This window comes from Penicillium samsonianum (assembly GCF_028829775.1).
Source record: "Penicillium samsonianum strain IBT 33392 chromosome Unknown utg000007l_segment0_segment0, whole genome shotgun sequence".
In the NCBI taxonomy this organism is placed as follows: domain Eukaryota; kingdom Fungi; phylum Ascomycota; class Eurotiomycetes; order Eurotiales; family Aspergillaceae; genus Penicillium; species Penicillium samsonianum.
In genome coordinates, this window is record NW_026643265.1 from 2,104,613 (window position 1) to 2,313,410 (window position 208,798).

Consider the following 208,798-nt stretch of genomic DNA (forward strand, 5'->3'; position numbering starts at 1 on the left):
ATTTAAAATTGAACATTGGAACTTTAGGGTTCAACAGTCGGATCCTTACGCCGAGGCTCAAAGGACCAATAGAGTAGCAGGCTTGGCATCGGAGATCGTCTTGTTTAGGGAAAGCGCGGTCGAATTTCGGCCACATGGTAACATGAATATCCACCTGGGCACATTCTCCTTTTTTTTTCTAATCGAGTCATGTACTCCATACTCCGTACAAAGATTAAGAACAGATGCGTTTGATTCAAGTCCAACAATAGTTCCACAAGCGTGTTTTAAATATAGCATGTTTGCTGAAACTTCACCTCTCCCCTTCCAAGCATATGAAATGTGCACCGCTTTTATTCAATCCCAGTCCTATTTGCTTTCTCTTAGTATGGAAGGTAATTATCACTGAGTTGATATCAGAATTGATTAATACGTGGGATTTGGGGAAATTAAGCACATCACAATCATCAAATCTCGACACTCCAGAGGTTTCTTCTACAATAACAATCATCCTTTGCAGCGCATGCTTCCCGTGGAAAACGAAGTACCACATATGAAAAATCGATCTATTGATCCCCGATCTGGACTAATGGAGCCTTTCTGGATCTTGATCTCCCTTTGATTTAGCGCCTTCCTTTGACAATGGCCGCCTCCCCCTGGCCACACGTCTGGCACTACTATCACTTGCCAAACATCCAATATCACTTGACCACGAGTACCTGGTGTATATTTACTTACCATAATTTAGCGACGAACATTGCAGAGTGAAGTATGCTGAAGTTGGTATATTGCTATTATTCTATTATTATTGTTTTTGCCATAAATCAACATTCATACGTAATTAAAGCGAAATTCTTTTTAAAAAACCGGTAGTTTCACTTTAAAAAGGTTGATCTTCATCGTATTTGTCCTTCGCCGAATGAGGGCGCACACAGCGGCCGATCTAGCGAGGTCTGGAGTCCGTTGGGTTTCTTGGCGATGAGAAAAATTGTCCTCTACTAGCGGGGGCGATATTTTCCTGGGCATCCTACAATACAGAAACCACCTGAGCACTTCATAACAATGCCGATTAAGCTGAATCCATGGTTCCAAGTGGGGACGATCACTGCGTTCCTTGTAATTATGTGGGTGTCGTCGCGTGGTCTCCGATCCCAGGACCCATTGTAGAAATCTTCTGGAAGAGGTACCCGCTTTCGGTCTCACCGGAGCACCAATATCAAAGCTCGTTTCACTTGAACCAGCTTTGGGAGCGGAGCATTTCCTTAGCGCATGGTCCAATCATGACTGTCTGCTTAGGTTTACTATTGAGATCTATACCTAGACGCACGCCATTATACGAGATAGATAAGCTTAACGTGCAAGGAGTGTCCACGCCACTAACTCGGGACCATTCAAATCGAAGTTAACAAAAAAACCCGCTACTGCCCCAGGGGGAAAAATTCTCCCCTCTTGATCACCTTCAACGTTGTTTTGAACACGTTCGTCACCATCATGAGGGGTCATTTGTTCTTTTTCACCCTTTTGGCTCTGCTTATAGTGGGGATCCATGCAGCAGATTCAAATACAACGGTCTTCCCATCTTGCGCGGTTCGTACATCTCCCAACGGAGTTGTATTTATTGCTAATGAGCGTGCTAGATCACATGTGACAACCAGCTATTCTCTGATTGCTCGTTGAGTAACAATACATCATGCTTCTGCGCCAGTGACTCTCGTACCACAGCCCTGTTAAATTGTGTTGAAAGCAACTGCACGACAAAGCAATTCTTCAGTTCGTTTCAATCGCGATTGATCTACCAAGTCTACTCTAACTCTTCTAGCTACGAAACGACTGTACGAACAAGAATGTGATATAACACCGCTCAAAGGCCCTGCGGTGGTCAACGCCTCGACTCTAATCCCGTTTATTCTTGCAACTTTTTTCTTCGTCATGAGAATAATCGCCAAGAGCAGCGGCCTCGCTGGTGGATGGGGATGGGATGATTATACAATCATTGTCTCATATGTCAGTGTCACTTCTCGGTGTTCTCCCGCGTGGTATTAACAGCATCGCAGATCATAGGAGTCGCCATATATGTTCTGGATATATACAGTAAGCCGGCACCCCGGGTGTTCGATTTCACAAGAAGGAAGAACTAACAAATCAGTGATCCGCAATGGCTTCGGTCGAAATATCTGGGACCTCCCTTTTCCCACAATCACCAGGTTCTACCAGGTTCGGTCCCCTCTCCAAGGCTCAGTTCCAATCTAACAAGAGCAGTTATTTCAAGCTATGGCCGTTATGTATAAGGTTCAAATTTCCCTCGCAAAGATCTCCGTGTGCCTCTTCCTACTCCGCATCTTCCAATCACGCACATTCCGCTATTTAGCATACGCGCTCATCGGTATCAACGCATCGATCGGTATCACCTGGGCCTCGGTTGATGCCTTCCGCTGCTCGCCGACACGCCTAACATGGATCGGCTGGACGAACGAGGAACCCGGATACTGCATCAATTTTATCGTCGCGGTTCTTGTTAACTGTCTGGTGAATATTTTTGTCGACTTTATATTGATTATGATGCCGGTGTATGAAGTGATCAAGTTGCAGTTGCCTTTGCGAAAGAAGCTAGCTGTGGCATCGATGTTTATCGTGGGCTCTGTGTATGCATTCCCTAGTCTGGCCCTTTTTAATTTACGTGTAACTAACCAATCTCATAGTCTAACGATCATCGCGATAATCCGAGTCGTCGTCTTCTGGACCAACCGCTGGGGCGCCAATGAGACTCTAGGACTATATCCCCTCATGCACTGGTCCGTCATCGAATCTCAGATTTCGGTCATGTGCGCTTGCTTGCCTGCATTCAGAGCTATCGTCCTTCGATGGTTCCCTCGTTTCCTTGGGGGATCGTCGAACCGAACGAATGCATCTCACACAGCCGAGTACTATAACAAAAAGTCCACGGCGAGCGGCAATATCAACAAGTCTATGACCTACTCGGTGAATTATGAGTCCCGGTCACCAACGAGTAGCGATGTGGAGTTGGTGGATATGGATTCGAAACATGGGCAGTGATGGATAGACTTGCACTTTTACTTCTTGTTATATAACTTACATACATATTCATAGCAGATGGGATCTGATTAATACATGGATACAATATTCTTTGAATCATGAACTGATATTATAGTAAACTTGGCTCCACATAGTGTCATTATCTGAAGATACTAGTAGCTTGAGACTTCGTATTTCTTCATATGAGGATAGACCATCTTCCGGGGAAGGAAATGTCTCTGCACCCATTTTCTGTTATTCAACTTAGCTCTATTCACTGGACTTCCCCGGAGTACCCAAGAAACAAATCTCTGTCATTCAAAGTTTATAGCTCAGCTGCACCAACAAAGTCTTATCAGTGAGAAGTCATTTTCCGTATATTCAGAAACAGTTGGATCTCAGGATCGGACAACCAGATTAGACTATTTGACTTCCATCACACAGCCCCGAGGCTGTATGTAACTGGGGGCCTGCCTTGGGGTCCATGTTTGGCCTGATGGCTGGGCCAATGGAGAATTCTACGGCCGAATCTTGATACAGCAAATTTGCATGAAAGCTTGGGCTCCAGAGCTGGAGATATTGGCCTGTTGACAGTAACAGATTAATCTAAGCTTACCATCAAGGATGATAGTCATATGCCGAATATTTATTAGGTCATTATGACCTTGGAACTCACAAGATGTTCAATTGCTATCTGTTGGAGTATGGGCATTTTCTAGGAGCAACACGACAATGCGGATTCAAATTATATAATTGAGAGTTCTTCATGCTTTATTTCAATGTTCTTTGCCTTAGTTCGAATAGGATAAAGTAATCAAGAAGCAGATCAAACAAGGCAACCGGAAGGGCACCAAGCAACCTAAAATGGAAAAAAGGATTGTCTCGAGAAAGCGACTGGTACGTTCAAACAACGCGTACATAATTTAAACCTTGGAAGGGCGTTTGCCATGCGACAAACAACACCTGTCTGCCCACATCCCACATCCCCTTTCCATCTTACACCTCTCTTCTCTCTGCGAGACATCTCCAGTCCTTTCCATAATTGTGCTTCTTCTCAAGTGATCCATCACAAAGTCTTTATTATCCATTTCTCGTCACTCGGTTCTATGTCTTGTAGTCAAGATGTACGAATGTGGCACCTGTGACTGGGAGTTCCGCTACCAAGAGGACTGCGACTCCCATATGGACGAGTACGACCATTGGGTGGAATGTGACACCTGCCCTCGACAATTTCGCACTGAGCGTAGCTGCGAGCAGCATATGGATGCGCTTGGTCACTGGGCCCCGGTCTTTGAATGCGAGACTTGCCCTCGCACCTTCTTCTCCCAGGCTGCCGCCAATCAGCATATGAATGCCAAGAATCATTGGGAGCCGACTGTGCCCTGCGAGACGTGCTCGGAACTGTTCCACACTGAGGATGCTGCCAACCAGCACATGCAGGCCAATGGACATTACGAGAACTACTGTGTGGAGTGCAAGCGACACTTCATGAATGAGAACTGTCTTCTCCAGGTACGAGAACCAAGCCAGAGATTCCCAGCCCTTTAGCTAGGATGAATCATGGGACTTTGACTAATCTGTGTCTGTCTTATCTACCAATAGCACTTGAACTCGAGAATTCATCGAGGCACGGATATCATGTGCCCATTTTGCAACGCTAGCTTTGTCACTGCGAGTGGCGTCACCCATCACATTGAATCTGGTACCTGCTCAATGGCTGACAACTGGAATCGGGACACAATCCACCGCATGATCCACCGCCTCGACCCCAAGGGGCTTGTCACCAACAAGCAGATTGAATGGCACAATGAACAGAACATACGCTACTACGCTACGGAGCGTGCCTTCGATGGAACAAGCTGGGTGTGCTACCTGTGCCGAAAGGGATTCAACTCAATGAATGGTTTGAATTCGCATCTCAACTCACCAGTCCACAAGGAGAAAATCTACCATTGCCTCAACAAGCGTGGTGGTTGTGATAAAGAGTTCATCTCCCTCGGTGCTTTATTCAATCACTTGGAGAGTGAGTCGTGCGGCTACATCAGGTTCGGGGATGTTCAGAAGGTTCACCGACGACTGAACGATGCTATTATGAACCGCAAGATGATCACTGCGCTCTAAAATCTCAACGATGAAGTTCGCTTGGGAGAAAGCACGCGACGAGTGTTTTCCTTGAGGTCAGCAATGAACGATTGATGAAGGGGGAACCCAATATGAGGTGTTGAGCTGGGATGATGAGGCATCTTTCGGAATGAAGTTGTCACGATGTGGAACAAGGTCTCAAATATCAACAAGGATCTAGTAACCTAGCAAGAGCATACCATACTCTTAGTATCTATTCGTTATCTTGCAGTTTATATTGGCATAATTGAAAAATCTACTTTCTTGCCGTTTGGTATTGATATTTTTATATCTCTGATCTATCAAGGTATATTTCAAAGAGGATAAGATGGAGTACAGAGTACTCGAAGAAATAATTTCCGCCCCAGAATGTGATTGGTCCTACTCACGTCTAAGCATTGCCCAATCTTCCTTGATCAGTATGGCTGTGTCATGTCTGAAAACCTGTAACCATATTCGCACTTCGACAATAGTCTTATCTTTCACCTTGTTAGACGGACTGCCCAACTACAGGTTTGATAGTTGCAATTGTCATCCATGGGCGGACCCGAAGTCCGTTCACTACACCTAGGCATAGGGCCCCCGGCATGCAAGTGTTAGTGCCTAGACTTGAAATAGATATAACTCACAAAAGCTCGAAGCTCCCGCAATATCCTGTTGATTCTCATTTATTCCCCTCATCGAGCAATACAACGCTAGCCCCAATTTAAGTTTCTTGCCCCAACGTCACCCACTATATATCTTGCGGTTATGTTAGCATTTCCATCATCAGTTTGACAAGAAACCGGGGTTGTGGGGTTGAAAACTTTTCATATTGGTCATATAAAATCGGCCATCTTGAGGGCGTACTCCCTAGAATACTTATACCTTTGTTCTAAAGACAGCTTTTCCTCTATTGGGTGTCGGCCATTGAATTGTTCCCTCCTAAGATACTATCTACTGGTCCTGGGGCATCATTCCGCACTAGCGCTTGGACGTTTCTAATTTAGACGAACTGGGCAAGAAGTTTGGAGCCTTCCAAGGTTGTAGTCCAATTTTTCAGGCCCCGGAACCGTGGGCGTCCCACAACTGGATCCGGGGGTGGGGCGTATTGGGGGATTTCCGGTCTATTCACATCCGAACTATAAGGTAGATCTTACCACTGCGGAGATTGTCAAGGTAGACGAAATCGGGATAATCACGGCAGATGGTCAGCACCGGCCTGTCGATATGCTTGTATGTGCGACTGGTTTTCATACATCATATACTCCACGGTTTGTGATCAAAGGCCGAGGAGGCTCGGCACAATGGAAGGAAACGCCGGAAATTTATCTCTCGATCGGGACCTATGGCTTCCCGAACTAGTTCATTTCCCTTGGGCCTAACGCCGGGTTAGGTGAGGGTAATCTTCTCCTCCTTATAGTATCGAGAGAGCGTTAGAATACGTCACAGAATGCGTGCGCAAGATGCAGCGGGACAATGTCCGCGCTGTGAGTGTGCCGGATGCAGTCAAGCGCTTCACACAATACTGCGATCAATATTTCGAAGGAACTGTATTCAGCAGTAAGTGTCGCAGCTGGTATAAGGGTGGCACTGAGAGTGGTCGGGTCCCCGCTCTATGGCCAGGTATGTGTTATCTTCTCAATTCCCACTGCACTAGCATTGACGGCTCCATCCCAGGTTACTCCCTGCACTCCATGAAGGCGCTCGCAAACCCCCGGTGGGAGGACTTCAAGTACTGTTATGTGCATTATAACGCGTCTGGTTGGCTTGGGGATGGTTGGACAGAGAATGAGAAGCAGAACAAGATCGATGTGGATTACTTGTTGATTTTCCTCGTTCAATGGATGCCACCGAATACATAGGATAGGTCGCGGCATTACATGCATGTACTGTGCAGCCTGAACCATGAACAAGGACTATTCATTCAAATACCAATAGCCTGGGGAGTCAATTGGATTAAAACATTTAGTGGAGAGAAAAGAGACACCACCAGGTAGAACAAGAGTATGTTTACTGTTGAGCGGGCCCCTTTAAGCACATTTGGTGATCTCATGAAACTGACCATACCATACTCAACTAGTAATATTGTCAAGTATCTATTGGCGCTAGCATAGCCCAAAATGTACCTCTTCCCTGCAAACCATACTGTAATACCAGTACCTCACCCTTTCCCCCACAGCCTCGATCCTTTCTCTCCTTACCCCGGATATTCCCCTCCTCCCCGGTGGCCCACCATGAAGCCGACAGACAAGCACTTCCGATGTGACATCTGTAATCGTGCATTCACGCGTATTGATCACCTCAAACGCCACCATTTGCGCCGTATGTGTGTCCGTTCTGCAGCTACGCATGCCACATACTGAACCTCAACAGATTCTGGCCAGAAACCCTATTCCTGCGTATTCTGCAACGACTCGTTCGCCCGCTGGTTAGACATGCCAAGACAATCTATAATATTAACTCTGGGATCTGATACTTGGAATTTAGTGACAATCTCCGCGTCCATTACAATGATTGCGCCAGGCGCGGGGATCGCGAAATTCCCGAGACAGGTCAGAGGGGTAGGCGGCGTCATGCTTGTCAAACGGTTAGTCCACGACAAGATTGCATCAAACCTTACCATAGGTACTGACCTTTCTTTTGGTCGAATAGTGTACCTCGATGAAACTGCGGTGCGATGGACGAAGCCCTTGTGGATCGTGCCAGAAGAGAAAATTGATGTGCAACAACGAGCGGACGGCAGGTCAGAGTCACCTAGGGACGGAAGAAGGTACAACAAGCAAGCCTTGGGTCAATTCGGTTGCAATGGAAGACTCATACAAACCATACAGAAATATTGGGGAAACCCGAAATCTCCGAAGAGCCATCCGACCGAGGATCAATCAAATTCCTACTTAATGGTGGCACCGATAGCTTCACAGAAAACTTTCGACTTCCCCCACGCAGTGATCGTACGCGCAGTCTCAACTATCATAATACAAATGGCTTCGAGGAATTGCAGGGCACAGGGTTTCCATACAACATTGATACCGCTCGGCCGGAATACGGCTCTGGGTTCATCGATTCCGAACCTGTCGCGCCGCAGTTCTTCCAAGATACTTTCCTGGACTTTTTCCACGGCCCTTTTGGTCATGGACATAAGCCCACGGAAAATCCTTATCATACCGGTGAACTGGGCTACCAGTCCGCCATCCCTCCAGGGCAGCATCCCACTACATTTCCCAGGGATCCGCCTATCTTTGAACCGGAGCGACCGTTCGCGACGACATTAATTCATTTAATATTAACACAAGCGTGGCAGGTCCCGCTTGATTCCAAAGCGCAGGAGGAGGTATCCGAACACCTCAACTTTCTACTAACCACCGCGCGCATACGGAAATACGTTACGCTCTATTTCAAATATTGGCAACGTAGCTGCGCAATGCTTCCTATATCCTTTGATCCAGAGACAGTTCCCCTGCCGCTCCTAGCCGCGGTAATCTTTATGGGCGCAATGTACAGTAGCGACCAGAGGGAAGTATACGTCGCTAAGAGAGTGCTGGATTTTGCAGAGCTATTCATCTTTGCGAATGATGTGTTCTCGGCAGAGAGCGAAATCAGCGCCACGTTCTCAGGCGGCCGGTGCTTCGACGAGGAGAACAGTGATTGGGATTGTTTCCAGAACTTTCAGGCTGGGGTTATCATCACTATTGTTCAATACTGGGCGGGAAACCGTTTGTCTCGAAATCGCGCGATGGAGAACCGATTTGGTGAGGTTGTGAAGGTTGCTCGACGAATTGAACTTGTCAAAGCCCGTCACCTTCCTGATGACCAGGTCCTGGAGCGCTTGTGGATCCAAAAGGAGTGTCGTATTAGGTGCTTATCTTCCTCCCATCTTAGGTCTGCCCTACTGATATTGACAGGACTATTTGTACGATTTCGCTGCTCGACTGCGCATTCTTTTTCTTTCAAAACTACCCGTGTCGCCTGACACATACTGAAATGGAATGCGATCTGCCCTGCGGTGAATTGCTTTTCTTCTCCGAGCACCCATTTGCGGAGCCAAATTTCCGCTTTTCACGCGGCATTAGGCTTTCGGAGGCTTTTAAAAATTTGTTTGACGAAGCACCCGAGTCTAATCCGATGGACCTCACTGCTTTAGACATGTTTATCTTGATTCATAGTAAGCTGTGTCGAACGCTGTATTTGATGCTTTGCACCGGCTGACTCTTATGTTTAGTTCTGTTCTCATTTATTAATACCCACATGACACTTCTTGGTTCTTCTGTACGCATGGGACATTTCAAGAATCCCAGGAAAAATGCCGGGGTAGGCACAAAAGACACCACCGCGATTCCTGAAGATTATATCCTCGTTGCGATCCGGACTGCTCTATCCCGCTGGCGTGATCACTGGATGGCACTGCGCAATAGAGTTTCAAGTGACGAATGGGCGTCGATGGGTTTCTATAAGAATGGGTATAATTTTTGGCTGGTATCCCAACTCCTTATCACCAGAAAGGATGCTGTTGATGTGGTGATGCAGATGGAAGTGCACTGCGAAGACAAATTGGACCAGCTGAAGGTGTTGCTACTTGACGATCAGGAAGATGTATAATTACCACGACAGAACTAGACATGTGTGAAGTTAGTAGACTCTGTTAGATGGACTGGGATAACTTGGCCTCGGCGCCTATAGACCGGCAGAGTTCCGCTTTTGCGACCTCTTGTGCCATTTTGCACATTGTACTGTTCATCCTACCTGGCGGCTTCTTGCTGTTAATGATACCCATGGATGGGGCCATCACGTTCATATATCTTGATATCTTGTGAACTTAGGAGCATCCTAGAATTCAGAACCACTACTAAAAGTGGAGCTGGGAGATTTCCGGTCCCTGATTCTCGTGCAATCTTCAATCTCCATATTGAGGATCTCTCTTCTCATAGTTGTTTGGATTGTTTTCATTAATATGGCTTGGGTACATGTGAAGGAAGCGGCCTCGGGAGCTCGAAGCAGGTTCTCGGTCATCTATTCGCGGCCTGATTGTGACACAAATTATGGGAGGTGGACAATCGGGCACCAATGTGCTATATTGACTCGACCTGCTATTTGCGAAACCTCCCACCCACGACACTTTTAGGATGCATTGTACTCTTACATCCTGCTGCTGCGTCTGTAATCACGACGATGAATGCAAAGGCCGATCAAGAGCCCGGCACAGGAATTGTGGATGGCTGAGGTCCCACAAAGATGTGGAGCTGAAATGGCTTCGAAGGATTACATCAATTTATACGGAGTAGTTCAAGACCGATCAATTCTCGATATCGCTTCTGTTCGAGATTGATTTATATATTTTAGACACTCATCAAGGCCAGGCGATTAGTTAGTCGATTGTACTTGGAATCCACGGGGGAAAAGATTATATGTGAAAATATTATGTAGTTTATTACCCCCATACCAAGCTACACCCAATCAGAATTATTTGTAATGGAAAACAATCTGAATGTCTTAACCTTGGAAGTGTCCGATGTCCACGAACACATCATCCTGCACGGAAACACTAGCGCCCCCACTAAGCCAATTATATCCCCGATCGAGATACTAGCGTCCGCAGTGATGGCACTAGTGCTCATCATGTGGGATTGGCAAAGTTATATTCCACGGAAAGGGTCCAGGTCAACGTTCTTCATTACTATGGAGTATACCTCCCCCACACGAATTTCCCGGTAAGATCTCCTTGACATACAGGCAGCTTTAAATTAGCGGGTACGCGAGGGAACCCGATCTCAGTCAATCTCTGACGATCCTGTCGATCCCGACGATCTTTTCAGCTTCAGCCATCTCAGCTCGAGATGCACCATTTCGACTAGTGTCCCCACACGCATGCGCCTGTTTGAGTTATTTTGTAGACACTGTGGGTAACAATTGCGGATGCCTATAAAAGGCCTTGTCTGTCGCTGCCGTGCGACCTTGTGATAGCAGTAGTCGCGTATATCCTTCACCATGGTCTTCATCAAGGCAACATTCGCGTCCGTTCTTGTCTCCCTGCTGGCATATGCCACCGCTGTGGAAGTCCCTAAGACCGATTACGATGTCATCGTAGTCGGCGGTGGTCCAGCGGGTCTCAGTGCACTCAGTGGTGTCTCTCGTGTCCGCCGAACGGCTCTCTTGATTGATAGCCAGGAGTACCGCAATGCTCCTACCCGGGAAATGCACGACGTTATTGGCAACGACGGTGAGATTGGATCATAACTCTATCCCAACACAAAGTTTCTTCCCTAACACATTTAATCCTCATCAGGCACCCCACCCGCTACTTTCAGAGGTTTAGCTCGCTCGCAGATCGAGAAGTATCCTACTGCCCACTTTACCAACGAGACGGTGGAATCGATCGTTCCTTTCGGAAAGGGAGACTTCTCTGCCTTTACGGTGACCGACACCAAGGGCAAGAACTACACTGCCCGTAAAATTGTGCTCGGCACTGGTGTCCGTGACGTTCTACCCCCCACTCCTGGTCTTCGGGAGGGATGGGGCCACGGTATTTTCTGGTGTCCGTGGTGCGATGGCTACGAACACAGGGACCAGCCATTTGGCATGATCGGTGATATCACCGATATGTTGAGCAACGTTTTGGAAACCCACACTCTGTACAGCGATATCATTGCCTTTGTGAACGGCTCGCAAACCGCAGATGGCGAGGCCCGGGCAACGGCAAAGGTCGCAGACTGGAAGGAACAACTTGCCGCTTGGAACACCACCATCGACAACCGCACAATCTCTTCTATTGAGCGCCTCCAAGATGGCGGCGACGACAGGGGCGAAAACGGTGATGAGCAGTTCGACAAGTTCCGCCTTCACTTCACTACTGGCAAGCCTGTCGAGCGCAATGCTTTGATTGTCAACTTCCCCACTGTCCAGACCTCGACACTCCCAGCCAAGATGCACCTGGAAATGGTCGGTGATAAGGTCAATGTTACCAGCGGGATGCGTACCAGTGAGTCCGGTGTCTTTGCCATTGGCGATGCCAACAGCGATGGCAGCACCAATGTGCCACATGCGATGTTCACTGGCAAGAAAGCCGCTGTTTTTGTTCACGGTATGCTTCCTTACACTTGTTGATGCTAGATAGATGACTGACAATATTTGATCACAGTGGAATTGTCTCGCGAGGAGTCCAAATCCAAGGTCTCGAAGCGCACCGGACTCTCTCACCGTGAGCTCGAGAGGGAGGCCATTCGTGCAATTGGCGACAACCTTGACAGAGAATGGAAGCGTGCTCAGGAGTAATGGACTCCCTTAATTAAGGTTGCGCTGGTTTGTGAAGACCGGCATCAGTTCAGGCCCTCCAACATTTACATATTCGGCTAGCTGTTAGGCTCTTCCACATGATAATAATGAATGGTCTACGTACCGCATTCGATTTTGCTGTCTTCATTCGAGCTCGTTATCCCCAATCTAAGATGCTGCGTAAACTCATCGGCTGCCCTGGCCCATGAGTTCAGTGGTTTAACCTAATTCTACATGCGTAACTAGGTAAAAGGAGCTGGATAGATGATTGGTATGCTAAATGGCTGACGACTATGGTATTTTTATAGGATGTAGACAGACACAAGAGCAATCAGCGTGCGTCGTATTTCTGTCACTGACTGCCAGATGTTTCTAACTTGACATATATTACTTTTATCAATATGTCCCTTTGTTATGTACGAACAATTTTCCGTCGCTATCAAACAGGTGTGGTCTGGTTTGTACATGTATCCTTCTTCCAGGGCCAGCACATCCCCCACGAGCACTTGAAACACTCTATAGAGTAATCCGGAAGCTTTGAGCAAAATTTCTCTAGTCTCATACTTCTTCTCCTCCAACTCCTCCATATCGCAATTTCTATGAATCATCCGAGCATTCAACCACTCCCATCTTTCCTTCACGAGCCACACAATAGTATCCACCGTCTACCTCTTCAATAAAAGAAGCCTGGAAGATATCAGTTAATTTTTCTGTCAATTCAGCCCTGACGGCCCTGGAATAACAAGCCAGCACATTAGGCCTTCACCTTAGTGTTCGATGGCAAGGCTTTCTGTAAAGCGGCAGATAGCAAACCGCAAGTTCTGATATGCAGACCCGCCATTCGTGATGAAGTGCGCTTAAATCGATGACACGTTGATGATTGTTTTTGTCTTTAACCTCAATATCATAGGAGTAGGTAGCGGGAACATAGGTATGGGCCCTTGATGTTAACGTCCCAATCTTTCATCCAGTTCCTGTTGGTGTGATGTAGGGATAGGTGTCATGGCGACTTGAACGAATGCGGCGTATTTCATCCCGTTGAGTGGACCGATTTAATCCAACTATTCAGGCTTCATATTTGACGGATGGTTGTTTGTGATGCGATTCAAGATCTGTGGTTGGTAAGTTGATGTCGTGGTACGTCAGGCTTTGCCGTCGCCTCTTTGGGACAACACACATTTTCAGTCACGAAGATTGGGCTTCGAGCAAACTGCTAGTTAACTTGTGCCCAGTAATTTATATTAAAAGTACAAGAGTGGTTTAGAATGGCTAGTATAGCTGATGCTTGCAGATCGCATCCATGTAGTACTCGTAGGAGGGGAAATAGCCGCCTATATCGAAATCTCAAGATTAACGTTCTATTTGCAAACAAGACTATATATATTGTTGTTGGGTTGACTGCTCTAGCTAGAGGAAACACAATTCACATCCAGTAAACTGTCATCAACCTAAAGGTGGAGGAAACAAGTCAGTAAATGTGTTGTCAGCGTTGCATCAATCTTCAAGATAAACCCACATTTGTGCAAGTGAACTTGTCATCCCCGTCGGGGCTAACAACGTCAATGTTACTGGCATTGATATTCGAGCAAACCTATACAAGTCAGAAGGTGAGTTTTGACCTGTGGTGTTCGAGTAGTACTTACATCGGGGCTTGAGCAGACAATCATTCCCACATAAGGGTCACGTTTGCCAGAGGTGACACCCTTGATATTCTTAAAGATAACATCTTCGATAGCAAGGTTGCTCTGTGTGGTAAATATGTTAGCCTTCGGCAACCAGAAACAAGTGATAGTGACGCTATCAAGGCGGAATGAAAGCAAATAAGGACAACAAGAGATTGATGGACACATACGGGGAACTCGTTGCAGAGAGTCAAATTCTTCTGACCGTAGCACTGGGTCACTTCGATAGCATAGTCGACATTGTCAATGGTCATGCCGTCGTAGGTAACGTTCTTCACCAGGCCGGATCCGCCGCCGCCCTGGAGATCGGGAGAGAGCGCAGAGGAAGCTCCAGGCCAGACTTTGATGCGCGCACCATCCTTCATAATATTGTTAGAAATGTAATTATCTCACCCGCAGTACTAAACCTACCGATGCGTTGAACATGGAAATATTGTACACCAGCACATTCTGCACAATATCAACCTCGCCCGGATATTGGCCCAGAGAGCCAACGGAGATACCGTGGGAGCCGTTACAATGAAGGTTCTGGACCAGAATGTCGGTAACATTTGGCTTGAACGACACGCAATCTTTGACAAAGTTAGTAACAGAAGATGGGGTCCAAATTTTCAGGGGAACCGTACCATCTCCGTTGTTGATCACAGAGTTCTGGATAACAACATTCGTCGAGCGATAAAGGTCCCTGTTAAAGGTATTAGTTAACTGAAGCTAGTTCCTCTTTTAATGCAGATAGACTTACCATCCATCGGTGTTCTTAGCCACATTCGCACTGCTGCTGAACCCACTGATATCAATTCCATCGAAAAGGATGTTAGATGAGTTTGCCACGAAGTGATACCACTGAGGCGAATAACGAAGATTAAGAGGTCCAATGGTACCTCCATTTAGCCCAATTATACCAACCAGAATTGGCCGCAGGATGAGGGGATCCTTTGCATATAAGTCATACCAGACCTGGCCGTTACCATCCAGGGTGCCTTCGCCGTAGACATTGACATCCTCACCACCGATCTGGAAGAACGTTGTGGCGTTTTGGTAGACATGACTGAATGCATTTGCTTGCCAATAATCCGTATCATTGCTAAATTGGACATGGCCTTGGATTTCTATTACAACTTGTGTAAGTACTCACTCATCTCATATTCAACTCCAACGTGCATTACATACCGAGATCCACATGCTTCAAGAAAGTCATGTCAAGTGCCTTTGCAATCGTATATGTCTTGCCAGCATCAAAGATAACCTTTCCTCCGTTATTGCATTTCTTCAATGCGGTAAGAACATTGGCTGAATCGTCGCGTCCATGGCCACGGTTAGCGACATGACAGGTGCGAGTTCTGGCTTGGCTGCCCGGAAGGGGTTTGAATGGATGGTGTGGATGGCACGCCTCGCTTCGAGAGTACTCCTTAGCCTGAACTGCGGCGCTGATTGACAACCACAATCCCAAGGCCTGGGTGAAGGTATTTGAAATCTTCATCGTCAATGTCAAGAGAATCTAGTGTTCTTGGGTTGGATTGGCAATCTTCTCGGTTAAAGACACCGTTCTGGCACTTCCAGGACAGCTTATATATAGTTGCGCCATTGACAATGTATATCCTCTCTTACCCCGGTCTAGCTCGACCGGGGTCAACGCTAATTCCCGCCCTTTGCAGTCATGTAATGGGGTAATCTCATGTCGTTCAATTTGCTCCGGGGAAACAAGCTAGCGACTCCGCAATGTGTGGAGAAACCGGGGCATGGTCATGGCTTGTATGGGGAGTTTCCGTCTCGTTAAATAACGGACACGAGATAAATTGGCTCGCGTTACGTGAACGTGGTCCCCAGGCAAGTCTGATAGGAGGAATATTTGGCGCGATTTCCCCGATTGGGAGGAAAATCCCGGATAAATTGGGTAGAACTAGCAGAGTTCGTAAATCCAATATATTTCCAAACAATTGAAGCTAGATATCGTCAGCGCCATAGTTTTCCGAATAGCAACTACCAAACAGAGGATAGTTCGGATTACAAGACAAATGCTACTGGAAATTTTTCAGATTTCTCGACCACGTCTCGCAGAAGGAACAGTAACCAATCACTTTGAAACATGCTTTATATGTACAACGGCTGTCCAATAAAAGGACCAGATTCTCAGGCCAGAGAGTAGATGAAACAGCGATCATCTCAAACAAGCGAGCTCACTCAACCCTGAGATTCTCCTAAATATTCACCCCAGTGCAGGTAAGAGGTCCCCATAGATACCGGTCTAGACGTATTCAGAAACTCTCTATCAAGTTCCATTGCCATAAACAAGGAAACCATTCCATATCTAAGTCGACTTCTCAACAGTGTTCTTCACGGTGCCCTCAGCCGCCTGGGCGGTAGTCTTGACGGAGTCAACAGCTTCATGCTCAATCTCCTTGGCGGCTTCGACAATTGAGCCAGACTGGCTGCGCTGCCACAAGAAGATACGAGTCACCTGAACGGCACCCACGCATCCGAGGAAGAAGTTCACAGCGGCGAGCCTATAGAGTTATGTCGTGTTAGCATTGGGGCCCGGCGGGTCTGCTATCGGGTTCCACATACAGGACATTACGGGGCTTGATGATCAAGCACCAGCGAGTCCAGATAGCACCAGTGCCCATCAGAGCAGCGTTCTGGGTGAGGGAGAGCTTCTCGGCGGGACGGGCGAAGTCGGAGATACCGGCGATGACCAGACACCACTGTTACAGGGAAATGTATTAGCCATAGTGCTCAGTAAGTATATGGAGAAGCTTCGCAAGATACGGCGGCGTTTGTATCCGGAAGGGTGGCTCGGGGTATAGATGGTGTATCCGATGAGGAAATTGAGTTATCGTACCTTCATGACCGGGGCCCTGCAAAGCAGAAGTTAGCATCAATTCATGGTAGCAAAAGAGACAAGATATGCAGCATAGTTGGAATCCTTACCAGAAGTGGACGGTCTTCATACCAACAGGGCTGTTCCATAGGCGCTGGAAGGCGCTCTGCTTCTCCGCAGCACCGGCTTCGGAGCTCTGCCAGCGGAAGCTCTGGGCACCCGGCCGGCGGAATGGTGCGGAGGCATTGCGGAATGCAAAGCGAGCATTGTTCACAAAGCGGAAACCCACGCGAGACGACATGGTGGTAGCTGGGATGGTGGTTTTGGTGAGAGAGAAGATTGATGAACGTCCGTGATCGGTGGAAGGGGGAGTTTTCCGTTGGGGAGGGTATATAGGGCAATTAACCACCACAACCGCAGGTAGATGAAAATATAGTCTATAAAAAAACAAAAGAGCTACTCCCAAGTAATTAATATAATCTACTCCAATTAATTATCCCTCATTTACTATCTCTCTTACGCTGTCGCTACCTACCTATGACGCTTCGGCAGATGTTGAAGCTGATGTAAGCATATTGCGCTAGTTGATATCGGGACTAGCGGGATTATGGCTCTGCGCAGCGAATCAACGCCGTCGTGAATAATGCACTGCATCGCAGACTGTCCAGCAAGTCAATCCCACTGCTCCCGCGCTCATCCTCCCGTGGCTCATTCGAGACCTCAATTTCCCTAATCCTTACATCTGCTTGACCATTCTGCCACCATGTCTGGCAAGTACGTTTTCACTCAAGGCCTGAAGGAGCTCCGCTTCCTCTTCTGCCAAACCTCCGAAGCGAGCGCGGCCACAAGGTGTGTACACCCCGACCCATGGCGATTGGGTTTCAGCCCACTGATTGACCGTCTTCTCTGCCTATAGGTCTTTCCTGAACCGCGCCTACCCGACTATGAAGAAGCACAACCCCCAGACTCCCATCATGATGCGTGAGGCTGCGGGCACCCAGCCGCGAGTCTATGCCCGATATGGTATGACAAGCCACTTATAAACCCATTGTGTGGGCTCCTTAGACAAGCGAGTCAAGCTAACGTGATGGTTTCCTCTCAATAGCTTTCGGCAAGGAGAAGCAAGAAGCGTTGTCCGGTAAATATCCCCCGCCAACCATAATTTTGCATCAAATTGCAATGCTAATTGATGCCTCTAGGCCTGTCGGCCACCCAGATTGAAGAGCGCATTACACAGTTGGTTAAGCAGCAGCTATAACTGCTTTTGGTTTCTCTGCAGATCTATTTTATGCCCCCGCGTTCCCACCGTCCTACACCCATCTTCTGTACCCATAGATGAAATCGAAGCTCATATCCAAAACAAATCCAATTTAATAACTTCCAGTGATGAATTGATGCTATCTCTCATAACGCGCTACTAGCATTGGCAACCTCACCAAACCGATACTGTGCCCAGCTCATACTCCCCTCGGGGAGCGTCCAGATCCTCTTCCCCAGATCCTCGCCTGCAGCACCAGCCCCAATATGAATAGGCAGCAAATGCTCAAAGGAAGGATGAGCCTGTCGTGCATCTGGTCTCTTCATCAGCTCAGCCATGGCCTTCTGCCGTTCAGCCGGCGCAGTCGTCGCGGCATCCTTGAGCGCGTTGTCGAAGCTAACCGCATACGACATAGGAGTCGAACTGCCAAAAGCAAGCCGCAGATCACGCAGGTTATGCACAGCCATCCCGGACACGATGATCAGAATGTTCTGCTCGCGAAGACTGGCGACTGCCTGTCCGAGCCGGTAGTGCTGGTCTGGGTCTTCAGTGTTGAAGAGCGAGACTTGCACGATGGGAACGTTCAGTGGGTTTGTTTCTGGCTCGAAGGCTGCATTGTCCTCGTCAGCATTGAAATGTCGTTTTGCTGCAAACTGTCACATACCGCACTTGAAGCTAGCCCAGACGCCGTGGTCGAGTCCGCGCTCCACGCCCTCGGCCGTGATATCGGCTTCTTTCAACAACCTCAATACTTCATTCGCTACCTCCTTGCTGCCCACATTTGGGTACTTCTCTTTATAATAATGACCCGGGAAGCCATAGAAGCTAAATCCAGTTAGTTCGGGATTTGCAAGTTTGAGGTTAGGATTTTGATATGAAACATACTCATAGATCAAATCAGTCTTTTCGGCGGTATTCACCTGGATCGAATTTCGACCGGCCTGCCAATGCGCCGAGAATACCACGACAGCCTTCGGCTTGACCTTTGTGGTTATCTCGCGCCCAATCTCACCGAGCTTGCGGTAGGCCGGGTGGTCGACCTCGTACATGACGTTTGGCTAGTGGATATCAAATCAACCTTCAATTCATGGTAAGAACCAGGATATGGATAACTCACCCCGCCATGGCTGAGGAAGTAAATGGGTGTCTTCATGCTGGGTTGTACGTGACCACTAGTGACTGCGTCTGATTGTCCCTTCACTGTCGCAGCTGCTGCAACAGATGCTGAACCTGATAGAGGTACTGCCGCTGAACGCGCGGAAGATCCAAAGAGGCGTCGGAGGCCGAACAGATTGGCCGTGTCTCCCCAGAATAGGGTAATAAGTACAGCCGCGAGAACGGTCAAAAGAGAGATGAGAGCGAGTTTGTGTCCGCTGAATGAATTAGGTGTTCGTGTTTCCGAGTTGTTATGTCGGCTTGATTCGGAAGACATATATGGCTTGTTTCGGAAGGAGCTGACAATGTACGACCTCCTAGAACTCAACAAATAGCCATCCTATTTTATGTTTAAATATGAAGGAATAAAAAAGGGCCCATTATGTACCGTAGAAACAGAGCTGATTAATCAGATGCTTTTGGAAGCACAGAGAGCCCGATCATAAGGTCGAGCATTGGAAATTAATCCATAAGCTGAGAGACAGTGCGGAATTTCACCCGCTGACAATCCATATATCCGCCCTCCGGCAATGGCTCGGATTTACGGATACCTTGGGGCCATCGGCATCGACTTCGGATATTCACACAGTGTACACGTATTAAAGTTGTTCAACAATCTATTATACAAATGCTACAACCAATTCCGGGATATTGGCTTCATCATGTCCGTTCCAGTCATGCACATCCCATTCGTTAAAAAAGAAGAATAAAAGGGGGAGGAAAGAAGAAAAAGAGAAAATAAGAAAATAAAGTAATCGTGCAGTCCAGGAGGTAGAAGAGAAGCGTTCTTGACCGGGGTGGAATAAACAAAGCGCCGGTGATCATGAAAGGAAATGCATACTGCAAGCCATATCCAAAGCGTGGCAAACCACACAAGGACGAAACTATCCAATTACATGAGAACGCAGTCCCCATCACTCTGCTTGTTAACAGCCGAGCGTGAGAGACGAGTCTTTTGCATTCGACTTCCACCCTTCTTAAGATCTTCAAGACGCTCACGAGCCTTGGGGAATCCTTGGGCTGAAAAGAAAGAAAAAAAGTTAGCTTGAGGTTAAAGCGAAAAAAACAGTCAGAGGGAAGTCAACTCACCAGCTGCGCGCCAGTACCATCTCTTTGCGTCATCTAAGTTAGCAGCAGAGCCGATTCCGACCTCGGTGAAATATCCCATGGCATATTCTGCCTTGGCAAGACCTGCGGTGGCGGCCTTACGAGCCCACAGATAGGCCTCGGTGTCGTTCTGCGATAGAATGCCCTCCGAGCCGGTGAGATACCAGCCACTAAGGGCGAGTTCACTTTGGTGTTCACCCTGAGCCGCGGCACGAGTGTACCAGATGATACTCGTGCGGTTGTCAATGGGGCATCCCATCAGGCCGTACTCGTAGGCAGTACCAAGTCTGAATTGAGAGAACTTGTAGCCCAGCTCGGCAGCTTGGTGGAATAGCTGGGAGGCATACTGCTCGTCGCGGACGATGATGTCATTGCCGCCAGCGTTCTGATACATAAGGGCAAGCTCGTGGAGAGCGTGCGGGTTTTCCTCGTCCGCACGATCAGCCGCCCGCTTGAGCCAGGATACACCCTCCCGGGGGTTCCGCGCTTGACCCAGCAGTCCCTTTAGATTAATCATTCCCATTTTGTACATGGCGGGTGTATCACCGAGCGCAGCGGCACGCTTGTACCATTGAACGGCCTTAAATGGATCACGTTTGGTACCGCCACCTTCTTCCTGACCGATCTCGCAGCATACGGCCACACGGTATGCAGACTGGGCGTGCCCTTGCTTCGCAGCAGAGTGATATAATGAAAAGGCTTCTTTGGGGTCAACTTCCAGTCCCAGTAGGCCCTCACCGTGGCAGTCAGCCAGGTAAAACTGGGCTTCAGAGTACCCGGTTGTAACAAGCTTTTTGAGAATCTTATGCGCATCCATCACATACTTCTCCTTGGCCTTGGCTTTGGTTTTCGGATCGAGTCTGCTGTTGTCCTCTACTAGAACTGTGGATGCCTCAACCAGCTTTTTGGCGAGCAGAAGTTGAGTCTTCTGGTCAGAAGGATTGGCTCGCGCCTGCTGTTGGAGCCGCTGTATCTCTTCGATCGTGACAGGCGTCTGAGCCGTTCCGCCAGGCACCGTCATTGGCGGTGGAGCAGCGGGGGCTGGGATGGATTCAGGAGCGCTGTACTGCCGAACTGGCGCAGGTTTTGACGCTTGGTCATGACCGGGTCGGAACGGGGCTGGGTGGTGAGGAAGAGTATCAGGATTCTGGTGAGGATCTGGGATGTCGGCCTGGTCGTGGGAATAGCCTGGCTGGTTGGCCCGGACCGGGGAAGGACCATGTGAGTAAGCAGCGTAATCTTCGTAACCATTCGACGCATACCCAGCAGAGCCTGAGTGGTCGAAAGCGGGAGCAAGGGAAGGTTCTCCAGGAATGTCAAACTGGAATCCCGCATTCTCAAACTGATTGGCACCGGCACCCTCTGCTTGTCGGAAATTTGGTTGAGATTGGGAGTGCATGGCATCCACCCCGTTGGGAGGATACGCATAGTCTCCAGGTGAAGAAGTAGGGACATGGACTGGTCCCTTGACCGGTGTTGTTTCCAGGCCCATTTCATCAATCAGGGTGCGCTTCTGAGAGTCTGGCATGGCATCGAAATTAGGCATATCGGGTTCATCAGCAGCAGGAGCACCAGAATCATAATAGCTGTCCAGAAATTCCTTGGGCGCATATGAAACACGATTGGCGGGCTCGGGCGGGATCATCAATCCAGTGGGGGGGGATCATTAGGCCTGGGTCTATATCGTTGGGGGCACGAGATTGTGGGGATCGCATGCTTCCCGCAGTATCAGGACGCATAGGAGGTTCACCCATGGAACTTGGGTAATCTGTTTCTTGGTAGGTCGATTGGCCTGGGTAGAGTGGAGCGCCTGGGGCGAGCGGCATCGTTGCGCTTCTTGGTAGTGGAGGCATAGACGGGCCCATAGAATCTGGATAGTCTCTATCAGGTCGATCTGGTCTGCCTGAGCTGGCAGCTCGCACTGGACCCATTGGATAGCCACCTCGGCCCCGCCCTTGGGGAGGTCCGCGAGGGGGTGGCTGTCGCATATCCGGCCGTCTTCCGTTGGAATTTGAAGTGTGCGGTCTAGGCGGGCCCCTGCCATTAATGTCCATTGCAGCCATATCTTTCTCTAGCCCTCGTGGTGGCGGACCGCGCCGATCCCTCGGGTCTCTAGGGTCTCTAGGGCCCCTAGGGTCTCTAGGATCCCTAGGGCCTCTAGGGTCTCGCGGGTCTCGCGGGTCTCTGGGCGCCCTCGGATCTCTTGGGTCTCGATTTGGAAAGGAGGGAAAGGGATTATCGAAGGTACCGCCTGGGGGTGGGCGTCCACCAGCTTGAAGTCGGTTAGCAGACGCTTTGAGGTCTCTGTCTGAATTTACATACGTGTTCTTGACCGCGATTGCGGCGGTGGTCTTCCGCCAGGAGGGTAGCCACGCCGATCATCGTATCCAGGGCCTGGAGGTCGTCCATTTCCCTGGCCTGGTGGGCCCGGTGGGCGCATCGAGCGTGGCTGAGATTGCGTAGCAGCATATGGTTGCGAACTGGAGGAGTTGGAATGGTAACTGTATGCCGCATCGTCGTAGCCCGGGTCGGTCTGCTGGTAGCTATGGCCACTCATGCTACCGTCGCTGTATCCTCCGTGGGAGCCATCTTGCGAATATCCTCCTGGCGATGTCATAGAACGCGGAGGGGGATTATTGTATTGTCGCAAAGGTGGCGGCCGCTGCGCTTGATGTTGCTGGGGGTATGACATGGCGCAAGCCGACAACCGTACTATACAATGGGGGTGATTCGAGTAGTCGAGGGTCGTTCACGGTCATGTAAATCTTGTGGGTAGTCGCATGCAAGGAGGGGGGCGGTTCGGTAAACTCCAGGGCTCCAGGGCTGCAATTTGGAGTTAGCTCATCCATTTGATCCATGGATATCCTGAAAAGGCAACCGACCCTGACTCCACACTGATCCTTACCTCGCGCAATGCCAAACCACAGTGTCAAATGATCAAGGCGCCTGTCGCAAGCTGATCAAGCACCTGAGGGGGTCAGGAGCCACACCGGTCCGAAGTGAGTTCAGTACAAAAGTTCAAGTAGAGAGTAAATGAAGCGGGGGCAGAATGATTTAGGGGCGGTCGGAGCAGGTGACCTTTAAATTAGACAAGTCCCTTGACCCACACTGTCAGACACTTTTTTCATATTTTTCCATACTTTCCATACTTTCCATACTTTTTTATATGGGTATCCAATCTCCTTTTGTGCCTTTTGCACTAACTACATTGGTACATTTTCTGGGCTTAAATGAAAAAGTTAGTGCCGTCATAGACCATGTTTCTATTATTATATACCCCCTTAAGAGTACTCTCTCTTTGATCCTATGCTACAATGTATATTGTAGAACTATTATGGTAAAGCCCGCGGTTAGGGATTAATTCATTCCCACTCGGTGCCTGACGATCAGGGGGGGCGTTCGAAGCTGGGGCCGGGATCCTGCAGACTTTCTCGTCCTGCAAACCCATCACACTTACAATTTCAACGCTGACGGGACTTTGTTGGCATCCAATTGTGCTTTCCTAGTAACCTTACTCCGTAATATCTACTGGCCATTCTGCCATACAAATCCAGGGCTTACAGCTGCCCAGGTTGCCACAACCTTCCTGGAAGTTTGTGAAGGTCAAACCATGATGACTAAACTGGACCATGTGGCCACCCGTGGTGGGCCAGTGCATTCGGGCAGCACCCCTGGAGGGCTGCCCAAGGTTGTATAACACGCCGATACCTCGGAGGTATAGAATTTGTAAGTAAGTGGGTAGGACATTAGAACATGACAGACTCCATATCTGTCTCGGAACACTTCCTTAAGACGTCACGGTCAACAAAAACGTGACAAAGGTGACAAAAGTGTGGGGAGAAACCTTGGAACAAGGAAGATGTGAGACACGCTGGATCGGGCAAAGCGTAGTACTGCGCCACATCAGCTGCGCCACGCCGCCTCCAACAGCAAATGAGAGCCGCGATGATGTTGATGATCTCCATCGGTCTTAGCATCTCGAGTTATATCTTCCCGAGTCATCCGAGAACCATATCGTCATACCGAAGCCTTGAATCGGTAATCAGCATCCGCGCTTCGAACTTACTACAATGTCTCGCGCCGGATTATGGGCGAAAACCATAGCCGGGTAAGTGATACTCGCCTGCACCGTGACAAAAGACTCGCGCTCAAATTCGGTTCTCACCATAGTGGCCTTCTCATCGTCATCGGTGGCCCCGCTCTTGTTGAATACATCCGACCCTCCGACGAGGAGCTTAGGAAGCGATATAACCCGGATCTGCAGAAGCGCAGCGCCGAACAGGGGGACCGCCGGGCGCAGGAATTCGATGACTACGTCCACAAGCTGAAGGAGTGGTCCAAGTCCGATAAGTCCAGTATGTCATATACTCGCAATTTACCCTGGAGATGATTATCTCTGCGGAATCGGGTCCGCTCAGGCCTAAATCTGCATCCGTGGCTAATAGTTATGACTCCGATTTTTTTAGTCTGGTACGCCGCTCAGGAAGAAATAGACAAGAAGCAAGCAGTATTGGAGGCACAACGCGCACAGGAGAAGGAACAAACGCGGACACAACGGGAGGAGATGCGCAAGGAGATGCTGGGTGAAAAATGATCCCCCGACTAAACCGTCGCGCCTCTACCATTGATCTGTGATCCCGGTGCCTGCACAGAGAATGTGATCTACCTACATCTCCGAACCTCCTCGGCCTCTCCTGCCATTGACTCAATTGCTCCTCCCACAGCTGTTCTTTTTCATCCCGGGGCTTCGGGAGCCCGAAGTTTCTGCACTAACTGCAATCTTGGGTATCCCTGGGTGTATGTCATGATTTTTATTGGCTGTACGATACGTTTGCGCCTCTTCCCTCATATTTGCATCTACAGCCTCAATGTCTGAGGCTTATATCAATGTACAACTACCGACTTCTGAACTGTGTTTCTTCAATACCATAATCTAAAAGCAAATCTCGTTCTACTGCAATCACGCCGCATATATCTACACCTTATCACCTCGGGGTTTACTCTAGGGCTGTGTTCGATCGGCCATGTGCTAGGATAAAGGCGCACATCTGCAGCGGGTGGACCACGCCGCCTGCTTGGCTACCAAGTCTGTCTGCGTGTTGCAAGGTCCACATGTGGTACTGGGTTAGTACCAACTCTGCCGTCACAGATTACATCGTCATTAGCAATCGCAGGCCGGATCCAATAACAAGTGGTTTTATGATTGTGAGCATGGAGGTGATGCCATTGCCTACTGTAGCGTTGGGGTCGTCGGATGCCGTTGCAGGTCTTTATCTGGGGTAGTGGACGGCGAATTCCCTTACTTGGAGGTCATCAACATAGCACAGGTAGCTGGTGGGTTTGAGCCATACGCCATAGAGGGCTTGTCGTTGTTAGCAACACAGGTCATGTTTTGAATCTGGGGCTGGCAGATCTGTGTACATTTATATCAGTATTGAAACCTCTTCCCTACAAACCTTGTTTATCCCTACAATACGGAATACCAATCATTCATGCATCTACCCCCTGGAACACAGGCTTTCTAGGCAGCTAATGAGCTGGAACATTGAATAATATGTTCAGGGCTCCGCCTTCATTTTTGGGTGTTTGGTGCAAATATCCCCTGACCCTAGGGGCCAAAAGTGCCCACAAAATACGTCGTGTGAATAAACAGTCTTCTGTCTTGCTCTTGTCGCGAAAAATGCTCCAGAATCTTTGCAGAGCGACAACCTCTGGGATTAGGGCTGTTGATTACCTTGATATGGTGTGTAGAAGGATATATATATTCCGGTCACAACAAAACACAATGCTTAATGTCGCAGGCTGTGTGAAAAATGCGTGGAATATATAATACTTCTACCGAAAAAAGCACTTCAAATACATGGTTTCCATGAAATATGCGTAGAAAATGCTATATAGACATGAACATGAACGCAGCGGCACCAATAGGTGTCAAAACCGCCAACATAGTAAGGATACCGGCACCAGCTTTATCACCACATTTGAATTGCATTGTTATGTATCCCAAAGGTGGACCTGGGTTGAGGTTGTTAATGATGCGTCTGTGTGGATTGTTTCTGCTTTGACAACTGATATCTAGACCAGATGACAGCAGCAAGCAGCACCATGAAACCCATTATCAAGGTATATCCCCAAAGGCCACTTTCAATGTTCTCATTTTGATCATGACCAAGTCATAAACCAGCGGAAGCAGTACCCTGTCCTTCAGTGGCAAGGGCCTTCTCAATGAACTTCTCTAGATCATCAATTTCCTCGGGGGTCGCCGAGTGACCAAGGTTTCTACAACGTAGGAATATCAGATTAGCAAACCATCACAACCCGGAACAACAGCGACCAAACATACTCGTATTGGTTGAAGGAAACATTCTCTACGCCAAGCTCCTTAAGCTTGGCCGCCGAGGTCTTCCCGGAGGCGAATGGAACAACCTCATCCTCGAGACCGTGGGCAAGGAAGAACGGCGTCTTCTTGTTGGCCCACTCTTCGGGCAGGTAGTTCTTAATCCGGTCGCTCAATAGCATGTAGCATGACAGACCAAAAACACCGCCGAGCTTTTCCTTGCTAGTCACACCAGCAAACACGGACATCGCACCGCCCTGGGAGAACCCGCCTAGGATGATACGCGAAGCCTTGATGTTCTTTTCCATCTCTTGCTCGATGAGGGTATTGAAGTAGTCGCGGGAGCGGATAATTCCTGGCTCGTCCTGGGTTCTAAGGAATTCTTCGAACTCCAACTAGATAGAAAGACATGATAGTTAGCGCTGTGGGTTTATTCGGGGATTTTGGGAATGGAAGGCCTCACGTCACCGCCAAGTTTCGAGATGTCGTACCATCCAGGCATGGGCCTGCCCATGTTCTAGTTGATATTTCGTCAATGGATATTCAATTGATGATAGATATGAGGCTCTCATACAATTGTGATCGGGATGTCGGGCGCATTGGGGAAGATGAAGGCCACCTCGTCGAACTTGCCGCGGCGGCGCCAGGTCTGGGCAAGAGACATCCTATTGGAAATGGATGGTCAGAAGCAAGGCCCATGAGCTTAGGCTGGGTAATTGATGGTAATTTCCATACCATCCGGCACCACTATATTCAAACACTGTCAGACTCGATACTATTGTTTATCATCTTCTGGCGATGCACTTACCTATCTCCTAGCCCGTGGGCCATGATGACAGTGGCGGTGTGCTTCTTGAGCGCCGGAACAATGTAGGGACCACGAGTCATATTGAAAGTCGATTGTTATGAGATGTAAAAAGAAGATTGGGTGAAAGGAAACTGTAGATTCCCCCACGATTCTGCCGCCGAGGTTATCGCCATCTCACCGCCTCCTTGATAACAACATCTGAAGATGAACCCCAGGGCTCATTCTATGGGTGTAGTATTAAACATTATAAAGGCTATACCTAAGTAATAATGACCCCCATTGATCACACCATGTCAAGAGAGTATAAGTCCTGCTTAGTCGACTCCACGACCTCATTGATGAGATCAGCCTCCACAACCCCTTGCTGCCAAGAGACAGCCAGCACCAAACACCCATCTCCCCCAGTGACAGCTGACACCTCAATGGCATTGCCCATCACACTGGCACTCTGCGAAAACACCATCCCCTTGATAGAAGGCAGGTCGGGATTTGTTTGCGGGCCCAGAACGCCAACATTTGACACCTCAAAGCTCTTATCGCGGTCCTTGCCAACCTTGGACAAGCACAGTTCTTCCTGAAAATCATCGACAAACTGCAGCAGACTCGTGCTAGCATTTTTCCCTTTCATTTTCAGGACAGACTCAATCGTCTTACGAGACCGTCTAGCCTCTGCCCATGGGAAGGAGCCGTCAGACGGCGCGACTGCCGCCCTGGAATAGGTTTCTTCGTAGTCCTGGACCCAGACGCCCATTGACTCATCAGTGATAATATCTGGCAGCCAGCGCCGGCTTGAGAGTGCGCCGGTGCAGGCGAGCTGCGTGAACTCAGGCGGGATGTGTGCGAAGATGGAGCGGGCAACGATCGTCTGCAGGAGTGCGGTGATCGTCGTACCCTCTTGTCGACATCTGTCTCTTACTGTGGAGACAAGTAGTTTGGAGAACGGCACGAGTCGCAGGCGGGTTTGAGTGGGGAGTAGGACCTTGGAGCCGGTCCATAGACCCGAGGGCCGTCGGGAGTAGACTTTTGCCTGGAATATTTTCTTGGCAAGATAGAACAAGGAAAGAGACATTGGGTGCACTTGCTCGATATTTGGTAAGAGAGCGAGCCGCGGTGACTTGATGATGGGGTTAGTTTGGTCCGTGGACTCTATTGCCCCTAGGGCTCGCAGGAAGGTTTGATGAAAGGCTTTTCCGGAGGTTCCATCGCCAATGGCATGATGATATACAAATGCCACAGTAAATTGCCGCTCATCCTCTATATCTAGCAGGACACAGACTCTCCAAAGGGCATTTGGAGCCCTGAAAGGCGTGTTATGCTGGGTCGCAAGCAAAGTTTGTAGGTCAAGATCTGGAGTAGGCTCGCCATCGACTTCGGTACTTAACAAGCCTGGTTTCCTATCCTGAAAAGATACAACTTGGTCAAGATCAATCTCTGGCAGCCGCACGAAATAGGGGTCTTGTGTGTGATCGTCTGCAACGATGGCGGATAGAGACGGATGTTCCGCGATTGCGGCCTCGCATGCCTGATAGACATAGTCTTTGACTGGAAGCACGAACGAGTCTGGTAGGAAATAAGTTGCTGATACAGCAACGTTTAAATAAAACCTAACCTGGTGGCGCGACGTTGAATATTGTTCCAATCGACCTGACTGGGGTTAGGCATTGTTGACTTTCGGAAAAGGTTCCCGACTGTTTTTGAGGGATATACTTACCAACGGGACGCAGTACTTCGAAGTTCTCCATGATAGAATATCACTAGCACCTTGCAAACAATCCCCTCTTGCTTGTTGGATTCCCCGAATGTCTGGGGATAGACTGGTCCCTGATCGATTTTCCTAGTTGCCTAATATAGGCCAATCTACCCGCACACGTGACACTCTATACTATACCGAAGGCATTCCTCTACTGCTGTAGAAGGGCGACAGTGGGATAGTGGATTATACAGATACTCGTCAGTTTGCAAGATCGTTGAAGAATCAGCAAAGTATTGTTGATTCCTCTACATAATTGAAGACAAATAGATCAAAAAAGCATCCGTGAGAGCAAGTACCCTTTAGAGACAGTCAAGTTATTGGCTGTGTCTCTTATATCATTCTAGTTATGCAAAAAAAATTGCATTTGAGTCAATTTGAGTGGAGAAAAATCATTGAATATTTAGCTTTTTCAAATGGGTGCAGTCTGAGGGTTGACCAAAATTCCTTGGTGTTTGAGTTGCTTCGCAAATGTCTCATGGATACCTAGGAGACTATGACAGGTACCATATTTCGTGGGTAAGGTGGTTATAATATTATAAAATAGGTAGAAATACGGTGTTTATTGTGTTACGAGCGGGAAACGATGGGCACAAGATATCATTGTTCATTATGCATCGCTAAACTCTTGAGATCAAAGAAAAATGGAGCAAGAAATCGAAGAATCAGCTTTTACAGCACAGCAATGCCACCGACGAGAGCAGCACCAAGAACTCCCCAAGCGGCGGTTTGCATCGGCACAGCAGCACCCTTGGAGGTGGAAGTAGAGGAGGGAGACGAGGATCCGCTTTGTGCTTGACCCTCAGAAGTAGACTCGTTGGCATTACGCGCAGCAGAAGCCTCGGGGAAGGTGGTTGCAGCGAGATTGGTGTTATTGCTACAAGCAGATGGTGTCTGGTATGTGACGTCGGAGGAGAATTGGATATCGGCGCACTGTATTTCATTAGTATACCACAACAAAGAGCCAAAATGGACGAAGTATGAGAAGAGAACATACAGCATAGAGACCACCGCTTGGGTCACCATTGGTCTGTACCTGAAGGGTAGCGTTCATTCCATTGGTGAGATTACGGCCGATCAGCTTCTGATTGATCTCGACGTGAGGAAGACAGAACTCGCCAAGGCCGGTGACCCTGAAAGTTGGCGTGAGGACAATGTTGAAGTTGTCTTCCGGATTGCTGCCCAGCGCAAGAAGGACCTCGACGGCAGTCTGGGCATGGTGCATCTCAAGAGCGACGGGGAATGAGCCACCAGACAGTGGTAGCTTGGTGCGATTAGAGGACTGGCCCATTCCACCGCAGGGGAAATTGGGCATGGTATCCTCGTTGAAGCCACGAGAGGTTGGGTATATCAGCTTGAAGTGTGCGGCGGCCAATGGCACGATGGCCGTGAAGGCGAGGAGGGAGAACTTCATTGTGAGTATGTTGTTGGAGGGTTGAAAAGGAGGAAAGAAATAAAGTCGAGAAATTAAATTATACAGGAAATAATGTGCTAGAAAAAGTGGGAGAACTCAGCTCCTTGAACCCTTCTATACGAGCTCTGCATACACAAGGTGAGGGAGTTAGCGGGACTTGAAAAAAAAGAGGGTCCACCCGCGAAGCCCCGTGGGATCCGAGATATCTGCAATCATGACCCTTTCCCCTTTGAGATGTGCATGCTTACCGAGGTCGGCACATTCCGACAACCTCCTGTTCTATGAAGTGATCCGTTAGGCTCCCAGGCTATGCACTTCACTTCCTGATGCTTCTTTGCCACGCTATACCTGATAATTATACATCGGCTCTTAACCACACTGTAGCACACCTTCCGATTTCTCGACAATGGTCATATCTCAGACTATTCTCATCTATGATGGCATGGACCTGCTGTTTTGGTAACTCGGACCATACCTGCTCAAAGGTAAATTAAAGCCTTACACTAGCGCTAAAAGTGGATATTACCCGTAGGGCTAGCCCAAATATGGTTAGTAAATTAGCTCAATTGCGCGCGCAGGGCTTAGTCATATGGTTGCATGCAGCTCTGGACCGCTTAGGGCCGGAGAGAGCGATGAAGGATTCGAGTGGAATGGAGGAGGGAAAATCAGAGATTTATGAGAACAATTCAGAGTCAAGTCAATTCATATTATATTATCCCCAAAATGATATTCCCAAACGCCAGACAGATGTTGCTCAAGGTCATAAATAATATCGACATGCATAAAATGATCAGTGTCCATGCTCATTGGTTTGAATGAAACGTCCGACCGCCAATTCCCCGAGAAAAGCGCCTCCAAGCACCGAGCAGAAATAGCCGATGTTCATAGTCATGACAGCTAGCATCCTAGACATGATATTAGCATTCATCCAATCAATACCAGTAGATATTAGAACATACAGTAAATAGGATACTCCCGCAATGCATAGGAACAGACATGCCCGCGGTAAATCAACGCTGAACCGCCAGGGAATTGGCCCATGAGGGATGTTGTGCACAACTTTGACTGACTCCTCAACGCCCTGCGCGGTGATAAGAGATGCGACTTTCGCGTCCGGGTCGGCGTCAATTTTGCCAGCCTCGGTGCTTTTCCCAACCACAGTGACATATCGTCGGTTGAGATGTGTGGCGAGCCAGTGGCGCTCCATGGTTGCTTTAAAAGCGATGAGGCATCGGTCGATGATAGCGAGAATAATCAAGAAAATACATGTGCCCGCAAAGCTACCGGAGGATGAAGGAGTCCAAGCATTGGAGAAAAGCGGCGTGTCATGGCTATTTTTGAATACCATAGCCATGCTCATAGAGCCCGTTGAGGAACTCATACTGTGTGAGCTCGAGCTGGTGCTGCCCATATCCATGCCTTCCATGATTGATGAGGGAGAGAATGGGAGAATCAAAATGTAAAAAAGAACATAAGAAACATAAGAAATTAAGAAACATGAAGTTACACACCTGCGGGCATTGACGCATTGGGCCACTAAAACGGTGCCCACATGGCTTGACCCACCTTCACCAGATGAGCACGGATGAGCATAATATTGGTAATCTGCCCTGCCATTGGTGACGTGAGTATCCATATACCTGTGGACACTTGGGTTTGGTGCGTTGTCGGCTTCAATCTCATGCTTTCTATTACAACTCCAGCACAAGATGTCCATGTCGATGGGCGACATGCCTGCGGGCTCTATGTCCATGGGCGATGGCGTTCCCAGTCTGTTCACCCTACAGAAGATGTACTGGGCTGTCGTGGGAAGTGCAATCGGTGCAGCAACTCTTGTTAACGTGCTGGATCGCGTTATTGCTAGCCATCGGTATGTTCAACCTTGACATCCGGTGATCTTGACTAACAACAATCAGCTTGCGAGATTCTTCACTCACGCCCGCCAAACCAAAATCACTCTTCTTCAATATCTACGCCACCATCACAGCAACAGCCCGCGAAGTCAGCTATGCGACTCCACGACCGCTTCGACTCGGAGGATTGACCCTCCATTTCCCGCCACTTGGCCGCGTTCTCATCATGCTAGCCAACTTGGTGGTAGTCATGGTCCTTTGTTTCTACAAGCTGGACACCCTGGATCCATGGGCATGGGAGAACGTCGGCTACCGCACTGGTTTCATTGCCATTTGCCAGTTGCCACTGATCTTTCTGCTGGCAGGCAGACAGAACATTATTGGGTTCTTGGCAGGAATGAGCTATGTCAGTTTGAATTGGTACCATCGCTGGGTCGCGCGGACACTGTGGTTGACTACCACCATCCATATGGGATTCTGGTTCCGCAATTGGGCTCGCTGGAATTATATCACCTACCAGCTTTATAACGATCCGTTGACGAAGCGTGGATTTGCCGCTTGGGTTATCCTGACCTTTATTGTGATCACTTCCTTCGCTCCAATTCGTCGGCTCAGTTATGAGTTCTTTGTCATCCAGCATCTAGTCACCTTTGTTGGCTTTATTGTTGCGGTGTGGATGCATGCACCTGATGAAGTCAAGATCTGGGTATGGATCCCAATTGGTCTTGTGGTCTTCGATAGGCTCGCTCGCTACACCTGGGGTGCATATGCAAACTTGGCCATTTTCCACCGAAAGAATAAGACAAATGCGCTCTGGGCACACTCGGCTACGTTTACTCCGCTACCTGGCAATGTCACCTGCGTTACCATCGAAAACCCCGGTATCGGGTGGCAACCTGGCCAGCATGTCTTCCTCACTTGCCACTCTGTCGTTCCATTGCAATGTCATCCATTTACTATCGCATCCATCCCAGAAGATAATAAGATGAAGTTCTTCATCCGCGCCGAGAATGGGGGAACAAGACGGTTTTTCCGGTACGCCTCAAAGAGCAATGGTCTACTTGGGGATGAACAAGTGGCACGGATGTCCGATACGACAGTTTTTATCGAAGGGCCTTATGGAAGCATCCGGCCCTTGCGTCAATTTGACAGTGTTATATTGCTGGCAGGTGGCATGGGTGCGACATTCACGATACCTCTTCTGCGGGACGTTGTCTCAGCGTGGAAGATGGAGAGCAACGGCAGCAAGGAGCACATACCCGCCCGTATCGCTCGTCTAACAGCCACCCAGCGGTTGCGTTTTGTCTGGGTAATTAAATCACGTTCTCAGCTGACTTACTTTGATTCCGAACTGCAGTCGTTGCTGGCAGACGTGGATGAGTGTCGACGCACGCATTCAAATTTCGAGAAGGAGATTGAAGTTAGCATTTATATCACATGCGATGAAAAGCTAGATCCGCCTATCTCTGTCTCACTACCATTACAGACAATGTCTCCTCCTACGCTGGAGACTTTTATCCAAGATGAAGCCAAGGATATCTCTGAGAAAGACGATATCTCAATTCATTCTCTCTCTGCTGAGTCGACATCGACCACAGGCCCCGTGGCCACAGGTAGCGGGTGTCTTCCCGGTGGAGGCTGCTGTTGCACTACCCAAATCGAAGACGAGGATATCAATACCACCTGTGCCTGTACCTGCTCCGGCCCAGCACCTGTTCAGCCTGAGAAGGCTGCTCTGGATATGAAGTCCCTTCGGTCTGAAGACCCCACAAGCAAAACAATCATTCATCCCAATATTGTCTCTGGTCGTCCCACGCCACGAACTATCATCCGCAAGGTCCTGGAGAAAGCCGAAGGAGAGAGCGCCGTGGTTGTGTGTGGACCTCGTGGCTTAGCAGACGATGTCCGCCGTAGCGTGGTTTCTCTGAGCGATGAACGAGCCGTGCACAAGGGAACTGGCGCGCAGGGAATCTACTTGCATGTTGAGAACTTTGGTTTATGAGGGGAGAACTTACAACCTAAAGTTTGTTCTTTAATTGCTAGGGTATGTTTATCTTCTGGTGTAATTGACACCTTAGACAGGCACTAACAAGTATATGCAGACATGGCTAAAGGCATCTACCAGAGGTGAGAGTCTGATACTCGCCTCCAGCGAGCGAGGTACAATACCACGCACCCCCCACATTCGGCGCCCTCCCCAACAGCCTGTGTTTTTAACCGCATTGGGTGCATCGCTCAGCCCTACCACGCAATCGGGCCAATCGACTACATGGGGACAGAATTAAGCAGCGAGAAGATATGCCGCAAAGGTACTCCGTAGAGTCCGAGGCATTGAGACATGTTCAAAATCCTTCTCAAAACGGGAAGGTGAGAGTTGGATGGACATAGGGATGCCATCGCTCTACGTTATGCGCCAGACGCCTGGCCATAGAAATATATTCCATATCCCCAACGGCGTTTCTGAACCTAGTAATCCGTAGCGTATTTTCAGTCAAGAGTAGTTGACTCATTCGGACCAACGTAGCTTAGCCCGAGACGACCCGAGCCAGCACAGCACATGACATCATCCAGGGACTGCCGCCAAAGCTAACTCCAATTCTTCCACCTCCCTCCATTCCACCTGCGTCTATCACCACAACCCCTCCAATTGCAAATATCCAAATCGTCAAGATGTTCCGCTTCGTAAGTTCACCTACACCAACTCCCAACCCCACCAATCCATCCTCCCCTAGCTCCCAAACCACCATCTAACACGCAAACAGCGCAAAACCCTCGACCCCATCACCCTCTTCCACTCCCCCTCCATCCAAGCATCAACTCGAACCCTCAACATCCTGAAACAAGCTTCCGCGACCGCCGGAGAAACCGCCACAGAAGACCAGGCTAGCGACCACTCCAACCACACAAAGAAACAGCGCGGCGAGTTCGAGCTCGAGGTTTCCACCGAGCCCCCGACAACAGACCAGCTTCGCAGTATCCTCGACTACATCTCGCCCGTCAGCGGTGTTGGTGGTCAGGGTGAGAAGGTGACGTATGGTGTTGCGGAGCTAGTGAAGGGCGCCCGCGATGCGGAGGATGCGTTGAAGAAGTTCAAGGAGGATAATGAGACTTTCGTGAGACCTATTGTATGTTCGACCTCTTCCTTTCTTCTACCGCTATGTCGGAGATCTGTCTGGATGTGTTGTGCTAATACTCTACTCTACAGACCGTTGACTGGGTCAATGGCCGCGCTGTCATTGGAGACAACGAGTCCGAGATCCTGCGCATGGTGCGCCAGCTTCCTGCAAACTAAAAGAGTCGATACTTTACTGCTAGAAGATATATGTGCTACATATAGTCTACTCGGTATTTGATCACGGTCGAACTCAAACTCATATTCCATATTCCATACAATGAAACCATTACTAGTAGAAGACAGGGGAACCACGCCATTTTTGGTCTATGGCTGTATCATACACAAGAATCGAATTCCACAACTCCACGCGCATCATAAAACTAGAACGAGTCGAGAAGAAGTATCGTGTTGCAAGTTGCAAGGTGAAAATGAAGTTGAAGTTAAAACAGAAAGAAGAAAAAGGACGAAAAGCTGAGCCATTAAACTCAATACTGGGACTTCTGGCACAAGGAAACCAAGATCCAGCTCGGAGTCCCGCACGCGCCAACGGGAACGTAAGAAGAGAAAAAGGTTGACCGAATATGAATGTGAAAATCTGGATTTTGGTCAGGAACCTAGAACATTGTCCCGAACGTGCCATCCGTCGCGATGGGCTTCCGTGGGGAGCTGCTGCGGCCGTTACTGTCGACGGCGGGTTTGCGGTGACTAGAATGGTCAGTAAGAGAACGATCATACAAAGGAAAGCCATTTGGGATGGATTCGGGACGAACATACCGGAAAGTAAACCCAACAAACAAGCCCTTGCCCATCTTATCATCGCGATCAGCCATATCCTCCAGCGCGCGCTGCTTATCATGGACCTCCTTGTACTTGGCCATATCTGCCTCATTGCTGAAATCATCAAAGTACCCGGCATCAGTCTCGGAATCAAGTTCAGGCACGAACGGAGCCCGTTGATCACGCAGACTCTCGAAGTCGACCTCGGCAAAATAGTCATGCGCATGGATTTCTTTGATATTCTTGAATCGCTGCTCCTTCCCAGCAACCAGTTTCGTGATGAGATCCCACGTCCGCCGTGACAGGAAGTAGTTCGGGTCCTCGTAGACGGGCTTCCGCAACACCTTCTGCCAGCGCTTCAGGTTCTGCCATGTCTCCTCGACTGTCGCACCTGCGAAGGGCGGGTAGCCTGCCAATGCCTCGAACAGCATACATCCCAAGCTCCAGTAGTCCACTGTGAAATCGTATTGGTCGCCCTTGAGAACTTCCGGCGCCATGTAATCTGGCGAGCCGACGATCGACTTGGCGTAGTTAACTTCCCGCTGGCGCAAAGACTGGTATCCTTGTCGTCGTTCGGCCATTGTACGTTGTTCCATGGGCCGACCGAAGGGAACAGGCGTGTTCCCGACTTCCTCAAGCTTAACGCGCATCGACTCGATCTTGCCCGGGCTCAGCATACCAGCCGCCAGACCGAAATCAGTCAGCTTGACGTGGCCCGTGGAATCGATCAGGAAATTCTCGGGCTTCAAGTCACGGTGAATGTATCCCAGCACATGGAGCGCGTCAATGCAGCTGAACATTTCAGCAATGTAGAAGCGCGCGTGACGATTATGGAGAACACCAGTGTTATTCAGCAGCGTGCGGAAGTCTCCACCAGGAACATACTCCATGGCCAAGTAGATCTGCGTATCATCCTGGAAGGCATAGAGTAGTTTGACAAGCCACTCGCTCTTGGCCGCAGTGAGAATATCGCGCTCGGTCAGGATATGACGAATCTCATCCAATTTGAAAAGCAGCTTTTTGCTCATGACCTTCAATGCGCACACTTCCCGCGTATCCTTCTTCTGTGCCAGATACACCTGTCCATACCCACCCTGGCCAACCTGAGTCAGAATCTGGAAGTCGCCCTGGCGGAGGCGTGTGCGACGCTTCCGCAAATGTGCGCGCTCGCGACCGAGGTATTTTAGGAGGGCGGGTTCGTGCTCTTCGTCAGGGGTAGCAGGGGGGTCGGGGTATGCGGCTTTGAATTGTGTGTGGCGGGTTTGGCGATTGTGAACGTAGCTGAGGAGATCGAAGTAATGGTCAAGGAAGTCTGTCATGCATAAGTCAGTCAAGCTATCTTAAAATTGTTGGGCTGGGCCGCGCTTACAGAGTTGGGTCACATTGACAAGGCGCTTCACTTTGGGCTGTGCGAGCTTCTCCATTTCCTCGGGGGTAAGGCCGCGCATCTGGACCTGGCGCCTGGTCGTCTCATCGCGTGGTTGGTATGGTTCTTGACGTGAAAGGGCAGCAGCAGTTGGGGTTGATCCCAGGTCCTTTGTTAGACGCGTCGGGTTGGGGGGTGTGTTCTCCTTGTTGGCTCTACGCGTTGGGCTCGAAGGGGTTTGGTGGATAACGCTCTCGTTGAAGTCCTCGCCACTCTTGCCGGCAGAGAACATTGGATGATTGTAGTGGTTGTATGTCGATTTGGAAGGAGAAGTGGGAGTCAACTTCAATGCCTTGTCGAAGACATTGGGTAGATCGAGTGCGCCCGGAGGCAATCTTGACTTGCTGGGGCTACCCTGGGGGGTCTGTGGGGGACTGGTAAAGCCATCGGCAGGAGTAGAGGGTCGATCGAATTGACCACGAGTATGCAACAGGGGTGGTGGATTAGGGAGTCGTAGACCAAGATGATCCTCTGAAATAATAGCCATGGTGTTGATGGAGGAGCGATAGAGGGGTTGGTTGTGACCCCCTGTGATAAGGCCGGAACTAATGGGCACTAACACAAGAACAAAGGCAAAGTGACGAAGACGTTTTGTACAGGGAAAAAGAAAAGAAGAAAATCCCCTTGTCTCGGGAATTATTGAAGGTTTATGTTTATTATTTCAAAGCCGATCACTCTCCACCAAGATCGAACGGATCTTGATTCTCAATTCTACAATCCACTCCATCCCGATACCCCCTCCCTTCCTCACAGAGTTGCTGTAGCAACTCTCCCCACGTCATACACACTCAAACTAAGCCGCCTAAATCCCAGCAAATCCCAGCTAAGTGGATGAGTTTATCGAGGCGAGCTGAACATCATCTCCACTTCCAATCGCTAATTATCCTTTGACGATTCCTTTCAAGTGGGATCGACTCTAGTATGGAGTCGAAACATGAAACCGCCACCTGGTGGATGTGGTCAGACACTCTTTGACTTTTGCATAATCCAATGAGACTAGCGAATGTCGCACATCCCGGTCCGTGTCCAGGGAATAAGCAATAATTGTCCGGTCAATACCTACATATGTACATATGTATGTACTCAGTATGTCGATAATCCATAGAGTAGGGGTTGTGCAATCACATGTTGGAATCTTGAAGCTATCGCAAGGGATATAAGCAAACTACCCGATTAGGAAGGCCTAGCCTAATACAGCTGAGTGTTCCATGGATTGAAGGCACGGGGACCCCGATAATTGGCAATCACAACCAGGGAACCCCCAAAAGTGTTTTTTTTTAAAAAAGAAATAAAATTAATTTCTCGTATAGTATTCTATTATTCACGCAGCACCCTGCTTCCGTTGGCCAGTCTGGTTTCGTTAGTCTCCTTGAATAAGATTCAGAATTCAGCCCTGGGTACCCACATAGAACGCCAGCCCATAGTCATCCGTCGTAAAGGTGATTTTGGCCCCCTTGGGGAAATAAAACACATCGCCCGGAGTCGCCGTAACCTTCTGGCCCGTCTCGTCCGCAATCTCGAACTTGCCCTCGACAATAATCTTCATTTCGTCGTAGGTGTAGGTGTAGACGAGGGGTGTGCCCTTTTCCAGTCGGTAAAAGCCGCATGACATGGGCTTGTCTGGGTTCTCGTTCTCGCTGTAGTGTGTCAGCAAAATTGCCTACTAACACACACACTATGTATCAGCCATACCTTGATTGCACATCACCCAAGAAGGCGTTCTCATTTGCGATAAGCGGCGGCTTGAAGGTGGATTGCGCCTTGGCGTGGTAAGTGAAGGGAAGTGCCATGGTTGGAGGACTCTGTGTGACTATAAGGACTTATGTAATATAGAAATAAATCGATATTCCATTCAGTTCTCGAGGACTGCCTCTACTCTTTATACTAATATTGCCGCAGTCTGCCATTGCATGAAATGAGGGGATGCCATTCAGAAAGAAAACTCCCTCAAACTTAGGGCAACTCAATCCAGACAAAAGACTATAGTCGGATCCGATGTCCTGACTAGGCAGTCCAACAGAGAATGGGTTGGGAGGAAGTCCGGAGAGATTGAGGGGCTTGCGAGTGATGAGGGGAAGCTTGAAGCTTGAGATAAGGACCTGAAATGGTAGGGTGGAGAGGCTGTTATTAATGGAGAAAAAACTACCGACAAGTTTTGACAGTATTGCTTAGCTAGATAATTTTTGATGTCAAAGACTATGAGTCTACTTCGTTTGATAATATTGCGTAGTTGAGTACAATCTGAGTCGGGAGGATTCCTTTACTTGATGCGGTTAGCCCTTCCCCATCACCTCAACCCCAGAACCACAGTCTGGCTTGCCAGCTTCTCCTCTTTTAATGCTTGGCATAATATGTTCATAATGAGAAGAACTACTGGCATACATAAGATGCTCGAACTTTGAGAAACAGGAAAATAATAACCAGTCGACTCTATAGGGGAGCCCAGAGATCATCTTGCATATTGGTATACTATAGTAACGACATAGGGTAAGAGCGATGCAATTGACAATCTACCAGAGGCGTACTAAACAGACATACCGTTGATCAAAGAAAGAGACACCAAATTTGACTTGGGAAAGACAGACAGCTACGGATGCAGCAGCAGAAGCCGGTGTCCGTCATTTCATTTTCAGTTCTGAGTCCAACAGCCGTGAGCTCACGGGCAGAAAGATCAAAATCAACACCGCGAATAATAAGCCATACAATCCTTTGGTTTGATCTCGCATCTTCATGCTGATCTTGCTTTATCAGTGAAGTATAACATCGAGCAGCACGCCCGAGGTGTCAGCCGTGTTGGTACATCCAGTTTCATCTGTGTTGCGTGGTTCCTGAAGAAAGTCCACGAATCCGAGGAATAATTGGGTATGCTCATACCCAAATGGGGTGGCAACGAAGACGTTCTATTTCGCAATATCGGACCATCTGAGAGATATTATGCAGGGCATGTTTCTTGACAGCCATCGACGACCTTGCCATTTCACTGCAAATGATAGCAATGTCGATAGCATGAATAAGGTTGTCGCAGGGGTTGAACGGATCTAGGCAAGAGTCCTGCTTTCAGTCACTCGAACACTGGCAATCATTCAATACTCACAGAGCTTGAGAACGCTGGTGAGACAGATAGGTAGATGACATATGTATGTAGCTATAATATATTTGATCCAGGGTAACAATAAAAGCATGCCTGTTTTACATATATTATCGTAATTTAGGAGAGGCTCTTGATAAGTGTGCCCAAGAAAAGTGCCACAAAAAACGAACAGCGGGGGGAACAACCTTCAACCTTCCTTAGTGGTCCCCGTAGGCCAAGATGGGATGAAGGAAGTGCTCGGTTACATATACCTAGATATCTCTCTACTTTGACATTCCTGTTCTTTCCCCCTTAAACCTTCTAACCCTATCTTTGATAAGTACTCCCCACCCCCTTTGTCCATCATTCTTTTATTGATTGGCCTGGCTACTGCTCTCGCTTTGGTGCGACTGGCCATGAGTTCCAAGGTTGTGGTTCGCACATTATGTGCCTACTGACTGGCTAGATAGAAACCGTTTGTTGGGGTCGGGTTATATGTTGCTTAACAAATAATGGTGTTTGCTATGTGATAATGGCCTCGTTTTGAACTGTATCGGCTGACTGCATCGAGTGCTAGTTGTGAAGATGCCTCGTCTCGTGTAGTAGTCTTTTGTGGAGGCCACTTTTCAACCAACAGCAGTCTTGGCAGTCTATCTTTATTGCATGTTGCCCGGCTCCCCTTGGGCCGCTCTTTCTGGGTCGGCGTTCCTAGTCCCACTCGTGATACAGCCACCGTTCTGGTGCTTCCGGAGGGAGGAGCCATTTCTCGCTCTGTTCGGGGCAACTTTGGGTCACGGTCCTAACCTTGTCAGCTTCTAAAAGGATGTCTCGCTAATGAAGCTACGTCTCAATGTGATCTCCACCCAATGTACTAATTCCTTTCTTTTCTTTCTTGCGGTCTCACAAGAATATAAGGACCTGCCGAATTGACGATTCCAAGGGGGAAACAATTCTTCAGCCGAAGCCTACGACATTTGATATTATTTAATGCGACAGAACACTTTTTTCCACCCGCCGCTTTCCAATATTGACTATTTGACACTATGTTCAACCTTGTTCAACAAGCGGCTCTGTGGTGCTCTCTCCCAGCGAAAACAATACTGCCTCTGCTTCATTGCCGTCCTTCTATACCGATGGCCCGTTACCCATCTTGGCTTTCCATCTATTGTGCCCGACTCAAGGGGTACACTATACTCGGGCATTGTCGAGAATTCCGGCAACGTAAGTCGGTATGGTGCATTCAGATATCGTTCATGTCACCGTCCACGTCGGATCTTCTTGTTGCTACCCATTCGTTCAGAAAGTTGCGGAATTTCAATACCTCCGAGCCCAGCTCGAGATGGCTAGTCCACTTTGACATACTTTGCACCACATCCATATTTCGTTCCCAGTGGGGGATACCCGAGAAGGACGTATCATTCGTGATAAGCTCATAGAGTGTGAACACAACGCTACTAACATCATCCCGACCGTCGCATAGGTTTTTCTCTCCGGATGCAGCCCGATCGAAGTCGAAGAGAAGAATCTTATGTGTGGAAGGATCGATAAGTAGATTCCGGGGTGCAATATCTTGATGCATGATCCCATATTCCAGGTTGAGAAAATCCACGAGTTGAGTAAGCTGCTGCAGCCACTCGAATCGAAAAAGGACCTTTGAATTGGCGAGAGTTCCACCTGGGATGTACTTTGTTGTAAATCCAATCACCCGAGACTCCTCAAGGACAACACGATCAAATGGTACTATGTTAGGATGTGACGGTAGACTTTTCAGAATGTTAAGCTCATCCCAGGCCGTTTGTAGTCTTAAAGGCTTGTATAAGGCGTTAAACTAAAAGCAACCTTTCGAGGAATCCCGGACTGCTCTTAGTACGACACAAGATCAACAAATGGTCCAAGTCGATCGAGCTATTGGAGTGTAGAGTACTGAACTGTACGACAATCGCTAAGCGACCCACAGAGCGAGACGGGAGGATACGCAATAAACATAGTCTCGTCCTCTTCCGGGTCCGTCGAAATATCAGTGAGGAGCCCATCGTCATCGAATATGATTGCGCGAACTTCCGGTGATAGAAAATCAGCCAATGGCGCCAAAATTGAAAGCTCTATATCCCCGTCGGGTGGAAACAGCTTGGCGGTGCCTTTGACCTAGATCATCCGCAGTTGATCCCAATCCCAGATATTATAATAACAATCGGAGGCAGGGTTTTCGCTCGAGCCGTAGCAGGCCCCGCCATCGGACCAGAATCTGTCTTGAGGGTTGATCATGGCAAATTGAAGGAAACAGGTGATTTGTGTAATGTTGATTTGGAAATGTGGGCGAGCGACTAATTTCGACGGTAGCTATGTACCTAGGTGATTGGAAAGATCATTTCAGACACCGTCAAGCGCTGGGGGATATGTAAATGTATTAGCAAAATACCCATGCTTTATGTATCCCCCACTTTGATGCGTCTTCAAAGGATCACCTATCCAATAACAATTCTTCACCGCTAGTTTTCCTAGTCGCTTTTAAGCCTCATACATAACTAGACAAACTAAGCCCTTAAATCGTAGCACGTATTGGTCGACAAGTGGTAAGTGGAGTCTAGATATTCTTAGTTGGCCCCCAGGGGGAATCACATTTGACTACATATTATGTAGAATAAATTCCTGCGCGCAAAAGGATGCATGAAGTGTGATTGGATTGAACTGGACATAATCAGTGTACTCGGAAGCTAACTATAAGTAGTACAGCCACGTCCAAGATTTCTGTGCAAAGAAGACTTTGTACAGAAATCAAACAAATTCCTTTCTTTGGACATTCCTATTTGAGTCTAATTCGTCAAACTGTCGTTCGACCATTCTACCACCTATTTCTATCCTTCCTATATATCCGTCCAAAGCTCTCTGATCAACATGACATCGCAAATTTCACCGGATAAAATGGGAACTGATGTCGGCGATCGTCTAGTCAACAGCCTTCAAAACCCAAGCGGCTGCCCTTGCGGCTGGTATGTCTACTACTCGACTGTCTGTGGACATGTGTACCAGGAGGTGAAGTACCAATGCGGTGCGTACCAAAACGTGGAATACGAAAGCGGCAATAAAACTAGACCATCTGGTCGCGGTAGATTCTGCAAGACTCCGGCACCGAAAAACATCGTCCAGGGGGTGCAGATCAACGCCAAGTGCCAGTATTGCTGATTCTCAGTGTTCAAGTAAGTTATACACGCGCTAATCATGAGGGAAAAGACGCACTAAAAAGTAATCTTAGCCATGATTCCTCCTGGGGACTCTTTGACAGAAGCGGAATGGTTTTTCGTTATGATTGTTATGGGGCAGTAGGGTTTGGGGGCCCCATAAGGGGAAGATCGTTTGCTCATCGATGTACCTAGTGTATACTGGTAGCTACATATGTACCTACTGTAGCCAAAAATGCGGATCGCCCCATGACTCGTGCAATTGAGCTATCCGAGTGGAGGTGGTCCAGAGCTACGAATTTGACTAACCTCGGTGGAGGTAAAGCGGAGACGGCCCATATCTCCGACGATTCCTCCGACGATCCCGACCATCCTATGCATGCAGGAAGTATAAATACTTTGGGTTCATCTTCAGCAAATAAAGCTCGGCTTCATATCTCTCAACACAATTTCCATTCCAATTTTTGCAATTCCGAACCCACTTCGCCAATAGCACCAGCACTCCTTGCTTCTCATTCCCAAACCAAGATGCCGCTGACAATCCACCACCTTGGCCGCTCACAGTCAGAGCGCATCGTCTGGCTCGCCGAAGAACTTGGCATCAAATATGACTTTGTCTTCCACAAGCGCGACCCCATATTCTCCCCGCAATCAATCAAAGACCTGCATCCCTCCGGCACCGCACCGGTGATCGAAGACGACAACTCCCCCTTTACGAAAAACAAGGTCGTGCTCGCTGAATCAGGCGCTATCATAGACTACATTATTGCCGCCTACGGAGAGGGCCGTCTCGCGCGCACACCGAAAGATGGCGAGGAATACGTCCAATTCCTGGAGTGGTACCACTGGGCGAATGCCTCCCTGCAGCCAGCCTTGTTCCGTGTACTGATGACCCGGCGCCTGACCAACGACCCGGAAGCAGTGCACGTCAAGATGGGCAATGCGAAACTAGAGCGTGCGCTCTCAATGATTGAGGCGAGACTCGGTAAAACCGGATCCTACCTGGTTGGGAATGACGTCACCGCAGCGGATATCATGGCGATTTGTACTCTCACCACCATGCGAGGATTCTGCCCCATTGAGTTTGATGAGCAGAAGCATAAGAACATTCTGGCTTATCTTAAGCGTGTTGGTGACCGGCCTGCTTATCAAAAGGCTATGAAGATTTGCGAGGGTGAAGATTTCGTACCTATTCTTGGTGCAAAGGCTGAGCAGTTTGCTTTCCCTTATTGAGGGGGATCTGGATTTTATGCACCTATGTTGTATTGTAAATTATCCTGTACATAAATGTGAACCTTGAAACTTCTACCTCGGTAGAACTCTCAACTTACAAATCAGTTATGGGCCAGTCCACGGGTGGGGCCTCTTGGGGAGTAGTCGCCTCTAGCCCTAGGGACACTCACCAACAATCAAATACCTGTAGCTATTTATCGGATTTTAACGAATTCCCAATGCCCCAGAGTGGGAATGAGCGAATACTGGTAGATTGTTGTGGCCCTCAAAACCATAATTTGACCACATCTTTGCCCATGTGCTTGGCCGATTCAGGTAATCGAACGCAGCCTGGGAATCTTCAAAGCCGAATACTATTTCGTCCGGGATAGTCTTTAGGCCGATATTAGTCTCGGACAAGAAGTCGTAGAGGTTCTGCTTGTCGATCCTAGAGCCAACAGCAATGCCCGGAAAGCAGCATTAGCTAGTCAAAGACATACTTGGCTGAACATCTAGGCAGACTCACCTGATATGGCACTCTTTATCAGGACCGGGACATATTGTATCACGAAATGGTTCAATATCCAATCCACCCAAGAATCCGACTGAGGACATAGTTCCTCTGCGCGTAAGGGAAGCCGGGGTCTTGGGTATCACAGACACTGTCATGAGAATCAGAGAATGGTCTCTCCGAAAATATAGGTTCCTGGCATGTTTACATTTTCGCAGTAGGGACAATATCGGACGAGGTCTTGCTGAGTAGCGCCTACGAAGGCAAATGTGGCTTACTGATTGCGTTGGATGATCAGGGTTGGTAGGTGGGTATTCCGGGCATAGAGGTGTGCTAAACACCGACACGGGTAATGATGGCCGAGCGAGCTGATGTATCCGGTGGATGTGGCAATGAGGACGATGTGGCTAGAGCTTTGATAGAGCTGGTCATGTTTCCGTATTACTGGAAATTCAAATTGGGTGCCGGTGGACAGTTGCTTGGGGGGTTTCGGAATGGGGGTATCGCGTATTTTGGAAAGCTGAATAAAAGCGTGGAAGCCAAAGAAAGAATCATCATGGTGGACATATTAGTTCCTAGATCAACCATAATTTGTAGTCAGAGAGTAGATCAAGGTTGCAGAAAAAGAGTCTCAATCCGAAATCACAAACAAAAGCTTCGTTGTCATAAGTCATCAACAAGAGAAACAGATCCCTAGACGCCGCGCTGGTTCAAGGCAACACCAAGTCAGGACTGCATAGTACAATTTCAACCTTATCACAAAGAAATAAGAACCACATGAATGAGAAATAATAACAAAAACCAGGGAAAGCACAAGAACTCAGACTGCTAGCCGTGTTAGCCGTCATGTTAGTACAGCAGGCTAGGACGCAAAGAATAATAGATTCTTTTGGCTCGACACCCAGACTTGCAACCAAGATTTGGGCTATTGCTGCCGAGCTAGCCAAGGAAAACTATGAATTGCATAGTTAGCTTTTGGATGAAATAGTTTGCCAGTTGTCAAACCAACCTTCCCATCCCCACTCAGCCATAACATTCACCCAGTGCAGTTTGCCACGCACAGTTCTTTCAAATTCAATGTTTTCAAGCGACGCGAGTGCAGAACCCCGTCGCGCAGACCTCGATGCAGGTTTCCCGGATCTTCCTCCTGTTGGTCTCTTGTGGGAACCATTGAGACTGTATTTGCAGAAATCGGTTGGCAATGATGAGCTCATTTTCTCCCTGTCTCCGGATGAAAATGACTCGGCACGTCGCGAACTAGCCATTTCACGCTCTCTTCTGGCATTCATTGCGTCGCGGCGTTCCCAGACTTCCTTCAACACCTCTAAACAGCGGTCTACGCCACCTAGCATTAAGCGAGACTGAATTGTGGTCCATCGATCCAAGACCCATTTTCGGTCATCGTCGGTGTCAACCTCAGAGCCAGCTGCTAGGAGAGGGAACATCTGTATGATAGTAGTCCTGGAGGTATAGGGAACAGTGGCAAGCAAGATCAGGACCCTCTTTGCCAGTTCATCGGCCGGCTCGGAGGGTATCTCTGGAACGGCCTGATGCAGGTAAAGCAACATAGCCCAGCGATAGGCATGTGCAACTTGAATGCTATGCTGAACCTCAGAGTTAGGGTCATCTGGTGGCTCAAACCAGCGCGGGGGCTCCCATTGCTCGACAAGAGCTTTGAGTTCCATAGCTTGAGCCACAACCGACACCGTGTTCGACGAGCTCTTCCGCACATGCTGGATCAGCTTCGCGACCCGACTCATGAGAGGATATAGAGTCGTTGCACATCCCATCAACGGATCAATATCATGGACTGTATCACTTGGAAGCTCGAAAATTGAAGAATCCCAGTTTTGAGGACCACACTCATCCAAAGAAGTTAGTCGCGCAATCACGTCCATATAGGACCATGTGTTGTACAGAAACCGGATGCGATCCAGTTCCTCGTCGCTAACATCCCCTTGCATCCCGGCCGCGATGACCTGACACATTAATGTTTTTGCGCCTCGCAAATGTTGAATGCATGTGCGGGTATGTTGGTCCCAGGTATCGGCAAATGCCAACGCCAGACTAGTCGCCAGCGCAGCATCTGCCCTCATGTTCTGAATCTGTCCAACTAAAGCCGTTATGCTCTGGCGCATGTGCTTTGCTCCTTGGGCCCGAAGATGGGGGCTTTGTTTCCCCGAGTGGAAAGCCGTCAAAGCAAAGAGGGCATGGCGAAGTGCAGGCGTGTCTTTTGCCAACGGCCAAATGAGTGTTCGCCACGGATTCTCTAATGCACCATCTTTGATAGATAAAATCCCACATGTGAGCTTGTCGAACCGCAACACGAGCATTTCTGGACTTTCCGGTGGTAGAGGCGGGTTATCTGACATGCTTGGAGGGTCGAGATTGAAAGAATCTCCCTCTGGCAAGGTGAAATTCCAAGGCCCCAGTCCTGGATCTGACTTCCGGATGATCTCCTCAATATCATCATTTTCATCCTCCAAGAGCTGAGAGAAGCTCAGCCTAGATGCATCGGGATCTGGCTGCTTTGTACCAAACGGCATATGCCTAGCAGGATCAGCATCAACATCAGAAACCAACGAGTTTGCGAGCGATAGAGAATCTTGAAAGGGGTCCAAAAAGGAGAGAAAATTGAAAGGGGGAGAGTCGGCGGATAATGAAACATTGATATCAAGGGGAGGCTCGGTGCACTCAGCCATTGAAACATCTTCTCGTGTGACAGGTAGATCTTCAAGCGAACGTGCTTCAGTAGACAGAAAGCTATTGATACTAATGGGCGAACTATCCAAAGGGGAGCCTGGAGGCGAACGAGAGCCATCAAACTTGTGGGACTGTATGCGAATCGGTGATGCCGACTGTTCAGTCGTCGGAGGAGTTGGGCAGGTCTGGCCAATATTGGCGACAGACGGAGCTTGATGGGATGAATGTTTTGCTAAAGAGGGTTTGTGAGTATATCAAGTCTAACCCACACAGCACTTGTGACTTACCTTTCTTGGCTTTTGTTACTGTAGGCCGCCCAGAAGCCATGTTGGTCTCTTCGAATGGCCGCCATTTGAAGTCTTTCTTGTATCCCCCGCATTGGACCTTTCGTCTTTCGCACTGGTGACATGATGGTTTTATTTCATCGCACTTCAACCGCTTTGCCTTGCAGGTGATGCAACCTATGGAAGTGGAAACTCGAGTCAATATTGTGGACAATATGGAATGGCCGTCTGAGTTATTCTTGCTTCGCTAATAAAAAGATGTAGCCTCACAGTACTCTAACTTACCATTCCGACTCTTTGTCTGCTTTGGCTTTTGTGTCACAAGATTTCCCCGCGCTGATGCCGGGTTGTCGGGCGGATCTAGAATCGATGGGAATTTAATGCTTTCCATACCAAGTCGATGTTGAAACCCATTCACACGGAAGAAAACGAGAAGTACAGGAATATGGAGATGAAGACAGGGAGATAAGAGGCGATGACAGCGAATGGTAAGGGGATGATAGGGAAATCCTACGGAGAGGAGATGATAAGCCAATGCGGGGGTGCCGATCTTGGAGAAGTGTGTTTTCCATTGCAATCTCAACCGGGTTGGGCATCGGCTATATCTTATTTAATTTTATAATGTGCTGATCTAAAGGGGCTTGTGTGTTATTCCAAGAGTATCTGTGGATATATGTGCACATGTGGGTATCCATCATTGTAAACAATAACAACATCGTGCGGGGATCATTTTTCCGACGGTACTACGTTAGAAATCCGGGTACAACTACACCAGCTACGACAAAAATATATTCTACAAGAAAACAAAAACGAAAGGAAAGATCTTTGATTTGAAAAAAAAAGACGAACGGCGACTGACACCTCCAGCAAGTGGGGGGACAGACACAAACAGTCTTCACGGACGCAACTAGTACCGTTGTCGGTACTTGTTGGTGGAGGGGGCAGCCACGGGAAGGGAGGGCAGCACCACAGGGAGGGAGGGCACCGTCAGAGGGGGGAAGGGAGGCACCGTCGTGGGAGGAGGGGGGGGCGGAGGCAGACCCGGTTCCAGGCTCCGCACAGACATCCATGTCCGGGGAGATATCCCGGATCATGGTGTCCATGTAGACACCGGAGACGGACACAAATTCAATGCCCTCCATGGGCAGTACACCCCCCAGATCCTCCTCAACAGGCGAAGGAGGATACTCAACATCCTCCATCCGCGGAAGGATGTCGTTGTCGTTGCCAGCTGCGGACTGCAGCTGGCCGGCGGGGAGGCAGGAGGTGTAGGGCTCGAGGTGAGCCCACAGGCGGCGGACGAGGGACTTCCACTCGTCGCTGACCCCCAGGTTTTGGTGGAGGGCCACGGATGCGGCCAGGGGGCGGGAGTGGAGGAGGTTGAGGAGGTCGGAGGAGTAGGTGGACACTTCGACTAACCGCAGGTTAGTATGCGTCTTTCCTTCGATGCTTGAAGAAGAGTACTTACCAGGATGTGGCATCCCTGCCTAGTGCAAGCCGAACCACGCAAACTCGGGCGCGAGAACGACACGGAGGAGGTAGGCTTGGGGGGAGCCGGGCCCCACGACAATGACCATGTTGCAAAGGAGCTCGGTCAGCTCCCAGGTCAGAACAGACATTTCGGGCTCGGAGCCCGCTGCAAATAGCTGGTCGAACAGGGACATTTCGTCCCACTTCAGAAGAGGACCAGCCAGGTACTCGCCAGCAAGTACCTGGAGGCCGCTCTTCGAGAACGGAGGCATGGTGTCCAGCACCATTTTCAAAAAACAAAACAAAAAAACAAAAAAAGGAACAAGAAAAGAAAGGAGAGGGAGTCGGAGATTGGTGAGGTTTACAGAGGGAAACGAAGAGATCAGACCGATGGATTTTACAGGACTTATATATGTGCGTATGCAACTAAGCAGTATTGAGGCCATTGATAGTCGACTTGAATAATGCTCAACATTGTTTCTCCAAGGTGAATGTCTCCATTGAACGTGAGGTGTATTGAGTGATGCCTGAAGCAATCCTCACAATGGTTCTGTGTGTGTTGTTGAACAATATAGACTTGAATAGCGGTGGTTCAATAGAGCCTCTGAATAGCATTGTTCAATCGATTCACCTGTCACAGCCTGTTATAACCCATACCTGTGCCTGGTAGAGTATGTATGCATATTATTGGTTACCTTGTTTAAAGAGTGATTTGAATCTATTGGATTAATGATTGTGAGTATAAACCTTGGAATTGTTAGATGGCTTGACTGAGGTGAGTAGCGTAGTCCAATGTGTGTGTAGTGTAGTTTGTTGTACAATTAGTCCAATACCCTCATTGAGAGAAGGATTAAAGTGAAGTGACATTGAAATGAGGCCGAAGTGTAGGCAATGTAAGGCCCAAGTGAGAGTGATACCAATTGAGATTGATGGATGTTAAAGTCAGAGTACTGGCGAATGTAGTAGTAATGTTTCGCATACTGGTGGTAAAACTGAAGGCCATCCCCAGATCAAGAGGCAATTGCAAGGCTGCCACAACATCGTAGAACACAAGTATTTCAATCTTCATTACCACCACAAGGCGAGGAAAAACTGGATCCGACCACGGGGATCGTGAAGAGTAGCACCTCTTTTTATCTTCAACATCGAGGATGTGGAGTTAGTGATCATCAAGTGCTATAGTAGAAAACATATACTATCAATAAACACTGGAGTTCCTGGACTCTACTTGTAGAGGTCTTGGCCTTGGGAGCGCTGAAGCCCTGGATGAGAAGGTCGCTTACTTATAGACAAGTCTGATATTGCCCAGGAAAATTGTGCCAGTCCTAATATATGACAATAAGGGCCCTTTCACTTGTTTTCAAGGGCACATGAGATCGTAGATCTTGAGAGCATGCTGTCTACAACCAACATCCCGACCGCTAACCGACAATTTTGGGCGGCATATTCAGATATAGAGAGACTGTTGGAGCTGAGAATAAGGAGCGAGGCACAAAGATTGCACATACAGGCAAATGAATAGTTATCATGTACGAAGTACTATGTAGCCGTGTCGTAGTCCCCATGTTGTAATCCCGAGGTTCCGCTTACAGGCGGACCCGCCTTGTCCGGGATTAGTCATGTAGCGAATTTCGGACCTCCGAAGTCAGTGGCGGGGAAACCCCAGATGTTCACGGCCCGAGGTCAAGCGGAGCCCTTGTTTTTTGTTTCTTCCTTTTATTTAGTTTCTCTCTGTTTCAATTCACCAATTATTTGTTCTTCTACTTATACCGTCAGCCATGTTCCGCTCGATACGACGTTTGCCTCGACGCGTTCCCGTTGTGTCTACTGTTTCTGCGCGTTCATTGCGACCTTTCACAAGCGGTTATACTCGGATGACGCCTGTGCAGCCACCCGTATCTACCACCCTTCCCTCAGACGCATACCAGCTGCTGTCCACACCAGAGAAAGCAGGTGCAGCTGAAGATGCGCTTTACGAACAACAGCTTCGCGATGTGGAATCGTGGTGGAATTCGCCACGCTACGAAGGCATCAAGCGCCCTTACACGGCGGCAGATGTTGTGAGCAAGCGCGGCTCCTTGCAACAAACATACCCCAGTTCTTTGATGGCGCGGAAGCTTTTTAATCTTCTCAATGAGCGAGCGGCTGCTGGTCAGCCCGTTCATACCAGTGAGTCCTTGACCAACTGAGCTCCAATTGTGACAAATCTGACCTTGGTTCTGCAAAAAAGTGGGAGCTATCGACCCCGTCCAAATGACGCAGCAAGCCCCCAACCAAGAGGTTCTGTATATCTCGGGTTGGGCTTGCTCTTCACTTTTGACAAGTACCAACGAGGTATCCCCCGATTTCGGCGATTATCCCTACAATACCGTCCCGAACCAGGTCCAGCGTCTGTTCAAGGCCCAGTCCATGCACGACCGGAAACATTGGGATACGAGGCGAAAGATGACCCCGGAACAGCGGAAGGCCACACCTTACATTGATTATATGCGACCAATCATTGCGGATGGTGATACCGGGTACGTTAATAATTGGGATTGAAAGCACGAAGTATTACTTACTAATTCTCTCGGTGCAGCCATGGTGGTTTATCGGCTGTTCTCAAACTCGCCAAATTATTTGCAGAGAATGGTGCCGCGGCCGTTCACTTCGAGGATCAATTGCATGGCGGGAAGAAATGCGGCCACCTTGCAGGCAAAGTGATCGTCCCAATGGGAGAACACATCAACCGACTGGTCGCAGCCCGATTCCAGTGGGATATGATGGGATGTGAGAACCTGGTCATTGCCCGAACAGACTCCGAGAGCGGCCGGCTCATCAGCAGCGCCATCGATGTGCGTGATCACGAATTCATCCTTGGTATCACGGAGGATGTGGAACCTCTGGCAGAGACCCTCCAAGCTATGGAACGAGAGGGCGCCTCGCCCAAAGAGATAGATGCATTCGAGCTTGACTGGGTCAAGAGTCACAAGCTTGTTACACTCGACGAAGGTATGTTTATTGATTCTGTATCAAACGATCCCATTTACTAATAATATGTAGCCGTCGATGCTCATCTTGAGGCAGAGGGCGCTCCCCAGTCTTCTCGGGATGCGTACAAGGCCTATGTTAAGAAGAACCCCGATCTCTCCTTCTCCCGTCGCCGTGCCTTGGCGAACGATTACGCCAAAACACCTGTTGTGTGGTCATGTGATAGCCCGCGCACTCGCGAGGGATTCTACCACTACTCCGCAGGGTTCCCTGCTGCGACCAAGCGCGCGAAGGAGTTTGCTCCTTACGCAGACCTTCTCTGGGTTGAAACCGGTGACCCAGATGTCGAGAAGGCCGGAAAGCTGGCCGGCGAAGTGCGGGCGGCGTACCCCGGCAAGAAGCTTGTCTACAACCTCAGCCCTTCATTCAATTGGATGGGACAAGGATTTGATGAGGCTTCCCTCAAGTCCTTTATTTGGGATATTGCCAAGCAAGGGTAAGCCCAACACTGCATCTACCTCGCTAGGATTCGCTAACTTCTTTCAGATTTGTCCTGCAACTCATTTCCCTGGCTGGTCTGCACTCTAACGCCACCATCACGACCGAACTATCCCGTGCTTTCAAGGATGAGGGTATGTTGGCTTACGTCCGTCTTGTCCAGGCCCGCGAAAAGGAGCTCGGTGTCGATGTTCTCACCCACCAGAAGTGGAGTGGCGCGCCTTACATGGATGGAATCATGGGCGCTATCCAGAGTGGAAGCAGCAGCAGCAAAAGCATGGGTGAGGGTAACACAGAAAAGGGTAGGTCCTCGTGCACCCATTTCAGCAGGAATCAAATTTGCTAACAACAACTATTAGGCTTCTAATTCGGGTTCAAAAAGTGTCTCTAGGCTCGTAAATAGGGCAGTCAATTGTTTTATAGACAAATTTGTGTTACTTAAATAGGGGCGTAGAGACCGTGGGGGCAAGAAACTCCGCATTTTATAGACAGCTAGCCTCAAACGTCGGCATGTTTAGGTCTTTGTCGAGATTCGGGTATATGACTCTCGTTGGATCTTCCGCGATCTTGTAGCGTAATTGATGAGCAACTGTAATAAAAAAAATCGTCGTGGCCTAAAACCCATCCCGGATCGTGATCGAATTGTGGTTTTGCTCAGACCGAATAAGCAATGCCACCGACACATCATCCAACAACGGAGGGGATTCTTCGCTTGGAGTCTAATGGTTCTACTTCTACTACACTTTGTTCTCCTACTGCTTATTCTCCTACATCGGCCGCCTATTCTCCTATATCACCCGCTTTTTCCCCTACCTCGCCCACTTTTCCCCATATATCACCCTCCTATTCTCTAACGTGGCTATCTTACTCTTCTATATCACACTCAAACAGGGAGTTTGGTCGGTCTCATACGTTTTACTCTGCTCGGTCTTCAGGACTGTCTGAGAGGCAGTCTGATAACGAAGCACAAGAAAACCCTCATGATTCTCCCTCGGCGAAAGGCACTGGTTGCGCTCCTGCAGAGCTTCGAAGACTCACTTTTGCGCTGGACCAAAGCTTGGACTGTATGAAGTTAAAGCGCTCTGAAATTTGCACCTTAGAGACGGGGACTTGCTGTACATAACCACAATCACCATCTGGATATTGAGTATACTGGTCGAGCAATGAATCCGAGCCCTGCAAAATGCCAAATTCGTCTCGGTAAACTTGCCCTATGCTGTCCTCTCCTGGCCTATGGTAATTTATATTTCCTGCACGCTTGGGGCGCGACTCTTCTCACCTTGGGAACCAGTAGAAAGATATCTATGACTAGCACGGGGCAGCCTCCTTTTTTCGTTACTGCGACTCTGTGAATCCTGTAAGTAGATAATACAAAAAGAAGCTTCACATTTATAAGAATGCCCCATTGTCTGATGCTCCCTCTTTTACTATCTGCGTATAACTACTAATATAGGCCCAAATATAACACCCCTGATATTATATCAAGCTAAACAGGCCGGATTGTTAGTGTCCTACGTCAAGGATAGGCCCACAGCAGCAGTCGATTATTATTATTATCATGGAAAGCTTTTCTCAAAGAATTGCCTCTCATAACCGGCATGATATCGGTTGACATCAAGTTACTCGATATTGAAAGCCCTAACCGGGCAGAAATGAAAAATTAAAAACTAAAAAGTCTCTTAGAGCGAAGCTAATACAACCCAGCTTCTGATACCAAGATATCAATGAACCAAGACCATTTATATCGTCTTTATCATTGGGTCTTTCCTCTGTGGTAAAAAAAATTGGAGAGTGTCAACCAGAATAGCAAAAATATAACGACGGCTGCATGATTGGAATGCGCCTGCGAACAGAATTGATAAAGGAAGGTCTTGATTTTAGAAAGATGTTAAGAAAGTTCTAGTCAATCGCCTTACACCACTCGGCCAAACCCGGCCTTTCGTTTATAAGATGCTTTCGTTGACAATGGAAGGCTTTAATAGTACGATCAATCTTCCCAGGCGACTCAACATGATAACTAGGGATGTTATATGTAAGAAGACTTCAATATGTTTTTGGATGTGAATCTGATGTTTGTTTTGGTATATATATTTGCCGTTTACGCATCGCATTCATTCTTGATCTGCATATCGCGGAAACGAAATTAATTCTAGTATTCCAGGGTAATTATTAAAAAGGTCTAAGTCTAACGAGCTCAGATTCCATCGAGGAGTCGTAAAGGTTCTCGGCGACAAGAAAGTCCTTGACACTCAAGGGCTCGTATCATCCCCCTAGAGACATATAGTGAACCATTGTGTGTCCCTCAGTATCAGTCAGCCGATGATCCAGGCCTCTTTGAATCAAGAAATGGACCGTATTCTGGAGTGACCTGCTCGCAGCCAGGTGAAGCGCTGTCTTTCCACCTGGGGTAGTGCCGGTATGAATATCCGCGCCGGCTGATAGAAGCGCTTTTACCCTCTGAATAGCGCCACTACTGGCGGCGCAGTGGAGGGGATAGATCATACCGGATGCTATGGATGATTCGCGAGTCGATTTTAACCCACCCTTGTGCAGCTTGCTCATCGAACCGCGTTTAGCAAGAGGAGGGATAGCATGGCACCCCAAGCGATGACGTTGAGGGCATAGACAGTGAGGAAGGGGCTTGTAGGGGTAGAGATAAATCTACATACCACAAGAGACCCCTTCCTCAACGCAGTGCCTCAAGAAGCTTTTGGTGCGTGATCATCATGTGTTCGACCACGATTAACCCTGGTTAGGGACCGTCTTGTCCGAAGGGCCGATAAACCCCCCATTCTCCAAGTTTCCGAGTTCTATTGTAGGCGCAGTCACTCTCCAAACTCTCATACCAGCGATTGCGTCTTGCGTGCTGGTCCGACGTACACTGCGATCTTTCAGATTGAAGAGCACCTCGATTGTAGATCTCAGATCCGCCATGTTCATCTGCACGCCTGAACGTATCGCGTACTTGATAAATCACTGTCACATGGACATACATTGTGTCTCTATACTATATGGCTGTCTCGGATTGCCCCAGCTAGTACATTACTTCAAGTTTCCATGGCAGGTCAACCGGAAAACGAATTCACTAGAATAATACATTTTGCCTATAAGCTATTTCTCTGCTATGTCTATGAAAACATATCCGCTGCGTTTTGTACACGATTTGAACCTTCGAGCATAGGGTATGTTGGTCTCCGGTACAAAAAGCACAAAGAAACAAAAGGGATAGGAAGGAAAGGACACCCAGAGGGCAAAACCATTCCCTCATTTATTTCTATCTCATACAAAACAACAAGCCCAGCTCAGAGGTTTTCCTTTTCCAAAGGGAAGTTTTCCCTGTTCATGATGCCTTTCGGCATAGCAGACCAGTCCTGAGGTCATTGTTCCAGAGGTCACTGCCGACACCACTCCAGACAAACAAGCTCTCAGAAGGATCATACTTGCGCTTGACCGAAAGAAGCTTGTCGTAGTTTTCGCCATAGAAATCTTTCTTCCAGGTGCCACTGAACGGATTGCCCTCGTTCATATAGGACCCGGTGTTGGGTGCCCATTTTCTCCAGATAGGTTCCTTGACGGCTTCATAGTAATCCGCAGCAGCTTTCAAGGACTCGCTTGCGTCCCCTGTTGCGTTGATCGATGCGCCCAACGTGAAAACATGAGCATATGCGCTGCGCCAAGCAGGAAGAACGCTACCGCGCATGTGCTCTGGGACACTAGCAGGCCCACGACCTCCTTGTAACCCGAACAACAACATTGTTCCGGCTTCCGGGTCTTCGGAAGCTAGGGCCTGCTGTAAGTATGCAGTCAATTTGTTCTGAGCAATGTCTGATAGCTCCCTCCGGCCCATTAGGCGACTGGTCATCAAGCTGACAGCACCGGCGGTGTTGCTAAGCAAAGGATCTGGGTTGACAAAGGACCAGTAACTCTGGGTAGACGCTAGTTCAATCGAAATGTTTAGGTAGCTACCGGAGCCAATGTCGTTGACCCGGCTTGCTAGCTTGTTAACAATGGTGTCCATGTGTTCAGTTGTTATATTGAAACCAATGAGCCCGATCACTGCTGCGACGCCAAGTGGTGCCTCACGAAGGCCTAGGGCCATTGTACTTGTTTTGGTGTATGCGGTAAAGTTGCCAAGAAATCCATCATCCATAAGTTCCGGAATGAGAGAAACAACATCAGATAAGGCGTTCCAAGAGGCGTTTTCACTTATGTTAGACTTGCTAGCTGCATAGAAGGAAAGGCTCCCTTTAACAACATTTCGTGGGACGGGGTGTGTCCTCAAAATAAATTCCGTCACCACTCCATATTGACCTCCACCGCCACCACGAACAGCCCAAAAGAGGTCTTCATTCTGCACACTGTTCGCAACGAGAAGTCGGCCATCGGTAGTGACCACGGTGACTTGATATACTTGATCCGATGCAAGTCCGTAGTGGCTAGATAAGTATCCATGGCCGCCGTTTTGGATCAAGCCCCCGAGTCCTACAGTAGCATCTTCACCACCGACGACACTTCTGTTAAGACGGTGGGCTGCGGTGTAGACAGAGCCCCAGTTATTTCCGCTGCCGCACACTAAAACATCTGCTGTTTCATTACGATCCGGTAATAGCCAGGCCCTGTTTCTTTTGATGTGTTTGAAATTGTGCGTCCAGATAGAAATTGCGAATGCCCCGGTTGACCTAATTCAAAATCAGCCAATGAGACTTATAATTGTACTAATCATCGAAATAACATACCGGCCATTGAGATCATGTCCTGTTCCTTTCACGACGATCCGGATGTTCCTTTGGGAGGCCCATTTCATCGCCGTGGCGATATGCTTCTCTGTCGTAGCGTTCACAACATATTGTGGCAGGCCACCGATGCTGCAGCCTTTTTCCTCTAGGTAGCCAGCTACACCCTTTGGCAGGCAGGAGTTGTTCGTCCAGATTGGAAAGTCAATACTCTCTGGCAAGGCGGCATGAAATGCTGCATATGACCATTTATTGTGCAGGTCCGCACAATCCTCGGACGAATTAAACGGGTTGCCGAGATAGCAAGATGAGGCAACCGGGGCAGTTTTGATCAGGACTCCTTCAATAGAACGATTTAGTGCGCCCCACTCATCATAAGAAGGCCATGACGAATGAGCAGGTGAGATTTTGCAGTCCGGGCTGGCAAACGAGGTGGCCGAGAGAGCTAAGAGCAAGGAAAGGGATTTGGGTAAAAACATTTGTAAAGCGTTGCAGTAAAAAGGTTGAGCATACTATCCAACACAACACAGGAAGGGACATCTGATATTTATAGCACCTGAAGGGGCAACATAAAATACGAACACGATTTAACATAATGGTACTTTTTCAGATTTAACGTCATCGAACAGTCTCGCAATCGTATGATTCACATTAAGCCTTCTACAACGTAGAGCCTACGATCTAGGGTCTATAAATAGTATGGATGAATTGTGCCTGGTAGTGTATCCACTGCCTAAACTAGTACCTACATAGTCCGCTTTATGTGTAAGGGGTGTCAGGTGATAATCAAACTCCCTGATGATTCGAACAGATTTACCCCGGTTAGCACTAAGAATAGCAGATATGAATATCTGAGTGAATTTTCCGATATGTCTAAAGCGTTTATTTCTAGTGGCATCTGTGATCGAAGAGTTGGTATCGCGCGGGAGATGAGATACTCCTGAAGTCTCCCATGTATGTAGGGAACCACGTATTCATAGATACTTTGGACGTAAATTGTACAAAGTTGCAATGAAAGTCTCTATATTGCCTTCCTAACTAGGAATGGTTCTTAAAAAAACGCTCAAAGACAAATCTTGGAAGATGCCAAGTAGAAAAGAGATCTGCATAATATCTTTGGACCAATCGTGACGGTGGCAGTACGCGGATTCGCATAATGGTAACTCCACACAGATAGAGTTGCATTATGGGTCGTGCATACGCGGAATTACACGCTGTTGATTGGTCTACCGAGAGTATGTTTATTACTAGCAATCCAGATTCCAGCCCTGGAGCCTAATTAAACATAATATATCAATAGTTTCTTCCCAGTGGGCCAAAAATATAACAAATAAAGCCTAGCACGAGCTCTCCGCCAAGTGCATTAGGTTTTTTTCAAGTTTTTAGAGATATGTTTGCAAGCAAAGTAGTGTGTCGTTCCCGCTCTCGTGGGTTGAAAGGGATTTTGGCGTCTTTGATTGGTGGGTGGTTTGCGCTAAATGCACTACCTCACCAGATTTGGACTAGCGTATCGTGTCCGTTTACAGTTCTGAATCATTAACATTATATGCTGGGATCAAATTTTGTGAATTCTGACCGCTACTTCTGGATTAATCGTCTCTATCTATATAAATCGACCATCTCAAACTTGGCTTTGAATCTAAGAAACCTTCACAGTGGCACGTTCGATACTCATGGAAGAGCAACCCCCAAGATATTCTATTCTTGAGGCTATTGGCTGGTCCAAAGAAGGAGCAAATGTCAAAGGTACTAGCCTAAGCAAATCTGTCTATCAGCATAAACCTCTCAAGTTCGCACGATGCATCCAATGTTAACTTTTGGTAGATGATGGTCGTATTGAGGTCGATCTTGATTCCTCAGTCTGCAAAACAGTTGCAAAATTGATTCCCTTCTCGCATGAGGAACAACAACCCCAAACGCCACCACCATATCCAGCTACCTTTCCTGATACATGTGACCTTCAACTCAACATTGTTATCCAAGTAGTCGGCAGCCGAGGAGATGTTTAGCCCTTTATCGCACTAGGAAATGATCTTCAACGCCATGGCCACCGTGTGCGAATCGCAACTCACGGGGTTTTCGAGTCCTTTGTTCGTGATTCGGGTTTGGAATTTTATCCCATTGGTGGGGACCCCTTGGAGCTTATGGCCTATATGGTGAAGAACCCAGGCTTGATTCCCCAGATGAAGAGCCTACGGGATGGAGAAATCCAGCGCAAACGTGCTATGGTCGCCGAGATGCTTCAAGGCTGCTGAGATTCATGTGTTAGCGATGATAAAGAGAGCCACGAGCCTTTTGTGGCTGATGCAATTATTGCTAATCCTCCGAGCTTCGCCCACATTCACTGTGCACAAGCTTTGTCTATTCCATTACATCTGATGTTCACGATGCCATGGAGTAGTACAAGGTCTTTTCCGCATCCTCTGGCAAATATGAAGTATTCGACGACCGAACCGAAAATAGCTAACTATATTTCCTATGGTGTTGTTGAATGGATGACGTGGCAAGGGTAATAGATCTAGGGACCCTAGGGCTCTAACTCCTTAAAATTTTATATTTTATGCTAACGTCGAACCCAGTCTTGGTGATATCATTAACGAGTGGAGAGCCTCACTCGATTTAGAACCAATACCGCTTACGGAGGGGCCTTATCTAGCGGAAACCCTCAAAGTGCCTTTTACTTACTGCTGGTCTCCGAGTCTTATGCCTAAACCATTAGACTGGCCGTCATATATCGATGTCTGCGGTTTTTTCTTCCGGTCTGTTCCAGATTATTCGCCGCCGGCTGAACTCGATTCATTCCTTCGACACGGTAGTCGCCCGGTATACATTGGTTTTGGTAGCATCGTTATAGATGACCCGGCTGCTATGACTACTATGATTCTACAGGCCGTCAAGTCACTAGGTGTTCGCGCAATCATATCTCGTGGTTGGAGTAAGCTTGGAAGCAAGGAGGCCTCTTCGGACGATCAGATCTTCTATCTTGACGATTGCCCGCATGAATGGCTGTTCCAACATGTTGACGCCGTTGTTCACCACGGCGGTGCAGGAACCACAGCTTGTGGTCTGCGTTTTGGAAGGTCTACCGTTATTATACCCTTCTTCGGAGAGTACGTTTGACCGATTCTAGAACATGAATTCCGGCTAATCCCTTTCAGTCAACTATTCTGGGGAAACATGGTCGCATCTCGAGGGCTTGGACCAAAGCCTATACCACATCGATCTTTGAATGCACAAAATCTAGCTGAAGCTATCCAGTTTTGTCTACACCCAGGCGCACAGGCTGCTGCACAAGATGTCGCAAACCAGATGAGCCATGAATCTGGGGTCGCGGCGGCAGTCGCCTCTTTTCATCGCAACCTGCCATTTGATAATATGCGATGTCAGCTTCTTACCTCAGAACCCGCAGTGTGGCGGCTCAAGAAATCATCTAAACCCTCACTGTATTTATCGAAAATTGCTGCGGAAATCTTACTAGAATACTACCGCATCAAGTTGACTGATCTTCATCTGTCAGTATATTTCCTCACTTTACCTTATTATACCGAACCTGACCAATAAAACAGCCACAAAATCCGCCCAATACACATCCAGAATCGACGGTGGGATCCGGTGACAGGTATCACTTCCTCACTTATTGGTACCGGCACCGATGTTCTCCAGGTATCAAGCGATATCTTCTACCGTCCGTATCAAGACTTTCGTCGCGCTGCTCATTCGAAAGTTAATATTCCGGAATCCTCCTCTCGAGCCTCGAGCATCGAATCCCCAATAGCTACATCCGTGGATTTTCCGAACGGCAAAAACGATTCGAAGTTGAGATCTATAGGCTTGACACTTAAAGGATCAGCGAAGAGTGCCGGGAAGATGGTTGGCTTTTGGTATAAAGGCATGCTGATAGATATGCCTTTAGCAGTGAGTGATGGACGAAGGGCTGTGCCGCGTCTATATGGTGATGAGGTGAAGGATCACGGCATTATCCGGGATTGGAAATCAGGAGCTACCTTTGCCGGAAAGAACTTTACTCATGGCATGACGGAAGGTCTAACCGACATCTTTACTCAGCCTTACAAAGGAGGCCGGGAAGAGGGAGCAAAGGACGTTGTGAAAGGCATTGCAAAGGGAACTCTCGGAGTCACCACCAAGGTGTCGTCAGGTATGTGCATCTCAATCACCAAGCTCGATAATCGCTAAACCCCTTATCGCAGCGGCACTGGGATTGGTGGCATATCCTGCCCATGGTATGATAAAAAGCTTGTATACGGCAACGCATTCCAAAACGAGGAAACGCATTATTCAGGCGAGAGCTAAAGAAGGGAAGTATTTGGCGGAATCATCGAAGGGACAGGTACATCGCCAGTCTATCATTCGGGGATTCGAGGATCACCAACGCCAGCCTACCTATACACGCAGCTCACCACCTGTTTGATCAGAAATCTATCAGACAACGTTTGAGTTTCGTTGGCATTTTTCCACCTTCCAACGTTTTTTCCGTCTGCCACTTTAGCCAGCTTCGACTAAGTCAATTGTTTGCACTTGTGCGCCCTATCCTCAAAACCGTGTCCTTGTAAACCTTTTGGTTCTGGGTGGATGAAGACCAATGGCTCTGGTTGGGGGTATTTTATCATTTGCAATCACTTTTGTTGTCTGGCTCGAGGTTTTTAGCCCTGACCGTTCAGAGAGGAGGATACGGTGCCTGGGGCCTTTTTGTCAGTAAAAACGGATATAGAAATATCGAGTGACATAGCCCCCGATCGAGAGTAAATCAAAAGTCGATGCTACGTGCTCGTCGGTCATTTCCAACTCTCAGTCGAGGTTCGTTTCTCTACCTGGGCCATCAAAGGGACTTGTATTTGGTTTGGTGCTTTCTGTTCCAATTTTTGTTCCTGTTATAAATACTGAAAATGAAGAGGGAGTTCTAAGTAACCTTCGTCGGAAATAGATATACATTGAGAGTTTGTAAACTAACATAGCAAAGGGCCTCACTTTAAATTACCGTGCATTGAAATCTATGATATTTTTGTATAGGGGCATTCTCTCGTGAGCAGTGGCTTTGACCAGTTCCATGCCATCCTGTGAGTAGATGAACAGATCCTCTCCATCCTATTGATCGCCCCATTTATGATTATTCTAGGCAATGTTAATAGAATTCAACCTCGGTTCAATCAGCCCGGTATACGCACCTGTGTCATATATACCCACAAGGTAAGGCCATTTAGGTAGCTCAAGTCTCATACCCATTTTAACCATTCTAACGACTCAACAGGGCGTAATTCCGCGTATGCACGGTCCATCGTGCAACTTTATCTACAGTATGTGGAGCCATCGTTCGAATACGCGTACTGCCGCTCTCACGATTGGTCCATCTATTCCGCGTGTTCGGGTCAAATCCGGTCCAACCACAAACCTTTTGTGCCGCGTGTATGCCTAAGGTATCGACATATAAATAATTATAAGTACTCAAACATGATAACGCAGCGGATCCACTGCCAACCCCTTTCTGTTCTCTAACTCAAGTCCAACCAATGAGACTTCCGATGCCTGATACTTCAGCTCCAGTTCACTCCCCAGGGCGGGTCTAGCTGGGATTGCTCTAATCTAGATACGAGTGAAAGATATGTGCTAGTTCCCGTTGTTTTGGATACTAGTGGAATTTTCTGTATTCAAAATAGCACATGAGGCATCCCTTTAGTTTAGGCTCCTGGTGTGTCAGCCACGAGAAACTGGCTGGGTTGCCTGGTGCAAGTTTTGATCGAGTGAGATGCTACATTTAGGAGTTCAACACCTCTTAAGCTTCTTATTTTTATCTTGAAATGCACGCATTCTTCTTACTGTTTTCCTAGAACTTTAGGGGAGCTTCGGTACCGAAGGAAATCACGCTCTTTTCTCATCTTACTGTTTGCTTTTGGTCACAAGAGAGATTGTGCGAAATTTCATATTTCTTCCTCTATATCTCGTTCTCTCGAACTTTGACAAACCCTTTTGTCTACTATGGGTGCTTCAAACTACTATCCTTATGATCCTAGCAAGGCAGGGGCTGGTATTGTGATGGTTTTGTTTGGAGCAAGTGCATTCATTCACCTTTGGCAAATGTTCAAACTAAAGACATGGTTCTTCACAGCTTTTCTCATCGGTGCTTTCAGTTGGTTCTCCTTAGCAGTGAATTTGAAACTAGATTAAAAGACGCTGACCACGTATCGCTCTAGTGATGACACTGGGCTACATCTTCCGATTGATGTCAGCAAGTAACCCGGAGAGTCTTGTGGCTTACATTGGCCAATCGATGTTCATCATTCTCCCACCCTCACTCTATGCTGCAACAGTCTACGTGATCTATGGACGTATCGTCATGTTTGTCGGTAAACCTGATCTATCTATTGTGGCCCCACGAAAAGTTACCAAAATCTTTGTATCGGGCGACACTGCCGCCTTTCTCCTGCAGCTATCAGGTGGCGGCATGCAGACTGTCGACAGCATGCGTAACATCGGCCAGAAGATACTCATTGTTGGACTCATTATTCAACTGATCTTCTTTGGGTTCTTTCTCTACGTTTCTGTTGCATTTCTGATACGACTGCGCCGGTCTGGTCTCGATATTATCGGTGGTCCCTGGCATCGGCTTCTCCATATCTTACTCCTCGTCTCTGCACTGGTTATTGGGCGCTGCATTTTTCGAATCATCGAAAATGTTGAAGGAATGGATGGCTATCTGTATTCACACGAGGTATACATGTACCTTTTCGATGCAGTCCCGATGTTCATTGTGCAATCGATTTTCCACTTCTATCATCCAGGGAAAATTCTCGTTGGAGCGGCCTTACCGGGAGATGACTATGTCGATCTACGTAATGTGTGATCAAGGGAACGCGAAGACTGCACACCAGCAATGAGTATTTTCTCACAGGAGTCAGGTCATTAGGGTGTCCTCCGAAGATGGAAGTGCTTGATGATAAAGGAGTTCCTTCAGCTTTCATCGAAATGTTCGAGAATAATAATGTATATATACCATTTTACTAAATTAGAAATTCAGAGGCAAACAAGCTTGATGTTCCTCGTAGAGTTTGGACACAACTATGATACCCTTGTAAGACTGCACCTCGGGGCTTCTGGGCCCTGGAGCCAGGTGACCAGCTGAGTCATTACCTTAGCCGTTCCCCTGGGCACGGTTCCAAAGCTGGGCTTCATGAATCATTAAAAGATTTTCACCTTTCTTGATAGGGCTTTTGTTCACCAAACCTGAATCGATCAGAAGGTACATTACCTCGCTGTTTGCATGTTTGAAAAAAAAAAAAAAGAAGACTCTTTCCAACCATGTCCACTTACGACAGAAGTAAGATCTGTCCAAGGAAAGCGCACAGGAAATCCAGGCAAGGTTGCGTCGAATGCAAGCGTCGCCACATCAAGGTATTTCGCCCAAATAGAATCTATCAAATACTACGGCCTAAATGAGCTAGTCGAAGCTAACTTCACAAGTGCGATGAAAACCGCCCAAAGTGTGTCAATTGCAATGTTTCAAGGCGTAACTGTTCGTACGAAGAAATGGTGTCGAAAGCGCATGCTTTAGTAAAACGCCCCAAGCAAAAGCCCAAGAACAAGGATGAAACGCTTGTTCATTCTTTAACTGGCACTGATGTTGGTGGGACAGATATGAGCCCACCAGTCAATACGTTACATCTGGAATTATTCCATCACTTTGTCACTAATGTCTTAAATTCTCTTGGCTTCCACAAGTCCAGTTTTGAGAACTCTGCATTCGAGATGACGGAATGCGCGTTGACTGCGCCGTTTCTTATGAACCAAGTCCTCGCGTTTTCTGCACTACACTTGAGCATCATTCGCCCGGAGAAGCAGGAGTTCTACAGAAACCACGCATCCCAGCTCCAAACACATGCCCTCTCCGAGTTTAATGGAGCCAAGCTGGATATTAACCCTGACACTTGCCTCCCGATGTTCCTTTTTTCGTCAGTTCTTGCCATTCACGTCCTCTCCGATAAATTGTTATATCGCCCACATAACTTTGAGGTTTTCCTTGATTATTTTATCCAGTCATTACGGATGCATCATGGGGTCCGCGCAATCACCGGCCAATTCTGGGATTTGCTTCTAGAGTCGCCGCTCAAATCCTTTTTGGGAGGCGAAGGCAAGGCACTGGAACAGGCTTCCTCCGGATATGAGTGCTCCGAGCTCCTGTCCAATGTGGACGCTATGCCGTTCGATCCAATTATCGGCGATACCTATCGAAAGGCGATCGTAGACCTACAGAAGGCTTTTGATGCAAGCCGCATTCCCTCGTTGAAGTTATCCACAATTGGCCCAGTAATTTTCTGGCCAGTCACCATTACTCCCACATACATAGATCTACTCTCGGAACGTCGACCGGAAGCACTTGCCATCCTCTCCCACTTCGGCGTTCTTATCCACAGTCACCGTGACATGTGGATATTTGGAGACAGCGGGCTATATATCATCTCTGCAATCAATGATTACTTAGGGCCTTCGTGGGAAAGCTGGTTGCATTATCCAAATTCATGCATTTACATGTGAATAAAACATTTACATTGTTGCATTACTAGTTTACATTACTATATAAGGAAAATTTGCCTTTGGTCAAACAGTTCATCATGCGTAGTCGAAAAAGACACCCTCCCGACCTGACCACCGGAAGGGAGACCCGGCCTATGTGAAGCTTTGCATACTTCTTCTTAATTATACATTGAATCATGATATTGACTTCGTTTCACACAACGTGGCATTCAGTCCTTCAACCCCTCCCCGATTCCATCGGCAAAAAGTTGCTTTGAAAATAATACATGAAACCATATAAGCCAGCCGGGTAGAGAACTTCCACCTGTTCTAGGATTACTCCTGATGTGGCAAAATGTCAGTTTGACCACATCGGTCTAATTCGCGAGGTTAAAAGTGGGTTCTGTAAGTAATCAATATTAAAAACGACTATCTATCTCTACAAGGTCCTCCCAGACTGAAGGGCCCCCAACCCGGGGGGGAATGGGGTTTCTCTTTCTCCACCGAGTGCCTATTGGCATACAAATTCATTTCTATGATGTCCTAACATAGTCACAGTTTTGATTGGTTGCTGATCACAAAAGCTTACATCGATCCTTCCCATTAGCGAGAGAGAGAATAGAAACTTTAAACTGACACCCTCATGAGAGACTTGGAGAATGTCCGGAGTTAAAGATTTCCAAAAGCGACGCAATATATTTATCTCTTCACCCATACTTTCGGGATAAATACAACCCGTGCTCTTCGACAAAATATGGCAGGCGAGAACGTGCTCATATTTGGGGGCAATGGCAGAATTGCTCGATGTATGACTGGTGAGACGAAGAGCCAGGGGCATCGATTATGAGATGCCCGCATTATCTGTGATCTGAATTTAGCAGCTGCAACAGCATCTGCATTCTCCATTGGCGACGTATACGGCATAAAGAGAAAATCCGAAGGTAATATTTGGCGCAGTTTGCCAGCTTGTAATTTGCTCCAGCCTAATTCCACCCTTCTCCATTTCCATGTCCTACGAGACAAATCCGATTCTGGAACATATGTTCAACTGCCATACACATACCTGTATTTGATCGATCTCACCCAGCAGTACATACATTACGTCTCAAAACACGATGTCATGCGACAATTTTGGATTTAAAGCAAATTAAATATGGAAGGATCAACAAAATCTGGGAGTTCCGTGGCAAAAAAACTAGTCAAGTCGACACCTTGCGTAAATTCACTTTCGATAGGGAAGAGATCAGTATCAGTCGGAAAGTATCTTTCATTTGCGGTGCCATACCGTAGTGGATCTTGCACCGTTGCAAGAGATTCCTCTCCCTGTCCGCATACTAGCCATCAGAAATTTGTTATTAGCTCTAACATGACTGGATTTTGGCTTACAGAAGCTGGCAGCACTGGCCGTGTCCCTGTTTCGTGTTCGTCCGGCTGTGAGTGGTGACAGGAATATGGAGTACCCAAAAATTCCATGTCTGAAATGTAATCCCGGGCGATCTGGGCAAGATCAGACAGAAGCGAGGTTTGCAATCTCCCACCCGAAGAAAATTCTAGACGGCAAAAATATCCGGCCGCAATACCTAATAGGGCAATGTTGTTTTTGGTCTCTGAGTGACACGGATTATGTATCACAAAGTCAAAAAGTATAAAAATAGCCGACAATGGGACCGAAAGAAGAATCCTTGTTGAATGGTAAGCAGCCTAGATACTCGCGATTATGACAACAATGTACTAACCACATTGGTGTGTATGTTTCCACATCGATGTATCTCGTAAGCTCAACAATCGAGCGGGAGGCGTGTAAAAGTACCTGTTCAGCCTGAAGTTTGCTTGGATCTGACTCCCAACTTGCCACGTTGAGCTTGATTCGAGCCAGAGCAATGACAGCACTGTAGTATTGATAACTCAACATAAGTTTCAATCTAATCGATAGGCTGTCTAGGTTGCCAGATTGTTGAAAACCATTACCAGGCCGAAAATCCTTGCCGATGGACTTCCTCCAGCGCTCAAGCTCGCCATTAAGAGCATCAATAGTGGTTAATATCGTGCTGGAAGGAACTAAGGTTGCGCTTATCGAGAAAAGCGCATCTTTTGCCTTGGACAGTACTCGGCTGAAGCGACACAATGCATGGAAGCAGTCAAAGCCGTCAAACACCGCGTCTGGGATTTGGGGAACTGGTGTGCCGATATTGCTGTCGATCAAGATCTGCTCTTGTTATTTAAATCATTCTATGCTGTTGAATGGGAAAACACGTACCGAATCCCTGCCACACGCAAAAGTCTGTGTCTTTTCTAATACATAGATCGTCCAGAAAGCCCTTCGGCATAGGTCCATGTCTTCATTTGCATAGATGGCCCGGTTAATGCCAATAAACTGCGCAATCCTGGCGGCTTCTGTGGTCAATAGCCTCTCGATCTGAACACCAGACGAATTGCGAGCAAAGATAGCCTGCTAGAGATTAGCTTGGTTTCCAGAACTTGAATCGGGTGGGTTTAATAACCATGGCGGTCATAGCCTAGTTTTATTTTTAGTGATAATGATGTGAAGCTGCGGACGACAGCCTACCTGAACATGTACCAACGTCTCTTTCGTGGTTATCATCTCGGCAAAAAGCCCCAATGCGACTTGGAATAGCTTCCAGGATGGGGAACAGCCTAGTTGAAAAGTCTCACCGCCAAGACGTTGGCAGCCAAGTGCTAGCACTGTGTGGTATAAGGCTGAAAAAGGAGCACATTCTTCACAGAACTGGGAACATCGGTTGTCGAGAGCCTTCCGCTCGAACTCATGTCGTTGGAGAAAGGGATATATTGGATGAACTTGTTCGAAATAGCCTGGTCGACAATGTGTGAGCGTAAAATACAAAGCAGTGTCAAATATCAAATAGAGACGCACTGGCAATATATAGATTGACCGATTGTGGCTCGACGGAAAAATATGCCGAAGGAGCTTTCGAATTCGTTGATCTGCTTTTAGAACGTATATCCCAATCCATTCGTGCGTCCACTGAATTATTGAGCCTAGCAAAGATATTCAGGAACTTTGTGTGGCCCAGGCGCTCGGAAATAGACGCGATCCTCTGATCGGAAAAAAAAGCAATGTTTGAACTCCCAACTGCGATTTATTAACCCTCTCATATATTCAAGTTAGTTTTTGAAGCGACAGCCTACCGTATTTGTCATGGGCCTGGGAGCTGAAGTGTTAGTATTTTGATCCTCACAGGAGCGAAGGGCGGTAACCTTTAATATTGAACTTTCGTTTCGGCGCCTTCCAGCATCTTCTCCGTTTTCAAGGATAGAATCTATATACAAATTCCCAGGCGTAATCGATGCAATGGTCGTGTCCACAGCAGAAGGTAAGCTTTGAGCGCTGACTCCTATCGGAAACACTTCGGCAGCTGGAGAGACTGAACAGAAGGCCTCAACTAAAACAGTGAGACATTAGGTGGGGTTGACAGCCGTACCAAAAGGGCACTGACCATTCGACACACCAATAACTTTTGGCCGAGCGTCAGAGACATGCGCTCCCGCTGGTTTGTCCCTCTTCTTTTTTGGCCTAAAATGACAGGGGACATTGCGCCTCTGGGCATTGGCTGAGCATGATGGCTTTATTGGTCATTATCGCTATGAGTCTCACTTTGCAATTATTGCAGGCTGAACCATGTGTGTCCGCCACTACTGGGACAGCGTCAATATGCATGTTTGCTAAGCGGGAAGACCGAGGGGGATGATGCCTACTTTCACATTTCACTTTTCGAGCTTTACATTCGTTGCAAGTCTTTGAAATTTTCGGTTCTTCCATAGTACTTCCCGGCTTTCCACGTTGAGGAAGCAATATGCTGCAATTTGATGATTTGACACCCCTGTAGGCATGGAAGCGTCGTGTATGCTCACGTAATAAGCCCCACGAATGCGCTTACCCGAAACGGCATTGGTACAAGTCATGTGATGCAATATCAGATAGGTCTCGCCGTCAAAGGTTTGTTGACTAAGAGGCCGATTTTATGTAAAATACGGGGTATGGGCATTGTTCTGGTCTATGTAGTAACGTGGCTTCTGGTACAGTGAAATGACGCACTGGTTTGCCTAGATATTTGATAACAACCTATCCTCTTGCTCTGCTGAATTCCGAGAGCTTTGGCGGCGAATTGGCGGCATGGTTGGTGGTTATGATACCTTTTGAGTTCGGCGATCGGGGACGTGCCTGCGTCACTCGGTATTGTTCTGTTATGATTATGGTAATGAATTCCGCCGCTGCTTCTAGGGCTGCCGGAAACAAACGAAAACCCAAACTCCGAAACACCGAAACACCGAGACTTGTATACCACAAAGGTACTCACGGTATTCTCTTGCATGTAACACCGAAAAGGGGTTTGTCTGTCTGTCTTCGTATTTAATCTCTGTGGTTTCCAAACCTTCGACATATAACTGGGTTTGCTTTCCTCAATTCACCTACAACGGCAACACCAAACTATCATCAATGGCCGAAGGAATGAAGGGCATCGAAAAGGCAAGTGGACTTGTTGGAAAATGCCTCCAAAGAGCCGTGATTGACATATGTTATGTGATCTCTAGGTAATTATCATCGGCGGTGGTCCCGCCGGCATGGCGGCAGCTATCCATCTACAAGAGAAGAATAAAATCTCATGTCAAGTCTACGAGGTTCGCAGCGAGCCAACCACGCTCGGAGGAGCCATAGGCATCCCGTCTAACGGCTTACGGCTTCTCCAGCGCATGGGGCTTTGCGACGCGATGATGGCGAAAGGGTCAGAGACATCGATGCTCAACTTGCATTCTCTCAGTGGCACCGAAATGGGCCGGATGGACATGACGTCCTGGAGCAGGCAGCAAACTGGATTTGGCTATCTGAGGATCAGGAGGACAGACTTGATGGAAGTGTTCCTCGACGCCGCCAGCAAAGTGGGCGTACCTATCCATTTCAACAAGCGCCTCACCAAAATTGAAGAAAAGAATGATAAAGTCACCGTCTTTTTCTCGGATGGCACCAGCGACACAGGAGACTTCCTGCTTGGCTGTGATGGCATTCACTCTACCGTACGCAAGTTACACGTGGACCCAGACTGCGCACCACAGTACTCAGGAATTTCAAACGTTTTCTCTCTGATTCCTACGTCCAAACTTCCGCCTGCTGCTTCGTCGCTGGACGCCCTCAACGCGACATTGACCTCGGATGGAATGTTTGGAATAAGCCCTGCGACAACTGCTCGTGATATAGTTTATTGGTTCTTTTCGCGTGAGATCGCCATACCCACAGCGGGGGACACTCGCGACGGATGGGAGGAGAGCGGTAAGAAGGAGGTTGACAACCTGAAGACCACCTTCATCAACCTCTTAGGGGACGCCAATTCCCTGTGGGTGGACATGCTAAGAGATGTCGTGCACAAGACCGATGTGGTGAAGTTCTACCCGATTTTTAAGATCCCCCCTGGCAGACCTTGGTCCAAGGGGAGATGTCTCATCATCGGTGATGCCGCACATGCGATGCCCCCTCACGCTAGCCAAGGCGTATCCATGGCACTGGAAGACGTCTTCTTGTTTTCAAACCTTATAACCCAGCATTCTCGAAACCTGGGTACCCCAAATTCTCAAAGCCTGGATGATCTTTTACGATCATATGAGAGTAAACGCAAGGCCAGAACTGAACAGATGCTCAAGGCTGCAGAACGGAACGGCGATGTCCGCAAAAAGAAAACGCCGTTTCATCTCTGGGCCAACGAACGTGCAATTTCATTGGGGATGCGGGTCTATGGGATGGTCGGTCTGGATAAAATGGGAATAGGGCAGGGGCCCCTGGCCTATGACGTCGACGAAGAGAAATTTTGATGGCTGCAAAGGTGATTAACTTTTGCATGGGCAGGCCCGCCAACGCAGGGGTAGATGGGTTTGCAGAGGGTTTCGGACTGTACGCTATAAACAAACTTTTAAGACGCTTTACATAAAATGGCTACGGAGAGCTTTCGATGAACATCTGACTTGGTATGTGACGAGGGAAAGCTCCCACATTGATATACAGGAGGAACTCAATAAGGATTTTTTCGATCATGTCGAGAACGTGGTCCAAGAGGTGCAAAGGCTTCTCGGTATACCTCTTCGTTGCGGTTCAGGTGTTCAATCCGCTACCGAGATCCGACCGTTCTGGCAGCTTCTCAGCGAGAGCAATTGAGAGAGAAGATCTAGGAGTCTTCTGAAGGAGAAAGGCTCCCTGGAAAATCTCTTGAATGCGTGGAGAGAGAAAGGAGAGCATAAAGATGTGGGTTTTGGCACCTCTAGATATAATGATGGGTATTACATGTCCCTTGGTTATTTGATGTCACATATTACCACCGATCCTACTGAGAGCTCCGCATATTAGTTTCCTTCCCTTTTTTTAACAAGCTAAATGACCAGGTTATTGATGGTCATACTTACAAAAGATTCAGCAAATAAATCAAACCCAGCAAACCCAGCCAACAGTTCTCAAGACTTGTCTACTTAAGATAATGGTGCTCGAATTTTCAACGCTTAGTTCAAGTCATCGTCATTCAAACCCTCACTTCTTCCACTCTAAGATGCATTCGACCGCTGAGGCGTTGTCTCTGAGGGCTTGCTCTTCACTGACAGCGTTGAAGGGATAACCTCGAATGAATTGTAAATCACTAAATGCTTCCCACTAAATGCTTCTTGCATATAAATACCGGTAGCTGAAATGAAATTTGATTACTATACATCGGTAGCCCCGCCATATATATAACTATAATGCTATAAAATATTCGATTGAAAAAATATTCAGAAATACTACCATGTTGTGAAAACCAGATGAATTACTATTTTAATCCTATGGTCCTGGACAGGCAGACCCTGCCCGTGGTCCGCTCATTTGGGCATTTGGGCGTAGCCCAAATGGGCGGCTTACGGGTTTTGTCCAGGTCTAGATTATCCTGTATACCTCCAGATATGCCCCGTGTTATGACGCTGATACAAGTCATCACCGCTGGCTATGACATCGACAGTGGGTTCTTGATCGGTCAGTCGACTTTTCATTAGAGACATAGTTGGAAACATACTAATTGTGAGCCAAGGAAGCCCAAAATCCCGAAGCATCCGCTGATAAGATGAAAACTTGGCCGGTTTCCCGAAGGCGTATGCCCCCACAGAAATCAGCATCGCACATCTTGCTATATTCGGCCGCTTTTTTCATAAGGCTTGATTTTCGACGGCCTTGTTTTTGGCGCTTGGACTTTCTGACCGATTTAGTTCGATTGGACTGGGTGGGAGAAGTGGAAGCCATATGAAGAGACGCGTCACTGTTGGAAAAGACTGAAGGAAACCAGGGCACTAAATAGTCGCAGGTATAGACCAAGTGGCTTTCAGGGATTCTTAAGGCTACGAACAGGTACAAAAATAACGGCCCTCTTCATATTTATGGGTTTTCGCGTTGAAAAGAGCGCCGCGCTCCAAAAACCGTGGTCTTTAGAGTTCATGGCCAACGAACACCTGAAACGGTCCCCCGGCGGGTGACGAGTTCACAGCAGGCAACGAATTTGCGTTGAAAACCACGCCCAGAGGCAGAGGCGATCGAGGAATCAGCGCTCCAGAAACTGCGGGTTTTCGAGTTCATGACCAGCAAAACTCCAAAACGGTCATTCCAGCAGGTGGTTAACGTAAAATGTGCCTGACGAATTTATTGCCACGCCCATTTTGACGCCTGGCTCATGGAAGGCGGGAGCTTGGGTCTTTCAAAACAATTAATGGTGTCCGAGGAACGCATCAAGTCGAGGTCTGCTTATAACAAGGAATTTCTGATCTTGAGGGCCAACAGTAAACAATGTCTGTCTGCTTTGGAAAATTCGGTCAACAGCATAGCGTAGCTAGCCTGAGGTTCTGGCCTTCAGGGTTTTTATTTTTATTTTTTATTTTTACAAAATAATAATTGTTCTTTTCACAATTTTCTAACGCGGCCATGTAGATTCTACTTCGCTGAAATCATGCACAATACAGGAGCATCACTATCTACGGTACGAGTCACTTCCAGCACGCAGGCCCCACTTGTCGTGACCAGGGTGATATAATATCAGACTTGGGTGAGGGGTGCCTGGGTATTAGGAAATGCGCGTGAGTTGTCTGGCCAATAGTATTTAATAAACACCCTACTTCTTTCACTATTTTTAACAAGAAACGAATGACCGTTTATTTATAGCCAACTCGTTAAATCAACAGCTTCAAGAGGAGATATCTATCAAAGAGGAACTCAACGCCCTCAGCAAATTGGAACCCCACAGTATATTCCCCTTCGGTGACGTGCTCGGGCCCGTCCATCAAGCCCCACAACCCTTCCTGCTCTCTCACGCCTCAGCATTAACTAACTACTGCCCTTCGCTCCATCACCTGCACCATGCCCTACAAACCGCGGTCCAGTAAAGGATGCGGGAATTGCCGCACGCGCCGAATCCGAGTAAGCGAGGCACTCTTCTATTGTCTAATATTCCGCTGACACAGGCCTCGCAGTGCGACACCGCACGGCCCACGTGCTCCCAGTGTAAACGGGCCCAGTTCTCCTGTCCTGGATATCGCGATCCACAGCAGCTGCAGTTTCGCAATGAGAACCCGGCTGTTCGGGCCCGAGTCGATGCAGAGAATCAATTGGGGCCGGTGTCCCATTCCAGAGCAGCGACGTTGAACCATCTATCGCCCCTCTCGGTTCCGTCGCCCCTGTCGGAATCCATCCGCGATGAATCTGTTCGCTTTTTCTTTCGTTACTATGTTTTAAATGACCTCTATGATATCCCTATCCACCCCAGTGTCTCGCAGATGGCCGATCTGGCGGCCATTAGTCCTGCTGTTTCTATGGCCCTCGCTGCGGTGGGCATGGCGAGTATATCTAATATTCGAAAATCCGCCGGGTTGATGGCTATTGCCAGTAAAGAGTATACAGACGCTCTAAGCCTCACTGGTACGGCATTGGGCGATCCAACAAGCGATGCTACCCTTGCGGCGGTGTTGCTTCTTAGTATGTTTGAAGTATGCTTCCTCCCCGCCCCCTTGTTTGGTTCGATGCTCATGGCTGCAGGTTTTGACATGCAGAGTTAGACACTCCCTCGACTCGTGGCTTCATCATACTCGGGGAGCCATGGCTTTGGTTGAGATGCGGGGAGCCGACCAGATCCAAAGCACTGTTGGAATGCGCTTATTTACCCATTTGCGCGTGCAAATTGTAAATTCAACATGACCCCTGCGGCAAGCCGTACTGATGAGATAGAATTAGATCACTAGCTGCCTCCACTGGCATACTCCCGTACCAGCTTCATTGGTTCAATGGTCCTCGCAGGCCATGTCCCTGCGATCGGTCAGCGACGCCAAAGCTGACGAACTGGTAGACCTAATTGCCCGCGTAAGCGAAGTAATACTTTACGCAGGGACACAGGACGATATTCAAATTACTACAGAGGCTTCATGTGTCGACCAACTTCTATTCCAGTGGCGGCAGAATCTCCCACCTCGCTGGGCTTATCGCACAGCCCAACGACCACCAGCTCGACACCGTAACCAAGGCGACTCAGAAGGTCTCTTCTTCGACGATACATATCATATTTATCCGGACGCATGGGCGTGCAATATTTGGAATTTTTATAGAACAGGCCGGATCCTGCTCAACCGATTGATCCAGGTCCGCATCCAGAAAAACAAGTATTCGCCTTCACATCCAACAACAGAGGTTCTCAGCAATTTAGCCATGGAGATTGCACAAAGTGTACCCTATGCTCTAAGACAAGTCGGCCCTGCACGAGCGGCAGGAGTGGACTTGACCTCCTCCGCTGACTTTCTTGGTGGCTTCATCACGATGTGGCCTCTGTACGTGGCGGCAGATGTAAGTGCCCTGGGATCGGCATTACGAGAATGGGCGATCGAGCGCCTGGAAGTCATTGGACACTGTATGGGGATTGGAAAAGCCCAGTTTATGGCGCGAACATTGCGAAGTGCACAACAATTTGAAGCTCGATTAACGAGCGGAGAAACCAATTAGATGTGCCTTGTCACGATCTGCATGCTATCACATACTAGATATCGTTCTTTATTTCTTTGTTTGCTTCGTTTAGCTCTAGAGGTCGGTGGTTTACATTGTTTGCCTTTAGTGGTTGCTATACATACCTACCCTTCCAGGTGGACTTCTTGCTTCCTTTCTTCCCCATCTTTAGTATTTTGAATTGCGTACTCTTTATTTAAAAAGTCTTGCTTGTAACATGTCCGAGACTCGTCTTCAAATAAAGAAATATAAAACTATTTACAAAGAACTAGCAGCTTTCTTCGGTGGTCTCGTCAGGGCCGCCAACTTAGCCATGATCTCAACATCACCGACTGGCTCCCCAGAGACACTAGCTTGTCCATTGAGAATGGCCACGAAATCGGCTTTTCTGAGAGTCATCATGAGGCCAGCAGTATCATCAGCAAAACCGTTATTCTCTGTAGTCTTGCGGACTGTCAGGACACCATTTTTTAGAATTAAGCGGAACCATGTTTTTTCATCAGTAAGGCGCAGATCCATGACGAAAGACTCCTTCGCTGCTCGCAGACCATCCAACCGAACGGATAAAAGCGTCAACAACTGTTCCGTTGGGAGAGTCAGACTGACTTCATTCGGCGGCTGCGCTTTAGGGCCCGGGGTGCTCGATGACCGCAGACCCATTGCCCCAGTCAGATAGAAATTGCGCCATGTTGCATTCTCACACCCATATCCCAGTTTCTCAAACACCGATGCTAGTGCGAATCTTGCTGCTCCGTGCATTGGCTGTGCAGCGACTGCGTGGCCCAGCAATGTGGCAGCGAAGCGCAGGTCCTTGGCCTCTGCATACTTCGCAGCTTTTTGAATGGTGCTGTCAATACCTCCCATGCAGTCAACATATCGCTGACCGAGCTCGGCGGTGGGATACTCCCACAGATGAACCGGGTCGCCATCGAACCAGCCCATATAGCGCTGGTAAATGCCTTTGACATTATGGCTGATTGAGCCATAATATCCGCGACCATGCCATGCAGATTCAAGAGAAGGAGGAAGAGTAATCTTCTCCGCGATTTCCGTGCCTGTCATCCCAAGGTTCATCATGCGAATGGTCTGATCATGAAGATAGGCATACAGATCACGTTGTTCCTCCATGAACGTCTTTAGCTGTTTCTTGCCCCACGTCGGCCAATGGTGACTAGCAAATAGAACATCTGACCTATCTCCGTACAAAACAAGCGTCTCATCCAGGTACCCAGCCCAAGCCTTGGCATCGCGCACTAGGGCACCACGCAGGGTGATAATATTGTGCAGGCAATGTGTGGCGCACTCTGCGATGAGCAGAGCGTTATGATCCGGGAAGAAGAAATTCATTTCTGCAGGCGCTTCCGTCCCGGGGACCATCTGGAACTCAATTCGCACTCCATCTATAACCCGGGTCTCACCCGTCTCATAGATGGTCACGTTCGGTGGAATGAGCGATGTGGTCCCAGTGGAGACTGCCATCCCAAGTCCACAGCCGATATGTCCATTAGGTGCTTTAGGGAGTGAAATTCCATACATAAATGCAGCCCTCCGGCGCATTGCGTCTCCAAGATAGATGTTCTCGCTGGTAGCCTCCTCCATAAACCCGGCTGGCGCGATAATTGGGATCGCTGGGTCTGAATCGGCGGGGAGTATACCCCGTGCACCACCGAAATGATCGGCATGTGAATGAGAGTAAATTAAAGCTTTGACTTGTCGGTCACCGCAGTGAGCGCGATAGAGCTCCAGCGCCGCGGCGGCGCATTCCACTGACGTGAGGGGGTCGATGACGACGATGCCTTGTGATCCCTCGACAAAGGTCACGTTGGATATATCAAAGCCTCGCACTTGATAGATGCCTTCGGTTACTTTGAAGAGTCCTTGCTTTGAACATAGCTGTCCTTGGCGCCAGAGCTTGGGGTCTGCTGTTGCAGGGCATTCGCTGTTTTGCATGAAGTCATAATCGTCGTTATTCCAGACAACGCGACCCGCTGAGTTCTTGATAACGCATGGTTCCACGGCACCAACTAAACCGCGAGAAGCATTATCGAAATCGGTAGTGTCGGAGAAAGAAGGGAGGGATTGAGGAGCAGGCATTGTGAGTGAGCTGAATTGTCCCAGAAATGTACGACTCAAGATCGTCCTTTTATGCCTTTTTCGACGTCCAAATTTGCCGAACAGCCTCGGTCGGAGTCACAGGAACATAGATAGCCAGTTCAAATGTTCCATGTCGTGATGACATCTACACCAGCCGCCTACAAGTATGGTTAGGTAATGCGGCGAGTCGATTGCCTAATGCGGTTACTGTCATTCAACGCCGGGATCCACTGCGGGGCACGCCATTGCTTAGCGTGCAACTTACCCCAGAACAAAATGTATAACAGGGCCTGATCCTCGACAGGGGACCGAGGCAACCTCAACCGGTCAGGATGAGTCGATACGATCCATTGATGGCGAATGCGGGGAATGGTCAAAGCACGACAGAGATAAAAGGAGTCGATAGCATGGCAAGAACGTAGCATTTGGTGTCGCAATAATTTTCACGATGCCAAGCATGGATAAACCCTTGTCAGAGTCAATCGACCATAATATTGACTCTCCGTTAAAGACTGAGACGGAGTATTCAGCGGCAGAAAGCCGTTACTCTCATAAGCAGCAACGCCAGATCATCCACAAGGTCGACCGGCGACTTATCACTGCCTTGGGGCTGCTGATGTGCGTGAGTCTTGTCGACAGGACGAATCTAGGGAATGCTATGATCTCTGGGTATTGTATTACTCCAGTTCAAGCTGTTTTCATGCTGACGATATTAGTATGAAGGAGGAATTGCAAATGGACATTGGCTCTCGCTATGTAAGAAGTCGAGATTTACGAGATTCACACAAGTCTGACGTTCTCCTTAGGCCATTGTCCTTCTCGTATTCTTCATTCCCTATGTCCTATTCCAGTTTCCATTGATTCTGCTGGGTCGCAAAATCGGGCCCCGGATTTTCCTGTCCGGTATCACTTTGGCATGGGGTATTGTTATGATCGTAGGCAAATACCGTTCGCTACTCTCGTCGCCTACTAATTGATCTAGTGTTGTGGCTTCGTGCACAACTGGAAGGTCTTGCTTGCACTGAGAGTGCTGCTGGGTTTCTTTGAAGGAGGTCTCTTTCCAGGAGCTGTATATTTGCTTTCAATGTGGTACTCGCGCTGTTCGTGCCCTTCCCCGTCTGATAAAACCGTATCTCACCTCCCATAGATGATATGCACAAGAGATATTCGGCATTTTATCTCATCAGTGTAACCGGAGGTGCTTTTTCGGGACTTCTTGCATTCGGGTTCATCCACATGGGTGGTCTAGCAGGCTTCGCACCGTGGAGATGGATCTTCATCATGGAGGGGCTGCTTACCTGCGTGGTAGCATGCATAGGATTTGCACTGCTGATCAATTTTCCAAACGAGAATCGCCTGTCGTGGAGATTTCTCGACAGGGAAGAAACTGCTTTTATCGTTGCGCAAATTTCCCGAGATCGACAGGATGCCTCGCAAGAAGTCCCTTTTAACCTAAAGCAGTTCCTCAGGCCAACGCTGGAGCCGAAGGTCTGGGCATTCGCCCTCCTCTTCTTGTAAGGTAACCCTATATCTCATCGGATTCAAACGCTTACAGACGTGTTAAAAGTTGTGCCACAATGGTCTCCTACTCGATTAACTTTTTCCTTCCCATTATCATGACTTCCGAGCTACACTTTAGCACCGCAGTCGCTCAAGTCCTCACGACGCCGCCCTATTTCTTTGCCGGATTATTCATGTTTATCCAAGGGTGGCTTGGTGATAGATATCGTATGCGTGCACTATTTATTGTCTGGAACAACATACAAGCTATCATCGGGCTGTCAATTCTCGGCTGGGTCACCGTCCCTGGCGTGCAGTATTTCGGGATTTACCTCGTGGCCGCAGCATCTAATGCGAATATCCCTGCTACGCTTACGTACCAGGCAAACAATATCCGTGGCCATTGGAAGCGTGCTTTTTGCAGTGCTAGCATTATTACTTTAGGTGGAATTGGTGGTGTGGTGGGCTCGGTGGTGTTCCGCACCAAGGATGCACCAAGATATCTTCCCGGTGTGTATGCGTGTATAGCGTAAGTACCCCTCTTTATTTATTGAAGTTCAAAGTCCAGAGCTGACAATTGAATCCAAGCGCGAATCTCCTCTCCCTTGTGGTTGTTGGAACTCTTACTGTCTACTTTGCTGTTTGCAATCGCCGGGCGTCGAGAGGGAGCAAGGTTATTGAAGACTTGCCAGGCTTCAAGTATACACTGTGATAAATCCTCGCCGGTACGCGAAACCGGTCTCATCAGAGTTATAAACGTCATCGGGGTCGATCCCAAATTGAAGGACAGTTTCTTTAACTAGATTAAACCACTCCCCGATAACTTTCGGGTCTTCGCATTTCACACGCCCGTAATTATACCGTTTCGAGAATCGGGAGGAAAGAAGAGGGTGCCTTTTCATAAAGCCATATACCCATTTTTCGCCGACCGAAAGGACCGGAGTGGTTCCGCGCTTTTCGAGAAGATCCGCCACTTCTCGTACGGTAGAGGGCCGGGGAGCTGATCCGCGAGAATCCATAGAGAGAATCCATTTTTGAAGAGATTCTTCCTCGATTTTTGTCAATTTATGTGAATTAGCACGAGAAATCGCGCGGTTTTGGAGGCCGTGTAGTCGGTCTTGATGAGTGGAACGCGGTATATTAAAATGGCGCGCCACATCACAAATTAAAGAGATTTCTTTATTCTTGAAAGCCTGGATAGCTAATAAAATTCTACCCTCTTGCTCTGCTGAATTGCTAGAGGATCTGGAGCGAATTGGTGGCATGGTGGGTGGTTGAATTAACTAAGTCCTAATTTATGGACGCGTTTTGGTTGGGTGGCCGACTGGCTTATATGGCCGACTCGCTTACCGATTACGGTAGCTTATCCACATAGATAGTTATATCTACAACGTTATAGTTACTGATCCTCTGATCACTTGGTCGATTGAGTTGAGCCAAATACCATTCGGTTTCACGGTCTTGTACCATAGGAGGCGTTCATGGTTCTGATTTGAGTCCTGTGACTAACACCGGAGAGTCTCCAGGGTCTTAGGCTTAGAGAAGCTATTCGTTCTCTAGATCTCACTCCAAGAGCAGTCATTTTCCGTTAAAAACATCAACCAGTAGCCAACTTCCGAGCCAACTTAACCAGCTCACCGCTGAAGACTTTCATTTGGGCAGAAATCCTGCCTCATCAATCAATTCAAACCAATGGTGAGATCCGCAATCTACTTGCATACTCCCTGATTATCGTGAGCAAGTTGCTGCATGACAGATTAGTCTTTGGTTCACGATATTTCGGTGAAAGGCAAAAGAACATACCAAGCAGAAGCCACTGGCACAGTTCCCTGCGCTGCCATCGGCTTTGCAAGGGTATCCGGCGGCAATCTGAAGAATGGTTAGAGGCTTCAATGGTGTTGGCGTTCATTTGTTGGAACTTACCACAGCAGGGGCCTTGTCTGCAGCCAAAGCAGAGCCGATAATGGCCATAAAAGCGATGAAGATGAAATGCATGTTGAAATTGGAAGAACTATGTCTCCATTTTGGAGATATCAAATGTGAAATGGTACTGGAGGGATGAGTCTAATTCAAGCTCAGCAGGGTGATAGTATTTATATTTCTTTACGAGCTCTCGTATTGCTCGGCATATCGAATCTGGAGTCTTGATCATGTTACAAATTGGACATTCGGAGAAAAAGCTTGATCAGGTACACCTTTCTTTTGGGAATCCTCTTGCCCATCTGCATGTAACGAAACTATTAGATTAAGAAAAATCCTCTAGAAAGGGGTTTCCTTTCTTGTTACATTTTTGAATGTTGACTCCTAGATTATGTGTTGCTTTTTTAAAATTGGCCCATTTTGTACTACTCCAGGCGCGCCACGGCCGAGTTAAGATTTGCAGCTACTTATTCTTTTTCTTCTCTACCAAGCCGCTGGATTCATGATTCTCCTGCTAGAACCTCTGTCTGACTTCGTGGGGCAGCATTTATAACGATCGTGTTTGTAGAGAGATGTGGTCTTATGATGTTGGTGCACCTTTGGATAGCGTGGACTATTTGATTAAGTAGGCTTTCAATTTAGTCCACATGGGTACTTAGGTCTATAAATAGATTGAACTTGCTTATTTTTCATTAACCCTATGGATTGTGACACAAAATAATGAAACAGCGAGGATTTCTGCAAGGGGGATAGCACTTCCAATGACAGTGCGAGGTACGGAGTAGGATACTCGGGCTTCTCAGTCCAGATCCAAATATAGCAGGTTATCCAAAATCAATCGACAAGGTTAAAAACGCATTCTCTGTTCGCTCTTATCACATGTTACATTTCCCAGTCCCACTACATAATTCTGAACGGTTACTGTCGAGGCTTGTGTTCTGCTGTTGAGCGCATCAAGGAAGTGATAGGAAATTCACAGGACATATTGGATGATTTAGACTTGTGCAAGCTTCAGGGTGACACACTTGAGGTCTGGACTTGGACTCTGGGCAATTTAAATAACGGGCTTTCCCTGCAGATCAAACAGCGACTCGATGGGAGACTGCTGATGCATAATATACCCTAAGTATAGACTTCGTATTTCTTCTGCTAGTGGTTTGAGACTTAACTTCATGGGACTTGGCTTAGACCATTGGATCAAAGATAGAGCAAACATTGCCGTCGAGGTAAGCGCTAGTTACAGCCGCCCTCTGGAGGTGATCATATGAATTGTGTCTCGGCCGGAAGACTGTGGCATTGAAATAGAAAGAAAACATTGATTATTTTATTGAAATTGGTGACAAGATAAATTAAAACGGTTCAGAATCTAATTGTACAGTGCAAGCTGCGCCCATGCCCTCAAAGGTATCACATGATGGAAACAGGTAGAATGTCGAATCAACGGGTGAAGGAAATGGCAAATAGGCAACACATTGGAATTGTCCATTAGAAATTCACGAAAAAGGCAGAAGCAAACAGTGTTGAGAAAGGATAACAATCGTCAAGCTGGCAAGTGCTTTGAGCGGAGAGACAGTCACCCCGGAGGTAATCAAATTCCGATGAACACGGCAGAGGCAAACAGAGTTGAAAGGAGCATGACAGCCTTCAAGCTGGTATGGGCCTTGGGCAGAGAGACATCCGCCCCAGAGCTAGTACTTGTGCTAGTAGCCGCGCTCTCTGTCGAGGTACCTGATGATGTCTTGTCGGAAGACGAGGTCGAAGAGGTTTCCGATGCAGTCGGGTACGAGGTCGCTGTTGCGGTGGCATTGGTATCTCCGTGGCACCACACGTCCTTCCAGGCAACGCCAGCTTTGTAGAGGCAGTCGGTAAGGTCTTGGACTGATTGATCCACGGCCAGAGCGTAGATAGCACAGTCGTCGTTATAGGCAGTCACTCCTGCGGGTTTCGCGCATTTTGAAAGGAGTCCTTTGTACTTGTCATTGTTGGGAACTCCACATGATGCATCTTTGACGGGAATTTCGTACTGGGCTGAGGTCCCACAGCCTGTGCTAGTTGCCATAGCTCCGGTTGTTGTTGTTGTAGTTGCCATGGTTGTGGGCTTTGAAGCAATGAAAAACCGGAAAAGAAAGGATTTCGAGACGTTGACTTTATACTCCTGATTCAATCGGTGATTTGTTGTAGGATCCCTGGTTCATATGAGCCTTTATAGTCGTTTGGCCTTTTTTATGGACCCTTCGTTTATTGAACCACAGCCCTAGGATATTTCCGGCTATTTTTAGTCGGCGTTGTCAGTCTTCTTATTGCGCCAAGTGGATATGAAACTGCCAAGGCAAGTCCTACACGATCGTAAACAGGGAAGACATGTTCCGTATTGTCGCCACAGAGATGGATAAAATAAAAGCAATGTAAACCACACTACGTAGTACGGAGTATGAGCCTCCTTGTTCTCCTGATATTCGTTCATAGTGGGTCCGGCTAAGTTGGGCTGAGATCTTGATATCCGGGAGGCCCGGCAGGCGGTAGTAAGTTTTCAGCTCATAAATCTCGTACTGGCATCGGTTTGGTGGACTTTCAGCTTATCCCTTTCCTCCTTGTCTCGGAACTGGTATGAATAGAGACGGGGTTTTGTAAACAACATTGAAACTTCTAAATCGCGGACAACGTTGTCGACAACTTTCGATTTCTCAAAGTCAATTGCATTGCCATTTCCGATGGCTTACTTCACATTTGCCCTGGGCTATTGGTGTTTCCAGCAATTTTGGTTTCCAAGGAAAGACGCAGACTTGAGACGAGGACTCCCATGTGTTCAGACGTGCTTAGTTCGATCGCTTATCCTGACCCCTGCACAAAATGCGCTTTCTGTGACCCCATATCATTTTTCCGCTGCTCTTAACCAGTAAAGATCTACTATAGATGGACGTTTTTTTTGGAACATGTAATGTGATATCGATCAGTTGTCGAGGCGTGAGGGACCGAGTGCGAACCGTTCTACAATTATCTACCCGTCAGGGCCATTCGCGGTCTGGGAGGGATCGAAGGTGAATTTTGGGTTGGTGGGTTCGGTTAGGTTCATGTCATCAATTTCGATCCTATCGACTTGAGTTCCGGGTGACCGACGATCATGCCATCGGCTGCCGTCCTCGGATAGTGCAATGTTGAAGTCTTTTTGTCCTGAATGTGTGAAAGAATGTTTATGAACTATCTGTCTACCCGTGGTGGCCGCAACACGATACCATATGCCCCCCATTCACAATGCACCTTTTGTATCTTCTGTAGGAGCCGAATAGGGAAAATACACCCATTTTGCCACTAGACCATAACGAAAACCTCGGTTCCTGTTTAGGGCCTAGGGAGGCCATATGCCTAGTTCGATATACTGCATTGAGCAGAAGAAGTCAGCGCATACTGAGTCAGCCAGGGGAGTGGCTGGCTCTGTGGGCCTACATATGATCACACAGAGCGCTGGAGAGTGATTCCTACTTAGGACTTTGCTAAAGGGGTACCATTCCTTTGGCAAGGCAAGCCAACATCCTTATCTACCGAGTGAGTTCAGTACTCAGTTGTATTTTGATTCTGATATTTGACTTTGAGTGTGGTCATCAAGTACATGAAATTCTTCAACTGCCGTAGAAGATGAAGAAACAGCATTCTCGGTAATGAAAACTGATAAATATATGATGAAGATGAGGAAGATGAGGAGTTCTATAAAGCTAAACGAGCACTAAATATGGAGATGGGCAAGAAAGGGCTTCACAGAGAGATAAGAGATACCTGAAAAGACGAGATAGTAGGCAAAAAGAGAGATGTAGAACGCCCAAATCAAATGTCAACCGTATGCTTTGAGGCATGGGGTTGGGCCCATAACATAGACTGGAAATTCGAGTTCTCGGATGACTGTCTGAAGCTGAAAAAAAAGTTTTTATTAGCCATGATCAAAATAACCAAAGACTTAAAATCTCTGTATATACCTTGGACTCTCCAACAAGAAATGCGAGCCTTAAGTTAAGCTTGTACATTCTCTTGATATTGCAGACTTCGAAGCTTGAGGTGATCTCAGGGGGCAGTCGATTGTTGGCCCATATGGTATCCCTCAAACTGACCGTTGAGTCCGTAGGCGCATCTGCAAGACCTATTGGGTCGTTTATATTGGCCATACTTTGCACGATCCACGTTCTAGTAGACGACTCTAATGTTCCTTGCGCTTTCACTTGTGTTGTTTCGACCAGCATGGTTTGAAATGCGCTAAGCAGTATTTTGCATCGCGAATCTCCAAGCTTCGTGACTTTTATGCTCAAAGGGATTGAGTTTCCTAGGAAAAGGCAAGGTCCATTTTGAAGCTCAGTGTCGATTCGGAATGATAAATGTGAATTACTGGCGAGGATGTTCGGGTTGATGCTGATGGAGCATTGTTGCTTAAGCGGCTTTTGATTCGGTATCGGATCTGAAAATGAATGAAATATCATATTTCGAGTCTTGATAATAATCAGCAATGAGTTTAATGCAATTTCTGTTGCCCGGTAATTTCTGGAGAAAGCGGGCATTTTCTTACCTTTTTCACTGTACCTTTCCCAGAAACAACAACACTCAGAGAATATTGAATCTCAGCCAATGACTCTGAGTTCCCTGTTGACGGCGGGGTCTTCCTCAGCAAGTGGGATTTCCTTTCGGGCCAACACGCAATATTTGCACATGCAATTTGTGGTTTGTTCGACCAGCGACCGGTTTTGTAGCATTCAATCACTTGCGGAATCTAAACAAATTCAAAATACTCAGTCAGGTACAGCTAGGCATGAGTGGCTTCGATTTTGATTGGTACTGACCGTGACAGAAAATCGGAGAATATGATATCCGCTTCCGATAGTTACACTGGAGCTGTTTGAATCATGCATCAAATGGTCTGAAGGAAAGAGGCGGTGAGACTTTTGGAACAGCTGAAAGTTGCTGGTGTTAATGACAATAATTAAGATGCAATGGTCGGCTGTGGTGGTCATTTTTGCACATACATTATGGGTTTCCGTGCGTCTGCTTTGAGTCAGCCGGGACGTTGCTGTTCCCGACAAGTTTAGGACAATTGTTGACAAGTCGGCCGGCGACTCGGTGTGCAATATGACCTCGCCCGATACTGTATCTTGATGAGTATAGGCTGGCACTGTCTCGTCCAATCTCAACTCCACTTTCATCGGTGACTGGGAGAGAAGCCCAAATGAGCTCATTTTGAACAGCATGGGGAAAATCTGTTAAGGGGAGTGTTATGTTGAAAAAGGTATAAGCAGCTCTTGTACTTGTCCTTAAAAGGGTTCAATCTTGCCATTAAAAAACTCTTAAGGTACAGAAGAAAACTTCACTGCATGTCTCACTTCAAAGTGATCCCAGATATCGGCGCAATCAGAATTTTGTGCCTCGTGGGAATTGACGGAATTTGAGTTATTTTTAGTCGGTTACCAAGGCGATTTGAATATGCTGAAATTTTTCCTAAAATGATGAACCCTGGCCAGATGGTGGATAACTGGAGTGCCTGCAATATAGTTTGCCCATTGGCTGGTTGAAAATAATAAGGGTGTTTTAGCCTCACGCTAAGAAATAAGGTCTGATATCTGATTGGTCAACCCATGTAACAGAGATGTGGGGTTCCGGCTTAAAATAGCCGCTTATACTTAATTTCACTTAGAGCGAGGTGAAGCACTCTAGCTCGTTATTCTTTCAGGTTGGGAGAGAAAGAGGAAGACCCTTCAATTATCTCTGACTTCAGTCATATTCCATGCAAAGTGTGGTCGGCATATCTGTGCAGCCTGTCACACCTTAATCAATTCGAACCGGCTTGGCATCAGGGATTTCAGGGATTGCGTCTCGGACTTTCAGCTTACACACCCCCAGTACTTGTCCCACATTGAGTCCAGACTGGTACATGATGAATCCTTTTGATCGACCTTATTCATTTCACTATGCATTGCAAAGTGATGAAAGCGACGGCCTGAATGATGGTCATTCGCCTCGGGTAAGTGTATATGAAGTGGAAATTGCTTAATCCCCGGACATGCGGCAAGCCGAACTGACATTCCCCGTCCTTGCCAGAATACTGAACTCCCAAATGAGCACGCTCTCTCCCTACTCCATCCGGCCCATTCTTCTGCCTTATCTCTCAGTCCCTTCGAAGACCCAATCTCTTCGAGTGAAGTGACTCGTCGACCGTACAACTCTTCATCTGCTGAGGTTAAAAGCCCCAGACCAGAGTCGATGGAATCACTCGATCTCCCAGATCAGATCAGATTACACAACCTTTCTAACCAGGGCTCCGCTGTTTCCTCTTCCAAAGAGTCGGGGCCACGACACAAAGGAAGTAGCATCCGTCGATATCCAACACGGCGAATCAAGTTGACACAAGGCTCAGTCTTGAGTATCAACTACCCGGTACCGAGTCCTATACGCAATGCTATCCAGCCGGAGTATCGAGATGCGGAGGGGGAACTTTCTGAAGAGTTCACGCAAATGAGATGTGAGTAGTCGCATCAATACCAATGTGCCAGTCGATTCAACCATTGTGATAACCTGACTTGTTTTTCTTTTTTATTAGACACCGCTGCGACATGCGATCCTGATGAGTTTACGCTACGCAATGGTTACAATCTCCGTCCTTCGATGTATAATCGGCACACTGAACTTCTCATTGCCGTCACATACTACAACGAGGACAAAGTACTGACCGCCCGAACCCTGCATGGGGTGATGCAAAACGTCCGAGACATTGTGAAATTGAAGAAGACAGAATTCTGGGATAGAGGTGGTCCCGCATGGCAGAAGATCGTCGTCTGTCTGGTCTTCGATGGCATGGATCCCTGCGACAAAAACACACTTGACGTTCTGGCAACCATTGGCGTTTTTCAAGATGGCGTGATGAAGCAAGACGTGGATGGAAGAGAAACGGTCGCTCATATTGTTTGTTTTCCCACCTCCCAACCCTTCTGGATTCCAATATCTAGGGAAATATTCAAATGCTGATGGTTCCTAGTTCGAATATACCACACAATTGTCGGTTACTCCGAAGCAAGAGCTCGTGCGCCCATACAAAGACGACCCTATGAATTTGCCCCCGGTACAGATGATGTTCTGCCTCAAGAAAAAGAATGCCAAGAAGATCAACTCACATCGATGGCTGTTCAATGCATTTGGGCGCATCTTGAATCCTGAGATCTGCATCCTGATTGACGCGGGCACAAAACCTGGACCTAAGTCTTTGCTGGCCCTATGGCAGGCTTTCTACAACGACAAAAACCTCGGTGGGGCCTGCGGTGAAATTCACGCCCTTCTGGGCCACCGATGGAAGAAGCTCCTCAATCCCTTGGTTGCGGCCCAAAATTTCGAATACAAAATTTCGAATATCCTGGACAAACCCTTAGAGAGCAGCTTTGGCTATGTGAGCGTACTTCCGGGGGCTTTTTCTGCCTATCGGTATCGCGCTATTATGGGCAGGCCTCTTGAGCAGTATTTTCATGGAGATCATACACTAGCTCAAAAGCTCGGTAAAAAAGGAATTGATGGGATGAATATCTTTAAGAAGAACATGTTTCTTGCAGAAGATCGAATTCTTTGCTTCGAGTTAGTCGCCAAGGCTGGCAACCAGTGGCTACTCACGTATGTGAAGGCGTCGAAAGGAGAAACAGACGTCCCAGAACGACCAGCAGAGTTCCTAAGTCAACGTCGGCGATGGCTGAATGGCTCTTTTGCAGCATCACTATATGCAGTCATGCATTTCAATCGGATATACAAGAGTGGGCATAGTATCTTTCGGTTGCTATTGCTTCATATCCAGTTGGTTTACAATATCTGCCAGTTAGTCATGACATGGCTTTCACTCGGTAAGTTCATGGTGTTTTAGATTAGTCCTATGCCAGATCACTAACATATACTAGCATCCTACTGGCTCACAAGTTCCGTCATCTTGGACATTGTGGGAACACCAAGTGCGACTAACAAATTCAAAGGGTGGCCTTTCGGAAATGATGCTACCCCGATTGTCAATAACCTGTTGAAAGTTGGTTATCTGACATTCCTTATGCTTCAATTCATTCTAGCTCTCGGAAATCGACCAAAGGGGTAAATATTATGGCCTGGATCTGGTATTTCCTTTCGCTTCATTGCTAACATTCAATCACAGATCAAAGTTTCTGTACACGCTCTCCTTCCTCTACTTTTCTGTGGTCCAGCTCTATCTCCTCGTTTTATCGTTCTATCTCGTTGCGCAGGCAATGACTCCCGAGAATCTCAGCTTTGATTTAGATCATGGTTTTGCGGCACTCATATCGGGCTTTCTTGCCTCAACGGGTGGGCTTGTTCTGATTGCCTTGATCTCAACATACGGGATCTACTTCCTTGCTAGCATACTCTATGCCGACCCTTGGCATATGCTCACTTCATCCTGGGCGTACTTCCTTGGAATGCCTTCTTCGATCAATGTTCTCATGGTCTATGCATTTTGCAACTGGCATGATGTTTCATGGGGTACGAAGGGATCAGATGCACCCGAAAAACTTCCATCGGCGCAAACGAAAAAGGAGGATGAAACGCCTTTTGTTGAAGAACTGGACAAACCTCAAATCGACATTGATGAGCAATTCGCATCCACTGTGAAGCGGGCCTTGACTCCCTGGGAAGAACCGATTGAGAACGAAGGAGTGGCTCTAGACGATTCATACAAAGCATTCCGAACGAATCTAGTGCTGCTATGGACATTCAGTAATGGTCTTCTGGCGTTGTGTATCAACAATCTCAGCATCGACAGGCTTTGCCTAACGGTAAGTCGAGTTCTAGTTCCTTCTTTAATTGTTTACACCCACTAACTGACCTAGTCGACATCTACAACTCGCACGGCGTGGTATTTTAAGATCATTCTGTGGGCCACTTCTGGTCTCTCAATTTTCCGATTCTTTGGAGCACTGTATTTCCTAGCGAAGACCGGAGTCTTGTGCTGCATTTCCAGGCGTTGAATCAAAGCTCGGAATTATTGGGCGCATTTCAACCTTGGAAGACTCTAGTCGTCCACCATATTACTTGCTCTGTTTTTCTTTTTTTTTTCCATTCTAGATCATTGTTAGATACCATGTGTCGTTATTTAGTCCAAAAAACAATATTTAACATTAATAATAAGCTCATATTTTCTTCTTAAGGTTTTCCATATTCGCCATGGCGTAGCGTAGAGTTTAGCTAGGTAAATAGTACTCCGCACCAAGGTTCCAGTCGGGGCCCGCGGACCCCTAGCTTACAAATTAATCCGAAGTCCCGCCGAGGCCCAAAAAGGGTTTTATATAAAAGAAATGTTCTATCGATATTGTTATGTTATACTTGTACGGAGTACATGTGGACGGTTAACCGGAGAATAATGCACACCTACATATGCAGTACATATACTATGTAACCTACCTATCTCCCTAGGGATTTTAAGTAACTATGAAGTACTCCGTATTACCCCTAAAGTACCCCAGACTATTCGCCTCCGACAGTTGTAACAGACTTATTGGACAATATATGGGTGCCAAGGAATTTTTGATCCGCCGCGGAACCCATTAATGTTGCCTATTCTGCCCAGGAGTCAGTTCGCTCCCCGGGAGGAAATTTCTGATTCAGTGTACTTCTTTATTATTTTTAGGACCTCCCAGGCTTGGATTCACCAATATTTTACTCCACTCTCATAGAGTGATAACTTCATCATTTCAAAACAGTCGAAATCAAAAAGTATGTCGACCGAGCTTTCAGTCGAGAGACAGGGGCCTCAATTAGTGGTACGAGTCTCACCTGAAACAAATCCAACTTCACTCGATACTAATGGCAACTGCAGTGTGACCTCTGTCATTCGCGCAAGGTAATAATAACCCTTAAGGAAAGTAATATATTCAATCTGCAATTTGCTGAGCAGATACCCAGGTCCGGTGCGATAGGCGCGATCCATGTGGCAATTGCCAGGATGCAGGCATCTCCTGTAATCGTCGGCGGTCTGTGAAGCGCAAGTGTCTGAGCACTCGCCCTCAGGGTGGTCACTCCCGCAGCTCTTCCCGCAGTTCCCGACGAAGAGCAACACCTGATCATCGGTTTGATGAAGGTAACTCGACAGATGAAGTCTTACCAGTCCTCCGCTCTGTCCCAAGTCGTAACTTCAACGATCCTCGTGGGTTTAAAACCGGGGTTCTATATGATCCTGTCTATGATGCGCAAATGACGATTCAGCATCAACTATACCATCTACCGGGTCTCACTATAGACAGACGCAGTGTGCTCGAGACAGCCTTATCTGTCATAAGGATATTGGCTGACAATTCGAGAGCACTGGTACAAGACAATCTTAACGATCATCAAGAGGAAGTTTCCTCTCGAAGCCCGTCTATTGAATTCCTTACCTGGATGTTGAAAGGTACACCGATATTTAACTATCTTAATACGTTATAGAATTGACACTGACCATGAAACTCCAGATATTCGGACTGACAGATTTGGAACTTTCGTTGTGGATTACTTTAGACATATCTCAATCCCAAAACTGAAGCAGATGGGACTTTCACTTCTTCGGAACAGCATACCGACTCGCGAATCTATCATCTACACTGTTTGCTTCAATGCCGTTGCCTACAAGTTTATTACTACGGTTATAAATCTAGAAGAAGACACCGACCTTGCTGTCGAGCTGAGGAAGAATGCCACAGAGTATCGAGCAGCAGCTCAGGCCGCGTTAAAGCAGATCCCACTGCTAATACCCCCATCTCTTGGGCTATTACAGGCTATCATATGTGGTGTAAGCCTCTCAATCCTGTCGTCTTAATCTTTCTCCACGGAACTAATCCATAAATAGATATTTCTTCACCAAGGGTCTGGAGACGTCGATTTAAGCGGGGAACTCACCAAGGCCGCCTGTAACACCTGCATTGACTTGGATCTTCAAACGAAAGTTCTATGTGGAACTGCAAGCGAGGAAGAGCTTTTCTGTTTTCTTTGGTGCTACACTTTGGACAGAAACCATGCGTTCAAATCACGAACTTCGCGCTGTCTTCTCGATGTTCAGCTTCCGTCCACTTTCAGCGATCTTTATCCAAATTACCCTCCTATGGCCGAACATTTCTTGATCTATCTGGATCTTGCTCGGGTGCAGGATACAGTGGTTTCATATTTACCCGGTAGCTCATTGAGTCACCACAATCCCTCATTACTATATGGTACTGGAGAATACATGCTGCTGCAGATGCAATATATCGAGCAAAGAATGAGCCACGTGAGTCAGGAACATCCCTTTTCCTTTATGCACAATTTCCTAACCGAGCGCAGATGGCTTCGTTGTCATCTGAGTGGAAAGGACTCGATTCCCAGACCGAAATGGCCGCCCTCAAGTTCGCCTATCAATCAGTCATGACCGGAATCCTATACCTCCTCCAATCCGACCCCGGCCAACCGACACGCTCAACAGAGAGCTACCTTCAGTCAGCGCGCCGGGAACTTTCAGCGCTTGTATCCATGTGTCACTCGGCGGAGAAGCAAACCGCAGTCAACTTTTTGAACTGGTGAGTACCCAATACCACTAGTTATATTTTCACCTCTCTAATATACACCTCAGGACGATTCTGCTCTACCCAGCGACGGCATACCTAGTCATATTCTGCAACGTCGTTGCGACATCCGACATTGGCGATTTCAACCTCATGAAAGCTATCGCTGACTGCCTAACACAAACTGGAATCAGCTACCCCCTTGTGCAATTACGAACACTCTACCAGAAATTTTTGGGCCTTTCTCAGGAGTTCTTCAACGATGAGCGCAATGCGATTCAGAGGATCGCTTCACCTCAATTGGGAAGTCCACCGTCTAACCCGGTTGGGAACCCGTTCGCGATTACGTGGGGTGCAGATGATTTGGTTTTCAACCAGTTCGTTTTTACTGGAGCAGAAAGCTTCTCTGGTATGCTAAGTATGCCAGAGATTGATCTATCCCTGCCTTACAATTTTGATTGAAGGAGTGTATTATACCCGCGTGTGTGTTGGTCAGTGGAGTTGGTAATGTGTCCTTGTATTGGTGGTATACATGGGCTTTCATAAATATAGCATCAAATTAATTCTTCAATTTCTATAAATAATGATGATATACAACAAAGTTTTATGAAATATTCGAAGTTATGTTCCTGGTACGTACAGGTATATACCGTTGGTGTTAAGTACGGTCTTGTGGTACATGACAGCGGGTTATATATCCCGTTCTATATTATTCCAAAACAAGATACGTCTCAAAAGTCAGGTACATGTTTCATCATCTAACTAACTATCTATCTCCGTAAAGTCGAATAATATTTGCTTCAAGCGACTACATACGTATCGAAACAGTAACACCGCTGTGTTCATAATAGGCGTATGTACGATATATAGAGTTACTAATATGATTTTTTGTAATAAGGTAGTACGAACAGAAGAGAAATTAAACAGATCCGAAACGATGTTCATTCTGATCATTGAAAATAACTAAATAAAAATATTGCATGAAATCTGGAAAGAAAGATCACTCGAAAAGTAAGAGCCCGAATTGGAGACAGGGCATGAAAAGCCGAGATCAAGATAACAAAAAACATCTCAAAAGCTAGCAATACCTTACAAGACCGACTATTTGATAATAGAGCCATCAAAGAATTACATCAGAAGAAGAACCACAAAAGACACTCGAAATAGAGAGCAAAGACAACGCAGAGCTCAAAGATCAGCTTAATTGCGGCAGACACATGGGAAACTAGGGTGGCTGATATACCCATGGCTTGAAATCAAACAAAGAGAGACGTAAGAACAAAGTCATGGTGGTGAGAAGAATCGAATCATAGAAACATTGCGCCGCGTATCAAGAAATGGCAAAGTAGAAACACCGTTTTCCCATCAAAGTTGAAGTTGAAGTTAAGAAGACACGAACTCGCTGAATAACGGACAAGACATCATCTGTTGACAAGGGCATTGAGCTAGTTAACACGGAACGAGTCGAAGATGACTGCATGACCAGTTAGTATAGAACAATCGCAAAAGAAAGTATTGGAGAAGCCTACCTTCATGACCTCTGCGGCAACCGCTGCCGATCCACATCAAGGTGTTCAAGAAGGTGTATCGCTCATCGCCGGTCTCCATGGACAAATTGACCCGGTACTTATAGCTGCCGGGGTTGACACCATCTGCCATGTTGGCATCGATGACCTTTTCGAGAACATCCTTGGCGCCTGTCAACCATCCTTCTGTACGCACAATGATAAATGCGGGTGGCTCATCGACAGTCTGGAGAATATAACTCGCACGAAGGTTGGTAGTGGAATCCTTGGTGACGATCTGTGTATCTTGACCACCGGGCTGTTTTCAAAAGTTAAACACTGGACAAGTAATGATTGGAGGTTGGGGTTCAGCCTTACCAGAACAATACCCTTACCCCATCGACCGGCCCATTGGCCGCCGATGAAGGAGACCCACTCTCTTTGGCCCCAAACACTGGGACCAACAGACACCTTGGGGTTCATTTTGATGCTCATGCGGAAATCCAGCTCCAGCGACGGCGCGGGAATCTGAAGTGACCGGGCGACATCACCTTCGGGGAATGTGTGAAGCAGGTTGTTGGCGGGGATCGAGTCCTTCATCACGCTGAGATAGGTAGGACACTCCAGCAGATGTTGGCGCTGGCGACTAGTGTTCTTCGCGCGAACTTGCTGGCAGTAAATACATTGAACGGACAGGCACTATTCCGAACTATTAGCTTGTATATTCCAATGTATGGCCGCCGAGTTCCTTCGCCGTACCTTGTCTTCTTCCTTTGCGCGGAACTCAACGAAAGCTGCGTGCACATCGTCTAGCGGGGGCGCAGGCAAGCTCGAACTTGATGTCTTGGCCTTTGGTTTGGGAGTTGGGCGCGAGGGCACTGCGCTTGACGGCGCGGAGGGAGGACCGGTAGCCGGGACCGGGGTTGCCATTGTAGCGCGATTCTGGAGGGCCCCCAGCGGGGTCTGCAATGGAGTAGCATGAGGGTTGACACCATTGGTCATGAGGGTGCCGTTGGGGGTTGGGATAGTACCAGGACCAGCTGGACCTGATGGGGTGGCTGTCGGGCCATTGGGAGTTCCGGGGTATCCATTGGGAGGACCGATTCCGTTAGGGGCGGCCTGGGCGGGCTGGGAAGGCTGAGGCGCGTTGGGGTGACCGCGCAGACCTGGACATTCAAGGAGATGTTGTTTCTGTCGCGAAGTGTTCTTTGCTCGAATTTGTTGGCAGTATATACACTGAACGGAGAGACACTAAAACATGCACAAACCCCAAAACGGGTTTCCGTATGTTAGTGACGGACAGGTCGTGGGTGAAATATTACGAAATACAGTCACGCACCTTGTCATCTTCCTTGGCGCGAAACTCGACAAACGCCGCGTGTACCTCCTGATCGACGGTACGGCCCATGATGAGGGGAGTAATGGGAGTAAGAGTATCCAGGATAGTAAACAAGAAAGTCGAAAGAGGAAACCTTGAATGGGTAAAGGTCTTGTAAAGTTGGAGGGGTCAGGGAGAGAGAAGAAAAGAAAATGGAAAGACGAAGACGGGAGAATACGCGGGTTACGCGCCCTGCGTAATTTGGAGCACTGCTTACGGTACGTGCCACTACCTGTACTGGGGGTATATTACCTATAGTTATATCGTCTATTACTATGTAGTCTATTTAATCCATTCAAATCTACTATAATATGTTATAATGATCATTTTACTTATTAGTCTCTTTACCTTCACTTCATCTATCACTTGCTGCCATTCGTAGCTGAAGTGTCTAAATCGAAATATCGGCTAATGGATGAGACCGGCGGTCGGGGCCCTAGAAATATGAAATATATGAGAAATCATTATGAACAGCTGCCTAATAAAAAGCAATTCCAAAAGAGATGCCTTGAATAAATCCCTATCGACAGATAATCTGCTATGAATTATACTAAATATCCCTCATATAGTCCTAAAGGTGTAAGTCTGTAAGCCTATCTAGCGCCGAGTCGGAGAATTCAGGGCAAAATAGGCACACTCGGATCAGAGACTGCTATGATTGGATTTGGTGGGGGAAGACAAAATCTCATATGTGAATCTCGCGCAATAAGCAGAAGCAAAATAGCAGACCGAGATAGTACTAACGATAGAAGGGAATACAGATGGAAATGATTCTTGATATTTCGTTATATACTTCGTATACTTGTTCCGTTCATTTCCAAGGTTCGTGATCGAAACATCTTCGGGTATTATTACTGTTACTGAACCTGTTGTGCTATCCCGTATCCCATACGCAATACTGTCAACTACATCTTCAGTTACAACATACAGGTTCCTGGTAAGATTGAGGTATAAACATGCACACGTGGAAAATTAAAGATAACTTGAAATTCATCACATTGTAGATTTCAATGGTCTTCAGGTCCCATACGTCCTCCTATACCTGTACCATATCACCTTCTCTCACTCTTCTCTCTTACATCTCGCACTGTAAAAATGTTCTTCCATCTGCGCATTCCGCGGGGTGATGTAATGCGTCAGCACAGATCGCGTCAATAGCTCTGTTCATAAGATCGATCGTCATGGCCTTGTCTCTCCATTTTTGGTGTTCTATTGGAGCAATTGGAACCACCACAACTGAGCAGAGCCCCTCATACCTTCGACAATCCACCATCATAATGTGTTCCTCGACGTCATCCACCTAGTACGCACGGTTCATGCTCACATTCCAGATAGTCGCAAGAAAATCTCGCCATAGCGATAATGGACTGCCCACTCGGTGCTCTCGTCGATGTACCCGTCTTGGTGGACGTGCAGCACGCCCTTTGTAGCGAGCGTGAGGACGTTCATCAAAGCCTGAGTCGCGACAGCTCGCGTCGTACTTCCAGGAGGAAGAAGACTCGTGAAGGTGGTTTGGCCGGGTCTGGCCGCGACCGGGCTGGACGCGTTGCTGTTCGGGCTTTGTGCGTTTCCTGCTTGGTCATTGTTAGCAGTACCCATTTTGTCCTTCATGAACTCTATGAAATTCAAGCTTTCCCGATCAAGAGTTGACTTAGCCCGTTCGAGAGCAGAGCGCTTGCTTGGCGAGAGTGAGCTGATATTCTCGCGGTCTGTCGCAAGCTCGCCTTCAAGATAACGGGTAAGATCTAGGTCGTCTCCGAAATCGCCCAGGAGCTCGAGACTAAGTCGGTCTTGTTCCCCGAGATAGCTGCGCCCGGCAAGCGGACTGGCGCTCGTAAGACGGCTTCGGGCCTTACGTCCTTGAGAAGGCAGCTCGCTGACACTGCCGAATCGTTGTCTTTGCCGAGAGCTTTGAATGGAAGCGGTAATGTTCCATGGCATTTGGGACGAGTGGTCATCAAACAGACTCGAAGGGGCATCACGGCCAACTTCAGCTTCCATGTTGAGACGGTCGATGTTCTCACGGCTGAGATGCTCTGCTTGTTCGTCTCTAGCGCGTACTAGACGTCCCTCTGGTATTTCATCATCATCTGCGCTGCGCTTTCGCCCTTTTCGCTGAGGGTATCCACCAACGGCTTCAAACAAATTCTCGCCTGAGTAGAGGTTGAGCGGATGCAGTTCACGGTCCATTCCCAGTCCGACTCCAACCGAGCCGATTCCCTGTCCGAAAACCCAGAAAGCAGCGTTCTTCTTTGAAATGGTTGGAATCTTGTTTTGCTGCTTTTGCTTCAGTGCTTGGATCATGTTCTCAACGTATTCATTGTTCCATTGGGCCAGCGTCATATTTCGAAGCGCCGTGGTGTCGTCCGAGATGATTTCCTTCGGGCGCCTGAACCGGCGGGTCCTCACTGCTTGGATTTCAATTGTTTCTTCAACCCCATCCAGGCCTTCATTTATCTGGAGAATTGCCGGGTCTGCGGTCTGGGTGTCGAGCTCCATCATGTCGTTGGTATCAGCCACTCTGGCTTCCTCGTCGGCAATTTGCATCTATCGAGCAGAGTCAGTGGGCATCTTTTTGGTTTCGGCATGGATGTTTGGTACTCACCGAGTCTTCACGGAGCTGGCGTTGTCGGTCATCTATCGGTCCCTCGCTTTCCCTTGGACCAACGGTGGACTTCCTTGCATGAGGGGACTTCCCTCTGGCATCGAGCTCGATGATATTACCATCCTCATCAAATTCAAAGTCAGGTTGAAGGAGAACACCCTCTTCATTACCCAACCCTAGCCCCGTCATGTTGCCGAAAGTATCTTTCTTCTGCGCAGACCCATTGATCTCATCAATCCCTAGAATAGTACCCTCTCCCAGGATATTATCCGATGGGAGCTCAAGGTGCAGGCTTGAAAGTTGCGAAGTGCCAGACAAGCTATTGTTGGGCGACTTGGTCCAGAGACCACTGAGTTGGCTCGAGCTATCGTTCGTGGTGGTAGTAAGGTACGACAAGTCAATTTCAAGTCCCGGGAGAGCTGTCTCGGGCAAGAAAGAGGGATCGTAAGGTAGGATCAGATTGCTGGGCCTGGGATGAGGTTAGTATTCGACCATTGTCTTGCAAACTGACACCATCAATCAGTGGGACCTACCTGGTCTGTCCAGCAGCGGGATCAAGCCCACTCCCCGGGACGATCTTCAACTTGGAGACCATCTTGTCGTGCATCGCCTGTGTGTCAAGCAGCGTGTACCCACACTGCTGATTGTACACTCGAGAGACACCGTACCTAACACAGGCAAGTTGTTAGCATACCCATGGAGACATCACTGAGTGGTAGATCTTACAGCAGGCTCCCCTGCAGTCGAAGGGCCATGGGTGCGTCGGGGTTGATTATAACTCGGCATGCATTGGGGACATCCACGTCCAGAATGGCTTTTCGGTTCAGTCTTCTAGCAATGGACCGGGATCCCAGAGTTGCTACTAGCCTGTGGAGAGGGTATTATTAGTCCTAGCTATGAACTCGTTGAAGCCCTAGGTGTTCTTACCATATTGTTGCGACACCATGCTCTGGCGAGGTGAGGACTAGAGCGTGACAAGCAGGTGAGCTTTTGGCCCGAGATAACGATCGCTAACAGGGCATTTTTACTTACTTTCGTGGCTGTAGAACATGGTTGCGGCGCAAGTGGACTCGAGTGACCCCAAGGCCCTCGAGTCTCCACACGACTTGGATTTTCAGATGCGGGTTGGGGGCAGTGTGACCGGATTGAGCGAAATGCTTTTCGGTGAGAGTGGACGTTGGAGAGGAAGATATTACAACTGTAGGTTGGCTGCGGCCTCAAGTTTGCCCGTGGGCCAGATTAATGTGTAGGCGGTTCTGGAGTATTTTTGGATGAAAGAGAGTGAAAGGGACGATGAAAGTGCCCTCGATAAGCACGGGTGACAAGACTACAGAAAACGAGGGTACAAGGAAGAGGGAGAAAGTGGAGGGTTGATGTGTGAAGAGGGTGTGCGAGTCCCAGCCTGAGCACAAGATCTTTGAGGCGTGAACAGATGCGTTATCCATGGATGCATCCCAGCATACGGTCCATGCTTACAGCAGCACCACCCATGAGGTCGGGTCAAAGGTTCTCAGTAACATATATTGTTTTCTAGTTACAATAGATTGGACTGACTCCCCGTTCCCAATTCAAGAAATCAAATCGACTCGTATATGGTCTTGAGATAGGGAACACCCGCGGGAGACTGGGTCAAACCCCAACATTAGAAGAAAGAAATTTTTACTTTTCTTGAAACTGAGAAACCATATGTCAGTTGAGCACAAGGGGGCGAAAAACGATGAGCCACTCGAAAGGAGGCAGCAGAATTCTAGAGAGCAAAAATGGAGACCAAGACCAAAAAAAACGCAGTCTTTTGACACAAAAGTATAAGCGTAGACGTAATCAACTATGGAAGATCTGAAAATAGATAGGAAGCACCCAGAAATCTCCAACCCAGAGCGATGTATAGGATGCACGGGGGGTATGAGACAAAAGACATGCAAGAACAAAACACAAACACACCCTGATAACTACTCGTCATTGACTTCGAGTAGGGGCTTAGTCGAGAGGGATACCCTCGTACTCGGAGTAGCCCAGAGCCAAGTTCATGTTTTCTATTGGGTTCGTTAGCGTCATGGCTGATGAAGGAGATGGATTCAACACTTACGCAAGCACTGGGTTGCGGCACCCTTCAGCAGGTTGTCGATGGTGGCGCAGACAACGACGCGCTCGCCGCTGGAGTGGACGGCAAATCCACCGATCTCGACACCGTGGCGGCCGGCAATGTCTTTGACAAGAGGAGCCTCGCCCACGATCTTGACGAGCTTCTCACCAGCGTAGCGATCCTGGTAGAGGTTTCGGATATCGCGGGAGGTCATCTTCTGCTTCAGAGGAATGCTGATAGAGTGCTTGATATAAATGTTAGCAATTGTGAGAATCAATGAACGGTCAGCAGGTACTTACGGAGATACCCTGGAACCAAACCGCGACGTGAGGAATGAACGCAATGCTGGTGCCAAGCTGTGCGCTGATCTCACGCTCGTGGATGTGGTCAGTCAGACTGTAGGGGATGAGGTTGTTGGTAAGGAACTGCACGTCGTTCTTGGGGCTGGGCTTGGTACCCGCGCCGGAGTATCCAGAAACACCGAAGGTGGTGGGCTGGCCGCCAAGGAACGGAACAAGAGGAGCAATTCCAAGCTGAGCAGCAGTGGCGTAGCATCCGGGGTTGGCAATGCGAGTAGCCCGGGCAATCTTAGACCGCTCGACCAACTCGGGAAGACCGTACGTCCACTTAGGGTCGAAGCGGTAATCAGCGCTCAGGTCAACAATGACGTTACCGGTCTTGGAACCTTCATCAACGGCATCGACAAAAGGCTTGCAAATACCGTTGGGCAGAGCCATCACCCAGCAGTCGATGTCACCGTTGGCAGACATCTTGCGGACATCATCGGGGCTGAGATTCTCGTAGATGATCTCGCGCTTCTCGTAGCCTTGGAGCTTCTTACCAGCCAGCTCGCGCGACGAAACGTGACGAAGATCCATGTTAGGGTGAGCATTGAGCAGGTTGATCAGGGCCTGGCCGGTGTAGCCACGGGCACCAATGAGAGCAACTTTGGCGGGCTGGGTGTTGGAGATGTTCTTCTCTCCGAGAGGAGGGTTGGGGTTGGTAGTAGCATAGGTGCGGAAAGAGTTCACGGCAACGACGGGACGCTTGGCGCGGGTCATGCGCAGAGCGTTGCTGGTGGTTGAGAACCCACGCTTCTGCTCAGCAGAAGCACCGCTAGCGCCGAAGCCCTTGCCAATGTTGGCGGCAGCCTCAGCAGCGCGGTGAAGGCGCGCCTCAAGGTTGATGTCACCGAACATCTGGCGACCGTGCGCGTTGAACTCCTGGACAAGCTGCTTGACTTCCTCGCCGTTCTCGGCGCCGTACCAGAACAAGACCTGGCCATTGCGGCTCAAGCTGCCATCGGCCTTATCGAAGAACCAGGTCAGGTTCTCATCGTCCTCCTTGACAGTCCATGCCAGCTTGGGGAAGTCCTTCTTGATGCTGGCGAAGACGTTGTCGGCAACGTTAGTCAACCAACCAGACTTGGTGATGGTGAAAGTGGCCAAGTGAGCCATCTGAGAGTTGGGTTGCGGGGGCAGTACAACGGCCAGAGCTTCCATAGGCTCGTCGTAGTAGATCTTGAAGTCCTTCTCCTTCATGCCCTCGATGTAGCGGTCAACAACGGCACGGGCATCAAGACCCTCACGATCACGGACCAGCACTTCCTTCAGAGCCTTCATGTCTCCAAACTCAGCCAGAGAGGTCTTCACATGGACCTTGTTACCGCGGCGGATCAGGGTACCAGCACCGGAGTCGGTGAAAAGCTCCTTCTGGAGATCGGCAGGGTGGATAATTGCGACGCTAGATGAGCGAGGCAGATCGCTGAGGAGATCCTTCATCTCCTTGATCTTCAGACGAGTGCCGTGGCGCACCCACCACTGACTCATCAGGTGGTCGTACTCCTCGTCGAGATTGATGGCAGAGATCTTCTCACCGGTGTCGCCGTTGAACAGACCGCCCTTCTCAGCCAGGTAGACGATCTTGAGGGGCTGCAAGGCGCGAGCAAGCTCACCGGCAGCCACATCAGCATTGACATTGAGCACCTGGCCGTCGGGAGTCTCGGCCATGGAGGTCAGGATGGGCAGACATCCAGCGGCAATAGCTGACTCAATGGGGGCCTTGTCAACACCATTGATCTTACCGACCAGATTGTACTTGGGCTTATCGAGATAATCGGCCGAAAAGACGCCGGCGGTAATGGGACGGGCACGGATACCAATGCGCTCGAGCTCCTCAACCAGCTTCATGTTCTCCTCCAGGAAGAGCTTGCGGGCAAGTGCCAGGGTCTTACCGTCAGTCACTCGGATTCCATCCTCGAACTGAGGCTCAACACCGGCCGCCTCCAGCATGCGGTTAAGCTGGGGGCCGGCACCGTGGACGACGATCGGGTACAGACCGACATGGTTAAGGAATGCGAGGGCGGATGACAGGGTCTCAAGGTGCTCAGTAATGATAGCACCACCGACCTTGATCACGGCGAATTGCTGAGAGGACACGGAGGTGAAGTGTGACAGGTACTGCTGAACCTCGCGCTTAGAACCAATATTGCTCAACAGTTGCACGACGGTGCTGCGGGTGGAGGTCAGGTGAGGATCCGTGGAGCGGGAGTAGTTGCGAGTCTGGCGTAGGGAGGTGGCAGTCTTTGCAGCTGAGACTCGCAGAGGAGCAGTCGGTGCGGAGAGAGAACGGAGGGGCTTGCACGAAGCTCTCCGCACAGCGGAGCGAAGGGACATCATCTTGGCAACGCACATGCGGCCTCAATGGTCTCACGGTCGGCCCTGGGTGGGAGGGGCCCCAAATATGTATAAGTAGGAAGGTAGGTGGAAGGTGAGAAAGTGTTGAGTCAAATGAGATATTTTTCAGATCGGCCGGGCCTCGGAGCGATAACTTGGCCCAATGACGGGGAGAAGGCGGTGGACACCCTCTCTAGCGAGCGATTTATCTCCATCTACCATCTTTCTTGACATGCGACATTTGATTCTTACATTTTTTCATGAAGTAACCTATTGTTATTCTTATTTTTTATCTCATATTTGAATTGTAACCCTACAAAGAAGTACTTTCTCTTGACTTCTTTGCACAATATTAACATTTGTGTGACGCCGTAATCGGGACCCAAAAATCAAACCCATAAAAATTCATATACTTTGCAAAGAAAAAAGATTCTTCACGCGCTTTCCTCGGATATCAACCTTGGAATCTCCTTAGACTTCCTCAAGCGAGAGTGTTACCTCCGAAAAAGCCCACTTCTTCTGCTCGGAGATCGTGAAACGTCATCCTGCTTGGGTTTAGTCTCACTTATCTGATCCTGTCCCTTCCTCTCACTCGTTACGTCGGGTCGCCGCTATCCACTTCCCTCCACCTGGCTGGATCTAGCAGTCTGCGCTTTCTGCCGACGGTATATTGAGGGCTGCTTTAAGTGGTCTAATTGAGGAATTGGTGGACACTTGTTCTCGTGCCAAGAGTTTTCAGTATTATCTGATTTTTTCCTACCCCTGCTCAACAGTCTTCGGTAGATGAATTCCCGGATTCGTCAGGAGGGGCAAGACTTGCGCCGTTGCACTCGTATAGCAAGAGATTCACGGTGGGAACATTTAGATCAAGTTTGATTAATGACGAGTAGACACATGATGCCAAAGGGTTCACGCATACCTAGGTACATAACGGGTTCCTTGTAGGATGATTTCATTGGCGAATTGGAACTTCACAGGTCAGATGGGTCTTGGCCACGTGGACTCCCAAGTGTGCTAGCCCTCAGCCCTGATACTAAATGGCATTCGCTACAAAGTAATAGGAATATAAATGGTAGCCAAAATCAGAGAGACTTCAATATATTGTCGGACTCAGTGACGTTCTTCCATCACCATTTGTGCATACTCATGAGCCCAAAGACCGAGACTTGATGGACAAGTGTGTATGCACAAGGGTGGATGTTGTCTTTACTCATCGGAGTGTGGATCTACACTAACGTTCTACATTGTATAACTATGACGCTGTTCAGGTATCCTGGCAAGATATCCTAGCAAGATTGGATTGGACATTTAAAAAGAGCAGAAAAGCACAATAAGGGAGATTCATTGCAGTGAGAAAGCACCCGAATGGCAATGTGATAAGCATACTTAAACACGGCGTCATGGAAGTATCATTTACATCTTCACCCGTCGACCGGTCGCATGTAGCGACACAACCCAAAATCGGATGATCTCGTTTCGTTGCATGGAAAAGTCAAGAGGATTTGGTCATTGAAAACACGCCCAGAAAAAAACAGCAGGAGGTATTAGCGGCTGCGAAGAAAACGGAAAAGGCCACACGGCCCCAACAACAGTAAGCCCAGTAAAATTCAAGATCCCATGTCCAAAGAGAAGTCGTAAGTGTCGCGCGCAGTTGAAGTGCTTAGTGGCCCTTGGTGACAACAACTGTGTATAGTGTTAGTGGCGAGCTGGGAAGTCAGGTAGGATAATGCCAAGGAGTGCTTACCGGACGGCACAATAATGACAATGAGAAGAAGAATCACGCAGATGACGAGACACACGCGCATCTTCATGTCCTTCCACCACATGTCTTTGCGCACGCGATTGGCGCCTCGGCGGAAGCCCTGGGCCGAGACGGCGAGGTTGTCGGTCTTGTCCTGGAGAGAATCCAAGTTCTCACCACGTTGGGAGACCTTGTTGATGTTTTCGCGCATCACACCGACGGTATCATCGATTTGCTATAGAAGAATATACCATGTCAGCCCCATTACGGGAATCAAGCACCCCAGCCTTCGCATTTCGCTAGCTCAACAAGAGAACAAGCAGTTTCTCACTGGCTAGGGTCGCTAGGAGTCAATAGAGTGTCGAGGATTGACTTACTGCTTGCAAAGCGGCGGTTCGCTGGTTGCCATTCTGACCGGTAGCAGCGGAGGCTCCAGCGGAGCCGGAAGGGATATAGGGGTCGTAGGGTTGTTCGGTGGCAGCCATTATGAGAGTCGTGAAAGAATTTGAGAGAACCTTAGATTTGGATTCGCCGGAGATTGGGAGTGTCTAGACGACCGGGAGCACTAGGGGTTGCGCTGTTTTGATGGGGAAGCGCAGCAAAGGGGGAGTCTGGGGGACTAAAATCGACGCAGATGGGTGGGTATGGGGGATGAGCTATCGTAGGATGATAAAGATTGGGATGTAGCGCAACGGTGAGTGACGGAGGGAAAGGATTAACGGTGTTGTCTGGAGTGAAGCTGACAAGTTGCCGCTGAGGCGGCTTTGCCCAGAGTCACGTGCTGTGGCGTTCTCAATACAAAGCGTACTATGAAGGCGTCCGGCTCTGATCTTTGGGATCTTGAATGTTAATTATTTTCAAGTCGATGACCATTAGCTTTTATTGGTTGCGATGTCAGTGGCATAGTTGATGCAGCTTAGATAGTTGTGTGTCTCCTTCCAAGCTTAACAAATGAAATTTATTTACCGCAAACAGGCACAATGCGGGAGTTACACTATGAGCATGTACAATAGTAGATAGTATTAGGTATTCTATACTTCAAATAAGTAAATCCATGAGCTTTCTATAATTTGCTCAGTGCATAAATAGTCTGTCACCAAAGTTCTTGATTGCTATATGGCTGCCTATTGATACAAGTGCCGATAGAAGCGTGTTGCTCGAGGAACCCGTCCACGGGTGCTATTATTAGTACCTTGGTAGCAACTCGCATTAGGTAACATTTTCCGGACCCTCCAGGGCTTCCAAGGTTAACTTGATGCCATCTCATTAGGCGGCACAATTAGTACACAACATATAATCTTCCCGAGGTCCAAGTAACTCGATTATCAATGTGCGAAACAAGCCGCAGGTTGCGATAAACAAAAAAAAGAAATGCATAGGTCAGATCGCCGATATTGAGAAACACTACTTCGAAGTAGAGCAGACTGATCGGATATCTATTTCATTGATGTGCTAAAGCCCACGATGAGAACTCAGCCACCATCATATCCAAAAGCTAGAGGACCCTTATAAAACGCCGAGGGGGAATATCCACGGTACTCCGCCCGGAGCCATAGAGTATCGTCACCTCTAAGGCCACGAATTCGTTCGCTATAGAGATTTGATCGTTTCATTCACGAAACCCCCCAGATTGGCTCTTCACCGTCTGCCGCTCTTTGCCAAGCCTGAGACTACTACCTGACCGTCAGGGAGAAAGTCACTGATAGAATGGCTATCAAGAACCTTTCGCTCTTTACTGGTTATTACATTCCAGAGCTTGATAGTTTTGTTAAGCGAGGCTGGGGCTATCTGACCGTCGGGGGAGACGGCCACTGATGTAACCAAAGTGGAATGGTCCTCGAGGGTCTCGCAGTCCTCCACTCCTTAATTCCTCGACCTTTGGTAATGTACATAAGAGGTGGATCTTGGTTCTGAATATTCTCAGATTTCATCAGAGCGAATACAAGCCCCGAGTGATAAAGCTAAAGGAGTGCAGTTTCAGCAATATGCCTGGTCTTTAAAACAAACTGCCATGCATCATAGACAAACTCGGATACCACGATGGCAGTTTCATTTATGGATGCTTCCAATATTATTAGTAATGATAGTATCGGAATGGTGGGATCACTTGTATGATCTCCTGTACTATATTGAATTCCCCCGTAGCCTCTAAAATAAGACCGAGAATGCCCATAGCTTCCAGCCAGTGAAGGAAATGCTTCTTGAAAAAGGCGTACATTGTGTCTATCTCATATGAGATTGGATAGCTTCGTTCCAGATGACGCACCCAATGAGACGACTAGATATCGCAATAGGCGGTACTCCTCCTTTGCTTTCGTCTTGCTTTCAAGGGGCCCTGGATGTTCAGTACCAGACATACCCCGTCTAAGGCCGTTGTCTGGATCACTCATCAATGTAATGCATCTTTCAAACATGAAACGATGTGCTTCTTTCTCACTAACGCAAAAAATGGTCGTAATTGTGTTGTTGATCAATCGTTCGAATGTTTTCTTAGGTCCATTTGCGACTTTCATTTTCTTGTAAATCAATCATTAGATCCGCTTGATGATTTAGATCTGACGGACGGCTGAACATCATGATTTTGACGCCATTTTTCTCTTGTTGATTCTCGTTGCATACTCTTTTCAATTGGCTCATCAAATGGCTTCTTGAAGAACTGTCGCATTCACTTAGTTATCTAACGCGAGATAAACCTGGTGTTTCTGCACTCTCTTCCGTATGAGTTTCTCGAGGCCATCCCAAAGGCCTATGATATAGGCGTCACTAAAAGATTTACGCTAATCCGGAGGGAAAATAAACTGTGAGATAATGCGTTTCGTTGGCTCAACTAGCAAGTTTCTCGAGAAGTATAGTAATATTAACCCTAGTGGCTATTTGCTGCGGCCTTTTCAACCCATCCGGCTAGGATGAGCTAGAACTCATCAATTCTTGCTGAAAAGAATACCAAGAGCAACATAGATCAAAACAAATAGCAAAACGTATTTGATGGTATGGTCAAACAGGAGAGTGGTAAAGACGGTACCAGAAACAGCATAGTTGACCTGTGAGCTGGCTGAACCGGCCTCGTTATCTCTAATCTCAAGGTAACTAATGCTCTTCCACTCATTTTCGCCGACTGGTCCGTTGATCTGGAGCGCTTGCGGTCTCGTTAAGTTGCCAATAACCATTCGAGTATCTCCTCCATTGGGAACAGATACGCCAATGTGATTCAAGTCATCTGGGTCTATAACAAGTGTACCATCTTCTATTTGCAGTTAGTATGAATAAATATCCTTCAAAATTGACTTATCAGATGCTTACCATGCAGAGTCTGATTTTTTATCAGACTCGCAATCCTCAACCCCCGTCCATCACCAAGTAGCTCTCTTATGGTCCGGTCAAGTTGATTGATTTCAGTTGTGTTGGCGACAATGTTGCTTTGGCCATCACGCGTAAGCCCAACACTAGCAAGCTGTACATGCAGGATGATGTCTGTCTTCGCAGTATTCATTCTTTTCACAATACTGTCGAAATGTCCCTCATCTTTTGATCCGCTGGTGAGTTGATGGGCAATCTGGCGTGAAATAGACTTCTTCCCTGGATCTAGCCGCTTAAGAAACGTGAGGAGCTCCTGCGACAGATCCTTCATTTTTATCAACTCGGATGTCACAGCTGCTGTCCCAAGACATCTCTGGCTGTGAATAACCTTTAAGACAATCTCGGTACCTCGTAAATCCTCATGGTGCTGTTCTAGCAAGCTGGATTGTGCCTGTTGGCGTGAGTAGGCGACTCTGAGTCGACTGGTGATTTTGATCGATGTTTGCAGTAAGGCTAAGACGGTAACGGTGATAGAGAGAGGGTCCTTATATTATTGTTAGCAAAGTCACGGGGTGAATAATCTTCTAACTGACCATGATGTTGGTTGGACCGGGTATCCCAAGTAAACAAATAATAAGTGCTGATATAGGTTCGAAACAGATGATGCGCTGAAGAGATCCAGTGAGTGAGTGGTATGAATTCCACCACTCCAGGTCAAGTCAACTCTAGAGAATGTCACTGTACTTCGCCGCTACTTATTGCGAATTGTGAGGGGTTTATCAATTGTCGATCGGTTACGCTCAACCAAACAATTGATTCATCGCTCATGTGCTAAGAATCACGCCTACCTATGCAGTTTACACCTTGAAAGCCATCATCCTACCGTTACGCGCTCAAGCAAGTTCCCCAACTATCTAAACTTAGATGTATGCATAAGGGAGTCTAGTTGTTTCACTAAAGTGCAATGGTGAATTGATTTTCTTATTAGCCGCTGACCCGCCAAGACGGGGTGCCTACATAATAAGTACATAGTTACATCCTGGTAAAACCATCGGTTCTTCCTGGGGATCCACTTTCATCCTGCTTAGACCTACCAAAGCCCTACTGGAGGCGCTGTTCAGCCAACGACGGTCCACCAAGCGTCAGCCAAACCCAGGGCCAGACTCCTCGCTCCAAGTCGCATGCAGCTCCGTACATCTCGCAATTTCCAGGTCTACAGATAAGAATCATTTCCAATTTTGTTCTGGCTCAGTGAGCAATAAGCAATATGATGAGCGAACCTACCCCAAGATCATAGTCAGTGTAGTATATGCGGCTATATGCACGAAACATTACATGCGTGTAGTATATGCCCGCCATGACCTAGTTACCGTCCCCTATTTTGATTGCATGTCCCCGCTGTTTGTCCAGTTTGCACATTACCATTCGATCAAAGTCGAATCAAATCATCTCGAATCTCACATTTATGTACCGATGTTTCTTGTATCCGTTGTACCTTTTGTATGGGCATGCCATACAAAAGGTACCTAAATTCAAGATTTATTGTCAAGGGAGATTATCGTTGAGTAGGGCGCACCAACACAGGGAAAGTGTGTTAGGCACATGGCATAATTAAGTCTCGAATGTGGCGCTGAGAAAGAGCGAAAGTGTGTAAATCTGGTGGAAGTATAGAGAAAGGAAACAGCGATTTATAAACTAACCTTTGGCCAATGTTGAGCCATCAAAGTTCCAGTTGTGGATGCGCAGCTTATCCCACAACCTTACGAGGTCTGAAAAACACAGGTAGAATTGTAGGAAGCGCATCGCTTCGGTAGTTGGTGGTGTATAGAATCCCTATATCTACAAATTCCACCCACCATCTCAACTAACCCCTAATCGCCTTCGCAACAGTCTCCTCAATAACCCTAATCATCTCCTCCGTATTCTTCATATCAAACGGAACCATATGTTTAGAACCATGATCATAGAAAGCCGCCTTGGCGGGCTCACAAAGCCCAAATAACTTTATACCCTCAGGGAACAGCGTATCCGCCTTACCAACGATATTTGCCGTCGGAATGGCAATCGGATACTTATCCGGCTGCGGTGCGATATGCTGCAGTCCGGAACTATCCCACGGCGCTGCGCCGCAAATAAACACCGCTGCGCGGAATAGCGGCGGTTCAGCTGGGTGCGTCTTGCTTTGATGGATTAAAAGTGAGGCTGCTAGTGCCGCGCCTTGTGAGAAGCCTATCACCGCGTCGAATGGGCCTTCTTCTGCGATGAAGCGCTTGGTGTGATCGAAGGCTTCGAGGATGCTGGAGCCCGGTGAGGCATTTCGGGTGTAGTGGTTATAGAAGGGGCCGTCCACTATGCCTTCGAGTTCTGGGTTGAAGTTGGGTTAGTAGAGGGTTTAGCTGGTAACTGTGTGTAGGAAATAGAGCTTACCCTCTTCGACCTTGGCGTTTATCTTTCCGTTCATGAATTTGAAGCGGTGGCCACTTTTCTCTAGTGCCTGGCGGAGGCCTCCAATTTGGATTTCAAAGATCTGTGGCTGGTCAGTATTTTCTATATTAAAGCTACTGAACACATGCTTACTTCGCCATTTGTGCCGCCGCCGTGCAAGCAAAGAAATCGCATGTTGGTGCTTTTGGATTTCGTCTCAATGCCTGAAACGTAGATTGTTTGATAAGAGACTATAGTGAAACAGCTCGGAATTCTGTGTTACAGCCGAATTCCTTGGATTCCTTGGATTCAAGGAAAAGAAAATAAAGAAGGAAGTCTACAGGACAGGTGGCCAGGAAAGAGGAGGATCAACCTGCAGGCGGGGTGCTTGCAGGGCTGGACTACTCCGTAGCTTGGCGGAAGATAAATTCGACAAGGTCTGATGTGAGATATACAAAGATCGACAAAAAGATACATATACAGAGGTCTATTGTTTCTTTATTGCTGGATATTATGTACAACGATCAACAGGCTTCAGGTCTATGCTGCAGAAACAAACCCCTGCCATGTGGACCAATAGGGGAAATCTTGATAAGATCAGACATCCATGGATATCTTGAAAGAAACAGACTTCACATCCGAGGACATCTCACTACCACATGTGAAAAAGAAATGGGTGTTATTCCTTGGCCCCAAGTCATTATTGACTTTAATGTTCTCATGGCTACTTAATCCCCCGCCTCCGGAACTAACCTGATTTCAACTTCCACAACCCCTTTTATTCTTCAATCTGCTCTGGAACAATGGATCTCCGTGATATTGTAGCCACTCGTGGCTTCGCGACCTACAGCTTGCGTCATCCTCTGGAGGCGCTGTCGAGCTTTGGCCCAACCCTGAATGAGGCCACCTTCGGCTATTTAGGGGAATCGTTTCAGCCAGAGCGCGACATTCGCAGCCTGGACGGCAAGGTTGTCCTTGTGACAGGAGGTACATACACTATTTCCATCTATCTACAGTTTCCACTTTCCAGAACACTAACATCGCGGTTGATTGACCAGGAAATACCGGCCTAGGCAAGGAGACCATCCTCCAACTCGCCAAGCATCGCCCGTCGCGCATCTACATGGCCGCCCGCACCGAGAGCAAAGCGCGCGAAGCAATCGAATCGCTACAAAGCCAGCTCTCCTCTCCCGCCGATATTCGCTTCCTCGCTCTCGATTTGTCTTCCTTCAAATCCATCCGCGCCGCTGCAGAAAAGTTCCAGTCCGATAGCGATCGCCTAGATATCTTGATCCTAAATGCGGGCACGATGGGCAACCCTCCCACCACGACGGAGGAGGGCTTCGAAGTCCAGCTCGGCACAAACCATATCGGTCACTTCCTGTTTACAAAGTTGCTTCTGCCTACCCTACAGAAGACCGTTGATCTCCAGCGCGTAAAGGATGAGGTCCCCGATGTCCGGGTCGTGACGGTCGCTTCGGCGGCTCACGCTGTTGGCCCTTCCACCTTTGAGGAAATTACATCTACCCCTGGTTTGTTGGCTGCTAGTACCTGGACGCGCTACGGCGCTTCTAAATCGGCTAATATACTCTTTGCATCTGAGCTGGCCCGCCGGCATCCTGATATCTTGTCTATTGCTGTGCACCCCGGTGCGGTTGACAGCGGGCTCTATTCATATACGAAGAGTCTCAATTCGGTGATGAAGTACGGTCTCGCTGTTGCTGGCTCCGCGTTATTCCGAAATGTCGCTAGTGGAGCTTTGAATTCTCTTTGGGCGGCTGGCACGCAAAGGGAAAATCTTATCAATGGAGCTTACTACACTCCCGTTGGGTATCGCAGTGGTGGCACTGCGCCTGTGCAGAACGCACAATTGGCTCACAAGCTCTGGGATTGGACCGAGACTCAGGTTTCGAAGCGAAAATGAACGGAACTATCGAGGCATGTATAAAATGTATGAAATGACTGAAATATTACCGGCGATTTAGCTTGCTTTTTCTTATTTTTGAATCCACATTGTTTGCAATGCGCATTGCCATTCTCCCGCCTGTAACAAGCCGGGAGCATGGAGGCAAATGGCATCATGATGATTTCGATGTCGGTCATGCTGCCCTAGCCCCTGGATAAGTGCCCTCGTAGCTTGTTCATTTCAAAGACCCCAGAATCAAACAAGATATAACTTGAGCGGAGATTCAACCCCCAATCCCGTGTCTCGCCAGACACCATCACCAGCATGGGCCACATCGTCGTGACCGGCGGCTCCGGCAAAGCAGGCCAATTCGTCATCAACGAGCTCCTCAACGCCGGACACAAAATCCTAAACCTGGACCTGATGGAATTGGAACACCCAGATGTGCACACCCTAAAAACCGACCTCGCCGACAGCGGCCAAGTCTTCAACGCCCTGTCCGGCCAATGGACGCTCCGCGAGCCCTTCCCGGAAGGCCTCCCGCCACGCCCAGACGCCGTGGTCCACCTCGCAGGCTACGCACGCAACATGCTCGTACCAGACAACGAGACCTTCCGCTCGAACACGCAGGGCACATACAACATCATTGAAGCAGGGTGCAAGCTAGGGATCCGCAAGATCATCATCGCCAGCAGCGTTACAGTGTACGGGGTAGCTTTCGCGCAGGGCGATACTAACTTTCCCTCATTCCCGATCCACGAAGACCTGGACGTCAACCCGACGGATACGTACGCGATCGCGAAGCTATGCAGCGAGCGCATTGCGCGGGGCTTTGCGGCGCGCTTCGGGGTGGATATCTATACCCTGCGTATTGGGCGTGTCATCGAGCCCGAGGAGTACAACAAAGATATCTTCTACAGCTATGTGCATGAGCCGGCGCTGTGGAAGGTGCATGGGTGGTCGTATATTGATGCGCGGGATCTTGGTGGGATGTGTGAGGCGGCGTTGCGGACTGATGGGCTTGGGTTCCAAGTCTTCAATGCTACCAATGATCACATTACCAATCTTAGTCCTACGAAGGACTTTTTGCAGTCGCAGTTCCCGGATATACCTATCACGCGCGAGATGGAGGAGTTTGAGGCGCCGTTTTCCAATGCGAAGATAAAGAAGCTTCTTGGATTTCAGGAGAAACATCCATGGCACAAGTATTTTAGTAATTGGGAGAAGAAGCAGATTGAGATGGAGGAGACCAAGAGGGTTAGTGGTTAGTGGTTTGGATGAAATGAAACTGTGTCCACTGCTGATTATGGCTTTGGGTATATACTGAGGTTGTTCAGAATTGCTGCAATAAGGATATTAAAACATATAACACTAGTTTCAACATAAGTCCAATATTGCAACGTTGGTGGTTGAAGTATATATCTCGATATATCTCCTCCGTCACATAGTAGAGGCCAGCCCGATTAGGGTTTAGCCGAGCATCAAATATCCCACAATCGAACAATGGGGAACTTGCGAATAACCAAAATCACCAGAAAGAACAACAGATAGACTATATTACAATAGAATCAATTTATAAAACATATAAGAGTGTAGACATTAAAACAAAAACAGCCCGTTAACCCAAATCGGCGCATTAGCGAATATTCTGGTCAAACTCCCCACACAAAACTCTTGGGGATGCATCATCATTCCACCCACTTCCACTTCACGTTCCCTCTTACCATCTCCCCCTCAACCCTTTTTTAACGGTACGCAACAGAGATTAATTATCGAAATAATTGAACGATTCTCTTGAAATCCTCGAAATTCACACTCGAATTACCAGCTAATTCCGCGCCAGGCGATCACCCCTCCCGACTTCATCATGGATCAGGCAAAGTTGGCTAGAATGCAAGCGAGCGTTCGCATCGGTATGTTTCTGTCTCTTTTCAAGATTTTGAAGGATTTTTGAGCTTGAGATATGATCGGGGTCATGACGTGGAGCTGCGATTCTATGGAATTGGTAGCCCTGGAGCTTGGTCATATCTCAATCCTGCAATTTACTTGCATGTCCTGGTGGACTTTTGTGCAAATTTGATAGCTAACATGATTTTTCTTAATAGGGTATGTATATCGTGTCCAGAATTGTTTTCATCCCGACCTCTCGATTCCCTACGGAAGAAACGAATTTTCGAACTGCAATAGCCGGATTCGACACAGCCGATAGTCAGACTACGGATTCTCGATTCTCGAATCGATGCGACGGCGCTATATCCCAAATATCGAACTGAAGATAGATATCGCATCGCTCAGAGAATCCAGTCTGACTCTCGGCCTTGTCATGAATCCTCGCATTCCTTCGATCTTTTCGAACCCTCCAAATTCATCCCCCCACCATCCACATTCACCCACTCATCCACACCAACACAACCACATTTTTCAACCGTCCAATGTCGAACTCAAACCAACTAACAATTTTACAGTGGCAAGGGTACTCCCCGCCGCAAGGTCAAGAAGGTCGTCCGCAACTCCGGCGCCGATGACAAGAAGCTCCAGGCCGCCCTCAAGAAGCTGAACGTCCAGCCCATCCAGGGCATCGAGGAGGTCAACATGTTCAAGGAGGACGGCAACGTCATCCACTTCGCCAACCCCCGTGGTGAGTAGACACCACCCGAAACCGACTTTTTGATTCTTTCAACACAAAAAGCGAAGAAGGAAAGAGAAGAAAAAAGACTAATCACTTCGCCGCAATAGTTCACGGCGCCGTCCCCTCCAACACCTTCGCCCTGTACGGCAACGGTGAGGAGAAGGAGCTCACCGAGCTCGTTCCCAACATCCTGAACCAGCTCGGCCCCGACTCCCTCGCTTCCCTGCGTAAGCTCGCCGAGAGCTACCAGAACATGCAGAAGCAGCAGGGCGATAAGAAGGACGACGACGAGGAGGATGATATCCCCGACCTCGTCGAGGGCGAGAACTTCGAGACTAAGGAATAAATACGCCTAAATGCGAACTAAATCGAGTCTTTAAAAACTTTCGTCTATGATCAATGAAATTTAAGCTCTGGTTTGAGAGTTGTTTTTTGTTGAGTCTTGTTCTCTTTTTCTTCTTGGTTGCTGGTTGCGTCTCTTCCTCATGGGCAGGGTTGATGCATGGGTCTATAACGTGCCAGCGTTGTTGGTGCACCTGGTGATGGAAAGAGGGAATCTTACTTCCTGAGACCTCGATGATTTTATCTGAAGAGAGAGTCGTTGAAGCAGAAGTATGAGGAATTGTACTTGTTACTGTTCTATGGTATATCAATTTTTCGCGCGGTCCTTCGACAGGACAGTTCATTATGTCTGCATCAGATGCAGCTATCGTACACATTATCCATTGATCAAACCCCTAGCCATTCTACCACAAAGCCATTGACCCCCATGCCTTGCGCAACGCGCGCAGTACTGTTGAGGACCCCTCAAGCTGCGTAGCGATTCGGGATGTTAGGTTGATCGCGCCCAAGACTTCGCAATTGTGGTGAGAGATCCGTGATGTAGTGGATAATAAAAGACGAAAAGGTATTCCATTTCCATAGTGCTCGATGGCCTTCATGTCGCCTCAACTATCCTCCTTCAGTCCGCACATATCCGTTTTCAGGAAATAATCGAACGTATACCAGAACCTCCAATAAATGCCAGATTTTTCCGAATCGAATGTGCCGTCCTCGCGTAGCAGCGGGCCCTCACCCACAATGTCACCTGTGAACCAGCTCAGGATGGGAATTGAGCGGAGGATGCGCTCAGTCATGGTTGGCTGTGGAGGGAGTGCCTCGAGCATGGGGCGCAGCTTGGTACGGCGGACGGTCGGAATATGTGTCATGAATTCGTTGTCGGGGGTGGGTTCGGCCTGAGCGGGAGCTCGGCGTTGGTGGACTGAGGTGCGATCGTTATTGGACGAAGCCCCTGTCGTCCATGTTGACGAAGAAGTTGTTGTATTGAAACTGTTTTGCTGGAACGAGGGTGTGGCAGTGGCAGTTGCAGAGGTTGCAGTGGATGTAATTGTATCATCGGCGGTACCAGCGATCGTCGAGGAGTCGACCGAATGTCCTTCATCCTCTGGAATATCTGGTACACTGGAAAGGTTGTTCATGGCAAATGATCGAGGCAATGTCATGCGGTCCTGGTCTTTGCTGGAGTTGGAGAGGAAGGCGGTCGAGTGCGAGGTAGTCAAGGTGCGCGGTGCTTTATTGCGAATCCGACTGCTCGCAGCAGAGTCTGCAGGGATGGGGGCGTCTTCGGTTGGTCCATGGCCACTGTACAGCTCGCAGAAGACCATGTGCCCATCGATTTCCTGTGGCGAGTAGAAGCATGCGCGGTCTGCGGACTGGGTCGAGTCGTAGGTGACCTTGATCCAGTGGTAGCCACCAGCATAGCGCTTCGACTTGCGATTCGCATCAGCCGACAGGTTTCGGATGACGACGTCGCCTCCGCTCAATAGCTGAGTGTAGTGGCTCGTTGAACTCGGGTCGTTGCGAGGGTAGTCTTCGCAGATCATGCCCTGGGAGATGCGCTCGTATTTGTCGATCACCTTCCACTCGTTGTCCTTGTTTTTGTATCCGTAGAGTATGCATTCGGTGGCGACCTTCTCTGTTTGCTTCCGTGGGTTGTCAAGACTGGATGACGATGATGACTTGGGCAAGCCGTGTGTTTTCTCCTCGTCCTGCTGTTGCTGTGAGAATAGCCGACCGAACTCGGCGACATTGGGGTTCTCGCGCTTTGCTGGTGTTCCAGTTCGTGTTCGTGAGCGGGCATTATCGTATCGAGCATTTCTTCTCTTGCCGAAGGGTCCAGATTCTTCAGGTGGCCGTCGAGGGTTGCGAGATTCACTGGGAAGCATTGGTCAGCCTTGATAGGAGAGGAGCTACAAATATCATCGAACATACTCTTTGTAAACATAACCCCAAGGAAGGAGGTTGCCATCCTCGTCTCTGGCGCGTTCCTCCGGTGGGACGGAGTGGTACTCCATGACGGTAGATGGGATGTGGTCAAGGGATTGCGTGAATGTGGAGTCAAGGGGTGTGAAGAAGTGGAAGCTCAAGAAAGGGAGGTTCTGCGAGATGTATGCACAAAAGGGTAAATTTGTCCGTCGGGCGTCGAGGGAGCCAAAACTTTTGGTAAACACTGGTTCGCCGGGATACGGTCACGTGGGGCCATATATACAAAAAAAAAACCCACGATTTGCTTTTAATTGATTTTAGTTCATCTGATGATTGATTTGTGAGAAATGGGCTTACGCTATGCCGAGCAATTTAATGGGATTTTTTGCAGTTCAATTTTAACCTCAACCTCAACATCTCCATCTAATATGAAAACGCATATCATGGACTATGCCAAATTGCTCGGTCAATTTTGATGCATGAATGATATATGTCCAGCATCCCCTTCCAATTGACACCGCTCTGCAAAATCTCCTACTTCTTGCCTTCGTTGACGAACATATTCCACAAACTGATTGAGAGGACAAGACTCCCCAGGACCTGACTTGCAGAAAGGCAACGGTATGATCCGATCATTGATATTGATTCGAACATATGGATCCTCGTGGTCTGATGAGCAAGATAATCGTTCAAGTGTGACTCTTGCGCCCATAGGGAGAATGTGAGAAATGCGCCATACACGGTTTGCGGCAATATGGGTCGTGGGAAGAAGTTCCTTTTCGCCAGTGAATATTCCTAGTGCCGTGAGAAATGGGGCTATGTCGCCATCATGTACACTGGGTATCAAATTAGCAACAATGCTCTTTACTCGAGGCGAATGATGAGTTGGCCTTACAAACTCAAGAATATGCTTCCAGCCGTTGGTCCATCGCGAAGCAGTCCAGTCGTTGCATTCAACCAAAGCCAACCCATCGCACCAGCGTATGGATTCCCCGGCCCCGCACGATAATAAAGTAGCAAATCGCGAGCATACTCGAAGTTATACCAGTCCTGCTCGGTAAAAACTTCACACCATGGACTCGTTCCTCGCACCATAGTCTCGAACCCACACATCTCCTGCATACCATAAACATCCTCATTGGAAAGGTTGTTCAGACCGATGTTATCCTCTTGGATCAGGCGGTTTGCAATTGCAGGAATGTAGGTTTCCTGGAACTGCGCAAGCATCTCCAAACCATTGTCATGGCCAAGAATGCTATCTTCGAGATACTTAAGGCAGGTATCACCTGGAGTCAAAGTGTCCGCGCCCCTTTCAAAAGATTCAGGGATGATCTGTAACTGTGCTTTTCCAGAGCTCTCCCAGTCTAGGCCAAAGAACCCGGAGGCGAAATGACGGGCTGTATCAATTACACGGCCCGAGTCACTTGCCCATAGACGCGTGCGGATGTCTTTCGGGATCAGATTCTCATATCGTGTTCTGAGTCTGACACCAGTCGTGAACGCACCCAGCGTTCCAGCGTAAGGGCCTGTGCTACTCAACTCCCCAAAGTCTCTTTCGGGGTTGTTAGAGAAATAGGTCCAGTCATTCAAGAATTCAAATGAGCCATTGAGCGGTAGGGCTGTCTCTTGCACTCGCTTCAGAAACTGGAGATGTCCTGTCATTGATAAACATTAAAACATGTTTACGCCTAACCAATGGGCTAACCTACTACTCCCGGCAGAAGGTGTTGGATATCGTTCTCCATGGCGAGATAACTAGATTTCATTAGCAAAAGCGTAGAATGAAATGGTTAGGGGGCATACTAAATGCACTTGATCCACTGAGCATCCATCTGGGGGGCCTAGATTTGAAGCTGTCCCTTCACCGGCATTCTCAATCCAGGGCCCATTTCCTCCCAGGTGGTGGACAACATTCCACTCCTTCCCTAGAGGCTGCTTTGAGCCTGTCACCTTAGACTGAGATGGATAGAACCATGTTTTCCAGCTCTCAAAATAGGACGATGCAGATTGCCCTTCGGAGGACAATGTGATAGATCGGGTCAGGAACGAAGATTCAAACCCTTGGTAAATGATGAGACCCAGGGCAACAGTGAAGAGGAATATTGGGATCTTCAATAAGGATCGAGCAAAAGGCATTATTTGCCACAAATCATACCAAATCTAGGAAGTTCAAGTTCGATGAATGGGTGGGTCGTTTCAAGGTTCCAAGGTTTGTGGAGGTGCTTATGTCAATCCCTCTGTGTGGGCTGGGCATACCCGAGATCAACAACCGTCCAAGGTTGGAAGGGATTGAGAGGCGATATAGATGGATGTTTACATGTTTACATAGTTACCAAAATGAATATCAATTAATTCCTAAAATACATCACAACATAACGCTAAATCAAAAAAGGAGAGTCTCTAGATATATAATTCAAAAATCTTGATCTATATCCCATCCCTATATGTATATTCCTGTCACATTGCCGCCTCGGCAGCGACACTGAATGCATGCACACTTCCTCGTGGTTGGAAAGCCGAGGAGTTCTGATGACTCTTGCTGTCACTCGCCTCCAGTTCATCGTCGGATGCGTTACCCCAGCCACCACCTCCAGGTCTAAATCAAAATAATTGTCAGCATATATATTCAGATGAACAAATCAGAATGTGGATCACTCACGTATGAATCAGAATACGCTCCCCAGGTTGGACCACGAGCTCCATCTTGCCACCAATATTGATCATTCTCTCCGTTCCGTCGAGCTCCTTCTTCAGGTAAAGATTCAAGCCGGCTTGTCCAGACTCGCCCCCTGCCAACCCATACGGACGATAGACGCGCCGTTCACTGAGCATAGACACTGAAAGAGGCATACGGAACTCCAGCTCACGGATAACACCATCTCCACCGCGGAAGCGACCAACGCCACCAGACCGATCTCGGATGCAAAACCTGCGGAGGATGACCGGATACCGCAGCTCGTAGACCTCTGCATCTGTGATGCGTGTGTTTGTCATGTGGACATGCACGCCCGATGTGCCGTTCCAGGACGGTCCAGCACCTGAACCGCCGCAGATGGTCTCGCCAACGCCAAATCCAGGTACTTCAATACCGGTCTTCGGATCAACACCTCCCATACCAAATGAGATGATGTTACAGCAGCCCTGGGAGGCAGCACAGGCGTTGAATGCACCCAGAACAACATCTGTAATACGCTGCGAGGTGATGGGATTACCGGCGCAGACAGCGGCATGCCCAGATGGATTGAGCAGTGTGCCAGAGGGAATTATCACATTGACCGGGGCAAGACAGCCCTGGTTGAGGGGAATGTCAACATCAATCAGCGCCCGCAGACTGTAGATAATAGCAGAGTGGGCAATGGCTTTGGGCGCATTGAGGCAGTTGAAAGTTTCCCGACCAGTGCCTGTAAAGTCGAAATCGGCAGACCCAGTCTCGGAATCGATGCGGATTTCCAGCTTGATCTCGGTTCCGTCGTCCATGAAGTCAGAGAATCGGAGAGGGACTTCCTTGTTCTTGCGACCAATGGACTTGAGCAGTTCACGGACAGCAACCTCTGCGTTGCGCTTGATTGCGTCCATGTAGAAGTGAACTACTTCCAATGTGTTCTCAATCACCAGAGCTTCCAGGAGCTGTGCACCCTTGTGGTTAGCTGCAATGGCAGCCTTCAAATCTGAGACATTGTCGTTATATGTCCGGGTGCCACTGCAATCAGGATATGAAGAGGGCTCATCATATAAGAACTTCCGGACTATCTCCTCATCAAAGCGGCTTTCTGATACCACCTTGAAGCCCATTGTCATGGCACCTTCCTCGTACAGCATTTTGCTGTTTGAAGGCATAGATCCCGGGGCGATGCCGCCGATTTCAGCTTGTTTTGGTTAGAACGACACGACAACTAGTAAAAGGAGAAGGGAAGAGCTTCATGCTTACCATGGTGACCACGGGAAGCAACATAGAAGACAATGTTTTTGCCCTCGCCATCCCAGACTGGAGTGACAATCGTAATATCGGGAAGATGTGTTCCACCAGCAAGAGGATGGTTGGTGAGAATGTGATCACCAGGCTTCAAATTGCCTCCGAATTTCTCATGCTGATACCGGACAGCGTACTCCATACCTGAAGAAGGCATTAGCATGGCATTCTCTTGGTCAACAAACAGTCGATCCAAACTGGGCTTGACTTACTTCCTAGATGCACCGGCACATTTGGCGCATTTGCAACTAATTTTCCATCAGGAGAGAACACGGCACAGGAGAAGTCTAGTCGCTCTTTGATGTTTGTTGATACGGAGGTCTTTTGGAACATCCGACTCATCTGATCAGCAACAGACATGAAACGATGACCAAAGATAGACAATCTGATAGGATCCACGACTGTTGCATCGGCAGTCTGCTTCTTCGAAGACAGAACATCCAAAATCACATGTCGGGACAGAATTGTAGCAGTGGCATTTGGTTCAACAACAATAGTTTGAGTTTTGTCAATAATCATCGCAGGACCCTCAAGTACATAACCCGGTTGCATGTTATCCAGGAAGAAGACCGGCGTAGTAACTTCACCGACGCCGGCAAAGTACACAGAGGATGAATCATCCTGCTTCTCTGAGCCCACGGGCTTTTTCGTGACTGACTTGAGTTCTTGCTGAGGTGCCTCTGGTGCAATAGAGGTTGCCTTTCCAACGCCTCGGACTCGGATGTCTTCGACAAGAATGTTGCGACCAGGGAACGTGAAGGAAAACTCGCGCTCGTGCTCTTTGACAAACTCGGCAATAAAGTCTCCATGTTCAGGTTCGAGCACCATAAGCAAGTTGTCGGTACCGTGATATCGCAGATTGAGGTAGATTTCATGCTGAATCTGAGTTTCATCAATTCCGTCCGTGGTCAATGCAGTAGTGACCTTGGACTTCAACGCAGCGATACGCTCAATGACGCTTTTCATGGCCGTCTGGTCCAGCACTCCTGATGCTGGCTCTTGAGCCTCATGAACAACGTCCGCAAGAGCCATCCCGTAGGCAGAGAGAATAGACGAGAATCGATGGATTATGACAGTTCCAATAGACAACGAAGAGGCAATGGCGCAAGCATGCTGTCCTCCGGCACCACCAAAGCAGGCCAGATTATGCGCGGAAATATCATACCCACGAGCCTCTGTGAGGGCTCGAATAGGCTTTGCCATAGACTCATTGGCTACTTGGATGAAACCCAGCGCGATCTCTTCTGGGGACTTTTTTTGTCCGGTCTCAGCATTGATCTGATCTGCGAGCTCCGTGAACTTCTTCCGGGTAATTTCGACATCGAGGGCTTCGTTCTCGTTTGGGCCAAAGATTTTAGGGAAGTATGCTGGAAGGAGGCGACCAAGGAAAAGGTTGGCATCAGTCACAGTCAAAGGGCCTCCCTTGCGGTAGCATGCTGGTCCTGGATGAGCACTTGCAGACTCGGGACCAACGGCAAACAATCCATGTCGCCAAAAGAGGATACTACCACCGCCAGCAGCTACCGTGTTGATGTCTAATTGGGGTGCCATCACTGTCACGCCGGAGATAGTGTTCTCGAAGGTGTGTTCCAACTTTCCGTCATATCTGGATACGTCTGTGCTAGTACCGCCCATATCGAATCTGGAAAGTTAGTTGAGGGCACTTCATAGAATAAGCTAAATTGACTCACCCAATGACAGGCTTCCTATCTGTCTCATCGAAAGAAGTTCCGGCGTAGCCCACAACGCCACCTGCTGGGCCAGACAAGATCGCACGAAGACCAGTGAATCTATAGGGGATTAGCAAAACTCATTTTCTGCATTCCGGGTAATTAATTGTCAACATACTTTTCAAAATTAGCTAAACCTCCATCACTCTGCATAAACTCGCAGTGTGTATTGGCAGAGCTGAGTCCGTCCTTGAATCCTGAGCGGAAGCCTTGAATATAACGTTGAATGACTGGTGTCAAGTATGCATCTGCAGTAGCCGAAGCACCACGAGATGTCATCTTAATCATGGGCAACAGCTGACTGGAAAGAGAGATCTGGGTGAACCCAATTTTCTTTGCGATCTTCTCAATTGCAAGTTCATGGTCTTGGAATGTATATGAGTGGACTAAACAGACCGCAATAGAACGATAGCCCTTCTCGTACAGCTGCTGAAGGTTCTGCCTTGTGCCTTCCTCGTCAAGAGGCTCCAAGATGCGAATCACTTCTCCACTAACACCCCTTTTCAAGCAGGCATCTGACTGCAAAGACTTTTGCAGACTCTCTTTGTCTGGGGTGGGATTCTGCTGATAGTCCTCAATGGTGACACGCTCATCAATCTCCACGACGTCTTCGTACAAGACATCAGGACGTTGGATGTTGAGCGCAAACAGCTTTGGCCGAGATTGGGTTCCAATACGCAAGGCATCTTTAAAGCCTTTTGTGATCAAGAGCGCATGACGTTCTCCCTTGCGCTCCAGCAAGGCGTTGGTAGCAACTGTTGTGCCCATGCGGATGCTGACATCTGAGAAGTCGGCAGTTGTGAGCTTTTGGTCGCGGGAGAAGGTCTTTCCTGTTGCTTGCTCCAGAATACGCCGAATGCCCTCAATCGGTGCATCGGCGTAGTTAGCTGGATCTTGCGAAAGTAGTTTGACGACGATTTCCTCATCGCGACCATCAACAATGCCTAGGCAGTCGGTGAAAGTACCACCACGATCTAGAAAGGGTATTAGTTACTTCCTATTTCATGTGAATTGTGAAATTGCAAGTGACTCACCGATGGCGATCTTGATGCTTGGAGCATTTAATTGAGCAGACATGATATGCGATATGTTTAGACGCCCTGGGAATGCAAGGACCAAGGCTTCCTTTTATGGATCTCCATTGAAACTAATCAGCAGGTCGAACGAAGTAAATTGTAAGAAAAAGCGCCACAATCTAATCAAATCGGCTGGTTGATGCCGAGACAAAGCGGGGAGAGCAACGCGGAGAAGCACCGCTTATCAGTCGCTCCGACCTTCCTGACGCACCCAAACCCTAATTTACCTTACTTTTCATGATAGCCCACCTGAGCAACTCTCTTTCACGTTCATTTATGCTCAATCGAAGTATAAAACCATCCCAAATGACTATCTCCTTCGTTTTTGAAGTATACATATCCCTTACTACCTGACATATACAATTCTTTACTTCAATACTATGGCAGACGAAAAACAAGCCGCCCCTCCGGAGATACAACCCGCACTTGACCAAGAAAAGGCCCAAGCAGGAGAAATCCTTGAAGCCCAAAACCAAACCGACGGCAAAGATGTTGCAGCACAATTCCTCGCTCGCCTTGATCCTGCCATCGCCGTGGAGCCTGTCACCGAGACCGAAGCACGCCGCGTGCTTTGGAAAATCGATCTGATCATGATTCCCTTGATTATGGTGACAGTGGTTCTGGCCGCTATTGATAAAGTCATTATCTCAAATGCGGCCATCTACGGCATGAAGAAAGACACCCACTTGACTGGCGATCAGTACTCGTGGGTGGGATCAATTTTCTATTTTGGATACCTCGCCTTTGAATACCCGGCAGCGCTGCTCATCCAGCGGCTTCCTGTGGCCAAACTGTATGTGGGCATGGTCTTGGGGTGGGCAATTCTGCTTCTGTGTACCGCGGCAACGCAGAACTTTGCGGGCTTAGCCACGGTGCGCTTCTTGATGGGTATGACGGAAGCCGCCGTGTTTCCAATCTCCAGCATTTTGACGGTCATGTGGTGGAAGACAAGTGAGCAGCCAATTCGTGTTGCGTTCTGGTTTAATCAGCTCTCCTCCGTCTTCTCGGGCGTGGTCAGCTACGGTATCGGCCAAACAAACACGGCATTAGCACCCTGGAGATTGCTCTTCATTGCGCTGGGTGCATTCTCCCTCCTCTGGGCTGGCGTATTGTACATATTCTTGCCCGATTCGCCCGTGCAATGCTGGTATTTCTCGGATCGCGAGAAATTCGTCTGCCTCGAGCGCGTCAAAGACAACAATACCGGTATGGAAGATAAGACCATCAAGTGGTACCAAGTGCGCGAGTGCCTACTTGACCCCAAGACTTGGCTTCTGGCGCTGTTTTCGCTGGCCCAGAACATCCCCAATGGTGGTCTGGTGACCTTTTCAGCTATTATCGTGACCGGTCTGGGATATTCTCCGTTGATCACTACTCTACTGGGTATTCCCACCGGTGTGCTTGCAACAGTGTGGCAGATCCTGCTGGGCTTTATTGCTGCTAGCGTGCCCAACTCCCGTTGCAACATTATCGCCATGGCCAACCTGGTCCCCATGATCTGCGCCATCCTAATGTGGAAGCTGCCACGTGAGAACAAGCATGGTCTGCTGGCAGCATATTATGTCTTCTACACCTACTGGGCGCCATACGTGCTGTCGACTTCACTTCCAATGGCTAACACCAGCGGCCATAGCAAAAAGTTGACGATGAACGCCATCTTCTTCTTGGCGTATTGTATTGGCAATATCATTGGTCCCCAGTGTTTCCGTTCCGGTGATGCACCATCGTATTCGCGAGGATATGAGGGTCTTCTGGGCTGTCTTGTTGTGGCTATAGTCGCCATTATTTCATATGGAGTTCTTTGCCGATGGGAAAACAACCGCCGTGATAAGGAAGCCCAGTCAAATGTGGAGACATTGGAAGTTCTTGCGTTCTCGGATCTCACCGATAAAGAAAAACGGTCTTTCCGGTATACTTATTAGTGAATGTGTGCGGAGTTGTGGGTTGCTGTTGATAAGGGTATGGATATAGCGACAAATGAGAAGACGTCCACAGGGCTCAATTGGACACGTTATCTTTGGTATAGGTGTTAGTTGTTAGTTAGTCTCTGAATAATTTAATTGTCAATCCCAAAGCCATGGAAAGAAGAAAGATTAAGCACCTGGGCAATTTATTTAGTTGGGGAAATGTTGGGGTAAAATAATGCAGGTCGAAACGAGCACTCTCCACTCGGAGAATCTCCGAGTACCACGAGCTGTGAGATCTTTATCGGAAGGTCAGAACGAAGCGGTAGATTTCTTCCCCGCACACGAGAATACATGTATCTTCACTATGCATCCGATTGTTCATAAGGAAGCTGATAGCGAAATAGGACGGAGCAAAATGCCTCAATAAATATGGCAGCGCCACCCTCAAAGTTTGAGGGTCAAATCGAGTCACGAAACCAATTCAACTCACATGATGAACAAAGACACGCGAATCCTCATTGTCGGTGCCGGCTGTTTCGGTACTTCGACCGCATACCACCTTTCACAACGCGGCTACACTTCCGTCCGCGTGCTGGACCCATACGCACCTCCCTCCTGCGAAGCAGCCTCCACCGATATCAGCAAGATCATCCGCAGTGACTACAACGAGCCTCTATATGCACGTCTTGGAATTGAGTCTATCGAAGCGTGGCGGTCTTGGCCGCTGTTTCGTGGGCTCTACCATGTTCCAGGGTGGATTCTCAGCGCGGCGAACCTGTCCCGGCCCTTTGTCGAGGGTTCGATTGAGACATGTAAGAGGCTTGGAGTACAGGGCCTTGAGAAGCTCACACCGGACCAGATCCGTGCTCGATTCTCTGTTGTCACGGGGAAGCTGAATGGATGGAATATCAATGTTTGGAACCCAACGGCCGGGTGGGCAGCTGCTGGTACAGCTGTCGAGCGGATGGCAGGCGCTGCTCAGAAGAAGGGGGTGAAATACATTTCAGGGAAGACAAAGGGGAATGTGCAAGAGTTGATACTGGATGATATCACGGGCGAGTGCAAGGGAGTCGTCACTGCGGATGGCACGAGACACGAGGCGGATGTGGTCATCCTGGCCGCAGGAGCTTGGACACCTTCACTACTAGACTTGAAGGGCCAGTTGACTGCCAAGGGACATAGTGTCGCCCATATCCAACTCACCCCTTCTGAAACGAAACACTATGCCTCAATGCCCATCATGGATAACCTCGAGCTGGGCTACTTCTTCCCACCTCAAGAAGATGGCATCTTCAAGATGGCTCACAGCCAATTCATCACCAACGTGCAAACCACAAAGTCGGGTATCACCACTTCCGTCCCACACACGTTCGTTCAGGCACCCACCGATGGTCTCCCTCTTGAGATCGAAGCCCAAATGCGCCGGAACTTGCGGCGCGTGCTGCCCGAGCTTGCAGACAGAACATTCTGCTATACACGGCTTTGCTGGGATGCTGATACAGCTGATCGGCATTTCCTTGTCACCCCTCATCCTACTCACAAAAGTCTGTTTCTGGCAACCGGCGGCTCAGCACATGGGTTTAAGTTCCTTCCTGTGGTTGGAAAATATGTTGCAGATTTGCTTGAGGGCACTCTTGACCCAGAGATCGTGCGTCAATGGCAATGGAGGGCTGGACAAAAGAGTACTGCGAAGAACCTAGCGCACTTGGATCCGGAAATGGAGCTGAGCGACCTTACAGGGTGGAAGGGTAGACAGATACGTGAAAGAAGCCATGCTTCTAGACTATGAGTTGCTTAGATAAGAGGTGCGAGGTAGAATGAAGTCGAACAATTAACACACAGTTTGACTACTGGCTATACAAATTGAGACCATCTCCCTAGATATATACAAGAGAACATAAATAAAAGCCTTTATTACCCACGTAGAGGCTCAAGTCAAGCTGAGCTTCCACCCACCCAGCATGACCATGGCATGCTCCCACGAGAACCGGGTTTCTTGCAAAGGATCTTTTTGCCGTTGTGCATTGAGCTTTTTCTGGAGTTTTCTTTCATCTTGGACGGACAGATCCCGCTGGCGCCAGACCATTTTGACCACTTCAATCGCAGGGGTAATGTTCTGAGGAACAGTGAGATGTTAGTTAACCATCAGGAAATGACAGAGAAGAATATAGATACCCCAAATCGACGAATACCCTCAAGCTCTTTAAACAACTGCAACACAGTGACCCTCTCCTCTTCCCTGCAAGCACAGCACCCTGCCAAGAAGAGAGGCCATAAAGGCGTAACTGCAGTACGCATCATATTTACCTTCTTTTCTGACATCAAGGTCAATATCCTTTCAACATAAACATTCTTCTCCTCATATTCCACTGTAGGAATACCGGAGCGATTAATAGGGGTTTTGGACGAACAGATCTCGTGCAGAAGAAGAAGAGCCCCGAGCCTGTTTGCTTCTGCGATTGCAGCACACTCCATATTAGGATCGATATGTTCTGTGGGTGTTCTTTGTTGAAGGCTATCGAGATCCGTCTTGAGTTGATGAACATCTTTACGGTTGATTTTTATGTTGCCATCCTCCCGAGTCCATGCTAGTTCGGCTACTTGATCGATCATCAATAAGAGATCAGGGCTCAACCCCATGTATGGATCGATGATGTCTGATTTTTCCAGTATACTGTCCGGCAGGAGGGGCGATATATGGGATGAGGGAGAGGTGACCCGAAACGCAGTGCGGGCTAGAACTAAGTGGAAGGCGAAATAACGATTGAAGAAACTCGCCAATTCTTGACTGTGATATGAGCGACTGGGGCGTTCTTTTCGTGTTCGAATTAAATCTTGGAACCCGTTGAGATGGGTGACCCATGACGGGCGACTGCTATCTGATATCTGCAAGGAATTAGGAGATTCACATCGTAAAGGAAGCAAGGAAGATCCTACGTCAAACCAACATAACATCAAGACTAGACCGAGCATCTCATCCAGCTCATTTTCAACCCAGTTATCTTTATTCAATAGACCGCGCAGATGGTTTAATGCCCGGTGGTGATGCTCCAATGCCGGAAGCCGGTACCGCTGATCTGACAGCTTGAGGGTATTGGCTGCGATGGCTAGAGCAGCATGATATAGCCCCTCGGACTGCAGGGCCATGGGTAGTATGAGATATCGATATGGATTGTAATGTGCATTATCGACGAGGGTTGAACTGCTGCAGATGATGTGTTCGAAATAAGACATGAGCACAGGATCGCAATCTAATCGCTGGCCAGGATAAACGGTATTCGGCCAAGGCGACAACGGGCTTGGTTGAGAAAACGGCTTCATTCCTTTGAAATTGGGCTGGGTGCCATCAAAATGGATCTGCAGATCGATCATAGTTGTATTCAAAAACATCCAGGTCCGATCAGCACCCGTATGCTCCAACTGTAGCGGTAATCGATCGTCCACTTGCTCTAGTGATTCCTTCTTTCGAGCATCTTTTCGCTTAGACCATACCCCTGCTCTTCCATGGCAAACGCCTCGGGCTAAAGATTCCTCATGCCAGACCAAACGAAGTCCATATCCGCATGGGGCATTGTTACGGGCGCAACGACGGCAAATTGGATGGGTTTCTAACAATTTTTAATTAGAACCGTGTTGATGCAGGAGTTTATGGGAAATTACCGTCGCATTTGATGCGTCGTGCACGGCATGTCCAACAGCCTGTACGAGCTCTTGAGATTGCAGTCATTCTTCGTTTACCCCGCATGAGTGGAGGATTTCCCCCCTGTTATATGCGAGCCAAGGCGATAAGTATTTATTGGTCCTCGTATTTTTATACAGTTCTATTTGCTGGAATATTGGAATATCCACTTTGGCCTTTATCTTTTGGTTTTATCGATAGGGCAAAAGGGGTTTGGATTGGGAATCTAAGAATCTACAACCTTATAACTACTTTGTAGGGCTATTCATATTCTACAAAAACTGCTCCTGTGCGGCGAACTCGTCCATCGCGCCAAGGATAGCAGAAGGTGAGCCACGTTCTGTAGTTCATCCAAGGCATGATGGTTGTATACGTAATTTAGAAGGGCAACCTCGCGCTGGTGGGATGAGGCATGGTTTTTATCGACAAAATTGTTCGGTGAGGGGCATTTGGCTATGAGGTCTTCGGAGAGCGGTATGTTGGTTGGTTTCTGGGTGATATTTAGTAAATAGTGTGATAATAAGAGGTCTCCACCTCTCTCGGGGAGATGAATATTCCTAAATATGATCGGGGTAATATTTACCCCTAAGTCGGTATAAAGTCATCCCGAATTGTTGATTGCCACATATGTGCTGACTTTAGTATAGAAGACACATTATAAAATAAACTGTAGTCTTGGGCCGGGGTCCTCGGTAAATCAGATTCAACGCTTGTGCATTGTACTTTGTAGGCGTCCCACATATACCCTCGTCTTCCTCCCAGAGGCTTCTCCACGTCATCTCTCAAAGCTCACCATGGGTTTCAGCACTACGGCCGAATTTGATCAGGTAAATATCATCCATACTATTCAATATCACCGCTTACATTTTCCAGGCGTATCAAATTGTGCAGGGTACTTTTGCATCTGGCACCACCAAGAATAAGGGATGGAGGCGTCGTCAACTGAAACGTGCTTGGTGGATGATTGAGGACAACAAGAAGCGCATCTGCGACGCCCTCTATACCGATCTGCACAAGCACTATCAAGAAGCCTACACCGGCGACTGTGGTAATACTCAAGCGGATATTCTACGCACTCTCAAGAAACTGGATGAGTGGACCAAGGATGAGAGACCGGAAAAGTCCGATCCTCTCAACTTCCTAGGAAGAGCCACTGTCCGCAAGGAACCTCTTGGTGTGACTCTGATTATCGGCGCATGGAATTTCCCGGTCAGTCTGCTCCTGCAGCCAATGATTGCCGCGATTGCTGCTGGATGTGCCGTCATTCTCAAACCATCAGATGTGGCAAGTGCCACCCAAGATGTACTGATGGAAATTGTTCCACAATACATGGACCAAGATGCGATCCGGTGTATTTCCGCTGGTCCACAAGAAATGGGATACATCCTTGAACATCGCTTTGACCATATTTTCTACACTGGATCCCCCAATGTTGCCAAAATCATCCATGCAGCAGCGGCAAAGCATCTGACTCCCGTCACACTCGAGTTGGGCGGTCAATGTCCTGCTATTGTCGCACAGTCGGCGAATCTCGATCTCACCGCAAAACACATTGCCGTTACCAAATTCATGAATGCTGGACAGGTAGACTGGCACTATTCAGCCCCCCAGCCATCAAAAGCTAACTCATATTGTCTGAACACAGATTTGCTTGAATGTGAACCACGTCCTGGTCCACCCGAGCCTACGAGAGCGCCTTGTCGCCGATTTGAGTCGATACTTTGACAAGTTCCTAGGAGGCAAAGCCAACAACCCAGAGTATTACACACACATTATCAACGAGCGCAACTTCGACCGCCTTGACAATCTACTCCAGCAGACCTCTGGAAAGATCGTCTATGGTGGCCAGCGGGATCGTCAAAGTCTGTACTTCGCACCAACGATCGTCACTGGAGTCAAGCCCGGCGATTCCCTTCTCTCCGAAGAGCTTTTCGGTCCGATTCTCCCCATCGTCGATGCAGACTTCGATACCGCTCTCTCTCGGACGCGTGCGGGAGAGCATCCACTCGCGATCTACGCATTCACTACTCAAGATGCCGACAAAGCTCGCATCTTGAACGAAACCCAGTCCGGAGGCGTGACCTTCAACGACTGCGGTCTCCATATAGCTGCTTGTGATGTGCCATTCGGTGGCGTTGGAAATTCCGGTCAGGGTCGTTACCATGGCCCGCATGGTATCTTGACTTTCTCTCATCTCCGTACGCACATCAACGCGGTGCCGTCGTGGTTGGAGTGGCTTCTCGCTGCCCGGTATCCCCCTACTCGGTTCAGAAGGCTCACAAGCTGGTGGCACCCGTCACCCCGTCGTTTGACCGGGATGGCAATGATACGACTTTCGCTGCTCGCTCAAAGTGGGCCTTCGGCGTTGGGATTCTCGCGCTTTCTGCATTGTTTGTGACTCGACAAGATCAGATTGCCGCTCTCGGTTACAAGTGGCTCAAGTAATTTTTTAATGCCTTACATTCGTAGGAAATGGAACTGGTCTTATCTTTTCTGCAGCTTTCGTACATCAACATATCCTCGCAACATCACCGCGAGGATGTCCAAGGATATGACCATTGGCGCAGAAACGGTTGCCGAGACAATTGTCGGAGGTCCCAGTATCAACCCCAGTCAATTCAATCCTGCCGTCATTCGGCGGGCTATTGACGATCATAAAATTGGCTGCAGTTCACACTGGGTCACAGAGTCATATATTCATGCCGTGGCCACCCCTCGGTCTTTGAATAGCTCATATCTAAATGCAACATCTGCGCACGGGCCGGTTTCTTTTAAATTCTTGTTCAGTGGTCTCACGGTCAACAACGGGTTCAATATGACTAGACTAGAAGGTCTACCTGGTTTGAACGTCAAAGTCTCGGCAAACGCACAACCGGATTATACGATTACCTACAATGCTGACCACTCTAACAAACGAATTTATGTTTTGCACACTTATACGATACCTAAGAGTTTCACTGGGGTACCATTTGTATGATGAGCGTGTATATAAACAAAATATCACACCCCTTGGTCTTTAATGTCAATATCAATTTTATGCTCAATATGGTTCAGAATGCGTATACTATACAGAATCATATGTCCTCTCAATTATGGGAAATATGCAAACATTACTCGTCCTTTTTCTCCTCCTCGGGCTGACCCTCTCCATCGGCCGAGTCCGATTGGGTCTGGCGAAGCCAAAAGCGTGTAATTATACCACCCAAGAACCGTTGGTCAACCCACTTGACCAAACCATAGAGGATCCAACCCCAGCCCCACAGAGAAATGCCCATCATGCTTGTGACCAACAACACCGGACCAAGAATGAGCAACGACAGGACAGCCCAGAGCAGTATCGACACCGCAGCGAAGACAAACATGCCAGCCAAGAATACCAGTAGAGGAACTCCACAGCAAATCATTTGACAAACAATCAAGGTTGTTGCGGCAGGGCGCTTCAATGCAGCTTCATACATCGCAGCTTGACGGGGCGGGGGGAGGAGCCAGGCGACCAGTCGCTGTATGCAGGACTCGAAGTAGTCAAAGGCTTGAGGGAATAGCGTAGAGAACCATGCTGTGATGGTGGACCATATCGATGAAAACGAGAGATTGTTGTCGACGCCCTCGCCTTTTGGAGGAGCATCGTCCGAAGGAAATTGACCTGGGAGGACAGGGTCGGTCAGGTCTTTTGTCGTTCGGTTTAGCTTTTTTGGTGTGCTTTTCTTGACCACTCCGCTTGTTGTTGATTGGGCTTTGTCGACAGGAAGCTGTCCGCTCACACCGCTGGTGACATTATCCAGGGGCATTGTGAGAGCTGGTAGGTATTTATCTATGAACAATGAGAGTGTAAGATATGAGAAGCCCAGATGAAGGTAAGCTTTGTTCCAGGAAAGATTAGTTCGAATCTACGTTTAAGAAACCGATAGATATTCGGAATATCTATATCAACGATCAGGTATCCTGAACATGACGTAATGGGGCGTTCTGCCAACTGGTTTGCCCCGATATTAATTCTGCGTCACTATCAGCCACAGACATTGCATTTTATTCATCTTAGGGGTCCACGCTACACTTGTTGGGGAGTTTGCGATTCATTACTCTGAGTAACGCGTGAAGACCGGCTAAACCTAGAAAAGCGGCTTATCCACACGGATTTTACCAATACCATGTGAGATCATTGGCCAGTTGACCAATCTAAGCTTTACAACATCGGTACATTGTAGAAGAGATTTGGAGCATTGGATACTTTATATAACGATCATATTTGAAGACGAAGATAGAATCATCTAGTCTACTATTTCTCTGCGGAAATATGGGTAAAAGTGTAATCGAAAAGAACGCTCTGCTACGAATCATTGGTCAGAAGTGCCCTCGCGATCGTCAAACATCATGAAATCAGCATCATCAACCTCATCTCCTACGACTATTTTCCAAGCCTCTTTTACAAGGTCGAGGGTGTCATCTTCGAATGCCAAGTCGAGGCTCGATGGAGGGAAAAGGTAGCCGTCAGGAACTCCGTCCTCGACAGTAAGACGCCTGGGCTCACCATTGCTGAGACGGCCGCTATGGGTGTATCGCAAGGACCACAGCACGCTGGCCTGGGGACCTTCTGCCCGAATTAGTCTATCCACGGCGGACTCAATAAGCGCTTGGCCTTCCGGCCCAGGTAGTGCCACACTGCAATAAATAACACCTGTGACAATCAATTAGCCACGTGAACGACAATATTGTTGACGAATCGAATTTGGAGGGTGCTCGTGATCAGGTGAAAAGGTTTTCAACATAGCATGTTCAGGCAATGTAGATAAGTTTTTGAAAAAAATCATCATGCGAGCGGGGTGAGAGAAGATACCAGGCAGGACTGCACAGGGAATGACTTACTCTGCTGGTGTGGACACTCGCCAGTGTCGCTTGAATGAACCTGGACATAGACCGGGGGGATTTGGGGCTGCCCAACGTATCCCCTGGGAACATGAGAACTGCAGTTGCAGGCACAGGAGCACCTTCAACTGCAACAGGGAAAAGAGACGGAAAAGTAGCCGACACAACACTAATCGAGCGGGCAACCTCGACCAAGGGTGTCGAGCTGTCCTTAGAAAATGTATGCGACATCGAGCTAAAAAGGTATTTCGCTTGGACAGACCCTTCATTGCCCAGATTCAACAGAAAAGGATGTTCTGAATGTTCAGAGCCTGTGCGCCATAAGCAATCATTAATCTGCGTGTCCAGGGCATATACACCCCCTCCCACAGCGGATGCACGACAGGCAGCTTGCAGTATTTCAGCTCCACCGCCATACTTAGCAATCACAGCTCCAAACCCAGGGCCAAGATGGCCAATGGATGACAGATGCCTTTGGATCCTGGGCAAAGCATAGCTGGCGGAAGTATCTTTCTGAGAAAGCTGGGACAGAGACAGGGACAGCAGAGGATTGTGAAGTTCCTCCGGAACGCTGAACTTGGAAGCCAGATAATCGTTCAAGGGCATTGACATATCCTCATCTTCATTTGAAGCGTCATCCTCATTTGGTTTGGTGATATGACGTAATAACCGCATGAGGGTTCTCTTGGACTTCATGCTGATATGAGTTGCAGCAAACACATCCTCCCGGTTGCCAGGTACGCGGTAGAGAACCCTTTCCGCGCCGACCTCGCCATTTTTAGAATCCGGTTGTTCAGGTGCGTAAATCCACCAGCTGCCAACGGCCATAAACTCCAGCTGGCGAAAGACCTTCGAGGATACAAGCGCTGACATTAGTTGAGAACGGGCATATAAGAAATACGGGGAGAGGGACAAAGTGTAAGCACGACTGGACGCAAGTTTGGGAGAAATGCTTATGTCCTCGGACGAAGGAGATGCATCATGTTTAAAGATTGAGGCATCTTTGAACGGTGATATATGTGCATCTGTTTTGGCAACATGATATTAGCCATGAACCAACTAGCCACATACAACAAGTAACTTACCTTCATTGACTTTCTCTGCCCACTCCTGGGCCTCATCAAGACTGAAGGCTGCATCTGAACCACCATAGTACTGGTTGGAGTCCATGTGAAGAACCTTCTTTCCAGATCGTGAGAGGGCCCTTTGGGAGTGTGAGTGCTAAACTCACAACCACCCTAAGATAGTCACTCACAGTGCCAGAAGGGACTGGGAAACCCCAGTCCCATTAATGATCACATCCCAAGTCGTGTCTGACAGAGTTTCCATGGTATGGAGAATCAGGAACAACGTCCTAGCTGCAGGTAAGTCCGAGTATTACAGCCAAGTTGGGCAGTTCAAGCTCTCATGAGGTTGAGAATTGGGATATTTAATGCAACTGAAGCATTCCCGGTCTTTCCATAAGCTTCGATGCTGGAAATCCCACAAACCTGAGGTTGTTGGGGGAAAGAAGAAGAAGAAAAAAAAAAAATTGGAGAAAAACGCGGGAAGTGCGCATGAAGGCGGTCACCCGGTCCCCACTCCAGTCAACAGCCGTGGACAACCTTAGAACCTCGACAACTTTGAGGAACATTTTATTATAAAGAGAACATGATTTTTTTGGTTAAACGAGCTCAATCTAAACTATATCAATAATACAGGAATTCTATGATTGGAGTATGTCCTACACTGGCTTTTCTCCGTTTCTCTCAAAGGTACCTGGTTGCCTCTCAGAAATATATACCTCAGGAGTGACTGTTCTCTGTTTCCTTTTCTGCGGTCCCATGAGCTTGGTCTTTCTCTTCTGTCTCTGTCCTACTGTCTTCACCTAGCTTCACGTTCTTCAAGAACAACATCACAATAAGCATCATTGAAAGTGAAACAAGGCCCGCAATCGCAAGTAGTCTTTGCGACTCTCGGTAGCTGCGATTGATGGCATAACGAGCTTCGGTACCCATGGCATATCTTCGAGCTACCACAATTGATCCGAAGATAGAATTGGCTTGGCCCTTCAGTTCACTAGGAAGATATTGCTGCAGCTTTTTGGGGAGAGTGTTTCGCCATATTGCCCCGGCGACGCTATTTGAAAGGGTTAGAAGGGAACCAAGTATATGACTGGGTGTGGCTGCTTGCCTTGTCCCAATTGCACCACCGACGCTCATTGATGCGAAAAATACTGCAGTAACAACGGAAACATCCTGCCGCGAGACCACGGCCTGAACTGAGACCTGTGCAGCCGTTTGGTAGAACTCACGACCAATACCAATCAATGACTTGGCTGCCACGAAAGATGCTTCATTTCCACTGCGACCATCTCCCATGTCTGCTAGATAGAGAAGTGCACCCATTCCAAGAACGCAGAGCGGAACGCCGATCAACACCCAGACCTGGGAGCGCTTCGTATATTTCATGAAGAAAGCGGCGAATATTCCGGCCACCTAAAGGCCACACGGAGGGAGGTACTAGGTTAGACATTAGTCTCATGAGGAGAAGAAGACAGCAACAAAGATAGCTAGTACGAAATGAGGCGGGGGGCTTTTCTCAATTCTGGTTGCAGGCCCTGGCGAGAAGCTCCCAGCTACCTGAAGGTAACTCGTGAAGAAGACACTGAGCACTGAATAATGGAAAAAATCCAATGCCCCAAGAAGACATGCACCTGCCACTGTGCGGTTCTTGATCATACGATAAGGTACGAATGGTTTCTTCGCGAACCATGTGTCCCAACCTAAAAACGCTATTATGAAAACCCACGCCTAGGAACCACCATGGCGATAAATAACCCATTGGTCCACGCCCCACTGTTACTAGAGCCTGTCAAGGACAAAGGAACCAAAAGGAGAGACAACCCAGCCACAAGGAGAACAGCCCCTGACAACTCAAGCTCAATCCAAAACAATCTGTACACCTTCTTCCACCAGGCATCGCTGGTTTTCCAGCCTAACGCCTCAAACACAGATACAGGAGATGGTGGCCCGGTGTTGATAAAACAGTATGGTGCCGATCAATGGCAGTGATGCAACGGGCAAGATAATCGCCCACATGCCCCATCCCTATCGCCACGTTGAATGATCGAGGATGCGCTGAGCAACGATAGTACCAAGGCAAAGAGTTGGAATTGTGGTGAGGAGTCAGGTAGCGTTTACCAAATACCACGATTGACTAACGAGGTCATATCCGCCATGAAGACTTGCTGTGCGAGGGCAAAGCCAGTCGATCCGATAGCGTCGAAGATACCAGCAACCTGTGTGATGCAGTACTAATTAGCATGATGCGAAAAAGGATCTAGAAATGATTCAAATAAAAAGTCTTACTCCTCGAAAGCCAAGCAGCGAAAACGGAATCGGATCTTGCCGCACTCTACACAACACTACCTCCAAATAGTTGCAAAAACAGTAGTGATGCGCCGAAGACCTGGACCATTCGGTTATTCCTGCCGGATTAGCCGTTCTGTGAGGCCCACAAGACAGCTTCATCTCAGGGTTTAGCCTCATAACCGTCCGTTCTTCAAAATAACCCGTTCTTCACAACAATTGCTGCCCCAGATATTCTCTTTCCAACTCACCCATGATCCGAAGCACACAATGGAAGACCAGTGGACATTTGAACAGTGGGACTGTCATGTCCAATATATGGCGAGCTGGCTCGTCGTAAGCAAGCAGGACGAGAAATATCTTATTCAAGGTTTGTGGCCACTGGAGTGGGAATCGACTGAAGATCAGCCAATAGTCAACAAAGCCAACGCAATGAGTGAGGGTGCCATTGCGGATGTATCATCAGCCAACACTTTTCAATCTATCTATAGATATATCGTGGATGGCAATGCAATGATGCGCTCAGCAACAGATATCGTGCGGCGGCCGCGAATGCGTAAACCCGAGGAAACATCGACGATTATCATTGGAATATCCTACCCATGACCCGGTCTGTTTACAGCCCTCGTCGAAGCCATGATCTAACTCCACCCTGCGAGAATTATGACTCGCCCAAAAGCCCGGATGGGAAGCCCAACCCTCAGGAGTATGGAGGTGCAGATGCTTTCCTCCATTTCATAACAAACACTGTTCACCATTTTGTGTTTTCGTCAATATTTCCTCGCATATCAGTCTGCCAGACTGCTCTGTTCGGACACTCCTTTGGGGCCCTTTTCGCTCTCCATGCGCTCTATACAGCCCCCGCAAGCTTCGACGCGTATCTTGCAGCAAGTCCGTCAATTTGGTGGAACGATGGATTCCTGTTACAGGAAGAAGAGCAATTCTACAACATGCCAGAACCGCATCACCAGCCGAGTGTTTGGATGGCATATGGATCACTTGAGCAGTCTCCCATACCTCAGAAAAATCAGTCCTTGGAGGAATACGAAAAAAGGTTGGCAATAGTCAATGAGCGTCTAATGGGGGACAATTGCGACCAGATGTTTGTTCGACTTCTGCAGAGTGGACGGCTACGGTCAGTCGTACGAAGAAAATATGAAGATGAAGACCATGGCAGTGTCGTTGCTGGGGCACTGAGCGGAGCTAACTTCTATTTCCTTGACCAAGGAGACGAAGAATGAAGAATGAATAATGATAGTCGCAGCAGCTTTTATTGATGTAATCGACTATACTTTTTGCTCTTCTTTTGCACTCTCTATCTTCTAGGTAATGCTACAACATAATGCTTACACCGGCCCTACCTCTATATAGATATGACCACGGAAACAAGTCAAGTATCTAGACAAACACAAACTCTAATCCTATACGATGATCGCCATGCTTACGTATGGATTACTAAGCAATTCCCAAAGAGGTTAGGCTGCACCGCTATATGAACTGAAATTTCGACGGAACACTTTTCTCTCTCCATACCACTCCCGGTGTTCTGCACAGAACGGGTTACTATACTATGGTAGCCTGGTCTTCATTGACGCGGTCCTTCACTGGACTTCGTTTGGGAGTGGTAGATAAGATTTCTTGTCACTCTGTATCTGCTGCTCTTGATGGAGACATTTGATGGAAGCGGTTCGTTTTGTAGTGATACATCCATAATCTCATTATTAGAGTGGTAGCTTGCTCTGCCACTCTGATATTGTAGTTTGTAGAGTCCAGGAGGCTTTCATAGCACCTTGAGACAACAGCAAGACAATGCTGCCCTAGCATGACTTGGTCCGGGCGCACCGAAGGTGATGCCTGCAACCCGCATCGCAGATGGAATCTAAAATCTCCAAATTGGGCAACACCCGCTTTTTCAGGGAGAAGATACTTGATGTGCATGACCATCCACCGTAACCCGATGGAATAAGCCGCACCGCGTGACTCTCACTCTTGTGTGCCTGCTTCAACCACCCGAGCCCGAATGATCTTCAGCTCATCCACTGGCTTGTCCTCCGCACCGGTCTTGACTAGTCCCATACGCTGGATCACTCTCATGCCACTTTTCACTCGGCCGAAAATCGTGTGGTTCCCGTCCAGCCAGGGTGTTGGCGCAAGAGTGATGAAGAACTGACTACCATTGGTATTTGGTCCACTGTTCGCCATGCTCAGAATTCCAGCGCCGGTGTGTTTCAGCTCTCCTCGAATCTCGTCCTCGAATTTCTCGCCGTAGATGGAGCTACCTCCCCGACCGGTGCCAGTAGGATCACCAGTTTGGACCATGAAGTCAGGAATGATGCGATGGAAGATGACATTGTTGTAGTAGCCACGTTCGGCGAGGGTCGAAAAGTTCTTGCATGTCTGAAGAGCAAGACATTAGTGAGGATTCCCTAGAAGCTCTGCGAAGGGGATCATACCTTGGGCGCATGGGTATTGTAGAGCTCCACGGAGAAGGAGCCCTGCGGTGGGTTAGCAAGTGATCTTGAGAGAACAATGAAGCGCAAGTTACCATAGACGTGTCAAAAGCCACCTCAGTTGTCATGATGAAGATGTGAGTGTAGAATCGCAAATAAAAGAGCTGGAAAACAGAGCTGAGAGTTTGCGAGAAGCGGGATCGATCAACGTTACGGAGGGGTTCAGCGACCATACGAGTCTCAATTCCCATTGGGCCAATTTATCTGGCAGAAAACCAGTACCGCCATGTCTATAGATTCACACTACAATTTACAATTGTAAAAGTTGTAGAAAAGGGAGATGCATATAGGCCATAATAGAAGACAAAGAGATGCAGAAGCTCAAGAGCTATGTTTTCCACAGTGCTATAGTGTTATGGAAGCAAGCTGGCTATCATAGTGTATATATATATGTACAGAGTTTTGGTTTTGGAATTTACTACGGGCGGTATTAACAGCCATTTATACGATTAGACTATCCAAGTATGATATAAAGCATATGGTCTGCAGCTACATATTACATTAAAGAACGTTAAAACTAATGGGTTGAGGCAATTGCACAATCACGAGAATAGCTATGAGCTGGAAGGAAGAACATGGGGTTAATCGAATCTACAAAATTAGGTAGGGATCTAGCAAGAATGATCAAGAATGAGATGAATGGATAATGTGAAGAAATCAAGGTTATGTATGTAGATGGGCGTAGAAAGCGGTGAATTAATTTATGCAGTGGTCACTAAGCCCCTCTGTGCACCGGGAAGCTTCCCACCTCCAGGGCTTGGAAGGTTAACAGGTTACCTACCTCAAAGAATCTCCCACACTACCAACCCTTTGTGGCCATTATGGTCTGATTCATTCTTTTTCTTGTTTATTGGCTTCAATTTACTGTCATTTGCCCGGTGCTTACAGTCTACACTTTCCTGTCCACCATGGCCGACGTCAGCCCTGTCGCCGAGCTTCTTGGACAAGCCCTCTACCACTTCGACCGTCTGAGGCCACTTCTTCCAACTTACGGACACCTACTTGTTTCCGCTCTATTTCCAATTTGGATTGGTGCACATGCATCTTTGACAAGACCTTCCTCCGCTACTAAACCTCCGAAGAAAAAAGCCGGCAAGGATAAAGACGAATATGACACGGATGGTGAAGAGGGACATGGCCCTTTGCAGAAGATGGAGGGGCTTGAGCCATCAGATGCCCTGATATTCCCATTGACTGCGGGACTCACGCTCGGTGGTTTATACTTGGTGATCAAATGGCTGGAAGATCCAGCCATCTTGAACAAGATCCTTAGTTTCTACTTCTCTCAGATGGGACTCTTCTTTGCTTTTGCATTCCTGAAGGATGTGCTATTGATGATTCGTTCATTTGTGTTTCCTAGGTATTATCGTCAAGGTGGACAATTATGGAAAGCGAAACAGTCCGAACACCTTTTCATGGCGTCCGAGGATCATCCAGCCAAGCCACATTCCATCCGGCATTCACCTCTTCCTGGGATTTTGGGCCGAGTGCCACTTCCAGGTATGGTACTAGGGCTGCTTTGGAAGTGCCGAAATGTCTCTTACCAGCGTCTCAAGGTGCGAGCTCATATACGTGGCTTATTTGACTTCAAATGCCTCGTTGGTCTCCTTGATATCATCAGCGGAATCTTTGCATTGTCTGCTGTAGGATACTTTGCATTCGTGGCGAACCCATGGTGGTTGACCAACTTCCTCGGTTTCTGCTTCTGCTATGGCACCCTGCAATTCATGTCTCCCTCCACGTTCTGGACAGGAACACTCATTTTGGGATCCTTATTTTTCTATGATATCTACTTTGTCTTCTTCACACCGTTGATGGTCACTGTTGCAACTAAGTTGGATGTACCGATCAAGCTCCTGTTTCCTCGCCCGCCCACCTCTCGCGATGCTCCTGGCTCCGTGCCATTGGCTATGCTTGGACTGGGTGACATTGTCATTCCGGGAATGATGATTGGGCTGGCACTTCGATTCGATCTATTCCTATATTACCAGCGGAAAGGTGCTCAAACGCCACGTCCCGAAGGGTCAGACCAAGCAACTGTCAAGCCTGAGTATCAGTCGGCAACCGGCGCTTGGGGAGAGCGGTTCTGGGCGCCATCAGTCAAGCCACTCCAGCTGGAACTTCAGCCTCCATACCATGATGCCCGGCGTTTCCCAAAGATCTACTTCAAAGCTAGTATATTCGGTTATGTTGTTGGGATGGTTACTACCCTCCTTGCCATGCAATATTCGAATCATGCCCAGCCAGCTCTTCTTTATCTGGTACCGGGCGTTTTGACATCACTTTGGGGTACTGCACTTATTCGAGGTGAGATTGACACAATGTGGGACTTCTCTGATGCCGAGGAGGTGGAAATTGAAGAGGAAAAGAAGGAAGATGAAGCCGAGGACAAGCCTTCTCCTCAAGACCGGAAGAGCCTCTTTATGCGCATCTTCTCTGGTGATTACATGCGTGCAACAAAAGACGAGAACACAACACTGGCCAAGAAACCCAAAGAAGAGAAAATCGATGACTCAAAATCCAAAACGAAATCATCCGAAGAAGGCGGTCGTGATGCCAAGACGAAGAAGCCCAAAAAGGACCGTGACAGTTCGGACCTGATCTCCTTCTCCGTATCAATTCCTCGCAAGTCCAGACCTGAAACCCAGGCTAGTTTGCCGACAACTTCTACAGAAGAAGAGGACGGAGAGATGTCTGTTTGCAGGGATGTCAATGGGGACGACGAACCGCCGTTAAAGAGAAGGCGACGCAGCATGATGAACAAGAAATCAGCAAACTAGCGATGTGATCAGTAGATTCTGACAAAGCGAATGTATTAGCTGATATTATTTTGTGGATTGTCAAATGACAACCACCGTTTTGATCTACTCCGATGCATAGCTCCATTTAAAAACAAAATGGCAAGAAATACTTGTAGTGGTATCATTCATTTGTATTGCATATCAATTTGATCAGCATTGATCCAGTATCCGCTTCATCTCATCCCATCTCTGAGCTGAAACATCCACAAGGTGCCGCAGATCATCACTATCCACAGCCCAACCACCGTGCTTCTCCATCTTCACAATGACCGTCTTCCCGTTTTCTTTATCAACAACAACAGAAGCCCGTTCTTGACTCAGCCCCTCCTCGTATCCATCCGGATCCGCAAGGATCCACCTTTGCTGCGCACCCTTCTTCTGCTTCTGGTCCTCAGCATCGGGAATGACAACCGCCCTCCAACCAGCAGCGGCATCGCCCTCGAAAGAGCAGAATGAGCTAGCAACGGGCAAACCACGCAGAGACAACTTTCGCGCATCAGCAACATCGTCCGAGCAAAGAATCGTCTCGTTATCGGCATCCCACCAAGCCTTGGGAAGCTTCGTGTCCCGAAGCGCAGCCAATACAGAGGCCCAGGCCGCGTCGAATGGGTTTCCAGCCAGAGAAATGATCATGACATCAATGTACAGCACCCAGAATGCCTTAATCTCCCGCTCAGGGCCCGCGCTCTCTTCTGTATCCACGTCCATCCCCTCGCCCGCATTGCGGAATTCTTCCGAGTCCAGATTCGGTGGCTGATACCAGATGCGCAAGTCGTCTGCTTGAACGAGACGGGTGGTGTGCAGGAGGGAAAGAATTTGGTGGGAAAGTGATTGAGCCAGCGCAGAAGGTGGTGCGCCGGGTGTAAAGCCTGGCGCGCAGCCAGTGCTGAGGGAAAGGTTGGGAACAAGTAGGCTCAGATCTTGGATGTGGCCTCGATCTTCCTCATCTTGGGACTCTGAGACTCCCGCGTCATTTGACTTGTCGAAACTTTGCTCTGATGAGGCCTGCAACACGCTCCAGGAAGCGATGTCCTTGGTGTGTAGGATCTCTGCGCGAACGCCGCAGACAGCAGCTGTGTCGCCGATTCGTACGACTCCGCTGCCGTTTGTGTGAGTTAGAGAGCCAGCATTGGCTGATGTGACGCGGAATTGTGAGGTGGCACGACCGTTCGCGCGGATTGAGGGCTGGTTGCTCGCTGGTGGAGGGGAAAGGTGCGCGAGAAGGTAGGCGTGAGGTTGAAGACGGGCGAATTGAGATGGTGGAAGGGATAATGAAGGAGGTGTCGGGTTACTGGGAGTAGTGGAGGACGCCATGACTAAATAGAATGTCTCTACTATTGTCAAATACTGATGTGGAAATGATCGAAGATGCAGAAAAAGCCGACGAGCATGAGATGGCAGAATAATTTCATATCGAAGGCGGTCGAAGCTGTCACTGATGCCCCAGGCACCAATTTGGGTATACAACACCGTCTCACAGACCTAGAGGAACTACCAAATTTCCTACGTACTCTTCATATTGGAAGGGATCAGATGACAAATTCCTGTATAACGGGGTGTCTAATATCCCAAGGTTGGATATGACACGACAGTTGTCTGCTGTATATCATGGGACGAGATCATTGCCGTTATGCAGGAACCGACGAACAACCTCAGCTCCAAAGTCGAAATGACTCTCTCAAAAACGTTGAAATGTTGGTTCGTCTGATTGCATAGGTAAGCATGGTACTGAATTTCCGGAATATGCCGTATATTACTTGTGGAGGTCTATCGTCAAGGGCAATACAGTTTACGGCACTACAGTTTACTACTGGTTGCTATTCGCTTCGGCTACTAAACTCCCATATACATATACTCCGCATGGATAGCTTCGTCGATCTCTTCGCTCTATAGCCTTTTCATAGAGTCACAGACGCTAACCCAGATACTCGAGCCTATTTATACATAGTTCATGTGCGACAACTCCCATGATTTCGGCCCTGGCACGACCAGCCGGAGATTTATGAACTACACCTGCATTATAGTTCAATTATAATTGGATGGGTATTTTCAACATAAATATTAATGAGAGAATGATAACCTGAGTGTTCTGCATCTTCCCCACCACGCTAATGCGGCTCGGTCACCCCAGTCACTCTGCTGCTAATATCACCGCCTGTGATTGGGCTTCAGAGCGCTAAACCGTCACACATCACTGGAATATCCCCCCGCATGCCTTCCGACCACTACCACTATGGCGAGACGCCTGTGCTCTCATCAATCGGTCTTTAATCGCCATATTTGATTGGTTCAATGTCTGACCAGCCACAATATTTCGTTGTTGGGCTTATTCTATCACATTGCCCAGACTGCAAGCTTGTGTGACTCCCCGCTTCCATTTTTCCATACATTTAGACGGAATTTCCCTCGAAATTTCCTTTTCCGCTTCTTGAATTTGATGACATCAATATTGATAGCACCAGTAAAGATATGAGCCCAGTCCGACTATAGTACATAGTACAAGAGAGGAAGCCTCTTGTACGCGGGTGATACCTAAAGGTAGGTTCTTCCCTGCAAGACACTATCTTGAGATGGATTTAACTTGAAGCAATTGCAGAAAAATATCACTGTCGAGTGCTGCCGACCAACCCACTGCAAAATGTTGAGCACTATTGCCAAGCGCATCAATGTTGCGATCACGGCATCCACGACTGCAGCCGAGGCGGCGGAGATGCAGCGAGACCCATGGTCAAAGTCAGCAAAATATGGGGTGGGATTTGTCTATTTCGCTGTCGTGCTGTTGATAATCACGACCTTTATCCGATGCTGGCATAAATGGGGCGACAAGATGCGGATTGCCCTCTACAAAGAAAACCGACCAGAGATATTTCGCGACGACTCGGTACCGGACGAGTACGAACTCCCGAGTGCAGGCACTGATGCTTCCAACGCCCATTTCTTTCCATCGCCGACCGCAGTCTCTCCACCTAAGAGGCACGAATCCATTCTTGCTAGGATAGTTCCCTTGAACAAGGCAATTGCCTTTACACGATGGATCTTCTATCGACCAGTTCCCGTCCTGAGGGTTGGGAAGATAGAGCTTGTTTTTCCATCTTTAGCGGTTACGGCGATTGTCTTGGTTGCATTTATCTTCGTCGCATTATACTGTTTTGTGCCACAGCCCTTATACTACTGGTCAATTGCGCTGGGGTCACCGCCGCTTGCTATTCGGGCAGGCATGCTCGCAGTAGCTATGATCCCCTGGATTGTTGCACTCAGCACCAAGGCAAACTTTATCACTATGATGACTGGTCTTGGTCCTGAGCGGCTGAATGGTCTGCACCGCTGGTCAGCCTATATCTGCCTCTTCCTCAGTTTGGTTCATATGGTCCCGTTCTACATCACTCCAATCTGGGAAGACGGCGCTTTGGTCAACTATAGAATGGGCATTCCACCGCACGCCTATGTGTATGGGACTGGAATTGCGGCGCTAGTTCCTCTGCTTGTGTTGTGTATTCATTCTCTTCCAATCTTTCGCAATTGGATGTATGAGCTTTTTGTCTTTGTTCATATCCCAGTCTCGTACATCTTTGTGGCGATGCTCTTCTGGCACACCAGGAACTACCTGTCATCATGGGCTTATCTTTTCACAACACTTGCCATTTGGGTCATCTCATATACCATCCGGCTGTTTTACTTGAACTGGACACACCCTTTGCGTTCGTCATTTTTGATCGGAGAAGAATCGGCCATAACCCTTCTTCCGCAAAATGCCGTCAAGGTCACCATTCCCACAAAGATGCGTTGGAGGCCCGGTCAGTATGTCTACCTCAGACTGCCAAGGATTTCTGTGATCCAGAGCCATCCTTTCACGATTGCCTCTCTTTGCAGCGACGACTTCCCATCTGCGTATGGTGAAAAGTATCGTGACATGACCCTGGTTTTCCGACCATTCCATGGTTTCACACGCGAGGTATTCCAGAAAGCCTTGGAACATGGCCCCTACAAAACGTACAGCGCATTTGTAGAAGGGCCTTACGGTGGTATGCAGCGCGAGATGGCTGCTTTCGACGACGTAATCTTCTTTGCCGGAGGAAGTGGTATTACCGCCATTGCAAGCCAACTGCTGGACCTCATCAAGAAGATTCGAGATGGCAAGGCTATCACCAAATCAGTCAAAGTTATTTGGGCACTCAAGAGCCCCGAGACGATGGAATGGTTCCAAGAAGAACTACGAATCTGCCGTGACTACGCACCTTCCAACATCGTGAGCTGTCATTTCTTCCTCACCGGAGTGAAGCAAGACGACCAAATTGGACGGGACATAGTACAGGAGAAGATCTATGGCATGCTCCAGGGCATCGATAAGCGAAACTCGGCTTATATCCGCGCTGAAGCTGCCGGCAACCCTGATATAGAAAAGGAATTACGCCGTGAGAATGAAGACGGTGTCGCTGCTCTTCCCAATGCGTACACGGCCACCCATGCATCCAATACCCGCCAATACTACCAGCCTGCCATGAACCTTCATGGCCCCGCTGCATCAACTGGTTATGGCAACCCAAACTTCGACTTCGGATTCGGCGCGCCTCAACCTGTGCCACAATGGCCATCACCAGCACCTGCACCACGATTTGCTTATTATCAGCCACGTGCACGCGATAACTGGCGGACTGATTACTTCCGTCCAAACATTACTCAGATGGTCAATGAGTTTTCCAAAACCTTTGGTCGCCGTGCGTGTGTTTTCGTCTGCGGTCCACCGAGCATGCGAGTTGAAGTCGCCAACACGGTAGCCAAACTGCAGATGCAGGTGATTATGGACTCGTCAAGAGATGAGATCTTTTTGCATGCCGAGAACTATAACATCTAATGTAGCGTTGCTGTCTTCTGTTGATTCGATACCCATGGCGTTGCAGTTAATGAATATTATGCCAGTTCTTCTAATGCTCAACTTCCGCACGTAGGACTGTATATCTTTATTTCTCATTTATCATATTCAAGTAAATTGTCATTATGCACGCAGCGGAAATTCAGCACACGCATTATTCTAAATCAGATGCATAAACAAATGCAATGGGTATCCAAGGTATATCAGAAAGCCGCACATGCAAAGCACATCTCACTCAACTCGAGGCTTGTGATTGTCGTCTTCAGCCTTGCGCTTGCGCGAGGGCGTATCCTGCCTTTCGAGGACTTGGGACTCGTTCAAAAGCTGTATTCCATGGTCATCTTCTTCGCCATCCTCCGCCTCCACCTTCTCCCAGTCCTCGTCTTCTACTTCACTGGGAGAAGTCGTAGTTTTGGCATTGCTTTCTGTCGGAGCATCTGTTTGATCTTTCTCATTCCAGTTCAAATCTAGTCGTACGATCTTCGCGCCCGACGGCTTCAGTCGCCGATAGTATTCGGCTACATCACCGTCAACCCTAAATCCACGCGCAATATACCAATTCAACCCCTCTTCGTTTGCTTCGTGGACATGTGCTGTAACAGAGCAGATGTTATAGTGCCTAACAAGCTCGGACACCCGGTATGAGTCCTTGCCCTTGCTGTCCGGGGGCGACGCAAAGAGAAGCGAATTCAATAGTGATGCTGCCACACCACGGTCCCGGTATGGCGAGAGAAGATGTAGAGTCTGAATGTAGAGATTTGTCGGACATCCATTCCCTTGTATTCGGTTGTCTTTGTTTGAGTCCTCTACCTGTCGGATTCTCTCTAGCCGACACCGAATGCCCCCAATGACCTTGTCCGTCCCGGCAGATGCGCCGGACCCCGGAGCTGCAGCAACAGGGTGGTCATGGTAAATGGCAACCCGCGAAAGAGAAGCGATCACCGGATCAGTTATGATAGCTGTGTAGAACGAGTTTGGGTAGCGGATGGGAAGGAGTAAGCCCGTGATCCGCGTCAAGGAAGGGATATGCGCAGTGTTGACTTTCTCGACTGTTATATGGGGGTGTGGAGTCGCCACACCAGCTGGAGTATCATGAGAATATGGGACAAAGATTTCTTCTTTCGAGCATTTCGGGCCAGACGTGTTTGCGACGGCTGATCGAGGCGGTTGGACTGGAGGGGGGTGGATGGGAGGCCGCGCAGGGTGACGATTGGTCGGGGGAGGAGAGAGCGAAGACGAAGAAGTCGCTGGCCTTGTCTGATTCTTTGCAAACAGCTGGTATGCCATTTTGGAACGGTTTTCATGGTTGTTCGTGAAAGAACAAGCAGAGAGGCACCTGGACAGCGAATGCGGAGATACGATAAGAGATAAGCACAGTGAACAACTTGCTCCAGCCTCATCCGTCTCTTCATCTCCCCGAGTGATATTTGATTTGCATGCAAATAGACACCTCAATAGGTCAGTGCCCTATTTGCTGTCGATGCCTGGTCTCTATTGTATGCGTCGATAGAAGACCTTCATTGATTACATTGTCTTCCCCTATTGTTGCTGGCTATTAATCCTACCTCGCCCCCCCATTATTGAAGCTCACTGACAATAGGCCTTACACTAGGCTATACAATTCAGGCCTCCCTATTGTCTTCTTTCTTCCTTATATTTCGGCTTCTATGTTTTGGACTTCTTCTCTTTTCTTCTCTCCTACATCCGTGCACCCATTGCGTCAACCCTGCATAGATTTCCAGTACATGGAGAACTAAGCCTCGGACCTAGCGGTTCGGAGCACTCACTGCCTGTGTCGCGGGCAGACACAGCCGTCGGTCAATCAGGACCGGACGAGAAATATTTGGCGCATCCATCTCCGGCCGCAATCCGAAAATGGCCGACTCCAACAGCAGCGGTGGTCGCAGGCCGACCTATCCTGCCGGAACGATCGCTAAAGTGGTATGATGGGCCTGAGCGAACTTCATGGGTTGTGCAATACGGGTTTTAATGACTTCTTGTCTAGGCTACCGACATCCTGAACGAAACATTCCAGAACATCATCCACGACCTTGTGGCCAAGGTTCACCGCGAAGAGAAGGTGGCGCGCATGCGGTCTGCGGTGGTTCTCGCCCGACAGAAGGCGGAGGAAGATGCAATCATGCCGGAGGAGGCACCCAGCAAGACCTCGACCGATACAAAGAGAGAAATTGTTCTCGACACCAAGAAGCTTGCGGGTATGCGCGTCGAGACGGATGCAGCCGTTTTCAACCGCGGAAAGGTCTTCCTCAAGGGCAATCCCATGAAAACCGTGAAGGAGCATGTGTGCCCAGATTGCCGCCTCCCCAGACTCATGTACCCGACCACCGGGGCTAATTCTTGCCCCCCTCCCGATCCTGACGCCGAGTACTGTACAAATGTACCCATGATCAACCAACCCGGCCATGACGTCCACGGCAAACTCTTTGCAGTCATGCCAAACCCCAAGAAAAAGAAGGGTGACCGAGACAGCACCATTCCTGAAATTCCAACCACCAAGTGTCCTATCTGTCCGCGCTACTTTGTCATGACTCGTCTCGCCCAACACCTTGAACGCTGCGTCTGCGGTGGTCGCACCGGCCGCAATAAGACTCCCACAGACAGTGGAGCTAGCAATGGCAATAGTCCCAGCTCATCAGCACCCAAGCGTCCTTACGCAGATGACGACGAAGAAAGTCCCAGCCCCACCAAGAAGAAGAAACTGAATGGACCCAAGAAGGGCTACACCACAAAGCCCGGTCCCAGTAAGCTCAAGCAATCATTCACGGTTGAGGACAACGACGACGACATCAAGAGCGAGAACGCCGACTAAGCTTCCATTTGTTTTCCCATACCCTTTTTTTCCTATCATGGTGTCCGCGGCGTTTGAGCTTTGTTTTGATGGGCTGGTTATGTCCCATGGCGTCTCTGGGTCTGGTTTGGTCTGGTCATGGTTTGACCTTTCCTTCGAATAAATCTGCATAGATGAATGATGACGAGGGGGATGGACTTTGTAGGATGTACATTACTTGATAACATGAAATACAACTTGCAGAGGCATGCAAGAAATATGCAACTGATTTGTGCTAATATCAATATTTACTTCGTTTCTTATTACTCTGAACTCAGTGGATGGCCAAAAAGTCCATGAGTTACATATACAGCATCACATTTATGCTGCAAATTGATCCCACTCCCAAAATACCTGGGCACCATCAATATCGTTATGATGCACAAGTGCCGGTTAGCTACAATAGACTGACCTGTCTTCGACGTGATTCTAGTCAAGATCATTTCTTTTAGGTAAATTTTGTTTCTTTTGTTTGATATTTCTAGCGGTCTCGAGCATTGGTAAGTTTGCTATTACTATCGGTACCCCCGTTTAACCTTGGAAACCATCCCAGGTTAGCTCGTCTGACCTTGCCCGTACCTATATGTAGGTGTATTCTCTTCCTCGGAATACATTTTTGTCTCTTCCAGTGCTACCTAGGTACGTGTAGTCATGTCATTGATTCGTGATTATGTGGCCTTTTCATTATTCGCTGTGATATATCCTGACTGTTATATGATAAACTAAGACGGGGAGGTTGCTTTCCTACGGAAGAAGCAATTTCTTATGTATCTATGGTCGAAGGAGGCCTCAAAGTAAACCACAATCTGCATTAAAAATTACTACACATGATCTTCAGCAATATAATCCTAGTGTCCGAGTTTGCGAAGGGAAATTCTATCCACTGACATTGGATGTGTGTTTATTGGTCCAAGAATACAGGTTGGAGTTGATTGGTGCTTTGGAGGCTTTGTGCCTTCCAAGGTTATGTAGGTGGTTTAGCCACCCCCGGGGCCGGGTGTGCGGGGATCCGCGGGCATTTCACCTGTCATTCACCAACCACACCTAAATATTTTGCAATATGGCTGATATTAGCGCATGGGCAGCTCCTCGTCTCTCCCAGATTCTCCCGCTGGATCCAGATTCACTTTCTCAGGTTATCGACTATGCCATTAGTCTCTCGAGGGAGGCATGCGCCGACTACCTCAAAAACCTCCTCGGCGACTCCCCGGCCGCCCTAGAATTCATCTCCTCGTTTAATGCACGCCGAGAACCCCAGCGACCACCTCAGAACCCTTCCACACAAAGCAGAGATGCATCGAGATCAAGTGGAGGAGCCAAGAAGGGCAAAAAGAAGGCTCCGCTGCACACCGTAGGCCCACCACGTCGACCCGACAACTACGGCGATGTAGGAGGTGGCTACAAGAAAGCCGATGAAGAAGACTATATGTCTTCTCGAAAACCAGCTGCTCCCACTCTTGCACCATCACCGCATGGGTCCTCGGCCTCGTCGCGCATTCCCTCCCCTGTACCCACATCATCCCCGAAGCCACCGCCATCTGCGAGTGGCCCTACGATCTCGGACATGTTACCAAATGTGCGATCAAAAGTGAGCAAGTCAACACGTCAAGGTGGAGGGGCGGGATCGTCTTCCAAGGCAAACCCAGCTCTCACAACCAACGACATCTCCGACCTCACCGCAGCTATCGCCGCGCTGGAGGTATCGACCAATCCGAGTCTGGGGGAGAGACGCAGCTGCACCTGCTATGGGTCAATACACCCAGTATTTGATCCGGCACCCAATTGCCTCAACTGCGGCAAAATTATCTGCTCACTCGAAGGTCTACAGCCGTGCTCATTCTGCGACACACCGCTCCTCTCCGCCGAAGAAGTGCAAGGTATGATTCGGGAACTACGGGCGGAGCGTGGACAAGAGAAGATGCGCGTACACAATGAAGGTGTTCATCATGAAGGGGGTCCTAGGCCTACTTCCGGGTCCGAACCTCCCAGCAACCTGGATGCCGCGAAAGCACACCGGGACAAGCTGCTCCAGTTCCAAGCACAAAATGCCCGCCGGACCAAGGTTGTCGACGAAACAGCAGATTTCGAGACTCCGAATGTCGCCTCAACCTTGTGGATGACACCCACACAACGAGCACTAGCGCTCAAGAAGCAGCAGCGCATTCAGCGCGAGATGGACGAGAAGGCTCGTCCTGAGTGGGAGAGGAAGAAGACTGTGATGAGTCTTGATATCAAAGGTGGCAAGGTCCGCCGAGTGTATCATTCCGCACCGGCAGAGTCAGCCCCAGAGGCCAGTGAGCCTGACCTTGTTGATGAAGGAGGTGCGGAGGACAGCCCGCGAGGACAACATGCTTTCAGCCGCAACCCCCTTCTCGCAGCTGGTGGTCTTATGCGACCTGTTTGGCGAGCCCCAGAGATAAAGCAGGCTGAAGCAGCGGAGCAAACTCAACGAAAACAGACTTGGCGCCGTGTGCAAGATGACAACGACGACAATGAGCAGTGGATTTTGGATGGAGGAATACATGGGCACACTACTTAAACATCATCTTACATGGATTTGACCTCGAGCACCAAAGCTTGAGCCTCAAAAAGTACCATTTCGGGCCATCTTCATGATTCCGAATCGGCCACCTCGGGAGGCACGTTATTGGGGTTATCACCAGCTTCAATGCCGATATCGATGTTGCAGGACAGCCTCGTGCGAAAGAAGGTGTTTACTCTGTATCCCTGACTGTGTTTGGCGCATTCCTCGGTCCAGAAAAGGACGGCTCCTCGGAACGGATATCTAATTACCCACGGTAATTCGGCTAATAACGGTGGTATTATTATCACACATCCCAGGAGAAACCGAGCCAATGGAGTCGATAGAGGGGAATATATGCTAGCAAGGGATGCTATGTATGACCGAATTATGAATGACGGCAGTCTGCCAAAAATAGAAAGGATAAATTCATATATGTTGCATTCCTACGTATGTAACGAGAATGAACCTCCATGATTATTACCAGGCCTCAGATTGAAATGTTCATTTCTTTGTCATTAGAGCCCAAAAAGCCACGGGAATCCCGGATCCCCACAAAAGTACTGGACATGAAGCGGGCTTCCCCGCGGATACCATAATGTCGATTGTGCGTGGATATTTAAGCATAACCAATCATCGGCGCAGCAAGGCATGTATGGATCATCACAAAACAACCGCCTATAACCGAATCAAACAAGACCCTATCTGTAGAAATTAGCAACTCTTAATTGGAGCTCCAGTCCCACCAGCGACGGCTGACCTATTTCGTTGTACGGAGCCGTCGTCATTGACCACCAAATTCGGTTGGGGGCGGGTATCGGCGGTATCTGGAGTATAAAGGAAGTTCGAGACATAATGATAAGTACCTAGGTAATGTGCTGAGCCAATCCAAGGTTTCTTCATGATCATCTCACAAAATGCTCGTTGAATCTGTGCTGGGGTGCTTTTCTCTACAGAGGGTTCTGGGAGGCTTGGTAGGGCTATTAGCCGTAGCGGTACGCATATCCTGTCCTTTTGATATTTTTTGATGCCCTTTGTCACCCATTTCCGAGAAATATCGTGTCCTAGAAGTAGGATAATCTAACTCACTTCAGACCCTCACCTACACCCTCTACAATCGCTTCATCCACCCCCTCCGCCGTATCAACGGCCCCTTCCTCGCATCTATCACACCCTGGGTCCAGCTCTACCATGGCCTGAAGGGTGACCGCCATCTCTGGCTACACAAGCTGCACAGTCAGTACGGGACACACGTGCGTGTCGCGCCTAATTTCGTCTCTGTCAACTCTGACCGTGGATTGCACGATATCTATGGACACGGGAAACGCCTTCAGAAGGCTAGTTTCTACAATGCTTTCCCCGCTATCAAGGGCGTGTATAACACGCACAACGCTATTGATAAAACCATGCATGGTCGCAAAAGGAGAGTGCTTAGCCAGGCTTTCTCAGAGAATGCTCTCAAGGGCATGGAGGATGTGATGCTCCTCCATGTGCGTCAGCTGTGTGCCGTACTAGCTGGGTATGATGGAGATTTCGAATCGCATGATCAGAAGGGCAACGTCAAGAACATGGGTGACTGGTTTAGTTATCTCTCGTACGATGTTATGGGCGAGCTCTGCTTCGGGAAGAGCTTCGACATGCTTGTTTCTGAGACTCTGAGATATAAAGTTGGGTTGGTGGATCGTGCTGCGAACAGGCACTATGTGGTGAGCATTTCTATTTTTTTTCTTTCTATTATTAAGGAACGCTTTTATCTGATTCAGTTATAGTGTGGACTTTGGATGCCCCTGGACACATGGGGTCTGGACCAGATATTCATCCGCAAGCTGACGCGCGACCGATGGAACTTCATTATGAATTCGCGTGTTGAAGCCAACGAGCGCGCTAAGGAACGTACCCAGATTGGTCGGGACGCCAAGAAGGACTTCTTTTATTACCTGTTGAACGCGAAGGACCCTGAGACCGGCAATGGACTCAGCACGCCCGAGCTTTGGGGCGAGTCAAACGTCCTCATGATTGCGGGCAGCGACACAACCTCGACTACACTGGCAGCCACACTCTTCTACCTAGTTCGGAGACCAGATGCACTGGCCAAGCTGTGCGCCGAGGTGCGCGGCGCCTTCAACGAAGTCGAAGAGATCATTACCAGCAGCCCGCTCGGCGAACTGGTGTATCTCAAAGCATGCATCGACGAGGCGTTGCGTCTGTGCCCAGCCGTGCCCGGTGCGATTCCCCGCGAAGTGATGCAAGGTGGCGCCGTAGTCGACGGCGTCTTCTTACCGGCCGGCACAGACTGCGGCACACCAACATACTCCATCCACCGTCAAGAGCGATACTACCGGGAACCAGGGACCTTTATGCCAGAGCGCTGGATTGAGAACGCCACCTGCACGGCCTCTGGAATGTCCTGGCAGACCACTAAGGAGAGCATTGAGACTGCGCGGCATGCATTTTGTCCGTTTAGCATTGGGCCCCGTGGATGCATTGGCAAGAGCATGGCTTTTATGGAGATGCGGCTGACACTGGCGCGGCTGGTGTTCCTCTTTGACATGTCATTGGCGGATCGTCAAGGCGAAGACGCGGGGGGCCACCTGGCGCTGACGGATCATTTCACCTCCGCGAAGAACGGACCGAATGTTGTATTCCGACGGAGATAATTTAGTAAATTACGTTATTTTGGGCAATTTATCATTCTAAAAGCGGTGCAGAAGATGTAAAAAGTTGAAACATAAAAATTGTCGCTTAATCTCTCAGCCTTATCGCCCCCTACCTCTCAACTTCTCAGGACACGGTTGCGCGCTTGGCAAGCCTTCGAGCTTTTTATTTGTGTACATTTGAACATTGATATTTACATGGATCTGCTCGAAAGGGCTTCTTCATTATGACCTCGGCCCTGATTGTGACATTCGTGCAGGCGACGATTTTGAATGCCATCTCCAACGTCCTCGCGCAGCTGATTGACCAGCGCAACAACAAAGTAAGAACTTCTACGTTCTATGCTCAAACATGACATTAACAGAATCTTAGGCTCCATTCACTCTAAACACATTGGCTCTCCTCCAATTTCTGGGCTATGGCATCTTAATCGTGGCCCCCAATTTCTACTGGCAACGCGCCCTGGAAGCGCGTTATCCAGGGTTTCCTACGCGTGCCGAAGTCTCAAATGCATTCAGTGTTCGATCCTTGAAATCTATGTTCTCTCCCCGCGCATGGCTTTCCCTCTTTTCGAGATCTCGCGAGGATGATTCGCTCCCCAGCCACAAGGAGAAAGAAAAGCATGTCCGATGGGCCCCGCGAGCGCAGACATCCGGGCTGCGTAGCTTCGTCATGAAATTCTTCTTTGATCAGACGGCTGCCTCAATTGTAAACCTCGTGCTGTTTGTGGTTATCATCAATCTGCTGAAGGGAGAGACTCTGACGAAGTCATGGGAGTTGGTTATTTTGGTAAGTTGCTCTGCTGTTGAGCAATAGCGTTGAGTACGCAGATGCTGACTTTTGTAGGATTTCCGGCCTCTTATGAGTGCCCGTCTAAAGTATCGGCCTATTGTTTCAGTCTTGATGTACACAGTCATTCCTGTAGATCGACGAGTGGTCTTTGGAAGTGCATGTGGGGTGATCTGGGGTGTGTATTTGAGTCTATATGCTGGGGTTTAGGTATTGTCTGTCATTCTGCTTCTTTTGTGATACTTCAGCGTTGTATTATCAAAGCAATTGGTACACTAATATGTCAAACGGGTTTCCCCCTGAAGGCCAAATAAAATAGTTATCTAAAACCCGGTTCAATGTCAAAAGACTGAAGAAAACGTTCATTTTACTGTTGCCGGTATCAAAATATATACTAGATCTACCATAAACCTTCCTGCTGCTGACCTTATATCTATACAACCCGGTAGACCTTCCATGGTTCCTTCCAAGTTGGAATCAAGTTTTATATGCATCTGCTCTCCAGTCTAGACATCTCCATTGAGATGGGGACATGCGTCTATTTTAATCGAGAAATAACAAAGGATTCATGCGAAACATAGATTCCATCACATAAAGCAAAGATATTGATTGGGCTTTTTATCCGACATTAATATACGCATGAATTATCATAAACAGTAGAAAGGTAAGGGCACATGGCCCAGTACAATATTCCGTAGACCATCCCACAAGTAACAGAGCCAAAATAATAGAAGGGAACGGAAATTAAGAATGTGCACGAAAAGACTTGCCCCGTCCGAACTTGAGCCTCAAACAGGGGCCACCTCGACCTTCTTGCCCTTGACAGACAACCACTCAACGAAGATGGGCCCAACGAGCGACAATGCGCCCATGGCGACAGCAACGTAGAATGTCTGCACAATAGCGGCATTATAGGCAATTAGGACACGGTGCAGGGCATCACCACTGGCAACAGTTCGGAGCATAGTAGCGCCAACAGAGACGATCTTCGCAGCGTCCTGGTCAGGCGCATACTGAGCCAAGTTCCGGTGGAGCTGGTTCTGGAACACATTCTGCCCGACGGAGACAAAAATAGCGCCACCAAGAGTCTGGGCGAACATGACGATAGCTGTGCCACTGGGTATGTCTTCGACCTTCAGGGCAGTTTGAGCGACGATCATGGGCTGCTGCATGCCCAGACCCAGACCGATACCAAAGATTGCCTGGTATCCAATCCACTTAGAGTGGTTTGAGTCTGTCTCTAGGGTCGTCAGGAGTCCTGCGCCGATGGTCATGATGACGGCCGAGGCGATCATGAAGGGAGTATAGTATCCGCAGGCGGTGACGAGGCCACCAGCCAGAATAGAGATAACCACAACTGCGATGATCATGGGCAGGTTCATGATTCCGGATTTCAAGGCGGTTGCACCCTTAATCGATTGGAACCAGATAGGGAGCTAAGAGTGTTAGGGCTTTGATTGGGACGAGTAGGAAGTGGGAATAAAGAAACGGAAAGAGGGCTCACATAAAATGTCAATACGAAGAAGGCAGCACCAAGAGCAAGGGCATACCATGCCGAGCCCCAAACGTTACGGTTCTTGATCAGGCGCGGCGGGACGGTAGCGCGGTCCCCGGCCCAGATCTCGACGCCGATGAAGATGAGACCGAGGACGCCAAAGACCACAAATAGGCCGATAATGCGTCCGCTGCCCCATGCATACTTGGTGCCACCCCATTGCAGCGCGAGCAACAAGCTGATGATAGAGGGCAGGAAAAAGAGGGAACCGATCAGGTCCAGCTCCTTGATCTGTTCCTTCAAGGTGTTCTTCTTCATGATGGCTTTAGGCGTTTGGAAGAAAAACAGCACGAAGAGGAAAGTCACTGCTCCGATAGGCAAGTTGATATAGAAACACCAACGCCAAGTGAGGTGGTCGGTGAATGCGCCTCCCATACTGTCAGAAGTTAGCATAATTCGGCAATCAAGAAACAGGAGCAACATACAGAGGACCGGCTACATTAGCAATGCCAAACATCGCTCCAATGAGACTCGTATACATAGGTCGCTTGACCAGGGGTACACTCTTGCTGATGATGAGGATAGAGCCCGAGAAAAGACCAGCTGCTCCGAGTCCGGCAATTGCTCGGCCGCAGATAAGTCCGACCGAGGTGGGAGTGACAGCGCAGACGAGCGAACCAATCTCGAAAATGAAGAGCGCGCTGAGATATATCCACTTGATCGAGTAGAATGTGTAGAGTTTGCCGAACATCAGGGACACGGCACATGTTGTCAGGAGATATGAACTTCCATACCAGCCGACGTCTTCGAGTGAGTTGAATTGATCGGTGATCTTGGGAATTGCTGTTGCAATAATTGTGTTGTCCTGGACATTGGTGTTAGTTGGATGTAATCATCAAGTAAAGCAACCTGGCAGTGCATACCAATGCCACGCAGAACACGCATAGACAGAGAGCAATGCTGATCAAAGTCAATCTCCATGCGCTTGGATATTCTTCCTCATCCTCCGGCGTTTCGGCGTCACCGTCCTCTTTTTTCTCTTCTTGTGTTGGCTGCTTGTCCAATGGTTCCTTGGGGACCAGTTCCCTGTTGGAGTCGTTGTGAACAGGCGTTGGAGTGTCACGGCTCGCAAGTTCTTTCTCGGTGTCATCATTGGGAGTCGAATTTCTCATCAAAGGCTCATCTACTAGAGTGCTCTCTTTTTCACTGGAGGGCTTTGAAGTCTGACCTCCAGACTGGGAAAGGGTGTCATCATTGGGTGCCACATTTTTGTGCTCAGTGTTGTGCTCAGTGTTTTCTCCGGTTACATCTGCCTCTTTGCGAAATTTGGCTTTGAAGCCATCGAGGAACCCCATGATGAGCGAAAGAAAAAAACAGCAGTATTAAAATAAGCAAAAAAAGCCGGTAATGAGATTTAACGAAAGTTGGGACGAATAAACAGAAAGAGGAAAATAGAGAGATTTAAAAGGAAACAGGGAAAATAAGCCAAGATTGACATTGGAAACACAGCCAGTTCGTACAGGTCTCATCAGAAACCTTGCCTATGAATTTCTTGGGAAGGGGAAAAGGGCCAATCCAGGCTGCACAGAACCCTGCGATCGTATTTCAAGAGTCCATGTGGTACATGGAATCCTCCGCCGAGCTGCATACCCTGCAGATTTTTTTCTTTTGCAGTTAGGCAGCATGGTCTAGTTCTCATGGAATGAACTAGTCTATTAGTTCGTCAATAGCAACAATTGGCGGTTATGCAACTATAATTAGTCGCAGTAGTCCCGAAAATCATGAGTCATCAGAAAGGACAACAAGTTTGTTCTCATCCGACAGGATCTGAGTCAAAATGCGCGCTTGAACGCAGAGGAAATCTCGAGTTCGGGTTGCCCAGGCGGGGCTGCAGTCAGGAGAATGCAAGGATCAGGGTGGTCTATTAGTCAATTGTTGCATGAACTTATGTACAAGATTTTGGTTGCGGTTGCTCGCCAATCAGCGATCAGGGGATGTGAATAGTACATTGCCCCTTGCTCAGGCATCCAACAGAGAGAAACATCGTTCCTGCAATGGATTACGAGTACACCGCTGTTGATAAAACAAGGGGAAAATGATAAACATGAGGTCCGACCGAACAAGTCAGATGGAAATGGAGAGAGGGGCTCAGGGTTTATAATCTAATAAACAAAGTGTTCCGTCTAATTCTTGCGGAGTTTACAATGTCGTAAAAGGCTCTAGTGATCGACAGCGGAAGCTGACATGGCGCTAACGGGATGGGGATTAGTGCGACTTGGGAACCATGGAAGCAACTCGGAGATTGGGGTTAAGCTTGTCCTTGTTCTCACCTTCCAAGGTTGTGCTATGCTTCATGGTTCGGTGATTATTCTTCATATCGTCATACTCGCCTTTATGAGAGCATAAAATGATCAACAGAGGTCACAGGGTACCTCTTTCACTCGTAGGGGCAAGTGTTTCAAATGTCTATTGCATGTCCCGAGTACAGCATTAGCATGGTCTCAGCTGATCTATACTGGCACTCCTATGATGAGTGCTCAATGACATCCGTCAGTGAATATATAGCTATCTTAAAATTATGGGTTGAGTCTTTGTATTTGGAAATAGAGCAAGTTATTATTACTAACATTCAGGAACTCAGAATCCCCAAAGATTTCAGGAAACACCATACCTGTCCACGGGGAGAAGCAGTGTTACGTGTACCCATACACGGCAGACTACAAGATGTACACATGTGGTGTAGTACAACATACAGTATTGGCATCATAGAGCTTAATCATCGGCTATAACTACCTACTTATCTGGTGTCTATGTAGGAAGGCGAGCAGGAAGATGCCCAGGAAGACTCTACAACATAGATATTAGGAACGGAGATATAATTACGAGGGAGTTTTAATTCCGATTACTAAGGTTAATGGATGCAATGCGCTGACAGAACTAGCCGTTACCACCGAGATATTAACTCCGGGCTTCATCTATAACGAAGTAAGAAGCCCACGTATAAAAAGGCACCTCAACTGACCAGAATACTTCAGTCCACCACCATCAATCTACATAACAACAAACAAACACACTACACCAACTATACAATGAACGAAATCTTCAAAGCTGCCCCAGAGCCGGCCACCCCTCTGGGCCGGTACCGGGTCCTCTCCTCAACAGCAGGAGTCCGCGTCTCCCCCCTCCAGCTCGGCGCAATGTCCATCGGCGACGCCTGGAGTGGATTCATGGGCAGCATGAGCAAAGAGCAATCCTTTGCACTGCTCGACGCCTTCGTCGCCGCCGGCGGCAACTTTATCGACACAGCAAACAACTACCAGAACGAGCAATCCGAGGCCTGGCTCGGCGAATGGATGGCCGCACGTAACAACCGTGACCAGATCGTGCTAGCCACCAAGTTTACAACCGACTACCGGACCTACGCAGTCGGGAAGGGCAACGCCCCCAACGCCTGCGGGAACCACAAGCGCAGCATGATCCTTAGCGTCCGCGACTCTCTCCGCAAACTCCAAACCGACTTCATCGACGTCCTCTACCTCCACTGGTGGGACCACACCACCTCCATCGAGGAAATCATGGACTCCCTCCACATCCTCGTCGAGCAGGGAAAGGTCATGTACCTCGGGATCTCGGATTCGCCCGCGTGGGTCGTTTCCGCGGCGAACACGTATGCGCGCGCACACGGCAAAACGCCTTTCTCCATCTACCAGGGACGGTGGAACGTGATGCGTCGCGACTTCGAGCGCGATATCCTGCCTATGGCGCGGCATTTCGGGATGGCGCTTGCGCCGTGGGATGTGCTTGGTAGTGGCCATTTCCAGACTGCTAAGCAGCTCGAGGAGCGGAAGAAGACGGGTGAGGGTCTGCGCAGTATGATGGGTGGTGAGCAGACGGAAGAGGAGAGGCGTATCACTGAGGCGTTGGCCACTGTTGCTGCTGAGCATGGGATTGAGTCGGTTACTACTATTGCGTTGGCTTATGTGCTCTGCAAGGCGCCGAATGTGTTCCCGCTTGTTGGAGGCCGCAAGATTGAGCATCTGCATGATAATATCCAAGCTTTGTCGATTCGGCTTACGGATAAGCAGATCGAGTTTTTGGAGGCCGCGGCTACTTTTGACATTGGGTTCCCCGGTAACTTCATTGGGATTGATCCCGGTGTCAGTGGCAAGGCGGCCTTGCTGATGGGCACGGCTGGTCATATCGATTTTGTACAGGCACCTCGGGCTATTGGGTATGAGCCTGGTAATTAGAGGACTTTGATGTGCTTCAGAAGTATATAATGTCAATAAGACTGATATAAATATTATTCAATTTATCCGCCTTGGTGTACATCTACTTGAAGAGATTCATTAAAAAGCAATGGAATTGTGAGATAAGAAATAGACAAGAAATGAATATGACAATGGGCGTAGAAGCCAGTTCAATGCAATGTACTGGTATCGCATGCCGTTCCACGCCGGGAAGGCCTCAAAGGAAGACGTCTCTGCGACTCCATAGTGAAATCCAGGCCCCAGTATAATGTGATATCGTTATGGGAAGTAGATGGAATGGGGCGTGGTAATTGCAGATGCCCGCCCCCGCAGGTAGGAAACACGTGCGGGTTGGCAAGTTGACCATCAAGATCTGAATCTTGATTTCAGCTGACAGTGTTGCTATGGGTTTGGACGAGCGAAAGATGAGGGAATTTGGGTTGGGTATTTGTTTTCGGGTGGTAACCGATTGTGGCAGGCCTGAGATTTTGAGTAACATCAAGGAGGTGGACCAAGCCAGCTTTCAACTTCGCTGGGGATAGATAGGAGGATGGCCGCTGTAAAGGTCATGAAAAATGAAGAGCTCCGACCAACAAAAGACATAAACGAAGGCAACCATAGGATAGTCCAAGTCATTTATTTCTCGTGGGGAATTTCGAGGCGATCGATCTTGCTAGCGACGAGCGCAATCAGAGCTGCGCCAACACCGCTGCCATCCTTGGAAATTCCAATGCGGATCTTCTTGTCGCCTGCAACTCCAACTTCGGGAACTTCGCGCAAAGCCTCACGCATATACCCTTCAAAATTGGGGTAGAATTCAACGAGACTGCCATCGACACCGATGTCGATGATATCATCAGTCTCAAGCTTATTGGTGTGCACGAGAATGGCAGCCAACGGAACAGCGCTCAGGCGAGCGGCACGTTTTCCAATGGCGTGAACGATGATTTTCACAGCCTGGCACTCTTCAAGGCTGGGGTTCTCAATCTCGAGGTGATCCTTCAATGCGGTCTTCACATCCACTAAGTCCTTGCTGCTATCAGCTTCGACTGAACTCAGCATACTGGTGTCAAGACCCCATTGACGGAAGAGCATAGATCCTTCAGGAAGGACGACCTTGGAGTTCTTATTGGCCTTGAACAGTCCTAGGTCGGTGCTGCGGTGAAGAGACAGGAGCGCACGGCGCAGAATTTCGCCCAAGAACATGCCGGAAACACGCTTCTCGAACATCTGCACACCGGGGTTGTTGCTGTCGGCATCGAGCTCATCATCGAACACCGTGGTAGGGAGCACGCTCATGTGGTTATCGAAGCTACCCCACTCAGCGTTGATAATCATCTCGCCTGTGGAGTCTTCAAAGTGGGCATCCTTCATCTGCTGGAGCTTGGTGATGTTCTTGGTCTTCTCCACGTAAGCACCGTTGGTACCGGTTCCGAAAATAGCACCGAGGAAAGTGCCAGTCTCGCCTGGCGAGGTGTATGAGCGGGCCATGAGAGTACCGACGGTGTCGTTCACTAGTGCGGCCACGCGCACGGGCAGGTCCAAATCATCAATGGCGGACTGAAGCAGCGCGCAAACATCGTGGCCAACCGCATCGGGGATGTTAAAGCCCTTGGTCCAGCGGATCAGTGTTCCGCGGTTGATACCGCACTGGCGCACGGGGAAACTGAAGGTAAAGCCCAGATCGAACAGATCCTCTTCGTTGTTACCCTCCTGTCGGCGGAGCTGGTGGGCCTCGAAGTGTTCGTTGTGGTGAATGCGAAGGAATGCCTCGATTTGACGGGCCAAGAAGAGGAAGAGATCCCTAGATGTGCCAGAGGCCATCAATTCCCGAGGAATTAGGATCTTGGATTGGGTGAGGGAGAAGGTAGTATCGCCGTGCAGGAGGACCGAGCACACACGGAAGTTAGTGCCACCGAGATCGACAGCCAAGTAAAGGCCCTATAACAAGGAGAATCAGCGCGCAATTCCCGTTGTAAATACTTCGCCTTCATACCTTTTCTGTGCCATTTGGCACCGCAGTCACGAAGGTAGGAATTTGGCTCAAGGTGGTACCCTCTTTGGTCAAGCCCTCGTTGGACTGCTTGATGTACTCGGCAACCCCGCGCTGCACTTTCTCAGCGGGGTAGTCGAAGTCACGCGCAATGCGCGTAGCTTGGTCCAAGAGTGAAGAAGACATGGTGTAACAAGAAATGAGAATGGCCGGTTGAGTAGAGTGTTAAGATACCGGCTAATGGAGAAAAGAGTGGAAAAGAGTGGAAAAGAGTGGGAAAGAGTAGGGGAAGAGTAGGGGAAGAAAAAGGTAAGAAGAAAGGCGGGAGAGTGAAGAAATAAGACACGAAACAGAACATCAAGGTGGGATGACGGAGGGGGGTATCCATGAGGTCAGTCCGGTACCTTGGCAGTACATTTCCCCCGTAAAAATTGCCACTGTTAATAAAGTATATACGATGTACTATTAGGGTATTTGGGGAATTGCCGGGTTCACCGGAGAGAAATGTTACTTTATTTTATATTGTACGCCTTCAATTTCATTCTTTGAACTATAGGGAAATCAACAAACATTCAACGTTTTGAGTCTTCTACAGAGGGGTATCTATGACCGAAAGCAGCCTCTACATTTGGGCATTCGTAACTTGGATTTTCTTTTTTCCATGACGTTATGAACAGAGACAATTTAAATTTTGGCAGACTTAGACAGTGTGGGGAGGCGATATTACTGGTCAATCCTTTTTAGCTGCATATTTCCCCCGACTTCACCGGTGAGCGACACAGGCTAAGACCGGGGCAGGGGACGGGAATATGCAAATGCCACATCGGGGGATAACCCTATAGTATTTCGCGCATCGGACCAATGTGTTTTCCCGCATATGCTGATTTGTGTGATTTGAAAGTGATATTTATGTTGCGCTTATACACAGATGTACAACATAACTATGTATGTACCTACTGTACATGCTGTAGTACATCATAGAGACATAGAGGCGATCGGGATAGATCGGCCCCATCCCGGCATACTCGGCCCCAGAGCCAACAGAATGGTCAAATGCCCCGAATGCACGGAATCCCGAGTGTGGATGTCTGGAACCCCATGGAGATGATGAGACATGTGGCTTTTCTCTTATTAATACATAATTAGTTCCACGGTAATTCTTCTTCCTTTCCTTTCTAGTCATACAAGTTCTACGTAAGATTCGCCTGCCTCTTGACATCGAAATTCCCTGCTCGTCATAAGTCCATTCCATTCAAGTTCCCATATATCAATCACTTCTAGGGAAGTTCAATTGGTTTGTATGTAGAGCTAAGTACTATGGCAGATATTCGAAAGTAGTCCTGGAGGGTTGGCCTTTTTGTACATGTGAACCCCAATTTAGTTGGGTATACATTAGGGTTATCAAGCTTTTTGATTGATGGATTTAGCACATACCATGGTCTCTACCTTGCTTGCTTGGAGACTATGCAGAACTAGCGTAGTACGTAGTCAATCTTATTGTTTGTTTAAACGGCACATTCTCTCATACAATGCTTTTTCTTTCTCGTATGATACATATGAACTTGCCTTTTCCTACCGGAAGCGCCATGATAATTGCTCAAATGTCTATACAGCAATAGACTTTGCAGAGACCAAGTACATAGCGTTTGGTTTACCATCACATAGCATTTGGGAGGTGGAAATCATGTCATACTTATATAGGTAACCCTTTAGCTATGACAACCTCACCAATAAACTCACCAGTTAAATATTCAAGAATTAACTAAGCCTAGACCGAGGCTCTTTTCAAGTCCTCCAGATGTCCCAAGTATTGCTGTTTGGCTCCGTCATATTTCTCTTGTTCAATACGTCATGTTGTAACCTGCATTGGCATTTGAAGTTGTTGGCACTGAGTCGTTCACTATCTGTGGTTTAGTCTATTGCTGTTAAAGAAAGCCGTAATATCGCTCGGATATCATATTAATGTACTCCGTAAATCCGTCCATAGTTGACAGTATATGCATGGTAAGACCAACCGACAACTGGCGCCCCGGGCCGAGGATGACTAACATGGTCTCACGTGACCTCCAACATCCTCCGAACTGAACGGGTTGTGAGCGGGCATCTCGAACCATCACTGTCTTTCTATCTTAACAGGACTCGTCCTTTTTGCCGAAAAATGGGTGCTGGAAACTCTAAGCCTGAGGCTTCAGCTGGCTCACAACATGTGTTCTCCAGGTATTTGCTCTCCGACCTCGATTTCAGCTTCCGCGGCATTTGGTGCTTGACGGCGGAGAGAACGGGAACTACCTTCCAATTGGCGCCAATTGGGAAGGGCAGATGGTTCCCGCAGATCTAAAGGAGCTCTAAAGATGCCATCACCATTTGCGACACCGCGGAGCTCATCCAAAGAATCCTACAGCCGACGCTAACCTAACCATGCACAGCAACTCTCCCGTTCAATTCTCCTCAAATCTAGTCGATGCACTCCAATCGAACTCAGAGGTGAGCACAACAAAGCTATAAGCAAATCCCCAGCTCAATTCAAAAATCTCACAATCCACCAATCAAACAGACCGACTCCACCCGCGCCAAAGCCCTGGAATTGGAGATCCAAAACCGCGTCGCACAGGAACTGAAACGCCTCCACGAACGCGAGCGGCAAACCCTCGCCGAGATCGAGAAGCGCATCTCCGAGTCCAAAGACACCACCTCCCTGCCCATCACAGCAGCGACCGCGCCCCTCGCCCCCTTCACCTCGGGCTACCCAGCCGGCTCACTGAACCTGGACGCACCGCGGATCCCCTTCGCCGGCCGCCACCACGACCCCGTGCCTACAGTCGCCGCACCGCAGGAGGTCGCTGCCGCTGCACAGCCCGTCAAGCGCAATGTCTCGCGCGACTCTGTAGCTGCTGAGATCGAGCAGCTGCGGAGTAAGCTCGATGGGCGGAGGAAGCTTGTGGAGCTCGATGATGGAGTTGCCAAGGCCCGCTCGGATGTTACTAGCTGCTTGCAGTTGAATGATCGCCGGCCATTGAACTGCTGGGAGGAGGTTGATGCTTTCAAGCGTGAGGTTGCGCGTATGGAGGCTGCTTTCGTGGATCGCATTGTGGGTTAGATTTGTGGGGTCGGGAATACAGCGGCTTGATATGAAGTCTCTACGTTTTATGGGACCTGATTTTGGGCTGGGATCTGCTGTACTGTATGTATAGAACGTGCATTTTTCTTTGTTCCATTTGTTTTCATCTCAATAGGATAAAGTTAATCCATGAATGACAATGGATCTTTGTCGGTTAACCTTGGGAGACTATTCTTCTGCTAGTAAAAAATATATACTAAGCATCAAGTGACTGGGGCAGAAGACGGTGTTTAAACCACAATTGGGCAACTCCACAGCTGGGCAAGGTTCATCGAACTTGATATCATACAAATTCCCATACTCCTAAACGCCCACTCTTCTCTCCCGAGGTCCGAATAATACACATTCTTCTCTCGGAGGCCTTGACATTGGGAGCCAATACCTTCGAAAGCTGGATAGACCCAATACCTGTCCCTTTGCCTTCAGAGAGATTATAGTTTCCTGTAGTGACAAAACCAATCAGGTCATCCTCGGTGGGCACATCCAATGGCTCAGAGTCACATTCTCCATCAGCAGAAGAGATGAGAGCCTTGGCAAGGAGACGCCGAGCTTCTTCAGATTCGGGCACAGTGTTTCCTCCGTTGGAGAGCTTCGGTTGACTAGGTTTGTTGCTCGTTGCCGAGCCAAGGTCGAGCCATTTTTGGCGTAGAGCTGGGTCCGTAGGAAGCCGGTAGATTCGTGCGCGGGGTGTGGGTGTGCCTCGCGTCGTGAGAGAAAGATAGACTGTGGAAAGGGTGGAGACATCGACGGATGTTTTGTCCAGCTTACTCAGGCTTTGGTAGGTATCGGCCGGAGGGAGACGAATATTGTGAATATTGAGGGGCGGGATGATGGGTGTCGAGGGGTCGTTTTTCTCAGCCTCGTTGGACTCGGTTGGCTTTTTGTCCGAGCTGCCATCGGCAGTTTTTGTAGTAGCATCGTCCTTTTTCGGCCCTTGAAGAAGCCTTTCCCAGTCACAGGCCCACCCATGGCCTATCTCGCCCTTTGGACGACCATCACCCAACGAAATGTTATCGAACTCGGGGCGCCGCCCCTTAGGGCGTCGCTCCCAATCACGTCGAGATTTCTCGGTCTCACGCTGACCCCATTCCCACCCAGCTTGTGTTCCTGGGAAATCCCCAGGGAACCAGGCCTCGCCTGCTTCGAAAGCAAGCTGCTGCTGCTGCTTCAAACCGCCAAGCAATGGGTTTCCTCCGCTGGATAATGGGTAGAACATGATTGAATACCAGACCGGGACAACGCATTTCCATGGTAATAATACGGTCCAGGACCCCGGGGCATTGCTGCGTTTGGCCCGGGCTTGTGGCTTGTTTGCGAGTATCATGATCGGAATTTGAGGGTCTGATGGTTGGGGTGGTGGATATTCACCAGGACCGGCAAGAGTGCGGCGTCGGTTGATAGCCTTCTGGCTTGGGAGTTGACGAGCCGCTGCTAACCGAGTGGATCGGTCGAACAGCTTAGAGGGACCTTGCATTTTGTCCGGATGCCATGTAGAAAGTAAGATAGCAAGGTCATTCATGTGGGATTCGTTGTCGGGGACGTGAAGTGTGCGTGGCGGGAAGTGTAGGCGAGGATCAGAAATAGCAAAAGAGAGCAGGGCATTATGCGGTAGTGAGCACGGATTCGACACCCCCAGAAGAGATGGCCAGACGGCTTCTGGGCTCCGTGCTGGTGGAGCATTGCCATCTGTCCCAAGAATCGGTTTCAGTGCCGACAGCAAGGCCTCGGTAGACCCTGGCCCTGTGATTTCAATACTACCAATTTCGAATCGCAGGTCCTCGACCATGACAGGGGGATTTTGAGATTTGGATACACCAAGAACATCCGTCCACAGCTGCAGGAACGCCGAAGGATGGACTCTAATCCAGAGTTTCCGGTGATCTTTCTTAGATGACTTGGGCTGAGGTTCGTCGACATCAACCATCTCGACATCTTCCTGCTTGGCACACCATATCAATGTCACTGGTGCAGTTGGACGTTTTGGATGATCTTTTTCAAAAGTCCAGGCCTGAAGAGACCGGGTTCCGGCTCTCCATTTCTTCCCCTTGGTGCCCCATGCATTGTCCCCGTCGACACCCACTGCCGTTAGGACAGCCTGGATAGCTGGTTCCGTTCCTTCCAACTGAATAGTAGACATATAGCTCATATCCCACGCCACGGCACCCCGGGCGCCGCGAGCCCGGTGCGTAGGCCGATAGCTTTTCTCGGTTGGGGACAAGGGAACAGCAAAGCGCCAAATCGGGTCTTTGGTCGTCGCCATATGAGCTCGCTTTGCATGATACAAATGAGTAGGTAGCCATGCCTTGCATTTCTGGCGCTTGCGGTACTTAGGCTCTGCCGCAATAGGCCTTGACAGCTTGTTCTTCTTGATCTTGGGAACTCGTGGTGCAATATCGAAGGCATGACTTCCCTCCTTCTCTAAGGAAGTCTGGTTCTCTTGATCCCGCTTTAGTCTCGCGGCCGCCCGTCGGGCCTTTGTTTTCGAGTTGATAGCCTGCAGCCGCCGAGCGGTATCGAGTCGAATGCGCATCATCTGGGATGGCTTGCGTCTGCGCGCCGTAACAGTGGGTGTTTTATCCTCGGCCATCTAATATGGTTGAAATAGCGAGTTAGTCAACGGTTATTGGCAATTCGTAGTTCATTGTCAATGAATACCTCTCGCTTGGCTCGAGCCCTCAACCTCCGCGGAACTCGCTTCACATTATGACTCGCCGTCCGCCGCCGCAGTGAGCGGGGAACTTTTTGGAAGGCTCGCGTCGTGAGCGCATTTTTCGACCTCTGCATCCCCTCCTCCAGAGCTTGGATCTCAAATGCCCGAGCTGCAGAGTAGGCGGCGACATCAAGCTCGCCCGTTGCGGAGAGGGCGGCGTCGGCCGACTGCACAGCCAAGGTGCGCGCATCAAAGGTTTTGGCGCGTTTGCGAGATGTCCCGGCTGGGCCATGCGGACCTGAGGGAGCGAAAGGTTTCCGCTTGGCAGAAGAGTGGGAAGCCATGGCTGATTGAAGTTGTGTGCATCGACGTTTGAGTAAAAAAGTTGCCGGGCTTGGCGCGTCATGATCGGCGGCCCCATGATAATCTTATTTACTGCTCTTTTTCCTATTGATATCTACTTTCTTGAAATATCTTCCAATCACATTTTTGATACATTGTTCTCGTAATTCAGACATCTCCTGTAAGTGACCAAATAGTTCGCATAAATAGCAATTGGGATATGCCCTCACATTACCACGGCAACATGGTCTGTCATATACTTCTGGATGTCGCCCAAGAAACAGGCGGCCACAATGGAGACACCACCGAATGCAATACTGACATAGTATACCCATTTATATCCTTCGGCAAATGCAATCTGACCAGCCCCTACGACCATTTGATATGCAGTCTCATTTCCAGCAATACCAGGGATTGTACGCAGCTCGCCCAACAGTGAGGCACCTGTCAGCTCAATTGCTTCGCCAATCAGTTTGACGTCGGTGATGTTAAGTTCTTTCATCATCACACCACCAATGTAGTGCGTTGCCGCGGGGACAAACTTCGAGATGAAGACATTGTAGTAAATGGTGTAGCCGATGCCACCGCCTACCACGCGAATAGAGAGGGTGAGTGCAGAGATAGTGGCAATCAAATCCTAGCGAAAAGCCAGTCAGTAGGCAAACTTCCTTCATTATAAATTATAAAGCAACTTACATCCGGGCAAATGATCGTGGTAATAATCGAGGCTGGCACCACAATACCTCCAATTCCAAGGCCAGCAAGGATGAGAATTCCCCAGAGCTGATACATATTATCGGTGCGGCCAATTGCCATAGCACCGCAACCTGTTTTGTGGAAAAAAAAGACCAAATTAGCTTTGGGGGGACTCTTTCATACCTACCAAGAAAACTCACCTGCAGTCATCAGCACGCTACTGATGATCAAGAGCTCCTTGTTATGCCCACGAAGCACACTTAGCAGCGCAAGCACAGTACATGCTCCTGCCATGATTGCAAAACCAATAGGGAGACTGCGAACGCCCACATCTACTGGGTCATGGCCGTAGACATTGAATGATTCCGTGGGCCAGAACATAAGCACGGAGAAGAAGTTGGCACCGGAGATGAAAGTAATGACAAGGGTAAGACCCAGAATCCGAGGCTCTTGCTTGAGGCGAGATGGAAAAATGGGATATTTGGCTCCGTAGATTTCCCAGAAAGCAAAAGCAACAAGCAGGAGGAACCCAATGATCAATGGTGCCAGAACATGGGCAGATGTCCATGGGTACTAAATTAATATGTCAGTAAGATATGTTAGCCCCGCGCAGGGTATTTGCAAGCATACCATATATCCACCCCATTGCAAACCGGCCAAGAAGACAATCAGACCAGTGATGCTGAGAAATCCACCAACAAAGTCGATCCGTCCAATTATCTCCTTTCGGCTCAAACCAACTGAGTTGACTCGTGGCGGAGGGAAGTAGAACAAAACAGTGATCAACAGACCAAAGGCGCTCCATGCAGCACAGAACGCACCGACATAGCGCCAATGGGTGTGATACGCGATAAGCTGAGCCCATAGCACGGACGGGCAGAATGGTACGATGGTTAAGATAAGGACCGACACATAGACTCCTCTCTTTCGAGTCGGCGCCATCTCGGAGGTTGCAGCCAGTGCTGTCAGTTCATTGATCCCGGCACCGGCGCCAGCAATGGCCATGCCCGCTGTGTCCATGTCAGCGAATGTCTATGTACTTCGGTATCTGGGCAAATACAAACCGATGAAGTTGTTCATTGTGTGCACTGTGCTGCAGATGATCATTCCAATAACGATCAGAGATGCTCCAATAATAGCGACTGGGCGGCGTCCGATTAGATCAGATAGAGATCCAACAAAAGGGCATACACCAGCAAGGCCGAGCAAGTTTGCGAGAACCTAAACAGAAGGTCGTTAGTCGATAGCCCTATACTTCAATGAGTATACACTCACAAACCAGACCCATCGGTCTGCTCCACCAATGTCTCCATAAATGTAGGGAGGGATTCCGCCTAGGGAGAAGGTATCAAAATTATATCGTAGCTTTCATGTTGTTTTTGACATACCAAACAGGTAGACTGGGATCTGACTTCCAGTCCACAAGAAAGCCATGGCAGTAAAGCCCATGAAGCGACGGAAGGTCATCTTTTTAATGGTCAGTATTGTCGCAACCACAAGTTGAGCAACCGAATCCTACTGGGATATCCTTCTCAGACTCATGCATAGCTTCTTCTGAGCCCAGTCCAGTCGTTTCCTGGTGACTATGCTGTGAAGTGCCAATATTTTCGTGATGTTGGATCACAGCCTTCTCGTCGACCGGCCGACTCGATTGAAGGATTGATTCCGCCATGATGAGCGTGACTCAAGGGCAGCACAATTGTAAACAAAAGAAGTACAAATGGGAGATTGATCTTGGCCCCAAATCAAACAAAATTGGATGTAATTCGAATTCGACTGAAATGTGGACGATATTGAAAATTAAATCCAGAGTCTCGAAGAAAGGACACGAGTATATAACTTCATTTCAGCTCACTGAACCAGTCCCATATGTCATGATTTCGGAATGTAATGAATCAGAGTGGGGAAATGAAAACAAGCTAAGGCGCATTGAATCAGATAGCCGGGACTGGAATGCTTGAAATCCAGAAAATACCGAGGCAGCTTGGCAATTCTCTCATACATAATTGTGGTATTTCTGGGGCAAAGACGCTAGGAGAAATGCGGGGGAGCAAACGTGGAGAAGGTGGATGCATCTAGTTGGCTCACGAGTCATTGCTCCGGAGGCCCATACCAGAATAGGGATCAGCCCCGAAACAGTCAGAAACGGAATATTAGGAGAGTTTGAGTTTTGAATTTATAACCTTCTCAAATGTACAAGAGACGCTGATTGTATCTGTATGAAGTCATCAGATAGCGCATATTTGTACAGAAATAGTTCATATATAAGGTCTGTTTTCCCTTGCCAGCTTCCTGCTTTTCAGTTGACCTCGTCCAAGGGGACCAGGAGGTCGGTGCTGAGTTTATTACAACCTCGGCGGAAGCCTCGGAGAAGTCGCACGATCGAAGCAAGCCGCGTATTCGTAGATTTCAAGCCATGTAGCGAGTAAAGTGTGGGTATTTGCGCAGTTCAGAAATATTCCCCAACCTTGCTCAGCTGGAGTGTCTTTGGAACAACGAAAAGTCCCGTCGCTTCAACACATAGCCGACCTGCCATGTCACGGACCTCACACTTGGCGTATGCCTTGGCGTCCGTGCTCTGTTCCTGATCTAGCGTTGTATGCAGGGAATAGAAATTGTCCGAGTGGACCGGTGCCCGGTAGTTGAGCTCGAGGTTGGCAGTGACCCCTGTTCGCGATGGGAAGTGCCGAATAGCTACGCGCCCCAGGTTCTCATCGATCACAGTGCCGAGCGCGCCCCCATGGACCATGGTTGGCCAGCCTTCGAGGCCTGGTCCCAAGAAGACCACGCTAATGATTTTCTTCTCTTTGTCATTCCAGAAAACTTTCTGCCAAGTACGAGAATAGTTAGACAAGGCGGGATCCCGAGGTTCGGCAGTCAAAAGGTTCGGCATTCATGTAAGATAGACATGCCTCGGACCTCAATGAGAAAACGAGAGACCAACCTGTAATCCCAAGCCCCTACTGCCAGCCAAGGGGCCTGATGTCAGCCGATGGGTTTTGTGCTTGTCCGCGAAGTTTTCGTAGACATCTTTTTCCACGTAATCGGGGTTGCGACGCAGCTCCTGCACAATGGGGAGTCCAATGTCGAACACCCGATGGATTTCCTGAATCTCCATTTGGTCTTCTAACGAGCCAGGAATCGGTGGCTTTGCAATTTTGTTGTCCAGCCATTTCCCTGCACCGACGCCAAGTGTTCCAAAGATGCCGGCATAGATCAGGCGGCGCGTCCAACGCCATGGTTCTCGTGAGGCATTTGGTCGTGTCGCGGTGCTGACGTTTCGGACCGCTGGTCGCCAAAAACTTCGTGTCTGTATCGAAGACTGGCGAAGGGCCGACTGGAAGATGCTGCGATAATGTAACATGGTGGTCACATTGCCATTCCTCTAGAATTAGGATGTTGATTTAATCGGGGCTTTGCACAATTCCGGCCGAGGCTCAATCAGGTCACGTGTACATTGCCATTAGTCATTTACATATGTCCACAAGGTTGGATGTTCTCTGATTAATTAGTGATACTTAGTGTTAGACCTTGCCAACTCCCATGGGACCAAAAAGATTTCAGTCCCATATCCTAGTCCCATCTCCCCTATAGGACTAAAAGAATCTAGTCCTATTACCCTAGTAGTCCTATAGGGGTCCTATAGGAGTTATAGGACTCCTATATAGTCCCACGCTACTTGGATATGATCCGCTTATCGTAAGGGATGCCGTGGGTGATAGGGATATCCCTGACGTCAAGGCCGAGAATCTGGTCTCTGTTATGTTAAGTGAGCTGGCGGATGGTTTCGGGACTGTCGTCTCGGAGAAAGATATTCGTGTATAGGCAACTGATGTAATCTGAAATCACAAGGACTGTCAGATCATCTTGACTTCGAAGCTTTACTGTATGACGGACCGTTCAGGAAGTACGCAGCACTAGTCTTATTGCGTCGTTTAGGCGCCAAACGATGCGGTTGAGCAGGCCTCGGAAATAGACGAAGGTTGTTCAACGGTGCTTGAATCTACGAGATAGTAAATGAGATAGTAAATGAGATCATAAATCATGAAAGGTGTAATATAATGATATCGTAGAACTATCTAACTATGAAATAGTCGAAAGGTAGGCCCTAAGATTCTGATACTATGGATACAGTTATATGACCACTGCCAGATATCAACCGAGGGTAATGAGTGTCATATATGAATATTTTAGTGGCAACGGTGCCTTTAAGCCTGTCAGTTCAAGTACAAGTGACAGCGGGGAATGAAACCTCGCTATGCCCGGGAATTTTTCCAAAATGGAGTTCATGAATCATGTCAAAGGGTAAATCCTATCTTCAAACTACCACGCATTATGTGGAGACTATGCGAACTTGACAAACTTGAAGCAAAGTGGCGCGATTCTCTCTCTAACTAGGAACACTACAGCATTCTACACAGCTCTGAGTGATAAAAAAAGCCCTGGCAAGCAAGAACAGATATCATCTGAAAACGACTGACATGAGCGGCGAGAGACTCCATCAGTATCAACCACCCCCCCCCCCAAAAAAAAAGAGAAAATCAACGATAGACCGGAAATGGGCCGATTACTTTAGTAGCTGAAAGCACGAGCGTGCGCAGCGAGTGAAGGCGCTTTCGCAGGTGCCCTCATCTTCCTTATCGGAAGTAGTAGCGGCAGCTGTAGCATTGATGCTAGCCACATTAGAAGCAGAGGTAGATCCCGACCCACCGGACCAGACTTCCGGACCAGGCATAGGATAATCCTTGTAGCCATTGTAGATACTGAAGTTGAACGAAGGATCATCTTTCTTGTAAGCACCGGGGAATTTGACCGTAGGTCCGGGGGTTCCATTGCCACCACCGACAACCTTGACTTGAGCACAGCTAAAAATTCTGTCAGTATTTACTGAAAATGTAGGAGAGGCGTGAAAAAGCTTTACTTACGAGTTATAAAATTCGGCTTGTCCACCCGCGGCACCGTGCACACCTGTTCCTGAAATTAGTACCCTTTAATTATACCAAGGATATAACAAACATACCAATGTGCTCCGGCCGAATTAGGTACTCCCCGTCAGGCAAACTCGCAGGAATCGTGAACTCAATACGATCCTTGTCGTAAGTACACCAGGCATCCTTGGTAAAGTCCTTGTTCTTGTCGCAGACGCCCTCTTGGTGGATCTTGAACCAGTCACCATCGCCCTGGTATTCCTTAGCCGTGCTAGGAGCCTTAGACATGTACACGAGGGCAGGACCAGGGTGCTGCATTTTAGCACCAACAGCAAGCTTCATGGCAAGCTTGGATCCGGCCTTGACCTCCGCGGTACCAGTTTTGTCAGCAAAGCTGAAGGCACCCTTATTGCAGCGGAAGTCAAGCACATCAGGGGTCATGTCGTCGCGGGTGTTGACCCATTTGGTTGGGTTGTATTTGGCGGCACGAGTGTTTGAGCGGACATACTCGGAAGTTTCCTTGCCGTCAATAACGAGGGCGTCGAAGAAATAATGAGCCGAGACAATGGGCGCGATGGCTGCGAGAGCGACAAGTGAGAACTTCATTTTGAAATCAATGAAAGAAATGTTGGACTTTTGTAAAGAACTAATTGAGGGGCCAGCCCACGGAAAGCAAATATACTGAGATAGAAATGAACGGAAGAAGCTGCTCGTAATGACTGTGTTGAAGCCATCAGTGTAGGAAATACGTCGTACTTATACACTTTCCGATTTTCTATCTTGCATGAGGTACGCATCTTGACCCCTAACATTGCATAATACCAAGGTCTTACTTTGAAACAAAACTGATGAATCTCTGTCGCTTAGTCTCATTAATCAGGAATGGCCAAGGCGTTATTAGGGACCGGGAAAGGGATATCTGAAACGCAGTCTAAAGCTGCCTTGGTGAAGGCTGGCTGCTAGGCCCTGGTATGGCTTTTTCTACGACAAAGATGCTTTCGTGAAGGCTTAGCTGGTAAGCCTTGCCACGGTTCTTTCTAGGCCAGAGAGGTCTTACAATGCCTGGCTGAAATCCGAGTACAACATAGGCTCTAAAGAACTACGGAGTAAACCATATTTTAGGAACTCGGTGAGAGCGGTTCTAGAGAGATATGAATTTCGGTAGAAACCATGCTCCCACCTACCGATAAAGGCTTGGCATGTCAGTTTATAATATTATTTTACAAGATAGGAAGCAATATGATTGGTAAATTAGAAATAAAATGTCTTGGCGCGGTCATCTAGACTTTCGGTCACTAAATATGTTACAAAGTGTTCCAGAATTTAGCCTGATTAGGAGTATCTATTCGGTATTGGGAGGCTTGCTTAGGGCTGTCGCTATGTATGTTAGAGTAGATACGGGTCGTGGAAGAACTCGAATTTCGGCGATCCCGAGGTCGTGTTGGCGGCTTAATCATCTATGTCTAAGAGCATGGGATATCCAAAGCTCTGGAGATAGTTATGAATCTCACTCTCACTTGTCCTCGATCAATCCTGAGTATTGAGGAGTATTGAGGCAAACTTGCAAACTTCAATTGATCAAAATGAATCCCTCATCTGCGATACCGCTATTTTGTTACCTAACCATGATGATTCTCCCTGCCCTGCTGGCCCTGGGGCTTCTATCCTCAGCCGATGCCGCCGCATCTTCGGGCTGCGGCAAACAACTTACCCTCACCACTAGAGTCCACAATATCAATAGACGCGAGTACATCCTAAAAATCCCTGACAACTACGACTCAACCAAGCCACATCACCTCGTCTTGGCCTCCATTAGCGAGGCGGGAATATGAACTCTGTTATCAACGGGGAGACCATTCAACCCAGGTACGCCCTCGAAAGCCGAGCGCAGGGCAGCGCAACCCTAGTAGCTCCCAACGACAAGAATGCTAGCTGGGCCAACACCAATGGCGAAGACGTGGTCCTCATCGACGCCATCATCCAGCAAGTCGAGGGTGATCTCTGTAGGCATCCGAGCTCTCGCTTCGCGACAGGGTCATCGCCTCCGGGTTCTTCGATTGCTGAACAATCTTCTCTAGTGTCAAAGTCCTTGTTCGTGATCTGCATTTGCATGGCGCCGAATTTGGCGGAAAGATAGCCTTTGTCAACCTCACCAGGGGGTTGATTCGAACGGTTATAGAACTCCGTAACACGACAAGGTCATCAGTGGGTCGATATCTCGCAGCAACAAGGGGTGCCAAAGATCAGATAATTGTGATATCTTGTGACTTCGAAGGAGCAGTCGTGAATGTAAAGAAAGGCTCGGTTATAGAAAGTGGATAATCGAATTGGCGCGACTCTTCCTTCGGAAGCTTGAACTGGAGATATTGGTGGGTTGTGCAATACAAATTTAGAATAAACTGTAATTGTTTCGCCCCATTCAGTTAAGAAAGTGGAATTCCAGCGGGTGCAGACATTCTGGATAGGTACAAGCCTAGGATCTTTAGGTTGAAGATCGGGGAAAGTTTCCCGCCGCTGCGGACTTGCATTAACGAAGACAGCACAGGAATCCTCACCTTCGGCGATCGAATTGAGGACTCCACTGGTAGTTTGCCCACACGGGTTTGAGGCACCAAGGATCCGCCCATGGGTCCCTGACCAAGATACCGACACAGCCCTGGAGGTTTCCAAGGTTGGTTTTTGGGCGGGTTTCGGTGAGGGTGCTATCAAACTATCCGTCGGGACCCAGTTTGAGCTTAATCCGACAGAGAGAAAATGCCCGTCGGGAGAATATTACACCGTTTATGTATGTACAACATGTTTTGTTGTAATACATTCTACATATGAAATCATGGAGTTGCCATTTCGTCCTCGCCGTTCTTACAAACGGCATACAGTCAAGAATGTCGATAATAGCAAGTCCTTTGACTTTACCATGTGGTTTGAAACTTCCCAACAGGCTGGCCAAAGTAAATTTCAACCACAATCAGAGCGATGTTCATGCTCATCGGTTAGGGATGACTCCATATATCTGACACTGCTAGGCTGCCATGGCAGAAATTATGGCACCCACGCACAATCCCGACGACAAATTCAGTCGAGTGTACTCCCAATGGGGTGATGGAGGTTGGGGTCTGATTTTAACCGGTGGGCTATCCTTGCCAACATTAATTCCCCAATTTGCCGCTAACTCACATTGGCCATTTTAGGCAATGTTCAAGTCACTGAAACTTATCTTGGCGCTTCTGGGGATGTTGCCATCACTGGACCTCGTGAAAATAGTGCAGCCATTGAGACGGCTTGGCGCAATTGGGCTACTGCTACACAGGAAAAAGGAACTCCTGCACTTGTTCAACTCTGCCACCCGGGCCGGCAATCGCCCCTAGGCGCTGGGACGCGCTCGTTATTGACTAAAAATATCGCACCTTCTCCCGTCGCCATGAATATCGAATCTGGGTGCCTTGCCCGCGTGGTTACCGATGTGTTGTTTGGCACGCCCCGTGAAATGACACATGCCGAGATTGTTGAGGGAATACAACAATTCATTGACGCCGCTCGGCAAGCCTATCTGGCGGGGTTTAAAGGCGTTGAGTTACATAGTGCGCACGGATACTTACTCGCTCAGTTTCTGTCCCCTAGGACAAATCTGAGAACTGATGACTTCGGTGGTAGCCCCGCGAAGCGCGCTGAGATAGTCCTGCGTATTATTGCCGGCATCCGAGCAGCCACCAGTCCGCAGTTCTGTGTCGGAATCAAGATGAACAGTGTCGATATCAGTGAGCAAGGTGACGGCGGCCTTGCCGCTGCCCTTGAACAGATGGGACTTGTAATTGATGCAGGAGTTGACTTTATCGAGATTAGTGGCGGGTCCTTCGAGAATTTCTCCTTTTTGGAAGCCGACTCGCCGATGGATGCTACCACCCCGACGGTTGTTGTGCCAACTCGTAAGAAGAAGACGATCGATCGTGAGGCATTTTTCCTCGACTTCGCAAAAACAGTGCGGGAGCGTTATCCTTCCATTCCTCTTATGGTAACTGGCGGCTTCCGCAGTCGGGCCGCGATGCAATCGGCTCTTGAGAGCGGCGCTTGCGATATCATCGGAATTGGACGGCCTGCAGCGATGGTGCCGAAGCTGCCGAATTTAGTGATCCTCAACAAAGACATTAGTGACAAGGAAGCCAAGATCCAGCTCAAGCCGGTAGAGATGGGTTGGCTAATGAGCAAGGTGCCGATCAAGGCACTAGGGGCGGGCGCTCAGAGCAAGTATTATGGGGAACGTATCCGGAGGATGGGCATGTCGCCAACCGAGTAGATTTAGAAGACATACCACTATTTCCGACAAAGCACCTATAACTTAAGAGCCTATAACGGGCACCGCGCTTTAGCAGCGGCACCGGCACTAGTGATATTTCTATCCCACGGGGGTCCGCCCAGTCTGCCAGACTGGAATTAGGGCTTTTTGGTCTTAACTATGGGGGGAAAAAGTAGAGACCCCCTAGTCTTCCGCACGACCCAGTATAAAATGAGTATAGAAAAATACTGGTTAAAACTACATAAGTTATGCAGTGCTAGACCATTTGTGGGTTGGGTTGGGTTGGGTCCTGGGTTTTATGGGTTATGTCAAAGCCTACTCATAACTATTGAATTGTGGTTCTAACCAGCCAATCGAAGTATATGACAACTCTGTCTTTTATTGCCCCTAGTTTCTAGCAATTTATCTGCTCAATCTCAATAGTGAGGGAAGAACGGTTCTTTTCCATTTTTATAGTGTAAGCATTTGTATCACCTTTCTATTCCGGGTCGACCATAGCGATACTTCATTTGGGCCGTTGGAATTTATCGAAGGCTCACAGGTTGCATGAAGCATATGCGAGAGACGCCCCAACAATCAGTGGCTTAAAAATGATTCCCTCGGTATCTAATTGTCTATATTTTAGTGGCATTCAACAGCACTGGATTTTGAAACTGTCAACTACCCACACTAAAAACCCCTAATCTTGGAATTCTTCCATGTCAAAAGGTATCTGCTTCCGCATCTGACTTTAGGATAACATTGCTACTAGAAACAAATAATCATTCCGCTATAGGGCATCAGAACCATCTGTATAATAATTTCATATTAAACTTTTTTTTAACGGGAGACGGTTGGTAGAGACAAACTTGGAATGCTAAGGGGTCGCTGACTTATAAAAAGACTGAGTTCTTTATTAAGGGTAGTAGTTGCGCTTTGATATCCTCGATGGGGTCAAGATGGCCTCGGTCTGATTCATGTATAGTATTGTTGGCCGCGTATTCAGTCCACTCTAAAAGTTAACACATATATCTGCGTTGCTCTAGTATACCAATCGAAGACGATGTTAGTCTTTATGACCAAGCCTGCTAGGCTCTGGTTAGCTTGAAGCCGATAAAGATTTCCTAGAGTATCAAGGAAAAACGATCGACGACACAGTCTTGTTAAGTTGATACCTCGGTTGTTATTTTTGGTAGCTTTGAAGGCTTCTGGAAGGGCGCAGACGTTTCACTACGAAGATTTTACAGGTTAGGCAATGAGAGTAGTAAACCGCTTAGGTCCGGCCTCCGGCCCTCGCGAACAACAAATATACCAAACTGGAGAACGATCGGTAGATATAGTCAAGGATAAACGTAGGCTGGACTCACTATGCGATTTTTAAAGCAGACTTCGGTTTCGGCCAAATATTAAAGGGCAGAGCAATAAGGAGGGAAAGGTTTAATATCTATAACTTTTATGATTATATCACTTCAGGTGGAAATTTGCAGGAGGGAGAGAGTTCCTAGGAATTTAGCTTAGGTCTCATTAACTGGTCGGCTGGAAAAATCTAGTCTATAGGCCCTAGTGTATCATAATTCACTCTAGTTGGCTCCTAGGAGCGCATGGCGGGCCTCGAAGCTACTCAGCAATGGTGTGTAAGATATGACGTTATACGCCCTGGAACCCTTCAAATATTTGCGCTGATTGGCTAAATTAAAATAACTTATCGTAGTCACCAGCTGAGTACTGGTTCCCTTGGTTGGCCTTGTTGGAGGGCAATATTGTAGATCTTCAGGTAAATCCGACCACTCGAACTCGCTCTAGTACAAGTCTAGAGCTCGACTAGGGTATTATGGGGCTAATTAACGAAGTAATCCTGGGAGCAAAGGTTGGTCTGGAAGATTGATAGGTCAACAATTTACACTTTCGTTTGTCACTTGAATAGGAAGGCTTGTTAGGACGAACGGTCGCGTTGACGACGCCAGTCCTTTTTTGATGAGATAATGGGGGCGGTTTAGAGCGATGGAGAGCACATGATGGCACTAACATGAGATCAGAAAGCGGCAAGAGGTGAGCACTAAAATGGAAAGGGAAAGGTCTCGAGTGCCAGGCATTATCCGGTACATATGTCGTCACTGGAAGAAATCTAAAGATCCATGAGGACTACAGAATGTAGATCATTGCAAGGCATAAGACAATCAATTGGTAACAGTTAAGGCGTTTGAGACTAGCATCATTCATGTTCATCGTTTCTATTCATCTAGAGGCAACATTTGCAGATTTCTTTCTCATGTGAACGATGCTAAGGCAAGCCCATTTACTCACATTTGGGCAGCTCAATCGCGCGGTAGAGGCAAATGAGAGCAGAGTGTGACTCCCCTAGATATGTCATTAGCAATGGCTCTTGGGTTGTAGAATGCGGTCCACTTACCACCACCCGAGAGGGTCTCGATCTTCTGTGCCTCCACCTCAGTCACTGTATCGTCGTTGAACCACCACCACTTGTCGTCAGCCTCGCGGCGTTTGCTGCCTGTCTGAGGCTCATCCCGCTCCTGTTTCTTGACATATGCCGTGTAGTGACCGCTGTCGGCGCTAGCACCCTGGTGGGTAATCACGGCGCGAAGCTCATACAGACCAGACTGATTGGTTCCGCTGTCTCCAGCACCCCGTTGGTTGACAAGTTCTTGGAGCTCTTTCTTAGCAACGCGGATAGATTCCGCCTTTTCTGCTTCGTACTCGGCATCAGTTTTGAAAGTTTCCTCCATCTGGCTATCGCCATCCTTGTCATTGACTTTAGACTTGTTCTCCTCGGTGACCTTCTTCTTCTGCATTGGCTCCACGCTTTCGCCCAGATTGGTCTCTTTCGCTTGACGCTCTGCACGCTCTTCGGCAACTCTTTGACGTTTCTGAGAACGTTCGACTTCCAGCTCCTCCTTGCGGATCTCGCGAACCTTGTCACGAATAGGGACGAGCTGCTTTCGGAGGTCCTCGGTACAGAACTCCACGACATCCAACTCAGCAGGGAATGTCACTTTGCGCATGATCTTAGCCTTCTTTTGTGTCTCGCGCTTCCAGTAAAATCGGACGAAATGGACTGTGAGGTACTTGGGCAGTCGTGCGATGCGAGAACGCTTTTTGTACACAGAATTGCGATCCAAAAGAGGAGAATTTTTCTCGATTTCCTCTTCGAGGCCGGCCAAAATTCCATCGTGCAGGTGGTTCGTTTCTTTTCCGATATGACAATCAAGTTTGTAGAAAACGTCAGAACTTTGACTCGGTTGCTCGCCGAGTTCCTTAGCGGCGGGATCCTCACACTCGGTGATAGATTCGAATTGGCCCGCGAGATATTTGTCTACAAATGAGGTGGTAGTGGCAGACTCTCCCTCGCCCTCGGTGATGGTCAACTTAGCCCGCAACTGGTTCAAGATCTGGGAGAAAGCCTCCTCGGCATCCTGTTGGGAGTATCCTTGTCCATTTCGGTCACGTTGGGCGAATTGAGGGAAGACGGCTCGGAGAGCATTGAGGAACATCAGTGGAGGAATTCCCTCCTGCGTCTCGGACATTTGCTTGAACAGATCTCGCAGGGAAGCGGCCAAATCCCGAGAACCTCCAAGGCCACCAATACCAAAGCTGCTGAGGTCTGACAGACTCGACTGTCCAGCTCCTCCACTTGGCCGATACCGCAGGAGCTCCTCCTGAAGCTCCGGGACACTCCGCAAGGTTTGTAGGGAAGAGTTGAGGTAGCATGTGTTCCCCAGGTTCTGCAAACCGGCAGGGGTGGCACCCTCCTGTCGTGCCACCTCGGCCTCGGTCATGTCTTCCAGGAATTTGACGGTCTCCTTTGGCCGACCAAGGTCAGCGGAACCTTGACCTCCTGACGGAGTGCCCATCATCATGAACATCTGCCCGGGTTTGGCATTAAGTGACGAAAGAGGTGTATCATCTTTAAGCTGGCCACCTTTGACCAAAACCTTTTGGCGGTCGGGTTCCACACCAGTCAAGGAAAAGAGTTGGTACTTGAGTGTTTCGCCGTTCGACGTAGGATCGAGCTCGACTTCGTGGCGCTTGCCGGCGTGTTTGACAATAACTGTGTATCTGTTAGTAGTGGTCCAGGGATTGTTAATACATTCATACATACTTGGTATAGCCGCCATTTTCAATAAGTTTTAGGGATGGATGATGTGAGAAAGATAAAGAGCTTGAAAGAGCTTGCGACTGCTGGGGCAAATGGTAAACAGCCTGGGACGAGGAAGCGTGGGGGCTTTCTCACCGCCCAACCACTATCATCACCGCCCACCCCGACGTCAACTCCTCTTCTGCCTAGGACAACCTGTTATCCAGAGAACTGCCTTTCTCGTTCACTTCTTTGGGTCGAAGGGTCCTCACAACGGGCTAATTTCAATTTCTCCTCAACCAGCCCTCGACTGTATTATCCTCCGTGACGATCGGATCCTCGTGACCACGACAAACACCCCTCATCATGGTGGGTACAGCTCCAATCAGCCAGCCCGCTCTATACTAATTGATTATCAGAGTCAATCTCTCCGGCCCTACCTCCAGGCGTGAGTTTCGACCTTTGACAAGTATTCAGCGGCAAGCTTCCTCACACTTACTTTACCAGTGTTCGGTCCTCTCTGACCGCGGCTCTTACGATCTCCAACTTCGCTTCTCAGACATCCGAGCGGCAGTAAGTTGCCCATGCTGCAAATATTAGACATGGAAGATGCTAATATACTCGGTTCCACTAGCAACTGCCCAGAGATCGAGGCAAATTCTTCACCCGAGATCCTACTGAACCCGTACGTTTGACCGTCATTTCTCCCCAGGTCGCATTGGACAAACATATTGATGGTTTTCCAGGCTGCACATCAGCAGGAATGAAAATGAAAAGGTGAAAATTGAGCCAAGCTACAATTCTGTACGCATAAGTATCAGAATCAAGCAGGCAGATGAGATTGAGCACATTCTTGTCCACAAGTTCACTCGGTTCCTCACCCAGCGAGCGGAATCTTTCTTCATTTTGCGCCGGAAGCCAGTGGAGGGATATGATATCAGTTTCCTCATTACGAACTTCCACACGGAAAAGATGCTTACCCACAAGCTAATCGATTTCGTGATCGAATTCATGGAAGAGGTGGACAAGGAGATTTCGGAGATGAAGCTCTTCGTATGTGTACAGATGCATCGTTTTCGTCGCAAGTTACTAACAGCTCACTAGTTGAATGCCCGTGCTCGATTTGTTGCTGAGTCTTTCCTCACACCGGTATGTTATTATTGGGTTTTCCATCATTGATTCAATTGCTGACGATCATTCAGTTCGATTAAATTGCCCAGCGTTTTCTTGTTGATTCCGAATAATGAATGGCCCTATGTTTCCCACTTTCTACTCCTGTACAGATAGCATAGGCTTGCATTGATTAAGAGAGAACCTTATACCGATGTCCGTCGATCGATGTTTTCTGTCCAGGTTCAATCCGTTTTTTTTTGTAGCACAGTAGACCCTTTCCACCGGCGTAGTACCTCGCCGGGTATGCTAGCCTACTGTTCTCGTATGGCCTGGTTCCTCCCCATCAAGACGGAAATTACCTCCATAGCGCTATATAGTAATAAGTGAAGAAAGGAACTACACCGGACGCCAAAGGTGTCTTGACAACAGTAACACAATACATCTCCAAGATCATGGCTCAGAGCAATGTAACAGGCCAAAGAGCCACCATTGAGGGAACGCGTTTTATACTAATAAAAGTCTAGGATATGAATATCCAAGTCAATTTACAATGACAACAATTTCTAATTTGAGCATAAAGTGGAGAATATCAGTCCAGACAAAAACAGCTAGTTGGGGATATAGAAGGCTTAAGTTTAATTGGGAGTGCGTGGATAATAAATATTGTCTGGGTACAGTGCGTGGAATTAGGAGGCATAGGGTATATGAGTGCGTGGTAAGGAAATGTTTGCATCGAAGCTGGGCGAATTGGAAATATTCACGAGAATAGCGTGGAATTTGGGTTAATGCGGACCAGGTGCGTGGCAATAAGTAACCGTCGCAAGCATGAGTGCGTCGCTATAAACGCGTACCTTCGGACGACTTGGACAAGATACAGAGACATTCCTAGCCTCGAACTTTAATGAATTTCTTCAATATCACCACAAATGACAGCGCTAAAGGAAATGATATATATACTATTTTAGCTCACTCTGTTTAATTTAAAAATATTTAAAAAATGGCATATCATACGAATTTATGGAGAAAAATGAGATCAAAAGTCGAGGGTTTTATAGAGGGGGTCTGTAATTCAAGCGATCCTTCGGCAAACCTAAGTACCTTCCTAACACGACGGACTCGTAAACGCGCGGGATAGCTTAATTCCACGCGTATAAATAGCTCATTCTTAACAACACGCACTCTGCCTCGAAAATATTTTTGTTTCCACGCACTATCTATTCCAGAATTCTCGAGCCCTAACCATGAGTGAACAATCTGGGCGTATGCCCAAACTTGATGAATGGCCTGCGACTATGAGTATGCTCGCAGCTGATCTTGATTTATTGACTCTCAACGAAAATGCATTCCCAGAGTCACAGACTGTGACTACGACTGTCTCTGGCACTCGCAAACATTCACCTTCTAAAATTGCCGATGATTGTTCTCCTCCCAAGCAATCATCCTCTGATTCTATTTCAGGCCCCCAGGCTTCTACTCAAGTTGTTTCTACTCAAGTTCTTGCTCAGGTTCCTTCCCAGGTTTCTGTCGTCTCATCTTATCCTGCCTTTTCTTCGACCCCATCCTCTTTTATCTCATCCCATCACTACAGTTCATCTTCTACTTCTACCATCCGTCCTCCTGCAAACCAGCGTCTTAATTTAGCACCTGGACACTATCCTGGAGTTTCTGAATTCGTGCCTCAAGCCTACCCTCCTCTCGGCTTTCAGCCCCAATTCTACCAGTATCCTTCTGAGGCCACACCTCAAGTCTACCACAATCCTGTTGACTTTACTGATCAGTCCCCTCCCAGTAAGTATCTTCTTGCTCCCTTTGTCATGATCAGTCGACAGCTGAGCTGTACCATCACCATTGAAGTTGTTTGAACCCCACTGATAACAGTCTTGCTACAGCATACGTCTTCGAACCCAACCCTTTTCCATCCAACGACAACAACATGGCTTGGCCATTTGACCTGGGTGGGATCCCCAATTTAAGAGATTTCGAGCGCTTTGAAAATTTTTCGATCGAAGAGCTTCTTCAGCAAGCTTCGATTCCATTTGCTAGCATCGCTGAGATGCACACACCTTCTCGCAATGGTGTTGTGATGATTTCTAACGTGAGTTTCCTTTTCACTATATTATTCCTGTTGACTGCTGCATTGTTCAGTGTTCTGTTACTGACGGTTATGATACTCAGATTCCCTACACTGTGACTCGCCAGGAGGTGGCCTCGTTCCTTGGACGCAGTGCAAACCTGCTCCCATCCTCTCAAGGATGTCCGATTCACATTATCATGGAACGGTCCACTGGCAAGACCATGGACTGCTATGTTGAATTCCCAACAAAGAAGGATGCCGAAGACACTGTCGACCGGATCAATCGTGCCTATGATGCTGGCAGCGCTCCACGTATGGGCAGCCGCCATGTTGACATAGAGCTCAGCACCCCAGCCAAGCTGCTCAAGGCTACTTTTCCTCGGGCGAAGTGCATTTCGTGGGATGATGGAAGACCTGTTCAGCTTGTCAACAAAGATAGTTGGTCTACCGGCTTCGATGGCTTCCTTACCGACGAGGAACTGTTTTGTCTCACTCGGCACGCCGAACAACCTCACCGTGTACGTCTGACTTCCCGTTTATATTCTTCACTTTCATGTCACTGATCTTCTAACACGTTGCAGAGCGCATTTGCTAACAAGGTTCCTCAACGTTGTTATGAATCGTTCATCACCACCATCTGGAAAGTATGTCATTCATTGTCCTTACATCTCCGTTTGCCCTTCCATGTCATACTTACATTCTTTGTCTTTGGTATAGTTTCCGTGGCATGCAACTCATCTTTACACCGTTCATCACCGCAATGCGCTTTTCAAGACTCTTGGTACGTTGATCAGGACTCTGGTGGAGCGTATGCAGAAGACAAACACTGTGGGCTTGGACATCCGCCTTCTCAACGAGTTGGTTCATGCAGGAATCAGTTGCCCTGGTTTCAATCCTCGCATGAAATATTGCTTTGCTTGGTGGTCAAAGGATAAGAAAGGGATTGAGTCATTGGACCATGATTGGTGCCTTTATTTCCCATTTGATACCTTGACATATGTGCCCGGACAGAGTTCTGCGGCTATTCAGGTACGAAATGCGGTTGAGATGTTGTCTTCTTTTGAAAGATCGCTAATTCATTCTCCTATCGGTATAGTTTTACGCCTACGTTATGTCCAACGGTTCCGTTCTGCGCACCGAGAATGACGGTTTACCCAACAAGCACACTCACCCTGAGATTGAGCGAATCTTCGGACGGTTCTGGTTTGAGTGGGATGATGACGTTGCCGGTAACAAGGTCTTCAAGGATGCGATTATCTACGAAGCCAGTGTTCTTCGGAAGTTCATAATCACTGGATTCCAGCAGCTTCACAGAAGAAAATCTAGCGTATCAACCATTGGCACGGCCCCTGGCTCATCCCCCACCCACAGTCACACCTCAGTTGATAGTCAGCGCACAATCTCGGTAGCTCAGAGTGGCTCGGTGGATCCCAGCCCTGCTTCTCAGGAGAGCTCGACTGTTTCGGCCGCCAGCAATATGACTAGGAGCCTCCGTGAGCATGGTCACAACCGAAATGTCTCTGGTAACTCCCGTGGTAGCTCTCAGCAACTTGATGCTGACCAATATCTGCTGGACACCCCCACTCATCGGCCTCGCCCATCGGTCCCTCCCTACATTCCGCCGCATCAACGATCCGATACAACCAAGTCCGGCAAGCAGTCTATTAGCTGGCGTATGCCTCAAACTCAGGATGCACCCGCCGCTGGCTCAACTCAGAGCCAGGCTGACATCCAGCCTGTGTACCGAGCTCCGCATCCGACCGCGCAGAACGTTCGGTCGTCCTCTGATCCATTCGGCCCTGTCCCTTCGATTGCTCCAACTGGCCATCGCTCTCGCTCCGATGCCACCCGTCTGTCGAACGTCGACCGCCAGGCGTTTGATGAGCTCCGAGCTGCTGGCCGCGGTACCCGATCGGCAAAGAAGTAATCGGACGCGGTGGATACCCAGACCAGTACTCGCTTGAGGAGTACTGGTCCATCAGCACGGTAACAGTCTTGTGTTTCTCTCTGGTTTTTTTCTTCCTGGTCTTTCCCCTTCCCGGTTTTTCCTGCGTGGATGTATGGAGACGTCCACCAGCTTAATTCAAAAAAAAAACCCTTGTCTCCCCGGCGCATGCGCCATTTGCTTTTTTGCTTTTTTTGTTTGCTTTTTCTTCCAGCGAGATCAAGCACTCGCGGCTGCTGCCTTCGGGATGTGCTTGGCCGGTTGCGAGATCTCCCTGAGATCGAAACTCAAATGAGTTTCATTTTTTTCTAGCTTTTATGTCACTTCTCAGGTAGTCGACTAGCTAGGTTGAGTCTGCGTTTAATTCTTTCGTTTGCTTTTACTTCTTGCGTTCTTGTTCTTTTTGTTTCTAGTAGACCTTCTTTAAGCGGGGGTTGTTTTTGCTTGTTTGTAGACTATGTAGGCTATACGGCAACATACATATAGAAGGATATCAATGTAAGTCTAGTGAAGGAGCAGGACACTAAGGTAAGGTTGACTAGGGCAATCTTACCGTATCACCTCTTGGTTTCCAGGTGACTGCCAAAGTCCCTAGGCCTGTGCTCTGACTTCGTACTTGCTGTCTCTCTTTAAGCACATCAATGTCTTCTTTCTGACTATTATGCTCCTGGTTTGGCTTCTGTCTCTTGATCTCGATCTTGGAACTATATATTTATCAGACAAGAATCTCTGACCACTCAGCAAGGTCAGTCCTAACGACACACCTACCAGCACTTGTCGGCGAATCTCGAAACATACATTTGTAACCAAGTTGTGGGAGGGCAGACCTCAGCTGCTACCAACAGAGTTCTCATTATCACGACAGCAAACCATCGACCCTTATAGAGACCAAACGAGCGCGAGCTACAATACGGTTAGGGAGACAGAGGAGGGATTATGACTGGCACTCAGCGAAGCGCTTTGATCAGTACCAACTGAGTTGTTGGGTGAGGTTATATTGGATTAGTAGTAACATCGAGACACGGCCAACGCTCCCCGTTGCAAGATATGACCGCATCCTTCAAGTGAGGGCGTGATACACCGGGATGCTCATGATAGGAGCATGCTAGATGGAGTGCATGGTCTTCAACTTTTTCGGGTAACTTACGGTCGCTGTATACCATGCTAAGACGCCCATTCTGCGATTCTGCATAGCCAACTTTATGGGTTTAGGACTTGGAGAAAGGCATAAGAGACATACCAGGGTATCCAGCATGAGACAGTATGAAACAGTATGAGACAGCATACAAATGTGCTTGGCCGGCGAAATCAATGACCTTCTGCAACCCCCATAAAGACAGCAATATGTTGAGCACAGCTACCAGTACTAGTGGTTGTCAGCCCAAAATGACCACCGATATCGCATACCCAGTCTCATTCCCGATCAGTTCCTTCAGCTACAGATCGAGATCGGAATTTATACTCATTGTTTGGACCAAACAGTTATTTCCAACAAATTTGAAATGCTTAACATCCCTTTTTAACAACTAACTTTGATGTCTCTTAAAGTACAAACGATACGTCTGAGGGGCGGGGGGAGAAGCGGGAAAAAAAAACAACGTAAGGGCGCCAGTACTAAAAGCGGAGCCGTTTATTACAGCCGGTTTTTAAGGCATGCGGGCCCTTTGGGTTTTATTCGGTTTATTCGATTTATCACTTTTATCTTCATCTACAGTATTTTGCTTCTTCGCTTTTCTTGGTCTCCAGGCGAATACAATACCAGAAATTTTCAACTCCTTGTATAGAAGAAGAAAGGGAAAAAGATTGCCAAGTTCGATCATTTGCATTCAACTCATCTATCTAAGTATGCCTCGACGGTCATATCGGCCTGATCCTGTGTCGCCTGAAGCGCCTATGGCGTCAAAGCGACGCGCTTCAGCCAGACTGTCCGCCGCCGAACCGGAGGTCAAACGGATCAAGTCAAACGTCGACCTATCCCTCCGCCAGGCAAAGACCACGACCAGCAAGAGCAAGTACTTCGAGCCGGAAGACTCTGATGAGCCCGACTCGGAGTCCGATGCCTCTGCCGGGGGATCCTCTGGTTCTGTGTACGAGGAAGCAAAGGAAGAATCCCCCGCCGACGATGCGGAGCCGGAAGAACTCTCCGGCACCGACGAGGACGCGAAGAAGAAACCCAGCGCGCGGGGGAAGCAACGACAGGGCACCAGTAGCGGAAGCGACCTTTTGAAGGGCAAGGAGCTCTGGCGCGAGGGCGTCAGAGTGGGCCTAAAGCCCGGGCAAGAAGTTATCATCGCAAAGCCCAAAGCCCGAGACGCGGGGAAGATCCCGTACCAGGATGAGACGCTGCATCCCAATACCAGGCTGTTTTTGATCGATCTAGCTAGCAACAATGATCGCCAATGGCTAAAAGGTGAGAAGCGCACATATACCCCGGTTATAGAGTTGCTGATTGACCTGCGCAGCGCATGATCCGGATTACCGAGCGGCAAAGAAGGATTTTGAGACATTCCTTGAGTCCCTCACGCCAAAGATTGCGGAGGTGGACGCTACCGTCCCCGAACTTCCTGTGAAGGACCTGGTAGGCTTGCAAATACTCCTGCCTTTTATTTGTGCCCGCTCATGAACTTTCTCCCCAGGTATTCCGCATCCACAGGGATGTTCGCTTCAGCAAAAACCCACTTCCGTACAAGGTAGGCTATCTTCCCCTCCGGGTCCCTGTCGCATGTGTGCATGTGGTGGGCATGCGTGTGGTACTGTGGGCTCGTTAGAGGTGCTTGTGCTGACTCAAAATGTATAGACGCATTTCTCTGCTGCCTGGTAAGTGTCAATGTTCGATGAGTTTTCTTTTTTAATGGACAAGTGACTGAACATGGTGCAGGTCACGGACTGGTAAGAAGGGCCCGTACGCAGCATACTATGTCCACTTCCAGCCAGGCTCTTGTTTTGTTGGTAGGTTGTTCCCCCGGCTGGTTTCCGCTGTCGCCGTCGCCATCCTGCCTTTCCTTTTGTGATTCTCATCCAGTGCGGCTAATACCACGCTGTTTATAGGCTGCGGGCTGTGGAACCCCGAGTCAGAGCCACTTGCACTGCTGCGAGAGGACATCGACGAGAACTCGGCTGGCTTGAAGGAGGTACTCCGGGCGCCGGAGATGCGTCGTGAGTTTCTGAAGGGAGCGTCCGACGATGACGATGCGGTTGTGGACGCTTTTACGCATCACAATAGGGAGTCTGCTCTCAAGACGAAGCCCAAGGTATGAGGTTTTCTGTTGTCTATTTCCCCCCTACCTCAGTGTGAAGTATATTGTCCATTGAGACAGACTGTACGCCTTCCCGTCACCATCTTCTGCTTCGGTTGCATTGTCAGCTGTTTGTTTATTATTTATGGGCTGGGACGCGAATGTCTGGGAAGCAGGGGGCACAAGGTTCGCTATCGTGTTTGCGTCCATCGTCCGACCGGGGTTGGTCTTGGAAACGGAAATTACTCCCGCCTTCATCGACCAGTACCATCTTCAAAGCTTGATGGCAATGGTCTGATGAGATCATGAAGACCAGATCTTTCTGGTTGGCCAAGAGATGCCTTGGTCGGGCTGCTGGACGCGACCACGGCTCACCCGGTCAGAGATGACAGAAAATTGGCACATGACGGTTCGAGAGAATCCAAGCGTTCCAAGTGTGCTTCATGTGCTTCAAACCATCAAAAGAGATGTGGAAGACACGCGCACGGGGTTACGGGAAAGGCCAACCCGTGTTTTAGGCCAATTTTTGCTCCCGAGACGCAACCATGGAACACAGGAAAGCAATTTGACAGTCTGATCTCAATGGGGAAATCGCACTTGCTAGAAGGGGATTTATTCTCACGCCGTCGAGTTTGGTTCCATGGTTCACACATGCGCCAGGCTCCACGTCTGATCCAAGGGATTTCCCGCTGACACACCTTCTAGGGTTACGAGGCAGACAACAAGAACATCAAATTACTTCGACTACGCAGTTTCACTATTGGAAAGCCCATTGCGGACGATGAACTCACTGGAGACGATGCCCAAGAGAAGATTGCTGCTTTGGTTGGGGTTATGGAGCCTTTCGTAAGCCCTTTTCCAATCTATCGATCCCCCCGATTTCCCTTTCCCGCCGGTTTTGCCCCCTCTTAACTAGTCTGTTTTCCCTTCTGAGCTAGCCACTTTGGCGGTGTTAGCCGTCCCCTTTACCCACCCAAATCAGCACTGGTGTCACTATTATTGTTGTTTTTTTCGCCCTTCCCGCTTTGACAGAATCGGAAGGGTGTTGAGACAATAACCTTTATGTTGTATACTCTGTATTGCTGACTGCTGACCGCTTCTTGTTTCTCGAACAGGTGACGTACCTCAACAGTGTAGTGATGCCCGATCAGTGACATGATTGGGGAAAATCACTCGCGCCTATTTGGCATTGGACGGGACCTCGCGGGAGGGGGAGAGATCACTCGGTTCTGTTTTACCTTACCATTTACTTCTGGGCATGCGTGTGTGATATGAGAGTTATGGTATGAAGTTGTTCGTATTTGTTACCTGTCGAATTTTCTCCATTTTATTTTTCTCATTCGACATCTGCCTTAGCTCGGGTCTTTTGTCTCTTGCAATTCCTGGACTTGAAACCGGGATCCCATCCCCCACCTTGACGCCTCATGCACATGGCTTCTTTCGTCAGTCCCCGCCGCGTTTCCTGGATTGCTACTGCAGGCCTAACACTGGCGCGGGGCCAAATAACATACCTAACACTTGCTCTGCAGTCATATCACCTCTAGTTGCTGCACTGCTGCATTGCTGCACCCTGCATAGGACTACAGCATGCGGGCAACGCTCCAAATTGAGACATTACTACTGCCTTTCCCCTCAACATGACACATATGCAGTTCCAGACACTTCGACTCAACCCTGCTACCCGTGCCAGCGCCCAATGGCTGCGAAGCCCCTCGTGTGCAATATTCAATTTAACCTTTTTGCAATCTACCACTCCTCCCCAGCCAAATCTCAAATGTACAACATAGTTATGCAAACAAAAGAACACAGAAATTTCAAAATTAAATGAAGCACTCAGTTGACGCATGATATCGCCACCGCAAGCGCCCGCGTTCGGCCCGTTGTCGGGCATGCCCGCTAGGCTAAACTTGGGCCTGCAGGCAATGTGGATTGAGGCCCGGATAGTTTTACTCCACCGTCCCAGATTTTGGGCTTTGGGATGTGCACCTTCCTTCTCTGGAATGGACTCCATTTATTTGACTGGGTGGTATTGTTTTGTTTCTTCGTAGTGCATCCTGCCTGTGTTTGGTATGCATTGCGAAGTTTTGATTCTTAGTCGAGGCTGTTCATTTTAGGCAGGGTTCACGGGTATCAGTCCAGAATTTCTTGGTGGTCATGCATCAACTCGATACTCGGCTGTCCGCGATACAGATAATTGAGCAGCTATATCATGGGCTATGTTCTGTCTGCCAGTATATTGTCGTGGATCTTCACGTATCAAAACCAAGATTGACATTCCCACTAGTATCGGGAACTGTGCCCCGAAGACTCCGGGTCATGGTGTTTTAAGGTTGCTTGTAAATCGCAGAGAGATCCCCAGTAATATTCGAGAAATCGATATGAGGACATACACAATTGTACGCTCTAAGAACAAGTTGATACGTGGTTTTTTAAACACTTAGGACACAAAGTTCAAAAGTGGTAGCCTTGGATAAGTAACTAGATACATAAAGAATAGAATATACAAAAGATATAAAATGTTCCTTTGACTTCCTAGGGCCTATCTATCTAGGGCTATGGGCTCGCAGTTCACAGTCACTATAGGTCTTAATCATCTGCTTGAGCAGCCACTCATGTTCCCTAGATATACTAATCGGATCGATATCTCAATTCTCGAACCATATCGAATCTATATTCTATCCATGGATCGCTCACGGGTTGACAAGATAGCTAGGTATACACTTGATGTTAAACGTTTAGGGTAGAAATAATCACATGTCACAATTTGCCTTGTTTGTTCAGCCATCGTGCATCGACATGCATGATGTTTGTTGATTCGCAACAGCCAATCAATCCAAACCCAGCGATCAAGGTAGATGCCTGGGCGTGCGGGGATCGACCTTTCAAACCTTGAGAGAGTCGGTCAATTTTACGAGGCCCCTGCAGTTGAGTTAGATTAGTGATACCGTACCCTAGGTGCATCTGTATGCAAATCACACAACACATAATCCAATCTAGCCGAAAACATTTAGGTAGTTTCAAATGTGAAAAGTTTAAAAGCAAGCCCAAATAAGCAAAAGCTACTTGAAAAAGCAAAAAGAAATCGGGTAAGCCGCACATTAATTGAGTATGTCAAAGTCACTAGCTCCACGCACGATCCCGAGAAACCACTTGGCAAACAGCATCCAGAAAAAGCAAAGTGAGATTGACTCGCGTTGTCTCCCGAATGGCGCCCGAATATAGTTGGGGAGGTCTAGCGTGCAGCATGGCAGTCCCAGTTTTGGTCTCACGTGTGTGACTGACGAGGTATAGACAATGGTGGGAAGCACCAATCAGACGCGAACATTACGCGAATCACATAGAAAAATAATAATAATAAGAGATTTGCTCAAGCCAAAGAGAATCAAAGAGCAAAGAAAGATCAAAGGCTCGGCTACTGATGACTTGCCGATCTCACATATGCTTTTCCTAGGATCAGGTAGTCATCAGGCATCTCTCATCACACGACCTGCACGCTCGAGTTTGTTGTACACCGACTCTGAAAGCACTGCCTCGTTCCGGCTCAGTGCAGAAAAAAAAAACCCTCGCCACGTCAGATCCCAAGCACAGACCTTGGCCTCCCTATTATTTTTTTACCCATTACTATGTTGTATATCAGTTTACTATATTAGTGCATATGGTGTTCCCGTGACTGTAACGACATGCGGGCTGCGCCTATTAGTGCCCGACCCGTCTCCATCCTTGCTGATAGACGCGCTCCCGTGTGGGTAAAGGAGGGGTTTTATCGATAATAGAAACCTTGAAATTGGAACGAAAACTCAGAAAATTACACTAAATGCAAAGTTGAAACCAGAACAAGTACAAAATATTATATATCGTAAATAATAAAAACTTTACGATGGAACGTCGCAGCCTGCAAAAGGCCCGGTCGGAATGGGTCCCCTAGCGTTGGGCTTTCAGTTTCGACAAGCAGCGCTCAGTCCCTATCGGATGGGCCAGTTTTGAGGACAGCTAGCGCGTCCTCAGGGCAAACAGCATCGAGTGGCCAGCATCTTTGGATCGGGTGGATCTTAGAGAGTCTCCGGAGAGCACGCTAGACTAGAGGGACAAAGCTGAACAGGCCACGCCTGAGAGTGGGGAACGGAAAGACGCGGACGGCAATGCAGTCGATTGGGTTCGAAAAACGTGGCCTGAAAGGATTGTCTTATATTTGTACTCCATTTACGCCGTTTTACTCCGTATTACCCATATTTTACATACTAGTACTATATTTATGAAATCGGAAATCTAAACCGAACACTATATACAGGTACCTATTTTTAGTGGGTATTCCTATAATAATATTATGCATATGTAAGTATCTAAGACAACTCAATGATGCTTATGATGATAGACTAGAAGATATATGTGTTCTCGAGACGCAGACAAATAAATACTGTACTGTAACCCCCGAGGTATTTTTGCCAGATGGCACACATGCATAGATCGGCGGGAAGGCCGGAGCGGCCCGTGGGACAAGTACCCCGAAACTTGATTGATTAATCCTGCGCAATAGTACTCGTATTATTACAATTTACTCGATATATTATTTAATCCATGGTTGCGAGGGTGGGGGAGAATTTTTTTTTCCCCCTCCGTCCCTATGACTATCTGCTATTATTCATATTATAACTTAGAACCCACATTTCCTGTACATTGTAGATGACTTGGGCTGAAAACTTCATCAGGGATTGGCGGTGACGGGGGGCGTACGCTAAATAGCCCCCCCGTACAACGTGGTTGTGGCTCTTGGACAAGGAACCCGCCCTGTCAGCGCAGCGCTAATGCAGGTTACCTTGGCTCATGATGGGCTTTCTGGATCCAGTGCTACAGCCCTGGGAACTTAGGGCACTCCACCCCCTTTGTTCTCTCCCTCTTTCCCTCCAAAGCCTGGTTCATTTCAGCCATAGAAAGAAAGGGATCCGCTCTCGCCACAATTTTTTTTCCTCCCACAGACTTTGCACCATACTTCCGTATCCAACTTTTGTCTTCTTATGGATATTCTTCGTGTTGAAGAGTGGCGAGTGGTCCAGCTGAACCCCACTCCCTCAGCTGAAGTCTGATCGCCACACATTCACCGCTTGAATTTTTCTTTCATATTACCTACATGCAGTAGTTTCATGTACTTTGATAAACTAGGTAGTCCTGGTTAAAGTAAGAAAAACCACAATAGGGTACATAATAATATGATTAGATGGTTTGAATAAAAAAAATAAAATACAATCAAATCATATCATATCATGTCAACCCCGATATGCATGTGTCGCCCCGACCCGAGCCCATCGCCATGGAAAATGATCCTGGTTCCGCGGGGCCGGTTGCGGTTGTGCGACTACGGTCCGAGGCGGTCGTTCGTCCATGGACGGGTTACGCAGCAAGGGTCACTCGGAGGAATTGACGTGCATGGATTGATCCATGCAAATGAGAGGTCACCTGCCACATTATTGATGATGTCAACTTTGACAGTTGAAATAATCTTTCTGATGTAGAACTCTTTCTACTATTATTCTGTATATTGTTCCAAGTAGCACTGTATGTAGAGTGGCAAAACGTGGAAAGTTACTCTCGGGCGCTACTGCTAGTTGAAAAAAGAAATAATAAAAATAAAAATAAACGAAGAAAAGAAAACCAGAAAATTAAAGCGGTCGCCGTTCTCGGCTTCATAGCAGCGGAAATCTGGTACCCTAGATTAAAATCCATGGTTCGAAGCCTTGTCTCCCATGTTTCACTTGACGAAATGAGAGCGTAAGGTACCTAGGTAAGGTCATCCCACTCGATGTATCCATGCATGTTGTTGGACACACACAAACCGTATGTCCACGGTATAGATACACTTTACAGTACCTAGGTAATCCCCCCTCCATGTCTATGGGTCACTGGCGCCGCTTTAGCCCGCGCTGCCCGGGCTCCACCCCGTTCTCTAAAAATTCCCCTGTGCTTTTCCAATCAAATAATTCATTTCCTTTTATTTCCTTTATTGCCCATTCCAATCTGAGCTTCTTTTTCTTCTTCTCTTCTCTGCTTATCTTGTCGTGGGGTTTTCAACTTCCTTATACCTGCTCACGTCATAATCACCGAGGCTCTCTCTTTCTCTTTCTCTTTCTCTTTCTCTTTCTCTTTTTCTTTTTCTTTTTCTTTTTTTTTATATTTTTTTCTTCTTCCCTATTTCCTATTTCCTTTTTCTGTTTCGGTTTTTTTGGGGATCTTCCTGCATCTGCCCTTTTTCCCCTTCCCCTGCGTGACCGCGCTATGCTCACTTTGTCCGTGTGATTCGATCTCTCCCTTTCTCAATAACTCGACGTCACATCCCTGCATCCTTGACTCATCTCGTCTTACTCTGCCCCAACAACACAAATGTCGGGCAATCCCAACGATCACGACCCTAACCGTCAGGGTGATCCAAATCGGGATCCTCGAGACCCAAGAGACCCAAGAGATCCTAGAGATTCCAGAGATCCTCGAGATCCTAGAGCCACCCAGTGGAATAATCCGGATGATCAGGCTTCCTACCCAGTATGTGCTGTCTCAGAGCCAGTTCACAGCGCTGTGACTTTGCGGTAGCTCTGGTTGCTGATAGCTTCATAGTATCCGCCAACTTCCTACCCTCCGCCACCTGACCAGGATCGTGCCTACCAATATCCCCCTCCCGCACAATACGCGCCATCCCAGTATCCCCCTCCTCCGCAGTACGCCCCATCACAATATTCCCCGCAGTATCCGGATCCAAGATATCCGCATCCACAAGCCATGAATGCTATCCACGGAGCGCAAGATCCCTATCGTCTCCCACCTCCGCCGGGTCCTTATCGCGCCGATGCATATGGACCCCAAGCAGGACAAGGGCCTTACCAAGCAGCAGCTCCGCGACAGCGAACGGCCATTGCATGCCGGTACTGTCGGCGCCGGAAGGTACGGGGAAGATTCCTCCCCATCTGCGAGTCACCACACGCTAATTTTTGCCCGATAGATTCGTTGCTCGGGATTCGAGACCTCCGCAGATGGACGGTGCAGCAACTGCGTTCGATTCAACCAAGACTGCATGTTCACTCCGGTCTCTTCGCAAACCCAAGCATTTGTGCCCGCACACACCGCCTACCCTCATCTACGACCCGGACAGAATGGACCAGGACCAGGGGGCCGCGGTGGACCGCCTGTCCTGTACGGCGCCCATGGACAGCCTCTGCCCCCTCAACAGCAGCCACAGGGTCCAGAGACCACCTTGCCGCCGCCTCAAGGGATGTACTATCAAAACGGACGACCTCCCATGGATGGTGCCCCGCTGCCCCTTGCGTCAACCATGCCCGATCCGGTAAGGCCGCCATTCCCCCTCTGGTAAGAGGGAGGGATAGAGAAGACCTGAGCTGATGTTTTGATGCGCAGAGACACCGTCGAGGCTCAAACTCGGGATTTGACTACCCCGATCCAACCAATCTGGCTCCCGTGACACCCGCTGGGTCTGCTCCCGGATACCAAACTCACACTACGCCGAGCCCTTACGCATATCCCCCTCCGCCTGCCCACGATCGACGCACCTCGCCGCCATCGGCTTATAACTACGATGCACGACCCTCCTCCTCACCTCACGGCTCGCCCTTCCCACCTATGCAGCCCCACCAGGCGCCTATGACTCCACACCAGGGCAGCGTACCCCCCGTCCCGGCTCAACAGGTCAGCGCGCCAATCAAGTCAAGTGGTACCCCTCAGCCAGGAGGTGTGACACCGCCGCCAACCTCTACCCCCGGTGGCTCGCAACGAGGTGGATTGAATGTGCGGGATATGCTGAACCCCGGCGATTCCCAAGGCCGCTCCAGCACCGATAGCGACATGCTCAATGCGCTGAATCGCCGCGGCCCGCAATAGTAATTCTCATCTTGCTATTCGATATCCTAGTGGAAACTAGGCAACGCACGAAGAATGCGATACGGGACCAGCGAGGAATGAGGATCATTCGGAATGGACCGTGTGCTGGCCACACGGTCTGAGAGCCATGTGTCGAGTGCTGGAATTTGAAAGGAAGATTTGAAGTCTCGTCGGACCGTTGTGGGACCGATTAGGCTGCAAGGGGAGTTTCGGAATGACATTCCAGACGATGACGAGTTCCTGGACGATGAACGCGACAAGAACGTTACTCTCTGATCTATTACAAGGTCACAAAACGCGAACCCACGAGCCTCACGAGCACGAATTTGAACTTGATACTGAGACTTCCAGACTTATGGGCTCTGGTTTTTATCGGCATATGAATTTTTACTTCTATCTCTCTTTTTTTCGATTTTTCTCGGCTTCGATATCTGAATAATTGCGAATCCAAGAATTGGATTTGCTCAGAGAGTGGGTTGGCATGGTTTCCAGATGCATGCAGTTCATGCGCTAGTTTCAATTGGTTCAACCTGCATGGCATGAGTGTCTAGGATGAATGCATTCTGGACTATCCACATCGAATCACTCTCCGGCTGTCTTTTCCGTGGAATCCATTTCACAGCTACGGGGCCGCAGAAATTGTCTGCATTGTTATTTGAATTTCGGGTGGCTATCTGTTTTTTTTTTGCAATTTGTCTCGTTTTCAATCATCGCGTTTTTGCACTGCTGTCGGCTTTTGTCCTTTTCCGCGTTCCTGATTCCATTTTACATTACTGGGAAGGCATTCGTCTCTTTACTACTCTTTTGCATCTTCTACGATGTATGTGTGGCCATCTATTTTTTCGCCTACGCGACTAAAAGACGTGGGTCGGCTGTGTCATCTTTCCCCTTTGCCTTGATTATTATCGGTGGAACTGTTTTGATCTTTTTATATTTGTTTCTCATTTTCTTACCGTTGCCTGTCTCTTCGTTATCAAATATCTGCTTATACTTATATCCGGAGGTTGTTTGATCACTATTTCTGCTATTCAGTTATTGCCGCATGCTATTCCGCTTTCCGTTGGGATCTTGTATCTCTGAGCGCTTTCTGATGAAATTCTATGATGCGAATTATACCGAGTATTCCTCCCTGGCTTTGCAGATCCACCTGATCCGATCTGATATCTGATCTGGTCCGATCTGGACTAGGGCATTAGGGCATTTCCTAGATTTCTCTTTATTCTGGGGTTCCATTTCCCTTACTTCCCGCTTATCCTCTTTTCTTATCGAGAGTGGAGCGTTAGAGGGGCTGGATAGGTTCTCCGTCTTAGACAGCGGGACTATTGGCTGTATGGTTGGTCCCTGCGAAGGGGGAATCTTGGCTGCATAATGGAGCTCCAATATTGCATTCTTTTCATGCTACATCATGCGCCTACCCCATCCAGCATGCTGCATAGACCTCGTATGTACGTATGTACGATGTGGACCGGGCAGGGGCATGCGTACCGACGTACCTATGGAGGTACATGTGCGAATACCCACCACGTGACTTGCTATAATCTGGACAAAGCTGGAACTACCAGTAAACCCCCCGTTATAACGAATCAATTGATACACGCGTAAATGTTCGTTATATCAAGGTATTCGTTAAATCCAGGTGCCATATATACCATGGCTGATTAATTGGTGGGCTGGTATGAATTCGCTAAAACCGGCTATATCCGGGTTCGTTATAACGGGGGTTTACTGTACTATGTTTACGCCGAGGCGGATACAGTTACTATCACAGTTACTCCAATGGCACTATTTAAATACACGGACCTTTTCCTAAGGCTTCGATGATTCAGGACAGCGAGAACATGGGGTACAAGTATCCGACTCAACGAAATTAAGCATTATGCCAAGTTATTGAAGTGCAAAAACGGGAAATGAAGAGAGTGAAAAACGAACAACTAGAGGATCTGCTGAAATTGACGAATGGGTGGGGAACCCAGAAATAACACACAAGCCAGAAAGAAATGGATAATTAACAAGTAGAGAGAGAAAGTGTCTGACAGACAATGATCGAGTGGGGAAAAATGGAATGAAGCTGGGTCTTGCATGAGATGAAAACGAGTGTGGATGTGAATGGTCGGTCAATATGAGATGCAAAGGAAGTGCTTTTGCAGGGCTGGAACGCAGCATGTTAGTGGGGTGTTTTGCGGGCGTAATGTTGAGAGGTGAAAGACGATAGCTGGCTGACAATATTTGAGAGATACCTGATGGTGAGATCGAGGGGATATCAAGGAAATGGGTCGTGAAATAAGTTATTTGTGGTTAGGGACAGAGTCCAGAACGCGCGACATCTTCTTTGCACGAGATGGGTCTTCAACAACCATGCCACGGCGCATTAGTGTGCTCTGCACAGTCTCAACGACCTTGTTGAAAGACGAAGCGGCGCCACGCTCCTGTTTGAAGCGGACCAAGCTGAGGTTGGCTTGGTGGCCGTGCTCAAGGACAGTGTAAAACTCAGCAGTGAACTCAACCTCTCGAAGATGGAGGACTAAAGGGAGATTAGTATAAGTGTTCGATCGGATCAGATCAGTGACTTACAATTTGCTTCACTGACACGACCGTGGACAATGCTGTTGGTCTTGTCCAGGTATACATCCTCCATGCCGAAATCCCGCCACTCGCGAAGGAGCTTGTAGAGTTCCTTGCGTCCCTTGACCTTTGATGTATTAAGCGCAATAACTTGGGTAGCAGGCCTGATCTGGAACACCCGGGCAAACCAGTTGTGGTTGGCAATTGAGCGGCGCTTGTGGCGCAATGGGTTTGGCACATCTTCAGCTTCAGTGGAACTGTCGGTGTCTGCAAGTCCCTTGCACATCAGGGAAGAATGACGATTCTCCTTGGTTGGCGTGGTTTGGGTGTCTTTCTCATTGTCTATAGAGTGGTTAGAATATTAGACACAAGTTGCTGATGTTGCACTCACTAGCAGGAGGTTCTTCCATATTCTGGGTGGACTTCTTGGTCATGAGTTTCTTGAAAAATCCACCGCCAAAGCGTTCCATAGATGTCTTCCGTCTTGGGACTCGCTCTGTCTTCTCTGGCTTGGGAGGAGAAGCGGGCTCAAGGGTTATTGGGTTGTGAATAGTCGTGCCTCCACTGGGAATAATGAGGTGGCTGTCCTTGGGTGGGAGAACAGGAGGATTATCAGAGCCCTGAGAGCGGTGCTTGAACCATGACCATTTCTTCCCTTCCGGGGCCCGGGCTGTTATTTTCTTAGGGGACAGCGGAACTTCTTCAATGGGAGCCAGCCCACAAGGTTGAGCAGCATGTCGAGATCCAATAGAAAAGTTCCGATCGCCCACCGCAGAGTCACCCATAGCAAATTCATGAACATCTGATGAAGCGAACTTGCTGTAGTTCTTCTTCCGAATGGTCAGCGGCTTAACTTCCTCCATGGAGGGGAGTGAGCTGTGTGGGACCATCCGAATGGTTGCCTTAGCATCGCCGCCCTGAGATGTAGCGAGCGAAGTCCGTGGTTTTGGTTGACGCCAAGGGCTGGTCTCACTGGACGCGCGGACAGGGCTTGCGCAATTCTCATTGATAACAGGGAGAAAGGCCTCGTTTGGTGAAGTGACGAAAGGATCTTGGAAAGATGCTATATCCAACTCTCTCCGTGTACCATTCTGGACCTGGTCTTCTTCAATCAAGCGATCGAGATGAGTAATGACACCAGAAAGATAGGCAGGAACGTTGTCCTTTCGGCCCCGGCTGTGCTCAATGAGCTTTTGGCGTGTCACGGTAAGCTCCTTGATATTGTAAGCTCGGGATGACGCCTGGGAACTATTCGATACCGGGATCGTCGGAGTAGGCTGAACTTTCTCGGGGCTCGCCATCGAGACTGGAGTCCCCGGTGTTTCGTATCCAGATCCACCGCTGGTAGTGCGGATGGTTGTAACAGAGCTTCCATTGAATGCCTCCTCGCAGATCTGGCTGAGCTCATGGGAGACTTTTCGAGTGTCCTCCCTCCATGTGAAGTCTGTATCGCGAACTTTTCTGACTTGCCCCAAGTTCTTGACCTTCGGACCATTCCCTCGCACCACAGTTGGCTGTGCTGGTAGGGGCGGGCTGCTTGGCATGTCCGGGAGATCGAGGCCATCTGCCATGAGTTGCAAGCTGCAGGTACTCGGTGACCGCTTAATCTCACTTTGCTGATTTGGTGGGGCAATCTTTCTCTTCTTGGGTTTGGCAGATGTAGATCCATGAGAGCGGTTGCGAGCATGGTGGAAAGAAACGTTGCGACGATAGCTCATGGAGTGTGTTGACAATCCGGGAGCACGGGAGCTGGAGTGCGGTACCTTGGAAGAGACGAAAGACTTCATAGAGCTGGGCCCGTGCTTGCGCTTCTGGAGAACAGTGAATGGTGAGCCATCTGGTCCATCCACTTCCTCTGGCTCTTGCTCCTCCGCAATGGAAGGAGGAGGCTTCACCCTTGGTGACGATAGGATAGCTTGAGATTGCTCTGACGACTCTCGGTGGACAGTAATGTGGGCATACTGTGCTTCCGATGCTGTGCTACCATGCTTGGGTGACCGGTATGGGTCATAGCTCGCCATAGTACCAGACGACATCGGTTCCTTGAAGGGGCTGAGGTGACGAGGGAACTCTTTAACAGATGGGAACTGAGCGCGATGCTTGGAGCTACCCTGGCCCGTCTGACTGCGGCCTCGACGAACTCTACCACCGGGGCGGGAGATGTGGTGATAGTCACTAGCTGAGTACTCTAGAGGCTGTCCTTGGTAGTTCTCCAGCTGCTCATCGCGAAATTTTGCCAAGGCGTTGTAGAACATCCGCTCGTGGGTTGGTCTGGTTGGGGTTTATTAGCGTCACGGAAGTCGTTTTGAAAATTAGCAGGTGGTACTTACTCGATGCATAGGAGCCTTTGAATCAGCTCCTCGGCCTTGACATCATGCCACAAAGTCTGCAAATTGCGAAGGATATCGAGATCGATGTCCTGCTGACAGGCCAGTGTTTGGCCACAGTCCTTCACTGACAGGGCAGGAGGAGGACCGACGTAGTGATCAACCATGGCATTGTGAAGCTTTTCATATTTGGTCAATAGTGGATGCAACCAAATGTTCTTCATAGATATCCGATCCTCCGGGCGCTTTTGGAGGATACGCTGGATGAGATCGGCTGCTTCATCACTCAACTCGGGAGGAATGATGTAGTCTCCTTTCTTCACAAGCCGCAGGGTGCTTCCCAAATCCCCTCCATCAAAAGGCAAGTAACCAGTCAAAAGTGCATAGAGGATGATACCACAGCTCCACATATCAGCTTTGTCTCCACGATATTTTCGGCCATAAATGATTTCCGGTGCTGCATAATGCGGGCTACCACATGAGGTGTTCAACCAGTGGCCTGCAGGTTGCAGTGCGGCCATACCAAAATCAGCAAGCTTGACATTATGGTTTGAATCAAGCAAGATGTTTTCGGGCTTCAAATCGCGGTGACAGATATTGAAACGATGGCAATACCCAAGGGCCGCAATGATCTGTCGGAATAGTCGCACGGCCTCCTCTTCCGGTAGTGGTCCATTGTTAGATACATAATCAAACAACTCTCCACCCTCGACGTGTTCAAGGACAAGGTACCTATCTATTGCGTTAGTGTATTTTCAATTCTGAAGATGGTGTGGACAAACAATTCTCCACGGTTTTCCCAAACATCATAGAGACTAATCACATTCGGATGTTCAATCAACTTCATGATGACCACTTCACGTTCAATTCCACAGGGCATTTGTCGGGTGGCTGAATTGGTAGGGAAGTTTCCCATATTACGGTCCATTGCTGCGATACTCTCACTCTGAACCATAGCAGCTGACTTTTTTGAAACAATCTTGATAGCGGCCGTGTGTCCGGTGACAGCATGCTTGGCCAGTCTAACCCGCCCAGTAGCCCCCTTCCCCAGTGTTCGTCCCAGCTGCCATGGTCCCACGTGCGTTTTTCTCTTCCCCTTGGTTGACAGGATGGATGCCGCAGACATAATGGAGTTCCGTGCTGAGTTGGGCTGCAGGTCGGTGGCCACGGAGAGGCGCTCATTTTCCTTGTTCCTTTGCGGGGTTGGGGTCATAGGGAAAGACATCCGGTCAGGACTCTTCAGCTGCTCGGATTCCTCGATCTTCAAGCACGGTGTCTCGACATTTGGCGACTTGGAGTGGTTCATCCGGCTCGACACATCTCTTAAGGGCTGACGCCTCCGCTGAGAGTCATTAACGTCCAACATTATCTGGTCCATGGTAGAGGTATTGCAAGGTGTGTTGGTGTGTTTTCCCACGTCCCCTCAAAGTTGGGGGATTAGTCGACAATCTAGAACCCCCATTAGCTGACCCTTCAACGTCAACAATGATATCAATACTCAACGCACGGAAAATTAGATCAAACGCAGGAAAAAAAAGTACAACTCCTTCCGAGTTTCAACGAAAAGAAGTTAGGTGTAAAGATCGGCTCCAGACTTTTCTGGGAAAGAAAGAAGAAAACAAATTAAAAAAGTGACAAGGACTGGTCAACACCACATCATCGA

The 208,798-nt window shown here is 48.4% G+C and overlaps 88 protein-coding genes across 88 annotated transcripts; 41 read left to right on the top strand and 47 right to left on the bottom strand.

The window, feature by feature from the left end:
• Positions 1–1,470: 1,470 nt before the first annotated feature.
• N7471_011649 (CFEM domain-containing protein) lies at positions 1,471–3,033 on the top strand (the record flags this gene model as incomplete). Its single annotated transcript, XM_057284368.1, has 7 exons — positions 1,471–1,566; positions 1,617–1,749; positions 1,799–1,983; positions 2,034–2,070; positions 2,126–2,193; positions 2,239–2,621; positions 2,679–3,033. 7 exons carry the CDS (start codon positions 1,471–1,473, stop codon positions 3,031–3,033), a joined length of 1,257 nt encoding a protein of 418 aa, XP_057130634.1.
• A 1,101-nt stretch (positions 3,034–4,134) lies between these two features.
• N7471_011650 (uncharacterized protein) lies at positions 4,135–5,133 on the top strand (the record flags this gene model as incomplete). Its single annotated transcript, XM_057284369.1, has 2 exons — positions 4,135–4,524; positions 4,615–5,133. 2 exons carry the CDS (start codon positions 4,135–4,137, stop codon positions 5,131–5,133), a joined length of 909 nt encoding a protein of 302 aa, XP_057130635.1.
• Positions 5,134–6,578: 1,445 nt separating this feature from the next.
• On the top strand, positions 6,579–6,977 carry N7471_011651 (uncharacterized protein; the record flags this gene model as incomplete). The annotated part of the gene is made up of 2 exons (XM_057284370.1): positions 6,579–6,738; positions 6,793–6,977. 2 exons carry the CDS (start codon positions 6,579–6,581, stop codon positions 6,975–6,977), a joined length of 345 nt encoding a protein of 114 aa, XP_057130636.1.
• Positions 6,978–7,349: 372 nt separating this feature from the next.
• On the top strand, positions 7,350–9,711 carry N7471_011652 (uncharacterized protein; the record flags this gene model as incomplete). The annotated part of the gene is made up of 7 exons (XM_057284371.1): positions 7,350–7,437; positions 7,489–7,543; positions 7,603–7,702; positions 7,768–7,885; positions 7,947–8,970; positions 9,018–9,277; positions 9,335–9,711. The coding sequence occupies 7 exons, from the start codon at positions 7,350–7,352 to the stop codon at positions 9,709–9,711; spliced, it is 2,022 nt and encodes a 673-aa protein (XP_057130637.1).
• A 1,352-nt stretch (positions 9,712–11,063) lies between these two features.
• On the top strand, positions 11,064–12,562 carry N7471_011653 (NAD(P)/FAD-dependent oxidoreductase). Its single transcript, XM_057284372.1, has 3 exons — positions 11,064–11,329; positions 11,396–12,190; positions 12,248–12,562. The coding sequence occupies exons 1-3, from the start codon at positions 11,098–11,100 to the stop codon at positions 12,379–12,381; spliced, it is 1,161 nt and encodes a 386-aa protein (XP_057130638.1). The 5' UTR covers positions 11,064–11,097; the 3' UTR covers positions 12,382–12,562.
• A 1,222-nt stretch (positions 12,563–13,784) lies between these two features.
• On the bottom strand, positions 13,785–15,543 carry N7471_011654 (putative extracellular exo-polygalacturonase; the record flags this gene model as incomplete). The annotated part of the gene is made up of 8 exons (XM_057284373.1): positions 13,785–13,829; positions 13,898–13,972; positions 14,025–14,126; positions 14,234–14,422; positions 14,475–14,635; positions 14,690–14,748; positions 14,806–15,172; positions 15,234–15,543. 8 exons carry the CDS (start codon positions 15,541–15,543, stop codon positions 13,785–13,787), a joined length of 1,308 nt encoding a protein of 435 aa, XP_057130639.1.
• An 828-nt stretch (positions 15,544–16,371) lies between these two features.
• On the bottom strand, positions 16,372–17,182 carry N7471_011655 (mitochondrial pyruvate carrier family protein; the record flags this gene model as incomplete). Its single annotated transcript, XM_057284374.1, has 4 exons — positions 16,372–16,567; positions 16,629–16,765; positions 16,903–16,918; positions 16,992–17,182. The coding sequence occupies 4 exons, from the start codon at positions 17,180–17,182 to the stop codon at positions 16,372–16,374; spliced, it is 540 nt and encodes a 179-aa protein (XP_057130640.1).
• A 462-nt stretch (positions 17,183–17,644) lies between these two features.
• On the top strand, positions 17,645–18,139 carry N7471_011656 (L51/S25/CI-B8 domain-containing protein; the record flags this gene model as incomplete). The annotated part of the gene is made up of 4 exons (XM_057284375.1): positions 17,645–17,730; positions 17,798–17,904; positions 17,987–18,019; positions 18,081–18,139. The coding sequence occupies 4 exons, from the start codon at positions 17,645–17,647 to the stop codon at positions 18,137–18,139; spliced, it is 285 nt and encodes a 94-aa protein (XP_057130641.1).
• A 146-nt stretch (positions 18,140–18,285) lies between these two features.
• N7471_011657 (DODA-type extradiol aromatic ring-opening family dioxygenase) lies at positions 18,286–19,571 on the bottom strand (the record flags this gene model as incomplete). The annotated part of the gene is made up of 4 exons (XM_057284376.1): positions 18,286–18,749; positions 18,804–18,964; positions 19,025–19,197; positions 19,257–19,571. The coding sequence occupies 4 exons, from the start codon at positions 19,569–19,571 to the stop codon at positions 18,286–18,288; spliced, it is 1,113 nt and encodes a 370-aa protein (XP_057130642.1).
• A 615-nt stretch (positions 19,572–20,186) lies between these two features.
• N7471_011658 (uncharacterized protein) lies at positions 20,187–22,046 on the bottom strand (the record flags this gene model as incomplete). Its single annotated transcript, XM_057284377.1, has 2 exons — positions 20,187–20,314; positions 20,384–22,046. The coding sequence occupies 2 exons, from the start codon at positions 22,044–22,046 to the stop codon at positions 20,187–20,189; spliced, it is 1,791 nt and encodes a 596-aa protein (XP_057130643.1).
• Positions 22,047–22,079: 33 nt separating this feature from the next.
• On the bottom strand, positions 22,080–22,445 carry N7471_011659 (Tetratricopeptide-like helical; the record flags this gene model as incomplete). The annotated part of the gene is made up of 1 exon (XM_057284378.1): positions 22,080–22,445. The coding sequence occupies one exon, from the start codon at positions 22,443–22,445 to the stop codon at positions 22,080–22,082; it is 366 nt and encodes a 121-aa protein (XP_057130644.1).
• Positions 22,446–22,472: 27 nt separating this feature from the next.
• On the bottom strand, positions 22,473–22,915 carry N7471_011660 (uncharacterized protein; the record flags this gene model as incomplete). The annotated part of the gene is made up of 2 exons (XM_057284379.1): positions 22,473–22,673; positions 22,724–22,915. The coding sequence occupies 2 exons, from the start codon at positions 22,913–22,915 to the stop codon at positions 22,473–22,475; spliced, it is 393 nt and encodes a 130-aa protein (XP_057130645.1).
• A 1,556-nt stretch (positions 22,916–24,471) lies between these two features.
• On the top strand, positions 24,472–24,995 carry N7471_011661 (uncharacterized protein; the record flags this gene model as incomplete). Its single annotated transcript, XM_057284380.1, has 3 exons — positions 24,472–24,509; positions 24,572–24,756; positions 24,868–24,995. The coding sequence occupies 3 exons, from the start codon at positions 24,472–24,474 to the stop codon at positions 24,993–24,995; spliced, it is 351 nt and encodes a 116-aa protein (XP_057130646.1).
• Positions 24,996–25,551: 556 nt separating this feature from the next.
• Positions 25,552–25,790, bottom strand: N7471_011662 (uncharacterized protein; the record flags this gene model as incomplete). Its single annotated transcript, XM_057284381.1, has 2 exons — positions 25,552–25,669; positions 25,705–25,790. The coding sequence occupies 2 exons, from the start codon at positions 25,788–25,790 to the stop codon at positions 25,552–25,554; spliced, it is 204 nt and encodes a 67-aa protein (XP_057130647.1).
• A 457-nt stretch (positions 25,791–26,247) lies between these two features.
• On the bottom strand, positions 26,248–27,626 carry N7471_011663 (palmitoyl-(protein) hydrolase; the record flags this gene model as incomplete). The annotated part of the gene is made up of 6 exons (XM_057284382.1): positions 26,248–26,680; positions 26,745–27,133; positions 27,202–27,255; positions 27,313–27,403; positions 27,474–27,485; positions 27,547–27,626. The coding sequence occupies 6 exons, from the start codon at positions 27,624–27,626 to the stop codon at positions 26,575–26,577; spliced, it is 732 nt and encodes a 243-aa protein (XP_057130648.1). The 3' UTR covers positions 26,248–26,574.
• Positions 27,627–27,829: 203 nt separating this feature from the next.
• Positions 27,830–29,288, bottom strand: N7471_011664 (uncharacterized protein; the record flags this gene model as incomplete). The annotated part of the gene is made up of 2 exons (XM_057284383.1): positions 27,830–29,190; positions 29,258–29,288. The coding sequence occupies 2 exons, from the start codon at positions 29,286–29,288 to the stop codon at positions 27,830–27,832; spliced, it is 1,392 nt and encodes a 463-aa protein (XP_057130649.1).
• Positions 29,289–29,968: 680 nt separating this feature from the next.
• Positions 29,969–30,710, bottom strand: N7471_011665 (putative GPI anchored protein; the record flags this gene model as incomplete). Its single annotated transcript, XM_057284384.1, has 2 exons — positions 29,969–30,229; positions 30,294–30,710. 2 exons carry the CDS (start codon positions 30,708–30,710, stop codon positions 29,969–29,971), a joined length of 678 nt encoding a protein of 225 aa, XP_057130650.1.
• A 790-nt stretch (positions 30,711–31,500) lies between these two features.
• N7471_011666 (copper transporter family protein) lies at positions 31,501–32,136 on the bottom strand (the record flags this gene model as incomplete). Its single annotated transcript, XM_057284385.1, has 2 exons — positions 31,501–31,615; positions 31,670–32,136. The coding sequence occupies 2 exons, from the start codon at positions 32,134–32,136 to the stop codon at positions 31,501–31,503; spliced, it is 582 nt and encodes a 193-aa protein (XP_057130651.1).
• A 283-nt stretch (positions 32,137–32,419) lies between these two features.
• On the top strand, positions 32,420–34,565 carry N7471_011667 (ferric reductase family protein; the record flags this gene model as incomplete). Its single annotated transcript, XM_057284386.1, has 2 exons — positions 32,420–32,580; positions 32,627–34,565. The coding sequence occupies 2 exons, from the start codon at positions 32,420–32,422 to the stop codon at positions 34,563–34,565; spliced, it is 2,100 nt and encodes a 699-aa protein (XP_057130652.1).
• A 668-nt stretch (positions 34,566–35,233) lies between these two features.
• N7471_011668 (uncharacterized protein) lies at positions 35,234–35,855 on the top strand (the record flags this gene model as incomplete). Its single annotated transcript, XM_057284387.1, has 3 exons — positions 35,234–35,245; positions 35,326–35,688; positions 35,769–35,855. The coding sequence occupies 3 exons, from the start codon at positions 35,234–35,236 to the stop codon at positions 35,853–35,855; spliced, it is 462 nt and encodes a 153-aa protein (XP_057130653.1).
• A 437-nt stretch (positions 35,856–36,292) lies between these two features.
• Positions 36,293–38,368, bottom strand: N7471_011669 (putative serine/threonine protein kinase; the record flags this gene model as incomplete). The annotated part of the gene is made up of 3 exons (XM_057284388.1): positions 36,293–36,383; positions 36,453–37,767; positions 37,825–38,368. The coding sequence occupies 3 exons, from the start codon at positions 38,366–38,368 to the stop codon at positions 36,293–36,295; spliced, it is 1,950 nt and encodes a 649-aa protein (XP_057130654.1).
• Positions 38,369–39,202: 834 nt separating this feature from the next.
• N7471_011670 (cupin domain-containing protein) lies at positions 39,203–39,698 on the bottom strand (the record flags this gene model as incomplete). Its single annotated transcript, XM_057284389.1, has 3 exons — positions 39,574–39,698; positions 39,287–39,518; positions 39,203–39,232 (listed from the first exon to the last, which is right to left on the bottom strand). Exons 1-3 carry the CDS (start codon positions 39,669–39,671, stop codon positions 39,203–39,205), a joined length of 360 nt encoding a protein of 119 aa, XP_057130655.1. The 5' UTR covers positions 39,672–39,698.
• Positions 39,699–42,191: 2,493 nt separating this feature from the next.
• Positions 42,192–43,185, bottom strand: N7471_011671 (uncharacterized protein; the record flags this gene model as incomplete). The annotated part of the gene is made up of 3 exons (XM_057284390.1): positions 42,192–42,691; positions 42,907–43,096; positions 43,141–43,185. 3 exons carry the CDS (start codon positions 43,183–43,185, stop codon positions 42,192–42,194), a joined length of 735 nt encoding a protein of 244 aa, XP_057130656.1.
• A 661-nt stretch (positions 43,186–43,846) lies between these two features.
• On the top strand, positions 43,847–44,134 carry N7471_011672 (uncharacterized protein; the record flags this gene model as incomplete). The annotated part of the gene is made up of 1 exon (XM_057284391.1): positions 43,847–44,134. The coding sequence occupies one exon, from the start codon at positions 43,847–43,849 to the stop codon at positions 44,132–44,134; it is 288 nt and encodes a 95-aa protein (XP_057130657.1).
• A 524-nt stretch (positions 44,135–44,658) lies between these two features.
• N7471_011673 (glutathione S-transferase family protein) lies at positions 44,659–45,363 on the top strand (the record flags this gene model as incomplete). Its single annotated transcript, XM_057284392.1, has 1 exon — positions 44,659–45,363. The coding sequence occupies one exon, from the start codon at positions 44,659–44,661 to the stop codon at positions 45,361–45,363; it is 705 nt and encodes a 234-aa protein (XP_057130658.1).
• Positions 45,364–45,567: 204 nt separating this feature from the next.
• On the bottom strand, positions 45,568–45,957 carry N7471_011674 (uncharacterized protein; the record flags this gene model as incomplete). The annotated part of the gene is made up of 2 exons (XM_057284393.1): positions 45,568–45,790; positions 45,869–45,957. The coding sequence occupies 2 exons, from the start codon at positions 45,955–45,957 to the stop codon at positions 45,568–45,570; spliced, it is 312 nt and encodes a 103-aa protein (XP_057130659.1).
• Positions 45,958–46,821: 864 nt separating this feature from the next.
• On the bottom strand, positions 46,822–49,318 carry N7471_011675 (Zn(II)2Cys6 transcription factor; the record flags this gene model as incomplete). Its single annotated transcript, XM_057284394.1, has 3 exons — positions 49,126–49,318; positions 48,844–49,068; positions 46,822–48,788 (listed from the first exon to the last, which is right to left on the bottom strand). Exons 1-3 carry the CDS (start codon positions 49,229–49,231, stop codon positions 46,822–46,824), a joined length of 2,298 nt encoding a protein of 765 aa, XP_057130660.1. The 5' UTR covers positions 49,232–49,318.
• Positions 49,319–50,327: 1,009 nt separating this feature from the next.
• On the bottom strand, positions 50,328–50,597 carry N7471_011676 (uncharacterized protein; the record flags this gene model as incomplete). Its single annotated transcript, XM_057284395.1, has 1 exon — positions 50,328–50,597. The coding sequence occupies one exon, from the start codon at positions 50,595–50,597 to the stop codon at positions 50,328–50,330; it is 270 nt and encodes an 89-aa protein (XP_057130661.1).
• A 1,491-nt stretch (positions 50,598–52,088) lies between these two features.
• Positions 52,089–54,145, top strand: N7471_011677 (methylisocitrate lyase ICL2; the record flags this gene model as incomplete). The annotated part of the gene is made up of 6 exons (XM_057284396.1): positions 52,089–52,479; positions 52,541–52,829; positions 52,889–53,301; positions 53,353–53,776; positions 53,827–54,080; positions 54,138–54,145. The coding sequence occupies 6 exons, from the start codon at positions 52,089–52,091 to the stop codon at positions 54,143–54,145; spliced, it is 1,779 nt and encodes a 592-aa protein (XP_057130662.1).
• A 2,375-nt stretch (positions 54,146–56,520) lies between these two features.
• On the bottom strand, positions 56,521–56,712 carry N7471_011678 (uncharacterized protein; the record flags this gene model as incomplete). The annotated part of the gene is made up of 1 exon (XM_057284397.1): positions 56,521–56,712. The coding sequence occupies one exon, from the start codon at positions 56,710–56,712 to the stop codon at positions 56,521–56,523; it is 192 nt and encodes a 63-aa protein (XP_057130663.1).
• A 406-nt stretch (positions 56,713–57,118) lies between these two features.
• N7471_011679 (FAD-binding oxidoreductase) lies at positions 57,119–58,990 on the bottom strand (the record flags this gene model as incomplete). Its single annotated transcript, XM_057284398.1, has 2 exons — positions 57,119–58,457; positions 58,515–58,990. 2 exons carry the CDS (start codon positions 58,988–58,990, stop codon positions 57,119–57,121), a joined length of 1,815 nt encoding a protein of 604 aa, XP_057130664.1.
• A 1,908-nt stretch (positions 58,991–60,898) lies between these two features.
• N7471_011680 (glycosyltransferase) lies at positions 60,899–62,940 on the top strand (the record flags this gene model as incomplete). Its single annotated transcript, XM_057284399.1, has 5 exons — positions 60,899–61,020; positions 61,091–61,621; positions 61,670–62,023; positions 62,078–62,667; positions 62,720–62,940. 5 exons carry the CDS (start codon positions 60,899–60,901, stop codon positions 62,938–62,940), a joined length of 1,818 nt encoding a protein of 605 aa, XP_057130665.1.
• Positions 62,941–64,502: 1,562 nt separating this feature from the next.
• On the top strand, positions 64,503–65,367 carry N7471_011681 (RTA1 domain-containing protein; the record flags this gene model as incomplete). Its single annotated transcript, XM_057284400.1, has 2 exons — positions 64,503–64,653; positions 64,718–65,367. The coding sequence occupies 2 exons, from the start codon at positions 64,503–64,505 to the stop codon at positions 65,365–65,367; spliced, it is 801 nt and encodes a 266-aa protein (XP_057130666.1).
• Positions 65,368–66,050: 683 nt separating this feature from the next.
• On the top strand, positions 66,051–67,055 carry N7471_011682 (uncharacterized protein; the record flags this gene model as incomplete). Its single annotated transcript, XM_057284401.1, has 1 exon — positions 66,051–67,055. One exon carries the CDS (start codon positions 66,051–66,053, stop codon positions 67,053–67,055), a length of 1,005 nt encoding a protein of 334 aa, XP_057130667.1.
• Positions 67,056–68,171: 1,116 nt separating this feature from the next.
• On the bottom strand, positions 68,172–69,997 carry N7471_011683 (fungal specific transcription factor domain-containing protein; the record flags this gene model as incomplete). Its single annotated transcript, XM_057284402.1, has 7 exons — positions 68,172–68,357; positions 68,421–68,735; positions 68,767–69,240; positions 69,292–69,483; positions 69,536–69,550; positions 69,601–69,866; positions 69,928–69,997. Coding segments are annotated over 7 exons (1,518 nt in total), but the record flags the coding sequence as incomplete, so codon positions are not given.
• A 1,514-nt stretch (positions 69,998–71,511) lies between these two features.
• N7471_011684 (FAD-dependent oxidoreductase) lies at positions 71,512–72,875 on the top strand (the record flags this gene model as incomplete). The annotated part of the gene is made up of 2 exons (XM_057284403.1): positions 71,512–71,541; positions 71,607–72,875. 2 exons carry the CDS (start codon positions 71,512–71,514, stop codon positions 72,873–72,875), a joined length of 1,299 nt encoding a protein of 432 aa, XP_057130669.1.
• A 2,548-nt stretch (positions 72,876–75,423) lies between these two features.
• On the top strand, positions 75,424–77,052 carry N7471_011685 (Zn(II)2Cys6 transcription factor; the record flags this gene model as incomplete). Its single annotated transcript, XM_057284404.1, has 4 exons — positions 75,424–75,483; positions 75,537–76,049; positions 76,099–76,242; positions 76,294–77,052. The coding sequence occupies 4 exons, from the start codon at positions 75,424–75,426 to the stop codon at positions 77,050–77,052; spliced, it is 1,476 nt and encodes a 491-aa protein (XP_057130670.1).
• Positions 77,053–77,310: 258 nt separating this feature from the next.
• On the bottom strand, positions 77,311–79,146 carry N7471_011686 (alkyl/aryl-sulfatase; the record flags this gene model as incomplete). Its single annotated transcript, XM_057284405.1, has 1 exon — positions 77,311–79,146. One exon carries the CDS (start codon positions 79,144–79,146, stop codon positions 77,311–77,313), a length of 1,836 nt encoding a protein of 611 aa, XP_057130671.1.
• Positions 79,147–79,594: 448 nt separating this feature from the next.
• On the top strand, positions 79,595–81,358 carry N7471_011687 (phthalate transporter; the record flags this gene model as incomplete). Its single annotated transcript, XM_057284406.1, has 7 exons — positions 79,595–79,815; positions 79,863–79,902; positions 79,953–80,081; positions 80,129–80,246; positions 80,294–80,660; positions 80,714–81,175; positions 81,235–81,358. The coding sequence occupies 7 exons, from the start codon at positions 79,595–79,597 to the stop codon at positions 81,356–81,358; spliced, it is 1,461 nt and encodes a 486-aa protein (XP_057130672.1).
• Positions 81,359–84,154: 2,796 nt separating this feature from the next.
• Positions 84,155–84,655, bottom strand: N7471_011688 (uncharacterized protein; the record flags this gene model as incomplete). The annotated part of the gene is made up of 1 exon (XM_057284407.1): positions 84,155–84,655. One exon carries the CDS (start codon positions 84,653–84,655, stop codon positions 84,155–84,157), a length of 501 nt encoding a protein of 166 aa, XP_057130673.1.
• Positions 84,656–86,392: 1,737 nt separating this feature from the next.
• On the bottom strand, positions 86,393–86,795 carry N7471_011689 (uncharacterized protein; the record flags this gene model as incomplete). Its single annotated transcript, XM_057284408.1, has 2 exons — positions 86,393–86,470; positions 86,535–86,795. 2 exons carry the CDS (start codon positions 86,793–86,795, stop codon positions 86,393–86,395), a joined length of 339 nt encoding a protein of 112 aa, XP_057130674.1.
• A 1,679-nt stretch (positions 86,796–88,474) lies between these two features.
• N7471_011690 (uncharacterized protein) lies at positions 88,475–91,547 on the top strand (the record flags this gene model as incomplete). Its single annotated transcript, XM_057284409.1, has 7 exons — positions 88,475–88,561; positions 88,639–89,059; positions 89,138–89,499; positions 89,573–90,419; positions 90,474–90,657; positions 90,719–91,355; positions 91,410–91,547. 7 exons carry the CDS (start codon positions 88,475–88,477, stop codon positions 91,545–91,547), a joined length of 2,676 nt encoding a protein of 891 aa, XP_057130675.1.
• A 747-nt stretch (positions 91,548–92,294) lies between these two features.
• N7471_011691 (uncharacterized protein) lies at positions 92,295–94,550 on the top strand (the record flags this gene model as incomplete). Its single annotated transcript, XM_057284410.1, has 7 exons — positions 92,295–92,339; positions 92,396–92,419; positions 92,482–92,965; positions 93,027–93,343; positions 93,401–93,817; positions 93,871–94,103; positions 94,157–94,550. The coding sequence occupies 7 exons, from the start codon at positions 92,295–92,297 to the stop codon at positions 94,548–94,550; spliced, it is 1,914 nt and encodes a 637-aa protein (XP_057130676.1).
• A 530-nt stretch (positions 94,551–95,080) lies between these two features.
• On the bottom strand, positions 95,081–97,092 carry N7471_011692 (DUF3237 domain-containing protein). The gene is made up of 5 exons (XM_057284411.1): positions 96,933–97,092; positions 96,353–96,844; positions 95,972–96,292; positions 95,618–95,912; positions 95,081–95,562 (listed from the first exon to the last, which is right to left on the bottom strand). The coding sequence occupies exons 1-5, from the start codon at positions 96,999–97,001 to the stop codon at positions 95,534–95,536; spliced, it is 1,206 nt and encodes a 401-aa protein (XP_057130677.1). The 5' UTR covers positions 97,002–97,092; the 3' UTR covers positions 95,081–95,533.
• A 1,199-nt stretch (positions 97,093–98,291) lies between these two features.
• Positions 98,292–100,627, bottom strand: N7471_011693 (Rad21/Rec8 N terminal domain protein; the record flags this gene model as incomplete). Its single annotated transcript, XM_057284412.1, has 6 exons — positions 98,292–99,518; positions 99,577–100,045; positions 100,110–100,244; positions 100,303–100,443; positions 100,504–100,540; positions 100,609–100,627. 6 exons carry the CDS (start codon positions 100,625–100,627, stop codon positions 98,292–98,294), a joined length of 2,028 nt encoding a protein of 675 aa, XP_057130678.1.
• A 449-nt stretch (positions 100,628–101,076) lies between these two features.
• argEF (bifunctional acetylglutamate kinase/N-acetyl-gamma-glutamyl-phosphate reductase) lies at positions 101,077–104,439 on the bottom strand. The gene is made up of 3 exons (XM_057284413.1): positions 101,959–104,439; positions 101,663–101,903; positions 101,077–101,609 (listed from the first exon to the last, which is right to left on the bottom strand). Exons 1-3 carry the CDS (start codon positions 104,350–104,352, stop codon positions 101,554–101,556), a joined length of 2,691 nt encoding a protein of 896 aa, XP_057130679.1. The 5' UTR covers positions 104,353–104,439; the 3' UTR covers positions 101,077–101,553.
• A 1,219-nt stretch (positions 104,440–105,658) lies between these two features.
• On the bottom strand, positions 105,659–106,560 carry N7471_011695 (SNAP receptor SNC2; the record flags this gene model as incomplete). The annotated part of the gene is made up of 3 exons (XM_057284414.1): positions 105,659–106,017; positions 106,079–106,310; positions 106,453–106,560. 3 exons carry the CDS (start codon positions 106,558–106,560, stop codon positions 105,995–105,997), a joined length of 363 nt encoding a protein of 120 aa, XP_057130680.1. The 3' UTR covers positions 105,659–105,994.
• Positions 106,561–108,996: 2,436 nt separating this feature from the next.
• N7471_011696 (uncharacterized protein) lies at positions 108,997–109,968 on the bottom strand (the record flags this gene model as incomplete). The annotated part of the gene is made up of 3 exons (XM_057284415.1): positions 108,997–109,319; positions 109,376–109,916; positions 109,966–109,968. 3 exons carry the CDS (start codon positions 109,966–109,968, stop codon positions 108,997–108,999), a joined length of 867 nt encoding a protein of 288 aa, XP_057130681.1.
• A 1,187-nt stretch (positions 109,969–111,155) lies between these two features.
• N7471_011697 (uncharacterized protein) lies at positions 111,156–112,143 on the bottom strand. The gene is made up of 3 exons (XM_057284416.1): positions 111,950–112,143; positions 111,800–111,899; positions 111,156–111,736 (listed from the first exon to the last, which is right to left on the bottom strand). The coding sequence occupies exons 1-3, from the start codon at positions 111,989–111,991 to the stop codon at positions 111,237–111,239; spliced, it is 642 nt and encodes a 213-aa protein (XP_057130682.1). The 5' UTR covers positions 111,992–112,143; the 3' UTR covers positions 111,156–111,236.
• Positions 112,144–112,599: 456 nt separating this feature from the next.
• N7471_011698 (putative short-chain dehydrogenase/reductase family protein) lies at positions 112,600–113,720 on the top strand (the record flags this gene model as incomplete). Its single annotated transcript, XM_057284417.1, has 2 exons — positions 112,600–112,783; positions 112,855–113,720. The coding sequence occupies 2 exons, from the start codon at positions 112,600–112,602 to the stop codon at positions 113,718–113,720; spliced, it is 1,050 nt and encodes a 349-aa protein (XP_057130683.1).
• Positions 113,721–114,026: 306 nt separating this feature from the next.
• Positions 114,027–116,677, top strand: N7471_011699 (Nascent polypeptide-associated complex subunit beta; the record flags this gene model as incomplete). Its single annotated transcript, XM_057284418.1, has 6 exons — positions 114,027–114,959; positions 115,343–115,453; positions 115,546–115,615; positions 115,808–115,910; positions 116,168–116,340; positions 116,439–116,677. The coding sequence occupies 6 exons, from the start codon at positions 114,027–114,029 to the stop codon at positions 116,675–116,677; spliced, it is 1,629 nt and encodes a 542-aa protein (XP_057130684.1).
• Positions 116,678–117,278: 601 nt separating this feature from the next.
• N7471_011700 (histidine phosphatase family protein) lies at positions 117,279–120,732 on the bottom strand (the record flags this gene model as incomplete). The annotated part of the gene is made up of 6 exons (XM_057284419.1): positions 117,279–118,545; positions 118,603–118,769; positions 119,156–119,432; positions 119,492–120,251; positions 120,306–120,351; positions 120,400–120,732. 6 exons carry the CDS (start codon positions 120,730–120,732, stop codon positions 117,279–117,281), a joined length of 2,850 nt encoding a protein of 949 aa, XP_057130685.1.
• Positions 120,733–121,053: 321 nt separating this feature from the next.
• Positions 121,054–125,373, bottom strand: N7471_011701 (uncharacterized protein; the record flags this gene model as incomplete). The annotated part of the gene is made up of 7 exons (XM_057284420.1): positions 121,054–121,192; positions 121,256–122,462; positions 122,525–122,710; positions 122,779–124,208; positions 124,258–124,356; positions 124,415–125,270; positions 125,331–125,373. 7 exons carry the CDS (start codon positions 125,371–125,373, stop codon positions 121,054–121,056), a joined length of 3,960 nt encoding a protein of 1,319 aa, XP_057130686.1.
• Positions 125,374–125,752: 379 nt separating this feature from the next.
• On the top strand, positions 125,753–127,294 carry N7471_011702 (Major facilitator superfamily domain general substrate transporter; the record flags this gene model as incomplete). Its single annotated transcript, XM_057284421.1, has 1 exon — positions 125,753–127,294. One exon carries the CDS (start codon positions 125,753–125,755, stop codon positions 127,292–127,294), a length of 1,542 nt encoding a protein of 513 aa, XP_057130687.1.
• A 475-nt stretch (positions 127,295–127,769) lies between these two features.
• Positions 127,770–129,068, top strand: N7471_011703 (NAD(P)/FAD-dependent oxidoreductase; the record flags this gene model as incomplete). The annotated part of the gene is made up of 1 exon (XM_057284422.1): positions 127,770–129,068. The coding sequence occupies one exon, from the start codon at positions 127,770–127,772 to the stop codon at positions 129,066–129,068; it is 1,299 nt and encodes a 432-aa protein (XP_057130688.1).
• Positions 129,069–129,209: 141 nt separating this feature from the next.
• On the bottom strand, positions 129,210–130,669 carry N7471_011704 (fungal specific transcription factor domain-containing protein; the record flags this gene model as incomplete). Its single annotated transcript, XM_057284423.1, has 3 exons — positions 129,210–129,395; positions 129,455–130,165; positions 130,217–130,669. 3 exons carry the CDS (start codon positions 130,667–130,669, stop codon positions 129,210–129,212), a joined length of 1,350 nt encoding a protein of 449 aa, XP_057130689.1.
• Positions 130,670–131,752: 1,083 nt separating this feature from the next.
• On the top strand, positions 131,753–133,403 carry N7471_011705 (Aldehyde dehydrogenase C-terminal; the record flags this gene model as incomplete). The annotated part of the gene is made up of 4 exons (XM_057284424.1): positions 131,753–131,785; positions 131,832–132,542; positions 132,604–133,173; positions 133,230–133,403. 4 exons carry the CDS (start codon positions 131,753–131,755, stop codon positions 133,401–133,403), a joined length of 1,488 nt encoding a protein of 495 aa, XP_057130690.1.
• A 665-nt stretch (positions 133,404–134,068) lies between these two features.
• On the bottom strand, positions 134,069–134,746 carry N7471_011706 (seipin co-factor family protein; the record flags this gene model as incomplete). The annotated part of the gene is made up of 1 exon (XM_057284425.1): positions 134,069–134,746. One exon carries the CDS (start codon positions 134,744–134,746, stop codon positions 134,069–134,071), a length of 678 nt encoding a protein of 225 aa, XP_057130691.1.
• A 437-nt stretch (positions 134,747–135,183) lies between these two features.
• On the bottom strand, positions 135,184–137,312 carry N7471_011707 (putative Rab geranylgeranyl transferase escort protein). The gene is made up of 4 exons (XM_057284426.1): positions 137,077–137,312; positions 136,907–137,025; positions 135,818–136,846; positions 135,184–135,633 (listed from the first exon to the last, which is right to left on the bottom strand). The coding sequence occupies exons 1-4, from the start codon at positions 137,148–137,150 to the stop codon at positions 135,293–135,295; spliced, it is 1,563 nt and encodes a 520-aa protein (XP_057130692.1). The 5' UTR covers positions 137,151–137,312; the 3' UTR covers positions 135,184–135,292.
• Positions 137,313–137,605: 293 nt separating this feature from the next.
• N7471_011708 (uncharacterized protein) lies at positions 137,606–138,271 on the bottom strand (the record flags this gene model as incomplete). Its single annotated transcript, XM_057284427.1, has 2 exons — positions 137,606–137,939; positions 137,994–138,271. 2 exons carry the CDS (start codon positions 138,269–138,271, stop codon positions 137,606–137,608), a joined length of 612 nt encoding a protein of 203 aa, XP_057130693.1.
• Positions 138,272–138,625: 354 nt separating this feature from the next.
• On the top strand, positions 138,626–138,874 carry N7471_011709 (uncharacterized protein; the record flags this gene model as incomplete). Its single annotated transcript, XM_057284428.1, has 1 exon — positions 138,626–138,874. The coding sequence occupies one exon, from the start codon at positions 138,626–138,628 to the stop codon at positions 138,872–138,874; it is 249 nt and encodes an 82-aa protein (XP_057130694.1).
• A 567-nt stretch (positions 138,875–139,441) lies between these two features.
• Positions 139,442–140,412, top strand: N7471_011710 (alpha/beta hydrolase; the record flags this gene model as incomplete). Its single annotated transcript, XM_057284429.1, has 2 exons — positions 139,442–139,708; positions 139,831–140,412. 2 exons carry the CDS (start codon positions 139,442–139,444, stop codon positions 140,410–140,412), a joined length of 849 nt encoding a protein of 282 aa, XP_057130695.1.
• A 297-nt stretch (positions 140,413–140,709) lies between these two features.
• cyp1 (putative peptidyl prolyl cis-trans isomerase (CypC)) lies at positions 140,710–141,798 on the bottom strand. The gene is made up of 3 exons (XM_057284430.1): positions 141,717–141,798; positions 141,625–141,666; positions 140,710–141,568 (listed from the first exon to the last, which is right to left on the bottom strand). Exons 1-3 carry the CDS (start codon positions 141,747–141,749, stop codon positions 141,155–141,157), a joined length of 489 nt encoding a protein of 162 aa, XP_057130696.1. The 5' UTR covers positions 141,750–141,798; the 3' UTR covers positions 140,710–141,154.
• A 791-nt stretch (positions 141,799–142,589) lies between these two features.
• N7471_011712 (aspartic endopeptidase) lies at positions 142,590–144,461 on the top strand (the record flags this gene model as incomplete). Its single annotated transcript, XM_057284431.1, has 1 exon — positions 142,590–144,461. The coding sequence occupies one exon, from the start codon at positions 142,590–142,592 to the stop codon at positions 144,459–144,461; it is 1,872 nt and encodes a 623-aa protein (XP_057130697.1).
• Positions 144,462–144,632: 171 nt separating this feature from the next.
• Positions 144,633–145,796, bottom strand: N7471_011713 (3' exoribonuclease family protein; the record flags this gene model as incomplete). Its single annotated transcript, XM_057284432.1, has 1 exon — positions 144,633–145,796. The coding sequence occupies one exon, from the start codon at positions 145,794–145,796 to the stop codon at positions 144,633–144,635; it is 1,164 nt and encodes a 387-aa protein (XP_057130698.1).
• Positions 145,797–147,120: 1,324 nt separating this feature from the next.
• N7471_011714 (putative metalloreductase transmembrane component) lies at positions 147,121–149,334 on the top strand (the record flags this gene model as incomplete). The annotated part of the gene is made up of 1 exon (XM_057284433.1): positions 147,121–149,334. The coding sequence occupies one exon, from the start codon at positions 147,121–147,123 to the stop codon at positions 149,332–149,334; it is 2,214 nt and encodes a 737-aa protein (XP_057130699.1).
• A 249-nt stretch (positions 149,335–149,583) lies between these two features.
• On the bottom strand, positions 149,584–150,639 carry N7471_011715 (GNAT family N-acetyltransferase; the record flags this gene model as incomplete). Its single annotated transcript, XM_057284434.1, has 1 exon — positions 149,584–150,639. One exon carries the CDS (start codon positions 150,637–150,639, stop codon positions 149,584–149,586), a length of 1,056 nt encoding a protein of 351 aa, XP_057130700.1.
• A 588-nt stretch (positions 150,640–151,227) lies between these two features.
• Positions 151,228–152,182, top strand: N7471_011716 (uncharacterized protein; the record flags this gene model as incomplete). Its single annotated transcript, XM_057284435.1, has 2 exons — positions 151,228–151,293; positions 151,358–152,182. 2 exons carry the CDS (start codon positions 151,228–151,230, stop codon positions 152,180–152,182), a joined length of 891 nt encoding a protein of 296 aa, XP_057130701.1.
• Positions 152,183–153,260: 1,078 nt separating this feature from the next.
• N7471_011717 (C2HC5-type zinc finger protein) lies at positions 153,261–154,739 on the top strand (the record flags this gene model as incomplete). Its single annotated transcript, XM_057284436.1, has 1 exon — positions 153,261–154,739. The coding sequence occupies one exon, from the start codon at positions 153,261–153,263 to the stop codon at positions 154,737–154,739; it is 1,479 nt and encodes a 492-aa protein (XP_057130702.1).
• Positions 154,740–155,638: 899 nt separating this feature from the next.
• On the top strand, positions 155,639–157,378 carry N7471_011718 (cytochrome P450; the record flags this gene model as incomplete). Its single annotated transcript, XM_057284437.1, has 3 exons — positions 155,639–155,716; positions 155,816–156,427; positions 156,491–157,378. 3 exons carry the CDS (start codon positions 155,639–155,641, stop codon positions 157,376–157,378), a joined length of 1,578 nt encoding a protein of 525 aa, XP_057130703.1.
• Positions 157,379–157,602: 224 nt separating this feature from the next.
• N7471_011719 (Mpv17/PMP22 family protein) lies at positions 157,603–158,375 on the top strand (the record flags this gene model as incomplete). Its single annotated transcript, XM_057284438.1, has 3 exons — positions 157,603–157,698; positions 157,749–158,165; positions 158,223–158,375. The coding sequence occupies 3 exons, from the start codon at positions 157,603–157,605 to the stop codon at positions 158,373–158,375; spliced, it is 666 nt and encodes a 221-aa protein (XP_057130704.1).
• A 578-nt stretch (positions 158,376–158,953) lies between these two features.
• N7471_011720 (MDR family MFS transporter) lies at positions 158,954–161,015 on the bottom strand (the record flags this gene model as incomplete). The annotated part of the gene is made up of 4 exons (XM_057284439.1): positions 158,954–159,601; positions 159,670–160,096; positions 160,146–160,525; positions 160,584–161,015. The coding sequence occupies 4 exons, from the start codon at positions 161,013–161,015 to the stop codon at positions 158,954–158,956; spliced, it is 1,887 nt and encodes a 628-aa protein (XP_057130705.1).
• Positions 161,016–162,749: 1,734 nt separating this feature from the next.
• N7471_011721 (Aryl-alcohol dehydrogenase (AAD)) lies at positions 162,750–163,910 on the top strand (the record flags this gene model as incomplete). Its single annotated transcript, XM_057284440.1, has 1 exon — positions 162,750–163,910. One exon carries the CDS (start codon positions 162,750–162,752, stop codon positions 163,908–163,910), a length of 1,161 nt encoding a protein of 386 aa, XP_057130706.1.
• A 636-nt stretch (positions 163,911–164,546) lies between these two features.
• glkA (glucokinase glkA) lies at positions 164,547–166,089 on the bottom strand (the record flags this gene model as incomplete). The annotated part of the gene is made up of 2 exons (XM_057284441.1): positions 164,547–165,851; positions 165,907–166,089. The coding sequence occupies 2 exons, from the start codon at positions 166,087–166,089 to the stop codon at positions 164,547–164,549; spliced, it is 1,488 nt and encodes a 495-aa protein (XP_057130707.1).
• A 1,972-nt stretch (positions 166,090–168,061) lies between these two features.
• On the top strand, positions 168,062–169,000 carry N7471_011723 (Mic19 family protein; the record flags this gene model as incomplete). Its single annotated transcript, XM_057284442.1, has 3 exons — positions 168,062–168,120; positions 168,330–168,387; positions 168,458–169,000. 3 exons carry the CDS (start codon positions 168,062–168,064, stop codon positions 168,998–169,000), a joined length of 660 nt encoding a protein of 219 aa, XP_057130708.1.
• Positions 169,001–169,304: 304 nt separating this feature from the next.
• On the bottom strand, positions 169,305–172,015 carry N7471_011724 (ribonuclease P/MRP protein subunit POP1; the record flags this gene model as incomplete). The annotated part of the gene is made up of 2 exons (XM_057284443.1): positions 169,305–171,608; positions 171,677–172,015. The coding sequence occupies 2 exons, from the start codon at positions 172,013–172,015 to the stop codon at positions 169,305–169,307; spliced, it is 2,643 nt and encodes an 880-aa protein (XP_057130709.1).
• Positions 172,016–172,239: 224 nt separating this feature from the next.
• N7471_011725 (putative MFS drug efflux pump) lies at positions 172,240–174,381 on the bottom strand (the record flags this gene model as incomplete). The annotated part of the gene is made up of 8 exons (XM_057284444.1): positions 172,240–172,650; positions 172,710–172,840; positions 172,910–173,282; positions 173,340–173,719; positions 173,774–173,930; positions 173,985–174,043; positions 174,098–174,176; positions 174,229–174,381. The coding sequence occupies 8 exons, from the start codon at positions 174,379–174,381 to the stop codon at positions 172,240–172,242; spliced, it is 1,743 nt and encodes a 580-aa protein (XP_057130710.1).
• A 479-nt stretch (positions 174,382–174,860) lies between these two features.
• N7471_011726 (PaaI family thioesterase) lies at positions 174,861–176,093 on the bottom strand. Its single transcript, XM_057284445.1, has 2 exons — positions 175,654–176,093; positions 174,861–175,536 (listed from the first exon to the last, which is right to left on the bottom strand). The coding sequence occupies exons 1-2, from the start codon at positions 176,071–176,073 to the stop codon at positions 175,159–175,161; spliced, it is 798 nt and encodes a 265-aa protein (XP_057130711.1). The 5' UTR covers positions 176,074–176,093; the 3' UTR covers positions 174,861–175,158.
• A 1,183-nt stretch (positions 176,094–177,276) lies between these two features.
• N7471_011727 (lytic polysaccharide monooxygenase auxiliary activity family 9 protein) lies at positions 177,277–178,243 on the bottom strand (the record flags this gene model as incomplete). Its single annotated transcript, XM_057284446.1, has 3 exons — positions 177,277–177,574; positions 177,635–177,677; positions 177,730–178,243. 3 exons carry the CDS (start codon positions 178,241–178,243, stop codon positions 177,277–177,279), a joined length of 855 nt encoding a protein of 284 aa, XP_057130712.1.
• Positions 178,244–179,465: 1,222 nt separating this feature from the next.
• N7471_011728 (uncharacterized protein) lies at positions 179,466–179,774 on the top strand (the record flags this gene model as incomplete). Its single annotated transcript, XM_057284447.1, has 1 exon — positions 179,466–179,774. The coding sequence occupies one exon, from the start codon at positions 179,466–179,468 to the stop codon at positions 179,772–179,774; it is 309 nt and encodes a 102-aa protein (XP_057130713.1).
• An 892-nt stretch (positions 179,775–180,666) lies between these two features.
• On the top strand, positions 180,667–181,928 carry N7471_011729 (uncharacterized protein; the record flags this gene model as incomplete). The annotated part of the gene is made up of 2 exons (XM_057284448.1): positions 180,667–180,763; positions 180,826–181,928. The coding sequence occupies 2 exons, from the start codon at positions 180,667–180,669 to the stop codon at positions 181,926–181,928; spliced, it is 1,200 nt and encodes a 399-aa protein (XP_057130714.1).
• A 2,275-nt stretch (positions 181,929–184,203) lies between these two features.
• Positions 184,204–186,040, bottom strand: N7471_011730 (ubiquitin-specific protease UBP6; the record flags this gene model as incomplete). The annotated part of the gene is made up of 3 exons (XM_057284449.1): positions 184,204–184,265; positions 184,318–185,973; positions 186,025–186,040. 3 exons carry the CDS (start codon positions 186,038–186,040, stop codon positions 184,204–184,206), a joined length of 1,734 nt encoding a protein of 577 aa, XP_057130715.1.
• A 72-nt stretch (positions 186,041–186,112) lies between these two features.
• On the top strand, positions 186,113–187,346 carry N7471_011731 (actin-related protein 2/3 complex subunit 4 family protein). The gene is made up of 7 exons (XM_057284450.1): positions 186,113–186,369; positions 186,420–186,448; positions 186,508–186,573; positions 186,635–186,685; positions 186,747–187,053; positions 187,105–187,149; positions 187,203–187,346. Exons 1-7 carry the CDS (start codon positions 186,367–186,369, stop codon positions 187,209–187,211), a joined length of 510 nt encoding a protein of 169 aa, XP_057130716.1. The 5' UTR covers positions 186,113–186,366; the 3' UTR covers positions 187,212–187,346.
• A 1,008-nt stretch (positions 187,347–188,354) lies between these two features.
• Positions 188,355–191,114, top strand: N7471_011732 (uncharacterized protein; the record flags this gene model as incomplete). Its single annotated transcript, XM_057284451.1, has 6 exons — positions 188,355–188,901; positions 189,003–189,208; positions 189,289–189,705; positions 189,769–189,831; positions 189,905–190,216; positions 190,284–191,114. 6 exons carry the CDS (start codon positions 188,355–188,357, stop codon positions 191,112–191,114), a joined length of 2,376 nt encoding a protein of 791 aa, XP_057130717.1.
• A 397-nt stretch (positions 191,115–191,511) lies between these two features.
• On the bottom strand, positions 191,512–191,986 carry N7471_011733 (uncharacterized protein; the record flags this gene model as incomplete). The annotated part of the gene is made up of 3 exons (XM_057284452.1): positions 191,512–191,541; positions 191,686–191,836; positions 191,931–191,986. 3 exons carry the CDS (start codon positions 191,984–191,986, stop codon positions 191,512–191,514), a joined length of 237 nt encoding a protein of 78 aa, XP_057130718.1.
• Positions 191,987–192,848: 862 nt separating this feature from the next.
• On the top strand, positions 192,849–195,820 carry N7471_011734 (DUF2461 domain-containing protein). The gene is made up of 8 exons (XM_057284453.1): positions 192,849–193,542; positions 193,595–193,710; positions 193,769–193,882; positions 193,930–193,949; positions 194,011–194,081; positions 194,181–194,383; positions 195,074–195,214; positions 195,484–195,820. The coding sequence occupies exons 1-8, from the start codon at positions 192,978–192,980 to the stop codon at positions 195,520–195,522; spliced, it is 1,269 nt and encodes a 422-aa protein (XP_057130719.1). The 5' UTR covers positions 192,849–192,977; the 3' UTR covers positions 195,523–195,820.
• Positions 195,821–200,740: 4,920 nt separating this feature from the next.
• N7471_011735 (Zn(II)2Cys6 transcription factor domain-containing protein) lies at positions 200,741–203,391 on the top strand (the record flags this gene model as incomplete). The annotated part of the gene is made up of 4 exons (XM_057284454.1): positions 200,741–200,899; positions 200,972–201,295; positions 201,354–201,695; positions 201,767–203,391. 4 exons carry the CDS (start codon positions 200,741–200,743, stop codon positions 202,244–202,246), a joined length of 1,305 nt encoding a protein of 434 aa, XP_057130720.1. The 3' UTR covers positions 202,247–203,391.
• A 998-nt stretch (positions 203,392–204,389) lies between these two features.
• N7471_011736 (serine/threonine-protein kinase) lies at positions 204,390–208,513 on the bottom strand (the record flags this gene model as incomplete). The annotated part of the gene is made up of 5 exons (XM_057284455.1): positions 204,390–204,767; positions 204,818–205,150; positions 205,200–207,079; positions 207,139–207,867; positions 207,918–208,513. The coding sequence occupies 5 exons, from the start codon at positions 208,511–208,513 to the stop codon at positions 204,532–204,534; spliced, it is 3,774 nt and encodes a 1,257-aa protein (XP_057130721.1). The 3' UTR covers positions 204,390–204,531.
• Between the last annotated feature and the right edge of the window lie 285 nt (positions 208,514–208,798).

Bases quoted from the DNA above. Each gene is read 5' to 3' on its own strand.
- N7471_011731 (XM_057284450.1), top strand. The intron at 186,574-186,634 runs GTAAGTTGCCCA...CGGTTCCACTAG, and splicing joins TCTCAGACATCCGAGCGGCA to CAACTGCCCAGAGATCGAGG. The intron at 187,054-187,104 runs GTATGTGTACAG...ACAGCTCACTAG, and splicing joins TTTCGGAGATGAAGCTCTTC to TTGAATGCCCGTGCTCGATT.
- N7471_011726 (XM_057284445.1), bottom strand. From the start codon at position 176,073: ATGTTACATTATCGCAGCATCTTCCAGTCGGCCCTTCGCCAGTCTTCG. The intron at 175,537-175,653 runs GTTGGTCTCTCG...CGTACTTGGCAG, and splicing joins GTAGGGGCTTGGGATTACAG to AAAGTTTTCTGGAATGACAA.
- N7471_011697 (XM_057284416.1), bottom strand. From the start codon at position 111,991: ATGCGATTTCTTTGCTTGCACGGCGGCGGCACAAATGGCGAA. The intron at 111,900-111,949 runs GTAAGCATGTGT...GACCAGCCACAG, and splicing joins GCGGCGGCACAAATGGCGAA to ATCTTTGAAATCCAAATTGG. The intron at 111,737-111,799 runs GTAAGCTCTATT...ACTTCAACCCAG, and splicing joins AAACGCCAAGGTCGAAGAGG to AACTCGAAGGCATAGTGGAC.
- argEF (XM_057284413.1), bottom strand. From the start codon at position 104,352: ATGTGCGTTGCCAAGATGATGTCCCTTCGCTCCGCTGTGCGGAGAGCT. The intron at 101,904-101,958 runs GTAAGTACCTGC...ATTTATATCAAG, and splicing joins TTTGGTTCCAGGGTATCTCC to CACTCTATCAGCATTCCTCT. The intron at 101,610-101,662 runs GTAAGTGTTGAA...CGAACCCAATAG, and splicing joins TGCCGCAACCCAGTGCTTGC to AAAACATGAACTTGGCTCTG.
- N7471_011653 (XM_057284372.1), top strand. From the start codon at position 11,098: ATGGTCTTCATCAAGGCAACATTCGCGTCCGTTCTTGTCTCCCTGCTG. The intron at 11,330-11,395 runs GTGAGATTGGAT...AATCCTCATCAG, and splicing joins CGACGTTATTGGCAACGACG to GCACCCCACCCGCTACTTTC. The intron at 12,191-12,247 runs GTATGCTTCCTT...ATTTGATCACAG, and splicing joins AGCCGCTGTTTTTGTTCACG to TGGAATTGTCTCGCGAGGAG.
- N7471_011692 (XM_057284411.1), bottom strand. From the start codon at position 97,001: ATGGGCCGTACCGTCGATCAGGAGGTACACGCGGCGTTTGTCGAGTTT. The intron at 96,845-96,932 runs GTGCGTGACTGT...TGCATGTTTTAG, and splicing joins GCGCCAAGGAAGATGACAAG to TGTCTCTCCGTTCAGTGTAT. The intron at 95,563-95,617 runs GTAGGCTTCTCC...CTGGTCATGCAG, and splicing joins TTGCCGCAGAGGTCATGAAG to TCATCTTCGACTCGTTCCGT.
- cyp1 (XM_057284430.1), bottom strand. From the start codon at position 141,749: ATGACAACTGAGGTGGCTTTTGACACGTCTATG. The intron at 141,667-141,716 runs GTAACTTGCGCT...AACCCACCGCAG, and splicing joins TGGCTTTTGACACGTCTATG to GGCTCCTTCTCCGTGGAGCT. The intron at 141,569-141,624 runs GTATGATCCCCT...CTTGCTCTTCAG, and splicing joins ACAATACCCATGCGCCCAAG to ACATGCAAGAACTTTTCGAC.
- N7471_011734 (XM_057284453.1), top strand. From the start codon at position 192,978: ATGCCTCGACGGTCATATCGGCCTGATCCTGTGTCGCCTGAAGCGCCT. The intron at 193,883-193,929 runs GTACTGTGGGCT...CAAAATGTATAG, and splicing joins ATGTGGTGGGCATGCGTGTG to ACGCATTTCTCTGCTGCCTG. The intron at 193,950-194,010 runs GTAAGTGTCAAT...AACATGGTGCAG, and splicing joins ACGCATTTCTCTGCTGCCTG to GTCACGGACTGGTAAGAAGG.
- N7471_011707 (XM_057284426.1), bottom strand. From the start codon at position 137,150: ATGGAAACTCTGTCAGACACGACTTGGGATGTGATCATTAATGGGACT. The intron at 136,847-136,906 runs GTAAGTTACTTG...TTGCCAAAACAG, and splicing joins GGCAGAGAAAGTCAATGAAG to ATGCACATATATCACCGTTC. The intron at 135,634-135,817 runs GTCATTCCCTGT...TGATTGTCACAG, and splicing joins TGTCCACACCAGCAGAGTAA to GTGTTATTTATTGCAGTGTG.